Source organism: Aythya marila, assembly GCF_965140915.1.
Source record: "Aythya marila genome assembly, chromosome: 1".
Taxonomy (NCBI): domain Eukaryota; kingdom Metazoa; phylum Chordata; class Aves; order Anseriformes; family Anatidae; genus Aythya; species Aythya marila.
In genome coordinates, this window is record NC_139042.1 from 192,419,509 (window position 1) to 192,665,765 (window position 246,257).

A 246,257-nucleotide genomic window follows, 5' to 3' on the forward strand; every position below is an offset into this window, starting at 1 on the left:
GCACATGCAAGCTGTTCTGAAACACTTGCTGCCTACTGGGATTTCCAGGTGCACTATCTAGACTTCTGGTTTTACGAAAAACGTGTCTCAAGTGTTCTGTGGAAGAATACAGGTCTACAAAGCAGGTACTACAAAGGATTTCCATATGAGCAACAAAAAATTACTGTTATGTGAACAAAGCTGGGATGGATATGTTAGATCTCCAAGGAGCTGTGCAGGGTATCTAACTCAGTCAAACGTATGTGACTACCCACAATAAAACCATAGAATATCCCGAGTTGGAAGGGACCCATAAGGATCGAGTCCAAAGATGACTTGATGAGTCCATAAAGATGACTGTCATATTCTACTATGTGACAGGGAAATTTGATAAATGATTCAAATAATGGATACGACAGAAGAAATAACTAGAGGCAAAATGGGAAGTCTGGGAGCTTAGGCAATCCCTAATTTTTAATTAGTGGAACATCCCCCGTGGCCTGATAGGCAGAGAGGTTCTGTTTGTTTTTAGACTGTTTCATCTTCATTCTCTTCATAAGTGGATCGCCACCTTCTGATCAGGCAGTAGGAAATGCTAGGCTGAGGTTACTGATGTCAGTACGGAGGGCAGTACCTGAGTATCACAAGTTGAATGCATATTGTTAAAAATACTAGGCATCATTTTCACCTTCTGGTGGAGCAGTACGTATCACTATGCACACTTTCAAGCTTCACTTGTTCTAGAGCAAAAATTACGTGAAGCATCTGGCCTTTCTCGTTGAGGTGAAGTATTGATACTATCAGTGCAATCACATCTGATTTTTTTGTTCCATATTCTGCTTACTAAGATACCATTTTAGAGATTAAGAGTACTCTGCGTGATGTTTTTCATTTAAGTTACTGATTATCTACTTATTGTAGAATACTCCAAGATGGAAGGGACCCACAAGGATCACAGAGTCCAACTCTTGGGCCCCCAGAGAATCACCCAAAACTCAGACCCTGTGTCTGAGAGCACTGTCCAAATGCTCCTTGAACTCCAGCAGCTCGGGGCTGTGCCCACTGCCCTGGGGAGCCTGTCCCAGTGCCCGACCACCCTCTGGGTGCAGACCCTTTCCCTAACCCCCAGCCTGACCATCCCCTGTCCCAGCTCCATGCCGTTCCCTCGGGTCCTGTCGCTGTCCCCAGAGAGCAGAGCTCAGCGCCTGCCCCTCCGCTCCCCTCGTGAGGGAGCTGCAGGCCGCCATGAGGCCTCCCCTCAGCCTGCTCTGCTCTGGGCTGAGCAAACCAAGGGACCTCAGCCACTCCTCATACGTCTTGCTTTCTAGGCCCTTCTCCATCTTTGTAGCCCTCCTTTGGACACTAACAGTTTTATATTTTTCTTATACTCTGGCACCCAAACCTGCTTGAGGTGAGGCCGCACAGCAGAGCAGGACAATCCCTTCCCTTGCCCAGCTGACAGTGCTGTGCTTGATGCACCCCAGGGTACAGTTGGCTCTTTTGGCTGCAGGGCACTCTTCTGGCTCACGTTCAGCTTCTTTTTATGCAAAAATGCTTTAAACCTCAATGAGTAGATAATAATAAACAACAAGCAAGTGATGCTTGCTCTTGTTTTGGGTCTAAAGTAACAAAAACAGGAGATGGGGGGACAGTGTTAGTTCTGTTATTAAGATCAGATGTTTTATATGTCTTTTTTCCTTTTTCTTTTTTAAAAGTTTCCTCTCAGTATTTAAAGCATATGAGACTGTATCTACCATAGATCCCCATTAGAAGTGACAGATCCACAAATATTTTAGCCTTTGATCTCCAGAACTAGTCTTCTGAGATGAAAGTGCTCCATATCCCAGGCTTCCAAAAATAGTCTTTAGATGGGACTGTAAGATTGGGATAACATTCTGCTATCATTTAAAATATTTCAGAATGTCTAGAAAGAAAATATATTCAACTACATCACAAAAAATTGGAGAGGGGGAGGTGCTGCTTATAATTGGGAGCTTTTCCTTAAAATTTGTGATATAAACAAACAAATCTCCAACCTCTTAGAATCCCTCAGAATACATTCTATACTACTGGGTAATACTGGTTGGACCAGACCATCCTGGAGATCTTTTCCAACCTTAATGATTCTGTGACTCTGCAAAGATGAGCTACTTTTTAAAAACATCCTTATTTAACATGCTATGATGATATGCTTTACAGTACTCAATATATACGCTGTGTTAAAATTCTAAGCTAAACAAATCCTAATTGTGGAGGGAAATTAGCCCTATGAAGAAGGCTGTATTTCCAGGAGTATCACCAAGTTAGAAGTTCACCAAGTTAGAAGTATATTTTGTTCTTTGTGTACATACTTCTTAACTCTGATAAGACTGGGTAAGATTTACATGAATAAACTCAAACTCATGAACGTAAACAATCCCTTTAATATAAGAAACATATCCAACTTTCAAATACAAATTGGAACCAACTAACAAAAAAAAACTCAAAACAACTGTCAGAATGCCAAAAAGAGCTTATGCAAAACAGTGCACATTTATTCGAGGTATTGTATCCACACAAAAAAAATAAAATAAAAGAATGCTTACCTAGCAAGGCAAAAGCAGTTAGGTGGCATGTACTGAGTAAAGGGATGTAAACAGTGTAAAAGTTCAGAATGTTAATAAGAACCAATTAAAAAATTAGGTTATGAAAACTGGCAGAACGCAGTATATTAAAGAAAAAGAAGCCAGAGGCATGCAAAATATTATTTGTTAAAATACATTCATCCATGTGGCTAAGTGAAAGTCACAAGCTAGTGAGATGGATTTAGAAATACAGTTTTATTTAGTTATTTTCTTTAGATTGATTGTCATTCAGTTTTCCACTGAAGTGGAAGGATTGATGAAAAGCTTCTACAACCCACTGCTAAATGAATTTTTGAAGACTCCAAATAGGTGTCACAAGAGACTTTTTTTTTAGGTAACTGTGTTTTTAAGGTTTAGCATGATATACAATCTCACTCGAATTCTACAAGCAAATGGTGCATGATCTTTTACCATTTTGAAAGGTGAGAGCTTGGAGATCAGTTGCTCCAGATGGAATTGAAAGATTATCGTGTTTTTTTCTCACAAGAGCAGTGACAAACTCCAGGGGAAATCTGGTAAGCCACTTAACGTTTTATTTCAAACACAGACTATATTGGCAACCAAGATATAGTAGCGGAATCTGAATCGTGACCTGCAGTGCATGTGCTTTTCAGAAAAATCAAGTTTTGTTTCAGACACGCATCGGGAGCCTAAACAGCGCGAGGCTTTTCACACTGAAGCGATCGTACCAATGCCATCCGCCTTAGACACACTTACAGGTCTTTCTTGTCTTCTGCTTCACTTGAACTCTCCTGAAAACAGAGAGATTAAAAATCATGTTTTATGTTGGCAAAATCAGAAACTGTTGACTCCAGATACCCCATTTTGCCCCTTGTACTGACCCTGTTTGTTCACTTCAAAAAGCTGCAGTCCCATCGATCCTACCCCACATAATATGTGTGCTTCAGATCCTAATACATGAACAGCCATGCAGCCTACTGCTCTCTGCTCGTGTTACGGTTGAGCTGTGCAGCAAACTAAGCAGAAAGTGTTCTCTCCTAACAACTCCTAGGGATAAACCAGCTGAATGCACTGGGTGCTCAGTGCCTTCTGTACTTTCAGTCAGAGGTAAACAGAAAAAAACATAAGGATGTGTCTTCAGGACTACAAGGCCGTTGGCAATGCAGCAGCACTCCTGTGGCTCATGGTACAAGGAAGCACAAAGATAGGATACAGATGGTGGTCTCGATTTCAGAACACAGAGACCAACTGAGTGGTCTCTATAGAAGGACAGGATGAGGCTTGGAAATCAGTCAGCAGCTTTACACACCACAAGATGACGTCCAGCTCAGATTTGCCTTTTCAGTTTGTTTTTTAATACACAGCTGAACTGCCCTTCTTGAGAAGTGGTCACCAGAATGTTAACATCAATGATGTACTTTATCCCAAGGCCGCTACTTGTAACCAGACTAACACTCCTGTTAACTGACAGATTTCAACCAAAACTGACAGGCTGAGGCAGGTGTTAGGCATGCAACATACCATCACCTCTCAGACAAAAGGAACAAGCAGGGCTCCCAGTTTTACTAGAAGTAATTATTGTACATATTACAAGTATTATAGCTATGCACATATGCAAAACCGAACTGCTAATTCACCTTTAGTTTATGTTTTTTTGTATTTTGTACTTCAGTTGAATTTTTATACTAGCCTGTTTTTAGCCTAGGCTTTTTTTTTTTTTTCCCTTCTTGCATATTAACAGCATTGCAACATTTATAACCTAGTGTTGCAAAAGCATGTTTAGAGAGCAAACAAAATAAAATGGCACCTATGAGCTATGTATATACCACACACACTACTGCTGTCATTTTCTCAGAAGCTTCTGTTTGATCTGAATCTCAACTCCCAAGCGACAGCCGAATAGTGTCTGCTGATGACCTGAAGTGCAAAGTTTGCCATCAAGTTCTTACATTTTAGTTCTTGGTGAAGTTTAAGGAGTGTAACTTTATGCCATACTAAAGATTTTGGTAAATTCCCCACATCATAAACACCTAACAAGCAGAATTTTGCAGGTACAATTTCAGAATGTTGTGTTCATACAGTGAGCGAGAACCACCTACCTGAAGCCGTTCATATTCTCTCATCAGACGGTCATATTCTCTTTTAAGGCCTTCAGACTGCTTTTTAACGGCTGTCACTTCATTATTTGCCTTGACAAGAGCTGTAAAATATCAGGATTTATGTTTTAATTATTACTTGTATTCCTGCAGTTCCTCAGAGCCCTGCTTATATATTAGGGCTCCATTGCACTTGACAGCCCTTCCTCAAAAAAAAGCTGAAATTTAAAATGGAGCATCGTAAATGGACACAGAAAGAGACGAGGGGGACAGAAAAGAGAATGCCTTTTATTCAGGAACAGCAACACGAGGAACAGGAAGGGGGGTTTGTATGTAAAGCAAGGGCAAGACCAGTAAACTTTTTACTGAGGTAAGAAATGAGGGAGACTAGAGTCTTGTGTCATATTGCAGGTGACAACTCCAGAAAAATAAAACTCTACAACCCCCAGAGCATAGCTGTCAGACATCTTAAAAGGAAGACAGTATTCAAACACTGCACAGGATTTTAGCAAAGTAACCAAGGCTGTCTAACAAATGGGGGTAGGAGGGATATAGGGATATAATACATTATTACAGGAGCACTGACCCTCCCTTTTTGCCCTGTTATCTATTTCACCATGCATGAGTTCATTCACTAGAACCATTGTTTTATGGATGAGAAGGCAAAAACGGTGGTGGTGGGACAGACAACCCTAACAGGCTTTTCCTGTGAGGAAAAATTACTTATTTCTCTACTTCCAACCTCAGCAGTAATAAACCGAGAGCAAGTATACACTGCAGGTCTATGCTGCAGTACCAGGAATCCACGGGGGCTAATTTACAACGCGGGGTAAATCAGCATAAAGTTGCATAAAATCATTACTCCTGAACTGTTATGTGAGCATTCACTTAGACATCATTATATATCTATGCTATAAGTACCTCACAGATCTGTATATAGTTTTCTGCTGTAGCAGCACAGGCATATCCAAAAACTTGATTTACTCATGCAGAGAAACATTGCTAATGACCTATAAGGCTGCCTCACATAGCAAATGTTTCTTTCTATTTGCACCACTGAGATCTGTGTTTTTAAACATGGCTCTTTTCCTTGTTCCAACAATGTGGATGGTCCTTTGTGAGCTGCCTGAGGCAGACTGCTCTTTCCTAGAGACCTTCCAGCCACTTGAGAACTGCAGCACTTCTGTAAGAGAGCCTGCTCTCAAAAGCTGAGGAGCTTGCTGTGCTTTCTGTTAAGCCCCTAGCTACAAGCACTCTCGTCTGAACCATATTTCACTTCAGGAGCTTACCTCTTGATCCCTAGTTCCTGAGACATCAGGACACAGGTCTTGACCACCTTCCTACATGCATGAAGGAAAATCCCCCCCTCTCATTCCCTGTTTTAACTAATAAAGCCGGATGTTTAAATTCAAAATAATTTTGAAAGAAATCTCGTTTTAAAAACCTTTTACGTGTTTTTCCAGTAATAGGACTTTTAACTTGCCTGAAATTCTGACCTACTGAAGTTAGTTACATTTAAGCCTATTGACTCCATGGTGGTCAAAAATTCATTCTATACCTTTACATTCTTTCTTTCACTTCACTTTGCAGAGTTATCTTCTCAATGCAATCTTGCAAACACCTTTTTCTAAAGGCCTCGATATTTGGATAACCATGATTTCCACATACCTGGCAAGTAAAACCGCACTGCATTTACTCTTTCTGATCCTCTCTCTACTCTTGCTACCATATAAAATACTGATAGTAAAATCTGGAAATCACAGTGAAGCCAACCTGCAACAATTTGATAAGCTTCTGACTGTTAAGCTGTAGGCAAAATTCACCTCCATATGCCATTTCACCTCTGCTCAATTTGCCAGTTTTCCAGTTAACTACTGTAAAAATAGTGTATTTCTGAAGAAGTCCTAATTGACCTAACACTATTCAGCAGTTTACAAGCAGCAGCACAGTACATTGTGTGCATCTGAAAACAGCTGTATCTTTAAAACATGAACAAAGTATCTGGAGGTATCTGCACATCAAGAGAGCAAACAAGCCAGCGCACTGTTTCAATGTTTTGACCAAAACAGATGCGTGACAGGAACACCTCACCTAACGCCAGAAGGGGAAAAGGCAAAGAGCAGATTGTCCTTTCCACCTGCATTGGCTGCGGATTAGAAAATCGGCCTCGCTCCTGCTGGGGCCACAAAATTAAAAAAAAAAAAAGAAGTGTCACATTTTTGACCCCATGAATTCTCCAGCATGCCAGCTTCTCTGGATATCTTCTTGTCAAGCAACAGAGACTCTCCAGACATCACTGCTCAACTGTTTTGCCACGATGTGAACACTGCCCTACAGCCAAATCAATTGTACAGGTATTGTTTGTCATATGGATCGCATCAAACGAACACTCCCCCAGCATAAACCAGAAAATAGTTCTTGTACACAACACAGTCGGTTATTGCTTCCAGCCTCCATCTGGCCTCTTGTTTTGCCTCAAAGGAGACCGAGCAGCTGGACTGGCGGCAAGCAAAGCCCAAGAGCTGATTGTTCCTACCAAGTAAATGCATGAGCAGGCATGAGGTGAGAGACACTGCTTCTATGTTAATGCAGCTAATTAGAAAAAAAAGTCATTAAGTCCCAGAACTGGAATACTACTTTGGGTTGGAAGGAGCCTTAAAGCCCACCCAGTTCCACCTCCCTGCCATGGGCAGGGACACCTCCCACCAGCCCAGGTTGCCCAAAGCCCCATCCAGCCTGGCCTTGAGCACCTCCAGTGATGGGGCATCCACAGCTTCACCACCCTCAGAGTAAAGAATTTCTTCCTTTAAATGGAAAATGAATACCTGCTCTTTGTAAGGCCAAAGAAAACCACATGGGTTTCTGAGGCTTAAAGCTAAATTCTGAAAGAATTCTTCCTAATGTCTAATCTAAGTCTCCACTTCTTAGTTTAAAGCCAATTCCTCTTGTCCTACAGAGTCCCTCCCCACAGCTTTCCTGTAGGCCCCTTCAGGCACTGGAAGATTGCCGTAAGGTCTCCCTGGAGCCTTCTCTTCTCCAGGCTGAACAAGCCCAACTCACAGTCTGTCTTCATAGGACAGGAGCTCCAACCCTCTGATAATCCTTGTGGGACTTCTCTGGACTCGTTTGAATAGGCCCAGGTCCTTCTTGTGCTGAGTGCAGCCTCAGTACTGTGAAAGGTGGAGAATCTTTTTTCCATTATTTCCCTTTCCCTTTGAAGAAATTGAAAAAAATCCTTTGGCGGTATAATATCAGAAGACATTTATGGAAAACTATCCTGTTACACTTACATGTGTGATTGGAGGTCCATAAAATGATAAAACATGTACAGTTAGGGAAAGACAGAGAACTTGTCCTTCCCTTACCATATTCTCTGCATCTTGTCCCAGGATAAGTAGTTTACTTCAGAGATCAGATTTGTCTGAAGTCAAGGCAAGATAAAGAATAAAATTGTTCTAAGGAGGTTACAACAGCCCAGTAGCTGTACTATTTCTATTACCTTCTAGTTTCAAGAAGTATGGAGAACCAAAGAGTAGAATAAAAGGAAACAGCAACAGAAGCAGCCTCCACCCCTGGTCTGACTGAATTTCTTGATTTACAGTGCTCACTGCTAAGGAAATTTGGAATGATCTGGAATTTAAAATTAGCATTGCTCACAATACAAGTCTAAAACTGAAATGATTTGGAGCAGTTTAAGACTTCAAAAGATCCCTCTCTTGAGAATATTCATGTTGAGGAAGAGCTAGACACATCTCAGAATTTAGGCACAGACGAGACAGGATTTGTCAACAAATCTTTGGAAACACAGCTCCAGTCAAGTAGTACCAGATCAATGCTGAATTCTCTCTTGAAGAAATAATGAACAGATAAACACAAAATGAGAGAAGGCAGAGCCAAAAAAAATTACACAAGGTGATTTCAAGTACCTTTGACAACCTCAAATGCAACATCATTACAAAGTGACATTACAGTAGATGATGTAAATGGCCTTGTACAAACAAAACCACACTTGCTGTATGCAGTACCATCCCTCTGAGACAACAAAAAATGAATATAAGCTTTTCTTGCATGTGCCATTGTGCAACGGCTCCCACCATGGCTATGATCTCAGCTAAAAACGTTAAGAAAGATGGACTTTGGTTTCTAAACCTCCCCCTGCCACTGGCTCAATAACACGAGACCACGGTCAATTCATTCCCCTGTCTCATGTCTCCTGTTCCCAGCTTACAAAAGAAAGCTGATAAAGGGAGATATTTTGTTTGATTTCAAGAACTGGAGTGCTTCAGCAGAGCTCAACATCAATACCGTTTTCATATGTGTGTCACCAGCCTGCCCAGCAGCACAGAAGCCCGGCTGAATTCTCACTGGTGGCAACAGTTCTAGGAAATGTATTCCCAAGGTCTGAATTTATCACTTGTAATCTTTCCAACACCCAGTGTCATCTTGGTGTTTAGGGGAGAGCTGTGTATCTGTACGTGCACACTTCCTAGAACAGTCAACAGTTAAAAAAAAATATTTCTAAACCAGTTCTCTCCACGTCTTGCTGTTCTCTTACTTCTGTCTCCTACAGAGCTGTGCATCCATGAAACAAAACCCACCCTTGTTACACATTCTGACATTCTGTACAGCACACAAACCTCACTGAAGGATGCACAGAGGTTTCATCGGAATTTTCTCCTGCCCTCGTTGCATGTTTAGGTTAAAAATACATATAAATAAAGAGTATTTTCAGGAAAAAGTTGAACTGAAGCTCAAAGGCACCCAAGTTCCTTTGATAAGTTAGTACAAAGAGTGAAATCCTAACGGCAGAGACGTGTTATCTTTGCATTTCTTCTCAGTGTGGCACCACAGTCTCAGCTCAAAGATGCCATGAAGCCACAGCTCAACAACTGTACGCAGCTGCTGGGGACAACAATGTCCCCTATGCTCCATTAGCCAGAGGTAGAAGCTTTAGGTGCACGTCATTTGCTATGACACACTGTTAGAAGAGTGAGGAAGGGGTCAACAAGCTGGCTGGGAGTCCACCAGGAGCACCAGTCTGTTCTCTTACAAGGCTCGACCGATACTGGTTGTTCTGTATAAATTTCTGTTGTGTAAATAAAGCTGGAGCCTCCACCATACACCGGGACAGCGTCACCAAAAAGATGACCCGAGATAGCAGAAAGTGGAATAGTACAGCCGTGAGGAAGTCCTGCCTTCAGCCCAAGGATGGCTGCTTCACCAAACGTCCTTTGACTCCAACCTCATCTCCAACAAAAATCCCATAGGTCTGACACTGGCAGCCACAGAGAGCCTTTAATTATCTCAAGTCAACATTTTGTTAGAAACGCATCTAACGTGCATCAGGAAAAGCACGCTCACCTCTGCATTGCCTGCTCCTAAGATTACGCATACTTAATCTCAGATAGTGAGACATTTTCCTCAACTGACAAGTGTATCAATAAAATGCCATCTCAGAGGGTTTTAAAAGTCCTGTTATTACACGTCCAGGTATGCTAAAGATGGATTTAGGCTCTGGAAGTGCCAGCCACACTGCTGGGTGCCTATAAAGTCCCCAGTATGTGGGTCTGCAATAAAGGAGTGAAAAACTAGCCCCCTTCCCTTCACATCCTCAATAAAGAAAGAGAGGGCCTCAGTGGGGATAGGAAAGTCAAGTCTGAAAGGAAAACAAATTTGGCTGAAATCTTTGTCGTGTGTTTCCAACCATTCTTCAGATTTCTGTAATTTCATTATTCAGTCTCTTTGTCTTGTATTTATATTCTTCATCTCTACCTGTCCAGAGCACAGTAAGTGGCAAAATACCTTCTTAACTTAGGATTTCACTTATGGCTAGTTGAACAAAAATATATGGTAGATTGCGTTTCCTGTAAAAGGTAGAAAGCTGAAGAACTAGAGATGAGTCTCTTGAATGTTTGCAATAGTCACTGCGTACACTGAAATTTCAGTCAGAATTTCAGGAAGAGGAGACACACCGCGTTTTCTCTGGCAAAAGTTGTAGAGCATTTTGAAAGGTTAAAGAAAATTTACCACTCCCCTGAAGTCATAGCACTGCTCTGATACTAAACCAAGTTAGTGAAATGCAAAGCAGACATGCTTCGGACAATTCCTAAGCATTGCTCTATTGAGGTACCTCACCTTCCAACACGTAGCCTACTACAACAATCCTCTGCCCCTCAAGTGTCCCCAAAACTTCAGGACTGGACTTTGTGGACACAAAAGATACATTTTAGTCATGCTCAACGGCATGCAAAAAATCGACAAGCTTGTTTTACCTCTAACAATCCCAGCTTTGATTTTTATGTAATTCATTTCTCACACTTAGTGAGCATGAAGCTCAGTGTTTATCTGCTCTGTTGCAGAAGTTTCAAAAGAAACAGCAAGTTCAATCCACGTGCAAACTCTAATACTCCATATGAAGTTGTCTACGGATGTGCTTGGTATCAAGGACCTCCAGCTTGCTCACAATAAGGTGTAAGAATACTTACCAAAAAAAAGATAGACATACCTCAACACCATTTAGCTGATGATGGTAATTAACACAATCACACGGTTTTCTGTTTGATGTTTTGGCAATGAGGGGGGTGGCATCAGGAGGAGGGCTATAAATATTTCCTGATTCATTCCTTAAAGAAATCCTCTCCCTGACTCACCCCCTCAACAAAAAGACTCCAGCATGCCTTAATTTATACATCTTTCTAGTGGACGACAGCCTGCATGGAGAATGCAGCTGAAACAGCATGTGGTAAATCTATTTATTCCTTAGCTCTCTCTAGCACTCCCGACTGAAAAGCTTACATTTTATTAGTGTCACATACCAGCAGTTAGTTTAAATAAAACATATGCATTTATGTTTTTCATTGATCTTGTCACTTCAAAGGCAGCTTTCCTTCATTTCTTCAAGAAAACAGCAGGAGAGGGAAAACCCACAGTCAAACCTGCCTGGGAACGTGCATTAACGAGACCCTCTATTTAAAGGTTCTTGTTGCTTCAAGCCCAGCTGAAAACAGCTGTTCTGCTGCTCTTGTTTCTCTTCCCAGTGGACAACGAAAAATGATTTCATGAAATATTTGGTGTTGCTATTTTTGAAGCTTTGTAGCAGCGCCCTGCAATATGAAAGCAGTACTGTTTTGATGAAAACATGCTATCTGGTACCACAAAAACCTGTTTCGTAACAGTCTGAACATCTGATTAATGCTTACAAGGTCACAGATAGTGTTATCTTAAAAACATTAATTTCAGATGAATAGGTGTTGTTCATAAGCATCACACACCTTGGCAGATCCAAATAGAGCAGATTTTACCTGTTTGGTTCTGTCCTATCTCAACATGGATTGCCAAGAAAGCAGTTTTGACAAGCTAAACCTTAAACACAGAAGCTGCTAACAAGTGTCATGCTAGAAATTGCAAGGAATGTTTCCTTGCAGGCTAAAAAGGGATTAAAAAAAAAATAATGCTATCACTTCTGTTGCAGGAGATACATACATTTAGAATACTGGTCAAAGACTTTTCTGCTACCTGACCTAACACTTCTGGGTCCCCAAAAGAACCACCCAAAAAAAGACCACGTGTCTGAGAGCACTGTCCAAACATAAGCCGCCTTTAGACACAGAGTTAGTCCCATAAGTCCCCATTTTATACACAGACACTGGCTGCTGTATATAACACAGGAGATCAGGCTGATGCCCACAGCAACCTGCAGCTGATTCCATATCCTGTACGAGTCACCACTGAACAAATCAACACCATTTACACATACCAGTTTAATTTGTTAATGATTACCGTTTAACTAAGGGTGTTCAAATTACACTACACCATACACATTTTCATAACAAAAACATTTGCTAAAAAATAGGCATGGTGATGACGTTGTTCCAGTTCCTAGTTAAACGTAAAGAAACCCCAAACCAAGCATTTCTGTAAACTGTAGTTAATGCTACATTTAGAATAAAATTTTGACCTCCGGTGTTGAAACAATCCTTTTCATAAACACAAAAATGTCCTAACCGATATTTACCATTTGATGTCTTCTGTAATTCTGCTCTCAAATGTTCAACTTCCTTCTTCAATTTTTCATTAATTACTTTTGCTGACTCTTTATTTCCACCGCTTCCTCGTTCATTCAAGGCCTATTAAAAACCATAGATGCTACAATTACTTCTGGTTAAATTAGTTGAATATTAATGCCAAACTACCAGAGAATATCAGCCTTGAGTTTGTAAAGTGACAAGTTTTATCAAATGCCAATACAACACAGGCAGATACTCAGTCTTTCCAGGGATAAAAATCAAAATAATAATAATAAATTGCTCAATTTTGTAAGTTGATATCAAGTCTTGTTGCATATGTATGTGTATAGGTGGCATTACCTTCCGTGTAACAGGACCTGGTATCTCTGGATCAAGCCCACAGCTTCCATTTAGGTTATAAAAGGCTTTTCAAAAAGACATATACTAGGACTTCGTATGGTGTTTATATGCAACTTATTCTAATAATTAAGTTATCCTGACTTAGATGTGACCAATCCCTCATTTTAGGTTCATAGCTACCTCTTTAATCTTCAGAATACCTCAATACCCAGAATAGGTTTCTACTGAAATTCAAGTAAAAACTAAGGAAGGATTCAAGAGTAGCCCTGTAAGCACAGGACACAAGAGCAGTATACTCCCCGTACCCTGAAAACATTGGCACTGCTATACTTATGCATGCTATGATAATTGGTCATTGTAGCAATTGTCTTAAAGTATCAAACATTAAGGATTAGACCCCATAATTAGACCCTTTCCTCACAGAGCTTCTAGTAGCCAACCAAGCAGCGGCTCTGTTGTGACAAAGGTAAAAATAGTGCTAGATGCTTCAGGGGAAAAGGAAAAGAACTGAGATGAAGAACGGTTAGGTGAACTCATGGCATCAGAGCTTACTGGGAATGAGGAGGAACAGAGGGAGAGAACAGATTACTTCAGGAAGAAAAAGAACAGTTTATAAAAACTGTTAAACAATCCAATGAAGGGAGCTGAAGAAAAGTTTCAGCATGCATTGTAACCATAGAGCAGAGGTTCTGTTTCACTCCTGGTAACAAAACCATAGCCAATTTGTTATGAAATTCTCAGCTCTTTCCATTAATACAGTTATTTCTATAAAATTTTCTCTTACGTCCAGTGCTCCATGGAACCTCTGAACAGGAGGCAGTACAAAACACTGGAGTAAACTTACAGGATTTATACTTACAGCCAGAGTGCCCTGCATGCTATTGCTTTTCCCTCTCTCTGACAGGGGAATGAATCACATTTGTATTATGAACACAAATGCAGGGGGCCAAGCCTCAGAGGAGCCTAAGCCATGGTATCTCTTTGAGGTTATAAAAAAAAAAAAAAAAAAAGATTCTGAACATTTTGCATTTTCAGCACAGGGGAGACCTAGCTACAGCATGCTGATTGTAACTGTGGTTACCACTGCTTTTGCAAATCATAAAATCAAAAATACAAATAGAAACAGACAGGAATGCAGCTTCCAGTTGCTGGCTATCACTTACAAGCAGCTAAGAGAATGTGTTGCTTGGGAAACACACGCTTAAGGGTGAACGCAGAACAAAAAGGGAACTTTTGGCCACATCCCAGCAGGACAGAGAAGAAAAAGCGTAGCAGGATGCAGCAAAGAGACAAGTTCCAAGACTATGGGTGGGAGTCTGGATTATTTTGTCAAAATACCAGACTCCCAAGATTTTGGGATCATTTCATTCTTGGGAAACAGGTAACACACCTTCGTGATCTTTATTTCATGATACCTTTGAAATACCTGTGTGATTTTTTTTAAAATCCCCTCCAGTACTTCGTCTGGAAACATATTACAAAAAAAACAAACAAACAAAAAAAAAACTGGTGCTGGTAGCCACAGACTCCAGACAGACTGGAAGGAAACCTGCACACACCTGTAGTGAATTTTATTTTGACTGGATACTTGCAGTTTGGCTTCTGGTTCATTCTCTTCCAACAGAAGTCAAAGTAACCACCAACAAGAAAAGATTTCATACATCTAGACCTTTGTTATTTCCCTTCCTGCATAAAGCTATAACCACAACAGACAAATGATAGCTTAATTTTACCCACTCTTCTCCAAAAATAACATGGCTTTGGTTCACTGGTGGTGGTTCTTTCAGGTAAGAAACGTTTGGTACTACCCTCATTAATATCACAGCAGTGCCTTACTGAGGAAGGAAGGTACTAGGGAGTAGGCTGATCCACCATAAAAATACATACAAGAGTACAAAATACAATAAATACAAAGGACCAATTTTACAGGTTAGAAAAAGACATCTCAGGACCAGAGCAAGTCCTGCTTAGAAGAGAGAGCCAGCATCAGCACAGCTGTATCGTAGGCTTCTCTGTACTGGACTGCTGTAGCCCTGACCTAAACAGCCAGCTGTTTAAGGTAAGAAGAATGAAGTTAGTGTCTCCCTCTACTTTACTGAGAGTGAATTCAAAGAGATATTTTAAGAATTTATTAATATTTGACAAGATTTATCCCAGAAAGACAGAACTTCCTCCATTTACTTGTACCACTTCAGTTTCCTTTGTTAGTAAAATGCTCCTGAAATTTGTATTCAGTATTCTGAATTACGTATGGTGAGAAAATTATTCTTCCTTTTTCCACCAGGAAAAAAAAAAGAACAAAAATTCAGTAGCAAACTATGTCCGGATTGTTTTGTACTGTCTACTTTCTGCATAAGAAAAATAAAAACGGTAAGAAGATACCTCCTGCAGCCTTTCATTCTCAGCCAGGTATTTTTTGGCTGCTTCAGTAGTGTCGTTGACTTGCGTTTCCAGAGCTGCGTGAGATGCCATGCTTTTTGCCAACTGAGTAAGAAGGGTAATAGTACGTCTCAATACACTGGTGAGGAAACACAGTGAACAGCACAGTAATTCACAGCACAAATTAAAAAAAAAACAAAACAAAAAAAACACAACACACAAAACCAACCCCTTTTGTCTGTCTTTCAACATTAGATATGAAAATGAAAACACAAAGCACCTGAAGGGAAACATCCAGGCTCCATGACAACAAGTAACAGAAGAGTAAGAGACTGAAAACACATTTTCATCCATCAAAAATCCGTTTTTTACTTGAAAAGGGAACCAACCCCTCCTCCCCAAATCCACAGCCATTAGGGGGTCAGACACCTCGTTGTGTAAAGGCTGAAATAATCTTACATGACTTTGTGTTTTAAATATGATGGCTCTCTGAACACAACACACAAGTAATACGTTATGGTAATGAGCATGATTAAAAATAACAACAAAAAATACCCCTCCTCTTATAAAAGGCCTTAGCAGAATAAAATTAGCAATATTTTATTAACCCTCCTATTAACTCAAAGTACTTTGTCAGTACCGTATAAATCAGAACATGCACGAATGTCAGCACTCATCTGGCATCTCAAAGCTAAGCTTTGCAAATACCTTCCTTGACTTGAACTAGTGATTGCTTCTTTGCATCGCTACTGCCATTATTGATTCATCTTGGAGTCTTTCAAAACGGTACGTTACTGAATCATGGGAAGGCCAAAGCAACACTGAATTGAATTTGTTCCTGACTATATGGCTGCTCTTCAAAAAAAAAATTTGAAAATCCACATTGTTTTTTCATAACTGAAAGCATATCAACAGACCTTGTAGCTCTCAAGGTGAGCCTTCCACCTGCTTTTTCACTGAAAGCTCATGACTTTCTCTGACTCTTTTTAATAAAAAAGTTACTCTTTGTCACTGTTTATCCAGGATACATCAGCCAGAAGACAGTAAAACACCATTATTAAAACAGAATCACAGTACTGTGTAGGTTGGAAAGGACTTCAAGAGGTCATCCTGTCCGAGATCCAGCTGAAAGCAGAGCAGGCAGAGCAGACTGCTTAGGGCCTTGTTCGGCTGAGTGCCCCGCATCTCCAACGCCATTCCTCAGACTTTTAGGGTCCTTCTTCTAATGCACAGCCACTCTTGCTAGTAGAAAAATAGTTTTAATCACAAGTTCCAGGTTTCGGTTTGTGCATGTTGACTCCTGATATTCCAGCATGGATCCACTGAGGAAAGTTCGCTCCATCTTCTCGACTCCCTCCAACTGAACAGCTGCAGAAAGCAAATCGTCTTCCCTTCAACTTCACTCCTTAGGCTGAAGCTGAGCACCTTCAGTACCAGCTCGTATATCACACGGTTCAGCACCCAACATTCTTGGTGCCTCTCTGCACTACTGCAGTACGCCAATGTCTGTTAAACAATGGGGAGCCAAAACCCTACAGGGTCCTGCAGTTGCAGTCCCACAAGCACCAGATGGGGAAATAATCATTTCTCTTGGCCTGCTGGCTACACCCCTGCTATTACAGCCCAATAAATGAATGACTGTCCACGAGGACCCCCAGATCCTTTTTGGTGAGGCTGCTTTTTACCCTAGTAGTTAATCCTCAGCCTGCATGGGCACTCTATGGGGTCATTCTGTCAGATGCAGGACTTGCCATCTGCCTTTGCTGAACTTCATGAGATTTCTGCCCCCACATTTCTCCCGCCTGTCTAGCTCCCTCTGAACAGCAGCCCTGCTCTCCAAGACATTAGCCACTCTGATTTGGACTTCCCCAGTCTGCACACTTGCTAAGAGCACACTAACTCATCATTCAAGTTGTTAATGAGGTCATTAAACAGCACTGGGTCCAGTACTAATCCCGGAGGGATACCAGCTGGAATGTACATTACTAATCACCACACTTTAAGCCTGGAGACCCAGTCAATTTTCCACCCACTTTTTTTTCCCACTTCCCCAGGCCATCTCCCCCCAGTTAGGCTATCAAGATACCAGAAGAGACTGTCACAGGCCTTGCTAAAGGCACACAGCATCCACTGCTCTGCCCTTTATCCACAAAGCCAGCCATTTCATCACAGAAGGCAACAGGAAGGACCAGGCACGATGTCTGCTCAGTAAATGTGATGGTTTTTCCTAGTCATCATTATCCTTTATGACCCTGGAAATGGCCTTAAGGAAGATTTGCTCCACAACCTTCCCAAGGACTGAGGTGAGGCTGATCAGTCTGTAGTACCCCAAATCCTCCTTTTTCTCCCCAGTTGTACCTGCTGCTGCTGTGGGGAACGTTACTCTCCTAGAACTGGGAGGCCAGAGAGCAGACCTCACCAGCAAGAAGCTAGGCAATGTGGGGTTGGTAATGAGACACCCTCACACCCTCCTTGCTGGCAGGGCAGCACAAAAAGCAGAGAAGTCCTTGACTTAGTGTAAGGACTTCTCTGCAACAACTAAAACATTGATGTGTTATCAACATTATTTTTCTCCCAAATCCAAAACACAGCGCCATAACAGCTACTATGACAAAAGTTAACTCTGTCCCAGGCAAACACAGGACACTGCAACTGTGCACAAGCTTCTAAAGCCTCTTTTTTGTTTCCCGTGCTGTACAAATTTGTGTTCAAACACTGAAGATTGGCCTCCAGTTGTTCTCCTTTCACAAGGGATGTATGAGAGCCTTCCCCATTGCGTTGTCTTTCTGATGCTTCCTAGCTTTTCCCCAAGCCTTCACTTCTTGAGAGCATGTTGCTCCCGACATACCTTTCTTAAAGCCATTTTCAGCTTCATACTCTTGCCCTGCTTCATCAGAGACCCTCTTCATTTAAGGTCCCACGATGACAGAAGCCCATACACTAAAAATCACCCACACACTGACCTGATGGATGCATCCACTCCACTCAACCCTTTTTCCCCCCTCACTAAAACTGAAATGAACTCCACCACTGTCCTCCTGCTCTTTCCCCGTGCTCCCGGAGCTTTGTAGTCGCTTTTCACACCCCAAGATATCCAAGTGGATGAGCAGCACTGCTTAACAGGGGGCCAGGCAGACCTTGGCAGTCTCTCCACTGCTGAGACATCAAGTCAGGTTAGCAGATTGGCATCTCTGCCCTACCTGGAGGACGGTCCTGGGTAGCTATGATCCTCCTCTTCTCTGTGCAGACACTTGACAGATGGAGACTCTGCTGGCCCCGTTACCTCCCCTGACTGGAGGTCGTTTTCCTCATCTGTTCCCAGTGGCCTGCAATTGCTGGACCACAGATGGAGGAGGAGTTTCTGTTGTGTTACTAGAAGCAACAAAACTTCCAGCCTCCCCCATCTTGGGAATTTCCACCTACCCCTCTTTTGGATTTCTCCACTTAGCCACTGCACTAAAATGAACCAAAAGCAACCCAAGGAATGAACCAGGAACATCTGAGTACCTCTTCACAGGTACAAGTGGCCTGACCTTGGTTGGGTGGCAGTAGTAGGATATGACAAGGGAGCCCAAGGAATACTTCCCTCCCTGCCTCCTGAAAAACATCATGCATTTTTAACAGATAAACAAAATAACTCTAAGTTGTTCGCTCTAGCCATTATTGTAGGAGTTTTTACTTCTCCTCAATCTTTGTGAAAGGCCAGTAGCCCCCAAAAGACCTTTGGCAGACCTCTTCAAATACACAAGCTTTCTCCACCATTATATCTATTATGGCCACCTACAAGTTTTCTTCCTTGATAGTTAAGTGGGAGTACGCTCCTGGGGGACCAGCTTCTAACTCTAGTCCAGGACACAATCCAACTATTCCCCCCTTGAAGCAGAGATCAAACACACATTTGTGCATATTTACTTAACCTTTCGGCAGGAAGATGAAGAACACGATACATTCCTATCACTTCTGCACAAGGCTACAGATGATTTTTTTTTTTCCATTTTTCTTGCTCAAGTTTTGTATGAACTTTTTCTTCCTTGAAGCTTCTTTATGTACAGTGCCCCTCCTTATAATGACTAACTAAGATAGCCATACATTAGTCCAAGGGAAACAAGTTCATCACAAGTCTCTGTAATTCCAGGCATTTTCTTATTCTGTGTTCCTCTTGCATATACAGAGAATGTCAAGCAACTCAAAGAACTACAGAAGAGAGTCAGCATCACCATCAAATGTAGGAAATCTTCTGACCACCATTCCTGTTCCTATTCGTTCACGTTATCTGTCCAATTAGTTCATGTGCTCCTTGTCCAGCTGTGAAGATTTGCAGGTTGCCATGGCTACTGGGAAGATTTGCAGGTAGTCTCAGCTGCTACTGAGCAGTTCAAACTTGTTCTTTCTGTTACCCTGTGTTACTGGCTGTATTCAAACATCTTGAAAGGGATACCACACTTCAGGTCACAATATCACAGCAGGCCAGCTGCCACTAAGTGCTCAGTCTGAAATAACATCTGAAATTTCCCTTGGACTCTGGATCTTTGCTAACTTTAAGCTTTAGATGAAACGGTTAAAGTCAGACTCAAGTTTTGCTTCTTAACACAGCAGGATGTAATAAAATAATCTTAATATGTTGCGAGCTGGCATTAACAGTGCTTTAGCTTTTGACCTTTTTAATTCGTTTTCCTTGTTCAAAAACAAAACAGGACATATATGTAACAAAAAAAAATAGTACTCCCTGAAGAAGCTTTTCCTGCAAAAGATGTTTTCTCAAACATTCCAAACATGTTGCTTTCCATGTGTTGCTCACATATCCTTCCAATATTCAAACATTTGTAAGTGATTAATTCCCGTGATCTTATTTACCTCATAGCCAATCTGCTTGCATTTAGTTTTTTTAATCTCTTGAAATCAGCCTTCTGATCTTTTTTTCTAGTTGCATTACTTTGTGCAATAGCTCCTGTAAGAAATCTGCTATGTAGAAATTCAAAAAGCGTTATACTTACAGCCACAGAAATAAGGAAAAACCTGAGATATAGAGGTTTCTTTGTGATCGGAAGAGTTTCATATGAATATGATCAATGGCATTGGTATTGACATTTGCAACCTTCTCAGTCACCTGAATGGCCGAATACTTTCTAACTTCTCTAAAAGCATCTGTAAATGAAAAAAAAAAAAAAAAAAGATTGTCCTTAATCATATCTGTGAGTATGGACACATGATAATCCAGGCATAGAACTAGAAATAGGTATTTGCACTTTTTGCTCAGCGTACAGGCAGAGTGCAAACAGTAACATCAGCAACGTTAGTGACATGGTTAGTGACTTGGCAGTGCTAGGTTAACGGCTGGACTAGATGATCTTAGAGTTTTTTTCCAACCTAAATGATTCTATGTTACCTATCCGTTTTAAAGACAGGTCTTGATAAATCACCGAAGCAAAAACGCATATCCAGAAACATGCCAAACTACTACCCAAAACATGCTTGAACAGTTATTTCCAACATTTGCACTCATCCACCAGGAACCTGGCCAAAGCGACACATTCTGCAAATGCTACCGGAGACCCAACAGCGTCAACAAGTCACTGCTGACAATGTGAATTAAAACCCAGCCAGTGGACAAACAGTAAGAAAACGGAAAGAGAAGGAAAAAAGAAGAGATGCCTTCTGAAGCATTTACCTCACATGGAATTTGTTAGATGAGCACGTGTTTTAGTAACAACAGTAGCAGTATCTACTTTTATGATTAAACCACATCAGAAAAAAATAGTTCTATAACATCTGTCAATATAGAAAGACTACAGTAACACAGATTTGAAGTGAAACTTTGAACAATGCAGTGAAGGCTTAAGACCAAACAAAATACCATATCCCCATGCTGTGTGAAGAATCTAGTCCTGCAGTGATTTATTATCTCATTGCTGCTCTACTTTGTCTCAAATCTCTCTCTCCTCTAACATAAATGACCATCACTAAAGAAAGCTTTGGTTAAAGTTTCCGATTGGAGTTCAAAGAGAGTAAATGATATCTACCAGTTTTCGATCTTAAGCCATTTACTGAAGTATCTACTTCTAGGGATACTAAAGATCTATATTTGCATTTCCACTACTTTGTTCATTATTAGGAATACAGAATTGCAGTTTAGCCTGACTTTATTAGGAATACAGAATTGCAATTTAGCCTGACTTCATTATATATGCAGTACATTTGTATGCTTCTCTCAGCAGCAGCTTGGAATTAAACAGCATTTTCATTGTAAGGCACTGAAAACAATCCCCTACTATCCACGTGGGAGAACTATTTCCACCCCTGAAATAACAGAGACACCACAGAAACCAACCAGGGCAGACACTAAGTGGATTCAGGCAGACAGTCATCAGTCAAGCTCCAGTTTCACTTAGGCTTTACTCCTCCTTTAGAGACCTCAGGCTTTAACAAGCGTAGCCAACAGCTGTTTAGTATCTGTGCTGAGTAGCAGTACCCAAATAGCCCAGGGCTTTGACATATTCTGGTGCATTATTTCAACAGCAGCTGAGAGAAAGAGTGCCATCTACTGCAGGTTGAGCAGTTCTGCCACATACAGGAATCAAATCTTCTGCGTAAGAAAACGAAACCAAGCAGCAGCCGAGGCCAAACTCCACTCTTCCTCTTCATTCGCTCCTATATTACTACTGTATTTGGATTCCCAACACCAAACCCATATGTGCCCTCTCCCCTTCCATTCTGCTGTAGAACTTTTAAAGAAACACATTAGGCTTGAATCTGTGCAAATTATCTACTGCCATGAATTCCATATACCAGCTTATTTTTTCCGTTTATTAGATAAAGTTATTTAACACTTACCAAGAAACAAGATGATCAGTAGAACTATTATTGTAAGGAACATCTTGTTCCAAAAAACAGCTATTTTGCTCCATAGAGGAATCATAAAAATCTTCTGCCATCTGTAAAATAGCATTGTGTTATTCAAAATAATGAAATACTAGAAGAAAAGCATAATAACCTCACACAAGAAAGCCTTGTTATTGATATGAGACTTAAGTAAGGTCTCTAACCAGCTGTTTTAACTGCAATATAATTTAGAGTAGGTACATATAACTTTCAGCAATTCCACTTGCTAATTTTTTTTTCTCCTCTCATTCTCAATACAGGCAAAGACAGTTGGTTTAACACAAAAATTTCTCACATGGCAGCAGGTACTCTCCAGATGTGCTTTATTTTAGCATTACTTCGTGTTTGTTCCTGACCATGATAAATTCAGGGATGCGGTCAAGACTGTAAAATCTGTCATTTTTCTACCCAACCATACTCCTTGTTGCCAAGTTAAAAGCAAAAACCAAACTAAAACACCCACGAAACCAACCCTCCATGAATTAAAATCATCTCTACTATCTTTCCTCAGAAGGGTCATCTTTTACATTGATGAGTCTGCATAATTATAAAGCAGGACTTACTACATTCTAACATACAATTTACAATAAAAGGACAAGTCTCATATTTATATTTTATTAAGAACCTCTTTCAAGAGCATCAATTTGCTGGCTAATGAAACAGCTTCAGACAGGAAGAGCTGCAAAAGCGGTAAAGACCACTTACTTTTCTTTTAAACAACCATCTCTTTAATATTACTACATGGAGAGATCTGCAAGAATTCACACTTACAGCACAAATGAAGAACATCTGGGATGCTCAAATGAATTTAAACCCAGAAGAGACAACAACAGACCAGACAGCTCTCTTTGCTGCAGGTTAGAATCAGTGCTACTGCATAAATAAATACCTACTTATGCTATAAAGGATGTAATACAGGCACACTAGTCAGCATTTAATTAACCAGGTAACGTTTCCAAATTTTGTTAGGACCATTTACATTTTGCAGAGACCATTAGAATTTGTCCTCTAAGTAGTTTCCAATCTACTATGAACTTAACTTAGACAGTAGCATCACCTCCAACAATGTTCTGCACCAGAAAGAATTAAGAGTTATTATTTTAGCATTGTATGTGCAATAATTCCATTTAAATCTTTTAGTATAATCTGAGTTCTTTATAGCAGACAGCCATAGTCTGTATCAACCAAAAAGTTACTGTCTTTAATTAAACCAAGTTGCAGCCCAAATGAAACCTACTCATTAACTCTTTAAATATGTGATTCTTCATGTCTTATACCAATCTCCAGTTAAGAAGTGACACTGATGTAAACACCTTAGACCAACTATATTGCTAAGTTCTATTAAGGCTAAAAATTCTCTCTCTTTACTGCAAAGCATCCCTACGTTATAGTTTCAGGCTTATTTTTTCCCTCAACATGTAACGTTAACATTTATTAATGCTGTATTTTGGTGACAGAAGAAGATTATATAAATATAATCTTTCCAAATTACAATACTGGCCACCACTAGAGATGTTGCAATCACCTGGCAATCCAATTCTGTCTTTTTGGGTACTTGCACTTTTATATTGTCAATCTACTTGTTCTCCAGGAACTTTAATAATAATAATAATAATAATAATAATAATAATAATACAGCAATTTGAAGAGGAGTTAGTTACCAAAAAAAACGCACAGGCACAAGAGATGCAAACAACCTGTTTCTAGACTGATGAGGAAACCGAAACTTCGAAGAACAGCAGTGTTACGTTTCCCTAGCTGCACATGCTTTGCCCTGTGACAGAACCAGCCCCCAGGGTTGCCAAGATGCGTAAAGCAGAACTGCTGCCCTCCCATACTCTCACAACAGCTATACCTAGTCTTCAGCCCTACAAGATTCCTGTGGCAATTTTGCTAACAAGATAATTGACCACATCACAAAGGATAAAACTATTTAATTATTTCAGAAACTATTGTTTGAGAGAATAACTGAATGCCACAAATCAAACATAAAATTAATCCATTGTATGTTATTAAAAGCACTGTTTTTGAAGTTTGAACAATTTTTGGTAGCTGAATTTGCTTTTCAGCTTCAAAGACTCAATTCAGGTCCTATTTAAGTCATGAGACCTGTTTCAGTACTCTCAATGTGTCATCAGCCTGAAGAAACTCTTGCAGCTAGTTGCCTCACATAAGCCATTATTATTACTAATCTGATTACAACTCCCACAATGCTTTTCCCCTCTTACATACAGCTGCACTTCTGATTAGAATACAGAAGAAAACATGGAAACTCAACAATCTATGTTGAAATGCTGAACTCCTCTTAAGTTGTGATACTAGCTGCAGAGGATTCAACCATTTTCAAGACCCTCCCACAGGTTTAAGTTGTCAAATTCTAACTCTGCACACTGCAATTTTGTTTTAGGTTTTGTTCCTTAACGTATTACAGTAAAAACTGCATTCTTCATTCTGAATATATCTAAAGATGCAGAAAAAACATTTATCAGTTTCATATACAACACTGAGACGGCAGCAGATTTTCTGAACTTTTTTTTTAGTTACTAATATTCTGCAAAGAAATCACAACTGTTTCTACAGCATCATGTAATACAGCTAGCTGTATTACTTCAGAATAAATAAAAAGAGCATTACCAAAGTGGAAAAGCTACTTAGAAGAGACAATCTTAAGACAACCCTACAAGCCAGGCCTCTCCATATAATGGGAGTAGTTAACACATTCTGTTTTATTTCTTTCCCTTACTAAGGGCATTTATAAGAATGAATGATTTTTCTTAATGTTTATATCATGTTCCAGAAGTGTTATTATTTTGTTCTGCTTATATATTTTTACGGAGGCTCTTCTTACAGCAGTCCTGAACCTTCTGCATCAAGCTGAAGCCTGCGTTTATTTTTCAACAAACGACCACAAATTTTTTACAAGCCTTACACGTCACATACGGTTAGCTTAAATATCAGATATGCCTTATCAGATGTGCACCCACAATGCTTAGTGCACGCCAAAACGCCGGAGACCTGATAAACAGCTCTTGAAAAGGCCGCTGTGTCATCTCATTTCCTAGTTCACAGCAAGGGGAGGCAGAAAACTTCCTTCCTGCACACTGCCTGCTCCAAAATCAACACGGAGACTTCCCCCTGACGGAAGGGAAATGCTCAGAAGAATTATCAGTGGGTAAAAAAACACATTAAGCTCCTTCAGAAAGGTTTTGGTTTCCTGAAACTGCTGGCACTCGCGGCGCTTCCAGCTCAGAGCCCCGCTACTTCGCGCTGCAGCAAAGCTGAACGTTTACCAAGAGGAAAAACGCAGAAAGCGGGTGAGAAGCATGCAGCAAACTCCTACCTCAGGGGAGAGATAAAAGGGAGGCAGAGCACGAGGATCACCACCACCTCGCCGTACAGGAAGGTGGCAACCGCCGTCCACTGGAAAGTCATCGTCCCCCGGCGGCCTGCGGGGCTGAGCGCGGCTCGGCCGGGCCCCCGCGCTGTCGAGAGCTGGTTTGAGTTTCAGAAAAGAAAAAAACAAACGTTTTTAGGACAACTTAGCGGGGCTGTCCCCGCCGTGCTGAGCGCTCGGCCTCGCTCGGCCTCCCCCATCGCCGCCTCAGCGCCCGGCCGGGCAGGACCGGTGGCGGCCCCCGTAAAGCCCTCGCAGCCCCGCAGCCCCCCCGGCTCCCTCCTGCCTCCCCCCATAGCCCGGCAGCCCCGAGCCCGGCCCGGCCCGCTCCCCCCCGCGGCCTCCCGGCCTTCGCAACCTGCCGGGCTCCGCGGCCCGATGGCGGCCAGCCGCTCTGGGAAGGGCGGGGAGCGGAGCCTCGGCACCGAGAGCGGGGCCGCTGCTCGCCGCCGGCGCTGAGGGGAGGCGGAGCGGGCGCGGCCGCCAGGCTGTGGGGCGGCTCCGGGCTGACTGACACGGCGGGGAGCCGGGGGCGGTGCCGGGCTGGGAGCCTGCCGAGGGTGGCTGAGGGGCCTCGGGCTCGGTTTGGGACGGGACGGGACGGGAGGGTCCCCGCAGGCACCGCCCCGGTGGGGCTGGGCTCCCCCCGCGGTCTCTGGAGGCATCGCAGGTGCCCGCGGTACCGCCCCGGGTTTCGGGCTCTGGACGGGGAACCAGGACTGGGGGCACCTGTGGGGCGGATGGAAATCCAGTCCCGGCTGTCAGGCTTGAAAACACTCAGGGACCACTCCTCTGGTGAAAAGCACAAGGACCTACACGCTAATATTGGTTAAAATCAGCACCTTTTTTTACATTTAGGCAACGGCTAGAAGCATTTTACTGCAGGAACCTGCTGTGATCATCCTACCCCTTCATGACTCGAGCTTATTCGATCAAGGCCTTTGGCTCTGTGACTCCACTCTCCAATGTGCTCCTTAGTTTCTGAAGTTCAAGTGAAACGCTGCCTCCCCTCCTCCCCCCGGAAGCATCGCATTGCCCTAGTGTGTGGAGATCTCGTAAAACTGTGCTCACAGAGTGCTGCCATTATTCACAAAGCCACCACAATATCAATCAAACGAGGCCTCAGGCACTGTCAAACAGGTCTGTTGGGACCTCACAATAAAACTACATTCTTTCCAAAAATCCTTCTGTCCTTTGTTGGGTGTGGTGCTTTTCACCAGCATAATGAGGCTCCAAGCACGTTATCTCCATGCATTGTTATCCATTTTCCCGTTTCTCAGTCATCGTAACCACCCTTGCAACTCCCCTTCACTGCCCCTCAGTACCCTCCCCTCATCACTCTCCCCATAGTTCCCAGTCTTGCTCCATCTGCACCCACATTCAGCATTTGATCCCATTACTTGGGTAATCTAGGCCTCATGTGGTATTACTGAGGTACTGATACGGTTATCAGGCGCTGTTAGTCCTGCAAGTTCCTAGCCCTGAAGGGACTGCCAAAAGTTCAGTTATTTGTATAGTTCGGCTGTTTTTCACATAACTCCTGCTTAACCACAGACAGCAGAGTGTTGATTTGCCTGTGATCCAGACAGCCCCTGGGATGCTCATCAAAGAGCTTACCTGGCCTAGCTGAGCATGATCAACCTTCTCCACACAACTGCCTGAGGGGCCTTGGGGAATTCTGTCCCAATTAATTTCCATCAAAATGACTGCTTCATTCAGTTCTGGGGCCCCTGACATGGGAAGGACATGGACTTGTTGGACTGAGTCCAGGTGACGGACACGAGGATGGTAAAGGGGCTGGAGCCCTTCTCCTATGATGGGAGATTTAGATTAGACATTAGGAAGAAATTCTTTACTTTGAGGGTGGTGAGGCCCCAGCACAGGTTGCCCAGAGAAGCTGTGGGTGCCCCATCCCTGGAGGTGCCCAAGGCCAGGCTGGATGGGGCTTTGGGCAACCTGGGCTGGTGGGAGGTGTCCCTGCCCATGGCAAGGGGTTGGAATTAAATGATATTTAAGGGTCCCGTCCAACCCAAACTATTCTGTGATTCTATGACATATGTCAAATAGTGTGAGTAGTAGCTCTTTGTTTCTCTAATCTATTGTAAGTGAGATGGGTCAGGAAGTGTTTGTATATACAGTACTGAGCAGTTGTTTACAGCTGCTATCAATGTGAAATCACTTGCATTTAAATTTTCCCAGGTCTGTGGCTTGGGGATTGTGTCAGCGTGTTAATGTTTTCCTAGTTGCTGCCAAGCAATGTCTGGATGAAAGGTTATATCCCAAATAATTGCTTATCCATAGCAAATATCGGACAGTAATAAAACCAGCCATTTCAATCCAATCTACACTGCGGAAACAGCCTGCATTTTAAGAAATATTTCTAACATGTTTTCATAAACATGTAATCAGAAGCACTGACAAAACATAACCTCTTAATATGTCCTGGTTATTACATTTTAGCTATTGGCCTACAGCCATTAGGCTTTATTGAAGCTGTTAAAATGTTATTAAAGACTTTCTCTCCTTTAATTCCAGAGCAGTTTCCATTTCTGAGCTGCTTACTCACCTCTTACTAGCACAGTAGGCTGCCCTCCCAGTAGCCCAGCTGCATACACTTGTACATCCTCCCTGCCAGAAGGTCTGAGTCTGCTTTTTCACTTCAGGGGCTCTGTAAGATCTCTGAAAGGTAACTGCTGTTTGTGCTTTGACTAAAACTGCTGAGTGTTCCCACTAACCTGGGATGAGATCCAAGGTAGCTGAGGAACAGAGTAACTTTTTGAAAACTGAAAAGCTGGTAGAAAATGGAAAACTGAGTACCTGATTTTGTTACAAATAACATAGGCAGGGAAGGAATACACCTGAGGACTTTAAACTCATAGTTTTCTCATATTCAAAAAGCTTATAATAAGAAATAAAAAACACGCTAAAACAAAACTGGAATGTAAATAACTAACTGCCACAGGGGTATCTTTAGCAATTTATGTATATATAAACAGTATAGGCTGTTTGAAATATGGCTTTAAGACTCAAATTTTGCAGTTTATTCCCTGTCAACACAGTGAAATGTGTTCAGATGCAGATAAAATCGGTAGGAGGAAGGAGGCATACAAATCAACTATCAACCATTCATTTCACCTACAAAAAGGGACGATAAACTTCCATCAACTATTATGATGCATAATTGGCCAGATCAAGCACTCCTTAATTACTAAGTATATTAACTGTACTTCAGGCAGAAGTCTCTATGATTGATATCACACAGGCACAACAACTGCTGTCTTCAAAATCATCATGTATTCAGTTCCTAAATAGGTCAAAGGTATTTCAAGTCTTCTAATATTCCATTTCCCCACTAATAAGTCTTGCATTTGTGTTATTTGATTATACTAAATAACTTTGCTCCTTGTGGCTAACAGGGCATTTCACAGCAAATGGTAATTTGTTTGCCAAATCATAAAAATATTAAATAAGGGCTAACACAAGACTTGATTAATACTTTTAAGAATCCCTTTCCTATACAAGTCAGTTATGTAGCTTTACTTTTTAATCTTGACGCAGAAGGCATGAGACAATTTCAGAACTGAGAATGACATTACATGTATAGTAGGATGAACATGAGACTGGAAATTCAGCAGTACAAAATACAATGTCATGCAGTTGGTAGTAAGATCTGCTGTAAAGTTGGGACCTCATAAATTACATGTGAAGGCTCAGAGATACATTAGTTAAAGAAAAGCAAGGCATTAGAAAGTGAAGTATTAATGCCATTGTAGAAGACACCACTGGCATGTCACCTGGAATACTGTATGTAATTCTGCTCATCTCACTGCCATGAGAACTTAACAAGCCAGAAGAATGAAGAAAGTAGTTGTCTGAAGGAATGCAGAACCTAACATGCCAAGAAAGGTTGAAAGAGATTGTCTCAATTACCCTAGGACTGCAAAGCATGTCTGTAGTTTTTCATGTGCTAACACATCAGTAGGATGACTGTATCAGAAGAGCTACATAACTTTGCTGTTCACTGAACAGTGGACTAGACTTGATGACTCATGTCATGCCTTTCAAATGTTGTATACCTAATTCAGTGCATATTCTCTATGAAAAATGAACCAGACCTTTATGCCACTGCATAAAAAATATGTGAGAACATAGATAGATATCTATAGATAGATATCATAGATAGATACAAAGGATTTGGGAAATGGCATCAAAAGCAACACACACTCTCTGCCATGTTGTCATAGTTTACAGTGCAATAAACAAATTACTATTGTATATGAAAACAAGTAATTTATTAAGAAAATTCAGAACTATTCACTTGTATATTCATGGAAGTACTTGAGTAATAAAATGAAGAAAATTTTTGTATGACTTTCAGTGTAAACACAGAAAGGAAACAAATTATCTGATTACAAATAATTGTACTGCACAGATTTGTGAAATTTCCTCTGCAGAACAAATGCAGCTGGTGTGCAATGTTATTATCTTGTTCTAATTTTCACTGTTCTTCTCCTATACAAAGATCCAAAGCCAAGTGGTCGTCATGCTTTGATAAGCAACATGCCTGCAGGCAGAAAGGATGTAGGAGCCCCACTGGGAGAATCTGTCAGCTTTTCTTTGACCTATAAAGTTCTGTTTTAGTAGATGATTGCTTTAATCTTTTATATGATTACTATATAGTAGATAACCAATACCGTATTTGGTTACATTGAACTTTCAGGTCTTGTATTCTAGATTCAGCTAGGTCAGTACTTAGTTTAAGTTATCTCTTCATTTTATTCTTTCCTTCTTTCTGTCATTTTATATGCATTGCAGGTTTCTTTCCCTGCATCAAAGTATGGAATTTTTCAGAGTTATAAATAAGTTTGGAAAGTTTTAGATTGCAAAAGGAACATCTAATCTGGGAGGGTACTACATTGGGCTTCAAGGTCTCACAGTCTTTTAGCTTGAAAAGTCTACTCAAAGTTAAAAGCACATCTTATGTCAGTTAAAGCAAATATTTCTGTAATTGCTCCCTTTGGATTCTTTTGGTCTGAAAATCTTGGTATTACTTATGAGCAGTCCTGATTTTAAGAAGTTTCACTTTAAAAAAGCCTTAGGTTTGCTAACATATTGCTGCAAGCAATTGTCTGGTGAAAAATTAAATTACTGGAGTCTTACAATAGTCAATTTTCTGTACAGTAATGTTTTGTAAATAGAATTATGCATTTGTGGAATATGGAGTGAAATATGATATAAAAATACTAAAAATATAAATTATCAGCCTGATCATGTTAAACTGTATTGAAAAATATTTACATGGTTATGAATTTGGCTAATAAGGAAAAGCCCAAGTAAAACTGTAAGAATATATCAGCAATTGCAAAATACAAGTTTACATACAACTAAAATACTTCCAGTTAGCACACGCCATAATGATCATTCAGATAATCTAGAACTGCTGAGGTACTTGATAAAACATTAAAAACTTTTTTTTCTTGTTTTGAAGTTATCCGTTCCATCATGTACATTAAGTGGTGGTGGAAACACGTAAAAGGAGTTCCATGCTCAAGAGCAATGTTAACCCAGTCCTGGATGCACTTCAAAGGTGTTTCTTCATATCCTGCAAACATTGCCGGATTCGCCAAGAGTCCCCGAGCCACCATTACACCTTGAAATTGCAAATTAAACTAGTTACATTACAGTTAAACTTAACATTTTTTTTATAGCACCAATTTTATAGCAAACATTAGGACAACTACTGGGAGAACAACAGGGATGAGTATTATATATTTAAACCAAAGCAACCAGTTTAACAACCCAAGCCCCACAGTACCTACATCACCTGACATATGCTTACAGAAATTCTGAAGCAAAACACAGCACACAGAAACCTTTCTTCCCTACTTTTTAAAAAGCATTAAAAAGTATTTTGTTTTTATTCATTACACACATATAAGCCCATCTTCTTAACACAAAATTATGATGGAAAGACACAAGAGTAGTAAAATGCTTGTTATTTGTAGTGCAACTCAGCTGACCTAGAATCATTCTTCCATTAACAGCTCACTTGCTCAGTTATAGAGATCTCAGGGTTCTTGGTCTGCAGTAAATCTTTGCTTTCTGAATAAGCCAGTGTATTTGCAACTATATTCCCAAATTGTTAGATAAATCCAGCCAAGTTCTACTGCAATATTTCTGCACTAAAGGGATTGTTTTTCTGCACTGTCAGCATATAATCTATCACACTTAGTCTCTTCTCACAAAATAGGATGATCAAAAAAGAAAATGTTTCCAGGACTCTATGAGACAGAAAAAAATCCACAAAGTTTCTAGTTTGTATTAGTATCTACATTATGTTTTGATCTATAGTTTGATATTTTATATTTTTGTTATTCAAGAAAGTCAGATGGGCTACGAGAACATTCTTTTGTTATATGTTTTCATCCTGCTTTGTATTTGTGGGGAAAGCCACTGTAGCAGCATGGCAGTTTGGTGCAACTAGTTTTTGTTGTTACTTCTAAATACAAATGATATCAAATGAAACCTTCCACTTGAGCTCCTCCTAAATTATGACACTAAATTGGGAGAAGTGGTTGACTCCATTAAGGGTAGAGAGATCTTAACAATATGAAGTTTAACAAGTGCCAGATTCTGCACCTGGAAAGGGGCAACTCTGGCTATATGTACAGACTGGGGGACAAGAGGCTGGAGAAGCATAATTATTCTGAGTCTGTGATTCCTTATGACACTAGCTACTGTTCTCTGTCCTGTTACACTCTGGATATATGACTCAAAGTGTGTAAATTCAGATCCCTTCTTCGAGGTATATACTGAACTTGCATGTTGGCTTGGAACCACAGACAGCTGCAGGAATCCGTTGGGACCAAGTAAGTGCAGGGCAATCCTTTACCCCAGAATTTTACTACTGAAGGGTAAGGCAAGGTAAAATCAGTTGCTGTGTGCAGGAAGTAGCAGTTTCCATGTTTACTGTTCTGTGAAAAGATGATCAGCTCCATAAAGAGATAGAATGGATGTCTGAAGGTCCCTCCTGAACTCCACTACCAGTGATGACATGGCATAATTAAGCAAAGAGTTTTTGTAGCTTACCTCCAAAATCTATTTGTGGCTTTGAATAACTATGCTCTGATGCTTTGACGATTAACAGCGATTCTGTTTATTAGTTTATAAGGCATCTAAAACATCATCTTCCATTTATCTCCTCAAAGAGTGAAAAGCACTGAAGCTAGGTCCTAATTACAGCCAAAATAGATACTTAGAAATTTAATTTGTAAGTTTACTTAGAAAATAGCATGCATTTCATCTTACCATCTGCTCCTGTCAGGTGATGAACATTTTCAGCATCTTTTAAAGTTTTAATGTCTCCATTAGCCACAATAGGTATAGACACGCTTTCTTTAATTACTTTAATTGCATCATAATGTACAGGCTGATGTCTTTCTTCTACATTTCTCCCATGTACTGTAATCCATGAGACTCCAGTTGCTTCAGCTTTTTGACACAGGTCAACAGTTCTTTTTAAGTCTTCATGTATCCTAAAATTACAAGGAATAAAACCACTAGCTATTAAGTTACCTGAACTGTATAAAACCCCTCATCCATAAGGAAGAGTTACCAGAGGTTAGTATAAATAAAGAAAACATTACTGTTGGAAGGTAAAAACATTTTGTTTAATAAAGATATAAGCATTTAATGCTGAAATCACTACATAACTTAGCATTTCCCAGCTATATCACATCTTTGAAGTATGCATGGTGAATTTCATTGAGATTAAGGCAAGGGTGCACAAAAGATTCTAAAATAATTTAATTATTTTGCATAAGTTTGTGAAAAAAAATCTGATTTATAATAATTCTCCTTTCCTAGGGGATTATAAACCGAATTGAAACTTAACCAACAAATATGCAAAAGCTACAGGAGACGTGAGGATAAGTAGTGGATGAAGTGGATCAACAGTTTATACAGGTTTAGAAAGTGATGAAGGGAAACAGAATGTGTCCTTACAGCAGCTGTGGGGACCAGTTCCCAGCTTTGTTATCTTGCCTTTTATAGCAACTACAGTTGTGGCTCTGGCCCGTAACAGCTCACACAGTCCTCACAATTATAGACCAGCATTGCTTTTCTTTTATGGAATCCAAAACCATTTAACTTGTACTTTAGCTTATTCTGGATTGCAGGAAAATTCTGGCAGCCACTCTGATATCTGTGTCAGTAGTCAAAGGCTGTGCTGGTGCGTATGCCCTAACATATTCCCTTATCTTTAGAAAAGCATTAAAAGGATTTCCCCGGGTACCACAAATAGTACTTACATCAGACATACCTTATTTTAATAGATACTGAAAATCCAGGATTGTCGATCTGATTCCGCACATGTCTCACCATATCTCGAACTAGCTCTGGTTTATTTATCAAGCAAGCACCATAACCTTCCGCCATTGCCCATCTTTAAAAGAAAAATAACATTTGTATTCTACATTTGAAAAATGCAGATCAATTTCAGTCAAATACATCAGTTTCTTTCTTTATAGCTTTTAGAATGTGTGGCTAAGTAAACAGAGATAGTCATGGCTGTAGTTTGATGACGCATCTGCACTGTGACACCAGCTTTCAGATCCTGGTTCAGTCTGTGTGTTGCTAACAGCATTTTGGACAAGTAACTAATCTCTTCCAGTTCTATTTTCTATCCACAAAATGGGCTTGCAAGGAAGATAAATTAATATTTAATTAACAACAGTTTAGATAATACATAATAGAAATAGTTTGATGTTTCCCCTTCCATCAGGTCATGGATTTCTTCAGAACACAGAATGACTTGGGACTGAAAAGGAAGATTTTCTTGAGTGGAATTAGAGCCTGATTGCAATAACGTCTTTTTCCTCAAGTGAAAACCAATTATTTTTGATTGGATAACCTTTGCTTTCACTGAACAGCAGCATTTTTTTTAGCTTTTTTTTTCTTTAAACTGATTTTTCTTATACAGGCAGATCAAGTGTATGCAGTTTTACTATATTGAAACCAGCATGCACATGAAATAAAGGATTCAAATGCAAGCATAAATTTTTGTCCTAAAAAGAAGTTAAAGTTTGGCATACTTAGTTGCAATTAGCTTAGAAAGAAATACACTTCCATTTGGAGGTCTCAGATCTCTGAAGTGTTTTCTCAAATACTGTAATTTTAAGCCAAGACAACCTAATTAGAATAGACAAATTAAGTATTTGGACCATTACATTGTCTTTGCTTTCTTACATTTATTTTTTAGGGTTTTAATTACAAAAAGACTGCCTGACAAGCATGTAATAAATGGTTCTCAACTGAACCTGTTAGTGAGAATCTTTATTTGTGCATTACTACTCTGTTTCATTGCCAAGACAAAATCTTTATCAATTTAAGTGAGAAGTAGATCACTACTTCACTGCATTTATAAACCTAATGAAAGATGGAGGGAATTTTGTTCAGCACTTCCTGAATAATATAATACATGTAATTATATTTTAGAGACTATCCTTCAATTGCTGAAGTCTGAGACGTCAGGGACTTGCCTTGGTATTTTGGGAACTGCCTCATTGTTTCTCAAAACACTCTGCAAATTATTTGCAGCAAAGCTCTTTTTCAGGGAGGTCAAATGCTGCAGGGTGGCATTAGTAATGCCTATTTAACAGCTGTTATATAGTCACGGACACTTGACTTCTAAGCCAACACTCAATGTGTCAGAAATGAAAAAAGTTGAAGTTGGGAAACTCCTGGTTTTCCCAGTCTCACCACGGCGACTGGCATCTCAGAACATTCAGAACAATTATTTAGCCACACACATTTCTAACTGACAGGTCAAAAAGCTGTTTCAATCTCCAAGTCTATTTTCAAGCATCCTTTATTTCTCAAATTATTTCACCATATTTACCCTCTTTTTCCCCCCATAACTTTACCTCTGAGGACAGCCACAGTTTAAGTCTATTCCATCTGCGAAAGGACAGACGATACGGGCAGCATCACATAAAACCTGCGCCTCTTTAGCAGCAAATTGAACGATCAATGGATTATCACCTACTCCAATGGAAAGATATTTAGAGATTAAAAAAAAAAAAAAAAAAGAAAAGGAAAAATCAAATCTGAATTTTGAATGTTTTATTATTTAAATGTTAGTGTTTAACTTTCTTAAAATTCTAAGAAATACATGTTTGTTTACAATTGATAATTTCTTGTCAAAACCAATAATCTGTTTAAAAGCAGCATTATTAATTCAGCTTATTCAGAAAGTAATAATGGGAGAATAATTTCAACTGTTGTTCTGTCAGACTGTGTATCGTTCTTGGATGTTCTTAGACTGAAAACAGCTAAACATTAAAAGCAAAATGAATAAAGACATAATTACTGCCACTTCATCTCCAACATTAATAATCTATCCGTTCTCTAACTTGTTTATTATTTTCCCCATTACACCTCTGTTATTAAAATAAAATCTTATAGGTCACGTTACACTGTCATGTAATTTTTCAACTGATCCCCGCTGTTGCTATACTGAACTCTGAACAATGCATGCAGAACCAGATACGCTCTCTCAATCCATTTCAGCATTTTTTCAGCTATTCTTCAGACCATAAAACAACAACTCTTGTAAAAGTAATAACAAATGAAGAAGCGATGTCTTACAGGAGTAAGATATAAAGCAGACTGAAAGCAAACTCTAGGAAGAAAAAATGAAGCTTCCTGAAGTGGGACACAGATGTAAGGCACAGATCACACTGATAGTCCAAAAAACATACAGACTCAGTAAAAGATGTCAAAGAACCAGAAAACTGAGTATACTAATGAGGTGGCTTCCAGTCTCTGTTCCCAGGACCGTGACAAGTCCTGGGTATAAAACAAGTGACTGTTTAGTACGAAATCCATAAACCCAATAGTCACTAGATGAACAGACTACAAACAGCTGTGCTCTCTTGTGCCAGTTCCCCCTCCGACTGATCAAAGTAGTCTGGTGTTCGTCATTGCTATATAACCCGGTTCTGGCAGGAGGAGTAGGAAATATCTTCTCCCCTAGATTATTTTTTGGCTACTGAAGTGCTCTTTGCATACGTGGGACACGTAGTTTTGACTTCTTGGCTGAGGGAGACCTAGGAAAAAGGAAGCCTGCTTCTATCTGTGTACTCTAATCCATATATCATTATTATATTATTTTAAAAAAGACTCAACAATCTTCTTCACTCCCAACGCTTTTTTAGAAGGGCAGCTTTTTTTGAAGGCAGGATAACCCTGACAAAGGAAAAATAGCACTGAGATGATAAAGGGGCTGGAGCATCTCTGACGAGAGGCTGATAGACTTAGGGCTGTTCAGTCTGGAAAAGACAAAGCTCAGGCGAAATCTTATCAGCATGCATAAATAACTGAAGGGAGGGTACAAAGAAGATGGAGCCAGGCTCTTTTCAGTGGTAAAAAGGGACAGGACAAGAAACAATGGGCACAAACCGATACACAGGAGGTGCTGCCTGAACATTTTCCTGAAGGTATGAATTTATTTATTTTTTTGAATACTGTATGGGTGACTGAGCACTGACAAATGTTGCTTGGAGAAGCTGTGGAGATTCTCTCTTTGGAGACCTTCAGAAGCTGCCTGGACATGGGCCTGGGCAGCCTGCTCTAGGTGTTCCTGCTTGAGCATGGGGTTGGAGCAGCTGGCCTCCAGAGGGCCCTGCCAACCATTTTGGGGTTCTGTGAGCCCTGGATCACATATGGATAGAGGTAGTTAACCTCTATTTAGTAACCTTAGTGGTTACTAAATATATGTCTATCAAGTGAGGTGGGAATTCAGATAAACAACTGTGTCCTAGACAGCTGATTACTCTACATACTCTTTTTTTCTGACCAAAATTGGTCAGATGCTTAAATTTCCTTAAGATGAGACATGAAGCTAAGCACCTGGGGCCAAAATACCACTTAATAATAGATATTTTAGTTCTTTACTGGATCTAGCCTCAGTTTGTTCAACATAAAGATTTTGACGGGTAATTATAAAGGGGAAAACAGAAGTCATACAGAAGCAGTCCATATCACTACAGCTTATTGCCTCTCACTACAAGAAGGACATTGAGGTGCTCTCTCCAGAGAAAGGCAACGAAGCTGGTGAGGGGTCTTTGAGGAGCAGCTGAGAGAGCTGGGGTTGTTTAGCCTGGAGGAAAAGAGACTAAAGGGAGACCTCTTCATGCTGTACAATTACCTTAAGAGAGGCTACCGCAAGGTGGGGATTGGGTTCTTCTTCCAAGCACCAAGTGATAAGAGAAGAGAAAATGGCTTTAAGTTGCACCAGGGGAGGTTTAGGTTGGATATTAGGAGAAATTTCTTCACTGAGAGGGTTGTGTGGCATTGGAACAGGCTGCCCAGGGAAGTGGTTAAGTCACCATCCCTGGAGGTCTTCAAGAAACGTGTAGATGTAGAACTTAGCATGGTTTAGTGGTGGACTTCAGTACAAGGTTAAAGGTTGGACTAGATGATCTTGGAGGTGTTTTCCAACCTGAATGATTCTACGATTCCATATAATAATTCTATTATTAAGCAAATGAAGCAGAACAGTAAGTTTAGCTTTAGAGTATTCTCTATTTTTCAGTAGCCTTCCTGCTTCCCCTCCTAGCCTGCCCCTTCTTGTCTGCGTGCTGTCCCTTTGCTGTGCTGACATCGCTGTCTGTCTTGGCAGGCATAAAATGTGTTCAGCTCCTTTCTGAAGGATTAGTTCCCTAAGCAACCCGCTAACTTTCCCCTTCCTTATCCCAGGCCATTTGTCCTCTTCTGCGCAGACCTGGCTGGGTTTTGTTCACAAGGCAGTTTGCAGAGCTGGAATGAGAACACACAGGCAGAAGCAGCTTTTGCAGCTTTGTCTCAAGTGGGAAACCAAAGTGCCAGTGCTCCTCAGCTCGGGTCTGGTGAACTATCCGTGATTTACTAAGCCCCTGCAGAGTGCCAGCTGGTCATTTGGAACAGGCTCTCCTCTTTTACAGCTACTGCAATACATTAAAGGCATCTAAAAATATTTCAGTATTAGTGCTCCCTTTTCATATACACTACTGCTGCAGTTATGGGGGAGGGGGAATGGGGTAACACAAGTATTTGAGCATTAATCCAAAGAGAAAATCCAACAAATGCACAAGGCACGTGTACTTCTGGTACTGATAAGACCACAAGTGCTTCTGAAGGTTTTCCCATCTCAGTGGGAAATACAGAGTTCTTTAAGTAGCTGAGCTTCAGTCAGAGAGGTCAGCAGTACCCTCTCAATCCATTTGAGACACTTCTCTAGGTTACCTAAAACTCCAGCAAGCTCCCCAAAATCCCTTGCATATTTTCAAAAGTGTTCATTTACACAATCCTCTAGCTGAAGAGATTTACACTGTTACAGCTAATATACTGGAATAATCACAGAATCATTAAAGTTGGAAAAGCCCTACAAGATCACCTAGTCTAGCTGTCCTCCTACCACCAATGTCACCCACTAAAACACGTCCCTAAGTACCACTTCCATCCATAATCTCATGCTCCTAGTTTTTTTTGGTGGACTATTAAGTAATAATACTAGCCATAGTTAATCTTTTAGTAGCAGCATAGGGATGATAAACCTCTATTTTAGAAATACACAACAAAGAAATGTCAGTGACAAATCAAATGAAAACCAGAAATTGTAACTGTAGGCTCTGAACCTACCCTGCTAATTAGAAGACAAATCCCCAAACAAACAGCCAGGAAGTTAAACATAACCACAGTAAAATTTCACAACCTGTTGTGAAGCAACAGGTTAAAAGCATAAACGATGATGTAAATACTGTAATATTGGCAAAGATGTCAGAGGCAGAATGGTTTTGGAGACTTATAAAACTAAGGCAAACAGGAAAGAGGTGAGTAGGGAAAATATATTCTTTATAACATTAGAACACTTCATTCTGTAACCTCTGTTAACAGGCAACAACATTACAGCACAAAGGAGAAATTCCTCTCTCTCCCCATCCCCTTACACCCCAAAAGGCACTACAAAGCTAACCTGTCGAACTTCAATGCCACGGGACACTGTGAAGATCTAAAGCTTAAGTAAATGCAGGAGGACCTCGGCCTGTAGACCTTTGAGCCATATATAGTGTCAATTACGTTCTTATTAATCTATTTTTACACACACAAAAAAATTATCCAAGCTTTCTTTCAAGTTGAACTCTACTAGTAAGAGTCTACCTGTGCTTCCCCATGTGACTTTTCTCTACAGCTGACTTGCTGCATTTGAATACTGTACTGTAGTAAATGGTCAGTGATAAAATCATGAAATTTACTTCCACTGCTATTATATATATACTTACAAAACCACCAACTCAGCAGTATGAATGGATGAAATCATCACACTGTAGATCTTACAGACCAGTCTTAGCACATTAACAGTGCTCTCTCCATTCCTCCACTTATAGCCTATATTTGTTCCTTGTTACACTCTTCTAGTACAGCCACTTCATGCCAGCAGATCTGTATTAATATTGTTACCTCTTCCCAAATATTTCACATTTCTCTTTTCCTTTACAGCCAGGACTCTGAACAACAGCTTATACTCCTCTTTTATTTACTTTTAATCTGTTCTGGTTATGTTTCTATACCATGTCTGAAACCTTGCTTCTCCCCATCAAGCCCAGCTATGCTTCAACTTCCTGGCCTCTTCTTGCATCATTCTCTTGATAACCCAACATCTTGATATTATTAGTTTTTCACTCCAACTAATTTAAACTCTGCTTCCCTCATCAATCCCAATTTCACTGGTTTATTCATTTTTCTGCTCTTATTTTTGCTAGAGACCAGAAAACCTTTTCTAGCAATACGCTAATTGCACATCTCTGATATATACAAGAAACAGCAGTTGCTGGCAGAAGAATCTCACTACTATCTTGTACTGGCTCTAGCTGTGATGGGGTTAACTTTCTTCATAGCACCCTGTATGGTGCTGTGTTTTGGATTTTGTAGCAAAACCAGTGCTGGTAATGAACCAAAGTTTTAGCTTTTGCTAAAGAGAGCAGTATTGGAACTCTCTCTTTACCACTGTCTGCCCCCACAGCAAATAGGTTGGCGTAGGAAAGAAATTTGGAGTGGACATAGCTAGGACAGATGACCTGAACTGGCCAAAGGAATATTGTACACCATGTAATGTCATGATCAGTAATAAAACTGGAGTGGTAAGGGAAGAAGAAAACTTTTGGAGAGGGTGGAAATTGTGTTCCATTGTAGCCACTGCCTGGAGACTTGCTGGGCATTGGTCTGCTAGCGTGAAGTGGGGCAGGACTGCTTTGCATCACCTGTTTTCCTCCTTCACTTACTAAACTGTTTTCATCTTTACTCCCAAGTTTTTCTTGCATGTTTTTCCTATTCTCTCCCTGTGCCTTGGTGGGGAGGTGGAGGAGGAAAGGAGGTGTGGAATGAGCTAGCACCTGTGTGCATGCATAGATGCTGGCAAGGGTCAACCCACCACACACTTAAATCAGTTTGTAGGCCCTGCTTTTCAGGTGAAGACGAGGTTTTCTATTATTTCATTTGAAACACTATCACTGGAATGCACTTACTCTGATTGTAAAACCACAGAAAAATTCTAAATAATTCATATATAGTATCCTTAAATTATTATAGATGTCAACCTGCGAGATAGACTTCATTTGCTTGGCCAGTTTGGTTTATCACTAGATAACGTATTCTGAAAAGGTAATGACTTATTAGAAAAGAATACCTTTATTTGTTGTGAATTCGCTGTCTCTTGCTTTTGCGGATCTCACAAAATCAGCTGCCACTATCATTGGTGTATAACACAAGTCGCAGCTGTATTTTCTAACCAAGGTTCTGAAAGCCAACCTGCGGACACATTAAAATTAACGACAAATTGTAATGACATTTCTCTGATTAGCTACTGTAAATTGCTGTCCTTACATGCAATGCCATGGGGGTGTAAAACTGTAAGACAAACATGTCCCATGTCTATCGCAACCGTAAACAGTCGCAGGAGAATCATGGAATCAGTAGGGTTGGAGAAGCCCTCCGAGATCACCTGGTCCAACCACCCCCTGCCACCAATGCCACCACTAACCCATGTCCCCAAGCACCACGTCCAACCCCTCCTTGAACACCCCCAGGGACGGTGACCCCACCACCTCCCTGGGCAACCCGTCCCAGTGCCTGACTGCTCTTTCTGAGCAGAAATGGCTCCTCATTGCCAGCCTGAACCTCCCCTGGCACAACTCGAGGCCATTCCCTCTGGTCCTGTCTCTGGTTATCTGTGAGAAGAGGCCGACCCCCAGCTCCCCACACCTTCCCTTCAGGTGCCTGCAGAGAGCAATAAGGTCTGCCCTGAGCCTCCTCTGCTCCAGACCAAACACCCCCAGTGCCCTCAGCCGCTCCTCACAGGACTTGTGGGGAAACCCTCCCTGTTTTTACAGTCAGGAGCAGCTTCCTGAGCGCAGACACGCTGTGCGGGCAGCTGCCAGGCCAGTCACTTACTTCGAGTAGCGCACCATCGGGGCACAGATCTTTACAAGGCGCCCAGCCCGAAACAACTCCCCGGGCTCCTTCCCCGGGCATCCTTTAATTCCCTCTCCGTCCCCACTCATCTATCACCACCAACCCGTCCGGCATCTGGAAAAAAAAACAAAACCCCGGGGCCGGGGTCCGCGGGGCGGGGGCGGCTCCGAGGGGCTGCCCAGCCCAGCCCGGCTCGGCTCGGCTCGGCTGAGCCCGGCTCCGTTCCCCACACGCCGGCAGCTGCCGGTGGGACGGCCCCGCTCCGCTCCGCTCGGCTCCGCTCCTCTCCCGTCGCTCTCCTTCGCCATCATCGCCCTGCGCCGCCGCCCGGGAGTGACGCGGGGCCGCCGGCACCTGCCAGCATGGAGGAGGAGGAGGCGGCCGGAGCGGCCCCGCTCCCCGCCCCGGCCCTGGCCGAGCTGCTGGCCGACGGTGAGCGCGGCCCGGGGGGGACGGGGCTGTGGGGACGGAGGCGCCGCGTTGCGTCCCCGGGACCCCCGCTGTTGTTGCCTCAGGGGTCCGGGTCGGGGATCGGGAGGGGAAAGAGGAGGGAAAAGTGGGGCTGCTCGGTGCGTGGGGTGCTGCCTGCATGGCAGAGACCGGCTTCTGCCCCCTGTTCTTAGCCCTGTTCCTGCCCCTGTGCCTCTTCCTGCTCCTGCTCCCTGTCCCTGCTTGGCCGGTGCCTTGCCCGTGTTCCCCTGCTCCTCTTGGTAATACCACCGGGGAACCTTCCGTGCAAAGTCTCGCTTCGTTAAAAACCACCCCTGCGGCATCATTTCTTAATTTAGCATTGTAAATTAACGCCATTATCAGGCGCGGTACGCTTTCGTGAAGTTGGGTGTTTGGCTGCTTTCGTTCCCAGTGGGGGCTGCTGTGTGCTGGTTCTGGGTCCAGCCTCAGCGGCCTCACCCTGGTCCCTGGTTACGTCGGAAAAGCTGGAAGGGGTCAGTGCCTTTTCAAGAAAAAAGTGGGGATTAAAGGAACACGTGCTCTTTTTCACCATTTACAAAAACAGACAACAAAACAGTCATCAGCTCCGAGTATGTTTCTCTTGCTTGTAGTCTCTTCTCAAGTCAGTGTCACACTTATTATGCGAGGCCGCATGCTGTTACATCTGGAGAAACTGAGGAGAGGTCTGTGTGCTGCGAGATGTACGCTGTAGGTCCACAAGTATTGCTGGTTTGAAGCACAGAGATAACATCTAAATCTCTTTCAGAATGTTATGCTGACTTCTTCAAAGAAGACTTTGATGTGAAAGCTTACACTTCGCAGTCCATCCATCAGGCTGTGATAGCTGAGCAACTAGCAAAACTTGCCCAAGGTATTAGTCAGCTGGATAAAGAGCTTCATTTACAAGTAAGTTTAAAGCATGCCTGCTGCTCTGGGGTGGTTGATATAAACTGATTAAATGCCGAGTAGTCCTATGGTCTTGTTGCTTCTGAAATTGCCCAGCTAACTGTGCAAGCACTAACTGAAAATACAACTTGCAGCAAAAAGAGTAGTGAGTCTGATACCTAACTAACTCAGTCAAGCCCACTCCTAATACCCCTATGAAGAAGCTGTACACTGTTTGGTTTGGTTTTGTTTCTGCACTCTGTTTCCATATACACAGAGGTTCCACTGCTCTTCGTAAGAATGCTCCCTAATTCTTTCAAATTAATCCTGTCAGCTATCAGAAAAGCTTTTCAGTGTTTTGGCATGGTGACTGTGAGAAGACAGTGAATGATTTGTCTTGCACCCTTTCATCCTGTGCTGGAGCGTATCCTAGGCCCTAATCCTCACCTTTAGCTGGGCAATGTAACCTATGCTTACACACCTCCACATCTTCAGAAAGGCACTTGAGTTTGGATAGTCAAAGACAGTTTGGTAAAATCCACACAGACACCACAAAACTGTTGACCTTTCCGTGAGAGTACATGTTAAATTTGTGTGTGGTTTGAAAAGCTGCTCCCCCTCATTGGTAAATTCTTTAGGAATTAGTTTTTAACTTTCATAAATAGAAATGAAAATATTAAAAATATGTAATTACTGTGTGATTAGTAAGCTTACATTTATAATTATTTTATGTGATGGTGTGTTGAAACATGATTGATTGCTCTGCTGACTTAATATGTCAGCTATGCTGCAATAACTGACCCTCTTCCCATTCTGAGCTTACTGTTTTTGTGAAGTAAAACGTGTTCTGAAAACCCTTTCATCTTTAAGGTGCGGCTGCTTTTTCCTGTGTCTCCTTAACGTAGGAAGACTATGATATTTTAATATCCCTCTCAGGTGCATATCTCCATGCATTCTTCTATTGTGATTTCTCATTTCTCTCTTTTTTTTAAATTTTTTTTAAAGGTTGTTGCAAGACATGAAGACCTGTTGGCTCAAGCAACTGGAATTGAATCCCTGGAAGGTAGGAACAGTGACCTTACTTGCTATTTATTATGAGTGAGGAAGCATTTTTAACATGTGCACAGGGAACATCATTCACTGTCCACTTTGGTTTTTGTAGCTACAGATCTTACTTCTGAGAAGTAATGTGGCAGCGCTTTTTTTTTTTTTTTTTATGTCAGCAGATGGAGCTCCAGGGAGAAGATTTGACTGATAGTCCCCTGCAATAACTACTTAATAGGAAAAAGTATCTTGATAATCAGTTCTGAGTAACTTTAGCAATCAAGTCTTTTTGGCCTTTTAATATATATATTTTTTCTAAATTAATCTAATATGTTGCAGGATCTATTGCCATAAATACCACGTTTGTAAATGCTGCATATGCATGTGTCATGTAGCTTAGAAGTCTTAAGCGAAGAGGCTTTAACACATGATCTTCACTGCACTGGGATGATTTTTTTCCTAGTAGGAAACTAGTAAACTAAATGCATACATTAGTTTTATTTCACTATTTGAGCTCATGCTTTTAATACAAACTGGTGGCTTGTAAAGGCTTTACTTGAGAACCATGGAATCTGTACAGAAAAATGGTTGCAGAATATGAATCTGCCAGAAGCTCATTAGACCTGTCATTCTGCTCTGCTCTTTGACACTTGGGAACTTTGTATGATCTTGTGGGTGTGTGTTTTTTTTTTTTTTTTTCTTTCCCAGAAAGGTATTTACTTCTATAACATGCTAATTTACACAATGAGATCCAAGCGTATTCTCTTCCCCACCTATATTCTGCAACTTGCAGAGTAACTTGTCTTTGTCTCATCATCTGCTTTCAGGTTTTAGCATAACCAGAGAGTTTCTGGTTGCTGACACTTGTAGTACCAGTGAGCAACTGGAAATTGTTGGATATGGTATTCAATTTTTGGCATTTATATGTAGATATAAAAATAGAGAAATGCTTATTTAATCTAGCAAATAGTTTTTTAAACAGTTGGAAATTAAAGCATAGGAAGTCTGGAATCTTTGTTCATCCTCCAAATAAGATAAGAATCTGTAGTTGATATCTACATCTGTCTAATGGATCAATGTCTTCCGGTCACAATCTTCATCAATTTGTGCGCAGTGGACCTGAGTGTTCAGAAATCGTTTCTGTTTTTGAAGGCATTCCTACCTAAAATTGCTCTGAGGAAAGACTGAAGTATTTCAAAAACAGCTGTTCATTTATAAAACAATTCTATAGGTCAGGTGTGGTAAGTAACACATTTTTTACAGATGATAACCAAAAGTAAAAATAAAATCTAATCTGCCAAAAAATTCATTATTTTTTCATTAATGTAGGGTTATTCTCCTTAAAAGGACTCTGCCCTGTGTGAGGGAAAGAGAAATACAGGAGAGTTCTAATCTTGAGGTTTATAGACACTTGAAACATTAGTAGAAACAACAGTTTTGTGCAAGCAAACATGATATTTGCAAAACCTTTACTCTGCCCAACTTACCGAGTAAATTGCTGGGGATTTTGTTTTGTTTTTGAAGGTCTGTTCACTTTGTTAATCTGTACACTGATAAATACTCTTTTTTTGGTTCCGTTTCTATAGCTGGCTGAACAGGTATATTGAATCCCTCAAGATGGGCTAGATAGTATCTTCCCATATCTTATACACCAGATGCAGAGGGTAGATTACCTTTTCATCCATCCTAATAATGCCTTCTGGCAGGAGGTACTGTTATATTGCTAAAGAGCATACACCAGACATGTAGCAAGCAATGTTACTTCACTGTGCCTTGTTTCAATATAGAGTGGAGAATTGATCCTATTATGTCTTCATCTTCTGGTGTGTGAGAATTGCATGGCTGTCCTTCCATCTACAGATGTCAGAAGACCCCCGAATCTTACAATAGCCAAATGAATAGATTTAAAATACAGAGAACATGGGAGTAGGCATATTTATACAATACAGATGAAATACATGTACAGTCCCAGTATAGAACAAACTGAATAAAACGCTATTAGCAGTAATTTTGTTTATCTTTTGTCTTTTTGTATCTTATTGTGGTTCTGTCCGATTTGATGCAGACAAGCTTGTAAACAGGGCTTTACAAAAACGTAGGATGTTTGAGAGTGCTTACAATAACTGAAACAAAAATAATTTCGTAGGTCTGGGTTTGCGTAACTTAATTAAATTCTCAGCAGGCTGATTCCACATTGTAAAAATGACTGCTACCCTTGACTGCTTTGTTTGCAATTTAGGAAGAAAAGAAAACCGTGCTTGTGGGTTTTCTTTGTGCTGCTTTTCCAAATTCATCTGGAGCAGATACGATTAGGGTAGTTTGCTCTGTTTGTAATCTAAATTAGATGTTCTCACAATGACATCAATACCTTACTTTTTTGCTCAAGATGCTTATGCACAGGAAGAAAATCTTGAAATAGAATTGCTTATCTTTTCAGTTTTCCCTGTCTGTGGGTTTCTCTGAACTGTCTAGTTCCTTTGTTAAACAAGTTGTGGCATTTTTTTATATCACGTTCTGCTGTTTGTATCAGGTTATATGCCTTTGAACAGCATCTTGATCATCATTCTCTTAGAAAGCAATCTCCTCTAAATATTATTTGAAACTTATCATATGATGAATTTCAGAGCAATATATCTTCTGTAGGTTTTTGTTCTGTACCAGTAAATTTTTCCATGACATTCAGTAGTTCACTGATAACCTGCTCAGTTTATTTCCAAATATCGTGTGTCTCATTCATTTCAATCTCTTTGAATGTTTTATTGTGAAGGGTGAAACTGCTCTTTTTTTATGTAGAAGTAGTCTGCAGGAGATGTAATTTGAGGAATAGTTCTTTCTATAATTGATGTGTTATGTTTAAAACATCTGCTTTATTTTGCAGGTGTCCTCCAAATGATGCAGACTAGAATTGGTGCTCTACAAAGTACTGTTGATAGGTATGCCATTCATGATGTGATTAGAAAGCCTAAATTCTTAATTGTTCTATTATGTACTTATTAATACTTCCGCAAATAAACTTCTCTTCTTATTTTTAGAATTAGAGCCAAAATCATTGATCCCTACAATAAAATAGTATCTCGCACTGCTCAGCTAGCAAAGCTTCAGGTAAGTTGTATTAAAAATATATTTTAAAAAGTCTTTTTAATATGCTTTGTTTCACGGTCCTCACCCCCAGGTGAATTGTCAGATATGGATGGGATTTCCAGCAGTAGACTGCAGTTTGCTCTCAGTATTTCTGAGTGAAACTCAGTATTTGTGTGTCTCCTCATGAACTACTGCGAACTGCTTCACATTACAAAGTAGAAAACTGACCTTTGCATTGGCTTTGTTAGTTTCTGTAGAGATAGTGGGTAAGAATGAAAAGCTATCAGAACACAGGTTAATTAAATTTTCATTACTGTCTGGGTATATTTGATACTGTTATGGTATCAGCGTGTTGGAGATACTTTTCACATTTACATGAGTGCAGGCTCAACTGCAGTTTAGTAAAGAGTTTGGGAAATAATTCTTTCAAGATAGCCAAGGTGCAATTTACAGAGCCAATTGTGGTTCCAGTGTTTCATAAGCCCAGGTACATAGCTGTTCCTATCTTTTAAATGTAAGTGGAGTCTACAGAGAGTGTACTTCTGTGTTAACGGAGAGCAGTTGTAGAGAGCTTTTCACAGTAATGGTGAGGTAAGTGTCAAATGCTTCTATTTCTAATTTTATTATAGCTTAAAACTATTCCATAGATCCTCAGGAGTTATTATAGCTGCATTCTATTCAGCGTATGGTTTGAAAAGAAACACAACTTCAAATCAGTAACTGTTAAATGAGTTACTGTTTGAACTGTTTCTCTTCACAAATTTACTTTGGGTTTGCAGAGCTAGGGATTTATCTTCTAGTAGCAGAAATGTGAGCTGTGGATGTATGCTCAGGTAGGTTGCCATTGTCTGCTGTTGTACACTAAAGGAAGTGAGACTGCAAACAGTTGCATACAGTTTCTAGTCTGGGGGCTGGTGGAGCAAGTGCACTAGTCTCTTGGATGAAGTTCTGATATGTTCTACATCATTTTCGGTAGCAGTGAAGTTCAGCAGGAAGCTCTTACCAGTCTGTTCAGCCAGTTTGTTCAGCTGCTTCTCTTGTTCCTCCCAACTCCAGCTGTCACTGTTTTTGCCAATGGGCAAACTGTCCATGACTTCCGTGTGCCAGGTTAGGTGCACATTTTCTTATTTGTTCTCGGGTGTATGTTACAAGTGTGGAAAGTTTTGCAGGAATTTGAGGCTAAAGATCAAGATCATTTCTTCCTTGACTTTACACAAAGTCAAACTGGAAGGCCCTGCCCTGAATGTAGGCAATATTTCTTGGGTTTGCTTTGCTTCCTCTTTGCTCTAGCAGGGATATGGCCTTACAGAGGTTGCATGGGTTTTTCTGTGGTGTGAAAGCATCATGCACCCAGGGGCTGGGGTCAGCATTACTCAGCCTGTGCAGGGGCATTCGTAATACCTGTTTTTTCTGATCTGTGAGTCCTCTTGTTCTAAATGCCAGTCCAAAAAAAAAAAAAAAATGTTTAGGGTGAAGGCAGCGTGCTAGGCTCCATCCTTGCATCCAAATCTGCCTACTTACCTCAGTGCACAAAAAAAGGATGACTCTAGCTTGTCTAGCAGTGAGAGTCCTTAGCATGAGAGCTGCTGTCCCCTTGTGTTGTCAAATACATAGTGAGTGCATTATGTTGCTGTTGTGTCCTTTTACCTGGTTGCCTTATTTGTTCAGGAAGGAAGGGCATCAGCACAGCAAACAGCTCACTTCCTGGCTGTGGCACGGTTTATGAATGAGACACTCGTGGCACAGACACTTTCAAACTTGCTAATTTTATCATTTGATATACAGTTAGTACAATAAGTGTATTAAAAAAAAGTAGGTGACTGATAAAAGAGGATGCTCTCTATCAAAACCTGTAGGGTTGGCAGTTATCCTTTGCTGCTTTGCTGAACTGCGTGGTGTTTAAGGGCCTCCTGTATTCATGGTTGTATTACTTCAGTGCTTCTCCTTTGATTGCTATGGGACTGCTCACAAACTGAAGGAGTATTTGGCTTGCATAAAGCTAGATTTTGCTATCCTTAATTGTTTTTAATATAGTCTGGCTTTTTCATAAACATTCTCACTGCAAATTCATTGTCAAACTTCAAATCCAGTCCTGAATTCTAAATCTCTTTTGTATGCTTGTATTATTTCTTGCTCGGCACTTACAGCTTCATGGCATCCCAGGGGAGTAGTAGACTTACAAAGCTTACTTCCTATTTTAAATCATGCTATCCTCTTCTGAGCACATTCATAGTCTTTCCATGGCATATCACAAGCTAAACGGGATTAGTTAACAGCTGAAATATGTAGACAGAGAGTTTGTCCTTCAGAGAGTTATTTTCTGTGGATTTCTAACTGTTTCTCCATATGTTCTTAATTTTGGATATATTAGAGTTTAAAAATCCCTATAATATCAGAAATTTTGAAAGCTTTTTTATTTAAAAAACATATTTCTATAGTTTAAAATTATTCTCTCTTTAAAGTATTTTCCAGTAGCAGAGTTTTTCCTGGTACTACAGAACCTGAACAGTCAATGTAGTCTTAAAATAGTGGACTGTCCCATCTTTCTTCAGGCTTGTGTTACATATACAAGCATATCTCATATATATTGTGTTGTATATACAAGCATATATATATATATATCACATACATATATGCAATTCACTTGCATTGTGATCTGGCAGATATCTGCAATTGCATATATGAGCTATGTGCTGGCAGAATGTCAGGTGGTCTTCTCTTTGTAATTGAGTCTTCCTTCAATAATTTCATAAAACTAATTTAAGATTAAAAGTAAGAGGCTTTTTGTTAATTTAAATTTTAGCAAGAGTGTTGATACGTTGGTTTAAATTTCAGCAGATAACTAATATGCAATCTCCCAAAAAATTGTGCTTGATTTTTAATTTTATTAAAAACACTGGACCTAACTTAGGCCACTTGCTTTGTTCCAAATTACTTCTTGCTTGAAAAGTGGAATTGATTCTTTCTTGGATGGAAGTATCTCCTTTAGGAAAGCGTACTACTTTAACTCCAGAAGTGACTGTTTCTTGAATTAATTCAGACTTCTGCTGTGCCAGTGGTCAGGTTTGGTAATCTAGCATCCCTGAACAACTCCGCTACTATATGCGTTTTTTTATTTCCATTACACAGTCCTCATATATTGCATTCTTTTATCGTGACTGAGAGTTTTATGAAGTTGCACAAGTCATGTAAGTGGAAATACTTATGTGAAACGTAATGTTTGTCAAGGGCACAATGCAGTAGCGATGGCTGTAAAGTTAAGAGCGCATCTTCAGTGTGAATTTTCTCTCCCTCCTAATTCACAGGGTTAGAAGTTGTCTCTCAATATAGCTTTTCCTAGCTCTTATTCAGCTCAATAGTCCTTTCAAAAGGTTGTTTCTTGGTATGGGAGATAATGAACAACAATCAAATGAAACAGAAATATTCTTCGGCATGTAAAGTACAAGATGGTCAGAAGATAACTGAAGTTGAATTCCTAGGGAAAAACGTTAGTCAGAGGTACACAATTGGATTAGGAAATAATTAAATCTGAAGGCAAAGTAGTAATACTGTGCCCTCATATTTGGTGAAGCACAGTGCACAATATCAAAAGCTATTTTTGATCCGGCTTGCAGAAATTTAGTTCACAGATATGAAAGTGATATGCGGATCAAGATTTTTCTAATTAAAGAAAAGGATTAATAAAAACTGATATGTTAATCTCTCAAAAGCAGGATAAGCCCCCCTTGGTTCTCACTAATAATAGAAATCATGTGGTTAAGTCATCTCAGAATGCCTAGGAAACTCGCACTTAATGCTATGTGATACCGAGCTGAAAGCAATGAGAGTGTGTGTGCTTTTGGTGATTTGTCTCTGTGGGGGTTTTGTAATTTTTCCTTCTTTTGTCGTGCCTGGACGTTGAATAAAATGTTAATATATGTATTTCCATTGTTTTATGCTGGCGTACAGTAGGGATTGGCAAGTTGTGCAGTCCACTAAATATTGGTTGGAGCGACTTATTTTTATATACGAAAAATAGGCGAGCTTAACATTAGTTTTTAAGACCTAAACTTGAGTCTCAAAAAGGGTTCAAAATCTGTCAGGTACTGAATATTTTTTAAAGTGATTTTAATTTCATCTTGGTATCCATAAGATAAACATTTCAGGAGGATTTATTGTCAGTACAAGGGAAAATAACTCTGAACAACTCTTCTTACTCATTCCAAATTTCTTACTTATACCTCTTGTTAATCTGATTGCAGATGCTGGAGACAAGTTTCGAAGTAATGCCAGTGACTACTGAAATCCATACACTTCTGTACCTTCTTCTAAATCACATTTCTGAATTGTAGTTTTGATGCTAGCCACTCCAGAATGTTGCTTCTCCTGTAGCACATACCTCCTAACCTGACAGACTCAGTCCAGTCCTAGATGAACTCTATTATCTCTGCTTGTTCTATAGTCTCTGGTTATATGGTCTGTGGTTACTGATCTCTAAAAACTTTGATGCATCTTTAGGACTCCTCTTATGTCATGAGAACCCTCTTCCATTGTAAGACTTAAAAAATTCATCATGCACTTGATCTAACTCTTTTTGTCTCTGTTGTTTACTGCGTAGAATGAGAAAACCTGTTTGAAAACGTGGGTTGGGTGAAAAATGGTGAAACTATTATGTTTGATTCAGATGTCAGCAATATCTTTGTTCTGAATTGGTACTAATGAAAACATGGAAATATTTTTCCTGAAAATTTGCATATGCATCCATCTTAATTTTAAGCTGAGAATGCCATGTATTTTCATAAACCTGTGAAATAATATGAACTAAGAGTTGACTGCATGTAGATTACTGGCCTTAGGAAAGTTTTGATGAAAATGAATGTTTGCATACATTCTTACCATAAGAGTCAATATTTATAACAACACTTTTAAGCCTTTAAGTTTTATTGTCCTCAGTAGTAAACGCTGCCATTTTGCTTATTTTGGATCAATATTTAATTGACAAAGCCCACTTCTTAATTTTACTCATGTTTAGAGAGGGGAGAACTATTTAGAAGGAATTCAATACATAAAAAAAGCTCACTTCTGGATAGAAATAGGATATGTCTCTGTCATAGGGTCCTGAATTTACTTTTTTTTTGCTAGTAATAACAGTATAATCTCAGTAGCCCAATAAATATAATTTCCAGCTGTTGAAAGTCATCTGTCACTGCATTAAATTGTGAAAAAAATCCTTTTCAGTGTTCTAAAGTTCTTTGTTTTTATTCACATTCATATTTCCTTTTCAGTTAAAATGTTTCCATATTTGAGGCCTAAAATTATGTGATCGTAATGAGCTGATAATATCCTCTAATGCTAGGATTTCTCTGCAGGCTGCCTGTGACTTGCTGCGGAGGATAATACGCATCTTGCATCTCAGTAAGAGACTTCAAGGACAACTGCAAGGAGGAAGCAGGGAGATAACAAAAGCTGCCCAGAGTCTCAATGAACTTGGTGAGTCCTTCTTAGTTACTTTTAGAGGCATTTTTAGCTTGCACTCATACAACTTACAATAGTGTTTGACTTCAGAAACAAAGAATCCTCTAAAACTTTTTACCGTGGTTCTGTTTCCTGAGTTGAGTTGAGAAATGGTGTGGACAGAACTGTTCTGAATTTGGTACCTTCATTCAGCATCTTCAGTTTTTTCATATGACTTCTCTAGATAAAAGGTATTTAATATCATGAAAATTTTGTGAGAAGTTTTTTTTGGGGGCAACAATTTTTACAGATAATTAATTTCTGACTGGTTTGTTCTGTTATGGGAAACCCTTGTTTCCCATATGGAGACTGGATCTCCCCAGGCATCTGGAGTCAGCTCAGAGTCATCCTTTTTATTAACACAGTGAGAATTTAATAGTACCCATATATCAGCCTAAGCTGTGTGCTTCCAAGGAGGGGCCGTGCTCAAAGCTTTCTCTGGGTTCTTATACTCGTACAATCTTCATTTTGTCCACGGTAGTCCAAACAATTCTGAACACATATGCGTAACGTTCCTTCAGAATGGTGGTTCTTTGTTGCAGGGCAGCATGGCTGCTGTTGTCTCCCAGGACAGGATATCATCTGTTATCTCCCAAGGCAGGGTGGCTTCTGTTCAGGGCAGGCTCTGGTCTGGCGCCATCCTTGGTCAGCATATCCCCCCCTTCCCAGTGCCGCTCATTATTCCTTACATACCAGCGTCTTTTTTCCTTTCCAGTTTGTATAAAATACCTTCAGAGGCGACAGATTGTATATTTAGCTTTAGGAAGACATTGAAGTACAATAAGGCATAATTTGAACGACAGCTTGTGTCTTAAAAGAAATGTATTGGCCCTTTGACCTTTATGAAAACCATATGTGATACGATACACAGATACCTAGGCTAATTCAGATACTGGAAGCATTCTGCTGCAGCAGTGACTAATTTACCCTGGATTTTACTGGCTTGTAGAAAGAGTGATAAAATACTTCTCGTGACACTCGTGTTACGTTGCTAGACTGTTTTTCGTTCTTCAGCTAGCTTGGGTACTTCCACACGGTGCTGCAGGAAGCAGTGAAGAACATCCCATTAGTCTTGGAGATCAGTCATCACTGTTGTATATGGTATCTTGCCAGTTGTTTCTCCTTTGGTTTAATTTGGTAGTCAAATTTCAGCTTCCAAAAATAGGTTGTGGGAGGGCTGAACTATCAAACATTCAGAATCATCCTGAGGTTTATTGTGCGTATTTGTCACTACTGCTCCTTTTATACTGTGTAATCAAAAAATTATTAGACAATGATTTAGTCTTATAATTAGAAGATGCTATGTTGCAAATGGGAAGTTTAAATATTTATTTAGTTTATCAGTTTGGCTGAAGCACCAGAGCATCAATTGTAGTGTTCTAAGCTAGTATATATTTTTTTCTACTTTGTCTTGTTTTTGGTCTCTCCTCTCATCACGAGGATATATAAGTAATGCTGTCTTTTAACTGCCTGAATTACAAATTTTGTGGGATTAATCTGAATGCTAGATCCTATTCAAATAATTAGTTCAATTTAATGGTAATATGAGACATTTATGCTATCTTGTGTAGTTTTTAGGATTTCTTTAAAAGAAAGAAAAAGCCTTTTATTACCCTCCTTCCTCTTTCTTCTACCATTTAAAAGGAGACCTTCCACTTTCTTTTGTTAAAGTGCCACATTTTTTTTGAGTTTCTTGTTTTCAAATACTTTTTTTTTTTTTTCCTGAAGCTTGTGAAAGTCTGAGTAATTATTATTGTTAAAGGGAAATGTGTCCCCTTAGGAAGCACTCTTGAGTTTCATCCTACAATACATGGGAGAAGCCAAGGTTTGTGGCCCTTAATTTAATTCTGGACAATGTATAGCCAGGTAAAATCCCTTGTCTATTATCATTTCTCCCTTCCTCATCTTCCTGATGTCTCTTCCTTTCTCCTCTCTTACCTCTTTATCTGCATCCCTCCCTCACCTTTCAGCTCTCTGTTTTTCTCTGTTTTTCCTACCTTGCCTGTTCTGAAGTTTTCCTGCCTCCCAGATGGCCACGAAGGCCAGCACCTGGGTGCATGGGAACACTGCAGTGCAGAGAGGTCAGAGCAGGGTCTGTCCTGTTTGGTGATGGTTTGCTAGGAGTGGGGTGACTGCTCACAGGGGAGGAAAGTAAACAGTAAGTGTACTTTTTCTTTTAAACAGAAAGTAAACATCATGAGGGTGGGAGGCATGGAGAACAGACACTGGTTATTTGGTGGTGGGATGTGAAAGCTTTGGGGGGTTTTAGGAAGTACTGCGACATCTGATGGTAGTAAGTAGGTGGTAGAGATGGGCAGCATGAAAGCCTGGTGTTGGTTAGGGAGCCCTGCATCATGAAGGCTTGCTTTTGAACTGGGGATCACAGCCAATATTACTAAAAATCTGTGTTTTCAGCCAGATGTTTCTGAATATCCCTTTGGCTGCTATTCAGGGAAAAAATCTTCCTGTTGTTTGTTACCTTTTTGTCATGCTTCTAGTGCAATATAATTTCTGCTTTGTGAAATCATCAGCAGCATGATTTTTCTATGAAAGCTCTACATTTTCTATAGTCTAATATAACATGCTTATAGCTTATTCTTAGTGGGGTCTTGGGATACTGGACATTTATTTTTACATGCTGATACACTCTGTGTGTGTGTATGGTGTGCAGGAAACCTGTGTGTGTGTCCGTTTACGTATAAGCATATAAGAAACACTAGCTTTGACCGAGAAGGTTTTTTCTTCCTGGGTATTTTGTTAAGTTGCTGGTAGCCTGCAGAACTGCAGAACAGCTGGTGATGTTAGGAACTTGACTCTGAAAACAACTGGTAATATTTTCACTGAGAGATTTACTTAAAGCTGAAGTAGACCTAAAATTCCTCTGTGTTAGACTTTCATATTGTTTGAAATTAACTTTCTGTTTCAACACAGTAAGAAGAAAAACTTAATTTAATATATAATTTTTGGAGATTAAATAGTGTGTGCGTGTATATATGCATATATATAAACCTTCTGCAGCTCATCCACCTCCTAACACACTTCGTTGGGTTCCCCATCAAAGTAGAAGCAGAGCTGTGATAGTTCATTAAATGAGCTATTAGCTGGTTCTCTGGTTTATTCTTCTTCATATTATAGAATCTGATGCAGCATATGGGTAGGTAAAGCACATGACACATTCGGGTGTCACTCAGTGGGTAATACAGTGGATTACATGCCCTGACTACTCTTGTTTGTGATGCTTTTATATGGATGTTTTATAAAGTGAAAAAGAAATGTTCCTAAGCAAGGTTAAACAATAGAATGTGAAAAAGAAAATGGTATGCTATAGACAGTTCTCTTTTACAGAAGAAATTCTATAGGTATTGAAAAATCCGCTGTCTTCTACGTGCATATACAGAAATTACCGTCTCTAGTTGTCACTAACTGATCAGTTGAAGATGAAAAAATTAGTAGTTGCACTGTGAATATCTGGACAAGTTGTTAATTCCATTTATCATTTACAGAGCTAGCTATGGACAATAAAGGATTTATGTCTTTTGTTTGTTCAATAACTATAACTTGATGTCATCATTATTCATACAAATGCTTAGACTTCTAATTATAATAAACCCCTAGTCTCTGTGTATGGCTGCATTATAATTTATTTTACAGCAAGTGAATTTATTTGCTTGAATGACCTTGTGAGCATGTAAAACTTGGAGGCATGCTTTTGCAGCAGCCATAATTTTGCTCTCCGGTAAACTCAGAGTAAGTCTGTGACTAAGCTATGCGGCCATGAAATGAAGGGGAAGGGATATTGAAATATTTAATTGGGTGTCTTCAATATAGAAGTTGCTCTGGGAAATACTGTCTTCCAAGTATTTTAGGAGAGGAGAAGATGGGGGAAGGTAAGACTCTGACCTCAATTTAAAGGTACGTAATTGTACAAAGAAGGCAAAATATTGACAGATATGAAGGTCTAGCTAAAATGGAGACAGTCTTAGATAAGTATCATGATCTTTCTAAGAGTCTAGGAAAGCTTGCACATTGCAGTTATTTAGTCTTAACAACAACAGAAGACTTGAAGGAAATAAAAAGAAATAGAGCTCACTTTTGTAAAGAAGTGTAGGCTGGATAGAGAAAACTGACATTAGGATATACATATTATTGGGTGAAATAGTTTGAAGGAAGTCCTTTGGCTATGTCTGGAAAGCTTTTTTTGTAGCTGGCATAAGGGAGGTAGTGGTAACTGTCTTCTGAAGTACATCATGAAACTAGTGACATCCGTAGAAACGTGATTGTGATCTTGGGCCTGAAACATTCTCATGAAATTCACAGAATTCACATAAAAAAGTACCTTTCCAAGGTAAACAAGATGTGTCATGGTATCATTTAAACAAGAAAAAGCCTGGGTACATCTGGTAAGTTCGTTAGAATCAAAATTAAAGGAAATGGGAGGAGGAAAATGACCTCTTTGGTTGCCTTGATGAGTGCTGTGTTGGTAGGAGCTTGTCTTATTGAGTATTGAAGTTTCTATGTTTGTGTGGTTTTCTAGTATTCCTGCTCCATGCAGTAACCTGGAGTTTCCACTGAAAGGGATCACCACTGTAGATTGTGAAGCTATCTATAGTCTTACGGCTCTTGACACCCAGTTTGTGTCATACAGTAACACAAAGTGATGCTTGATTGAGGGAAAAATGAAATTTCTCTGTGAAAATTCATTGTCATTCTAGATTTTGTTCTCGTAGAACATCGTTGTATAATGGCACATAGTCACTATTCTCCATGCCTTTGAAAATGCCTATGTCATTAAACAGAGTAAAATCTTTCCAAGTATTTTAAACATGTCTATTTTTTTTCTTCTGTGTAGCTGTTTAAACATGGGCCTATTCTGCAGAAAGGAGGGTTTGTGCATATATAGTCCTTTGTGTGCATGTATATTTATGTGTGTATATAGATATTTTAAATGCAAATATAAAATATATTATGTATGTCCATCCTAATGTATCCCAACTGCTTTTCAGAGTAATCTCATTATTCTTAGTGATTATCTTGGAGAACTCCTGGGAGAGAGAGATGAGAATCCAGAAGACTGGAATGTTTGCCTTATTGAAAATACAACTCACCGGCTCCTATTTTACGTAGACAACTCGAACTTAAGTTCTATAAGCAAAGGAATTCTAGAACAAATAAAATGTAGGAGTCTAGAATATAAAAATGCTGTTAAATACTAAACCACATGAATCTTGTTTAAACGACTGCATTTTCTTCCTTGGCAGCATAGCACGTCTTCAGATTAGAGAAATCAATGACTGCCCTGTAGTTTGATTTAAATGGGGCTCTTGACACTGCATCATACTAGCAAGGTCAGCAATATAATGCAGATGAAAATGTTGTGCAGTAGAAGCAAAAGTTTTGAGAAAACTGTACCTGAAAAGTCATCAGCAGTTGTTCACTGTTGCACGAGTGAACATACATCAAGTGGGGTTTTGTTGAAATGTGTTCTTGTGTTTTCATTAATGAGTTGAGTGATGTAATATGGTATATCCTTATTAAATTTACAAGTACTAATCAAGCAGAGAAGAATGGAAAGTATGCTGGGAAACAGGATTAGAATGAAGAATATTCTTAGCAAATTGGAGATATGTCTTAGTTGAATTGCTTTCATTTCTCTTCTAGACAAGTGCAAAGTCCTAGCAATAAATACTTGTAATTAACAGCAGAAATTTGAGAAATGACTGTGTAGGTAGTAGTTCTGCAGGGAGACCTGTGCTTAGATGAAGGCTTGATAGTTCTTCACAAATCGAGTGCAAGCCAGTTGTTCATTTGTTTTGTAACAGTGTGACATTGCTGGCAATGAAAATTCATACTGATCTTTATAAGGGAGGGTGTTTTGTGCAAGGCACTTGAAACCTTTTATTCGTGTTTCAGCTGGAGAATCAAGCCTCCTCTAACGCACCTCATTCAAGGAAGGCATAGGTTAATTGGAAAAAATCCTAATTACAGCAATAGCGATGGCTGAAGGTCTTGAGGATGGGCAGCAGGTGGAGCAACTGAAAATGTGTGGCTCTTTGGTTTGGAGAAGAGGGGTTTGAGAGGCACAGTAACATTCTTCGGATAAACCAGAGTTTTTCCAGGTGGGAAGGGAGTAAATAGCTCTCCACATCCCCTGTGATCAAAACAATAAGTAATGGGCCTCAAATGAAACAGAACATTTTTATCTGAAATGCTGGGAGATGTTTTCATAGCTGCCCCAAAATTATCATTATGGGCAGAAGCAGTATTTGGAGGTTTTCTAAAAGCAGTTTAGACAGACATGTGTCAGCAATACTTTAGATAGAGGTGCTTTTGCTTTGAAAGCAGCAGGAGTAAGCTGACCTGCTGCCATCTCGGAGGTGCTACTCCTCCTTTTCCCTCCCCTCTCCTCCCCTCCTCCGTTAATAGAGGTAGTATTATAGTGAAGTTTTGGTTAATTGAACTGCTTGATGTTCAGTTTGCTTCCCATGAGTTGGTTTGTTAGACACTGCCCAGTTACCTCCTGAAATTTTGGGACACCGCAATTGAAAAATTCAGGCTGTCACATTAGTTCATCTTCTTCTTATCAGTCCTTCAGATGAAATAGTGGATAAATCTCCTCAAAGACCTTCAGCTTACCCCTCTGGCACAATTATTTCTGTTCTGGTTACTCGCTGTGTAACTGACAGTCAAGTGAACTTCGCACAGCTCGTCATGTTACTGAGTGCTGCTAAAGTGACCCTCCAAAGCTGTTCTGTCAAAATTCCCTGGAGAGTGCAGTGAGCACAAGAGGGAAGGTGGTACTGACTGTGTGAATGTAAATGCCATATCTGTACTTTTTTTTCCTTTGCCAAGACAGGAGGCAAGATATCCATCTCTCAGAGATCCTATTGTTTTTAAGAAAGATGGTAATTTACCCTTTAGGTTTTTAATAGCTGAGAATGATGATGCACAGTATTCATCAAAATACTAAGTAGCACTAGTCAGTATTCAGGAAACAACAGCTCTAATTAACTGAAAACTTAACTCATTTTAATAGTAAGGGTTCATACTTGTTTTATACCAATTATCCATATCTGTTGCAAGTTGTAATTCACTGCATATTGTTTCCACAGGGTGTTTTGTTAATTTAACATGACACCAAGCTGGGAGGTAGTGTTGATCTGCCTGAGGGAAGGGTGGCCAGTCAGAGGGATCTGGACAGGCTGGACTGCTGGGCTGAGGCGAATGTGATGAGTTTCCATAAGGCCAAGTGCCGGGTCCTGCACTTCGGCCACAATAACCCATGCAACGCTATAGGCTTGGGGCAGAGTGGCTAGAAGACTGTGAAGAGGAAAAGGACCTGGGAGTGTTGATCGATGCTCGGCTGAACATGAGCCAGCAGTGTGCCCAGGTGGCCAAGAAGGCCGGTGGCATCCTGGCCTGTATTAGAAATAGTGAGGCCAGCAGGAGCAGGGCCTCCCAGGAGCAGATTGTCCCCCTGTGCTCTGCTCTGGTGAGGCTGCACCTCAAGTGCTGTGTTCAGCTTTGGGCCCCTCAGTACAAGAAGGACATCGAGGCCCTGGAGCATGTCCAGAGAAGAGCAACAAAACTGGTGAAGGGCCTGGAGCACAAATCCTGTGAGGAGCAGCTGAGGGCACTGGGGTTATTGTGACTGGAGCAGAGGAGGCTCAGGGCAGACCTTATTGCTCTCTGCAGCTACCTGAAAGGAAGCTGTGGGGAGCTCGGGGTCGGCCTCTTCTCCCAGACAGGACTCAAGGAAATGGCCACAAGGTGAACCTGGTGAGATTTAGATTAGATAACAGGAAAAACTTTTTCTCTCAAAGAGTGGTCAGGCACTGTAACGGCCTGCTCGGGGAGCTGGTGGAGTCACCGTCCCTCGTGGTGTTCAAGAGGTGCCTGGACGAGGTCCTACGAGATACGATTTAATAGCTTAGTGGGTAGTGTTGATGCTAGGAGGATGGTTGGATTAGACGATCTTGTAGGCCCTTTCCAACCTTGTATTTCTATGATGCTAATATCAAAACATAAATAATCTGACTAGAACATGAAGGAGACTTACTCTGAAGTGATTGTAGGTTGGCTGATTGGGATACTTGTCCTTCAGGTTAAATAAATACTGTTGTACAAAAATGATTTCATTTTGACTGCAGCATTTTTTGAGGTAACATTAAATACATTATGCGTCTGTACTCGACTGTTGCTAACCTTGCAGTGGTAAGCTGGCTAGACACCTGCCACAGATACCATGGTATCTATCTTTCACTGCCTTCTTCTTCCCTTACATATTCCGAGATTAACTTAATTTTTCTCTATTCCAAGCAAAAATTTAGAGTGCATGGTTGCAGAGCCAGATCTTGGGTTGAACAAAATTCCAATTAAAGTGAGGAAGGATTGGTTAATATTACGTCAGTGAGCCCTTTCCACAGGGCAGACATTTGTTGGTATTAATATCGCTGTGCACAGTTTCTCATAAGAATAAGCACATCGATCTGGAGGGAAAAGTTGCTTTCATGGCACTTTTGCTCAAGGATTTAGATGCATTAAAACGTACTGCCTTGTGCAGGACCTAGTGTCCTCTATCCAGTATAGCATGTCTGTAGCGTAATGCACTGTTCTGTAGGGGTAGCTGAACTGATTTGATTAATAGAAATTACACAGCCATGCTAGCATGATGCTTAGCCTGGGGTAATTAGTCCTGCTGAGAGTGACTGAACTTTATTACTGGCTCGGAGCCATCTGCATTATTTTTGAATGCCACTGCTTTAGGTGGTGTATCTGCATCCACTGTAAGTGCAAAAATCTTGCTAAAACATTTTTTTTCCATCCCTGGTGATGTTAGTAGAAATACTGCCAGATCTTTGCTGAAATTGCCTGGGCTCGAATATACTATTCCTTTCTGTAATTTCGTGTGATCTCCATGTCCTTCAATTTCATGTTGTCCCTTTTTTTGTCGTTTTGTCCCTGAGGGTGTTTTTTTGCCTGGGGCTTTCTTATCATAAGATGGAGGATTTTGCAAGAAGTGTCTTTATAAAGTCATATTTGTAGTATTCCAGGCTAAAAAAAAGCTATCTGTTGGGAAGGTCAAGCAGACACAAAAATAATATAAAAACCTTAAAAACTGTTTGGAAGCTGAGCACTTGCTTTTGGAAAACAAAAACAAAACAACAACAAAAAACTTTTATATAAAAATCAAACTTTATGAAGAATTTAAAAAAAAAAAAAAAGGAGATATTCATCATAAATATGAGTATAAAGAGCCAGTATCACACATGGGAATATGTACAGAGTATGCTGTCTTAACCGCTTTTCCATAGCATCTCTGGTAAAAATGTGAAAATGATGGTTTGTTGCTCTAGTTATATTGTTGATTAACTGTATATTGTTAATAGTGCATTTAATCACAGACTAATTATATACTAAATAGTCTGAGAGCATATGTAGTGTATATAGAGAGCATATATAGTGTATATAGAGAGCATATATAGAGAGCATATATAGCGTGTTTGTGTATACACTATATATGCTCTTAGACTATACATTTAGTATAAAGTATATAATTACTCTGTGACTGTATATATATGTATGCACACATATATGCACACCAGATACTGTGTTTCTTATGGATACTGTCATGCTGGCATTGTCCAATATATTACAAAATAATTATTTATTTTTAATGTCAGAACCTTGATAGAAAAGTTCAATTTACAGTCATAAAACAGAAGTGGTTGAAGAGGCTATTTTATACATTGATAAAGAAAAAAGCGTATTTGTAATGCTTCAATTTACTATCTTAAGAAAGTTTATGATTTTATTAATTGATCTGGCTTTTCATTGAAAGGAGTGCCACGTATAGCTATGGACAGTTATTGTTAACAAAACTTCCTTTTGTTTACTAAGAAGATCTTGTTATTTTCTTAGTGGCGTTCCTGGCTTCATGTTTGCCAAAGACACCATTTGATTTATTGTAAATTAAAGGAAGAGCTACTAAAGCTTCTGCGAAATCATACTGTTTCATGAATTATGTTGTACAACCAAATTTTGTGTAATGAGTCCTTGTGCTCTTCTGTAGTTGATATACCACCCGCTTATTTCTTTCTCTGTTTCAATTGTGAACATAACGATCTTGTTCTATGGCATCTTATTTTATTTTATGCCATCTTTACCTTTTATGCAAAGGTAAGGAGCTTCTGCTGATATTTGTTCTTGTTGGCTTTTGAAATGAAGGAAGAAAAATCTTGATAGTATGCATCAAGTTCATTAATTCGATCTATTTGCTTTAAGATACTGAATTACTATGCATTTACCAAAATGACATGGAAAACAGTATAATTTTTCATTAATAGGAGCCTAATAGCATAAGACTTCTTCATCCTCTTTGAACAAGAGAGACAAAATATGCAGTTTTTACCATCAAATTGTGTTTTGCTGTGGTTAACATTCCTAGCTTTGAAATCTTTTTAGACAAATCATTTTATCTAAATAGTTGCTGTGTATTACCTTATCTCTGGCATGCATTCTTTTTCTAACCATTTTCAAGAGAAGCCACTAAGTAATTTTAGGCATATGAGAGAAAAGGCTAAGTCTGAATTGATGCAAGAAAAAAAAATCCTATTGGATTTGTATTTTTCATCATAAGCCTGAAATAGGGCTTGAATTTAGACTACCTCAAATTTTTAAAAGTTTGGTTTCTGTTATGGTAGTTTCATTGTTGTTTCATTGCTGTGTCACTTTTTTTTTTTTTTTAAAGCCATACCTGTTCTTGGTTTCTCTTGAAAGTTCACTTTCCTTTCTGCATATAGTTCTAGAAAATAAAACCAAATGTAACAGTGGGTTTATTTGGTGTCTAGTTTCCTCTAAATGATCATAAACATCCTTCAAGTTTGCCATAATGAGTGACTTATGAAACTCTGTCATGATCTATATACAGAAGTTCTGGTTGTAGGGCTATATATTTGTACCTGCCTTAGGCTGCAACAGGTTCAAAGTAAAATCTGGGGCCTGACAGGCTGTGATTTATTTGCTTCCAACAATGCAAAGGATCCCAGCAGGAAAAAAGTGATAGTGGGTAAGAACTTAGGAAGGAGGGGGAGATTTAATGGCCTGCCAAAGAGGATATTCTTTTTGGACAGGAATGATTATAATTATGAGAAAAGAGTTTAAAAGAATGATTTTTGGCTGAGAGAAGGGAAGACATACAGAGGATAGCTGTGAATCTCTGAAAGATTATCTTTTTGCATCTTGTAAATTTTTGAGTATGCCACAGGCTAATTCTCCCAGAGCCAGAGGAATCATCTCTAAGCTGATCAAACTCAGTGGTTCAAATTCGATAGCTATTCACTTCCCCTTGGGATGGCATGGAGAAGATTCACCTACGTATTTTTTTCTAGGGGAGTTTGGCAGAGGATAGCAGAGAGGATGTGCACTTCCTTTTGTTTATGTATGGCAAATGGTGAAATCTGTTGCTTAGTGGTCAAGGAAATAACACTGAGAAGCAGTTCATAATATTTATCTTTTTCTTTCTTCTGGGACTGAAGAGTTTATTACTGTGTAACCTGGTGGTTGTACCGAAGAAGAACATTACACGATGTAATTCAAAAATTACATCGTGTCTGAGATTGTTCCCTTTGAACAGTTGGATTCAGAAATAGTGTTAGAGAGGATGGAAAGGGATGAAAAGGACAAGTAACTTGACCAAGGAAAAGAAGTGTGCATTTGGTTTGTCTGGAAAAATCAAATAATGGTGGTAGCTATTAGCCAAAAATCCTGTCTGGAGAATTTCATTGAGGATAACGCGATAAGATGTTACATCTGCAAATGCATACAGATTAGAGAGACAGATAACAAAATCCCAAAGGTGTTAGTTTCACAATCCACTGAATTAAGCCAGAAAAAAATGAATAATTGTTTTCTAGATATGTTTCTGAGATGTGTGGAAGAAGAGATGATGGTGTTGGGAGCCCAGACTAAGCCTTTCTTCTGGCCTGTAATAAAACATCACTAATTTCTAAACAGGAATTATTACAATCAACAAGGAAAATGTTATTCTGCATTCTCTTATTATAAATAAACTTACTGGATTTGGGAGCCAGTTGTTGCCAGATCAGTAGTTGTGCCACAGAGGACAAACTGAGAATAGATCCAGTGTTTAATGTTTCAATTCTGAAAAGAGTTAATTTTCTAATGCAGTTGATCTGGTCAATATTTTTGACAAATGTATTTAGACAAACTTGAAAGTTGAAAGCTTATTGACAAGACTTACTAGACTGTGAAATACTGTTTTTTTTTTTTTGGCGATCAAGAAAGAGAGTAATGCTGGCTACAGGCCTCTTCTAATGTAGTGACAAAGCAAGGACAACAGTTGTAACTGGAAAGGAATATGTAAACATAGTGATATGCATGATGTGGATAGATACAAGTTTAAAATATTGCAGGAATATCCACGGCTGGCAAAAACCAGAAAGATACCTATCATAGAATAATCTTACCATTATACAGGCATCCAGAATGTTCATAATGATTGAGAATAGGAGGAGGCAGAATATTAGAATTTTATTTTTCAATAAATGCTCTTGCTTTACTTTTGGAGAGAGGCAGGGTAATTTGTTCATCTACAAATTAAAGGTACCTCATATTCCAGCAATAAGTAAGGAGGATGTTAGACAAATGTACTAATTTCCTGGAGCCATTTGTTTATAACTTCTTATTGAATGGGGAAGGGCAAAGTCCAGCATTCAGAAAGGGAAATGGGGATTTCTGTTAAAATCAGTCAGTTAGACACACAGCTGTTACAAAAAAATAGTAGAGGAGTTGAATTCATTTTAAAGGAGATTTCAAGGGTATGAAGTTGAATGAATGATAGTCAAATATTTTTTTAATGGAAAATATGTATGCTCAGACAAATTTGTAGTATTTGATTGCTTAGTTGATTAAAGAAATTCTGTAGGCACATTATATATTCATTTCATGTGTAATATCTGTAATTTAGATGATTTAAATCACTTAAGGTATTGTTCCCCTAAGTATTTAAATAAGCCAACTTTTCCTCACTTCGCAGTTGCTGTACATTCTTGGCAGAAAAATTTTTTTATTAGGAGATCTGGAAAAGAGGAGCAGAGGTAAGGTAGTGATAGTGTGCACTGGGTATGAACCTCAGATTATGGCAGATTACTGGAGGAAAAGCAGATGTGGGTGGGCAGGACATTTTATATATTCAACTCATATACACACGTCTATTAAAACCAAACCAAACCCTTATGATCTGTTTTTAAAAATATGAAAATACTCTACTAAAATTAGGTGAAATGCTGAGGTTGCTTTTCTAATGTTGTTTCTGTCCTAGCATTCATGCAGCTGTAGCAGGCAAATCTGTACTTCAGCAACTGGTATGGGGAACTGTGCTATGCAGAAAAAAACACATAGTTTTGTGGAGACCTGTGAATAAATGCAATTATACATGTCACAGTAGGAGATTAAATGGCCTCTTTTTCTTGAAGATTAAGACTGTAAAGGTGCATTCATGGGGAGAAAATAAAGGGTCACAGAAGGGCTTGTTGATTAGCAGAGAAAGAAATGACAAGAGCTAAGGACTGGAAAATGAGGCCTGGCAAATTCAGAAGTATGTAATAATTGAAAAATGGGAATGTGTACACAGGTTTGTTGTAACTCCTCAAGTAAAAGCAAATACTGGTTATTCAAATCCTAAACACAGTAACCAATGTTGATATATAGCTGTTGATATGTAATGTGTGAGCAAGTTCAGGTTAAAAAAAAAACAACACCCAAAACAAACAAACAAAAACCTAACAAACCAACTAACCAAATAGCTATGAAAGAGGACTGAAGTCTGATCTGTGTTCAGGTGCTGGATGGGAGCCATTATTCTTCTAAGTGTCATTCCTGCTTTGCCTTAAGGATCAGTGAAGGTGTTGCTATATGTAATAGAAGGTAATGAGTGGAGCAAGATTTAATCCTTGAACATAGGAAGCAGCTTTGAAAACAGCTTCCTCATGTTTCCACATGAGTAGTTTTACCTTGTTTCCTGCCTCATGCTTGTAATCTTAAAATAGTTTCATCAGATATTTAATGGACTCTGTTATGGTTCGAAAAGTAAATTAGTATGGTCTTTTTATTTGTTCACCATTCAGGGCCAACCTTCATTGCCCAGAGGCACCAAATCTGGTTACCTGTAGTGTTACCTTCAACGTGGCCCCTCTGCAGCTGAGGAACAGCATGGTCTTCATGTCACTTCAGGGAAAGATGTGAAGACCTAACCTCATTAAAAGAAGGAACATCCTATTATTGTTGGAACTCACTGTTTCTGTGGCAGATTGTAAATAATTCAAAAAATTTCCCCCAATTTTTAGCTGACCTATCTTGCAAACTAAAGATAGATGTAGTAGAAACTTGAGATTTTTAAATGAAACACAGCTGTGGCATAGCAAAGTCTCGGTGACTGAATCAAGTTTCCCATTTCCATTGCACTTGATTTAAACCATTTCTGGATTTCTGCATTGTAGGCTGTGCAACCGAGGCAGGATTTGTCAGAAACCTCTGAATGCATTTATCTTTTTGAAGACTCCTTTAACTTGTCATCATGTGTGTGTTTTATTTTTTTATTTTATTTTTTTTTTATAGCTCAATTTGATATTTATGGGCATAAAAACTCATGTGGTCAAAATTATTAAGCCTAATCATTTGTTGCAGCTTCAATATAGGAAATGAAGTGATTCACTCTGTTTGGAAATTTCTTACCATTTGACATTTGCTTGGTAACTGTTCAGAAAATGAATTTATAATTCAAATAACACTCTTGTTTTTGTTACATGCAAATACACTCCAGAAAAGTCAGTTGTATCTGACAAGAAGTCTTTCATGGAATACTTTACTTACCAATCACAGTAGCAACAAGTACATACACTAAATCTTCTTAATTTAGCTGTAGTGCATTACATATATGTGTGGGTGTGCGATATTTTGACAAAACACAAAAATTAGTTTTCCGTGAGTGTTTTTTTTTGTGTTAGGTATTTAGTGCATGGAAGCTGCTGCTGCACTTACTGAACCACTTACCTTTTGTTAAGACCTCTTTGTCCACAAATCCTTTTCACTTGTTTTGTTTTGTTAGTTCTCATACAAGGGTAGGTTTCACTTACTAGCTGCTAGAGCAAGAATAATACATCTTTCTCCTTACTGTTAAGGAGTTTCCAGCAGCACTGCTCACATTCTCCTCTTCTTTTATGATGATACACTTCAAATAATGTTTCTTTCCCCTTTCTTATGCCTGCAGTCAGCAGCCTGTTAAATGCATCTCCATGCACAAAGTTGCACTGATACTTGAAATAATTTCCTGATGTGGGAAGCTGTCTTTTTTTTTTTTTTCTACTTCCCTTCTGCTCGCTTCTGTGGTTATTTGTGACAGGGATTTATGAAAAATATCTTGAAATAGGATTTGGAAGAAAACCACGATACAAAAACGCAGTAGGTTGTCATCAGTTATTGTGCGTTTTCCCCGTTACTAATTGAGTTTAACATGAAGTAAAATCTCACAACAGATTGTGAGGGATCCCAGTATAGTTGTAAGAAAAGCTGCACTAATATTGCTCTGCTAATAACAGTCTGACATAGCCAGAGTGACAGATTTTCCAGCAGTAATGTTGTTTCAGCAGTGACACTGATTTGTTTATCAGATGCGGCAGCAAGTTAAACTGTTGCAAGATAGGGTAGGAAGTTAGAGATCATAGCAAGATAACAGAAACCAAATGTATATTTCCAAAACCCAGCTTGAGAAGGAAACAAGGGCGTGCTGTTTGCCAACAGCATTGTGCCGTCAGCTTGCCCGCCTGCCTGCCGAGTGTCAGCAGTCAGAATGAGGACATAATAACGCATATATTCAAAGGATCTGGTTAGTTCAAACTATAAAAATAAAATATGTTTTAATAATTTTAGGTTGAATACCTTCCACAGATATTTTACTGTAAATCTTTTTTTTTTTCAAGTGAATTTCTTTCTACTGTGTGAGAATTTCTTTATAACATAGGAAATGATGATACCAAATGCATAAAATAAATACATGAGAAAATATTTCTTCCACCCTGACTCTATTTATAATAATCACTGAAGTTGCATTTTTTTTCAAATAACATAAAAATGTCTAATGACATGCCTCCTTCAATTTAATACTCTACAAAAGTAAATTAAGATAAAGAAGCAGTAATTGAAAACACACCGTGGTTATGAAACACTTCTGAAGCATTGAGACAAACTAAAGTTATCCAACCAAATACCAATTTGAGATAAAATTCAAGCATTTTTTTATTTAAGATCTATCACTGGGAACAGACATCTAACATTTTCCTTTCAGGTCTGTTCTTGGAATGCCCGTACTCTTTATGCACTCTGCGCTCAGTAAAACATAAACTAGATCTCTGGTAAAAGAGGCAGTAGAATAATGCACACTCTCAGTTTACCTGTTACTCCACGTGTAATACATTAAATCAAAAACTTTGTCTAGAGTTGCTATTCATGTGGTTCTCTTCCCTGCTCCTAGCAATTTTTGTCAGGACCACTTACCACACTCGATGACTCAAAGATTGGTTGTTCTGGCTTTCTCTTATCATGGAGGAGCTTGGGCTGGAACCCAACCTTAAAGCCCACCCAGTCCCACCCCCCTGCCAAGGGCAGGGACACCTCCCACCAGCCCAGGTTGCCCAAACCCCATCCAGCCTGGCCTTGGGCACCTCCAGGGATGGGGCAGCCACAGCTTCTCTACTTCACATCCTTCTTCTTTAACAGTCCTTGGGTACAGGGTATGAGTCAATTCTAATTTTCCTATTAGTCAGTTATTACGTATCTCTCTCTCTTTTTTTTTTTTTTTTTTTTTCCTCCAGATAAGTGCCCAGCAAAACAAAACCCAACCCCCAAGTTTAATTTTGCGTTTTGAATTGCAGGATTGTTCTCTCTGAATTAGGAAAAGGAGAAGGTAATTACGGAGTCAGATTCTTCTCTCCTTTGGGTGTAAGACGAATGAATTCAGTGATATCACAGCAGTATGTGTGAAGTGGGAGTGGGATTTGGCTGTCGTAAAGCTGGAAGGTTTTAAGACTGAAGCTGATTGTCCTTAGCTGTATGGTTGAGGTGTTTTGTTTGAACAGTGGGGAAGGGAATGGTAAGTCAGTGCATTCTGTACCTTTTAATACTACAGTGAAACTTTGCTAAAAAAAATGCTGCATTCTTTTCTTTTAAAAGACTTTAATGGCAGTTGGTAACTAAAACACTTTTCTGCAGAGGAAACAAACGTGTCTAAAATATTCAGCTATCAAAGAGTCCTGATGCCTAGCACATACATTGATGTTCAGAAGGAACTATTGTGTGTTTTGCAGTGTGATGTACATAATGGTTAATGGAGCAGAAAAATGCTTTCTAATGCCCAGGTAAATTATGTATCGTATTGAGTATAGTATTTCTTTTAAATTTAAAAAAAGAGAAGAGAGGAGATGTTGAAGCATGTGCACGGTGGGACATAGTGTCTGCATAGTGTCTGTCTGTTCGGTTCAAAAATACACTTAGAAAAATCCCTCCCTGTCATACTGAATTCTACTTTCACAATGCGTACTGATGTGAAATAATTATGTATAATGTGCATGTGTGTATTTATGTAACGACGGAGGAAGAGTTCTACTGATCTAATGTGTATCTGGATGTATACATTTTTAATCTAATATGCTTATAAATCATTGTAGTGATTCTTATTCCCCTGGGACTAATGAAGCAAACAGAACTTGTGACCAAGTAGCAGCGTCTTGTAACCCATAAAAATTGTTGCCATCCATCTTGAAACTAGGTATTTGTGATCTACTTCCCTTTCTATTTCCCTAGTGTGTGATTCACTAGTTTGTTAAGGTGTGGCTCTTGAATATTGCAATAGGTGCCGGCACTGTCCTCCTCTTTTTGTATTTTTAGCATGGGCTAACCTCATTTTACAGTGTGAAATCAGACGGGACTGCGTTTGAAGCTAGAAGAACACAGCTATCAGCCAATGCTTTAGGGATAGAGGCTATGTGGAAACTGGTGGATGTTGCTTGAGCTTCCACAATGTATTTGCTGGAATTAGCATTTTTAGAGTCCTGTACAATTGTGCTTGCCTTAGGCTGAGTGGTGTGAAGTGTAATTGAACTAATGACTCACTGTGATGAGATCACTTTTAAGCATGTAGTGGGCTTCTTATTGTACAATACTATGGCATGTATTTGCCCTTTTTCCTCCAGTGTTGCTGACTATTTTTTGCATTCTGTTTTAGTCTTTTGTCTGTCAAGCACCCACGGCACACCTTCATATCCCTCCTAAAATCCTCTCCTGTATCTGTAGGACATACAGTGTTCCTCCACCAGTTAATCTTTATTTCGTCTTGTTTGTGTTAAATCTATCGTCTTTGTGGCACAGATCATGTATGCTTCTGTTTTCTAATGAATCCTGCACGCATGTAGTATTGCACATATTCTTACTCCCTGCTTCATGCAGAATTTTCCTCTGCAGACCTCAGAGTGCACTCTAACACTGTACGAGTCCTTTTTCTTTTCCTTATTTAATGCAAGATGAAGAACAGTAAATGTACAAATGAACTGGCTTACGTTCCTACAGCCAATCATTGGCTGATCGACATAACCTTTAAAACCTGACTTAATCTCTTGCCCTAATTCCTAGGCTGTATTTTCTCTTTGTTATGAAGTACTGCTTCATTGAATCTGTATTTCTATTGGATGAGCTTTTAACACTAAGTATGTACTACTTGAGGTTTTATTTAGTTTTTAAAAGTAAAGCCATATAGTCAAGAAACCTTTCAAGGCTGCAAGCTTTTCTTAAACGATTATTTCAGATAAGGATGTGAGTAACGACAAGCATATTCATGTGCAGTGGTCATTATATCTTTTTTCTTCTTTTTAAATAAATGAATAGTATTTTAAATTCATTTAAGAATGTTTTATTGGAAGGTAAGTCATCAGTTAAATCATATTATGCCATTAATCTTAGAGATCCCACTTTCTCCTCCTTCTAATGCTCAGAATACTGAACACAGTTACTCAGAGAAAGGAAGAATTGGTACAAAAGAGGGGAAAAAAAAGTTCCTTCTCAGGTTTTTTGGGTTTACTTCTTTTCAGAAAAGCTTACTCCTTCAAGAATATTTTTAAAGTGGTAAATTTGGAACATATAGGATTTAAAAAACAAAACCTTCATGTACATAACTGTTAAGTTTATGTCTGAATAAGATGAAGGATTTCTGTTCTTGAAGGAAACAAGGGGTAGCTTGCATGAAATTCACACTAATTCAGACTGTTTGTAAGTGAGTACAGCTGAATGCAGGTATAGTTGGGTTAGTTTTTAGAACAAAGCCAATGAAGTTATGGCTGAATGAATATTGCACAATAATTGTAGGTAATGAATTATTATCAGAAAATAAAACTTACAGTCAGAACTGGGCTAATTTAAAGAGGCTTCTGTTCTGGCAAACTAAGTCATGAGCTTAAGTAAACTAAGGTACATTAAAATTATTATTTTTTTTAACCCATAAACCAGTGTTGGCAATACAGATATGATTTAAAAATGTGATGGAAAATAACTTTTTGCTCCCTTAACACCACACTTATTTTTTTTTTCCCTAGGCAACTTTAGAAAAATGCTTTGGAAATACTCACTTTTTATCTAATATTTTAGTCAAACTAACTCTCATATTCAAGGATGTGTTCTGTGTTTGTTTGTTTGTTTGTTTCTGTTTTTAATAGAAACCAATACTTATGAGAATTAGCCTTTTAATTATAGCAGTAGCTAGTGACACACTGAGCAGTTTATATAACCAGACAAGTGAAATCATTCTAATTGATTTTGTAGCTTTGTGGGTCCTCTTCCCCACCCCCCTGCCCTGTTCTCCCTGCAACTGCTACCCAAGTCAATGAATGCAGCCACTGTTCATTGAAATAATTAATTTTTATGCATGGGATAGTGCAAAAGGCTCACAAAAAAATTAGGGGGAGATGAATATCTCAATCCTTGCTTGCAGTGCTGTGGATGATAATGACTTCTGAAGGCTTCCTGATTCCTCACCAAAAGTGTAAGATGAAATGGAAAAAGAAGGGATGGAGTGATGGTGTATCAGAACTGTCCAGAAAATAGAGAAAGAGGGTAGCTAGCAGTCATGATGGTTGGCTTGTGACAAAGCAGTTGCATGATCAGAACTGATCATCACTGGAGGAAAGGTGAATTCTAAATAATACAAAGGTTAACGAGGACAAGAAAATCATCTACGTTAGCTGTGGCACTTGACAGCTGTATCTGTCTATGCAGATAGATGCTAAGAGTGAAAAATCTCTTTCCGGAAGATTCTCCAGCCTCCCCGTGGCTGGAGATCCAGTCCCAGAGCAGTGTGAAAATCTGGTTTGTTGGTTGGTTGCCTTTTAACGTCAGGCCCAAGGACTTTTACATCTGTGTTTTTGCCTTTCTGTAGTGTGTCTTTGCCTCTAGCCCCCTCCATCCCTCCTGTATAATTACTCAATATCGTGTGCTTTCCATATAGAAACTGCAGATCTGAGGCTGTGATCAACTGTTTCAGCACTCAAGACTTTCCCTTTTTTTTTGTGGAAATATTCTCAGTTTTTGAACCAACCTGAGTATTTTTTTCCCATAAAAATGAACCAGTTCTGAACCATTAATTGAAGAGCATAGCATAGTTTTTTAACATGTGCATGGTAATTGCTTGCTGGAGAAATTTGAAATAATTACCTATCTGAATACAAGATTAAAACACGTCCAAGTTGTAGCTGTGCAGCAATCAGAATATTTCTGGGCAATGCAAAATGTTGAATTTGTGCCTTAGAATATGAAGCATTCCCGAGTGGAATTCTTGTTTAAAAATTATTTTATATTTACAGAGAAACTCAGCCATACAAATGTGTTTAAAAGTTTGCACTTCATTAAGGCTATTTATTTTCTAAAAAAGAGGACTTGAATATTTTGGACAAATATACACGTGGTGTTACGCTAACAAACGGCCATGCAACAGATATCTTACATAGTGAAGAAATCGAATATACAAGACCTACTCTATTTAACATAGATATTGGAAAATGTACAGTCTAGCCAATAGTTTTAAAAAAAAAAAAAAAGTTTTTTTTTCTTATTTGGCAGTATTTTTCTACAATTTGTTCAAATATTCCTCCCGATGTGTTTTGGTGAGTACTGAAGTCTAGTCAGTGACAACCTGAGGTACTAAACATTTCTGCCTTACTTCGTTGTCTTCAAAGGTAATCTTTTTGTTCCTTTTAGGCTCTATCCATGAGTTGTGTATTACCGCGTTATTTGGCATGGGGTCCGCTTCCACTATTGAAACAACTCGTTTTTTCATCTTACTTTTCAGAACTTTCTGAAACTTTTGCCTGGTGAATGCATAAAGGAGAGGGTGAAATATAGTCGTCCCGTACGCCATCACTAGGAAACACAACCGCAACTTAACCAAAAGGTCACTTGGGCCCAAACACAAGATTGTGGTGTTTAAAACAGAGATGGGTGTCCAGCAGAGCAGGAAGGTTGAAATAATCAAGAGGGACATCCTGAAGACTCTCTTTTGCCGCTCTCGTCGCTCCCGGTGCCGTTTCACGGCTCGGCGCAGGGCGATGATGACCGACACAGAAGTCCTTACACCAAAGACCACATTTCTCCCCGCGCTGCTCTGTGAGACGTCGGTCGTCTCGTGTTGAGTGGTCAAAGAGATAGTTTTTTTCTTCCGAGCTTTCTTCTTTTGTCCTGTGGTAAATCTCGTGCCAATCCGGATATTCAGAGCCTGGAGTATTTTGGTGTAGGTGATGAGCATTACTATAACGGTGAAGAAGAAGATTGGGATCTGCACGAGGAGGTGGTAGTACATCCCCAGCTCCGTGTGGTATTCGTTCGCACTGACGCACAAAAGCGTCTTGTTTTCCCAAGTGCTCACGCTTTGGAGGCTGAAAAAATTGACCTCAATGAAAGGAATCAGGAAGGAGAAGAGTGAGATGATCCAGATTGATGTCATTAATATCACAGCCCTTCCCATGGTCAGAATTCGATTGGCAGGCTTGACAGAGATATCGTATCGGTCCAGAGTGATAGCAAAGACATTGATTGCAGTTGAAACGCTTGCAAAAGAGACACAAGCCTCATGGAAGCAGCAGATTAGAGCAGTGTTACTCTCCAGTGAAAGCAGAAGGATAACTATAGTTAGAGGAATACATCCCACACAAATTATTACATCAAGTACATGAAGGTTCATTGTAATTATGTTACTGACAGAATTGATTAAGTTGGATTTCATACAGTAAAGTACCAGCACAGTGAGGTTGCTGCCAAGTCCCAAAACAATTTCTAACATCAAAAATCCAGTGAGAGAAACTTGAAAGCTTAATGCATATGACAGTGGTCGGTACATGTTGGTGTCGATGTCATCAATGGCATCTCGAACTGTAATGTTAGATTCAGACTGCATGTTGACCTCCAGAATGGGGGAGAAACACATTCTTTTGTTGCAGTTGTTTTTTTTTTCTCCTGAAAGGTGAAATAAATATGGAACTGTTTGATTTCTTTCTTTTTTAACATTTTTTTTGTTATTGTGGAAAAACGCTGGGAAAGGAGGAGGGAGGAAAAGCATCTACTCTTACCAAACTCTTAATTATTTACTGTATGTTTAGAGATGTGCTTGGCATGGGCTCAAAAGCCAGGGAGTCTACGATAAGGTTTTTCCTTTTAAAAGGAAAGCAGGACATTTTTTTTTTTCATTAAAAAAAAAAGAGGAAAAAAAAAGTGAAAAGCTTCCACTTAGGGGAGACAAGGCTTTATTTATAGTGATGTGGCTTTTACAAAGGGCCTGCTTGTTGAATAAACTATACTTGTGCATTGCCTTTGTATTGTGTTGAGGGCTATTTCAGAAGAATGCTGTTGAGTATTAACAAATTAGTACTCGAGATCAATTTAAAAAGGCTCTTGTGGAAACAGAAAGTGATAGGAGCATGGAACGCTTGCTTATGTGTTATAAAAAGAATACTTAAATTATTTTATGGCATTTTAGCGGCCTCTTTCTTACGAAGTCTTCGTAAGAGTGTTGTGGGCTGAGATACGAAGTTCTGCAATTAAGCAGATTTTTTATAGAGCTTGGAAACTTCTGCTCACTTTTATCTTGTGTGCATCTACCTGTATGAAACTTATCACTGTAAGGAGTTTATGTAACTGTGTGGAATTTCAAATGCAAATCTGACATAGATTTGGGGTAATGGAATTTATTATAAAAATGGTACGTTTCCTTTTTCTGCTATGAATATTCAGTTTCTGCAAGAAATCAGTGCCTAGACGGAAAAGAAGTGTATTTAATTTTATTCCAGAATAGATTTAAAGGAATAGTTTTATAAAATAACATTAAATATTAAATTGTCTCTTTCATTTTTTTTTTTACATACTGAAATTAAATCCAGCAGATTTGTATACACAGTGTGTTTATCCTAAGAGAAAGCAAGGTTCAAAAAAAGTAGCATTTAATGAATCTAGGAGATGCAGAGATATCTAAAAATCCAGGAATTTTTTATTTTGTGGCTGCATCTGCTTTGTTTTACACATGCTGATGGTTTGTAAACATAGCATCTGCATCTAATACCTGACATGTCCATTATTTATAGTGTCAGCCAGCTCTGGAGATTGTAATGAGATGAATAAACAAAAGAGAGGTCATTCAATTTCTTGTTGTGATGCTTGAGGATTTTATAAGTAGCTTTAAATTTAAGAGGGGAAGTACTTGGCATGAAACTAAATTTAAACGTAGACCTTTGTTCCACTCTGAATACATTGAAAATGGATAGCACTAAGGTGAACAAAAATGAGCTGTTTTTAAATGAAAGTATGAATTAAGCACACTTGGGATACAATATGCAAATGCATTTTATCTGCACTTCTGAAAAGCCTCAATTGCACAATACTATTAATTGCAAATTGTATGATGAAAATTCTTGCTATGCTTCAGCAGTTACTTCACATTTGCCTCTTAAATACAAAAGATATAAATTAGAACGTATTAGTTTCAGGCGTGAAATACATTTCAAAAGCTTTGTTTAATTTCTAATTTAGGCAACCTCTAATAGGTTTATATTAAACCTTAGGAATATGATTTCCTCTGTGTATGTGGTCCTGGCTGTGACTGTATTTCAAGGGCCATTCTGAATACTTGAGCTTGATAAATTGAGTTCTCGTGTATTAGGAAGAGCCAGGAGGAAATCCAAAGCAGATCTCACTCAAAGCAAACAAACAAAAAAGATCTTAACTGTAGCATTATGCCACCTGAAAGCTTGTGACAACAGAAAGCTTCCGATGTGCTATATCGGAGAGTTCAATCTAAATGCCCAGATTACGATCACCTCCTTGTTGCAGGGATCAGTTTCAGTTAAACACAAGTCCAGGTGTCAAGGCAGAGGGGTAATTTACCCAACACGTTGCCTTTCTGAACCCTGCCTGTTCCCTTGTAAATGCAGAACAGAGCCTGGGCGCATGCAACTTCTGACCTACCTGTTTTCTGTGCCTCAGGGGTCTTTCAGATCATTGTAGCAGCTTGTCATAAATTGGTGCATGGTGTCACTGCCAGGTATTTGACATGCACTGTCACCTTGGAACCGAGTGGTAGCTGGGCTCTTACTTCATTCCTTGCAGATTTTTTTTTTCCTTTTTTTGTTCCAGCAATTCAGCAGCAGCAAATTTTGATTACACATGGGGACTCCTCAGTTGCCTGAGATGCTTGTGCAGACCAGTGCGTGTTCTGGGTGTCTGTTCTGAGTTTCAGGCCAGCAATAACAAACCTTCTTTTACGTGATGTTAATTTCTTTCCCCTGTTGCATTTTGTAGCAGCCTCTTTTTATTTTCCAGGTTTAAAAACCAAAAAATATCTGACTTCTGTGTTCAGAGTGTACGTAGGCATCCTTTAGTTAGAGTTGCGTGTTTCTTTCTGTAATATTCCTGCTCATTACTTTTGAGTGATGGCTTAGTCAAAGAAGTTGCTGTACATCATAAAATCCAGTTCATGTGCTTTGCGAGTAACCATGAGTTACCTAATTTGGTTTATTTTCATTTAAGGAGAATACATAGCAGATCATAAAACTGAGAGAAAAATATCCATTAGTCATTATGACAAATAAGATATTTAATGAGCGGTTTAGAAAAAGCCTGGTTAAACCCTTGTGCAGCTTGCTGGTGAAGTATGCATATTCTCCTTGTGGGAATTCATGTTTCATTGTTTCTTCATGCATCGGTAGTTTCCACAATTCTGGTTTTAAATTATAAATCCCTCTTTAAGAGATGCTCACCATTTTAGGACTCAATCATTGCATCCTTCTTGCAAGGAAATGTGAGCAGATGTGTTAGTCTTCCACTTATGCTGTTGAAGTGTCGTGCACGTAAATGGTAATACAAGCGTGTTCCATTTTTTTGTTTGTTTCTAATTCCTTTATGTCTTAAGAATACAGTTTAGTGATGCATCCTGCTGCTCGGAGGTCACACAGCTGGAAAGGTACCCGGTCAACTGCATTCTTCGTATTGTCAGTTGGGAAACTGAATTAGTTGCTGCATGCCCTTGTGAAGGGAAGGAAAAAAAAAGGTTAAAAGTAGGGCTTATCATTTCAAAATCAAATAATGCAACGATATCTTTTGTAGTATCACTTATATCATGAGTAAAAGATATCTAAAATTGGATCTTACACATTCCATCAAAAATCAGTTAGTGTGTTCACTATTTTCTAGTAAAATCATGGCATTATTCTGTTAACTTACATGAATTCAGTTTTTTGGACAAGTCTCCTATTCTCCAAATAGTGCAGGCTACAGGAAACCCCGACTAGGAACAGTAACTGTTGGATGTAGGGTGCCTGTGACTACAGCTAGAAAATGTTTCATAGCGCTTGTGAGCAGCTAGTTGAGACAGACAACTCTCTTTTTCTAACAAGAAATTGAGCAGCCAACGAGCTTTTATAGGAATTAGGTTTTTGTTTGATTTGCACACTGGTCAAATTTTCTCTCTTGCTATAAATGGGTTGCAAATCCACATTTGTAATACATGGCTCAACGTGGGGGGTAATGGAAAAAATAAGTGTTTTTTTTTTTTTTTTTTTTTTAAATAAAAAAGCAACAGGAAAAAAAAGGGGGCTTTTCACGAGCAAGTCAGAGATTAGTCATATTACTCGACCTTCAGAAAGCAAGAAGTATACACCAATTAACAGCCCGGCTGATTCTTCACGGAGTAACTGCACAAAGCTGTAACCTATTTAACTGCCAATATTTGGAAATACTGCTGAGAGAGGAAAAAATATTCCTGCTTGCAGTTCGTGTCGTTCGTCTCCCCCCTCCCAGTACTGTAGTAACCCAAACTGTACTGTCTTCATGGTGTACGAGCAAAACAGGCTCTTAATATTCTGTAAGACTTTCATGCAGAATTGCATTTTTCTACCACTGTCTTTTTAATGGGTAGGGGGAAATAGCATTCAAATATTTCCTGGACTCGAATACAGCAAGATAACTAGCATTTAATCTAAGTCCAATCTGATGCTTCCTCTTTTTTTTTTTTTTTCTTCTCCCTTTTTTTATTAAATGTTGCTTATTCTGCATACCACAATAAGGAACAGAGCTTACCTCCACTAAAGGTTCGATAAATTCTCGATGCAGGTGAAGCAGTTCCAGCTTGGAGGGATTCATTTTGCTCACTTGTTAGCAGAGTAGAAGGGAAAGAGGGTAATGAGCATATCTTCGAAAAATGCCCTTAATGAAAATTTGTGCCTGTACTGTGCCATTGTCTCAGCATACTGCTAATGTACACAACTGGTTGAGTTCTGCTTTAGAGGCTGCTGCAGTCTCCCACTCTTCCCACTGTGGAATCAATAAGCAGCTGAAAATACATAATGAAAGTCATTTAACATACTGAAGGCTTCTCGTCTCCAGAGACACCGCCGGGATTCAGGCTTTCTAAAAAAGCAGAGCAGCGCTTCGGAGAGGAGAGGAGAGCTCGCGATGGGCAGCTTTTGCAGAATGACAGCCTACCTTGTCGCTTGCCTTCACTGCAGAGAGATGCAGTGCATTCACTAATTGTGATTGGTCAGCGATGTGGGGCTTCATATATGGGATTGAGCCCCCCCTCGCCCCCCCCACCCCGATTTATATAAGGATTCTTTTCTAAAAGGACTAAATTTACAAATGATTTATGAATTCTGGAATACATTAAGGCTATGCCAGTTTTATTTTTACCTTTTTCACTCTTTTACTTTGTGTACACTGGGAGCCACATGACGCTGTAAAAAAAAATCTGATTAAACGTTATTACTTACAAAGCTTGCAATGATCTATATTTGAATTTGCCTACTTTCCATTTGTGATTTTTTTTTCTTTTGTCCTGGGAACATCTCAGAAATAAAACTGTCTTGTCTTTTCTGCAAGGCATGCTGAATTTTACCCAGTGTGTTTATATTCCTGCCAGTGTTTAGGTCTCGTCTTGAATAAATGGTACTCAGGACAAGTCGACACCCCCGTGAATATTAGGAAAATTTCCATCAGGATTCACAGAGATTATTCAGACCCTTAAAATGGGTTAATAATTCAGCTCATGAATCAGAAAAGAATCATTTTTATGAGCCACCACCACGTACAATGTATCTATACTAGTGTAGATTGTAAATTTTGATGAAATGTGAACTTTAAACAGATTTTATATCTTCCACATGAATTTTGCTAGGGACTTCACAGGTTTTTGTAAGGTTGTGTCTTGCATTATGTTCTTGACCTTTGTGGGGGCTGGGGAGGGTCCTCACTTTCACTTTTTTGTTTTGTAACTTATTTCTGAATTTGTTTTATCAGTGTAAACAGTGCTCACAGCCACATCATGAGCAGTGAGGAAAGTCTAGTACAGTATCAGTTTTGATTATTACTAATGCAAAAATAATCCTTAGAAATACATTTACTATGCAAATGAAAATAATTTTAAAAATCAGTTTGTTGAAGCAAGTAATATAAGGATATCTCAGAATAAAATGTTCTACTGGCAGGAGAACATTAGTAAAATTAACAAATTAACAAAGAAGTGGTGAGGGTTTGAGTGTTTTCTGATTTCTCTTGATTTTAAAGATGTACTTTTTAAAGTTTGATAAAGTAGTAAATGTTAAAGCTTGGTTTAACATGGCAGTTTTGGTCAACTTTTGGTTGTGTCCTATGTTACTAAGTTGCTATTGCAATTACACAGTGCAGTTGTGTAACTCAAATGCCCGCATTTCGTTTTTATTTATTTTAACTTCTTAAACAGCCATCCAATGTGCTATTTATATTTAGGTAACATCATACATATTTCTAAATGGCTGCATATTTATTTAGCTTGCTTCCTATTCCACTTTTACCTTCAGTAAAATGGAGTAAAAAGAAAAAGAAAAAAAAAAAAAGGGAAAGATTAAAGGAACTTTGAACAAAGATCCCGGACTCGGAAGGTGCCAGCTGGCTACACTGAGCAGCAGCTGATCAAACTCTTTGAGCTGTCTCTGTTTCTTTTGCCTTCCAAGAGCTTGAAACCAATGAACACCAAGTGCAGCTCCAAAGGATGACGTGATAAAGAGGATTCCTGAAATGAAAGCGTATCTACTAATATTATTAAAGAGATTTGCCTGCTTCACTTTCAGTATGACTTAGGATAAGTAGGGAAGCCTGTCTAAATTTAAACAGATGAGTCTCCATCTCCCTGCCTAATTCTTCAGTGTGTGCCTGAGCAAAGATGGAGACACTGGCTGGGCTGTAGTGTAAGAAAGAAAAAGATGGAGGAAGATGACAACAGGATTTTGGGGTATGTACTTTGGGTATATAGTTCAAGTGCAAGCAAAGGAGTCAAAAATTACTTATATTACAGGAGGCAGTAATGGAATAATGGCAAAAATTGTATCTGCAGAAAGCGAGAAGAATGATAAGGAGTTGAGTTAAGAGCACATCACGCTCAAGTTTTCTGGAGAGAGAAGCAGCAGCACCATATGGAGGCAACGAGGAGTAGGTGGATGGATAGACACGCTTAGCAGGCATCGCTCTGCAGCTGCTGGCGGAGATGGTGCGAACAGATGACATCATCCCAGAGGGTAGGGAGGGAAGAGTGGGCACGAAGAAAGAGCCCTGTGCAGACACCCAGCCGAGACAGGGGAATGTGCCGCTCTTGTACCTGTTTCCATATCAGCACATTCGGCGTGATGCCGGGAGAGAATAGATGCAGAGAGGCAGGAGGAGAAGCAGAAGAGAGGCAGAGGTGTGTGCGTATAAACAGGTGCTGGGGCCACAGGGGTCAAGGGATCTGCACCTGCCATAGCATCCACCCCTATATAGTGCTTCTCAATTGAATTCATCATCTTCTACCAGAGTATGGTTTTCTGCTTTGATGAGAGTTGTAAGCCCCAAAATTTGAAAGCTGTAGCGTATTTCTTGGTTCTCTTCATCTTTTATCCACTGTCTTACTTTCTATGCACAGAAAGTGATGTCCTGCCACTGAGTGTTACGGCCCAGCGCTAGGTCACTGGGAGCTCTGCAGGTCTCAGCTCTGCTGGTGACCTTCCAAGATCATCTCTAATGCTGCATCTTGCAGCACAGTTTTCAAAAGAAGCTTCATTTTTTAAAAAGATCCCTTACATTTGCAATGTCTAACAGCTGTACAGTAAGCATATCAGGGCCAAAGTAAGTACTCAATTCTCTTTTCTGTTAGAATTCTTGATTTTGGAACATTAGCATTTTTTTTAATGTGGCCTTTGGGATTAAGTTTACATAAACCCATCACAAACTGTCAAACATCCATGTGCCATGGGATAGGCACGCTCTTGAGAGTCTGTACTGACACATTTAGGGAATGGTGCCTGCTTACTTCCCTTGTTCTCTGCACCATTCTTGTTTCAGTTTCTGTGATAATCTTCCCGGAGTTCTTCGGCAGTGTTCTCTGTTGCTTTATTCAGGATTCATGTCTTGTTGCCTAGTTTGAATCCTGCTGCTCATTTAGTGGTTGTTCAAAATCTTACTGTTTCTGGGCGTAAAATTTCATCTGCTCTCATTTTTGCAAGAGACTTGGGCTCCTAGATCTTGCGCATCTTTCAGTGACACATGAGATCTGCAGACCTTAAGTTGCTTTTGGAAATGAGTATTGGGTGATGTTGGAAGTCTTGCCCTAGTATTGTTCTTCAGCATTATTTACACAATGCACCTACAAAATTGTAGCTGAATCAATCCTCCAGTGCCTTGCACTAACCTGCACCGGGCAGTGTGATGCCCACTCCTAGTGTAGTCCTTCTGGATAGTTTTTTGTTTGTACCTTGCACTTTATGACCCATATCTAAAATGTGTTTCTTGCCTAGCCACATCTTAGTTTCCTCAATAGGCTGTTGGAAAGAACTTTCTTAGAATGTTGTTGAAAATCCAGTAACCTTTAGAGTATTAAGAGTAAATAAGCAATGGATGATGATAGTTTGGATCTGGAAGTTGTACAGACATACTGTTGTGCTGTATGTGCCAAGGTGCTCTGGGTTACCACATACCGAAATTATGGCCCAGACCATGCAGCAGCAAACTTTCATTTTCACGATGTATAAATCTGACTGCTGCCCAGTACACAAATTCTACTTGTAAGGATTTTTAATAATGTTTAAGAGTGAGTTAAACGTTATCATTGTTATTATTTTCTTGTCTGTTTAACTTATCTGAGTTAAACAGATAAGAAAAACTCTGCTGGAATTTGTAAATACCATTCAGACTGATGGTAATGCTGCCTTTTCTTTCTTTTGACACAAGTGCTTTATCCTCATTTTTCTGATGTAATCAGAACTGTTTTAAGACTGTTACCACTTTTCTGTAGTGAACACCAATATCTACAAAATTAAATTTTCATGCAGTGTTCTATCCTTAATGTTGATTTTCTTTTCTCCCTCGTTGTTGATTGCCATACAGTTTTCTTTGTTTTGTTATTTTTATAATGTCTTGGTTATTTCTAACTTCCCCTTTTCCATTGCCAGAAAACATTCCCACACCTGGGATATTGCTAATCTTGGTTTCTCCATTTTAGAATTACCTCCATAGATTTAAAATAAAATAAATAATAAAAAAAAAGGATTTTCTAACTTAAATATATATAGTTTCATTGTGCTGCCTTTTGTGTTTCCATAGATGTATACCTTTGAAGTGACACAAAGGTAATTATATATACACATTATACTATATGTATATTTACAAAATTATATATATAATGAATACATATTCATTGTCAAGATGTGGATCTAGTGTTAGCATAGTAGCTTGAATACAGGAAAGTTACCCTGCAGCAAAGTAAATATGTTTCAGGAGCTTTGTTTGCTTTTGTGAAACTGTTGGGCAGAGGTTATTTGGCCAGTAGTAAACCACTTGAGTTGACCTGCTCACCTTTTCAGCACTGAAAGCTCCTGTACTTGTAAGCAAATGTGTAAGTTTACAGAAGGCTCTTCAGCAATTAATACTGAAACTGTATCTTACAGTTCTGCAAAACGAGGAGAGAGCAAAAAAAAATCATGGAAGCATTGGTGTGGTCATCGCTCATAGGTAGCGAAGGCATCCTTTTTCAGATTGTGACAGTGAATTTGTTTTAGTGATGTAGCTAAATCATGGTCTTGGTGCCTTACTGCACAATTATTTATTCATTTTAATGGAAAAAAATAGAATATAAATTATCCTCAGGAAGGAAGTATGGCTGCTAAATTTAATAGTAATTTGAGTAACATCACTGTGACTCCTGCTTTCCTCTGTGGAAGTGACTTATCCTCCAGTATAAACATTCACAACAAATGGTGCTATATCTTGTAGTACATATTGGCAAAGTTTTAAATAATCACTATACTTTTCAAGATAATTTTTTCATTTTTCTTTAAAAACCTGTAATATGACAGTGAGTTTAGGTTTTCCTTCATTAAAATTGCACTCTGGGAGCATGAAAGATTTCTAGTCTTACAAAGTATTCTTAGTTGGCAGTCAAGAACTGAATCTTAGTTGGGGTTTTCGTTGAAAAGGCTTTTGGAACTCTGACATCTTATCTTTTATCTTGCTTCAGACACAAACACAAGCAGGTGGCTTGCATTGTTTATTTTAAGCTCGCAAAAGTGTGCCTGCAAGAAGGTCGATTCTCTAAGTTGGAAAAGAGTTCAGTGTGGTAGCTGAAGGGTCCTAATGCTGCCCGTGGACACACTCCCTCCTGGTTAGAAGTCCCAGCTGATTGTTCACCTTGCTTTCATTAAAATAGTTGGTATTCTGGAAGAAGCTTTCAGCGTTATGCCTTGAAACTTGGGTTACTGCGCTGCCTGGCACCCCAAATCCTGGCTGACGATGGCATTCTGCTCGGTGCATGACAGAATGGCATTGCTATAAACGGTTCAGTAGGCTTCCTGGCTGGCTTATTACAGTGAGTTAGAGGCAGCTGAACTCAATGTGCAGGTTTATGCTTCAGGATTCTCCATCCGATATCCTGGATGCCGTAGAAGCCGTGCCTGGTCACATACGCAGAATGAGAAGCAGCAGTAGCAGCATGAGCTTCCCTGTTATAAACCATTGCTGCAGGAGTTTTGTTGGACACCCTTCTGCTGTAATAGTCTTTGAGTGGAATTGCAGATTTAAAACAAAACAAGAAAACAGAAAAATTAGAGCTGTTTATTTGACAGAGACCCCAGATAGACTACTTTCCAATCATTTTTAAAAACAGGAAGGCAATAGGATTTTCTCTTAATTAAGACAGTGTTAACATGCAGTGCCTACTAGCAGCCGTTCTTCCAGCTGAAATTAAGAGATGAAGGTCTTATGATCTTAATTGCCCTGTGAGTGAAGAGCGAACACAACATGATTACGTACCACAACATAAACTATGTCCCCTCAGTTTTGCTGAGATCACCCACGGTGTACAGGTTACCATCAGCATGAGTTGATGTGCTGCAGTCTCCCTCCATTATCCCCTGGGCTGATTTAGTTTGGAAGTGCTGCAAAAAGCATGGACAAAGGATCCAGCAGGCTTACTACCTGTACGGTCAAAGTTCAGCAACGCACACAATAGCTCTGAATGTTTCCATGTAGCTGCAGTGACAGGAGCATGCTTTGCCTTCTTCAGACAACAAGGTAAAATCTCTGGACAGTAGTTAATTTTCTCCCTGGCCCCCACCAAATTGTGACTGTCTGCTATAAGCGATTAAAGCAACCCCTCAAGTCCCTGTGTTCAATTCAAATCTAAGAAGTCATTCACTCTCAGTTTGATAGTGGTGATATTCCTTGCATTAAGTTCTCAGAAACTGAAAAAATAATATGCAGTGCCATGTTTTCTTGTCTGACTTTAAAAAATGATAAAATAACTGTCTTCCCCTCTTTGCCACCTTAGTTTTGAGTTACTATTTTTCCAGATTGTTGGGGAAACTGATAGGAAATCTGTTTATGTAGTGCCATAAAAAGACACGAGAAAGTTAAAAAGTAAAAAGTTATAATGATAAATGTGTAATAGTACAGAAATTGAACTTAGCTAATGCAGGATGTTGGATTCACCATTCACTCTGCTAAAAGAATATTAATTTGATTGATGTGTGTGTTTAAGTTTAGATCAGTGTTGGTACCATCTTCAGGTTATTTTCTTTCTTCCTCTTGTTCGGGTGCACTACTTTGCATCATCTGTATCAGTAGTATAGTAAATTTTTTTATTACTTCTTGAAAGCCCTTAACTTTCTTAATAAAATAAATAAGTATCATTGATATATATATATTTTAACATAAATGTTGTAGCTCTGGAATCTAAAATAAATACTTGAAGTGTTTAAATTGTATGCATATGAAGAACTAATTTTATCTATGAAGTTTTTAAATATCAAGGGAGTTTGGAGCCTGAACCCTAGTTTCATTTTTTTTTCCATGTCCTAAATTATTTTTAACCTTAGTGCATAACTGTTGTATTTGAAATCACTTATTGTAGCACTGAAACAAACCAGAGCTGCTTTGAAAAATGCTTTAATTTGCTGCTTTTTTGAGGAAGGTTGAGAGCAATAGCGTCAGTAGTAAGTCTGAAGAAAGGCATACTGTTATGCTTCATATGTGGCTGATGCCTAGAGATGGCTTTGCAGTCACTAGATATGAAGCCCAAGTTTTACTTTAGTAATAAAATCTCAAGAAATTTGAGAGTGATTAGCAGAGACATTTTTGTTACACTATTGCATGTTGAACAAATACATGTGCACGGAGAAAAAACTTGTCAAATTATTCAGCAGCCTTCACTGTTGGATCTACTTAATAAATTAAAACACAAAGGTAGAATGAGGTAGTGGTGATGGAAGTTATAAAGTGGAGTTGGAATGGGAAAGTAGAAAAATATGATTTGCATTTCTTCTGGAAGCTTTCAAAGTGGGAAGCTTTGGCTTTACAGGGTCAGCTAGCAACTCTGCAAACGGATGCTTACAGCCAGGATCTCCTGGAGGAAATGTGGAAGAAAGACAGAACGTAGCAATTGGTACAACCTATAAACAGGAATACCATGTGAGGTACTACGTACCGACTGTCGTTGTAAGAGAGGCTTTGCAGTCCTGATGGAAGCAGAAGTCTCTTCCAGCCCTTCTATAAAGTTGTTTTACGCTGCAGTATCTTCTCTGCAGTCTTGCTTTCAAAGGAGAAACAACAACTAATTGAATCCCGCCTGTTCACCCCAGGGGGTAACTTGGTTTGTTTTTTTGTTTTTTTTTGTTTTTTTTTCTGCCATTTTTTATATATTCTTCAGAAACACATTCACCACCATCACAAAATTCTAGGTATCACCCTGTTTGTTGGGTTCTCGATAATTTGCTGTTTAACACTGCCAGTCCAAATTCTTTAAGCCAACATCATCACGATAATCAATATCTAGTGTGGTGTAGGATAGAATACTTAATAAGGATTTTCCAGTGGTGTTTGAGTACATCTGTAGGGACTCCGTGGCTCTCCAGGTTGTCAATTAAATACATGCTTTGATGAATATTACAGCATGTGATGATACCAAGTTCTTAACGCAGTTTGTGAGAGTCTAAAAACTGCTCTCAGTCATCTTTAAGTCTGTAGGCAAAGCAGCTCTTACAATATGCTTTGGGATAATAAAATAATAAAATGGTGTTAGTCACAGAAATTTCAATTTGCATTCAGTACTTTTAATCTAGAGTACACTTGCGTGGACAGCTAGAGATGGTGCAGATTAACACTTCAACTAAGGGATTGATCTGCTTGTGTGATGTCCGTGACTACAATACCTGAGCATCCTATATCCGTTTCATAGTTTCTCTTCACACCAGTCTATTTTGTAGCAAAGCAGAAAAGTCTGTGTGCTAGAAGACAAGGGCAGATCTGGAAAGTCTGCCTGTGTTTCATGAATCTGTTCAGTCTCTGTAATACAAGGCCAGTTTCTTTTTGAAAAAAAAACGCAGGGACTACATAAATTTTACATATTCTCTTAGCAGGTCTTTAAACACAGATTTATTTATTTATTTATTAATGTCTAGCTGGACTGGATGCAGAAAGGCAAGCCAAGGCAATGCTTTGGAGAAATAATGAACAAGTTGAAGTTTGAGTGGAGAAATAGTTCATGGATCAAAATCTTTCTCCTAGGACATTAATTTTCTTGTACCAAGTAAAGTACCATATTGGCAAAGTAAGAATATAAATTATTTCTTGCACTAACCTTACTTCTGTCTAAATTGCTTTAAGCCCTCAACTGCATTGGAAGCGGGGGAGGGAGCAAAACAAAGCCCCAAAACGTGCAAATAATTAATGAGATGTAAAAAATATATTGATGAAATGCAGGAAAACTCTCTCATCTATCTTTAAACTAAAAAAAAACGTGCATCTCTAAGGAAAAAGGCCTTACAGCATGCATAGAGGGTTATTAAACACAGGGAAAAAATACAGAACCGTGTTTGGAGAACATTTCACCTGGATTTTGACATCTGGGAGCTGTTGCTTCTAACATCAGCTAGGAAGTTATATTAAGTGTAAAAATACTTACTGAACCAACCCTGTAATCATGTAGGACCTAACAGTTCAGCAAATCAATATTGTGAATAGAACAAAGTGGATATAGTGCTTCTGCGTGCAGTGCTTTGTGTTGTGCCATGCTGGAAAACCTCTTACTTAGAGCTTCCATGGCTCGTATTTTGGTGCAGTTCTGCTCTTATCCTTCCCAATATAAACTATATCTGAAGTGTGAGTGTGACGGGGCAGGAAGAGCAGAAGATGCGTCTATTCAGGATGAGCCAGGCATGGTGTTGGTAGCATCAATTTTTGATGAGAACTAAATGATTCAGATACAAGGACAGGGAAGCTGTGAGAATTGCTGCAAGGGTAACTGAGCTGCTCTTCAGAGTTCTTTATATAGCCAGATACAGGCTTTCCTGTTTTCTTTCTTTATTTATTTATTTTTTCTTAATGATCTTTTGCTGTAAGTGGACAGAGAATGTTGGATGTTTCACAGTCTGTTTTGTAGGAAACTGCTAAGAGCTTGACATGCAAACCTTCCTTTAAGGTTTTGGTTGTTTATTATTATTATTTTTTTTATTTGGTCAGTTCTTTAGCAATATCAACGTTTCTTCAGTTTGGTATTGGAACGTAATTCATTTGTTTGACTGCTGTGTGTGGCAATGTGCTGGATAGCATCCTGTGATCAGCTGGGAACAAAATCGCCCTGAACAGCCCACAGTGCCTGGAGTAGATTTGCGCATCTACAGCACAAAGAAATGAGAATGGAGATGGGATTGATCCCAAAAATTCCATAGACAAGCAGCTGCAGAGAGAAGCGTGGACTGTAGAGAGTCCACATAAAATTGCTAATCTGTAATTTCAAATCTTTGTTTAAATATGTGATTATGATGCAAAGTTTATTTTCTCTTTCTGTGCTGGCCTGAAAGCATCCGTACTTTCAAAGTATATTTTAAGATTGCTGAGCGCTGTTAGTCCTGGATGCTGAAGAAATGAATTCACCAAATCACTAATCTTTTTAATTTTTTAGATTCTTTTTAGAAGCGCATCCAGCTGAAATAATTGAATATTCTGTTCTTGTGCAGAGTCTTGGATAATGCATCTGTTGAATGAATAAATAAATGGAAAGAAATGCAGTTTTAATTCTGGCAAAAACTATTTTTATTGCTTGCTTGTAAAATTGGCAGCAATGCTCTACTCTGGGATGGCATTATTGGTTATTGACACAGGGGAATATTAGTGGTTAGAAATAAATGAGAGTTTAGCTGAATTTTAAAGCTTGGACTTGTATTTATTATTTTAAAGTAATACTAGCACCAGAAAAATAATATATAATAATATATAAAATAATATATAATAATATATAAAAAATATGTTGGTTTCTCTTGACAAGTATTACACATTCACAGATCAAAATATGGTCTATGATCTCCATTGATTACTATTATTACTATCTGATGCTGTAAACAGGTCAGGAATTGGGCCAACCTCTTTTTTTTGACTGAGGCTCAAGGAAAGCATCTGGCAGCTTCTGTTCTGCCCTCTGGTCAAAAAAATATTTTTCCTTTCTTTTGCTGCCTTTTGGCTTTTGACTTTCTACTGAGTTAACCATTTGGTTAACTTTGGTTTGGTCTTTGAATGCTAGTTGAACTTGTTTAGGAGAACGAAATCATCTCCAATTAGTTTTAATTGCAGTACCCAACTCTTTGCCATTCAACTCAACTGGTAAATACAGGATTGCTCAAATTGCCTACCATGTCCACCTCCCAGCCATTCTCAGCTCTGTCCCAGGTCCTCAGGCAAACTGGGGCACTCCAGGTGCAATTTTTTTCCTCTCTTGAAGAAATGGGTGGTTGCTGGACTCAATTAAAACTCTGCCACTGCCAAATAGTGCCCACTGTGAGTATGTCTTGTTCAACTAAACAGCGAGTACCTGATAACGTAGTTATTCTGTATCCTATAGCTATGATTATATATATTATATATGTACAGTACTTACATTTGTATATGTGTATGTATATATATACACATCTAAGTGCATATAAAAAGTATATTGTTGTTATAAAATCAACTTGAGTTCTTCGGAAGTGTTGTGAATTACACTTTCTGGCAACAAATGATGTAATTGTTTCTGTAGAAACTGTTGTTATTTTATCAGTTGGTCGTACGGTGTGGCCGTTCTAGCAACTTTAGCTGGTGAGAATAATGTCTAACTCTTATTTCTCTCCTCGCCTTGAATTGTGACTCAAACTTTCAGATGTATTTGCAGACTGGAGTGGGAATGCAGTTACAAAGTTTTCCTGGGACAGCACTGAATAGTCAAGCTTCAGCTGGTTTGTTACAACTCTTAGGTCCCCACTTAACAGGAATTAGCGTATGTCCTCTAGAATTTTCTGTCAGAGCTGACATTACGAGTAATGAAACCTGTTTGTTTCATGCTTCACCAAAATCTTGATGCTGGTCTTCCGACATCCAAGAAGGAATGAATAGATTTTTTTTCTTTCCTTCTGAAACTCTGTTTCTGCTGACGTATGTATATTTAGCACTGCAGTATAATTTCATTAAGGGAAATCTTATGATAAATATATGAAAAGAAAAAGCAATCTTAAAAAAGAAGGTAGGTATCCTACTGTCAAACAGATATTAGCAAAGAAGAAGCTGTTCCATGCAGGTAACTTAAAAGTCTGCAAGTAGTTTTGCCTGTAGTACTTGGGAACAGATTCTGGTCATTTTGGATTCTTCGGCTAATTTTAGAAATTGTAGCATTTTTAGCCGAGAACGGCTTGTGGGCTAAATCACACATCAACAAAAAAAGGCTTGAATATAAAGGAACTGTTCACTTACTGCATCGATGAACCCTAAAGGAAAATGTTTCTGCAAGGTCTTTGACAAACTGCAGTCTCTGCAGAGGGGTTGTATGTTGGAGGATGACAGCAGAGCAGTTCTGAGGTGAACAAAACCCCAGTCTGAAGTGGAGGAGGGGCTCTGCAGCCCATCAGTGCATGAAATGACAGGCAAGCAGGCTGTTCCAGTGGAATGGGAAGAGCCAAAACCCTTCATCCTTCTGGCAGATGTGTGCAAGGTTGCTTAGGACTACCTTGGTGTTGTATTTATTTTCATCTTCCCAGCTCTTGCTGGGTGCCGAGGCTGTACAATAGATCTCATTTCCCACCTGAATGCAACAAGCCAAACAGAACCAACAACCACTTCTTGGCTCCAGCTGGTTAAAACACCCTGGGATGCGTTCTCTAAAGTGGAATCCCGGTTCCAAAAAGATACCAAGGAAGAATGCCAAATTTCAGATAATGCGTTCTCAGCCCAGAAGCTTTCCTAAATGAACTTTTTCACAGCAGACCTTTCACCAAAGATGGGCCTGCTGCAATGACAATGGAAAAATCAGCTCCAGCCATGATTTGTATGGACGTTTTCACCCTGGTTTTACTCATTTGCACAATGGACATTGTGTTCTTTTTTTCCACTTCCCCCTCCCCCTTCCAATCAAACAAAGAACAAAGCTTTTTCTTCTGGCATTTAGTTTGTTTAAATGCATCAGAAAAATTCATTATCTTTATGGAGGTTGGGCAGGAGGAAGGACAGACATAGATCTGTTTACATGTATAGAATTACAACCCCACACACCTTCTGGGGGCCACCCAGCTGGAAGGCAGCTTGGCAGAAAAGGTCCTGGGGGGTCCTCGTGGACACCAACTTGACCATGAGCCAGCAATGTGCCCTTGGTATCCTGGGGTGCATTAGGCAAAATCTAGGCAGCAGGTCAAGGGATGTGATCCTTCCCCTCTGCTCATCCTGGTGAGGCCACACCTGGAGTACTGTGTCCAGTTCTGGGCTCCCCGGTACAAGAGAGAAATATGGAGCTACTGAAGGGAGTCCAGCAAAGGGCCATGAAGATGGTGAAGGGACTGGAACATCTCTTCTGTGAGGAGAGCCTGAGAGAGTTGAGGCTGCTCAGCCTGGAGAGGAGAAAGCTCATGGGGGATCTCATCAATGTCTGTAAATACTTGAAGGGAGGATGCAAAGAAGATGGAGCCAGGCTCTTTTCAGTGGTGCTTAATGACTGGACAAGAGGCAGGGGGCATAAACACAGGAGGCGCTGCCTGAACATGAGGAAACACTTCTTTATTGACTGAGCACTGGATTAGGTGCCCACAGAGGCTGTGGAGTCTCCATCATTGGAGGTCACAGACTTATAAGATGGTTAAGGTTGGAAGGGACCCCTGGAGGTCTTCTGTTCCAACCCCTGCTCAAGCAGGGACACCTCGAGCAGGTTGCCCAGGACCGGCTTTTGAAGATCTCCAAGGAGAAGGCCCCACAGCCTCTGTGGGCAGCTTGTGCCAGTGCTTGGTCACCCACACAGCGCAGAAGTGCTCCTGGTGTTCAGATGGAGCCTTCTGTGTCCCAGGTTGTGCCCACTGCCTCTTGTCCTGTCCCTGCGGGACAGCAGCCAAGAAAACTGTTAGCTTGCTTTGTGACAAGGGCACGTCACTGACGTATGTTCAACTTGGTGTCCACAGGAACACCCTGACCCTTTCCTGCTGAGCTGCTTTCCAGCTGGGTGTCCCCCAAGTGCTGTTGTCTGGGGTTGTTCTTCCCCAGGTGCAGGTTTCTGCACTTCTCCTTGTTGAACTTCATGAGATTCTTGTCAGCCCACCTCTACAGACTGCCAAGGTCCCTCTGGATGGCAGCACGGCCCACTGGTGAATCAGCCGCTCTCCTCGGTTTCATCATCCTTTAATTTTCTGAGATCTTTAAAAGCTGTCTGGACAACCTGCAACCTGCTCTAGGTGACCCTTTTTTAGCAGGTGGGTTGGACCATATAGCAGCCTCTGTCATTTTTTAACAGTTTTCCAAACTTCAACCTGGCATGATGAATGAAGCGCAGTAGGGAAAATGATTTCACTTTCAAGCTTCATGCATCAATATGCTCTTTTAATATCAGGAAGAAAGCACTGTAGCAATAGCATCTGAATGTGCTGCTTTCCCTTCCTTAACTGTTTAAAAGATGAGCATGATTGACTCTACAAATACCACAGAATCACAGAATTGTAGGGGTTGGAAGGGATCTCAAGAGATCATCGAGTCCAACCTGTGAAAAATAGAATGGCCGGGCTCAAATTCTCAAATTTCAGTACAAGATCTTTAATGGGATGTACTATCAGTAGTCTTCAGTAATTCTCTCCCTTAATAAAATAATAAATAAAAATACCCAGGTCTCCAAGCTGCCCCATCACCTTTGTGGAGAAAATGGCAGCCAGGGAGAAATTTCCACTGCTCAAAGGATGTTTTACGATTTCAGTGGTGTGAAAAATTTAGCAGTGCATGAAACTCACAGAAAATTTCACTTTTATTACAGATGAAATATCTGCTTGTTTGAATTGTAATCTGTGGCTGATGAACACTGTCCTTCACCATTGCTTACAGGGAGGGATATTTTCACATTCAAAGAAGGACACTTCTGAGCATAAACCGTACTGTGTAGTTGAGGATTGGTTTTACGTTACCTGAAAAATTTATATTTTCTGTAGTTATTTTTAGGCTTCCATTACTTGAAGTCACATTAAAATAAGCATGAGGGAAGAAATGGTGTTGAAGTTGCACTCTTTTCTATTTGTAATCTTGATGTGATCTTTGATACATGCAAAAATGTGAGTTGTTGCACTAGGACCTGTAATTATTAGAATTAATTCATTGCTGTCTACCTTAAGCTGATTCTCATTATCAAAAAATTGCTTTTGTAGTTAAGTGTGTAATGTAAGAGACAAAATTACAGCTCTGCTATTGTGAATATAAGCAATACTGCTCATATCTGTCTTAGCAAAGCAAACATATCTCTCTGATGTAATGTAAAGCACAAAGTATATTGGCTTTCGAGTAAAATATTGAGTATTACAGCTAGTTCTCTTATTCATGAGACTATAACTTGTGAATAAATCAGATATATGGGTGGTAAGGTTTTCATTAATTATATCTGAAGTTTCTATCATACTGTTATGCCATGCTTTCATTCCAGCTACAATAGTTATGCACTGAGTTATGCACAAAGTAGTTTGGTTTGCAGGCTGAGCATATCAAGCTGGATTTTGAACCAATTAGGGCATTTTTAAATCTGGAGAAGTTTATTTTTAGTCTCAAAGGGAGTTCAATGGGGAAAGATGTCTTACAGTTTCTGGTTCATGTTTATTATAACTATATTTCTACTTGAAGAAATCCTTTTTCCCTTCATTTGCGGATGAATTAAATAAGTTAGCAGCTTGTGTAGACAGAGGCAGAGCGTGAAGAAAAGGCAATTCTATCTCGAAATGTTACACTGCAGCCCTTTTCCCCTACCTGTGAATCACAGTGAATGACACTTTTTTTTTATTTCCTTCTGTTTGATCTGAAGTTTTATTTATAACGTAATAGTCTACTGTGCTATGGTAGCACAAAAATCAGGGTTAGGAGGTTGATGCACGAAGAAGGTAGATGGAAGAATTAACTGGCACACTTACAGAAGGAAAAAAGCTGCGCTGCTCAGCTCCCCTGGGTAAATGAGCCCACTTGTAAAGGCGTGAGTGCAATGATCCCATTTCGAGGGAAGCTGGTCTTTGAATTATTGTTCAGAAAATAACTAGTCATTGAACTCCTGCTGTTTCAGGGCTTCAGCTTCTGTTTCTAGCCCCAGTTTCAGGTTTGAAAATCTGAGCTGTGAAGACTTTGGGCTCATCAGCTTCACAAATTCAGAAGTGTTACTTATTTAAAGCAGGTTGACGTTGCTGCATCATGCATTATGTAATCTTCTACTCAAAAAGGTCCCCTCCCCAAATAATAAAGTTAGTCAAGAGAGAAGTTGTTTTATATCACTGTGTTCCAATACATAGCAGGTGACCTACTTTTGTACTTTCTAGATGGGAACACAAAGAACAACACCACATTTATGGACTTTGACATCTCCCTACACAGTTCTCTGTACTTTCTTTATTTTTTCTTCCATTTTTTGTGCTCAATGCCCAGAAACAAGACGTTCAGTGAAATAAAACAACTTAATAATTTTTGAATTTGACCAGAGTCCAAAATGCACATAAATCTCAATATGTGATCTCAACATGTCATCTCATGTGTTCATTTTCATGTCTGAGAAATGCTGTAGTCAGAGCTTACGAAGATTTTGTTCACATGTCTTGATGTATACCTCTGTATTTATCTGAATTTTAGGTTTTAATATACTGCTCATATATATAAATTTCCATTTTAACAAACTGTTGGGTTTCTTATTTTTTGGGGGCGAGGGGCTTCTTTGATTTTTATTTATTTATTTATTTATTTATTTATTTTCAAAGGAGGAACTTAATTCTTGAATTGACCATGGAGGATACATTACTGAATTTAACTGCATACAAAATGCTGTTAAATGTCTAGCTGAAATTAGACGTTTTCCCCTCTTCATTAACTTTTTCTTACTTTACAATAAAATGCATTGTTGTAATAAAGTCAGCACAAAATTTTCAGGCAATACTGCTCCTCAGACTCATGGCGTCTGTTTGGTTGGTGTTTGTGAAGCTCAGTGAGGTACTCGGCTGACTGAGGCTATATTGGTGCATGGTTGGTGGCACAGTGCTAAGGAGCAGCACGTCTGCACTGATGCATACTGGACCTGTTTAAATTTAGCTGTATACAAACCCTCCTAAGGAAAATAGGCTCTGAAAAGCAAAACATAAGCATTAAATTCCTCGGCTGTCTTTATTGGGGAAGCAGGATTGGTAAAGGCACAATATGTTGCAGGCTTTATTTCACAGTTCTGCCAACACAAATCCAGTTTGAGCTAGAGCACAGCTGCTATTCCTGCCAGTCCTCCTCTCTCTCCTGATGGAGCTTGATCAGCTTTCTTTGTTTTTCTGTGTCCTCCTAAAATGAAGACTGTTTTATGATTGACTTTCTGCTAATGAATTAGCAATGTCCTGTTCAGAGGCCTATCCTTCCAGAGTGCTTCCCCCCAGCATTAAAATACTCTTTACTGACACAATATCAGGTAAAATGATGAGGAAAAACAAATGTGGAGTTGAAGATGGATTGTGATGGATAGAAATACATAGAGAAAACTAGATGTTCTTACAACAATTGTGCTATTCTTTTTATCCCTGTAATACAGTTACTCCTCCTCCGCCCCCCACACAACAGATTTGTAATGAAAGAATAGAATCTTGTGCAGGCTGCAACTCCCAGAGGTAAAACCCACAGTACTAGACTTCCATCTGTATAGCCTATTTTATTTCAGAGAGATTTCATTGTTTTCCTTAGGTAAATTAGTCTGAAATACTGTCTTTGCAAGTTCATTAAAATTATTCTTTAATGGGCATGTATTGTAATTTTGACATTTTGTATTCATTTTACTGGTGGTAAAGCTTGCTATTTACCTGAAGTTCCCTTCATCCTTTCTGCTTTATTCTGATGTTTGTTATGGGCTCTTGGCTTTCCCCTCACCTTCATGGTCAGTGTTGTTCGGAGGCCTATCCTGATCAGTTCTCCAGAGGAGACTCTCCCCTCTCCCATCCCCATTAAAGTCTCCCATGTTGGATATAATTGGGAAACAGGCTCCTCTGTGATTGAATAATAGGTATTTGTAGAAATTAAGAAGAGATTCCTTCACTAAAAAACTTACCTGAAATATTTGCATTTACCAAACACAGCCCTCACTGTTTGGTAAAGGCTTTTATCTGCTTGGAGAAACCTGGATTTGAAATGAAGCTGTAAACTTTAAAAAGAAAGAAAGACAAGGAAGGAAGGAAGAGAGAGAGAAAGAAAGAAAAAGAAAGAAAGGAAGAAAGGAAGGAAGTAAGAAAGAAGGAAAGATGGAAAGAAAGGAAAGAAAGAAAGAAGGAAAGAAAGAAGGAAAAAAAGAAGGAAAGAAGGAAAGAAAGAAGGAAAAAAAGAAGGAAAGAAGGAAAGAAAAGAAGCTCAAAGGTGGGAGGATGGTGCTGGATTTTGGTTTTACTCTTCAAGCAGCATGCTAACATGTCCTAAATCAATATTTTGAATCAATATACATGTATTTAGTATTTTCTTAGGAGCAGTTAGAACTACACAGGAGGCCTAATCCTAATGAGAGCTGTGCATGTGGATTGTTAACTAACCTGTGAGCTGGCAGAGGCAAGCAGAGGTATGGTGCCAAGTGCAGGACCGGGCAGGGTCTGGTGAGGACCTTGCTCACCTGCAGCAGGGTGCACAAATGGAGCGAGCACAGCAGTATCACTCCTAACACCAGAAACTCTCCAAGGCTCGGTGACTTCCCCTTCTCACTGGCTTATAAGACAGTATTATCCCTCTCCTTTGCCAAGTAATAAATCTCTCTTTCCCCAAAACATGAGCAAACAGATGAATTAGATATGTAAATTACTATGAATGTTTGTGGGATCTGCATAAGCTACTTCTGTGAGGGGCAGTGATTGAACATTTGTAGAGGACTGAAAAAAAGCATTATCTGATTAATCTGGATTTCTCTAATTGCCATTTAATAACTCCTTTACTTTTTCCACACAGAATTTACCCTTATGGAAGGTATTTGTATCAATAACAGATAATCTGCTACTTTGTTTTCTGAAGTTTGTACTTTGCTCCTGTTCTCTTCAGAATTCATACTTCAGTTTTGAAATTTTTGAGTGTTTTTGCCAGAACTGATTTATGCATTAGCCTATTTAAATGCTACATGTGTGTGTTAACTGAGTAAATGGAAATCAGAAGAGATGCAGCAATCACTGAAGAAGAAAGATGGTGAAAACTTGATGTCAGTGTGAACCAAAACCATATAGATTTTTCTGTTTTATTGCTTTAGAGTGGATCTTCAGACACACACAAAGATTAAAGATCATCTTCCATATTTGTTTAATTGATCTAAATTGTTTTCCTGCATCCCTGACGTGCTCAGGTACTTGTTCTTTGCATAGCCCTTGATGCTTGCATCTCCAGAGGAGTGAGGCACAGAATCGAGGAGCTCATCTGGCTGAAAGCTAATTGCTGGGGTAATTTTCAGCAGAATGTTTGTGTGGGTGCAAAAGAGGGGAGAAGGCAACATGGCTGGGAGATGTGGAGGAGAGAAGAACCACGGAGTATGGGATTTAGATCGATAACATACAGTGACATGGAACTGGATCACAAGGGACTTGTGTCTGGTAGTAGATATCACTATCTCCCCTTTCTTTAAATCTTTAGTATGGTCAAATGATATACCAGTGTCTGAATTATTACTGTTCCCCTTCTCCCTCAGAAGTCTCTGAATATTTTGTAAATTCCACAGGACTTGGAGATAGCTAACCTTATGGCAGTACTTAGAAAGGGGACTTGAAATGACGTGTAACCTGGATGAGTTTTGCATTCATCTCTGACAGAATAATGTTATACTGAGAATATGGGGAATAATAAATAAAAGGACAATCATAATTCTAATCAATATTAGAAAAAATATGTTTTGCCATTTAATTTTTCTTCTATTGTTATTGTGATAGCATTATTTTGACCTTAAATGTAGGCATGGGGTGATCTGCTAGCTGTGGATTGAGATGGCTGTGATGTATGTTACAGTTTTAAATACCTTTTTCTAAATGTGGATGAGAAAATTACGTCATGAATTTTGCATAGACCCTGGTTGAACACAAACCGTTGAACACAACCGTTTTGCTAACAAAGCTTGCAGGATCCTTTTTGTCACCCTCTGTCATATAATTCCTGCAAGCACACATGGAAAGGGTTTAACAGAAGGTAATAACCTAATTTGATTTTTAAAATAAGATTACAAGTCTGATAAAGCCTAAATGTATTAACACTATTGAGTTCTGTAGACCTTCTAATATGTTCTAAGAAAAAAAAAAAAAAAGATAAAATGAAGCAAAAAAGAAACTCAGAAACTAGAATGTTAGAGTAATATCAGAAAGGCTTTTCTGTGAAAAAGTGTGGCTTTATCTTCACTGTCTTCTTTTGTAGAGTTTATTCCATCCCAAGATCTGCAGTTCTTAAGCCTTCCAACCATTTTCCTCTTTGAGCTGGAAGCCTTTTGTGTACATAGTATGTTGAAGCAATTTTGGTATCAAGTTTTTTCTGAATACCTATAATTTTTATTGTAATTTTTCCCTGTCAAGTATTTTTGAAACTCTTATATAATTCTTCATTAGCTTTTTTTTTTTTTTGCAGTACAAAATATCCCATCTGTCAGAAGCTGACTTACAATTCCATTTTTCACCTAACCACTGAACATCTATTGTTTCTTTTTGAATTTATAATTACGTCTTAATTTCATAAAACAGTAGAAATGTAGCACATCTAATATATCTATTAATGCTATTTTTAAAACTTCAGGGAGGGAGAAGAATGGAAGAGAGTGGCAGGTTGTGTAGTCACTGAATTGGGGTCTGAAGGAATGACGGAGCTGAGCCCTGCTGTGCCAATTGAAGAAAGTTAATTAGGGTGAAGCATCAGACATAATTCTCATCAGTTTTGTTCCTTGATCAATATGCAGGTGCCTCTTGTCCGTATTGATCTTTTCTGCTTACTTAATGTACTTTCATTTTATGAGATCTATACAATCATTAAATGGAGTAGTTTGAGTTATTTGCACTTGCTAGGACATTGTTTTTAACATACTGTGTTCACTTATTGGATATCTGTACTGTTAGCTGCCATTAAGATAAAAATAGCTCATCTGCAAAAACAGATCACTATCTGTAGCCAAGCGTCTCGGGGTTAAACGATCTGACCTGCTTGAGAAAGTTGCACAACGTCAGTATCGCTATTGCAAAATGTCAGGTATTTTCCAGCAGGTGTTTTTTTAATTTTGTTTCATTCTTTTGGTTTTATATATATATATCTATATATATACTTATATATATATAAAATTTAACTCTGAAAACTGAGGAAATACTAATTCACACCAGAACAATTTGATCGCAAACAGTGTGAACAATACTGAAGATCAGTATGCTGAGAACAGACTTCTGCTGAGCAACAGCCCATGTGCTGCTGAGTGATAGGATAATTCCTAATTCCTAGCTTGCTCTCTGCCTAGCAGCATGTGCTGGAGGGGCTAGCTAGAGATCAAGGTAGTTGTCCCTTACGGAGGCCCAGTGGTGCACACTCTGGTGTAGTGCTCTTTCAGTGCTGAGGTGCCTCACAAGCTTAGGTCTGATCTACAATGTAAAGGTTTATCAGGTATCACTCTTCCAACTAATTATTTCAGCATGCATAGAGGTTCTGTTGGTGCAAATGCATTTTTGCCAGTGCAGCATGTGTTAGTTCCTGGATGAAGTGAGATAAAATACACCAGCAAAAGCACTTTTGTATACCTAGGATTTTTTTGCTGGTATAAAAATACCGTGGACTATTAATTTCATTGCCACTACTAAAAGTTTGTCATCTAAAGATGGATTTAATGCAACTCTTTTTTTAGTGGGGGGAAAAAAAAAGGACATAGAATCAACTGTTACATTTAGTAAGCAAAGCTAGTGCAAAATACTGGATGAGTCATAGTGAATGCTGCGAGTCTTTTCTTCTGTCCCCCTTTTTTGTCCTCAAAACAATTTGATAGGGCTGGTTTAACAGATGGGCAGAAAACCTATCAGTGTGTGTTGGAAAACTGTTTCCAGATGAAGAACAGTTTTCTTAAGTTATTTGCAGTCTTTTTTTTCTTTGTTCAACACTGACTGAACTAGTCAAAACATTTTAAGCATATTAAGCAATAACATATTAAGCAAGTCTATAAAATAATTAAATTGAAGCTAGAAGCTAAGAGTTCTTAGAAATATTTACATTAATATTTGACTCAGTATAAATCTTATGATAACTACTTTTGAATCTGCTAGGAACCTTGCGCTGAAGATAAAATGTTGGGTTGTCAAGGTTGGTATGCTGTTTTGTACTGAAAATAGATAGGATCACCTGGTAAATTTATTTCTGAATCCCAAATGAGCTATGCTTTCACTTTGCTGTAGGTGCTCAGATATGATGAGGCAACGAGACATAGGGATTGTTACTGCCCTTCCAAGAGACATTTTGTCGAGTTTTTAAGGTGTTGCAGCACCCTTTGTTTTTTTGTGGACTTTATGTCAGTTCATTTCCATGTACAGCAATTACACAGTCGTGCTATGCTTGAATCCAGGTGGAGGTTTTAATGGTTCTTCCTTACTTGTTGTTGTTCTGGTCATTGGCGTTATGAACTGCAAAGGTCTGCCCTCTGCACGTACTCTGGGGAGACCCAGCTTCTTAAAATTTATGTAAGGTTAACACTTGGCAGAATTTTGCAGAGCATGAGCAAGTGCTTGGCAGGAGGTGCCAAAAAGCTGCGGCAGATTTATGTTGTGCTCTGTAGTCTCAAAACTGGTTCAAAGGACACTGATGATAACAGGTGACTAATAATAAAGCATGAAATAACTCTGTGTTGAGGATGAGTCAGGTAGTTATCAATTTCTAAACACATTTGCAAAGCAAAACCCCATCTAACGGGAGGTTTAGAAGTTTTTTTTTTTGATTTGTGATTTGCTGGAATCCTGCTAAAACATACATATAGATTTTGGGATCTTTTCTCCTGTCCACACTATGTGAGAAGGTGTGGGAAAGTCACATCATTTCTGTACTTCTGTATCCTGTGACTCTCAAGCCCTTGCAGTGTCTCAAGTATGTGTTCCCTTATATAAGATAAAGCACTGTTCTGTGGTATTTTTTTTTTCTTTCTGTCTTAACTCTGCCTGCAGGCTCTCCATGCAGCTCTCACTGGTGAATTGTCTTCTTCTCAAGATGTCTCTGGGGGTGGAGCCAGCAAAGTGATCACTTTCAGGAGGAGGCAGTGAGAAAAACCTTGCTGAAAAACAGCTTCTTAACCTTTCTTGATAAAGCTTAGCACTTGTGAGTGAGGGGACTATAGCTTCCTTTATTATCAGACAGACTTCTCACACTGTGTCCCTTTTTTTTTCTCAGAGGATTCCTTTGAAAATCTGGCCCAGCTGCTAACTCTGCTCTGGGAAAGGGAGAAGCAGTACTACTCTTCCATGACTGCTTTGCTACCTTTTGTCAGTGCAAGACTGCAATTCTTATGGTACTGATAATATATATATATAAATATATATATTTCCAAATTGTATGATCTGATGAAATTCGTAGGTGCTATTATCAAGAGAATGTTTGAAAATCTGAACTTTCATTTTAAAGATGCCATTTAGTTCTCAGGACTTAAGAAAACTTCGGGAATGCAAAGTAAGGGTGCTCTACAAGTTCAGAAATAGGGAAATAAAGTTAAATATCCATACAGATAGTTCTTCAAAAAGTTAGAACCATGCCACGTTTTCTTGAGGGCTAACTCATTTTCTGAACTCTTGTCATTGTTACTGCTGATGGTTGCTGCTGATGGTTGCCCTCCATGTCATTTTCAAGGAAAAAAAAAAAGACGGTTAGGTGCCTCTCTCCATCTCTCCACGTTCAGCTTCCTCTTTCCTGCTTGTACACCAGATTAGCCTGCTTTACTTTGGGGAGAGGGTGAGAGAGGCTCTACTTGAAGAGTTCAGGTAGAATGAAGAACACGTGTAAACAATCCTTGGACTCCCAGAATACTGCTCTTCAAAGCTGCAAAGCATGGACAGAAGTATTCTGAAATAGTCTGCTTTATGAGACTAACAAATATTTCTTTTTTCTTTTCTCCTCTCAGAAATGTACAGCTGGTGATTTGTGCATTTTATTAACTTAACGTGGTTCCCTCAGTGTACCCAGATGGATGTCCCTCTCTTAGTTGCTGTGAGGCCTTTACATTTGCTTTAACTTTGTTTTATCTCCCTCTATTTCTGAAATTGGAACTCTGTGGAATTATTTTACCCATGCAACAGGCTTCACACAGTACATCTTTTCTGTCATTTGTAGTGGTATATGAACTGAGTGATTATTTATAAACATATATGCCACCCTGCCTTTTTTTGTGTAACAAACACTAGTTACTGTGGTTGTACATGAGAAAATGGAAAATGAGCATTCTCTAAACTAGCCAATGAAATTATTTTCCTATTTCCTGCTATCAGATACAAAATTTTATTATTGAAGCCTGATGCTCCTAAGGAGTGCTCTGTCATACCTAGAATGCCTTTGAAGACCTGTCTGTTTTCCCTTACTCGAGCAATTTGCCTTGATCCCTAATGCTGCTTGCCAAAGTCAGACCAAGCATAATTAGCTTTGTGGATGAAAATGAGCCTTCAGAAGATTTAGATGAAATTTGGAATTGTTGATTTCTGGGAAGGTTTGACATTTTGAAATGCATTTTTTGCCCAATTCCTGACAAACCTGAAACTGTTGCGAGGCAGGGATTTGAAGAAATTTGTATTTTGGAATTGGGTAGGACTCTAAATTATTTTGTAACATAAGATGATATATTTAAGGAAAAATATTTTAATTAGGCTGCAATAGCTGCTTCCAAACAGTTACTGAAATGTCTTAGAAAACAATGCATTTAATTTTGACTTGTCACAACAAGATGCAAACGTAGTGAAAAAAAAAGCCACTGTCTTACAGAGGTTGTAGTTTTCATTCTGAGTTTCTTTGTGTAAAACTAATTGAAACTGTTAAATCTGATGTTTTTTCACTTGTACTCAAGTAAGCCTTGTACTGGGGTCCTTGTTTCCTCGTTGGTGTTTGCTCTTGGAGAGGGAAGGCCCCGAGGGGCACCAGCAGCCCCCCTGCAGCCCTCTCCGCTGTGCTTGCCACTCGTGGCTAGCTCAGCCTTTCTGGAGGCACTGCTGCACCCATCTCCTGCCAGGTTGCTGTGCTTCAGTCAGCCCTAATAAGCCATTTTATTTACGAATATGATCTGTGTAATGTCTCCTCAAATGCAATCAGCTAACCCTGCCTTTTTAATTACTTACAATGACTTTAATTGGATCAGAAAACAGCAAGAAATATAAAGTAACGATGTAATAGAGTTAGCACAGTGAGAGGCCTCTGGTGGGAGCTGCGGCCAGGTTACGCTGTTCCTAGGCTGGCTCCATCTGGCACGGCTGGCAGCTGCCCCCAGCCCCGCTCAGGAGGCTGCTGTGGCACAAGTACCACACCAGCCACGTTCATTTAAGATGCTCAGCAACTGGATTTTGTCAGTATTTCAGACTCTCAAGTCTCAGAAAAAAAAAAACTTTTTTTCTTTTTACTCAGAATGATAGACCAGTGTTGAGCTTCCGTGTCCCACAGCTCCTTGTTGGTGCCTGTGAGGCCTCCTTCAGGCCCTTCTCCATGCTTTCTGTTTGCCACTTCCTCACAGCTCACCAGTCCAGCACTACATAAATACAGCAGCATCTTCAAAAACAAAATGCACGTCTTCCCTCCTTCTCTCAAGGGCATTGCGTAGGCTGAGTGATTTCGCCTTTTTTCAGCGTAGCTGCTTCTCTTGGGAAGTCAGGCAGGCCTTCATGCTGGGACTGGCCAGTTGCTGCTGGCTTGGGCTGATTGCCTGAGAGTTGCTCAGGGGAACCGATATCCTACAGAAACCTTTATTGCTCCTTACTTTCTGGCCACATCCAGACACACAACTGAGAGGCCTAGTGTGTGTCTGCTGTGTATGTTGGAGTTTGAGGCACTTCCCTGACTGGCCCCTTCTGATATTTCTTTTCTTTCTTTTATTTTTGTTAACCTTCCATTTTTTTCTTAGAAGTTTCAACACACAGAAGGGGATTTTAGATTGTACCCAAAGTACCCAGCATTTCATATATTTCTACACATGTTCATGTGTACAATATTTGCAATGCTTTTCCCATATTTTTTTTCTAAAAAAAAAAAAAAAAAGAAGTCCCTTTTCACATATTCAGTTTGCAGATGACAAAGAAGGTCATAAAATCAATAAAGTGGATTGGGAGTTTTATTTGAAATAATATTCACAAATACTTTTGATGCTTTTCTCGGTAGAAACTATGACCTCTTTACTTGCATTGCATAGAGTCACTAGAAACCTAGATGTGACTTCTGCAGAACCAAGTGCAGCACTGCATTGCTGCTTTGATCAGTGGGTATGCATGCCAATTGTAGGTAACTCTGTCAAAATTGTTATCAGAGAAGTAGTTTGATAAATCATTGTCTTGGTACCCCCAGAACTACCCAATGAGGAAATAATGGCAAATGCTCCTGTGGTAGGGTGAGGGTGGAGAGGTCAGTCAGCAGTCAGTGGCCACCTCCTGTAGATGACTTTAGAAGGGTTACCCAGCCTGGAGAAGAGATGGTTGAGGGGGGAATATGATGGATGCATATCAAGTCGTGAATGCTGTGGGAAAAGCAGAGACATATTGAGCAATTGCTCTCTTCCATTACAAGCACTAACTGGCATTTAATGACAATGGTGGGTGGCAGGTTCATAACTTAAAGCTTCTGCTCTGTACAGCGTGTATTTCAGACATCATGGAAGGCAGTGATTGCTGAATGTTTGCGTGGTTTCAAGGAACGTTTGGATGATTAACAAAAGAGCAAAAGGAATTGAGGATCATTAAACGCAACAGTACCGTTGCTCGGAATATTGCTAATCCATAAGTTGTATCTGTGTAGAGCTTTTGCATTCAGAGATGTATATGCCTGGTGCTCACTGTCCCCTGTCCCCTGTTGAAAAAGGAGCTTGGCTAACCTGAGGACATAACCAAGTCATGGAAGTTAAGAGCTAAGACCACAGCTCATCCAGAAGCTTGTCTTTTAGGATCAGCTGACAATCATTTTACTCAGCACAAGAGATCATCTGCTGGTCTCTAAGCATGGATCTCCTAGTGAGATATATTTCACAGCAAATAAATTTTACATATTACAATTGCAAATATTGTCATGTTTCTAGACAAGACTCATTGCTGCTGCTACTTCTTAGTTTCCAGTACTTCAATGATAAATTGTCATGAATGTATCAATACCATTAGTACTGAAGAGCAGCGATAATCTTTGCTTAGTTTTCTGCTAAATATGAATGTTTATTTTCAACCTTTAACTACTTTATTTTTGTAAGGCAAAAATAAACATTATGTTGGAAAAACATAAATCTTAACTGTGCTGAACTGTAATATATATATATAAATATATATATATTACTTCAGGGATGTGTTCCTACCAGAAAGTTCAGTAAAAGCTATTGAGAAACTGTTTTTCCTTTGATTTTTTTTTTTTTAATTCATTTTTTTTCTCCAGAAGGAAAAGGTGTTTAGTCTAATTGTTGATATTATGAGCTTTAGAGAAGAATCTGTTTCTTTCCTGATCTTGAAATGATTCATAACTGTTAGCAGTGAATTCCACAAATTAGGCTTTCTGAGGCCTGAGAAAAATCTGTTGCCAGACTAAATATTGTTTAGCATGAGAGGAACTGTAATAAAAATTATGATGGAATCATATGAGTACACAATGAGTCTATGTGTTTTGTCAGTTTTGTTTTAAAGTATTAAATTGCTAACCATCTTCTGTCCTTGAAGCAGCACATTTTTTGGTCCATGCAATTTTTCTGGTGTCAATTGCTAGATGTAATTGGCTGGTAGATAATTATGCAATTCCACAAAGAAAATGCATGCATTTATTTAATAACAATCATTAATTAAATGAAGTGTTATCTGTTAACAGTTTGTGCCTTTGAGAACCAAAAGACATGCTTGAACTTACTGCTTGCTTTCTTGGATATGCTTTAAAAAAAAAAATAATTCTTGGTATTTTTATCATTTATCTCATTATTTTGAACCCTGCTACCTAAGACATAAATTTTTAATTTTGAGTCTGTGTGGCATTAGTGATAATAGAACTCAAATGTGTCATCACTACCATATTTGAGAAGACTTAGCTTTTGATTTTTAACTGCTTTAAAATTATGAAAGAAAAAGACAAGTACATTTTAATGAAATCTTAATCTATGGTGATTCTCAACCTTCATCTATTATATGATTCCTAATTTTGTTAACATGTGTGTTTTTCTTGAAGAAAAAAAAAAAAAAAAGGACATCAGTATGCATGTAAGAACCCAAACCTAGTGATAAATCATATTATGCTTTTAGGTAACTGAAGAACTTTTACAGGTAGCATAAAGGTATAGTGCCACAGCTGTCTAAGGGCAGTCACAGAGAGTGTATTAAAGGCTTTTTTCTTCTTGTCTCATCTTTGAAGAGCAGCTGTGCAGGTACATTGTTCAAATCCTCTTTCACCTGTGTTCATACATGAATAATCTGGCAGGTTTGGGGGGAATGATGAACACGAGAGAGCAGTTTGTGTGGGGTGGGCTGGGAGGTACATGACATTTCCTCCAGCTTCCTTGCATTCTGTTGTCACTGCAGATGCAGCTAAGTAATATATTAAACGGTAAGGGTGAGAGCTGCATTTTACCCTTTCTATCTTCATAGCTGTTTTAACAAACTATAACAAATGGGGAGTGGGGCTAGGAAAGGAAAGGATTAAAGCTCTAAATTTTCCTTTTTTTTCAATTTCACTACCTGATTTGTACAAGATAGAAGGTATTAAAGCATTATGGAAGATACCTGCTGTCAGCCTTTGTATCGTGGTTAAATGCTTTATAGTTCTACTGGAACATCAAAAGACAGGCACCTGTAGAGGCTAACTTCAAACACAAATATTTGGAACCTGAACGCTGTTATGTTGAGTTTGGCTTTCAAACATTATTCTTTCTTGCACCTCTTTTTAGTACTGCTGCTAAGTTTTATTATTGCTAGAAAAACTGGTGGGAATTCTGGCAGACTGAGTTGATTTCTGCCATAGGCTCATCTCTAAATTTTAATAAAGCTTTACTGTAGGAGATAAGATATTGTATGGTGTTTTAAAACTTTGCAGTTATATTCAGGATGTCTACAGAAGCACTCTGGATAACACAAGGTTCACTTTGTTCTCCCACAGAGTATCTGAAGTACATAAAACCTGTGTGATTTATAGCATATGCAACATCTGTTGACTCTAAAGATGATAAAATCAAGTAAATCTGCAGCTAATTGCAGGAAGTTATTGATGGTATGCCAAGGGAGAGGTGGGAGGAGGAATTAAATATGCATTTATTACAGATAAAAATCATATATATTTTTAAGTACCGAGGGAATTAACAGCTGATCCTAAAGAAAATGCAGTTCTGCTTTTGCAGAAATGTTTTCCTGAAGGTGTAAGTATGAAAGGGGTAAGTGGTGGGTGTTGAAAAGAGGCAGGAGAGACCCACAAGGACTGAAGAATATGAACAAAGTATTTACAGCTTATATATATAAGTAAAAAAGAAAGTATTGCCTCTTATATTATTCAGCAGCCAAGATAATAGCATGATTTTGGTTTAAATTGATTTTACAGGACTGTAGCACTATTGATCTTAAAGCATCTCCTGGCATTTACAAGTATGTGTTAGAAGTGATCTGTATTCTCTCATGTACAAACTGACATTTTTGGATGCATGCTGTTATATAAAAATAATGATAAAAATAATAATAAAAAACAGGATATAACTCATTGAAATGAAAAAAAAAAAAAGAAGTGAAGCTAGAAATGACTAACTCTGTAAGGTAATTGTAGACTTGTATATTTGAAGTCTATAACTGTTCATGTGCATACCTTTATCCAGATAAAAATGTATTCAAGAATTAGGGCCTTCATTATTAATATTACAGATTAAAACTCACAAATGAACAAAAATCTCTTCTGCCCTCCTTTGAGGGCATTGATTCAGTGAAGAGTTAACCATCTTTGCTGTTTCAGCAACCGGTTTGTTTGTAAAAGGTTATTTTTCACTAAGATTTTTGGAACATGTGATTTTCCTTCATTTTCTTTTATCAGTGTATGTATCTCTTACAACGTGGTGCAGTACCGATGGAAACTGAACCATTGTACTTTTACATAAAGCTGAGCATTGAAAACATCTACTTGCCAACTGAATGATAAAAGCTATAATATTTAATATTAAAAAATGGCTAAAAATACTGGTATTTCCATGTTAACATGTAAATTTTTATTATCTTTTACATCCTACCACCTATCACTATTTTGCTTGCTTTCATGGCTTTATTTATGATGCTAACTAGGTAAATAAGAGAGAGTCAAAGTCATATACCTTCATTTAGGTGAGCCCTTATCACTGTTCTGGAAAGATTTTCCTCAGCCACTCCAGCAATACAGTTAGAAGGGCATAATTCCTTTACATGGGTATGTGATGCAGTTGCAATATATTTTCAATGCAATTATCTCTTGCAGATATGAGAATACATTTCTTTTCATTCTCTTTCATTTTATGTACTGATGTGATGCTCCATTTCAGGGAAGACTGCTTATTGTACAGCTGTTGGGATTTTAAGAAATACTTTTCTGACAGTAAAGATCCTGATTGCTGACTGCTCGAAATTTATTTAAAACAGCATTCTTCACCCCTTTGTTTTCCAGTGTTGGATGCTCTCCTGAAAACAGAGCAGAAGTGCTGTTGGCATTGGTAATGAGCAAGCAGTGCAAAGCTGCTGGTTTAGATGGGAGCTGGGGGGAAACATTCAAGGTGGATAGGAAACAACAGCACTAAATGACTCTTATTAATTAATAAGACTGTATGAACTGATTTGTATTTCTGTCCTTTCACAGCTCACCTTCCAACATTTTTTCTGTATCTTATTTTTGGGCGTGCTGTCATTCTCATCTCTTTCAACCCATAAGTTCGTTTCTTCAGTAATCCCCAATTTGTGATTCATACCTCTCCTGTTCTGCATTAGACCCATCCGTCCCCCTTTCTCTTTCTCTTTCTTTTTCACATATGCTGCACACATTGCTTTGCATCTGCGATGGTATGAAGTCTGCTCAAAACAGAAATAGGACAACTCGATTTTTTACTGGCAAGATGCTTTATTTTTGCTTCGCTCCAAAAAAAGCCCAAGAGGAGTATTGACTTGTAGAGGTATTATTGCTTGTTGCCACAATAAATTTGATTTTGAAAGTCCATGTACATCTGAAGGGCAGTGCAGTGGTTAAATTAAACTTCGGTGAATTTATTACAGAGAAGTGTTTTCCTCTCTGTTTATTTTTAATGAAGAACGGCCTCTTAATTATCAGAATAAAATGTGGACTTTTAAAATAATATATATATATTGTATTTGGTTTTGTGATTATAACTTCTGCTTCACGTTGTGAGTGCTGTTGCAGAGCTGTTGCACTGGCAATTCATAGGTAGTGGTGTAAGAAATTGCCTTTTGAATGTTTTCTGATTTCTGGGCAATAGCTCAGGTAAAGTTCCACCCAAAACATTTCATCTCAGTGCTGAGGACGAGTGGCACAGGAGGTCTTTGGGACAGAGACCTCTCTTTTTGGGACAGAGACATTCTCTTTACCACAGAGAATTTAGCAAAATGCAGTTTTAGCTGGTAAAAATGTTTGGGGAGCCCTCGAGGAAGTCACTCAAGTCAGCTTCTTTTGAGGAAAGGCTTAAGAAGCTCTGGGTGATTTTCAGAGTTCGAGATTACCTGGACAATATTAATGCTCAGTTGTTTCATTAAAATGTAAGTTGCGAGCATCCCTGCAGGCGCATGTCCTTGGTGGGTTAGGTGTACAGCACCACAAATACAGGCTTCTCCTCAAATATCAGAATTTCCTTTGGTGTAGCTTGTGTCTGTTGCCTCTTGACCTGTCTGCGTACACCTCTGGAAGATGTCTGCCTCTGCCTTCTCCCAAAAACCTGCTAGGCAGCAAAGGACAGCAGTTACATCTCATCTTAATGATCTCTTCTTAACGATCTCTTTCCCAGGTTAACAACAGTTCTCTCACTCTGTCCTCATACCAACGTGCTTCAGCCCCCTGGCTGTATTGGTGGTTCCCTGTTGGACTCATTCTGGTTTAACTTACTGCAGGTTAATCCATCACCCAGGCTATTAACGATGCTATTAAACGGTATCAGAAGGACTTGGGCAAAATAAAAGAAAGCAGAGGTTCAGTAAGGTTGTCAGCCTGAATACAGCACAGGGAAAAAAAGGGGGAGGATCTAGTGCTGGGGGAACCTTAAAGGAGTTCAAGAAATCTCGCTTTAGGCCTAAGTGGATGTGGGAGTAGCGCAGTATAACTTGTGATTAGACCTAAGTAATGTTTGTCTTGGTGTGTTAAGCTATTTTCTGAATCATGGCATTTTCACAGGGATGTCTCCAAAATATGGTGCTCATTGTTAAGTCAGTGATGATGATAAAAATAGATATCAAACTCATTTCCATCAATTCCAGATCTTGCCTGACGTCTGATTTCCAGCCCAGAGAGTAGAAATTAACTCTTCCGTCAAGACAATTTAAATGCAGCTTTAATATAATGTTAAAAATGGATAGTCAGGCTTCCTCGCTACTCCTCCAGTCCTGTTAGCAACTTCTGTGTTTCTTCAGTTCTATGCATGCAGGCTGGAGAGAAAACGCAAATGTCCTCTGTAGGTAGAACTGGTCACAGGTGATAATTAAAGCACTAATAAATGTTTTAATGGAAAGCACATTCTTTAAAAATTGGCAAGAATCATTTTGAGGAAACAGAAACCCAGCTGCAGGGTGACAGCTGATTTCTTCTTCCTCCAACCTCCTGTACACCTGCAAATTTTCACTTTGTTTTAACATGCTAGAGGAAGTTAAATTCTTTTATATTTAGTTGATCACTAGTTTTAGAGAGTTGAACTTCAAATTTTCTTCTGAAGTGAAGCTTTAGTCGGGTAAAACAACACAATATAGATTACGTCCTTTTTTCTTACAGTACAAGGTAGGTTGCCTGTGTTTAAATGAGTGATTCAGGTTTTTCTCTCTTTGAATCATTCTCACCAGTTTGGGTTTGGTACCAGTGACCTGATTTCTTTAAAGCTCAAACATTCCTGGCATGTGCTTGATAAGAAAAGCTGAGGAATAGATCTGCTCTGGTTTTGCTTTTCATGTCTCTGCTCCCTAAGGACACCTGTGAGAAACTGTACGTGGTTGTCTACTATTTTATTTCCTTTTCTGGACTTAGCATGAACGTGTTAACATGCTGTCTGGGAAAGCAAACAGGAATTCAGTGCCACTAACTCGATTCAGTTTCTGGCTCTAGCAGGACAGTTTTGCCTCCCTTGATGTTGCTCAAACAGCTGAAATGCTAAACCTTATGTATTATGCATACAAGTAGTTAATTTTTAAGATGGTAAAATTTGGTTAAATAAAGATCAGTTTTCATAGGAACTTAATGGCGTTTTAGTGGCAGATATTTTATTCTTCATTGTTTCACTGAGGAAAGGAGACGTTTGCAGGAATATTGTCCTGTAGGAAAAGGAAGGAAAGACAGGAGGAACTGTTTGAGTAGCTGGCACTGTTGTAAAATAGAATTTTCTTCCTATCCAGTAATGAATTCATAGTTTCTCCATAAAACTTTCAAAATTAATCTTTTAAGATTCAAAATTAATCATTTAATCAGTTCATACAATATATCTAAAATACATGGTGTATTTTCTATGGTACAGCATAAACACTGACATTGTTGTCTTGCACACTTCACAGAGCACCATGATTTATGCAGTTTTATAGGAACAAACATTTTTCTGAAGAGCTTGTGCTATGTAAAATGGCTGTAAGATATTATTTCACAGTAGCTGTAGAGGAATTCTTTTCACTTGATTTAAAGGCTTAATATTTGCTTTGCTTCAACCAGTGCTTAAGAGCCTGGTGCAGGGTGTGGGGCAACCACTCCAGCCTATGTGGAGAATAAAATGAATAAAACAGATCATGGAGGAGGTTCTTCTCTGAGGCACCACTTTCCATTTTTGAAGACCTACAAATATGCCTTCTCTTGCCATTCCCCACCTGCTCTGGGTATCAATTGCATGGAAAATTTAAGTGCCTCCAGGGAGCAGGCTGTTGTTCTTTATGTTGGTTTATGTTGTTCATTATGTTAGTTTATTCACCTATTCTACTTAGAGAATAAAGCTGGAATACAAAATGTTAGGTTACTTTTACTAAAGGGTGAGCCTTGGGTTTCTGCCGAGGTGTCAGGCTTGGTTGTAGGACTGTTTTTAGTTTTATATTACCTGCATTGTTAGAAACAAATAAATGAACCTATTCAGGCCCAGCAGCTTCCCGGTTGTGGGTTCAGATACAACAGGGGCAAACAGGACATCATCCTTCCTTTTCAGAAGCTAGAGCTGTAACCAAGATTTCTGTGAGGACCATGGATTAGATTTGTGGCCCATTTGATTTAGTAAATTACTTCAAGGTATGTTAGAAGCAGACAAAAAAAAAAATCAAACTGGTCATCAGCAGCTCTAACAAATCGATCTTCTCGTTTTGTTTTGTGCTAGTATCTAGGCACTGCTGTAGGACCAATGGCTGAATGCTTACTAACCCCCTTCAAAAATAAAATTGTTGGTTATTACTGAACATTTCACCCTTGCAGAAAGGATTTTATTTGCTTTTTACAGTATCTGTCCATTCCCTCCTTATTCTGTGTAATGGAAATAAATATTGCAAATAGTGATTTGGATTCAGCTTCATAAACATCTACCTGTTTATACATGAGCTTCCACCAAGGGTTGGACCCCGTCTGTGGGTTCCTACCCTCTCCCATATACCAGCAGTGGTTTTTGAGTGCCTGTGTCATGCATCGGATGAGAGGGAGTGCCTTTGGATGGAAACTTAGCAGCAAGAACTCCCATGAATGCTAAAACTTGCAGGCTGGGGTGAAAGGAAAGGGCAGGGTAGCAAGTGAGGGGCACGGAGGTGGAAATGTGAGAGCATTCATGTCAGGGCAGCCTGCACTTCGATCAGCTTAAGGTAATACTGATATTGCAGTTGTACCCCATCTTGACATTCTTTGTTTCTAGTATGTGATTTGTAAGGGACAGTTTCAGCCAGTTTGTTTTGAACTTTATGTTCTCTCTTGCAAAATGTTCAGTATAGGTGCAGTGTTTGCCCTGTAGCAGTCTTCTGCGTTATTTTTTAATAAATCATGTTTTGGTAGCCTCTCAACTTGTGCATACTTAAACCTCAGCAGAACATTTGGGGATCATTCGGACATGTTGACTTTTTGGATTTTGAATCAGCAGTTTCTTCTAAAATCATGATTTTTCTTCATTAGGGAAAAGGAACAGCCTTAGGGTACAGAAGTCACCAACATTTTCTGCAGCTAGGTCTGAAGAAGCAAAGTAGAACAAATGACCCATGCAAAAAGAAACAATCCCAAAAAGTTCCTCAAGCAGGCAAACAAAAATCACTGAGAATTTCCTTAATTTCCTTTAATTACTCCCCATATCCCATGAAAAAAAAACTCTTAATTGGTCACTGGATTCTTGCTACTTGTGCATCAAGTGCTTTGCTGGTGCTTGCTCCTAGGGAACCACTTCAGCTCTCCTAATTTGCTTCTAGAAGTGTGCTGCAACTTTGCTCTTTGTGATTAGTGTCACTGACATCATTTCTCAAGGCACGGAAGGCTTTCTCTTTTGGCTCACACAGTCTCTTGAGTGCCGTGGTTTAATCACAGTGCTTTATTGCTGGCTGTCCTGGTTTCCTTTTGTTAATGCACCTGATTGTCTTCAGCAGACTTGGTGTTGATTCTCTAGTTTCCAGGAAAAGCTCAAAATCAGCTCAGCTTAAATAGACAGCATGATGCACTTTCTGTGGAGCTCATAGCGATGCTAGCTTCATAATTACCCTGTGTTTCAAACATTTGAATACTGAGGTCAAAAAAAGGAAATTGTCTTGGAGAAAGTTTCTAAGTTGTTGATTCAGATTAAGAAAAACTAGCTGCTTTGCTCAGTCTTGTTTTTTCTGCCTCAAGTACTGTGCATATCAGATTTACCTCTGTCTGTTGAACTCCTCTTACATAACTATCTGGGAAACGGTGGTCTAAAAACCACGACTTTAAGCAACATCTAAGCTGGTAGATTAGAAAAACTGTTCAGATTTAGTAAATGGAGAAAATTTGGAAGCATAATGCCAAAAATCCTTTTTTCTTTAAGTATAAAATTCTAACCCTTTCTCAGGCTGAGGTAGATTATAAATGTCACTTATTCCTGGGGCTCGGTGTATTTTGCTTTGACATATAATACCTTTGTTCAAGAAGAGGATTCAGCAGGCAGTCTGTATTTTAAGTCCCTAAAAAGTCATTTCCAGCTGTGCTTTCCAAGCTTAATAAGGTGTGATGGTCAGAGGGGAAGCACTACCAGCACCCGATGGGAGAGTTAAGGATTTGCCTTTATTTTTGTGCACCCGTCTAAAGAGCTAGAGTTAGCAGAGGTGGAGGAATGGCTTCAGCACTTCTGATTTTGTGCTGTGCTCCACGGCTTAGAAGTGGCTGGTGCAGCGTGCTGCTTTCATGCTGGTGTGAGGACAGTGCGTGGCATCCAACCTTGATGTGTGCTCTGACAATATATTTAGGTCCTGATTCATTTTAAGCACAAGCGTTCCCTTATTTCGTTATAAATACTGTACTCAATAAATCTGTAATGGTTAATGTAGGATTAGTTTTACTCAGGAGCTTTAGGGTGAAAGGCAGGAGTGTGGAAATCCTGCTGCCCCTGTTGGAGTGATGGGGACCCAATCTAAGAGTGATTGATTCGTTTGACTTTATAGAGGAAAGCTGGCAAGTTTTAACCTGGAAGATGAATATGTGGAAGCCTTTGCAGCTTCTTCATTCTCTGTAAATAGACACAAATACCTTACAGCCCATTTCACCCATATTTCTTTGGTCGTGACTGAAGGATCAGACTGTGTAGTTACTGGCTGGCTATACACAGCAATGAGCAGGGTGATGGTGCTGCACAAATGCCTGCAGCAAAATTCTGCTTTTGCTAGTCCCTGGATTAACAACCGGTAGTATCTTTGTTGTAGTTCACGTGACGTGTTTGCTTTATTAACTACAGTCTGCACTTCGGAATGTGCAGGTTCCTCTGCAATAAGGCAAATAAACTGGATGCTAAATGCACCAAGGGTCTGGCTACAATCTGGCTAGCTTGTGCCAGCTGCCTCTGCTGCACTTCACCTGCACGGTCAGCAGTGACAGCTTTACTGGTGGCAATGCAGGAGCAAAAAAAAAAAAAAATATATATATATATATATATATATATATTTCTGATATTATGCTGTCTGCTTAGACAAGAAAAAGTATCCAAAGGTGTCCTGCTGGTCTCGAAGCTTCTGCTATTATATAGGAATGGCAGGAAAGTGTTTGCAGATGTTCTTACTGTAGACTTACTGTCCTCACCAAAGCTGCTTTTCTTTTGAAAGCGGTACAATAGGATTGCTGGGGCTTCCCCACGGGTTAGGGCGGTAACTCGCAGCAGCCAGGGTAGGCTGTCTAGCTGCTGAACCCTCAGAAAGGCTCTCCGTTTTGAAGTCCTACTGAAATACATTGTCTCAAGGCATTTTGTAAGGATTGCAGGAAATCTGAAATGAACCTGCAGATTTTGGCAGATAAGCAGGAGGTGGCTGCCAGTCTGAGGCGCAGATGGAGTATCTGGAGAAGCCAAAGTGGCATGGGCTCGCTGTGCCTCCCATGGAAGCATCACACTGATTAGATTTTTAGTGCCTGAAATGGCCTAATTTAGGTTTTGAGATAAAATACGGAAGGGAGAAACAGTCTCTTCTTTATTTCTTTTTCACAGATACTTAGGAGATCGGAACCGTGTTTTAATTTTATTTTGTTTAACAGCCTGGGGTTGTAGAATATGATTTTATCATGTAAGTGAACTCCACAGCATTTTTTTTATCTGTGGATTAGGTAAGTCTTTGAAGATATTTTTTATGCTATGTTGCCAAGAAACTACTTCAAGGTTTATGGTTGCAGTAGACTTAGTCCTTAGTCTTTGCACCTTTTTAAAAAAAAATTTTAGTTTTAATTTTTAATGTGTCAGCTGAGGGAAGGGGTCAGGAAACTGGTGTTCATGCTCAGGATACTTTTTGGCTGAAGTTGCTAATCGAAGGCAGTGGAAGCTTAGTTTTAGTTTTAATAGGAGCACCTCTATACACGCAGCATAGTCACAGCAAGAAGTTGCTGTCAGCTGAGTAAGTTACTCATGCCTGGGTGTGAGGGACTGCCATGGCCCCCAGCAAAAGCAGCTTTGTAAACACGCATTTGTATAGGGCTTCAGTAATAGCCTGTGCAGCATGAAATGTTCTTTCCTGCTGCTCAGCTGTCCTTTGACTTCCCTGATCAATTTTTAAACAAATGCATACAGACAAAACCATTTGCAGGCCTATTCTTAGTAGGCTGAAGCCTATTTAACAGGCGGTACTGTTAAGCAGGTTGATTTCCTTGATTCCTAACTCAGCTTTATGCAGCAGTTCTGGATTATTTTTTTTTAATTTCAATTTCTTATGCAGTTTTTCATATGCAGGTACAGAGATTTTCTTCTCTATGTAGCTGTGAAGTCACTCACTTGGAGTTTTGTGTTCAGTTAAGAACATGTGGTTGCTAAAATTAACCTGATGCTTCGATGAGTTTATTGTGAATAAACAAAAAGAATTGGCTACTAAAGTGAAAGGTTATTTGTCAAAGATTTACAAGTTCAACTGGCTTAGTGGGAATTTAGGTCTGTGCCTTAATAAACTTACTGGGAGGACATTAAAGGAAGATAACTTTATTAGGAATTCATAATGGGCCGGTTATTAATGGAAATAGTGCAACATTGTCTTATGAAGGAAGTATAGCAGGCCCAGAGGAAGGACATGAAGATGATCAAAGGGCTGGAGCACCTCTCCTATGAAGAAAGGCTGAGAGAGCTGGGGCTGTTCAGCCTGGAGAAGAGAAGGCTCTGGAGTGACCTCATTGTGGTCTTTCAATCCTTAAAGGGGTCTTACAAAAAGGATGGAGAAGGACCCTTTACTCAGGTGGATAATGATAAGACATGGTTGAATGGTTTTAAACTAAAAGAGGATAGATTTAGATTAGACATTTGGAAGAAATTCTTTACTGTAAGAGTGGTGAGGCCCTGGCACAGGCTGCCCAGAGGAGGTGTGGATGCCCCATCCCTGGAGGTGCTCAAGGCCAGGCTGGATGGGGCTTTGGGCAGCCTGGTCTGGTGCCAATGGCAAAGGGGTGGGACTGGGTGGTCTTTAAGGCCCGTTCCAACCTAAGCCATTCTATGATTATTTAATTAATTTTATTGAATCTTTCAAAAGAAGGAGTGGAACCCATGCTTGACTGAGCAAAATGCTAATAATAGCGTAAATGAGAGCAGTTCTGCATTGTCTTGCAGATAAGCAGCAGTGTCAAGGCCTAAGCAATCCTGACACAGGGAATTGGAGTGATTTAAATCTAGAAGGATTTAAAAAAAAAAAAAAAAAAAAAAAAAAGCATAATTGTCTAACTTTGAAGGTTCCTTTGGTACACTGAAGACCCCTCTAACCTGAAGGAGGCTGAATAGGCAGTTCTTGCATCGCAAGAGAGCACCACAAACAAGCCAAAGATGTCTGGGAAGAGACATCCTCCAGCCCTTCTTTTGGAGGTGGTCACTAGTTAGGTCAGGAGTGCAAGACCAGGCAGAGAGCCAGCAGCAGGGAACTACTTAGCATAGAGGTCAGGTGTCTCAGGGAGTGTGAAAAATTGTTTTTTTTTACTCCCTGGGCTGTGTTGTGTATCTAAAATTTCCCCATGTGAAAAGTGTAAATAGTCCAAAGAGCAGAGATTAGAGTGTCTTTGTCTTTAAAAGAAAGTGCATCTGAAAGATTGTCGCAGGTTCAAAACTCCTGAGATAAAGAGAGATGAAGAGTGGGGTTTTCAACTTGCTGGAGTGCTCTAATTACAATGGGACAATTCATCAAAGATTAAGCAATTTGGCCACATCTACGAAGCCAGTGAGAGAAGTCAGGTTTGAATAGATTTTCCAGCTGCAGTCACCAGTCCTGCCTACTACTCTGCAGATGTCACATTGATGGTGGGGTGGTTTCTATTATGAAAACAAATATGGTTCTGCTACTGAAAATGTTTTCTTCTCTTTCTGCTTTTCTTCTTTTTGTATTTGATCCCTAATGTTTGTAATTGTAATTTATATACATGGAGTATAATTTAAATATATAAGCTTATAATACATAGAGGATTTCAGATCTTGGAGCAAATCTGGTTAGAGAAGTTCATTTACAGAGTTAATCGTCTGGGATGAGGCTGTGACTTCTTGCCCCTTTGTGCACTGAGATTCTGGAATTCCGTGAACTTACACTTCTTTTGAAGTGTCTAGGTCTAGAGAGGTAAATTTAATGTATGTAGAGAGGTAAATTTAATGTATGTAATATCCATGTTTTCTGGAGTCTTTTAGTCTTTTGATTTTAGTTAGTCTTTTGATTTTCAGGCTTTTTTAATAATTCATTGCTTTGGCATACTCTGTTGTCAAAATGTTCCTTGGAGCCAACTGTAACTTCTAAATGTTTGTTTAAAATGTTCCATTACCATAGGTCATGCTTATCAATATTTTGTTGCTTTTATAGATTACCTTTCTCAAGGGATAGATCTCTCTGGAATAGAAGTAATTGAAAATGACCTGCTTTTTATTGGAAGAGCTCGGCTTGAGGTGGAAAGCCAGGCTAAACGGTTGCTTGAGCAAGGTGTGGAGACTCAGGTAAAATACATGTTCTTGTTTACTTCCTTTCAAAAGTGAATTTTAAAAAGTGCTCTGAGACTGATTTCCTTTGGTGTATCATTGTCTAATGGGGATGAAACATGAAAAAAAACTTACTTCCAAGATAAAGTCTTACACATCTATCAACATAAAAAGAAATCAACAAAAATAGCTTTGTGCAATACATTTATTTACAAGAATAAAAATTTTACAGGATCTGACCCTGAAAATTTGTGAGAAAGTGTGTGCAGATGTGAAGAGTTTAATTCTAAACAATGTGATAAAAGCCTGGTAATTGATAGGATTTTGCATTAAGCACACTATACTACATTGATAATATTGCCGATCTTTATAGATAAATCTGAAAAATGTAGTTTCTTTAAACTGTAAAAAGATTTCTACTTTTTATCTGTGCAGTTATATAATGAAATGATTTAAAGGATTAACCATTAAAACTTTAAAGAACATTCTAAACTTCGAGGTAGATGCTCACTATAGGGAATATCAAAATGAATATGCATAATTACTTTCATCCATACTAAATGTAGTTACCTACATTTTTAATAGCCTGGCCAAATATATTATTTAACTGTTTGTAGTATCATTTGTGCTGTTCTCTAGCCTTTTTAAAATCTATGTTCTTTTGTCTATATTTTTGTTAGTATTCTTTAAAAAAAAGCATACTTTAAATCTACATTTCTACAGTAAGAGAAGAAATCTAGCACAAGTTCCTACCAAATTTGTTTTTTAATGAGAGAACAAAGAGGATTAGAGCAAGACATTTATATGCTGTTTGTAACCGACAGCTAAACTTCATTGTAAGACAGTATAGCATATGTTTATGGTATTGAAGGGTGACATGAAAATGGAATATACACAGAATGGAAAATCTCTTAATTAATTTGGCTTCATTAGATAATTGAGGATTAAAATGATTGGTATGTCTCAAATGTCTACTTAGATCTCTCATTTTAAGTAATTTTCTGTGGTAAGAATTAATGATTGCGGTAAACATCATTGACTAATTTTGATAGCAAAATGACAAGAAAAAAAAACAATCTTTTTTATTTAATTGCTATCCAAATGTTGAAACTCCTGGCTATTTGAGCATGTTGCTGAGCTGTGATTGGGCTTGTTACAAACCATGAAGCATGTGCTATGTTAAATAAAGACTAAATGAAGATAGGGCCTGAGAAAAAGCAAGTAGACATTTATTTCAGATGTAGCAAAAGTCTTCATCAGTGTCTACATCTTCTAGTTTTTCATGTCAGATTTGACCTTCTCTGATAATTTTCTCTTCATATTAAGTACTAAAGCGGAACTGACAAAGAAACCCTGGGGAAATCAATCCCACTCCACTTGAAAAATTGACAGATTTATTAGGTGTTCCAGGCTGTATCCAGGTAATCAAGAGGTTATTAAAGTATATGCCTGTTGTGCTTTAGCCAAGGGCCTGTTTCCAGCATGAAAGATTGTTTGAAAGATTGTTTGGAAGAACATTATTAGTGCTTAGTCATATCAGGAGTGGATATTTTCATGAAATGATGTTGGGGTATGCTTCACGGATTTGTTGTTGGATATGATGAGCAGATCAAATGTTGCAAAAATAATGTGCTTTATAAAGCATGCATTCAGACATTGCCCAAGAAATCTAGAATTTGAAATAGGGCTAGCAGATAATGTGTCTTTGATTCTTATTATTTGCCTTTGATTCTTATTATTGTAGCTGTGTGTTTATTGGCAAGCTGATTTACGTTTATACCTTCCAAGCCCTGAGGTTTCCCATAAGAGGGCATAGGATCTTCATCTTTTCTTCTGTGTTTTGCAGCACAGAATCCCTTAGATAAGCAGCCTTCCTGCTAATTTCTGTTGTTAGAGCCAAGTCTGTACAATTGAGAGTAGTGCATCTGTGTTTTGTCCGAGTGGTTCTTCAGTTATTTGATACATGTATTTGCAATTGCAGTTTTAATTTTCACTTGTGTAAATCTTCTGTGTAAATAGTACACGAGATTAGTGCCTACATTATGTTATCTTACCAAGAAAGTTTTCTTTGCAGGTTATCTCACACTTCAAACCCTTTCTGCTGTATTTTCATGCTTAGTGTGAGAATTTTCATCTTCCAGCCAGGGGTGCCCAAACTTAGTTCCATCAGGTGATGATGGTGTTGGAGCCATTAGGAGCCCGGTCATGTGTGTGCAGAAAAGAGGTGCATTTCTATCTCACCATCTGTACTCCTGTCAAGGTGTAGCACTAGTTCTGAGCTAGGCTTGCTGTTTTAACCACAGTTTTGGGTCTCCTCTGAGGAAGAAAGATGGCTTTTTGCATGTATGTGTGAAATGGGTTAGAAAAATATGTGCTTCCTTTTGACTTTACCAATATAAACTTTTTAAATTTGTTAGGATATGGATGATGAGGACTATGGTATCACTGAAGATTGACTAAAATACAAAATATCTGTGTAGGTCAAACAAGACACCATACGGAGATGAGAGTAAAACTTGTAATTCTTTGATTATGCACCTTAAACACAATTTGTCCCTCTGTGTGGTACTGACAGCTTCTGTATCTTTGGCCACAGATACTAAAAAATTTCCTTCTTTGTTTCCTGGATTGATCAATGGATGACTGACTGTCTTTCATAAGGAAATTTTTGGATAAATTATGTGATATTTGTTGACCAGTTCCCATTAAGGTGTGGGCAGATTTATTTTCCTACCTAGCATGGATCTGGAGAGAGTTAAAGTCATTGATAATGAAGTTTTCTGGTGGTCTTGTAGTAAAGTTTCCTGATCATGTTAGAGAAAGCAAAAAATAAGTTAAAGCTTAGTAACTGTTCATTGTCCAAATGAATGTTAATTTGTCTGCAGTATTCTTTAATACATAGATTTATTTATTATTTTTTTTCCAAACAAAGAACTTTACTGATTATAATCTCGCAGAACAGAGAAGAGGGAAGAAAACAAAACAAACAAAAAAATCCCAAACTTTACTTCTGCAAGATACTCAAATGCTGGATTTGTATGCACACAATAAACATGTAAACAACACAGTCTGGACACAATTACTTTCATCTTTAAAATGTTACACTGAGCATATTTGGTGGCATTTTGAATTTTCATATTTTAACTCACTGGGTTGTGATTTGTTCTGTTTTTCCTTCTTTTTCGTAAAGAAATCCTCTCCTCCAAGATACATTGTCTCTGAGACAACTACAGCTTTTTTTTTCACATTAAAAAATTATTAATTAGATGCATATTTATAACTGTTCTTGACCAATGTTATTCAGTGCCTGAGAACAAGCGATTGGAGGATGAAGTATTTGCATAATTTACCATTTTTCTGGAGGTGATGATCTAGAAGAAGTTGCTCAATTTATCTCGGATCAGGGTCCTCTAAGATAGGTGCTTCTGTAGTACATCTTGCAGTTTAACAGCAAGATTGGTGACATTAATCTGATATCCTCTGCGGACCAGCAGTTAATCTTATGTCAAGGATCTCTAACAATAGGTGTTCTTTATTATCCTCAAGGGATTGGAGGGAAAAGTATGTGCATAATTGACCATTTTTCTGCAGGTTATCATCAAGAAGTTGCACAATTTATTTCATTTCAGGGTCCTCTGAGCTGAGTGCTTATGTTGTACAATTTGCTATGTTACAGCAAGATTGGTGAAATTAATTTTAAATCCTTCAAAGACCAGCATTTAATCTAATGCCAAGGACCTTAAACAATACATGGCACATCCTGTGGCAGCATGTTCCAGACATACAAATGTATGTCTTGAGCACTTGGAGGTGCTCAAGATGTTGGGATATTACGAATGGCTGACATTGGATTCAGTTTTTCATGTTTTTTGGTGAAACCTGCAAAAAGGTGATAATGTTGCATTCTTGAGTTATTTCTAATTATTACTGCCAAAGACATGGCTTTTGTAGCACTGCTTTCTGGGTAAGGTCCTGTGATCTTGAATTTCTAATTATGAATCTTGCATACTTTAATAAGAGTGCATGTTTTATTGAAACATCTTTTTTCATTAGCTTATATTTTAACATTTCCCTTTGATGTAAGTAGGCTTGCTAATTTTTGCTAGTTTAGTGTCATCTTCAGATTTGAATGCTGTATAATGAAATGGTCTGTGCAAGTATATGAATGTGCTGTCTATAGTTGTCAGCTCCATGGAGAAGTGCTTAACCATAAAACAAAGTATAATGTCATAGTAGAATGGCACTTAGGCTGCCCCACAGTTGTGTACTGGGCTTCTTCATTTTTAACTTCAGTTCATTTAGCTTGGGATGTATTGTATTGCCCACACTGATGTACTGCGCTAGTTGAAAGAAAAAGCTGGACTTGCAGATGTTTCAGTCTGTTCTTTGCTTTGGTTTTCGTATTAGCTACCACATTGTGTCATACCTTCTAAAAATATAAGCCCTCATATACTTCAGAAGGCAAATGGAAATTGATTTAAATTAGGATTTAATTGTATGCATAAGTACTAAATGATCATTATAAGAGTAAATAAAGTAGAAAAATACGAGAAAAGAACTCCAATTTGGCACACAACTGGTCTTCTCTGTATCCATATTCTGTAGGTTATCCTCATTAAAAGTCTGGGAAAACTGGAGTTGAAATGCTACACAGGGTATGCATTTTTTTTAAAGTTGAAATGCAGTCATTGCTTTTTTGTTGCTGTTGTTCTGACATTTATTTCTACTTTGAAAGCTTGAAGTTGGAATTTAACCTTGTCACTGTCAAAAATGTAACCAGTATAGTACACTTCAGGCAGTAGCTGTTATGCTTCCTTATTATTCCGCAATCTTGATTCCCTGGAGGAGATCCTGATGAAAAACCTGTCTCAGTCTAGTTTCCATAATAAAGTGATTGACTACAATACGATATAGAAATGGAAGGCATTTTTGGTTATTCATTTTGAAGTCAATTACTTGAATCTAGAGTAAGGAGATTAAGTATTACCTGTAAAAAGGAAATTTTGGACCTGTGTGCTACTTTTGGCATAGGGTGAGGGTGGTAGCTATACTTAACGTTAACTTTAAATCATCAAGTTGTGCTTAGTGAAGACAGAGGATGAGATCCACAGCTTTTTTTTAATATATATTTTTAATTCACGCTAGCCACCCATTTTAGTTACTTTATGTAATTCTAACATAGACAGAGAAGACTTATTTCAACATGTCATATATTTTTTTCTTTTGCAATAATTCTTTATGCATATAGGGGATTTTCACTTTATGTATCTTTACTTTATTCTAACCTTTAAGCTACTTTGTCACAGAGTAGTCATGTTGCATTATTCAATTTTATTTTTTGTCTTCAATATTATGGTTATGGTTTTCATGATCTTGTTAACTTGCTAAATCAAATTCCTTCATCTGGCCATCTGGTGCATGGCACTACTGAAGGAGTTTTCAATAAATCTAAATTAGTTCTTCCTTAAACTATTCTGTTAAAATGTGATATAGCAACGTATGGCTCATCTAACAACCAAAAAATATCTTCAAAGTGTGTGTTAGTTATATACTACTTGCAAATGGTAGACTTCATGGGGATTAACCAAACCTTATGAAAATTTTCCATTTACTATTTTGGACTAAAAAGAGTTCATTTTATCTTAAAGTATGATCTAATGGAACTGAAGTGTTAACTGTGTTTCAGTAAGTCAAAATCACCAAGCTAAACACTAAGTATGAATTTATGTTTCTGAACTATGGATTAAAATAAACCACAGATTTCTCTGCAACATAATCGGCTGATACCGATATAACCTAGAATATCCTTTCAGTTTCCATAGGAACAGATGATAGAATGTTTTGAATTTTGGAATAGCTAAAATGAATGTCTGGCTTCAATATAGTTCACTTTTATTTTGCAGCTTGCAACCTCTGCATGTGAGGGCTAAAAACGTGCATAAAAAAGAAAAGTGGAATATTCCCAAAACTCATATTAAAATGTATTTTAGTAATAGTAGCAATAATAATAATAAAAATATTATTTTAAGTCATTTCTGTGCATAATTACTCAGGTGTTTTACTATACAGGTAGAAAAAGTGTTTCAAATTCCATAGGAAAATAGAAACTGCGTATTATTCTTGTTCGCTAATACCTCTTCAAATGTTTCCCAACCAAAAAAAATGTGCCTAGTAGGCCATCTCTAATTTAATCTTCAGCCGTTGCTTCATCTCACCGTGTTTCCCTGTAGAGGTATGTTTTCTCATTGGAACAATTTGTACAACACAAGCAAGAACTTCCTGTAGCCAGAATGAAAAGATCAGCAAGACCTTGGTGAAATGCATACCATGTTGTATAGGTGAATATGACTGGAAGTGATAAGCCAAGAAAGACAAGGAAATATGCTAGCTGTAGTTGTACTTGTTTTATTAGATGCTTGACATTTTTCTTAACAGGTCATGTTGCTAAATCAGAGAAGTGCTGCTTTGAGTGTAAGAACATTAAGATTTAAAAGATACCTCTTGGTTTGGGATGAATAGATATGTGACTCGAACGTTTATGTAGAGGGAAAATATGGAGGCCTTGTTAACAAACAACAGGGATTCTCAGTGCCTGAAACCTGAGGCCGCAGGAGCGTCGATAACGTAGGACTGCTCAGTACTTGAGCTATTTTCATTTGTTATAACATTTCAGATTCTTGATCTTTAAAACATTCTGTACTCAGAAACTAGTATAGTACTGGAAGGAAAAAAAAAAAAAAAAAAAAGAAACAAGGAAACAAGCAAGTGCAAGTAAGTTAAATAAGTATGAACAAATAAGTACCATGTTAACTCAGGATAAGTTCTTTTCAGTACAACCATTTTTTGGTCTGCGAATGGAGCTACATTGTGCTAATGTTCAAATAATAACTTTCTCGAATATCCATATTACAAGATTATTTTTAGCTACCATTAAATAGAAGGACTCACAAGGGCTGTAGTTATCTGAACATATGGGCAAGTTTAATAACAATATTTTGAAAATACAAGGATTTTCACATAAGAGTGTTATTTGGATATTAGAATATAATTTACTGTTGCAAATGTGCAGAGGACACTGTGTCACATATTTCCTTCTGAATATTGATTAATAATTTTTATTTGATTTTATTAATGCTTTTATTGATGGTTCTGGTTAGCATTTTGCATCCTCTGTTAGAAAATTCTTCACAAAGTGTAGTACTTGGCTTAAGCAGGTATTAGCAAACCTCATTCTGCAGGTATGCAAATGCAGAGTAGTTCTAATGAGAGGAAGTTGGAAGCTTCTTAACGAAGTATTTGTGCTAGCAAGTTTCTATGCCTTAACAATTAGGCCTTTTTTCATGGGGAAATGCTTTTTTTTTCACACTATGAAAATAATGTTTATTTGTTTTTAGATAGGTCCTGGAAGCCTCTGTTTTGTAACAGGACTATCTGTAGCTGTAATTGCTCATCTTTCCAAATCTAGTGCAGTGAAAGTAGAATAAGCATGGTAAAATGGAACTAAATTTTAATTCTTTAATTTATGTCCAGCAGAAAGTTTCTGGGCGTGAGAGGGTGGTAAAGAGGCTACAGCTAAGCACCTTCCATCAGTGTTATTTCCCAGTCGGTAACTCTTGCTTCGAGCTTTCCTTCCAAGATCCCTAACTGTTAAGCAGCAATGTAGCTGTGCAGCAAGCTCACCTGCAATTGACTCCATATCGTTTCTTGTTCAATATTCAGTGTCAGGTTTGGTTTTTAAAAGGTTAAAAGATGATTTTGCACCAGATATTGAAGTTATGAAGTGCTGGTAAAATGTTCGCACCAATATCTGATGCAAAACAAAAACAAACAAACAAAAAAACAAACAAAAACCAAACCAAACCAAAACAAACAAACAAACAAACAAAAAAAAAACACAAATTTACTTTTTTTGTGAGTTACTTTGTCACAACATATTGGGGACTACAGTTGCACAGTTTAGGTTATGGCTTCAAAAAAACTTCATATTTAATTAGATCCACGTTAGAGGTATTTTTTTTCCTTCTTCCCTCCCCCCTATTGTTTTTATTCCTTCAAATCATATTAAACCAGAGAACTGAGAAATGGAATGATCGTTTCCTAGGTTTGGGTTGCTTGACTAGTTCCACTGGGGTGATGGCAATGGCAGCACAGTGCCTAGTCGCATACATGTTCAGGAATATGGCATCTTCGTCTGTCCAGCTTCTTCCATTATACTACTATTTTATAAGACCTCAGAAGCCTTCAGAGGCACTCAAATTGAGATGACGAAGCCATGTCCCCTCACACTAACCACCTTCCTCTATTGATTTCCAAACCGAAACACCAGCTGCACCCACCACCTACCACCTGAGAGCTCTGTTTCTCTCTGAGATGTTCCCGTTGATCATCCTGGGGTTCAGGCAAGCCTGGCAGAGCCAGAAACTGCCTCCTCCTTGGCTAACAACACAGCTAGTGTCCCCTATACCCCACTGGGAGAGGTGTGGGCTTACGGGTTTGGGTGGCTTGGCAGAGGGATGTTTCTGGTAGATCATCTCTTAGTGCTCTTGGCCATTAGTTGTACGTCTGCTGGACACGTGTTGCACGGAGCAGTTCTCATCAAACTGCAAAGCAGACATCCCCAACAGGATGCTCTGAATAGCAAATGAGGCAGGAAGCAACCTTCCCTTTTTCCCTTTTTCTCTCTAGCAGGTAGTACATTGTGGCGTAAGGAATTCGTAATTAGTTGATATGAGGCAGAGGGTAATAAGCAAATATTGAAAATAGCAGAAAGCTGGAGACTGGGGTTTTGGGGAAAAATCTGCTTGGATAGAGACATGCATATTTAATAAGTCTTCAATAATTCATGCAATATTAATGTGATGTGTACGGTAATGCAAGTGTTTAGTAATGTTTTTGGCTGAAATTCTAATACCTAATTGGGATTTTAATTTCTGTCTTAAAATTCCTTTGGAACAGGTAGAATTAACCGAAGTAAACATTAATTGTGCTACAAACATGTCTGCTCTAGATATTTAACTGAAAATAGTTTAGTCCTTACAGTAATTTACAAATCTGCTTTTATCAAAAGCTTTTATTAACTGAAAACTGTCTGATTTTCCAAATATTTTTGTGCCATGATCTCTTTTAATGCCTTTCCCAGAGAATCCATCACTATCTAAGCTGTCATTTTTTTCCTTTATTGTTTTTTTTCTGACAAGGTACTGCTTTATGTTTGCTAGTCTGATTTAAAAAAAAAAAGACAGCTGCAATGAATGGTATAAAAGGAAGGTCTATGTTATAAAAACAACAAAAAGGGAGATATTTTTGCTTTGCTTTTTGGGGTTGATAAGAGCTTATACATTTGCAATATTTTATGAAACTGTTGAAGCTAAATTTGTAGCTTATGTTTCTACACTACACCCAGTTATATAAAAAAATTTTCAAGCTTTCATAAAATGGACGTTGAAGAATTTTTGTATCAACTTTGTTACAAAATATGAGCTTTTTAATAAAATATGGCATTATTAATGTACAAGAAGGTGAAGATTGTTTGAGCAATTACTTGAATAAACAGTAAGTTAAATCCTGAGGCAGATCCAGCATCCTGCTGGGTAAACATGCCAGAAACTGCAGAAAAAGCGAAAGCACCGGAATTTTTGAAGAGTGTTCATGCCAGAGATCCAAACGTGCAGATTTTTGCAGGTCCACTGGATTTATTTTCCAAGATAGAGTTTTGCCCCATATATGGCTTGCTTTCCAAAATAAAAGGCTTTATAACCCAGCAATGAACGATGAATTCCTTGGTGAATACTGTTGGGAACACAGTGCTAATCGGTAAGTATGTGAGCATACGTTATAGAAACCCACATTTTAGGCAGCATCACTACAGCGTAATACAGATAAAATAGCTGCAAAGATGGCAATGATAGTATTTTCTTTAATCGAGCTAAAATTAGTTCATGCCAAAGTATATCCCTTGTAGTCTGGTTGCTGAACCATGCTGAAGCGTGCACACGACTGCTGCTGCCTCTATTAGGCTCGAGGAATGTAAGCATGGGAGTGTGTGCCCACGCTGCAAGCGAGATGGACAGCATGTTGATATTTTCGTTCTGTTATCCTTGCTTGTGAAGTGTACATGTAGCAAAGGTTATTGGATGCTGACACATCTTCCCTCTCCAGAACTCAGAGGGTGGGTATTTTTTGTAACTCTTTCCCTCCAGGAGGGGGAAAGGAGGATGAACTGTGCTCTCCCCCTCCCTCCTCTAGCACTGTATGTGAGCAAAGTTAAAATCTATATGCATATGGGGAGGAATGTGTGCAGGAGTAGGAGTTACCAGTGAGGAGGATGGGAGGGTGCCATATGTTCTCCTGCACTGCAGGTTTTACTGTTCCCCCGAGACTGTTGTTCTGAAATCCTATTGATTTGTTGTCCAAAAAAAAATCAGTTGTCTTGCAATAAGCCATCAGTATTGTGAAAGATTTGGCTCTTATTGCTTATGGTTGCTATCCTTGCAATTATTGGGATGTAAGCTCTGACTTATTTGAGGAAATCCTAAGTCACCTTGTTTTTTGTTATGAAGGATTTTCCTGCATTCAGATCTAGGTCAGTATTTATTATTATAGTCTTTTTTTTTTTTTTTTTTTTTTTTTACTACATATTGCAAATCATGTTCCTGAAGCACATGAGTATTGCCCAAAAGAAGCCCAAAAGAAATGCTTACTATGAAATTAATGTTGCTTACTCTTTGGTGCAAATTTTCTTCTGCCTAAGGAGAAGTTAATGCATGAGGCTTTTTCCATTCTGTTCCTTTTTACGTGACTCTTATTTTATCCCCTCTTAAAATGTTAACTAGGCATTTGCTGTGCAAAATCCTGTACAAATAAGTACAAGCAAACTTTACACATATTGAAGACTTTTTCAGTTGCTGGGTTACTATGGGCCATTCTTCTATACATTTGGAAAACACCCTCCCTTTAATTTACCCAGGCATCAACACTTCCACCACAGCTTAGAATTAAGCTGAACCTACCTCACGATCAAGGATATTTTTCTTCTTAATACCAAGTAGCATTCTTCCTGGAGACCATCTGACTGTGTTTTCCTGTACTGAGCGATGGGAAAGCATCGCCATGTGAAGTTTACATTGCTTCATTGCAGGTTATAAAGCAATCATAAAATTAATGAATTTATAGACTTTTACAGTGAGCTAAGAAGCCTCGTGCTCATGTAATCTGACCTGTGGTGTCCTGGACATAGATTTAATTCATTAGAACCTGAATTGTAAGGTGTGAAGCAGAATAACTATTTTAAGATGTGAATTACATTCTAAAGCAAGGGTTAGATAATCTCTTCAAGATTGACCAGTCTTGAATTTGAAATGTTTTGTGCAAGAAACCACATCAGAAAGAAACCACGTCTTTGGCCTGAGGTGCTCAACACACCAAAGCTGCTGGTAAAATAAAGTATGTCATGAGAATAATGGTCTGGCATGTAAACATCTGAAAGATGATTTCTAATGCGTATTATTTAAAAATGCAAGTTTGCTTACAACCACTTCTATACATAATCTGGAATTACTCTTTTCAGTTTGGAAGTCTCATGATTTTATAGAACATCTTTGGGATTTCCTCTTCAGAGAAGAAAAATTTTAGCATAGGTTTTACTTCTTTTTAGAGATTTTTTTCTTCTAATTCTAAAATAAATGATAAGAACTTTAAAAAAAAAATAAATTAGGTTACTTGCTTTAACTAAAAATTAGTTATTTAGTCTACAACCGATTTTTTTTCCCTGCACTCAAAGTACGTCGTACATTATGCCTTGGTAGTTCTATATATGGGGCAGGGAACTTTAATCCTACATCTTGACATATAACTGTGCCTTGTTCTAATTACTCTTGCACACTAAATTCCTTTAAAGACTATTTCTATTGTATCTATATACATTTTTTATGAACGAGCTATTAATACCCTTTTTTTTTTGGAAATTCTACTAGTAAATACTCTGTGCCCCAGGTATAAATACTAAATGTTCTAAAGCACTGTGATGTTTTCTAGTGTAATAGTATTATTCACTTCAGTTTCTATAAGGGGTGTTTGCATCTTTGTTTTCTATAACACATTTTAGCCTTATTTATATTTCATGTTATTTAAATTCAGTTTATGTATCTTTCGAACAAGGGGAAATACAAGGGGGATGGTAGCTGGATTTTAATAATAGATGAGGAAAGAAGTTGTGATTGTAGTAGTATTCCTAATGCCACTTTAGTCAAGAATCTTTGTCAACAATCCCTTCCAATCTATTATATATACGGAAACTCCTTATTTTGTTACTGAGAATTCAGAGGAGTGCTGGCAAAGCTAATTTCTGTTTCCGTTTAGAGTTCAGGTTCTCCATTTCCATTCTCCTTCCATTTTGTAGAGCTTTTTCTTACTGTAATTCTACATGAAGTATGGGTCAATAAAAATCTTGGCCTCTAAGTAGTATTTATACTATTGCTCTGCACATTCTGGGCAAGATCAAACGTATGTCACGTCCACACATCATCCCGTTAGGCAGTAGCATCACATATGAAACTTGGATTGGAGCACTAGATGTATTGTAGTAGTCAGCCAGTAATGTTGAGAGGTTTGTTTGTTTATTTGTTTGTTTTCCCCAAGTTATAATTATAATGACTAGTGATAGGCACTGTATTGATGTCTTTAATTAAAGACATGTTTTTTTGAAATGTGTATCCCCAAACAGAAGAGATCTCATGTTGATGTGAGAGGAATTCACATTCCATATGCCTTACTGTGACATTTCATTAAAACAGATTATGGTGTCTGTGCTTTTTGAATTCTAAGCTTGTCCAGCTTGAGAAGTTGCGTATCATCATGGCTTATTGTCATATGCATATTTTAATAAACCCCTGCTGGTTTTAGGTCCATAAGAGCGAATGGTGAATAGTACTTCAGTTAGAACAGACATTGGGAAACCCTTTAAAATCCTTTTAAAACAATGTCCAAAGATATTGGGAGACCTTTTAAAACCCTTTCATTGGGTTATCCCACCCAGTTCTTCATGTTTTTATATTCAAAGATGGAATGTAAATCCCAATCACATCAACATGAGCTCTCTGGTTTTGGGGTACGCATTTCAAAAAGACCCAACAACCCTCTTTAATTAAAAACATGAATATAGCGCCTATCACTAGTCTTTATAATTGTAACCCAATTCTTTATGTCCATCTTATGGCAATTCAATATATACCATGTTTTCTTGGTTTGCTTATGAGAAAGTCACGTAAAATAGTGTCATCTGTGCTTCAAATCAAAATGTGTTATCCATCTCCCATTCAAAGATACGTTACTCTGTCACAGAAATAAATTACTTTGGTTTGGCATGATTTGGTTCTGACAAAGCCATCTCAGCTTTATTTAGCACCATATTAAAATTTCCTTGTGCATATCAAAAGGTAATTTAACTGTGCAGTCAAATGTAAATAAGTTATTACTTTGTGGCAACAAGACTGTATAATATTACAGTGCTATTTGATGGTCTAGTTTTGAGGAACAGAAATGTAATGTATGAGATGCTAATTTCAGAATACTACTAGTGCTAATGACTTCGTTATACCAGAACTTTAAACTCCTTAATGTCTTGTTTGGATTTCAACTCAAGTTTCTGGGAATTTGCTCAGGTAAATTGGCAATTAAGGTACTTTCTGGACGTAATTAGTGAAGCATACTTTAATTAATAAACTTGCAATCATTACCTGTAAGTTGTGTTCTTAAAGTACTACAGCTTGGCTAATGAAAACATTTACAACCTATATCATTCATGGAGAACAATAGTAGAATACTCCTTATTACATTTTGCAATGAATCAGTGAGCTCTCTTCTCTTTCTTCAGCCCCCGCTGCTGACAGCTATTTTAAGAACAGAATTAATACTTACGTATTTACAACTCCTGTAAATCAGATGGATTAGAGAAAATAAGTTGTAGACAATGCCAAAGTTGGAGTACATTTTCTAAAGTGTATTACACATCAGCGGTAAATGTATAGCAGAACTCCTCTATAATAAATTAAAGCATTTATGAAAAGCCTGGACTGTCTACTAACTAGTATGCATATTATCCTACTCATTCTTGTTGTACTTTTGTATGTAGTTGGGCACATGCAGGTAAGAAGTGAGATCAGACATTTTTGTGGGCTACTATGGTTGGTTCTCTGACAGCTAAATGAGATGCTAAAATGGATCTAACATAACCTGCTCCAAAAACTTTTTTTTTTTTTTTAATTCACATATTTGGAGTTTAAATACAGTTTCTGACCAATCGTTAAATTGGATGCGAAAGTGTATGAACTCTAGAAGAGTTTTGCATTATCTCGTGGAGATACAGCCGTGATTCATTATAGCTTTTGTGCTTTTTCTTACTGCAAGTCACCACTTTGAAGTCTGGGTGATGGACTAGGTCAGCAGTTGCTGTTTAATTATTCTCATCTTCCTATAAGGTGCTATTAGCCCTGACTTCTTCAAGTCACATTTACTGTTTTTTTTTTTTTTTTCTTTCTTACTAATCACACAGGTCAACATTTGTGAATGGATCTTTGCTAACAGTCCCTGAAAAAAGGGGATGGACAACTGGTAGCGTTTTCTTTGGGCTTTCAGTTTCCTTTTTTTTCCAGAAAAGTTTGAGTCTTTGACTTTGAAATCTTTACATCTGAACAGTCAGTTTCTTGAGCACATGGTAGCCAAATTTATCTCCACTTATAGCTATGACTCTTTTGAACTGTTTTAGAAAGCTGTTTTCCTTCTAATTGTAACTTCGTATTTTTGGAGTGTGTGTATCCCTGCAGAATGTATATATATTAACCGGGAGAAATGTGCTAGAAATAATAGAGGTTACAGATTTTAAGAGTGACTACTTAAAGATACAATAAGCAGCAAAAAATTCCTAAGCGTTATCCTAAGCACAAAGCTAACACTTAAAAAAAAACCAAACACTACTGATACTACTGGTCAAGAGAATAATTAAAAACATCAGAGATGTTGCTGAGAAGGTGCTTTCTTTTATTCCTTTTGACTCGCTGTGGAAGATGCTGGGGAAAATACATCTGCTTTTCCAAAGAAGATATATAGAAGATATTCATGTAATTATATAATTTGGGAATACAGCTATGTTCAGAATACTCTAAACTGGACAAATCACTGTCTCAGTAGTAGCATTCAGAAGTGTTTCAAAAAGAGAACAAGAAAGTGTAGGGGTATAAAAAACAAACAAACAAAACAACTGTTACAAGAAGATACTGTGAGGTTATTTGGCTTAGAAGTCAGATAAGTTGAACCAATAAAATATAAGGAATTATCTAAAACAGTGACTGTTACACAGAAAAGTTGGTATCTGTTAGACTTCCCAGTTTTTATGAAACTGACCAACATTTATACTTCTTTAATTCATTTCATTATTTTTAATAATCTTGATTTACTGTAGTTTAGTAGATTGTGCTTTGGGGGGTGAATTTCTCTACAAAATTGGCCAGAGCTCCTTTAGATTTATGGATTGATCAAATTCTTGACAACAGGGAAAAGTGTAATTTTAAAGCAAGATCATATTAAGTAGTGAGAAGTCCTTTGAAATGAGACTTTAAGAGAGGGAAAAGAATTTGAAGACAAACACATTTCCCTCAGATAAGATGCTGATTTTGATTTTTAAATTTCTATGTTCATATTCCGTCAACACTAAAAATGAATGTTAATATTTTGAAATTGAATATTTGCTATTTCTTTCATGAAAAAGACTATTTTTTTAAAATCAAAGCCTCATTTCAAAAAGCATCACCTTTCTGCATATGTATTTTTGATAGAAAAGAGTCCCGATGGAAAACTTTTGACTGAAAGTGGTTCCTTAATTATTTATGAAGCCATTAGTGGAGGCAGAATACTGATGTAGACATACCTTTAACCTGATCAGGAATATCACACAAAAGCCATTAAATAGTTAACCTGGTGTAAAAGTAAACTTATATTCAGTGTAATTAAATCAGATGGCATCTCTGAATGCCACTAACAGCAGGCAGAATAAGACTAAATTGCTGTTGCAGATTTAGAATTAGTTCTGAAATGTTGAACTTTGAGTTAGTGAGGTTAGCAGCATATGCTAGTTAAGGTTTCTCAGTGGTCTCAGGAAAAAATAAAGGAATGTTAGTATGTAGTACAATTTTGTAAAAGCTGTCCTCTCCTGTAAATACAGATTTTATTTTGTTTTTAACAATATTTAACAATTTGTTAAATATTAACATCAGAATCTATGAAGTTGTTAGTACAGAACATCTCAGAAACAATGACATTTAAAATGTAAATTTCAAGATTTTTAATGTATGTCACAGTAATTCCATTAAAAGTCTGAATAATCTCTGAAGAACTTGCTAGATTGGAAGAAAGGAATGGATTTTGTTATAAGGTGAATTACTTTCACTTTAGTAACTTACTATACAACTTAGTAACCAAAGTAACTATATTTTGACAATTAAAAAAATAAAAATCTTTGTCATGCTTTAATATTCTCATCATGCTAAGACTTGGCAGGGGCACATAGTATCAGGAGGTCAATGAAAACTTACTTTTGGTTATTGCTTAAGTGAGTGTAGATTACAACTTTGCTGAGTAATGCAGTAATTTTGCTATATTTTTCAAGCTTAGGAATTTAATACTAATAGTAATAACTCTGTACATAACACAATAGGTTCTCTTTCAGAAATAATAGTCATAATAAGATAAACAGAGAAATCTTGAGTCCTCAAACAGGTTTCTTCTGAACAAATTTATTCTCATGTAAAATAAGTATTAAAGGCAGTTTAACTGATGAATATCTACACAATTCATCCTCACCCGCTGGCTGCTACAGTTACCCTTGGTTTGGTATAACCGGATGACATAAGTGATGTCACGCTGTTTATCCAAATGACATTGGTACTGGAAAGAGCTATTATTAGTCCAAATGTTTCCCTTCCAGGAGTCCATTGGAACCCGATTGTCCCTATTTGGGTTTATATTAATACAGGCCCCTGAAAAAAGTCGTGCCCCCTTTAATACAAATTTTCTTGCCTCTCTTTTTTCCTTTAAAAAGCAAGCGAGCTACACCTGGAGAAAATTATGCTCTTCCTCTAGCAGCATTTTTCCCCAAGGAGTATAGTATAAAGTCTCTGATCTAGAGTTTTAATAAAAGGGATATCATATTCGATGTCAGAACAATTCCACAAAGTTCAGAGGAGTTGTGAGGAATTACAAGAGAATTTGTGTAGGTACAGCCTGGTTTTAGTTTAGTTCTGAACATTAGCTTGAACCCAACCATTTCAAGCTTTGAAGTCAGAAACTTCTGCAAGCATTAAAGATCTGTACAGTGTGGTTGTTTCTGCTAGGAAGGACTAGCTGACCTTCAATGAAGTGTAAGAAAATACATATTCCTTTTGTCTGTAGCCATATAAAAGAATGGGTCTGACTGAACAAATGCATTTTTTATTGGCTTGAGGTCCAGCTTTTTTTTCTTTGTACCCTCGACCAATTCTAAATGCAATGCTAAGACTTAAAGCATGCAGTAGAAACAAGGCTGAGTGTTGAAGATGCTGTTTTCAGCTTTTCTTAATGAAAAACATGCATTTGTGGAGTATAAATCTATGTTTAAATTGCATCTCCTTGGAGAGTCATCTTAATGCCTGCTGATGAAATTCAGCACTTCGCTGATGCTTGAGCTAAAGCATGGTCCTTTAATACAAGAACTGTTCAATCATTATCATCATGGCAGAGTGAAGGATGATGCCTTACACGGATGTCCACAGAGGCTGATAATAGAGAAACTGATCCAGTTTACCGGACTGGAGCAGGATTAGTGTTATTCTTTGAATTCCTATTGCCAATTTGGAATGAATGCATAGGACTCTGCCACACTTATGTCTGGAGAAGAAGCCGGTGTATTTTAGGATTTATTTTTACATTATCAGATCATCCTTTAGTCCCTTAGAGGCTTAAAGAATATTTATATTGTCCTTGAGATTTTTTATGTGTAAACAGACGCTAGCTTCTCCCTGATGTAATGATTTAACAAGCAAAGTTCAAATGAGCAATAAGAAACCATAATTTCTTCAGTGCTGCCTTATGTGCTTCATTAGCAAACAAGGGTAGTGAACAAGGATTCATCACCTCCTTAGCGAAACAGGATAAGTCAGTATGGCAAATGGGAATAGATAAAGGAATATGGCTTTCTCAAGTCATAGGAATCCTTGCCATAGTTTGTCCTAAGATCTACAATACGAGCTAAACCTCTTGTGTTTTAAATATATTCAGAACTTGTCTCGATTGATCTGATACTATTTTACTGGAGTCAGGAACTCCTAATGAAATGTTTATTATTTCTTGTAATAACTGTTAGAGGTTTATGAATATCCCACGTATTTCTACCCCCCAAAAAAACCCAAAGAGCAAACAGTGCAAAACAGAGCAAAAGCACTTTTTGTTAGCAGACCTTTTAATGGGCTGTGGTTGACCATGCTATTAAATGGACTATTTTAAGTGGGTTCAACTGCTGATGTTTTTGCGTAAAGCTTCCCCTCTACAATTCTGCCAAAAAAATAATAGTGTGAGAGAACTTGAAAAAAGAAAAGTATACTTATTGTTTGGCTATATGCAACTTTAGAGGAGTACTCTTAGGTCATCTTAAAGATTGTTTTGTCCAGACCAGAATTATTTGATTTGCACTTAAATTCCAGTAATCGGTGCTAATAGAACAATTCAAATAGTTCAGTTTATTTATGACAGTGAAATAGATCCAGGTCAGGAAAGGCTTAGATCACCTTATCTGACCTCTGCAGTTTTTTCAGCTACAGCATTTTAGCCTCAAGATGTGCCGTAATCAGGGCCATGATCCAGACGTCAGCATGTCAAGGAGCTGACAGGGTGAAATATGCCTTTGCAAACACTTCGGAGGAAGAGTAAGATGAAATCCTACTTTTTAGTAAGATGAATTCACCACTTTTCCAGGAACCACAGTTGTTACATGGCCTTCTGAAGTATTTCATTGTGCATTCTCTTTAGAATTTATTACGTTTCAAGAAATTTTCTTTGGTAAATAAGGAAAGACTGGAGAATTAATCTTGTATTTTCACTTACTTTTATTTTTTTCTGAAATAATATGAAGGTGTTGTTTTTGTATGGTTAGTTGACTATTTACTTAAAATGAACTAGGGGAGAGAGAACACAAGGGAGGTATGGAAAGTAGCTGGAGGTATAGATGAACATAATCTATGGTTAGAGCAAATCTAGTTATTAGGCTTCTCAGTGTAAAAACAGACCAATTTTGATTTCCAAGGATTAAAGCACATAACTTTTATTTAATTTTGTGATAAGACTTTATGGTACTTCTCTTAATCCAGCCTTGTAACTGTCAGCAATGTCATTGGAATTAGTGTATGGAATTACTGTATGGAGAGTGAACTGCTACCTGTTGTGGATACATTCAGAAAAAGTACACTGATTGTGCAGAGAAAAAAACTTTTTTATTTTATTTTATTTTATTTTATTTTATTTTATTTTATTTTATTTTATTTTATTTTATTTTATTTTATTTTATTTTATTTTTTATGTATTTATTTATTTTTCTAGGAGAATTAATGCAGGGTGTTATAGACTCAAAAAAACCCCACAGAGTTTAAATACACAGGGACGGCAAATACGACATGGAAGACAGAGAGGGAGAGTGCATGTTCAGGTTAAAGCATTTATTGAGTGTGTTCTTGCTGCCTCTTTCTGATAGTTAAGTTTCGTTGTTGTTATCATCTTCCCCAGGGAAGTCAAGGTAGCGGAGTCAGCTCAGTGAGGTACCGGTCGGGTGCTCAGCCTCACGAAGGAAGGAGCTGACATCGCTTGGATCTTAACTCTCAGAAGAGCCAGCGGCATATCCTCTAGTTGACACTTTGAGCATCCTGCTTCTCTTTCTGCATTCTCCTCGTACTGTCCCCCTGTGTATTTAAGCTGTGTGTATTTCATAAATCTCGTGTACAACCCTGCTCAATTACATTAATTTTATGGGAAAAGCAGCTTGGTCTTCTCTTGAACTTGGCCGCTCTGATGTGATAATGATTAATGGAGCAAGGTGTTTGCTGACTGGCAGCAGGGCTCCAGAATGCCACGGAGTGATGTGATGTGTTGCCAGCTATGCTTGTGAGCTGCCCATTTGATCTTATAATCAGTACAACATTTTTTTTTTTTTTTTTTCTCTGCTTAGATCTAACAGCATGAAATTTACTGCACTGTTTTGAGCATTACAGTTTCTTGCTTGAATTTGGCTTAAGGAAACAAAATCTCTTGAATCTTACATCCAAATGGAAACTCTTCTTTATGCTTGCACCTAAAACTTATTTGTTTTCATCCTTTGAAAACTTTCGCTTAAAAAAATCAGATTTGTTTTTGTAGTTGTTTTTGGACTTAGCCCTATGAAATATTTTGTAAACATTACCGAGGATTTATTTTTGTAAAGCTGCTGGAATAGGGTCATATTTGGTCAAGACAATCAGAGCAAAAGTAATAGCATTGATCATTAATATGTACCTCCACATAATAGTAATAATAATAATAATAATAAAGCTTGAAAATGCCTTGTTAATATAATAGGTGGCCTTTGTTAGAAAAAATGACACCAAAACAAACAGTTCTAAAATTATGCATCTCTCTCATATTCCAACTTCCTTGGCTCCGGAGGTGCCAGCATCTCAGAGAAGGGAATGACCGAAAGAAACCGGAACTTTAATAACTTTTCCTCTGTGTGTCTAGCTTTTATTTCAGGATATCTGTGGTACAGGTAGTAATCCTGCAAAATACCCTGGAGACTGCAGAAACCTTTGACTGTTGTTTTAGAGATGGTCAAACAGAGATCCGGATAAATTGCTGCTGAAGGTCAGACACTGAGTCAGTAGAAATAGTGGGGAGTATTGATCCTGCAGGATCCTGTGTGGTGTTACTGCTTGGTGCTGTTCCACAGGTAGTCCCTGGTGTCGGAGGGGAAGGCATTTAGGATGCAGCCAGCCACAGGAACTAGTGGGGAAGCAGTATTTGTTTGGTAGAATCCATAATAGAATCATAACAATATATATTTTTAAAATAATCAATTTCTTAATTAGCACAGACGCAACAGCAACATTTGAATATTTTTAAAACCTTATTTTTTTACAGTATGCATGTTTTGTTAGTTATACAAATGTAGCCTTAACTATAGTTTTGATAATAGCCGTAGACAGCTGTGTTGCCAACTGGGGCAACTTACTCAGTGGGGGGAAAAAGATGTTAATTAACTGAAGTATAAAATCCAAACTCCTCTGAGTCTAGGTATAAGAAAACAGTCCCAGACTAATACCGAATTTGCCATTTAGTAAGTGCCTTTAGTATACAGATAATTAAAATTGCTATCCTAGTTGATTTCCAGATAAACTGTAGATATTTTCAGATGGCATTGGTTATGTAATTTTTTAAAATACTTCAGTCTATATGAAAGTTTCTTTGGTTATGGCCAAGGATATTTCCTGAGTTCAACTGAATCACACAATTAATTTTGCCGTAATATACTTTATTTAAAAATGATTTCTATGAAATTTATATACCAATATGGGATTATTGAGATAATTTATTTACATATTAGTAGTAAATTAGTTTTTTAAAAATATATATGTTACATGTGAAGATTTTGAACATTAACTGCTAATTTACAATAGATCTCTCTTATATGGATGCACATAACTCCACATCCATTTTTATATACTCAGGAATAGTTCAGACAGATCAGATATTCCAGCTGGATTTTTACTTCCTCACTGTGGGAACGTTTTTCCTTTTTTTCTATATACAAATGCCTGAATCTAATGTGAAGAAAGTGCAAAGCCAGCGATTGATTTCGTTTGTAAGATAGAAACTGAATATTAGGTAGAATGAGAATGTTTTAAAGACTCATATATAGTTTGTGCATAGATGGAGGTAATATGATGCTAAGATAATGCTGTTTTTCTGCATTTCTATTTGTGTTCACCTAAACTAAGAGATAAATATATGCTATAACCACTAAAGGTTGTTATTGATAGGTTACAGATTCCGTTATTTATTTTTGATTTGTTTTGCCTGCTTTATATCAAGCCAAAAAGAATTGGGCACTCTTCTTACCTTTTCTCAATCTGTGCCTCATCTTTTTCAGTTTGGCTTTTGGGATGCTGCTGTTTGCCTCCTCCTTCCCAGCTGTTCACTAGAAAAATCAGGACTGAAGCCAATTCATTTGCTTTCCTACTTTATTACCAAAAATGGCAAAATTTTGCCAATGTTGTCACTTTTCCACTTCAATAATAGATAATAAAGTTGCACATGGGAATTTTTGCATATTTTCAAATTTTTGAGTGTGGGAGGAGTACTATTTCAGGCTCTTACTCTGAAATGCTAAAACATGAAAGACTGTATTATGCATTTTTTTCCCATGATAACCAATATTTTTAGCTTATTTCTGATTCATCTGAATCCAAGATAAGCTATCAGAGGCACAGAAACAAATGGTCATGTATATGCTCTGGATTTCCTTTCTCTATATACTTTGGAAAGACAGTGTTTTTTACACTCACTGTGTAGAGAAGAGGGAAAAAAAATCTGAGAAATGTATGTTTTTTCTTTTTGCATCTCACCAGGGAAATTTTTTTGACACCAGCTATTCAGTTTAATAGGAAATGGTTTATATCTGTGAAGGACATATTCTATTACATTTAAATACATTTAAAAATCATATTGTACAAGGTGTTTTGATTTAATTGTATTTCTGAATGCTACATAGCTTTAGTAGAAAAAGTTTGGAAAAAAAAAAGACTAGGCAAGAAGGAAGCAAAATCTTTTTTGGATTTCTGTATTACACCCAGGGTCTGTTATGGACGTTGTAGGAATTACTAAAATAAATTCTCTGGAACCAATAAAATCTGGCACAATGTATTGCTGATGTGAAGAGATCTGTACTCTTCACACCAAGTTAAAATTCAATAATATAGCATGTGCATGCCTACAGGCTCCAGCGTTTTTTGTATGACTGTTGCCATTCCTCATTCAGATTACCATTCCTCATTCTCCACCCTTATTAATGAAAACATATGTGGGTATAAAACCATATTGTTTAGGGAAGACTGACTTGTGAGTTAACTGTACATTTTAAGGTGAAAGAGAAGGGTGACAAATATGACTTGAGAATTCCTCTAATTGTGTATGCAATCGCCAAGAACTAAGGGACATTTTTATAGAGGATGTGCAATTATATTTAAAGAATTGAAAAAATAAATAATCACTAACCTATCTGTTAACTTACCTGTTTGCAATTCCTTTAAGGCAGATAATTTTGATTATTTGTTTAGTACTGTCAGGACTGGGAGCTGTTTGTAGTGTAGGCATACCCACCAACCACTGAGGATGTACTGCTGAAAAACGTAATGTTAGTGTTTCAACAGATAGCAAAGCAATTTTTCCTTTTAGAATTAAGGTAACAGAGCACTGATGCATATGGAGGCTTTAAATACACCAGTGTAAGACCTGTGTTGTGGAAGGTGGATATGCAAAGGTATGGTTTTCAGGATTGTCAGCTGGAGGAGGTGCTGGCTTAGCAGCAGATGATTTTTCTTAGCAGGCTATCACTGGGAAAGAAGGAGCTCAGCTGCTTCCTACAAGCGATTTAACACCCAATTTTAATTTAATACTCTGGGCATTCTTGCGTTTTTCTACAGTTACACTGTGCAAATCATCTTCCTTGGAATAATCAAGGTCTATCAAAGCTGTTAGAGATGAAAGACTGCAAAACCGGGGTAATGGAAATGATAAGCAGCAGTAGGGGTATAAAGGATGGGTGGTAGAAGTCCAAAACGACACACATAGATGGAACAGATAGTGGTGTGTTTCTTTACCAATAATGGAAAATACTCGATACTGTAAACTAATCATCAGTTCAGTTCTGTTTCATATGTTCATAATCCCATGAACCTGTCAGCACACTGGGTGCAAGGACATTCTGTACTAGCACTTCGCTCTTTCGTGTTCATAGGCTGGCAGCATGATTTTAAGATGGAAGTACAGAGGGAATCATAGGGGTTTGTCAGAATGCTGAAAATCTGAATAATGGTTTTCTTAAGTAATCATTATCTGGATCCCTCTTACCTGCAGAGTTCATCAGTGACTGGCTGTAATAAGTAAAAACCACAAGAGAAATGCGGGTAATGTATAGAGTAGGAGATAATAATAATAATAATAATAATAATAATAATAATAATAATAATAATAATAATAATAATAATAATAATAATTTTAAGTAAACAAAAACGTCAAAGTGGGCAGATTGATTAAATGGATTTTATGTAGAAAGCTTATTAAATAGAGTGGGAAACTTAAGAATTTAAGCTTGTTGAAACAGAGAATGATATCTGAAGAAAGGTGCTCTCTATTGATGAGCATGGTAGAGATCCAAACCTGAGTAATGTTTTCCCAAGTAAACGTAATCAACATGTGTTTCAATAATGTCAATATTTCAGAAGCATACATAAATGTATATGTTTAAACTGGAAGTTGGTATTTACTAAAGCTTTTCAAATAGAGCATAAGGTTGAAATACAGCCCATATGGGCCGAGGGATGTATGCTCATGGTTTGCTGGGGTTTACTCAGTACACGTGTAAGGAGTGTTCTGTAAGCTCTGTTAGGTGTAGTCAAAGAGAAAAATCGTCAGCCTTTTGAGGAGTACATGTAATGTTCTCCTAAGATACTACAATCAATTTGGAGGCATCCAGTCAGGAATTTCTCTCAAAACATTTGTGCTGCACTCACCACCCCCACTCACTCACTTAATGTAGTGCAAATGTATAGATAATAGAATCGTGTGAAGCAAGGATAGACTATAGCTCGCATCTTAGAAATTTAAGTACAGGTTATGGGTAGATAATACAGGTTTCCTATTTCTGTATCAGAGTTAGGTTTTTGAAAATATGAGTAACATGGGAATTCAGGGAGGATGGACACAGTACTTCTGTAGGTTGAGTGAAGTGCCAGAACGTCTATACACTGCAGAATTTAACACTTGCAGTTACATAGTCAATATCTTGCTACATTAATAAGCTGAAGGGGACAGTAGACAATTTCCTTCAGTCCAGAGCTCCCCAAATCTCTCAGATCTATCAGCTGTACCATTTCTCTATTGATGATAGTGGCATCATATTAAAACTGGAATTGTACACTTTTGATCTTAACTTCTTAGTTTGCTGTTATTAACAATTTGTATGACATACTACTGGTCTATTTGAACACAGAAGGAGGGCAGTACTACATGCTGAATATCTCTTTCAGGGAATTCCTTTAGACTTCCTTTTTAAAAAAAAAATCATCTTGTTTCACTCATCACCTATTTTGACAACAGTCTATGATATAGATGACATTTTGATCTCTATTCAGGACATCTGGCTGACCAGAAAACTAAGACTACTTTGTTAGGTTTACCAAAGTATTCAGAGGTACTGAAGATCAGAGGTTACCGTGTTTCATGTAAAAGATAAAATATTCATATTATTTTCTGAAAAAAGTGAATATCTAACATTAAATGAAATATTATCTATAAATGAAATATTACACATAGTTGTATATAGCTTCCAGTATCTGCTTTTTGTCACTCCTTGTGGCCTTATTTACTGGTATATAAGTAGAGAAAATGCAATTTTTAGCTGATGTGCTCAGCTGTCTTGTATTGTTTAGTCCTGGTGCAAGCTGTTACAAATGTGTGATGGGTTTTAATGGACGAATTCATTCAGAGATAGCACTGAGTTGTAACATTTCATCATATTAATTCTTTGTATTCCTGACAAATCAATAACCATCTGTTTTGATCATGAACGTTATTCAAGTTTCAAGCAGAAGGAAAACATGTACTAAGACTGAAAAATGTTTTCACATCTGCCAGAAATCCCCTGTGCCAAGTTTCATCTTTACTGCACATTGTTTCCAGGTGTGCACAGTAAAATACTGCTGCTGTTCTCTGGTATTCCCTATTATGTGTTTTGAGATGAGGGGTTGGTGCTTTCAGTAAAGATTTACCTTGAGTTTGATCTCCACTCAATAAATCCATAATCCGTATTACCGGAATTCCTTACAGTTGCTGTTGCCCTTTCAGCATCTTTGTGAAGTACCAACATCTGTGTTTTGCGATGAAAAACAGAGGCCCAGTGAGATTTATAACTCTCCTAGATCTTGCCACACACAGTAAGTGTTACATCAATAAAAATGAGGAGGGGGAGAGAAAGGTCAGTGTACAAAAACCGGCCTTTCTCCTACACCCAGGCACGCATTTACAGTTCTTAAAGGAATTGTTTTGCCAGGATTCACAAGCAAATACCTTTCCTGAGCTTTAGTACCTGAGTCTTCCCTTTAGGCATGGGTGGCTGCTTGGAAGGAAGGTGCTTGTGTTCTGTATCACAGGCACTGAAGCACATCTTCAGGGAGTGAGGCCCAGCACCGTACCATGCCTGAGGGGCTTTGCACTGTTTCTCATTTTAAGAAGTGCTCTGGCCACTCAAGGGCTCGTCACTACAGCGTGTCCAAGTCAACTTCTACAGGAATGCATGAACTTTATCATTTACTTGTGCAGATGAGACAACTCAGTTGTGCTGAGATCTTGGATCTACTTGATAGAGATGGTATAGACCCAAGGGAAACAACATTCATGGGTAAAATGGAGGAAGAGCTGTAGGCCGGTGGGGACAGCATGTCCTTGGCAGCTGGGAAGCTATGGGTTCAGGACACTGTGCACTGAGGCCTCAGTGCTCACAGTTGCATCCTGAGTCCAATCTCCAGTCAGCAGATTGTTTTTTTCTCCCTATAACTTAAAAACACATTGAAGCCGTTAAAAGAACTGCTGTTTTCCCCGAATTTTCATTAACTGCACTGCTATTACTTCTTACCAAGGAATTAACGTGGTTGGAACTGATTTTAAAAATAAGCTTGCCTTTACTTTGGTGACTTAAACCTGCAGAGGGGTATGGGAGAGCAAACATCATCGTTCAGCGTTGCTTCCTTTCTGCTGCTGTTCTGGCTGTAATGCAGAGGCAATTTATTTAAGCTCCCCCCCCCCCCCTTTTTTTTTTTTTCCCAAATCTTTCCTTTTTTTTTGCTAGTCAGAGTTATTTTTTAAAATAGAAATAGAGAAGGCAGAAGCAGTGATTGCTGCAGGGAAGCACTATGGAAACCTGTCACGACAACAGCTTCAAATGAAAGAGGATCTTCAGCATTTAAAAAGTAAAAGTGTTTGTCAGATACTCCAGAGGCAGAGTTGGAGAGGAAGGAAGTGTACAGAGAGGTGTTCAGAAGAAAATACATGTTCTTGCTTTTCACTAGGGGAAAATGTGTTTCTGGGCTCAGACATGCAATTATATATCCTACAATGTATTTATGGTCTGGGACCTAAAAATGCCCAATTATTTAATCTACTCTAATGCTATGTTAACAGTATTGTTCTTTATGGCTGATTAGACACATTCACTACAAAATAGAACTTGATTTTCCAGCTGTTTTTTATTTTTTGTTTGTTTGTGTTTTAAGAAATTGTGGACAGATATTTCACTTCTTTGAAATAATTAATTATTCATAAAACTGAAAAGAAGTTATTCATGATGCTTGCAGCAATAATTAAATAAATATATCTTTAGCATAGCTCTCGGTTGTGGATTATTGTCTTTATTTTCCAGATGGAAAATGTGAAGCATGATGTCAATGTGGTATTTGATCCCAAATCACCTGATACTTGTTCCCTGTGCCCTTGCTAAAGAAAACCTCAAATGCATTTTGTTTCTACTGGTAAAGCAAGTAGAAGATAAAAAATGACATGAATGTGGTATTGCTATAAATGTTAAAACTGGTAGATTCGCTTTGTTCTCCTGTCACATTCACAGTGCCTTTTAAAACTTTCTAATTATTTCTGCACAATGCTGATACATAAAACAGTGTAAGTACACTTACATGTATGAATGTGATATAAAAAAAATTGAATGTTTGGAATGTCAGTGATTAATCACTAAATTAAATGCAGTGTCCAGTGGGGATATCCGAAAAATGCACAGTGAGTGCGAATCCCAAAGAATTTAATTTTCCTGAAGTCATTTAAGTTCCTGGATGCATTTTGTAATGTTTCTTGGTCATGTTCATTGCTAGTAGAAGTATTGGAAAGCAACATTTGGTAACTAGAAAATATGTAAAGGAGAAATTGATTTGATTTGATTTTAAATAAGAGAAATACCTCTTTTCTTAAAGAGTTATTAAGAAAAAAAGAATAAAAAGACTTAGTGGTGGAGAAGTCATTCTAAACTAGCAGATTCATCTTTTATACTGTGCATACTTGTAGGAAAATAGTTGTAAAATAAACAGAGGTTTTATTTTCACCTTGTGACTTACTTTTTTACTGCTGGGTTATAAAACGGTGGCAGTAATGGACATGGGTGTTCTCTCTTTCTACAGTGAGATTCTGGTCATTCAGATTTTGATGGATCTATGCATTTATTAAAATATGTATACTGAATTTACAAACAGATTATGGGATTGTGCAGAATTTGTTTGCTTTCAGATGTGATGTAGAAAGCTTTATATCACTTCACCATTGTGCACTTGTCCTATACAGAGGTAATTTAGGAAGCTTAATGTAATTGGTGTCCAACCGTGGAACAGTATTTTTATAAAGTTTGCTGCTCCTAGCCTGTGTAAGTGGTTAATCAAAACGGATTGACAGATTATGTGTCTGTGGTTTTTTTTTTCCTTTTTTTTTTTTTCCTGTAGGTGTTTGTGACTCATAAATGCAGAATTAGACCAAAAAATCTGTGACTGGATAATGGAGTATTTGCAAGTACTTCACTGTACTTTTCAGTGCAGCACAACAAATAGCCTGCACTTTCCGGTGTTTATTTGTAAGGATTTATTATTCTGTGGCCCTGCTAATCCCATCATTTCTGTTCCTGTTTTTATGATAGTGCAAGAAAGTGGTGTATAAATAGTTCCTATAAATGGGTATTCCTGAAAATACATCTGATCTGTACAATATTTTTACCTAACTGTCTTTTATAGTAAAGTAATAGGTGAAAATTGAGAAGTCATTAATGTTTTATATCCCTTCACTCTGCTATGATTCATCACTCAGCTGTTTGCCAAAATCTTTATATTCTGTTTAGTGACAGTTTTATACGAGAACAGCTGGATGATTTTTAAATTCACTCATGGTCCTTTATTTTTTTTTTTTTTTTGAAGGTTCATCTTGATTGATCTGGCCATTTGCCAGCAAAATGTTAAAACTTAATCTTCCATTGTAGGTGATGTTTTAAATGCATAGTAACTCAAGCTTGGTAATGCTTTTCAAAGAGTATGGTTAGCTGTACTTGTTTTACATATCTACTGGAATTAGCAATGCATCGTGTGTGTTCAGGAAAAAAATCAGAGCTCCTTAGAAAGCCATAAGAAACTACCCTGAGTGTTAGATCTTTCCATTGAGACCAGTTATTCTGAAATGGGAAGCACTTAGTTTGGTTTCGTACCAATTAGTAAATGTCATTCGTGATCACTAAAAAATTACTCCTCGTAGAATATCCGTCATGAAAACACAGGGATGTTTAATAACACTGAGTTCAGCTTTCTTTGCAGACAGAAGTGATTTCAAATTAGAGGCTGCTGCATAGTCTGCTCGTGTGTTCTGGCTGTCCATCTGTTTAGGTGCTTTCAGTGGACTGGAAACGTGTCAGCTGGTACGTCTTGGGCAGCCCTGACCACATTGCAGAACTGGAACGGCGCGAAGGCTGCCTAATATGTAAAGGGACAGGAAGGTATCTGATTCTAATGCTGTTAGGATAATTAATGCAAATATGGTAATTGATTCACCCATTTATATGCGGAGAGGCATGGGCCACTGCTATGAGCAGCTCAACTGTGAAAGGCTTTGTAAATAAAATATGCTGTAAGGGTAGAATGGAGGAGCCTGAGGACGGTGTGTGTCAGTATGGGGACTGGAAACTAAGTTTAGGAGCTGAAGCGAGCTGCAAAAAGAAAGATGTGAATGGAAGGAGCAGTTAGGAGAACAAGACTGTACAGAAGGGTTGGAGGATGAAATGGGAAATGGATAAGGTGGAGCTGTGAAATGAGGAAGTGTTGTTTGCCTTGCTAGAGATCAAGAAAGGCAAGCTAAGATTAGATCTCTTTGAAAATAGTTGAGGTGAAATTGGACTGAGAACTGCAGAGGCTTTTCTTCGTCAGTGACATCACAGTGCTTCAGTTACAGTGGTCTTGTCTCTACAGAATGAATTTAATAAAAATTGATATAAAGTATTCTTCCTCCGAAGTCCTTGTCCATTCAAACGTTTTATACCAGTTTGATTAAAAGGATTTCTAATTTGGTTTAAATATCCACAGGTAAACAGCGTGTATGAAATTCTGCTCGGATTCCACAGATAGAATTGAGCAGAGAGTGACCCCAGCTTTGGCTGCATCTCTGTATAATCCATCCCAGTCTTTTTAATTGGTACTTTTGTGTATCTGTCTCTCTTCAAAACTAAGGCTACAGCGAGGCTCTTTCTCCCCAGATAAGGTAGTATGTTATTGTTAAATGCCTTTTCCAGACTGTAATTCTATTTGGGGTTTGTGCTGTTGGCTGTTGATTGTTAACAGGTTCTGAAATAATGCAATTAGGTGATCCAAGGAGAACGTATCAAGCATTAATAAGCCACATCTGCATACAGCAGAGTGAAAAATCTGATCGAAAAGACATGATACTTATCTAAACAAGATGATATAATTCGTTTTGCCTTTTTCTCAGGTTAAAAACCTGTTCTTTGTCTCAATCTCCACTGAGAAAAGGGTGTTTCATCGTGTTCTTGATCTGCTACTCAATGCCACTTGAAATTCTGCATAATCGCCCATTTGGAGTTGTTCTTATGATAACAAAGTATTTAAAGCTTTGGGTTATTTTGAAATGGCATATAGAACTGTACAGTATGTTGCATCGGAAAGCAGAAATCTTGCAGCAAAATGCTGAGGCTCCTAGATGATGAAAAACGTCTTCTGCTTAGAAGAAGTCAGGCACTTGTTTATTCTTGTCCTATTCTGTCCCCCTTCTTTCCTGCTGCAGGTATCCTTCCCAAACAGTTAAACATGAAAACAATAATTGAAAATAATTTAAAATAACTTTTTTAAGTTAGTCCCTTTAACATATTTGAGGGCACTTCAGAGCTTTTGACAATATGTAACACGGATTCCAGAAATGAGAGGCTGTCACTTGCACAGGTAATTATTATCTTATTGCAAAGACTAGCAAGGGAACAAAAAAAAAACAACAAAAAAAACACACACACACACAAAAAAAACAAACCACAGATGGGCTTTTAGGTATTTAAATCATTTGGAACATACCATTTGAAGGGTGTTTGTCTGAAATTGGATTTTTTTATAAACAGAGGAGAAAAACAAACCAATTACAGCTCTCTGGTAGCTAATCCCTAATCTTAACTGCTAAGGCTTAATTAGAAGTAAAACCTAGGATTTTTGTTGCTTGTAATGGCTTTGTTTAACCAGTTAACAGAGTGAGCACGTACGTAAGGATATTCTACAATGGGAGAAAACACCTGGTGACAAGCTGCTGTCCAGAGCTCAGACTTACTGATGAGATTTTGTGTCTTTATATTTCTGTGCTTCAGTCGGCAGGTGCAAGTTGAAGTTGCATGGAGGCAACAGAGGTGATACTCTCTGGCCCTTGTCAGAAAATGATAACTGTGTTTTGTGTTTGTTTGTTTGTTTGTTTGTTCGTTTGTTTTTGTAGTGAAGCCTCATCTTCAGATTAACTGGCCAAAAGATTGGTTACCGTGGAGAACTGTAGAGATTGGTCAGGTTGTGTAAGATGTAGGTGAAAAATGCATTTTAAGAAGCTTGATTTGGGTCAGATGCCCCCATTTCCTTACAGCCTGCCAGATTTAGCATTTTGTCTGATTTCTATTCTGAATTTATACTCTTTCTAAACTCAAATGCAGCATTGTAGGATAAACTTTTTAATTGTTATGGACTACTTGCCCTAGCTGATCTGTCCTCAGAGGTGCCAGATACTTTCTTTCAAATTGCTGTCACGTTGATAGCCTTAGGCTTGGTAAACTTTGGAAAAGTGCTTGATGTTTCATGAAATAATTCTTTACGACAGTTCCTGATGCCTTTCTGTTCCATTAGCTCTTAGCCATCTGTTGCTTTGATTACACTATTATTGAGTATAAGTGTTTTGGCAAGCTATTTAGCTGTGTTGAAAAATCTTGTTTCTTTGCTTTCTAGTATTTTATTGCTGCTGTTTCTTTCTTTTTTTTTTTTTTTTTTTTCTCCTTTCTTTCTTTTCTCAACCTTTGTAGTGCAGTGCTTCTTGTTATATACTTCTCGTTACTCTAAGAAACAAAAGCCTGACCTAGCTTGAGGACACGATGAGGTTTATGGCTCATCGTTCACTTTGAAAGCCAAAGTCCTTCTACTGTAGGAAGTTGTATATTCCAAACATGGGCTGGCAGAAGGTGGATATTATAACCTAACCATATTTAAATATTTAGCTGGGGGATTCTTGCCTCTTAAGGCTTCAAATATACTTTTTTAGGGTCTAGCCAGTGTATTATGTCAGTATTGCCTTCTATAGAAAAATGGAACATCTTAACCTCACACTTCCTCCAAGTCTGCAAAGGTCAAACCAGGAAGAACTGGAAGTTCATTAGAAAAAAGTCTGTATTCTTTGGCTTTACATTGTCAATTTGACCTTTTCATGTATTGCTCATATTTTAAAGATGAACAGAGTAAAAGACAGATGGAGTGATAATGATCATAGAGATGTGCTTCCCTATGTAGGTTCATTTTTAGGAGTTGTGATATACCAATTAATTTTTTTAAAGCCTGGACTTTTAGAAATGAAATAAAGTACTGTTTTTAGACTGCAGTTGAATTTCATTGGCATTTAATTTCTACTTTTAGATTTTTGTTATTTTTTTTTCCTGCAATTAAAATAGCAAAGTGATACCGCAAAACAAGAGTTCCAACAAGTCTCAGTAAGTTATTAACTCTGTTCAATAGGTCACTTCACCTTTTCTGTGACTGGAGTGGCTGAGTTTCCTTCACTGCTTACCTGTTTGAGCTCTTCAAATTGAGGCACGACTTCCAAGTAACTTCTCACTTTTTTCACATTTGGTTTCTGTAAGAGATGACTAAGAACTACTTGTAAGTGATAACTGCAAGTGTCTACAAAACCTTTCTCAATCATCTTGCCTTCAAGTAGTAATACTTATCATTATGGTTAGTAGCATAATCAATGAAAAAATATTTGAAGGAGGCAGTGGGTTGGATTGCATCGAGAGGTGAGAAGGAGAAAATACTGTAAATGAAGAGTTGGCCGGGGATTTTCAGCCTCTCAAAGCTAGACTAACTGGTTGTTAACACTATATATGCACATGTATTTCCAACGAATTTAAAACCATTGCAGAAGCTATGAAGAGCACTTTTTCAGCTTGTTGAAGTGATCTTGTACAGCCATGCTGTGTTGGAAATTGCAAATGCTATTTCATACTAACAAAATCAGCCACATGAAGTAAATGTAGGAACGTAACGGAAATAGTTTCCAATATAGTAAATCTACTATCAAATTAAATTATTTAATACTAAGTGCTAGTCAAAGTTACTCAAAAGCACCATTCTGGAAGCTGTTTTTGTAAGTATTTATTCCTAAAGCATTGCAATAGCCTTTTGTATCCTCAGTCAGGGAATGTTTCTTAGCTTGCAGGTTTGGTTATTTCAGTTTGTGCCATGTTCTGCTGGTCCTATATGTTTATGCCCACTATTTTTTGATGACTAGGGTATGTTGTGTCTTTGTTGAAAGTATTATTTGTGGTAGTTCTTGCTTTGCCACATTGTCAGACCACTTTGTTGAAGTGATACATGGAATACATGGACTTACTAGTCATTATGGCTCTTCCTTAACTAAGCAACCTGTGCAATTCTTTTTGTATTCTGTTATGCTTTTTGTTTGTGTGTATGGGACATGGTAAATGTTTTGCCACATAAGAGTATGACAGCACATAATATCTGCTGTCATACATATACATAATGTCTACATTGACATTATGTGTAAATATAGTGAAAAGTTTCTGTTGTGTTCCTTCCACAGTCTTTCCTGAACAGGGTCTGCAGAGTAATACAGATTTTCAGTCAGAGTTACTCAGATTTTAGTATGAAAAGCAAAAATGTACTTGGGTACATTAGTATCTACGGAACCTCATTATTGAGTGAGGGACTGGTTTGAGCTTGACTTCCCTGAATATGATGCTTCTAAACTGTTGTGCAGAAAGATGTTTCCTCAGAGGGCCCTTCTGATTATGTGGTACTGGCATCTGTGAAATTCAACTACAAGACAGTTAGGAATGGCTTACTTCTCTAACACTAATTCTTGATGAAGTTTTAATTGTCACGTATAGTATATGTCCATGAGTATTTTGGGAAATTCATTTGAGATGATAGTCCACACAGGTAAAAATGCTGCAGCATGGGGTCATACGGACAGATACGCACTATGTAAAGAAATAGGATTCTGAGTTCCTGGGGACAGCACGGGCTGGAGAATAAAGGGCCACAGGGTCAATCCCACACCCTGAGAAAGTACAGTGGGTTTGGAAACTGTTTATAACAGTGGAGTTGATGAGCTTTGCCTGTCATCTAGGTTTCTTATTTTCAGTTCAGCCTTATGCTAGGAATCTTCCTGGCCCCAAATTAGCTCAGTGTCATCACCACACTTCCTTGTGAGGAGCAGGCTTGCTCATCCAAGATGCATTTCTAATAATGAAAAAGAAAATTGCTTTTTATTTAGCCATGCTTTCAGAAGATTGTTCAGATAATGATAGTGGCAATCACAAGATAAAAGCCTACAGTGCTGGACATTCTATAATAGTCAATTGCAGTGTTGGTATTTGACAAAAAAAAAAAGACTTGCTTCCATCCTAGGAGATATTTACAAACTAGAAATTTGGTAGGTGTTTATTTACTTTAAGTCTATAATGACTTTTTTTCTATCTAGTCTTCACAGGGTCGTTATCTCTGTGGGAGAGGAAATGACCAGATAGGGTTCTACTCTGCAGAATGACTGTAAATGTTGGTTTGGACTGGACAGCACCTCGTTTGTTATTGAGTCTAATTGCCTACTCTGGAAAGCAACCACATGATATAATTGTGAAAGAAAAAGACATTCATACCTAATGACTACAGAATGATTCCGTGACAACTTTTTTTTCTTCTTGGCTATGATGGTCTACAGAACCAAGTGGGATGGAATAAAATGCATCAGAAATGATGTTGCTAAAATGAACAGCTTTGAATGACTGAGAAAAGGAGCATTTGGTAGGAAGGTGCCATCTCTTCATAGGTGCTAGTGATAATGGGTATCTTTATATTTTGCTAAAACATAAATTGAAACATCCATACCTCTTTTCGTATGGTGGCTAATATCAGCCTTTTGATGATCAAGCTATTTTGTATGTTCTGTGATGAACATCGAGGAACTCTGCTCTTTTGGAATTTTGTGTGTTTCTTAAATTATAGAACTTGCTTTTAAACAAATTAGTGTATTTTTTCATATCATACAATCTTGAATTGATGATTCATGGAGTCTTTCCATACTCTTTGATCTGTCAAATTTAGTTTCTGTATATCTGTAACATATTATGTTTTGACATGCCAGGTGGTTTGAATGGAGAAGAGTATTGTCATTGGACTTAGCTCCGTCACTCCTTAGCTCCTGTGTAATTTTTATTATCTGAAGATCACTGTAGTTGATCTTCAAGTAGGTAGTATTGTAGGCCTACAGGTTGTGGAGCTACGGTTTTATTTCATTTGTGTATGGTTGTGTGGATGCACATTAGATTTTGTTGTACTGGTAACGTTTTACTGTGGTATTGGTATAAAAGCTGTGCTGTTTTTCTTTATCCCATTTCTCATCTGCCATAACTTAAAGTTTGTGGTATGTGTATAAATATTTTGAGGATGGTAATTTATTATATAAAGGACTATTTTCTTGTAAGCCACCCTCTTGTTAGAAGCAGAATTTTGTCTTCCTCTTGCTCTAACTGCCCATACATTCTTACATGATAAAAATAGACAATCCAATACTACTTCTGAGTGTTCATTCACAAAACAAGGCATTTAAAACAAAAAGGAACATAGGATCTTATGTTCTCTAAGGTGAACACTTACAAATTGCTGAGTGTAATTGTCTGCAGTGGCAGACAACTTGATTATGAAATCCTGTTTGTAAATTCCTTAAATCCCATCTAAAAAATAGTTATACTGTTTTTCCCATTGTTCCTTTTTGGATAGCTGTTCTGAATATCATTCTCTGATGTAATTCCTTTTTCCATCATAAATCACTTTTGTAGAGAGATTTTTTTACTCGAACGCATGCTTTACATTTGATAAAAATTGTGACAATCTTTAGACTCTCAGTGTCATTTAGCTTTAAGCTTTCGCAAATAGAAGAAAAATATACGGGGCAATTTCTTATAAAATCTGTTGGTAGTGGTAAATTCTGTAATTCTGATTCTCAAATTTTTGTTCAATGTGTACTTATGGTAAGCAGTCTAATTTTGAGGTGCGTATGCAAGCCTGAAAGTACAATTGTTTGTTTTCTTCTAGCTTTCCCACATTTTGTTTCTATGTAATACAATTGTTCCCAAGAGATTCTACATTTTTTTTAACATATTGTCTAAGCCTAGAAATTAGCTGTGCATAAAAAATGCAATTCTCATGGGACTAGAGCTGAACCAACAGTGGACTTTATATAGCCTGTCTGGGGCATATAAAACAGACTGTTTTTGTAGTGAGAAAAATGCTGTATACAAAAAAAAAAAAAAAAAAAGGATATTTTATAGTATATTGTCACAGTTTTAGTATATGTCTCGTCCCTGACATACACAGGGTGAATACATGAGCTAGAACATGAGCATGTCAGCAGCCATGTCTGCCATTTCAGGCAAGAAGTAAGACACCTACATCATCTTTCTTCTACTCTTGATTTTCACTTTACTACTAAATTCGGAAGATATTTTCAGTGAATAACAGTTTTCCATAAGAGTGTGTTTTGTTTAACATTCCTAACTTCAGAATGAATTGTTTGACAACCTTTGGCTAAAAACAGGTCTTTTGAAAGAGAGCCCAGGCTCTGTGGGAACACATTTCTGTCTTTCTTGACCGGTAGCTGCAGAGTTAGTTTGCTAACCTGTGGGAGCCCTGAGGTTCTTTTGAATGAAAGGGTTTGTGCCTGTATTGCCTCTGTCAGGAAAGTACCTGACCATAGGTTATTCAGGATAGCCAGTGCCCTGTCTGCTGTTCTGTTTTTTTTGTTGTTGTTAGTTAATATATGAACATTTACTGGAATCTGGAGTCTGACTGAAAGCTGGTTGAATGCTGTTACAGTTGTAGTACGGTATTGATTTTACATTACTGCCTTTCTGTCTGGATTTATAATTTTATAAACAGTCTATAAAAATCAAGACAATTACAAGAGGGAAGACTGGTAAATGAGAGGAGTCTTTTCTTGCTTTCCTTCCTTTCAGTTTCATTCTTTTTCTTTCTTCCAGTTTCTTTCCATTCTATTTCCCATCTTCTTCCCGTTTGTATTTTCTTCTTTCTTGTTCATTCTGTCCCCAGATTCCCTCCTTGCATTACAATATTCTTCGTTTTCTGACATCCCATTAATCTTCCAGTCTTTATGGCTTACTTTGCCACCTCCACAAGCACACCCACAGGATGCTTAGAAATTTTACAGCATACCCAGTTGTCAAAAAACTAAACCTACAAGTCCCGGGCCTATAATACTCAGTTGGGAATGCTCATTAACACCCACACTGTTTGGAAAAAGAAACTGGTACAGTTAGTGTAAGGTCTGCAAACCATATTGCATGCCTAATATTGCACTGCTTTCCCCTAAACCTGGAAACTCCTCATTGGGATTGGGCAAGGAAGTGGGATCTGGTTTTTGTGCTTTAATTGTGGTTCTGAGCTTTGTAGTTATACAGAAACCCTAGAAAGTCATGAACATGGATTAAGCCTGTGAAACATTAGTTTTGGGGGAGATGCGCTGTTCACTGATGTGTTAGGAGAGTTGTTGCAGTAGGTGGATGTACCAGCAAGCGGATCCTCAATCTAACAGCTGTCTCGTAGCTTTACTGGTGTGGTGTCGGTACAAGTTCCTCACATTTGAAAGGCAGATGAGCACACTCTTTCTTTCATTCAACAGTGTCTAGCTAAAGAAAACTCTTACCTGGGGAAGATGAAGCAAAATTGTGTGGGTCTTGCAGGCCCTTCTAATGTCAGTGGCTGCTACTGCAGCAGCCACGAGCAAGGAGAGTGTGATGGCATAAGTCCTCACTCCTAGAGGAAGTCAAAATGGGGTTTCTGGTGGGTTGCTCCTGTGGTCTCCTATACTTCTGTCCAGTCTGGGGGTAAGGATTTCTGCCAGACCAGGTTCTTTCCTGCTAGCAGAATTCACTAAGAAAAAATGAGGAAAGGCTGCATCTGTAATGTGTGAATGATCAACTGATCACCCCCCTCCACTAACTGCCCATGAAAGCTGAATAAAAAAGCAGTATTCAGCGTCTGGATGACAGTGCTTTGTTTCCAAAGGCAATAATTTGAGGCTTTTCTCTTGCTGAATAGCACCCATGACAGTGTTTAGTGTTGCTCAGTGGTATTATCATGAGATTTAATCATAATCAAAGGTCCGTTAAACAATGGACCTGAAAAATTTTTGAATGGCTTTCACTCTCCTGTATTTTGGAAAAGCTCCCAGTACAAAGATACTTAGGGTTTGTTTGTTTGTTTTTTTTTGTTGTTGTTTGTTTGTTTGTTTTTAAGGCTTTGGAAATGATCACTGTGTTGATTTGCACTCTTAATTCTCCTGTGAGGAAGATGAAGTTATTGTCAGCACTAGAAATAGAAATGTAGAAATATTAGCTTAAATTCTGCATCAGTCAGTGGTAGGGACTTGACCTGCTTGCCCTTGGTTAGTATTTCTTTTAAAATCATATCAGATTTAATCAGCAGTTTGGCACTTAAATGACAGTGCCGTAACAGATACCATATGTTAAAACAATATTACTAGCTACACTATAGCTGAATATAGCTGTATTGTAACTAATCTAGGAATTATTGGATCAATTCTTGGATCAGAACCTACGAATTATTAGGGTAACCCACCCTGAAATATATTGCCAGCTGTGCTTCCCATCCGTTTTTCCATTCTTCTTGTTTAGAAGGTACTGCCAAAAAAAGCTAAGCTAAACATTGCTAAGCAGTCAAAGGAAATCAGCCCTCTCCTTTCCCCTCTGATCTCTGCCATGCATACCATTTATTTCACATTAAATGAAATGAATCAGCAGGCTGAACTTTAAGATGAACTTGTCCTGTAAAACGATGCCTTCATCATGGAAAAATAAATCTATAACAGTTAAAGGTAATTGTCATTTTTGAAAATCTTCTTTCTCTAGAGTCCTACTCAAGTGGGAACTGCTCTTCAGGTTTTCTATAACCTTGGAACTTTGAAGGATACCATTGCTAATGTGGTGGATGGATACTGCACGGCCCTGGAGGAGAACATAAAAAATGCTTTGGATATCAAAGTATTGACCCAGCCGTCTCAAACTGTTGCAAGAGGTATGCTACTTGTTTCACAGAGATCCCTACCTGATCTTTTTTGACAGAAATACTGTATGTTGTCAAAAGAAACTCACAGCCAAGCCTGTTAAATGTTTCCCTGCTTGCTTTAACTGGTAGAAGATGGCAGTACTCATCTAATACAAAACTAAAATGTTTGTTGTTATTGTGCTCAGAGGTTTTCCTATGATTTTTCCCCTCTCTCTTTTCCCCCACTTTCCCAGGAAATTGCCTTCATTAGTTTACAACTTTGCAGTGTTTTCTTAGGAGTTTGTCATGGAAAGCTGAATCCAATTTTTTCTTTCTTTGTGTCGGTGGAAAGATCATGGATGGCAGGGATGTCACCCACTGCATCAAGTTACCTCATCCAGGGCCAAGAAGGACATAGACATATTAGAACAAGTCCAGAGGAGGCCCACAAGGATGATCAAGGGGCTGAAGCACCTCTCCTGTGAAGACAGGCTGAGGGAGGTGGGGTTGTTCAGCCTGGAGAAGAGAACGCTCCAGGGAGACCTTACAGCAGCCTGCCAGTGCCTAAAGGAAAGCTGCAGGAAAGCTGGGGAGGGACTCCTTGTCAGGGGGTGTAGTGACAGGACAAAGGGGAATGGTTTTAAAGGAAAAGGGTAGATTTAGATTAGATATAAGGAAGAAATTATTTACTCTGAGAATTTACAATTATACTTTGCCTAATGCAGCCAAGCCTACTCTAAGCCTTCTTAGTGGCAAGGGCACATTGCTGGCTTATGTTCAACTTGGTGGCCACCAGGACCCCCAAATCCTTTTCTGTCAACCTGCTTCCCAGCTGGGTGTCACCCAACATGTACTGGTGCATGGGGTTTTTCCTCCCCAGGTGCAGGACTCTGTTCTTTTCCTTGTTGAACTTCACAGGGTTCATGCCAGCTCACCTCTTCAGCCTGTCAGGGTCCCTCAAATTTACTGAGGGTGCACTCTACCCCATTGTCCAGATTGATAAAGAAGATGCTAAACATGGCTGGACACAGTATTTACCCCTGTGGTACTCTGCTTATTACTGGCCTCCAACTAGACTTTGCACCACCTATTACCACCCCCTGGGGCCATCCATTCAGGCAGTTTTCAGTCCACCTCACTTGTGTGCTCATACAGCCCATACTTCAACAGCTTGTCTGTGAGGATCTCATGGGGGACAGTATAAACAGTGTCAAAAGTCTTACTAAGTCCAGGTAGATAATTTCCCTCTCATCCATCAAGTTTGTGATTTCATTGTAGAAGCTTATCAGGGTAGTCAAGCATGACTTCTCCTTGGTGAATCCATGTTGACTACTACTCCTGATTATATTCTTTTTCATGTGCTTGGAAATGGTCACCAGAATTGGCAGTAATGAAAATTTAACACTTAAAAAAAACAACATACACCCAAAAAAATGCTTGCAATGAGTTTGAGATCTGAAAATATACCTGTAGATCTGGAATATAGTATAGAAAGTATAGAAGTTGCATACCCTTCAGCTGGAATATCACTTATTTTAGTTCACCTGTACGTTTACGTCCTGAGCTGAGCTGGTAATATCCTGCTTTTATATGCTGCGATATGCTCATTGGCACAACCATGGTGTTTCTATGGAGGCTGCTCTGATTTTTTTTAAGTAAATTTCTTATGTCAGTGTATGCATAAAGATCTCTATTTGTAATATTTTAATTTTCACATGTGAAATCTGAAATGTGCTGTTGTGTGTTTTTAAAAACACATATAGGTGGCCCTGGTAGAGCTGCTATGCCAACACCTGGGAATACAGCAGCTTTTCGAGCTGCTCTCTGGACAAACATGGAGAAACTCATGGATCAGATCTGTGCTGCTTGTGGACAGGTACTCAACAGCTAATTAATGCTTGTCTGGTGAGGCAATTTTGCATGTAAGTTAATAGAAGGTGTCACTTTTCCACTAAATAATTTATTTTCTTACAGGTGCAGCACTTGCAGAAACTATTGACAAAGAAGAGAGATCCTATTTCACATGTCTGTTTCATTGAGGAAATAGTTAAGGTAAATTTTAATTTAGATCAATACATTTTAGTAATTCTGTTTAGGAAATTGCCATGAGGGAAAGCTTTTGTTTAAAATTTTAGAGTTCCATAACAATTTGTAATTATATTAATGGGAAAGTGGTAAAAGTCACACTAACACTGAAAGCTGTATTTATGGTCTGTGGGTTACATCTGTAGGATATAAACATGTTCTTTTTATAATAATTTATTTTGTTTTCTTTAAAGGGAGCCAATAAGACACTACTGTCAGTTTTTATTACTGATCATTAATGTCATTCCATAAAATACCATGTGATTTGAGCAATTAATTAAGTCTGTTAGTTAGCATAGGAAAATGTGTCTTCATCTAACACTTTCAGCCATCTGTTTCCCAACTTCTTGGCGATTTTTTCCTTGAAAAATAATCATGGCTGTTCTTTTGAATACCTATTCTTCCCCATTCAATTGCATTGTTTTCTATTCATATTTGGAATAATTTGATTAATGATCTCCTTTAGTGTTAGGAACAGTGTTACTGAAGCTTTCTCATCTACCAAGGTAGATGAGAAGATACAAAAACAAAAGATGTATTTACGCAGACATCTCCTTTTCCATGTATATGGATGGATTTTTAATTTACATGATTTTAATTTTTGAAATACATTGGGGAAACTGTTCATATGCAAATGTGGTCTTCTCAACAGTAGAAGCAAATAATGAAGGTTGAACACAGCATATAAGTTTATCTGTCAGTTAAGCTGAGCTCCAAAAGATGTTGCATAGAACATTATTTTTCTGTGAGGTACTTTAAACATCTTCCTGTATCATAAAGAAACAAAACAACAACAACAAAACACAACTCCAGAAAGCTTATAAAGTTTTAGCGTATTTTCTACATTAAAAAGTTTGATTTGGCAAAAGTATCTAGTATTGCCTGGGTGGATCCCTCCAGTAGATCAGCACTTTAAAGGAGAAACCTGGAGAAAGGAGGAGGAACTCTGGAAGGTTTGGGAAGAGTCTGGATGGAAAGGGAGCTGAGATAAATGAACTTGTAGCGTTGATGGGTAGCTCCTACCCTGAGCCTGTGCTTCTCAATTTCACTCTTCCCATTGGTAGAATGGCATTTGAAAATGGGAATTTTTTTTCTGGTTGTCAAAGATGGTATTGAAGGGAAGCCAAAGGAAATCATTTATCATTATGGAGAAACAACGTACAGGTAAAAAAGATCTCAGTAGAAGCTAGATGCAGAGTAGATGCAGAATAAGGAAAAAAAAAAGCTTTTGGGGTTTTCGTGTGCTAAGCATCTTTCATGTTACCTTTTATAACTCTTCCTTCCCGTTGACTTCATACCACAGGATTACTTACTTCTAAGAGATAAATTGTGTTTTCCAGATGAAACCCATCTATTTGTTTCTCCACACTTATCCCACTGCCAATTAGTTGGCTCTTCAGCAGGACTTTTGGCAGAGCATAACACCAAGCTGGACAGTTGTCATTCTCAGTGAGACATCTAAGGAGCAGTGGTGCTTCCTTGTCTAGTTCTACCAGAACTCTCTTAGCACGAGACAGTACTGCTGCTAGCACTGACACTTTGCCTTCTTCTTACCTAGGTGGTTCATTGTAACACAGTGTTTTTCTTGGCCATTCTTGCAGTTGTACCATTTTTCATAGTGTCCCCTGAAAAGGAGGACACTCTGAAAGCCTACAGATGGAGAAGTGACACCATGCAGTACCAGCTCTTCTTTAGACAAATTCAGACAAGTACTAGATGCTGCTGAATTTCAAGAAAGCATGTACAGATGGCTGTATGGGAGAGCAAGAATTGTTGTGTACATTGAAAATAGATATAAGTAAGAAATTGGTAATTTGCCATTTACTAATGAAGATTCCATCTATTATTAGAACAAACTGAAACAACATGCTTTCCCTACCAGCTGTTCTGGACAGGCAGAAAAGTTGGATTTTCTTTATCATTTTGGATTTCATTAATAAACTGAGCAAATGAACAAAACAAACAAAAGGTACTGACATTGTATACATTCACTAGGGCAGCATGCCCACACCAGGAGAGAGGAAAACGAATCATCCACTCTACAGTCTGTACACTAATTACTGTTACTGATGTCAACATTATTATTATAGTCATCTTCTGCAGCAGCTGCAGTACCACTTTGCCTGTCCATCTGCTTCCTTGTTTTGATTATTGCAGTGCAAGTATCATCCTAGGAAGCAGAAGAGGAGACCCAGCTTTTTTAAAGCACAAGTCCTTTAATAGCAAGGAAGCAACTTTTTTTTTTTTAATCATTCTCTTTTTTCCATTGGGAATTTTTTTCTGTCCTTCCCTTCACAGATAGCATAGCCTGCATTTTCTCTGTTATGATCTCAAACATGTGCTTTCTGGCCTTCTAATTACCTGTTACCATAATGATATTTAGTAGTGTTGTAGCATGTTGTATCCAAAAATTAGTTTTAAACACTAATTAATTAAAGGATTCACAAAATCTATTTAAAATAAATGAGCAACAACTACTACAACAGAAAACACTAAAAACCAACCAAACAAAAAAACACACACACACACACACAAAAAAAAAAACAACAACACAAAACCACTGAAATTCAAAAATCTGACAGATGGAGAAACTGAGGCATAGAACTTCATAAATTTATAAATACTGAGGTTCAGCAGCAGGGCAATGACAACACCCACAGCTTTTCTACACTGTGGTTTCTCTCATTAGTAACAGAATTCACTTCCAAATTTTTTCACCATTAAATACGGACAAGATTTAAATGACATACCATGATGCTCATGTAAGCCTTCCCTTTGCACATCTGGATTTTCATATTTGTCCTCTGCCACAATATTAAATGTATGCGAAGGAATTCACGTCCCTTTTGAGAAGAAGTCATGCACTCAGTGTACATTGTTACATTTCATACTTGTAATGAAATATAGATTTGTTACCAATCTGTAAGTACGCAAATTACAATTTTAATTCCTCCAACAGATCTAGACATATTTAAATGAGAAATAATCTTGTTTTAAGACTGAATGGACATTTTTAGTGGCAACTTTTCGTGTCAGGGAGTGTAGTGATAGGACAAGGAGTAATAGTTTTAAACTAAAGAGGGCAGATTTAGATTAGATATCTGGAAGAAATTGTTCACTCTGAGGGTGGTGAGGCCCTGGCACAGGCTGCCCAGAGAAGCTGTGGGGGCTTTGGGCAGCCTGGGATGGTGGGAGGTGTCCCTGCCCATGGCAGGAGGTTGGAATGAGATGATCTTTAAGGTTCCTTCCAACCCAAGCCATTCTGTGATTAATGACTAGATTTAAGTTCATGAGTGAAGCTAAGAAAATTAAGAATTCATAAATTATAATTTATGGTTTTGTGGGAAAACAAATACAGATTTAATTATACATTTTTTTAAAGGTGGGATAATTTTTTCATTATCTTGAGGGAAACATTAGAATTACAAACATTACTTAAATAATATGAAATTGCTATTTTTATTCACCTAGTGACTGGCTACTTACATCACTTCTTTCAATTGCTTAATTCACCTTCAAAGAGCTAATAGGTTACTCCAGTTTACTCTGCTTTATTTCGCTCTTTCAATGTGTAGTGACTAATCCTGTTTCAGCTATTTTAATATCTAAACCACAATTGACTTCAGCGTAAGTCACAGCAGAGCACATCATTCTGTGACAGCCAGTTTCCTAATTAGAGATAAGAATCCCTCTAAGCCCCTTGTAGAAGTGTTGAAAATGATCTCTGATCCTTATCTATTTTGGGTCCTTCACTCCTACATAGGCATCAGTGAACAGTTCTTCAAAGTGTGAAACAACCTTAAATGCAGCAAATGATTATTTGGGGGCGGCCGGGGGTGGTTGGGTTGGTCAATAGAAAGGGTGAGCTGGGTTCTGTGCTCCCAAGGGAAGGGAGGCAGGGAAGAAGTCATGTCTGTGAGAGGGCAGAGCTGCCTTTGATCTCCTTTGGTCTGCTGATGTCCACATTTGTTAACAGCTTGGAAGCCTGCAAAATCTGTCATTTACGTAAGCCTCTGGGTACAAGAGTGAGCTGAGAGTTATAGGGAGTGTTATTATGTACTTTGTGGAGGGCTCTTATCATTGCCTCTCCTGATGAACGTTTGGTGAGTAAGCAGGCTATTTTCTTGAGTTGTCAACGCTGGCAATGTGAGGTGTTAACGATACAGAAGGGAATGTCCTCATGATTACATAAGATAAAGAAAATAAATTGAAAATATAAATGTTTATTTCCCAAAGTGTACTTAACATTTCACCTTCTTACATCTCCTCTCCTGTCAAACTTGTTAAAAATGTTGCTGCTTTGAAGTTATTCACATCTATCATCATATATTCACATTCAGTTGACCCAATTAAAAATAATCCCAAGTGGAAAAAATGCAAAATAATCTAATTACTGCCTTACATGAATTCATGAAATAATCTTTCCCCTTTTATTGAAAGTATTGATCTATTTTCCGGTATCTTTTGTAGAAGCAGATTTGGATTACTTGTTCACCGTTTCTACTGGAGTTTCTGTTTAATATTTAAGCATTAGATCTCCATGAAGTGTGTAGTTAAACACAGGTGAATGAGCAGGTTTGCTATCCCCAACATAGATGCTGAAGATGCTCTTAATTTCAAACCCACAAATTGTTATGCTGAATTCTGTTGCAAGATTTCCCTAAAAAAAAAAATAAAAAAATATCTAATTTAAGAGTCTTGATTCTAGTTTTAAATGATCTACATGTCCACAGCTAGCCGTGTTAAAAGTAATTCAGAGCCGGTGTAATGGTTTTCTAGTGCATCTTCTCTAGGACTTTAATCCTGTTTCTCTGCCAGAAATGTGCAGCTATAAAAAGAAGGGATGGTGTTGAGGTTGCTTGGCTTGGTAGGTGAGAGTGACCTTTGTTGGTTTTCACTACTGTTGTGTTGTGGTCTGTGCAGATCGCAGTTCGGTGATGACTGAAAATTACTAAGTCGGCTGGATTTCAGTCAGATTGCTATTGGGAAATAAATGCATTTAATGGCAGCGTTGCTTTTCATCATTATTCTTGTCAGTCTTACTTGAACGACTGGGGATTGAATGGGCATGGTAACAAACTACCCCTTCATCCTTGGCTGAGGTACATAACAGTCAAGGTGAAAGCAGAGTTGAGGTGCAGCTGTGCATACTGAATCAGTTCCCTGGACAAAAGGCAGCTGTCGAGTCCCTTGGGTAGTTACTGGCTTTTGGAAACACTAAGTTCATTTACTTCCGTATGATACATATCTTGCAAGAGCACGGAAGGATTAATTAACGTTTTAAGTAGTCTTGAAGATACGGGACACTGTTTAAGACCTGAATATTTTTGATTGTTACAAATAAGTTTTTATAAGGAATCATGTAGGAATTCTAATATTAGAATTGGGAAAATGCAGTCTTTACTTTCTAGTTAAGAAGGTTATATTAGAAAAAAAAAAAAAAAAATTTCTTCTGTCCGATGCATATAAGGAGACCTGGAAGTCTAGAAACTATTGCACCTTGGGTATGAAATGATCAACACAGTGTAATGAAATTCTGTGCCCTGCAGTAAAACAAAAAATCAAGGTCATTTTTAAAGTCATGTTGTCATTTATTGACATGTGTTCACCTACAGTGGTCTAATGTAGACAACATTAGAAATTCATATGCACTGATCTTTTTCAAAATTTAATCTAGACTACCTTGAGAACACAGAAAAGGTTTATTCAAAACACACTGAATTTTTCTGTTTCTTTACTGATTAATTGCACTACTGATGGTTTTTTGTTCACAGTCTCACATTTAGCAATTTTGTTGCTATAGAAATAGTGCAAATAGATTTTCTTATTTCTGTTCCATAAGATCTTGCTGTACAAAATTGTTAAAGCATTTGCATTGTTGCTTTATCGGTGGAAAAATATTTAGGCTGTCCTTTAAACGTCTTCTGTTTTTAGAGCAATGTTCTCAAGTCCCATATTTCTTTATGGTGGAGCCTTTGATTACAGATAGAAAACACTGTATGTATTAGTATGCAAAGCCTGATTTCAGGAGCCTGCAGCAACTAGCTTCATGGTAATATTCACTATATTGTTTTACACTTCAAAGAGGCTTCACAATAAAGATTTTTTCACACTCTACTCAAAGTATTAAAATTTCTACAGGGAAAAATAAGTTGGAAGCGATTGTCATGAAGTGGGAGCCAGTTTAGAATCAGTGGGTCAGATTTATTATTTGAATGTTAGAATAGCTATTTGAGACAAACACAAATATGATAATTCACAGATGGGAAATTATACTCATTAAGTTCTAAATTTACAGTGTGGAGGAAATAGAGATGTTTGTAAAAATAAATATATGTCTTTTCAGCATCTTCTTGCATTCTTGTCTAATACTGAATAAGGGGATGCTTTCATTCTCATTCCTTGAATTTAGATTTAATGTCAGATGCCAAGCAGTTATATTAAGAACAGAGCTCAAGAGATTTCATTTCTGTAATAGCAAAGTTAATTAGAAGCTTGGTATGTTTTTTAAAAATGAAGTAAGCTGTTCTGTTTTTATGTTTGAGCAATTTTTAAGTCAGTTTTCCAGGCTGCAACATTAATATTATTGTAGAGTAATATTGGATGCAGATCTTCAAATATCATTGCTCTAATGGTACTGGTACTCAGCTCACTATTGTTCAGTGGTTTATTAACTTACTAGTAGCTATTAGTGGAAAATGGGTTATAGTTTTTGAACTGTGAAATCAAGTCACTTCCATGTGAGTAAGTGGGAAGGGAGTTTTAGCACTTTGATTTTGTCAGCCTGTATTTTTTCCAGCAAAGATAATCTTGTAATCCTGTAAACAAGGAACATTAATCTAAATTTCAAATCTATACAGCTGAGTAATAATGTCACTTTGCACTATTAACTGGACTGCAGACATGCTATAATGCAATGCATTGAAGGTATAAAGACTACTGAAAAAAGGAATTTTTAATGTGCCAGTATATGCATGTATTTTTCCTGTTCATTTCATAGCAATATATGAATACTTAGCACCAGTCATTGCATAGTGGATAATTGAGTTTGCAGTCTCTCACAGTTGCACTGTGTGCTGTAACAGCCTTCTTTTTGAAGCTTTGAGACTCAGCTTTTTGTGAACATAGGGTTATTGACATGTGGCTTAAATCTCTGCCCGAGAGGCAATGGGGCTGCTTTTAATTTGGCATCTACTAAATATAGACCATTTCTATGCTAGACTATCAAAAGTTAAACTTTAGCCATTAGAATATTAATTTTTCACACTTATTCATGCTTATATTATTGGAGACAGATTCCATTTTATTTCTTTACGGTAGAAAGATTTACTTAAGAAACCATTATCTTAAAATATGCTTTGTACAGAAATTTCTCAATATTATTGTCTGCGCAAAGTATTGGCAACAGTAGCTTCATATTAATAGTTGAAACTAATTGTACAAGGTGAACACTTTTTTTTTACTGATTGTTGATTATGGCCCTGGTTCAGCAAAGCACTTAAGGACATTCTTAATTTCACATAAATAAGAAACACAATGGAAGTCTAACAGACTGCCTTGCATGTATTATTCTAATAAGGGTAAACTTTGTTGAATTACAGCTTACACTAATGATTTTTGTCCAGTTCATGTAGTGAGCCCTACTGCTGAGAAAATTCATTGCCATTTGTGGTCTAGCCTGATGGACGTATTTTGTCTGATTTATGTGTGTAATTTCCATAAGCAAGTAATTCCTATGTGAACAGTGTATGTGACTGAATACATAATTTTTAAACAGTATGAAAAATGGAAAAATTGTACTGGATGGGTCAGACTGGAATCTGATGCATTTTTCTATTTTACTCTGTACAGATGCAAGTGGATTTCCTAGGAATAACATTTTCAAAAGTAGCTCGTGTTTATAGTTCATATGTTTTTCAAAAAACATCTTAATTTCCCTGGTTCTGGCCAGCTGTGCAGTAGGTCAGAATGGCAGAGGGTTGCTCTCGTTGATGTTAATGGGCAGTTCAGTTTATTTCTGACGACAGAGAATCGGCAAGAGGAAGACAGACCTAAACTGCCTTGCACTACGCACAGACTTGCATAGAGGCTACTAAATTGAGTAGCCTCAGCTGCATCACTTCTGGAGAACTTAGTGGTCACTGGGCACAGCAAGAGCAGTAACAATTTTTTTGATTCCCAGCATGAGTTGGTAGATTATTAGTTTATGTAAGTGCAGTTTAGGAGCATGTTCACAGTACATTTCTATGAAAAAAATAGCCAGTTCTGTGGCTGATCTTAACTTCCCAACCCTTTTGCAATGGTGCAAACTCTGATTTCTGTGCAGATTCTCTCTATTGTGAGATCAAAATAAAGGATCCGATTTGGGGGAAAAATCCTGTTTTGCCATTGTAGTTCTACCGTTTGTTGAAATTAATGTTCATAGATCTCATTCAGTTGTATTCGCTAGAGGGCAAATATGTGTATGTCAACCTGAATCTCACCTGTCTTGAGTTTTAGATACCATCAGTTACAAGTAAGGCTCTTTTGTTGAAGAAGGAAGGTATTGCATGAAAAGAGGATACAGGATTATATTATATGCTAAGGTGTAATAACTTCCTTCAGAATGACTTCAAATTATTTATTTTTGGGGGTATACTATGCAATGTACACCTGAAACAGTTTTGCCCCAGGTAACTGTAATGTTGGACTTTCTGGCTAGACCTCAACTTCCAAAGGTTTGTGTGTTTTCTGCCTTATCAAACATTTCCGCTGTTGGGGGTGGAATATGAGGGAATAGTGACCTTTTTCCAGAGTTGGTTATGGAATAGGAAGCTGGTGGAAGATGATTGCCACAGAGCTGAAAAGATAATCGGATGCAGTTCATTACTCATCTTGTCAGCTGCTCCTGCTACAAGGGATTGTATCACAAGATGTTAATCTGCTTGTGACTAGATTTTAAAGCAAGCATTTTTGTTGGGGGTGTGTGTGTCTGTAACTTCTTTCAGTTTCATATAGTTTTCAGAAGCAAGAGAAACGGAAAATTCCCAGTTTAAGGTCTCAGAATGTTACTTGATAAAAATATTAGCACATCATTTTTAGTTCTGCTACAAAAATATGATGGTACGCTGCAAAAAGCTGTTTAATTGCAGAAGCAGTTCTTTTTAAGCTAGTGATGAGGTTGTGTGTTTACTGAATAGTGGAAGTTAGTCTGCTAGGCGCCAAGTATAGACACAAGACAGAGATGAATCAAAAAGAATCCTTTTTACATAATAGATGACTAATTTAAGTATATCCAATGCTTCCATACGTTGTCTACCAGTGAGGACATTTGGTATAAGTATAGTGTAGTAGAGGATCAGGTCCCTTGCTTACATACTACAAAAGTACAGATGACAAGAATGCAATTTCAGGTAGATTACAGCTTCTCAAAGTGAAAAGCCCAGAAGAGCTGTTCCTTTCTGATTCCGTTGGGACATTGCTCACAGTGCTGTATGAAGCAGAGGGGAAGACTTATAAACTTACCATTACGATGAGTCAATAGATGTTCTGTGTACATTTCAGGCAAGCAGTGCTGCCCTTTACTCTTCCACCTTTATTCTACCAATTTTTTTAAGTCCTTGAAGTTGTCCAGTCCAAGGAGAGGGAAATTCCTTCAATTTCTCTGCTAAGCTGGGGAAAAACACTCCGTTTGCTACTCTTTTTTTTTGTGTGTCCTTTTCTAATATTGATTATTAACAAATGGGATTGCACATTATATTTGTAATAGTTAAATTATAACTTCCATTGTGACCTACAGCACAGAAGTAATCTCTGTTAGAATACTTTCTTTAAGAAATAAGCAGCCAGGTACCTAAAAGTATTTAAGAAAATAATATATTGAGGTGATGTGTAAGCAAAGAAATTACAGGTTTAAACAAAATAAATAAATGGTTTCTGGCTGCTCTTGGTTGCATATGGCACTCTTTACTCCAGCAGGAATATCTAATGCTTTGCTGTGTTCCAATTTCGGTAACTACAGTCCACCCACTTAAATACCCCCTGGTGTTTGCGTAGGCAACAGTGTTTTCTAGTTCCTGCCACAAACTCTTACGTGGTCTTTTGTGTACTACATTTCACCACCAGCTGTATTTCACCTCCAGAGTGACTGCATCTCAGCACTGGACAAAGTGAAACATCCTACATCACATCACAGAAGCAACCAGCAGTAACTCCCTAGATAATGTTTTCAGTTGTTCCAAAACTGTGACATTAATAATTTTTTTCCCTAAACATTTTTGACTGCGTAGTAAATCAGTATGAAATGGTTGAATTTTCCATGTACTTTTCCGCTCTGTTTCTCCTTCTACAAATTACAGTTGGATAGCCAAGCCATAAGGGCCTAGATCATTATGAATTTCTGTGTAAATGAATACCATTTGCCTGGGTCAGAAGAAACAAGCTAATGGGCAGAGGTTTAATTGCTACAGCTGTGTCTGCTGTGCATGTGTTCACATGAGTACATAGGTATATATGTTTGAGTTTATACTTATGTATGCTTATGTACAAATGTTACATATTTAAAAAAAATATATATAAAAATGTCAGGTTTATGTTGCTCTTACTTGTCACAGTGCTGAGTCACAATTAAGACAGAAATGTGGAGGGATTGCAAGCAAGTTTGCGTTCAAGACCATTTAATCATTGTATTTTCTGCTGAGACTATGACAGAGGTGTAGATGGTGATTACATTAATGAAAGAAAGTTGTTTGAAGGTGCTCTATAAGTCTTTTTCCACATCCATTAGATTATTTTGAAATTGAATTGAGTTACTATGCTGAACAGGCAAACAATGTTCCAGGTTGGTATAGAGAATATGAAAGCTAATTACTTTACTTCATAGTTTATGTGAAAGGCCATTTGTTTTATACTAATTTTTGTATTTCAAATGTGAAACTGTGAAATGAAGAGCTGAATGATTTCACAGTTATGCTATAGTAATAAATTTACCCCAAAAAAGACTTTTTATGCAGTATACCTTCTGAATCACTGTCTAAAATTATCATTTTATTTTTCCCATATATGAAGATCAACTACAATTTTACAGAAAATACAAACATAGCTATAAGATGGGGTTACTTAGGTTTCTAAATCCGTAGGTGTCCTCAAGCAGTCACAAATGAGATCCCATCATTCCTGTTGATTTTAGTTTTCTATGTTAATTCTCATACATTTTACAGGTGTGACGCCCTGTCCCTCTCGTTACCCAACAAGATAAAAGATGTTCTCTGTTTCTTCTGACCCACAGATTTTATCATTCTTTGGATATCTTTAGAGATAAAGGATACAGTTGGATGAATTCTGTGTCTAATCTCAGAATTTGTGAAAGCATTCTGACTGATAATATGATAAAAAAAAAAAAAAAGTGTACATTTGACTGATGCGCAGGCTTTATATCAATTCTTTAAGATAATAGTTTTTGAACTGAAAACTTGAGCTTGAACTTGCAATCTTTCAATGACCAGATTTTCAGATTCAATGCCCGTTCCCTGTTAGTGCAGGGCATTTTAAATACCCTCATTGCTTTCTACGTTAGTGCCTATGCAAGTGAATAGAGTGCTTTCTTTATAACGTTGTCATGTTAAGTAATTCATTTTGTACTAGCTAGACTTTTATATTTGAAAGAGCTTGTGTTGTTAAGAAGAACTAACGTTTAGTTTAGTTTTATTGTTTTTCTATTTTTCTCATAGCGAAGTCATTGGCAGCACCAAAAGGAAAACTGAGAAAATGCACTGACTGCATCCTCTTTGACAGTGATTTCAGTCTTGAGTCCTTTGCTTAAACTCATCTTTATCTGTGAATATTGTGCTTTGGTTTAAAAACTATGATGTTTCAGATTGAGTTGGGATAGAATCATAGAATCATTCAGGTTGGAAAAGACCTCTAAGATCATCAAGTCCAACCATAATAGAAACAGCCAATGCCAACCTAAAATCCGTGTAATTGCTGACATCCGTAAGCGTTGCTGAGTATTTTGCTTTTCGTTTATGGGTGCTTTACTGAAAACTTTTTGCTGATAATCCTTAGTATCCTTAGCATCCGTAGTGATTTGGTCAAATTGCTTAATTTATACAGTAGGGTACATATATATATATAGGTATACATATATATACCATGCAATCAAGAAAAACATTCTGAGCTTTCGCCTCCCGGGAGGTGCTCAAGGCTGGGCTGGATGGGGCTTTGGGCAACTTCATTCAGTGGGAGGTGTCCCTGCCCATGGCAGGGTGGGCTTCAAGGACCCTTCCAACCCAACCCATGCTGTGATTCTGTGACTGTAAAACACTGGATGGCCTCCCAGGTGTCTAACAGGTGAGCAGGATAGGTTACCCACCATCGGGTCTTGCAGTTTTTTCTACCTCAAGCATACAGACAGGAAGAGAGCAAAAGAAAGGAAGCAAGATCATGCTTTAATGGTTGGTTTGAGCTTTGAGTGCAAGATGTTCAGAGGATTAACTAATCAGCCTGCTGTTTCATGTATGTCTTTTTTGCAAGAGTACACTACCTTATTGCCTCTCCTGGCAGCAAGCCTTGTTGACACAAGGTGGTGAGGAGTCAGCTGTGAGGTTCACCGTATTTCCCTGTTTTGCACGGGTTTTGAAACTGGAAATTCTTTTGCAGTTCTGTGTGAAACAGAGCAGCATGGACTGGTTCTGGTCCCTGATCAGCGTCTATAAGCATGTTGTACTGCCAGTAACATAATTGCTGTGATTTAGCCAACAAGAGAACTCCCACTGAATGAGAAGGTCATTGCAATACAAAGAGATTTTCTAACACGATTTCTAAAGTATACTATTTCTTTCTACACTCATATCTCACTCCAAAATATCTATGCATTTCCTGTGGGAGCATTTCACTCAGATATGAGGGAAAAGATGCCATTTGTGAGATGACTGAAGCTTTTATTTTTGTTTTTCCAAGTATTTTTTCTAGCTTTAAACTCAAGGAAAACTTCTCAGACTTCATTAGTTTTCATTCTCAGTGGTGGTAGAAGGGCTGTGATAGAAACATTTGCAATGTTTAAGATTATTTGAAAAGGTTTTGCTTTAAAACTTTCTTTTCTTTTCTTTTCTCACTTGCTATCAGGATGGCCAGTCTGATATTTTGTACAAATTCTGGACTGCAGTAACTCAGACTCTCTCCTCTCAGTTTCAGTCAGCAACAGACTGTAAGTATTTGATATAAATGATTTGTAATGTGTTTTGTAGATATTTTGAATCTCTCATTTCTATAAACTCTTTGTGCATTATCTTCTCTACTAAAGCTATATGAGTGGTTCACTCAGTGCTTGGTCTGTGAACTTAAATTTTTTATGGTTTTATAACCAAACAGGATGGTCTTCCTAAACTGTGATCAGGTTTTCAGAAAAAAGAAAAAAAAAGTTTTCTGTTTAATTAATTAGTAGTAATTAATAAATATATATATATGTATGTTTTTGGAACTGCACGTGTAAGTAAAAAGATTTGGAATGGTACATTATTCTTTCCAAAGTGGATGGGTTGGCCAAAATTGTAAGTAGTAATCTGATTTTAAAAAGCAGTTCATACATACATCTGTTAATGAATGCTCATCAGTATTAGTCTGGTTTTAGCCACTTTTTGATACCTTATAAAAAAGGAGCTGAGTTTTGTTAAAATTCTGTCTTGTCTAGATAAATGGTTAGTGTTCTCATTATACACAATATTCAGCACATGGGTAGTAAATAACTAGCAGATGCAACCAGGCAATATTAAATAAAAATCATGTTATAAACATAAAACTGTTGTCATATTAATGCAGCATGCAGCTGGGTCATAAAACCAGATGAGCTCGGTGCTTTCAGAAATACATCTTTCATGTTTGTATACAGAGTATAAAGTTAATCTTTTGCATGTACAAAAGACATAAGGTTTGCATTTATCTTTGTGATCTCAGCTACTACATTGGCCCTTCAAAATTTCGTCTTGCCCTGCTATAAGGCAGCAGTATAATTTTGAGAAAGTAGCTGTTTGATTCATTTTCAGTGGTTGCTAAGTAACTAGATGATCCCAAAAGAAAATATATTCGTCTTGTGTTAAAACATATTAATTTTACTGTTTGCCTTAGGCATACTTTAACAGCAGTATGTACATACCAGGGATCTCATGTTCACACAGAACATGTGCTAACTGTTTTCAGCACAAGGTTTTAAGACTGTAAAATTGTGACATCAGTTAATGGGATCAATCAACATCTCAGAAATAAGGTAACTCTTACATTTTGTCAGCAGTACCTTGACAGCTATTCAAAAATATTTTATTACTTGTGATTTTTAATGATTTTTTATATCAACGTTTGGAGAGAGCATTTGGATTTTTAAACTGAGTGCTGTTTTTTCTTTGCTACATCTGATTTTTGGGGAAACTACTTACAGCAAGTAGACTTTTTTTTTTTTTAAATAGCACATCTATATAAAAATGTTCCTTTTAACATGTAAATTTTAAGTGATTGAATTCACTGACATGAGTCATCGACCTTGAGATCTTACAGATTAGAGGAAGATCAATATCAGAAAAATAGAATGAAAATATGAATTCATGCCAGTTTACAGGGCATGCTAATAGATGATTATCTGCTTTTGTGAGGCTGGGACAGCTTTATAAACATCATTTTGTGACCTAAAATAACTCTTATATACATATGATAATAAATGTGAACCTTCCAGTATTCAAGATAAGAATATACTTTGAAAGGACAAGTTAACAAGCTGGGTAAAATGGGGCAGAGGTCCAGAACCTGGAAAACTTATGAATGAATGGAACAGTGTTAATCTTCTAATGTAACAGGGAAATCCATAAAGTATGAGTGATGTTAGATCAAGATTAACATCAGTCTCAACAACAGTTGAGCATTTGTTTCATTTCCTGTTGCTTTCAGCAATCCTTTCGAGGCTGAAGATAACACTGATTTTTCTGCTGGTTTTGTCATTCTTTATTTGACAAGCTTAGGAATTACATTTTAGGTACCTTATTTTAAGAGGTGTGTGTAAAAGCATGTGCTTCCACCATCATAGTTTGTAGAGCTGGGCTCCTAGGCATTGTCTTTGTCTCTTCTGAGTATCTTGAAAGTTGCACGGCAGCACATTTCTTCCGCTGCCAAGCTATTGTTAGAAAAGCTTTATTTAGTGAGTTCTAATCACACTTTGGACTTAAATGAATAATAATACTAATAATTAAGTTTGTTACCAACCATTTCATGACCATAATTAGTATATTTAATACACAAAATAAGTTTTCCATGTCCAGTCTTTGAACTATGGAGTTTTATTACTGGAGCTTTAGATACATATCATTATCAACTGCATTTAATGTGATAGCTCACACTACTCTGAAATTAATTATAAGTATTACATTAGTAGTATTAGAGAGAATGATATTACGTATGATTCGTTGACTTAAATGCATGGATACAGGTTATCCATATAAATCAAATAAATTAGTTTGAACTTGTTAATGTGCATTACTAATTACTGCTTTATTTTGCAGCCTCTATGTTTTTGAAACAAGCTTTTGAAGGAGAATACCCTAAATTACTGAGGCTTTATAATGACTTATGGAAGCGACTGCAACAATACAGTCAGAATATCCAGAGGAATTTTAACACAAGTGGAAGTACTGATCTCTTTGCTGAACTGCAACAAATGGAAGAAGATACACAGGACATATTCATGCAAAAAAAACAAGACTATGAGTATGTATTATGAACTCTAATGCAGTACAATGTGAAGCTTGGCATCCTGCAAGAAAACAGAGTATTTTTAAAAGCTTGGTGTTAATCAACTTGTCATAGCAGGAACATTTTAAAGGCTTTTTTTGGCCTCTTGTGTTTATTGTTTTGATACTATTTTGGAGCTGTGGGATTTTCATTAGATTACGTAATTAGCAGTGTTGGATTGTCTTGTCTTTCACAAAGTGCTTAGTAATATTATCTTGAAACCAGTTTTTTTTCTTTTTCTTTGGGAAATGAAAAATAGGGATTGTCAAAATTCAGTTTTATATATATTGATATTGCTATAAGCTACTTACAGGAGCTTTCTTTTAATGATACCACAATCATTGGAATGTGACACATGTTCTGTTTGTTATGACTCACTATCTATATGTTTATATACCATTAGGAAAACATGTTGTGAGTGGTAGATACCAGAAAAATCAAACTGAAACAGGCTTATCAAGTCTATTAGGATTTCTAGGCAAAGGAAAAGGTTTGTCAAACTTTTCTGACAATGAGGAAAAATATTTGAGAAAACTACTACTTAATCACGTACACCAATACAAATACTAAGGACTGGAACTTGGTAATTTTAAGATGGGTCTTTCTATCTGAAACTTTTTATAAACATACATATACCAGGAGAGATTTTTTTGTATTTTTTAAAGTATACCATTGATCACAAGTTATCTTGTAATGAAACACTGGAATACAAAAATGTCTTTGATTGCAATTGTTATTCTGTTGATGTTTTTACAACTGTTTGTCTTGAGAACATCTTGGATTAGGGATTCCACATAGGTCTTTTTGAAAGGGCTACAAACTCTATGGCACTACACAGAATAGCTGCCTGACCAGTTACACTATTCATGTGAAAAACAAGCTATTCAGTATTCAAATGTTTTCAAGTATATGAATGTATTTAGAGAGTAGAAAAAAGAAATGTTGGATATTGCAAAGTTTGTATGGTCTGGAAAGATCTGATGCTATTGTGTATTTGAATGTAGAATGTAATAATTTTGTCTTATAACCACAGCCCAGAAAAGGCCTTGAAAGATTCACTGCAACAGTATGAAGCTGCTTATTTGTCAAAATCTTTATCTCGACTCTTTGATCCCATCAATCTTGTCTTCCCTCCTGGAGGTCGGAATCCCCCTTCTTCTGATGAGCTTGACAGCATCATTAAAACTATAGCCAGGTATGCACATATAATGCACTGCAAAATGTAATCTTCAACGTATTTTTTCTTGTATATTACGATTTCAGAAATGAGATTTTGTTAGCAGTAAAGGGTTGATTACTCTTTAATTTTAAAACTGATTAGCGTAAAAATTAAGTCAGGGTTTATCTTCTGTATTTTGTTGTTCTGGAACAACCGTAATATTCACTCAAGTTTTACTGTTCAAGCTTATAAAATATGAGGAAGAGAAATTTTAAACCTATTGCCAATATCTGATATCTTAATTATTCTGACTATGTCAACAGTAAAATGATGCTTACTTGGCTGCAAATGATAATCTTTGATGTAAATCATCTCTTAGAATGAAACAGCAAGATATTAGTTGAAGACAATTATGCCATGTGGAATTTATAAAATGAGATGCTTGAATTACCAATGTATATTTACACTCATAAAGTTTTGGTAAGGGCTAGTCTGTTTAGTACAGCCTGGAAATGATGGGCAGTATTCACACTGTGAATGTGTGTGAGTATATTTGGGTAATATTAAATGCTGACACTGAACTTGTGGCTGGGAGTTACGAGTGCTCAGAAGGTGCCTGTCTGTGTGGCTGCTGATGTTGTTTTCCTCCTTGTAGAGGAAAAGGGAAAAAAACATTCAGCTCTGGGACACACAGCATAAGAAAGATGTAGGCCTGTTAGAAAGACTCCAGAGGACAGCCACAAAGATGATCTGAGGGCTGGAGCACCTCTCTGATGAAGAATGGCTGAGAAAATTTGGGTTGTTTAGTGTAGAGAAGAGATGGCTCTGGGGAGACCTTATTGTGGCCTTCCAATACTTAAAAGGGGCCTATAGGAAAAATGGCAAAGGGCTCTTACAGGACAAAGGACAGGACAAAGGGTAATTGTTTTAAACTAAAAAAGGGTAGGTTTAGATTAGGAATAAGGAAGAAATTCTATAGTCTTGAGGGTAGTGAGGCCCTGGCACAGGCAGCCCAGAGAAGCTGTGGGTGCCCCATCCCTGGAGGTGCTCAAGGCCAGGCTGGATGGGGCTTTGGGCAGCCTGGCATGGTGGGAGGTGTCCCTGCCCATGGGCAGGGGGTGGAACTGGGTGGTCTTTAAGGTCACTTCCAACCCAAATCATTCTATAAGTCTATGACATGAAAATTAGTAAGCTTCAGCTGAATTTTCCAAAGTGACCTCTAGATAATGATGTTTGGGGCCCTGCAGGACTCTCAGAGAAGGATATTCCTCGTTTCTCTCCAGTTCTTGGGAGAGACTAATCTCATCACTAGCAGCACTGTGGTCCCTTGGGATGGTCCTTGTGCTTGTCTGCATTCTCAGTAGAGCACTCATGAATGCAGCCTGAGCTGAAGGAGATCCGTGGAGTTCCACGTATGAGCAATACTGCAAGAGATTTAGAAGTATTTTCCTTCTTCCATTTGTTCCCTGTCATTCCTTTGGGGCCTTTGTTACTACACAGTATTGCCTAAAACACAGCTTATTAGTTGTGTCAAGCTCAGGCATCCCCTGGGTATTTCTGCACAGCTCATGTAATTCCAGAGTTGAATGACTATGTATTCACCTGTAATGTTTGAAGGCTGCTGCCAAAGCTTGAATGTAGTTAATTGCAGTCAATATTTTTGAATGGCTTACTAATAGCGATTTCATACTGAAGTGTCATTCCTAAACTTTGCTCATTTTTACCAGAATAGGAACACTCTGAACATAAAATTCCCAAATGACTTGTTAAATTGTAAACTGAATTACAGTGCTTAGAAAGACTTGGTTATGTGTTACTACTCTCTCTAAATTGACATGCCACATAACTAAGTATTAATAGTTAATTTCTTATCAATTAAATGCAGCACTGCTAAGGTGTTAATTAAGATTTGTAATCTTTGCTTCCAGTGAGCTAAATGTGGCTGCTGTTGATCCAGACCTCAGTTTAGCTGTTTCAAAAAACGTGGCAAAGACCATTCAGCTCTATGGTGTAAAATCTGAACAGCTTGTAAGTAATTTCTATTTCAAATTTCTAAAAAATTCTGTCTTTCTATGTAAAATGTTCACTTTTTTTGTAGATTTACAACAGAACAGTATTGCAACCTAGAGAGACAAAACCTTTGAATTAGCTTTACACTTGGAAATTTTTTCAGTTAAATTCTGCCTTCACATAAACACAGTCTATTGATAGCAATACAGTTTGTGTGTATAACTCAAAATTGCCATGTTAATTAAAAAAAAAAAAAAAAAAAGTCTAGTTGTCTTTAAGTAAAATCAAGACAGTTCAATCCAGTTTAATATTTACTACCATTGGATAGCCCATTGGTTACATGATATATTGTCTTTATGGTATTAGAATCTGGACTATTGAAGTATATTTTTTGCACTACTTGCAACAGAATTTAGGCATTTTTTCTGTATATTTATCATTTGCCATATATTTACTTGACCTTTGATTTCTTTGCACTTCTCAAATGCTTCCAGTCATTCACCATGCACTGTTATTTAATGTTAAATTGAACAGAGGAAGGGGGAGGGATTCCCAAGAAGCCAATGGGTAGTACAATGAATATCATAATTTTTAACATCAACAGTTTTCTAGTGATGTCTGTTGCTAAAATGTAATGCTTTTATTATGGAAAGATAAAAATTGCTTTGTTGCAATATGGAGACCCTCAAGAAATTGCTAACTACTTGTATTTGTGAACAAGATTTTCTCTTAAACAACATTAATTCTGAAAACAAAATCAGACTCTGGTGACATTCCTTTACTATATGGCTCATTCAAAGACAGAGGTAATCACTAACATTTTTTTTTCAACAGTTGTCTACAAAACATTGCAGTTGTTAGGTTAGTATGGATTCTGTTTAACTTTTAGACACCTGCTGTCACTGAATAGCTTTAAAAATGTGAAATTCAATAGCAAATTCTTTGTTTAACACATCTGTTGGATGAATTGTGTTGGAAGAGATCAAATTATGGTGTCATAATTTTGGAGTGAAGTTTGCTCAGGTTGGCATGAGTCATCATGAAAAAAAAAAGGGGGGGGGGAAAGAAACTTGCATCTGTATTTATCTTGGAGTGTAGAGTCAAATAGTGGCATATGTATCAGCTGTAACTGTAAAAGCACCAGGGTCTATTGTGCTCAGCACCTCTGTAAGAGTTTGAATCTGGCCAATGGCTTGTTCAAGAGCATATATAGTTTTGTGATCAGCCAGCTGGCAAGTTCTCAAGAAGCCCTGAGAAAAAAAGATAAGTAGAAATAATCTGATGAATATATGATTTGTGGCCTTGTGTTAGTTGACTAACTAAAATAATGTAAAACTAAAAGAGTTAAGAGGGAATCTAAACCCTTGAACTATACAAACTAGTGAAAATGAAACTTTGAAAAATCAAGAGACAGGATTAGTCAAACTGGCCGAGTGAACATCAGTGTACTTCAAGAATATGCCTACAAATTGTAAAACAATACAGATTGTTTATTGTACAGCAATTTTTAAATTTAATTTAATTTTTTTTTTCTTTTCGTACTGATAAACATGTTGAAAAATTAAAACTGGAAAGATTCAACACAGTTGTCAAGGCATAGGTGTATAGTGTCATCTTTAAAGTGCTAAAATATCTTGCTTAGCCTCCAGCTGCCTTTCCGGAAGAGCACAGCTGTCTCACATGTCCTGTGTCATGCTTGCCAGCCCTGTGCATAGTTCAGAATTTCTTAATGTTTTTTTGGTTGATGTTGGGTTTTTATTTTTTCAGTTCCTTGTAGATGAAATAACGATTTCACACACACACACAAAAAAAAAAAAAAAAAAAAAAAAAAAAAGAAAAAAGAATTATATTTTACTAAGATTTAGACAGGAAAAATAACAAGAAAAATATTTTTCAAGATCCAAGATGTTAACTTTGAGTAAAAGCAGCATATAGCAGTCTGTACATACAGAATTAAAGCAAAAACAAGTAAGAAAAAATGGCCTTTTCCAATGAATCCCAAATATTTGTTCCTATTGCTTGTGACTTTGTATGCTGCTGGCTTTTGGTTTTCCTATTTACCAATGCCAGGAACTAGCAGTTGCTGTGCCTCAAACCTATTGTTGTATTAACCAGTTCAAATGACTACAAAGAAGATATAAATAACCACTTATGAGCAGTAGGTAGATTTATTCTGCTGCTGGGTGAATCTTTAGCTTCGCTAGTCCCTTGTTGATGCTTGATGTGGTTGGTATATGCCATGAGGTGTTCAGAATTATTGTCCTAGTTTCACTCAGTGTAACTGCAGATGTTCTTAACTATGCAGAGTTTGAAGGAATAATTATACACTGCATTAATTAAAAATATTTTTCTGTTAAATTAAGACAATAACCTTTTAACCTCACCACCCATCCTGCTTTTTATTAGGTGATGCTGAGGAAGAGTACTTGGTATTGCTATTTTGTCTCTTCTTACTCATGTTTTCCTAAATCACACAGCCCAGGCATCCTTACAATGATTACAGACATCGTGAGATTTTTATTTAGTCGCCAATTCTATGCCCTTGTCATTCCAGATCAGAAAAGAGATTAAAAGTCTGGTCTGTTATTCTGGATAAGAGTAAATTTTTTATTTTTTTCCCTACATTTGTGCGTCGTAATACACTCCTTACTTTTTAATGTAACTTCTGCTTACGGAGCTAGATTTTGTTCATTGGCCACTTTTTCATAAAAAGTGAGGGGTCCCAAATTAAAACAACAACAACAACAAAACCACTATGTTTTTCTATTTGATTTGAGTTTTCAAGGGGATTCATCTATTTCCATTTACAAGTACCTTAGGTTACCTGTCTACCCATCTTGATTGACACATGTAACACATGGTCATATTTAACTGGCCACATAAGGGAAATTAGCTGTTTCATCAAGTGCTGACAGTAAGTACAAGGGAGGGGAGAGATTCATGAGAAACTTATAATTGCTTTTCCTGAAAACAAAGCAAAACTTGAATGTTTTTTGTTTGTTTTGTTTGAGAATCCATGCAACTTAACAAAAGATGAGATCTCACAAGTCTGCCTCTTAGGTTTTGACCCAGTTACATAATTGATAGTTGAGAAGAGACAGAAAAGAGAGCTTCTGTCTCACCAACATCTTCATTAATTGCCTTTTTTACATGGCAGCAGTAATTGCAAAGCAGGATCCTCAAGGGCAGTGGCCTCCAACTGTTTTTGGTCAGGCACCTCTACCAGTAAAAATACTGTGCACTTCTATTATATGTATATTTCTACAAGTTAAATACAATGTACTATTGAAATTCTTACATTTTGTTCCTGCACTCCAGTGGCTCATTTTTATAACACTTGTGGTGCACGCACTCCACTTGAAGACCGCTTACTCTAGGGTGATACTCTGCAGAAATACTCTGTATTCAAGAAGTGAAAAGATTTTGGCTGTCTGTTTTCAGAAAAGATACCTCATTGATTTCAGAAATCTTTTCAATGGTTTTAAAATATGAAAATGATAGTCACCTGTTTATTGGAAGTGAGACATAATTGTATTTTCCCAGTTCATTCCCTGTAATTTTATTATTTACTGAGTGGAATTTTGAATGTATTTGATTTGTTGTAGTTTTGCTCATAATTAAAAACCTCTTTGTTGCAATTTTGCAGTCACTGTGTTTTGGCTTGACTGTTGGTAGGGATATTTCTCTGACACTTAGAACTGGATGTTTTGCAGAGAGAAGTCATGAAAACATTGAGAGCTAAAAGCTCTGAAAGTTTACAAAATTGGTGCTTTTGCCAACAAGCAGAAAAATAAATTGTGAGACCCATTGTCCTTACAGAGATGGAAGAGCCCTCTTGGCCATCTAGTCTGTTCCCTTCCCAGCTCAGGACTAGTCCAAACAGTATTTATTGTCATCTTTTTTTTTTTTTTTTTTTTTTTTGTTGCATTCTTTCTGCCTTTTGAGTGATGATTTCAGTTATCTCATATATTGGGAGTGGAAATGTAAGTACTGTATGTTCTTTTGCGCTATTTCTGTTCAGCTTTGCGTGTGGGTGGACTGAAATACACTAACACACCCACCAAGTGCACACAGATGAAACGTGTTGTGCTGTGAACATGACAATGCAGTTGTTTAGAGGAGATGTGATTCTCCTTTTTGAACCTGCAGACCTCTTGCTAGTTTCTTTCCTAGAGTTGCAGTCGTCCTGTCAGACTGTCTTTATTAATCACAACCAGAGACCCACAGCACTCCCTCTGGTCTTGCTGTCCATGTTGTGGAGGGCGTCTTGCTGCCTCCCACTGGAAGGCCTGACCAACAGAGACTAACGGCCTGGTATCTTTTGAGCAATAAACAAGCCAAGAGTAATTGGCAGAGGGAGGATTGTAAAAATCAGGTTGCCCACTTGCTTTTTGGAGCAGGTGGGGGTGGCTATGCTAGCAACTTCTGGAGGATCCAACTGTCTTAAAAATCACTTTTACATTTGGATATGTAACGGTGTTGCTTCATGTCTGCTAACAGTACAGGCAAAGCAAGAACCTACACGATCTTATTACGCCAGGCAGATTTATCCTAGGGTTAGGATAGATAAGGCTAAAATAAGTGGGAGGTGTGATTTCCTGTAATTGGAGAAGGTTCCTAAAAATGGAATATTTGTATTTTATGGAGTAATATTTTTCAGTAAAGTTTGTCTAAAAAAAGGGATCTTTCCAAGAGACGAGAGGCTGCAGGCAGATGACATAATGGAGATCTTTCCCACTGTCAGACTTGTAAGCAATCATAAAGAGGAAGCACTCAAAAGATGGAGAAAGAGAGTGGGTGTAATGAGGGAGGAAGGAAATAGAGAATTTGAATCATTTTTTTTATTCTCTTAACTAAATGTGGTTGGACTTGTGTCATATATCTTACAAAAGTTGATGAATGAGTCTGTGGGCAGTGCTCTGGGAGAGCTGCTAATCTATCCTTTGCCCACAGCTATTGGTAGAGGCTTGGCTTCTCATCAGGATCTTACCCTGGGCAATGGGTGTGGGATTTTCCGATTATCAGATTTGCCTGGTGTAAAAAAGCTACCTGAATAATTTTCAGCTATATGGGAGAGAGAGCACAGTCCTTCCTGACATTTTGAGGACTTTTTCCCCTGGCCTTCTTAAGAAAATATAAGATGACGCTTGGTGCAGTTTATATATTTAAGGATAAAATACTAAAGATCCAGGAACAGAAGTGGATCTTGAGATTAAAGATTAAAGAGAAGACATGAGTGCTTCAGAAAGTAGAGTCCCCACACCAAAGTTCAAAAAACATTGTCCCATATTTCAAAGGTAACTGCTTAATGTGTTAAGGACCTCTGGTGCTGAACATGCCAAAAGAAAAATGAGAGAGAACTTGGCATTCTGATCTCAAAAACAATGGACTACTGCACACTTGGCACACAAAGAAAATTGTAGGGATTTTTCTTTGGAGAAGTAGATATCTAAATTCTGGCTTGTTTTGAGGGAAAAGTCATCATCAGCTGATATATGTGATAGAGTAGAGAGTGGGCAGGGTGTTTCTCACTATCTGGGATCTCAGTAGTATATGGAGATTCGTTTACATTTACATAAGTAAATATCTGAGTTCTGTAATGTTATATATGGTTTTAGAATGGGCACCAATGGCAGAGTAATGGGGCAATAATACAAGTAGTAATACGGAAGTAGTCAGCCATGTACAAAAAGATTCTTGTGAAGTAACAGAGAAACCTTGAATTAGCTGTATATAATTTTCCAATGCAGTGGTGAAACTGGATTTCAGGTGTTGTAAAACAGCTCTGAATATTTACTTGGACTAATATTTAAATGTAAAGGAACTCTGACATAAAAATTACATGATTAAAACTAATACACATTATTTCTAAACTTTGTTCTGAGAGTTTACACTGCAATTAACTGTTACTAAATAGTGTAACTGGAACTGTGTTAGTATAAAGTATATTATCCATCATAATGATGAGTTAACGTGTTTTTGATCACAGGTGTTTTTAGTGCCTTACTGCTTCAGGAAGTAAATACCAAAAAAAAGCATGAAAAATAGAAAAACGTAACAATTCGTTGTCGTTTCAACCCCTCCTTCAGAGTCAAGTGCTGCTATATCCCAGTCACTCCCTGCTCGTCTCCGAGGCATCTGAATTTGTTTTTGAAATGTATTTGAGTATGGATGTGTAAAGAAACACATATAATTGTCCTCAGAACAGTAAATGTGAGTAAGTAAATGAGCTTGGTCTCATCTGTTTGAAGGCAAATTTGTATCATTGAGGCTTGTTCTGATTAGTGTTGGCCTCACTTCAAGGATCAGCAAAACATGTCTGTTTTTGCTGCAGAAAGGCTGTGTATTAAATTGCTCCACGCTGCCTCTCTGATGTTTATGTTAATGTCTGCCTCTGTCACTTGAGAATCCAAGGTCAGCAAAGGCTTCTGACCGACACTCCGAACTTAATTTGCTCTCCTAGCCTTGCTCTTTCTCAGTCCACGACATGGGACGGCCGGTGACATCTATACTGGTGGAGGAAATGTGCCCGGGAACATTCCTGGGTACTGAGGCCAGCTGGCCTCGAGCAGCCTGCCGCGGTGCTGGTGAGGGCTCTGCTTTTCCACAACACGGTGGCTGCCTGCCAGGGCCCTTCTGGGGATAATCTCTGCAGTGTTGCTTCTCTGCAGCCGTGGCTGGAGATCATTTGGGAGAGCAGTCGTTGGCCCAGGCCAAAATCTTGCTAAGGAGTGTCCCAGCAGTTTAGCAGTGGGGAGGATCATGTGCCAGAGTCCAGGAGCCTTTCCTGGTACTGTTTAATTTATTGCGGTGGATGAAGCCAAGATGTGAATGAGACCGAAAGAGAGCGACATGCAAAATCTGTTCAAGAGGAAGCTTAAAATGCTGACAGATTGAAGTAATTTTTCCTTGCATCTGGAATTCATGCTTTCTTACTTCTGATGTAAATAAACCTCTGAGGCAAAAGTTGGGAGATGCTGATTTATTCTATAGTAACATTTCTGCTCTTAAGATTTTCTTAGAGTGCCAGAACTTCAAAAGATATTCTTTCCTAAACATGTTTTTCTGTCAGTAATGCTTGTCAGCCATCCTTGACTTATTTCAAATAGTGTTTGCTTTTTCCACTGGATTTTTAGCCCTTGAAAAGAGCACAGTTGTCTGTGGTGGTGTGGCTGGCTGGCAACTCCACATATTGCTGGCTGGGTGCTAGAAAACTCCTCAATGTTAGGACTTTCTGGTGTTCAAGGGTTCAACACTTTCTTCTGGTAGCCGAATCTTTCTTTGAGGCAGCTCAGATGACACCTTTTTGTATGGCAGTGCAACCAACCCCTTCTGTAATTTAATAGTCTATTTTTAGTGAGTGTAATGGATGGATATATAGGCTGAGGAGCATCTATCTGTCTGTCATGTTCAGATATTTTTAGAGCACTGATCTTTGTAATGCTGATCAGAACCAAATGCATTATGTAAGATCAGCATCAATATATATATCATGGAAAGTCAGCTCTGCTGCAGTTGTTCTTATTTTCAGTATTACCCACAAAACTTGTGTGGCTCAGTGCATTATCCCATCATTGTGTTCTACCTCTACACTGTAGGGATCGTTTTAAAGATGAATTTCTCTTCTCTCAGGCCCTTTCTATCACAGGTCTCCTTCCTGAGGCTTCAGATAAGATTGACAGTCAGTGATACTCTTTACAAAGATTTTAATAAATGCTCACTCTCCTTTAAGACCGAAACTGAGCCAAACAATTTATCCCTCATCATCCTTCAATCTAGTTTATATTTGAACTTGTAATTTGCAGGTGCAAGATTCCAAATTCTTCTTCACTAGTACCTTCAGCTACTATAGTGTTCTTTAATGCTGCTTCAGCAGCTTAATCTCTTGCCGTTACCTGTAATGATCTTTTCAATTTTCCACTTTCAGTGGATATTCAGCCCTAGTATCTCTGGTCCACTAGCTAGCCATTTAGAGTGGGTTGGAATAGATTATTTTGGAGTTTTTTACAGAGGCAGATTGTGAGAAAACAGACTGTGTTCTTCTTACGCCGCTCTAGAAAATTTATTTTTGTCTTTCAGATTTACTGCAAAAAAAGCTGATCCTTTCTTTGGAGTGTGCTTAAAAAATAGTTTGTAATTACTGAGGTTTAAAATAGATGACAACTTTCTGCACATCACTCCCATCGTCATAATTTTTTGTGATTTTGTGGCAGATTAATCTTGATTTTTTTCTTGATTTCTTTCTTTGTGGGTTTATGGTGCATCTGATATATGATAGTCAATAGAAAATAGGCTGCAGTTTGTCTTTGTTGATGTAGTTTTGAGAGCTGAATTCTGTCATGCTACGGCTTCACATACCTTCTGGAATCTCTTCCTGAGATTACAATTAAGCGTGCTCTGCTCTGTTTAATTTTTTTACCATTAAAAAAAAATCTCTAATTAATTAATGCTTCTCCTTGGTTTGTAAACCTTGCTGCAAAAAAGTGAATGAAGAAAGAAAGTGCTAGAAGGCCAGGCAGGTGGAATGGAGAAACAGCAATTAATTCAGCTTTAACGTTGAGCTGAGAAAGAGACAGCATCTTTACAAGGAATTTTCATAATGTCATTTGTCGAAGAAAAAGTGTCTGTCGTGTTTGATCAGGGGAATGAGGATTTAAATAAGCTGTTTTCAGCGGGTTATTTAGATTGTAAGCAATATGAATGGCTTATTTTGTCCAGAATCTAAAAGGCTAAATGTGTTATAAGGATCCGGAGACTATATTGGAACATCTTGGCGCAATCATTGAAACTGTTGAGAAATGTAGGAATGCAAGAAGATGTGATTTAGAAGTTAAAATACTGCAAAGATAAACTAGCTGGATAAGAAGGATTGGTTCTTAGTCCTCTCTCGGTATTCATGGTGGTAGGATTTTTTTTCTGAACCTTTCTATCTGTACTTAGTGTTTGACTACGAAAAGGAAGAAAGGGGCTAGACTAAAAAAAATCTCCATGGTCTGCCTGGTAGAAAGTAAAAATATCTGTAACACGTCGCAAGAAAGATGTTGATGTAGGAGGGCTATAATTCTGGCTCCTTCTTGGGGAAATGGAAAAAATTAAGGCCTCATTTATGGAGGAACGTGTCTGTAGGCCTGGCTTTACTGACACATATTCCTGAGGGAAAATGTACCTTATACTAACCCTACCCCCCCCCCCCCCCAAATTGTTTTGCTCATTTAATTTATACAAGTCCACTGAATTAAATATGCTATACTATCAAGGAAACTTAGAGTTGATGTGAGCTGCATCTCTGTTAGGTTGTTTACTGACATAACTGTGTGGTTTGGGGTATATTTTTTTCCCCCACTCATCCTCTTATCTGATATAGCTAAATTTAACTAGCTGAATAATTCAATGAAGTGGGAAAGAGAAGGGAGGAGAGGGAGAGAAAATACATTTCCTGGGATCAGATTCTTATAGTAAAAGGAAGATACTATTCATACACTACAGTTTTGGCACCACCTTTAAACTCTATCAGATTTATGAGACCTGTGATGATTTTGAATTGAAAAGTAAGATGAGTTCTCGTTCTAATGGCATAAGGTAAATTTCTGATTGTCATTTTTATTATGTGGTCTTACAAGAATTAGTCCCTGTCTTGTACTAGGTGGTGTTATATTGAATTGTGAGCTTTCATTTGAGAATGAATCACTATTCAGAACATATTCCAACAATGAGATCTGTCTGACAGTTCCAGGGAAATGTATCCTGTCCTCCTGTCTAAATGTCGAATATTGTGAACTTTGGAAGGAGGCATGAAATGTAATGAGCTCACAAGTAGTCAAGAACAGTAGTGAAATGACACTTTGGGAAGGGTTTTCGGTAAATAACAGGTCAGTTGTAATGGTGTAAGTGATGTGAAAGATTAAATTTTCCCCACTTCTTTCTGAAACATGTGTACTAATTGTATTACACTAGTACCTTGAAGACATGGTGTTACTGCCATTGAAAAACATGGATCTGTGCTATGTAAGTGAGAGAACACAAAAATACGAATTCAGTATTTGGCACATCTAAGGAACTCATTAATAGGTATTTAAATAGAATATGTGGGAGGCTATTATATACTAAAATAATTTAAAAAAAGATTACTATTTCATGGTACAGGAATAAAACCTAAAGATGGCAGTGGGTCTAATTTGAAAATAATTAGAGGTCAGATAAGGACCTCTTTTTTTTTTTTTTTTTTTTTAATGGAAAGATCACAAGAGTTTTGTAAGAACAGTCATTAGGAAGCTACTTATAATGTCCAGAAAATACCCCCAAAAAAATCTTTCTCACTATTAAGTCACTTAGAAAACAACATCAAGGATTTAAACTTCTAAAAATTGAAATAAAAATCTAGAGGAGAACATTAAAAAATAACTTCATGAAACATTTTCTTCATTCTCATGTTGTCTTTTGCTGGTTAGATCGTGACTCACATAACAAATGTGTGATTTTTTTTTAAGAGATACTGGCTAACCTCCAGAAAAAAACAAAAACAAAACACAACAACATCCAAGTAGAAAAGGCTAGCTTTGAGAATACTATTCACTTCATTTTATCTTGCTGGGAAGGTGGTTAGAAGACTTCTTTAAATCTAGCATGTAATTTTGCTAACAGGTAGAAGAAGAGCAAGACTGCACAGTCCCTACAATATTTTGTTAGTGTGCTCTGAATTATCTCGTACCAAATTCAATTTTATGATTCAGAACTAGATTTAGGTAAATGTATATTGCTATTGTATAGCCTTTGGAATTTCATAATTTTGGAGCAACTTTAGTTGGAGTTTGACAATATAAATAAAGCTCCTTTGTAAACTTCCACAGTATAGAAGTATTACAATCTCAGTTAATGCATGGACTGGATAAAAAAAAAAAAAAATTAGATGTAGTAATTAAATAAGTTGATTTTTTTTTTTTTAATTAAATAAGTTGATTTTTTTTTTTTTTAATATGTAGGTGAACTGTATCATGTTGGACCTGCTCTTTTTGTGTCTCTTGCAGATGGGTGTCTGCTTTTTGCCTCTGGAGGTGCATTTGGTTGGGACCAACAGTTATTGGGATGATGTATAAAATGTGATTAATAACTCAGTCATTATTCTGGCAAGCATAAAAAATTCAGTAAACTGTTAGACTCAGAGGTATCAGGATCAACACACATTGTCCCTGAAATCCTTCGAAGACTTGGATTAGTCAGTTTGATAAACTAGAATCTGAAAAAATACAGAGGGCATAATTTTCAGGAGCTGACAAATGATTGCAAGTGCTTTAGGTTTCAGATTCTCTGAGATTCCTTGAACAAACTGGTTTTAGGTGAATGAGTGCCAGCTGCTTTTGGAAAGTGGAGTTGTTTAAAGCATCTCATTCTTTAAAGACCATGAACCATTACTCACTTTTGATTATTTTGCCCAGTGCTTTTTGTCTCTCATGATTCAAAGACATAGAGATAAATCCTGTCTTTTCTGTTACAGAAAGGCCATTTGCCATTTTCCTTCCATTTCTTCCACTTTTGAGAATATTAAAGTAGAAAAAAAAAGAACCCTCAGGGAACAGTTTGATGATCACCGTTGTTCTAGCATGAATAGTGTGAGCATGATGTTGGGTCTTTTTTCTTTGGTCAAGGACTTAGCCGTCCCTCCCATGTTAGTTTCAAATTTTTCTTCCCAAAAGAATTACTGTGCTTTTATAAGATTTTGAATTCTTTCACGAGAAGAAGTCCTTTTCTATATTCCTTGCATATAAAATTTCCATATTTCTGAAGAAGGCAAAAAAATAAAAAAGGAAAAGAAATGCTGGAAGCTATAAGAATGTCCTGAGGGTGCAATGGAAATGTTTTTATGTACATTTTAAATTATTGCCTGAACTCACAGCTTATTCCTTCCTTAATGTCCAGAAATATATCTTCTTCTTTGAAAAACTAGAAGTAATTTCAAGAACAAAATATTATTTATGATTTATTCTTAATTTTTAATTTATTATTTTTAAAGCAGGACATTTATTTTAATTTATCCTCATCCATGAAGGACCTCATTGACCCCTGACACATTAATTTAAATCTTACACTTCAGACCTCTATATTATGCCTCTTCTTTTTTTTTGCAAATTGTCCTGCAAGTAACTAATATACTAGCTTGCATAGCTAGTGGAGTTCAGATTGTTGCGTGTTTTGCTGTTAGGTGGCGTTGTATTTTTACAAAAAACAGCAAACTAACTCTGGTAAACTTCAGTGTTCCTTAGGTGGAAAGAGATTGTAAGAGGCTCCTTCTGCCATATGGAAAATATTAAACTAAATAGTAAACCATCCCAGTTATTTGTAGCTTATGGGAGAAATCCCAGAGCCAAGCCCTATTGACTCAGAAACTCTGCAAATGGATTCTGTGTTTTATAATAAGTTGTTATGCTCAGGCAGGAGGCCAAGCACCAGATGGATTGATTGTTTTCTGCCAGAGGTATGGCCACATCAGCTGCCTCTATTAGGAATGTATTTATTCTTGAAAATGTCAGCTTGACAATTGGAGTTCAATTTGTGCTATCAAAACACATTAGTCTCGTGATCCTAGAGCTAGATCAAATGCTTTGTTGAGAGGCACTGCTTTAGTCTTATTTTGATTTAAGATCTTCTCGGTGCTCCTAAATTACGATGTTGTTTCCTGCTCTTTAAAGAGTGGGTTTGTGAGGCTGTTTTAGAACAGAGAAATGAAATAAATGGAGTTCTCTAAAACTGTCATGAAAGATGTACACAAGATCTTAGTTTCTAAGTGTGAAACTGAGCTTCTTCACAAAATGTGTAATCTGTGAAAGGAATGGTAGCAAAACAGCTAGCAAATCAGTGTCGCTTCTGAGCTGCCACCTGTTGCAAGAGGGGAAGTTAATCACTCTGAATCAAAGTTAAACAGATTATGGGAAAAGAAGTAGCTATAATCTGAACATTCTTAAAAAAAAAAAAAAAAAAAAAAGACAAGCAGCATTTTTTATAGCCCAGGAGAGAATGAATTAGTTATTTTTTGTCTTAATCTAAATTATGCGTTAATTGCTTCCTGGTGAAAACAGCAATTTAACCCAAAGAAAAATTACCACAACATCTCTCAACATCTCTCAATACATGCTGCCAAATTAAATATATCATTTATGCATGGAAAAGTGTAAAGTCTAGACAATTTGATCTGGTTATTTCCAAAGCATATTTCCAAGGTGGGTCTACAGAAATGGTGCAAATACCATACTGACCAGACACGAGGCACCTGCAGTCTGGAGGCAGGGTGACCACGTTAGTATGGGAAGGATACAAACTAAAAGAAACTATTTTACACAACTTCTGAATTTGGTCAGAGCACAGAGGTCATGGCTTACAGTTCTCAGTCAAGTGAGGCCGAAGCAAGTCAGAGGGCCTTCAGTTGGCTTGTTCCTCTTGGTGACACATTATTTGTGTATCAGGTTCTATGAGTGTCCTTTTTGGGTCAATAAACTACTTAATAAATTCCATCTAATTGATTTCTTACATTGCTCCATTTCAATAATACGTTCAAATCAAAGCATTATTTGTATTAGAAACAATTTCTTTATTCCTCCTGTAATACTTGGTTTTTCTTCAACACTTTCTTAAGAGTGAAATGGGTTGGACAATGTTTTAAATTTGGATGGTTACATCAGTCTGAATCCCAGCAGTTTCATGACATTTATTTCAGGGCATTTGTCTTCATAGGAACTTGTATCAGTATTTTACCAGGTGTGAAGGCCCCTGACAACAAAACTTCCAACTGATGACAGCAGTAGGCACCCACTGAGCTGGCAGTTAGGGAAAGAAGGGCTTTGGGGCAGGGAAATCTACACAGGCTTCCTGGTCACCTGTCAGGTCACTGGGTTTAGGTAACTGCTCCTCATCTAGAATGGGTCATTTTCGATGTCGCAGTTTGTCTCCAGGGAAAGACGTTTTCCTCAAACAAGTTGCTGTGATTTCACCACCAAAAAATAATAATAAAAAATAATCAGATACAATATTAGCATATATACACATATGGTCAAACATTATTTTCAATGCAGAGCTCTGTACAACCTGCATGATACTGCTGTCTTAAGGGTCTGGTGATGAACTGGATTTATAAAACACAGATACCTATGACAGGAAGCAAACTTAGTTCAAATAACTTCTAGTTCTGTATTTCAGTTTCCCACATTTCCCTTCCAAGTCCCCTAACATGGGGTTGAACATCTCAGTCTGCTAGCAAGAAGAAAGGAGGGAAGATTTACTTGTTATAACTTAGTTGCCTTTAATGCAGACATTTATGGACATCGAAAACAAGTCTAAGTTCCATTAGTACTCAATGGAGAGGAGAAGCCTGGTGTATTTTGTTTGAACTTCTACATTAGGATGAAATGAATCATGGCCTATAAAGGCCTATTTTATACCACTGGTTTCAAAGGGGTCTATGGATCACTATTTTGGGTGTAGATATATAAAATTACCTGAGAAGACTCTTAGTTCATACCTGAAGATAGATGAAAACTTTCAATTGTGTTATTAGCTTAGGATATAAAAGCATAAGTTGTCCTTCAGTCTTTTTTTTTTCTGCAAGTATTTTCAGAGTGAAGCTTTTGATTTGTGCATTTTAAAGGATTTTTAGGTAACATATCCTTAAGGCCTGTCTCTATGTATTTTTCCAGATGCTAATTCATGAGAGCTTTAAATAATAAAGTGTTGTGGGTCTGTGTTGTTCTGCTGTAGCTTCTAGGACACAAGGTGGTGCTGACTACAGAAACCCCCTCCCTTGTTCAGCCTGGTGATAAGTTTGTGGCTTTCACTGTTGAGGCTGAGTCCTTACACCGCTCAAATGGTTAACACCTTTCTCTTGCAAAACGTCTTGATGAGTTTCTTTAAACTCATTTCTCTAAACTATAGCCAAATCTGCCTCATGAATAAACATCCAAATTTTTAGTCTTCAGATCTTGTGGAATTGGATGTAAAAAGTCTTCTAGCCTCCTTCTTTCAGCTGCTAGGTTGAGCAAATTTCAACCTCCTACCTCAGAGAGTGTCAGAAAGGCAATTCCTCCAGTGTTTTCATTCTCATTTTAGTCTAGCAGCTGCCCTTGGAGTTTTCTTGAAATGCCCAGTGGAACAGCAGCTCATTTTCACATTCCTGAGGGTATCGCAAAACACAGCCCTGGTGATGCATTATGCAAAGCCCTGGCTGGTGTTTGCTGGTGGGAGACTTCTCTCCCTCGCCAGCATCTCATGTCAGCAAAGGGAGCCAGTACTGATGTGTCACCTGTTTTACAATTGCCGCTTGCTGGGGTAGGGGGTGCCTGTGCTTTAAATAGTTGTAAATGGGAAACAGCTTTTGAGGTGAAAGTGAGAATATTCTACTCAACTGAAGTGAGCATAAGAAAGCAATTGCTATGTTTAAAGACGGATACAGACAAGTGGGACACTTACAGTCCTTGCTGTTACAGCTCATTTAGGCCTGGCTTCAGCATGGTTTCTTTTCCTGTGTTTTCTCAACTAGCAGGCTCAGCCCCGGCTGACTCCCAGGGTAATTGATGGTTCCCTGGAGATGGGATCTGGTACTTGGGCTAAGCTTTGTCTTTTAGCAGTTCCCTTCCCAAAACAGATGCTGAACTGAGATGAAGTCACCCCTTCTGTTCTCCCAATTTCTGTTTAGCATAAATTCACCCCTTTGGCCTTCTGCAATTCTGGATAATGAAACTGATTACAGAGGCATCAGATTTTGTGTCTACTCCCCTCTTCTAAAGGGACTGTGTCTTACAGCTGAGTGGATGTGGCTTTTTCATACTTATTTGACTTAACCTATTTACACGGTGCAATCCCCAGCAGACAGATAACAGAGGAGGAGTTACATTACCAGTGTGCTTAAGTATATAAACTTATGTGCAGCACAGAACTTCGAAAGTACTTGCTATATAAAGAAAATGATGACTATGATTCATTGATAAAACCAGGTATGATGGAAAATAAATTGAGGGATGATTTGTGTCTAAAGTAAATGGGCCATAAGCGTACTTCGTTGGAACTGGGGGAAGACAGTGACGTTTTCCTACCTGGATGCAGATTGTTCAATGGAGATTCAAGGTGTCAAGAATTCAGTCTGAATCACTGGGATATTGGAATAATGATAAACTACCTGAAATCTAAATATATGCCCGTGGTGAAGTATATGTACGTGAACTGTTGGGTAGACCTCAGTGCAAACAAAAACTTATTTCCTCAAGGCAAGATCACATAAATAATCTGGGTTACAGCAAGAGAAAGAAATGACCACCTGAGACTTCGGCTGTCCATGGCAGGGAGCCATCTCCGTGGCACACCTTCATGAGAAGCCATCTCGGGGAGCCTGGAGCTGCCCAGTTCCTACTGCTGGTTACAGGAGTTGGGTGTTCCAAGCCTTGTTGTGACCAGTGACCTTATATTAAAATGCACGAGGGAGCAACACATCTAGCTGTCAAAGTTCAAACCAATTAATTCGAAGATAATTTAATATTGTAAATCATTTCAGAAAGTTTTTTTTTTTTTTTAAGGCATTTTTAGATTTTGCCTGTGAATCTGTTGTGCTCTATTGCTTACTGCAAGAGTTACTTGCTCTGCAGAAGGCTTGTGTTTGTACTTGTTACTGTTTTTATTTACCAGTTAAGCTGTTTTTACCAGCTAAAGTGACACAGTCTAATGATTTCATAATGACTAAGAAAAAGAAATCGTGAGACCTTTGTAACAGACTCTGAGGAACTGAAATTTAGGTGACTAGGATGCAGAATTGGCTGCCCTAATAGTGTCTCTTATGTGTAATAGCTGTAAAAAAACAGCTGAATTGAGTAGTCTATACAGTGCTTAAAAAAGGTGTGAAAAAAGGTTACTGGGGTCTGTGAGGGTGGGCAGCTGGATGGACAGGGTGTTGTGTTTCTCTGCACGACTCTTTAGTTATTAATCTGTGAAGCCCTAAGTGTGAGAAGCAGTATCCTTAAAACCAGGCAGGTCTGTCAAATTGCAGTACTAGGCAGCAAGCAGGATTGTACGTAGCTTACATGGCTGTCCTCAACAAGCAGGCAGGGAGTCGCTGAGATGATTTATTTATCAGCTAGTCTAAAGATACATCCTGATGTCAAACAATTAAAGGTATGTTGGAAAAGACTTCTGCCTCTGCAAAGGCCTCAGAAAGCTGTTTATTCCGAAATAAGCCCTAAATTTGAAGAAATGGGAATGAACTGATACTGTCACTGTAGTGCTGTGAATAAATTTGTGTTCGTGTGTGCTTGCAAGAACTTGTCTAAAACATTATTAGCAATGCTGGCAAATCCTAGATAACTTTGCTTGCATGATGTCTGTGTTTAGGCTGAGTGGAAGCTATGGGAAGTGCAGGAATAGGCTTTCTCTAGTAAACATTTGTTGTTTCACTTACCTTAAAAATCTTCATGTCACGTTTGTTCCTTTTCTTGAACATTTTTTTTACTGCATATTTAGTTTAGGAGCTTTCCACAGGAACTACAACTGTTTAAAGACACACTTCATAAAGGTCTCTTGATGACTTGTTCAATGAGTCAAATATATTTTTACTGGGAGACTTTCAGATGTAGGCATCTTCAGGAGTTTCCTGGAGGATAATTTTGTATCCTGAAATACAGATAGCTAGTAAGATAATTATATCACAGCAAAGCTTTCTATTAATAGCTATTCTTGCTGTAGTATTTAGACATACTTCTAGAATTCACATAGCCTTTTGTCAATTCTTCGTATTTTTTTAGCTTTCTGTCCACAAGAAAATTTCCATTTGTTTCCCAATTACAATTTATTTTCTTTTAAATTGCAAACATATGCTGCGGTATCCTTAGAGAACTGTTCTGCAGTTAATTGCTATTTATGTGTCATCCTGGAACTTTGATTTCTGTGGTAATGATAAAAAACACACACTGTGTGGAGTTTAAATATGAAGAATTAATTTTCTGGGTTTTGCTGGAAGATTCATGCAGAAAACTCTTTTTAATGGGAGGAGTAGCAGTTTGGGTTCTTGCAGTTCTGTTCTCCTGTTTGCTTACAAGCCACAAATATGTCCAAAGTTGTAAGCCACCTATTTGAAGAATAAAGAGTTTTTAGGGAGATGCCTGAATGGTTATCAGAAGTAAGGACTGAAAGCTCACCCACCATTTTGAGTTCCACTTCAGCATCCTCTGGTAGGAGACTTTGGCTGATTCTTAGATGGTGAAGTTGAAGATGTGCGGGGACTGGGAACCTCCAAGACACCTGGCTCTGAGTGCTGTGGGTTTTGTAAGCTGAGGCAGCTGTCTTTTTTGCTTCTTGTTCCTTTTGTTTCAGTTTGTGTTACATGGAGGTGGAAATCACGTGAATCAAGACAAATTAAATGGAAGAACATTGGTTCTGAAGGATGAACTAGTTTTCTGCCATGATCTAAGTTTAGTTAACTACAATTTAGAGGTGATGCACTGTTTAAGGAGTTGATGTTAATACTGTTTCAATAATTTCTGTAATCACTACAGCTGTCTACTCAAGGAGATGCCAGCCAGGTGATTGGACCTCTCACAGAGGGACAGAGGAGGAACGTGGCTGTAGTTAATTCACTGTACAAACTACACCAATCAGTTCTGAAGGTGGGCTTGCTTTGATATTTCTCTTCTTTCCATAATATTAACTTCTTTGCTGTATTGTATGCATATTATCCTACTAGCTGATGAGAACTCTGACAAATACTGTCAAATTTTGGATTAAGAACTGCGTCTTAATGTACATTTGTACAGCTTTTTGAGACTTGGTTGGCCCTTGTAAGCACTGCTATGTGATAAGGTGTCAATATTAAAAAAGGAGTGAAAGATGTGTTTTACAGACAGTAGTCACATCTCACGGCCATTGTTATAAGAGCCTAAACAGTTTAACTCTGTTTTTTTTCTTATCACAAAAGCTCTGTCTTAGTTCTGGTAAGCCTGATAGCCCTTGTCTGGACCTGACCCAGCCTAAGCTTAACTTCCTAAGAAAACCCCACTGCTTTCCCACAATTATGGCCAAATTGAAAAGAGGAATGAAAGGGTGAAATCAAGAAAAGTAGTACCTCACAAGTATCTGTGTGCGTTCTTCCTGTGACCTGCGTTCTGGCATGGAAATGTTTTGAGGACTCAGTTATGAACAATTCCAGTTTACTGACTCAGTGATATCAATGGCTACACGGTCTCTATAAGTTAATGCAAACAGATACAGTGGTGGTTGTAATTAATTATGTTTAAATCCTGGCCTGATTAGAAACAAGATCATGACAACCTCTGACTGTGGATATGTTTAAAGAATGTTAAAAAAGGCCAAAAAGCCTACAAATTTGCTTGGATTTTGCAAACAGATGGTAGATCAACTTCTAAGTCTGCTTTCTCTGATGTATTTAGTAATGAACCTCATGTGCCTTCGTGTTGGAGGGAGATCTGATATGATTCAGCCTGAGTTCAGTACTTATCTGGCTTAAAAATACTATTATATAGCATGTTCATAACTGTAAGGAAATTGATAGAATGTTCCTCTAATATGTTAGTTCTAATGTTGCTGTAGCTCTACATAAGCAGCTATTTAACATCTAGTATCACAAGTCATAGAAATGAGAAAGAACACAACCATTTTTTCAAATATTTGCCATAGAACTGCTTGTACAGTTCTCCATAAATTCTGCACAAAGCAGCAGGAGAATATACCAGTTAAATTTATTCTGATTATATTAACCCTTCAGCTAAATTTCAGTTGAAATCACTTAATTAATTTCTTTGCCAAGGTAGCAGCAGAGTCCATAGGAAATAGGAGAGCAAAGGACTGATAGTGGGGCATTAAGAATTCTGTCTGTATGAAACACATTCAATAGTTACCTGTACATATATATTCCACTCATTACCAAGGATAACTCAGTATGTTTTTAAATGAAAATAAAAGTTGTAGATTCTAATCATTTGTTGAATGTTGTCTGTTAACAATTCCTTTAACATTTGTAGGTCATTGCCAACCAGAGCTCATTCCCAGCAGCTGCTGAGCAAACAATTACAGCTGCCTTAAAGGTAATTGAATGTCCAGATGCTGCAGGGAGAGGGTTGAGGTTTGCTTTTTTTTTTTTTTGGTTACTCTTTAGATGGATGCTTTTTTTCCAGGTATTTTGTATGAATGTGTGTTAGCCAAAGCCAGACAAATATTCTGCAATTTTTATTTTGTCTTATCTGCAGCTACATAAGTGTTGCATGTGCCAAGGCACAGCTTGAGTAATGTTTGTATTTAAGAATATTCTCATAATGCTCGGAACCCAGTTGTCATCAGACTGTGAAAATAAATACCTTCCTCTGCAGCACGCACCCAGCAGTAACTGAATCCTTTATCACCACCCCCTGACACACACACACAAACCACCCTGTGATCTTTATGCTATCTGGTGCTTTTCCACGGGGCGGTGTGGAGAGCCAGGCTGTGCTCTGGGTGCTGTGGGTGACAGCTCTGCACATCCATCCTGCTGTGCACTAATCTGGGAGCGGCTGTGTGCGGAGGAATGAAGGGCAGCTTGCCTGTCTCAGGGGAGTGAATGGCTGAATGAGCTGTGTGCACCAGAACATGTCTGTCTGCAAACCAGGAATGCTAGATTGTTCTGCACATTCTTGAAAGAAAGGCTTCATGTACAAAGAAGTAGTAAACAGCCTTATTTATGTACTTCTCTGGTTAGATTAATTAAAGTTAAATCTCAGGGTTTTGTCCTTCTGCTTAGCAGTTCCTAATACTGAGTAGTAAAAAAGATGCTGTTGGTATCAACTGTTTGTCAAGGTATTTTTGAGGTGTCAGAATACAAATGCTTGTAGTTTCTGTTCCTTATTTCTGCCTTTTTCTATTTTAGACAGTCCATGATCTAATGGGTAGTGCTGTTCAACCGTTACTGAACTCTGTAGGAGATTCAGTAGAAGCTATTATCATCACTATGCACCAGGAAGATTTTTCTGGGTAAATACCATTATATTTTTTTAAATTTACTGTTGCCTTAGTAAGACATCCTGCATATGCAAAATAAATTATTATTGCCATATGCATAGTAAATTGTTACTGCCACAATGTCCTTGGAGCAAGAGCCCATGATTATTGAGGGGAAGGTAGGTGATACATTATGGTCAATTAACACAGAAAGCAGAATTATAGCTATTGAAACAAATTAATCAAGCAACACGTGTCTTCCTCCTTTTTTTTTTTTTTTTTTTTTTTTTTTGTATCTGTTGAGTAAAATTCCTTTTAAAATGCAAAGAAAACCAAGCAGGGGCCATTTTTTTCTGCTTTAAAAGCCCTCTTCTGCTTTCAAACTGTTATTTTTCCTTTTTTTTTCTTTTTTTGTGGGCAGTTCTCAGAATTGTTAGTGTTCCTAAATAGAGCATCTGATTCAAAATTACAAAGAAATGTTTCTACCTTACTACTAAATGTGAAATGGTTCAATTATTTTTTTTCATACTTATTATGCTAAGCCACTTTTCTGTAAAAATGTAGATGACCATTTCCAGTATTCTTTATCTGCAAACATCTCAGGTCCTAGCTATACTGGAGGCTTTCGCCTTGAGTGTTGTTTTGCTTATCCCTGTTGTGATATTTCTTATATCATGAGTTGTCCTGAAGACACAGAAGATTTGGTCAATAGACATCAATCTTCTTTTTTCTGTCTTGGAAATTCACTGAAAAAAAAGGTATATTTTCAGAGCTGGTTTTCATTTTCCTTTTGGCTTTTGTTTTTTCTTAAAACAAAACAATATTTTACCCTCTCCATCTTTCTTTTGCTGCCGCTAGCAAGATATCTGTCAGAGTGGATAAACTGATTCCATCCAAAGGCTGAGTTTTGTTAGATAGCCTGCACGCTCAGGTTCCTGAGTTTGGAAGAGCTTGCTTGCCTGGCTGTGATTCAAAGAAAGAGGAAGGTGATTTATTTCTGTGTTTTCTAGCTTCTGTGCTGCTTCTGTGGTAATTAGATTGCCTTCATAATCCTTGGTTTGGAGCAATCTATGAAACTAATTCTAGGCAGAGAACAGGTTTGGGATAGGCTAAACTAGTGACCCTCTGACATGTATTTTCTGATCCATTATTAGAATTTTATGTCAACAGCTGGGATGTTTAAATTTAGTGCTGGATTTGAGCTTTATGCTCCAAACTAGCAGAGGCTCTGCAAGTTAGGTGGGAGTGGGGTGATTTCCTTTATCTTGCTAGGATGGGAATGGCTGGTAAGAGAGATTTTTTTCACCACGGTTTCAGAAAGAGCTACACACTCTATTCTGAGCCTAAACGATACTCTATAATTCATGCCATGGCTTCATGGGGTAGGGAAAAAAATGAAAAAGAATCCTGTAGTTTTTGGTTGTGTTTTAAAGATGAATTTAACTGCTTCCATTTCTTTTTCCTTTTTTCTTCTTTTTTGGCAGATCATTATCCAGCTCAGGAAAACCAGATGTCCCTTGTTCTCTCTACATGAAAGAACTACAGGGTTTTATAGCAAGAGTAATGAGTGACTACTTCAGACATTTTGAGTGTTTTGACTTCGTCTTTGATAATACTGAAGCCATGGCTCAAAGAGCAATTGAACTTTTCATTCGCAATGCCAGTTTAATAAGGCCCCTTGGTGAAGGTGGGAAGATGCGGCTTGCGGCAGATTTCGCACAGGTACCCCTAATGCCAGCTTCTGCTTTTTGTTGTTGCTTCACTATGTTCTCTGAAACATATCAATACTTTTACCCCCAGCAAAGTATAAACAGGTACCTGTGGAGATTGGTGCATTCCAGTTCCAAACATTTTCTCCGAGATGCTGATTCCTGAGAAATGTACCACCAAGTAGTTGTCACCACAAAGCACATTCAAGGAGGTGTGACAGCTCCCCATCAAGTGACTGTTTCATTTATTTTCAGCTGCGTCTTGAAATATTATCCATCTTGTCTGACCTCTTTGGTACATCCATCATTTGCCACTGTTCATTCACTTCATTCTTTCTCTCTCTTATAATGGAATAGAGTGTCGTTTTCTTAATTGCTTTATATATCACGGTGCCAGCAGTGGTTAATCACTAGCTCACCTGCCTTGCAGAGGAAGAGACAAGCTGAAGAAATATTAATATCCTGTGGAAGAATTGCCCTTTCATTAATAGAAGGGCAGTTTTCCTGTGGGATTCTCTTCATGACCTGACTCGCCTGTCTCTCAGATTTACCCATATCTTTATACTGAACTAAAACACAAAACAAATTGCTAGATTAATATCCACTGCTTCTCCATGTTATCTGCTATATTTAAATTTAATTTGTCCATAGTAACACCGTGTGATTAACTTGCCAAAGAACACAGGCATCCTCTAAATTGGCCCGAAGAATACCGGTTATCCAAGTGGAAAAGGGAATTAGGCACCAGTTGTCTGCGGGAAAAGGGAATTAGGCACCAGTTGTCTGCGTATTGAGGGCTGCTTTTGGCTAGTAGGTGACTGAGGTAGGAGAGGAAGGCAGGGAGCAGAGGAACTACTTTCCTCTTCCCTGGTTGTGGCTGCTTTGTATCTTTTGCCTTTAAGTGCCCTGAAAAAAGGCAAGAAGAAAAATCTTTGTCAGGACGTACATAAAGATCAGGTTGCTTGACACTGTGTCAGCCCTTAGGCGTCAAAAACCTTTCTGTGTGAAAACCAGCCCCTCTTTTCATGTTCCAGACTGGGACTTCAGCTGTCATAACAGGTATCAGGGCAATTCCATTTGGGGCATTTTGTTTGGTTGTGGGTGGTATTGAAAGGATCAACTCCAGCTCTTTCAGCTTTCAGGCTCTTACACAATTGTCATTTTTTAACAGTGGACTAAACCATGCAACAGCCTTCTACTGATTACTCCTGAGTAGAGTTCTTGTATTCATTACTCAAAAGCAGCAGACCAGCCTTTAACCAAAGAATTTAAAGGGAAGTGTTCAATTGAGTTCAGTGGGAAGGCTCCGTTCCCTTTGCTATTTTGAAGACAATGGTGTAAAATAGAAAAAAAGGACACTTGACTCCTCCTCTGGAAGGAATATAAATAATTTTTGTAATTTATGCTGCAGTGCTAAAGTAAGTCGTATAAATTTGGGAAATATCCTTACCTAATTCTACAGTTCAGAGCATCTGATCTAAGCACCTATTATTATAATACTAAAAATATCACTCGTTTATCTTTTTAAACACATATTTTTCTCGTTCTGACACAGGTTGCCTTTTAAGTAAGAAATGAAGGTATGTTTTCATCAGAGTGTAGGGGGATTGCATGTTCTTACCCCTTGCTGAGTGTAACTCCTGAGCGGACAGCTGAGTGAAGATAAATTTTTTATTTTTCTTTTGTATTGGGGAAGGAAAAAAAAAAAGGTTCTGAACTCATTCTTGTCTCCTGCCTTTGACAGTTGCTGCTTCTGGGGGCTTCCTTGTGTTTTTCTCATCTTAACATCGCATAACATGCTTAGTTTATTTAAAAGGGGCCTTTTACAAGAACTGGCTGGGTCCACTCACTCTGTACCTGCAGGTATCTCTGCACAGAGCTCCCTGGGGCATCCCAGGCTGTGCAGGGATTTTTTAGAGTCCAGAATGGCCTGAGATCGCTCAGGATAACAGAAAATAGACTAAGTATTTTGCATTTGAAGGCTGCCTTATGTCCATGTTTTCTGGGGCGTGTCTCCTCCTCCCCAAAATCAATGGGTTTTGGAGAACATGTAAACCAGTGCCAGCTGCCAGGTCGCCCTGCTGGGGAGGGTGTAGCTTTGTCCTAGGCATGTTTTCTATGTGCTCAGCCTGAATTGTGGCTGCAATCCAGCATGGGAGCCAGTTCGCTTCCATGCTGTTGTTGGCATGGCGCTTGCCTTTGTCGAGGAGATGGCTGGATTCCTCCGAAGGGAAGGGGAGCTTGCTGCTGCCCTGGGCTGAGGAATTCAGCTGGGTTTCTGACTTGATGGGAAGGACAGCTTTCCCAAGCAGCCCTAAATGCTGCGTGCAGAGTACTTTCTGGCCCAGAAAGGCACTGTGTTGCTGGACAGACGCCAGAGCTGAGGGAAAGAACCTGCCTGGAAAGACACTGTGTGTGTAGGAGGAGGTTTGTTTATAAAATGCTTTAGCTTGTACTCTGTCTTGTAGAGTCATCTTGAATTTTCTGTACTCAAAAGGGGTTACATTATCAGGCTTCAAACTGTCTTTTGAGATTTAAAAACCTTTTTTGGTGTTCTGGGATTACTTGCAAGCAGAAGACTTGGGCAGATCTATCCAGCTTTGGTCAACTTGAAGTCCTATTATAAACATTTATGTTGCAAGTCAAATAATTTTGGATTGCATCAGATTTTGGGCATTTTATTAAATGCTCTTACCACATTTATTCCAGGTCACTTAGAGACACAGTTGCCTCTTACTTAGCAGAATTACTTTGGCTGACAGTCAGATGTGACATTTTTTTGCACCACAGCCACATTTTACTGATAAGTTGCCTCAAAAAAACAGGTATCTATACACAGAAGAGGGAAAACAGAGGCTTCAAGCTCTCTTCATTCAGAACTGGGTCCGGTGAAGTGCATAACAGATCCAATTTTCTTGAGTAAGGCTCAGCTGCTTACACAGTTGGGAATTACTGCTGTAATTCTGTTGAACCCACACCCTCTGTCTGATCCTGTTTGCACAGCCTCAGTATTGCCTTTTGGTATCTTAGGCATTACAGATATTTCAGCAGTAAGACCAGTTGTGTGCTAGTTTGGTGGCCGTAAAATAGGTACGATAGGCATGAAATATGCCAGAATATCAGGATTTCATGAAGATCAGTGCTTACAGGAACACAGAAGCTTTTTAAGCCCTTGAAAATGTCTGCAATGCTGCAAGCTTATTATCACGTACTGTGCTGTTTCTTGGGACTCTCATTGTTGAAATACTTCCAGTGTACAGGCTGAATTCACCTCTACTCATGCTCGCAGCTTTTATACAGGCAATTGGACAAGATTACTTTCCAGTTCAGTCCCACAAATTCCTGGATCAGGTTGTTTTCATTTGTTTTTGTATTTTTAAGATGATCACGATTCAATATTCATGTATGTAATACTAAATTTCACTTTCAAATTCAGTTCTAGTCAGACTGGAAAAAATGTTCTGCTGGAGGCAAGCAAGCAAGCCCTGATGGTTTTTCATTTCTGTTTCTGGGGAGCACCAGTTCTTCTCCAGAGGACCCTTTAGCTTGTTTGGTATTCAGAGTTGCTACAGCACTTACACTGAGGCATGCTTTGGGATTTGTGGCTGGTAGTTCAGGCCTTCTTAAAGCCTGGTAGAATTTCTGGACAGTGCAGCCAAGGAAGAGATATAAACACAGTAAACTGAGGCTTTTATGTAGAAGAAATGGGGATTCTACAGTAATATTTGGCATGAAAATTAGTAGTCTGCTACATACACTTTGTAAGCTGGTATAGGAAAATGGCTGTTTATTAATAGTAATTACAAATTACAACTACATTGAAATCAACTAGTCTAGATGTTCAAAGACTAAGTCGTCCTTAGGCTTCATGTGTGAAAGCATGATGTGATTTCCCATCTTGTGCCTTCCATGGCACAGGTTTGCGTGCTGTGTTTGGAGTGACATGGAAAGCTGGAGCCACTGCCTCTGCCACGAACCCCATGTCATGTCATGACTGGTTATTTTCAGCCATTGTTGAGAGGCTGAAAATATTTTTATTGGTCCTGCTTGAGTTAATACCATGCTGTATATAGCTTCGGATATTTTTTATCTAGGTGTGACTTGAGGTTTTTTTTAGTCGTCTTTCAGTACTGTGGTCAAACTGTTTTGATGGGGCATAGTTAACACTGCCACCAGCTCTTCAAGTTTTTGTCAATATGTTACTGCAAAATGTTTTGGCATTACTGAATTTTCCTAGAAAAATGTTTTTACTGTAGAAGTTGACTACACTAAATTCTAGCATAGACATAATGTTCCTGTCTGCTGGTTAGCTTATGGTCAGAATCTTTTCCTGATTTAATATGCATTAAAAAAGCAAGGATAATAATCTTACATTTTTTTTAAATGTAAATAGGTTTGCTCCTTTGATCAAGCAAGATAATACAACTAAAAATGTTTTTTTAATATTTTTTCATAAGATATTCTTCTTTTTAGATTCTTACAGAGAAGTAAGGGAAGCAGGAAGTTGTAATCACAGTCGTAGTCACAAGGGCAAAAGCTACAAAGATAAAATGGACTTAATGTTTAATGCCAACTATCCCGCCAGAAGGAGGAAACTATTTTCTTATGTGCAATATTTTGGAGGTATTGCAGCTGAAGGATTTACTTAAACATCAGCCGTTTTGGGATTGCTGCACGGTGGAGAAATCAAATTCCCCATCCCTTCAAGGCCAGCTTCTTTCATACAATAATTCACTCTTCTGCTCCCTCGCTTGTTAAAGCTTTCTCTCCTGCTGAATGGCTCAAAAAAAAGCATTTCGAGTTAACATTTAAAAACTTGGAATTCATCTTGGCCAGGAGGAAATATAATTGCTAAAAATTTAATGCTAAGATTTTCCAACTGAAAAAACAGCTTTTTGGTAACGAGGGATCTTGAAAATACCACAATAGGCACAAAACAATAACTTCACTGTGGGGTTTTTCAAAGCACCCTTCAATCTACATGCATTATCTGTATCTGGACTACGTATTAACTTCACCCTTGGGTTGCTGAACATAATCCGATTAGAGAAGCCAGCCATGTGATGGATTTTTTTACAATATGGCTAGCCAGTGAATAGTTCAACAGATAATTGACCAACTAGCCGTGGGCTATGACAGGGTCATTCGAGAAGAAAAGCTAACATAGCCTTTTTAGGCCTAGAGAGCAGGAATCATGGAGAAGAGGAATATGTTCTATATAGGAGTTGGGCGAGAGCCTGTCCTTCTGTTCTGCGAAGCACAACAAAATAACATGAATAAATCATGGAAAAGCAATGGGTTTGGAACAAAGTTAGCAGAAATGAGGCAGTTGTGAGGCCTTCTTCCATTCTAGCTCTCCCTTTTCAATGTGCACATGCACTTGTTATTGCTTTTCCTCCAACAGGTCCTGAGGTGCTGTGATAACAATCATCTCACGTTAGTCATGGTTACACATTATTCCTTGGACACTTCATTTCTTACTGAATTTAACCTGCACATACAATTTTTCAAATATGTGATTTTGGGAGAGAAATTTGGAAAGGAAACAAAAAATGCAACTCATCTTTACGTATGTAAAGCCCATTGAATGTGGATGTATGAAAGGCCTCACACGCACCATGGTACAAGTACTGGCTCGCAGACAGCCAAAAGTAGCACTTGACCTGGAAAAGCTCACCAAAATGCTTTGGAAGCTGGAGTTACATCTCACAACAAAAGCTGTTGCAGCAGAACCACACGGCATGACTCAACACTTGATGCAGCTTCAGGTGATGACAGGTGGCAGAATGACACAGCGACGTGTGCTCTGGCTTCTTGCAGCACCGTAAAACCAGCAGCGGTGCCCAGAGCCTCCTGAGCCAGTGGTGCCACCCAGCTTGGTGCTTGGCAGAGGCACAAAACCTCCACAGAGGGCCTGCAGAAAGGACTGCAGCAGCAGAAAGATCCTGTGGCATCTCATTATATCATTGGATCTGGACAAATAGCTAAAATACAAGTAAAAACCACAATCTTTATTGTTACATGAAGTATAGTTTTTATCGGAGGGATTGGATTATAACACATAGCAGACTAGCGTTGTAAATTAAAACACACACACAAAAAAAACAGTTTCTGTGGTTTATGTGCATTTTTACCACATCAGCTTTCACTCATTCCCACTCTTCATGAGTCAATTTGAGATGGTATAGTATGCTGCAAAGCTTAAAAACATTTTTTTTTTCCTTTGGCAACTAGTACTTCACGAATCAACCATCTGCTGCCATTAAATTTATCTAGCTCTAGCAATACTAATAATTCCCTACCGTGAATAAAGGTTGAAGACAAAGTAACAGAATTTTCTGAAGGAAATTTTATTCTTTAGTATTTAAGACTGAAAATGTTAATTTATGGAAACCACTAAATATGTTCAAGAGAAATCATTGAAATTTGTTTTAATAAGGAACTGGTTAAGCTGTAGAAGGTTTCACTTACGTCTCATTACATCATGTTATGTTTCAGGAGAGAAACGATCATTTAAAACTTATTAAGCAGAATTATATTCTGCTGTGCTGGGATCTCTTTCTCCTCCTGGGTACAGTTTGATCCGTGCTTCTCTGTTTCCACGAGTCAGAGCAGCATTTTGTTGCTTATTATCAAATTCTCTAAGGCACCTACAAGGATTATCTTCTCCCAAGTTCTTCGCAGCTACAAGCCCACAGCTCCCACCAGCACAGGGACACTGGTTTCTGGAGGATACCAGTTACTTCCAGCTGCCCCTAGCTAATACTGATGCCTGAAAAGAAGCTCTGAAGAAATCGTTTGTCTTTCAAGGTCTTGTATCATGATGCAGTGAATCCTACTTAATAAATTCCTCTTTTCGGCCACTTGCTCCTGATCCTGTGCAGCAGGCTGGCCTCTTGGCTCCTGTAGGTGCTCAGAAGTGTCCCAAGAGACCTGGGGAAACAACACTGAGCTTGTGCTGAGCTTGTGCTGAGCTTCATCACTATTTTGGAGCTGGGGCACCTCCCTGCAGAAATCCCAGGGAGAAGCTGCCTGTCCTGTGAGCGTGCACTCCCCATTGCCTGCCCTGTCTGAGAAGAGGCTGCAGCTGGAAGGAGTAACAGTATTAAAGGCTTCACCCTAAACACTGTATTATTAGAAGTGCTCTAACACTAGTTCAGCAATGTTACTTAAATGGGAAGCTGTTTGTATGGTGGTTTTCATCTGGTTACTTATTTTACCTCTGATCCTTTGAAACATCATAATTGTGCGTTGTGTGGAAATCAGTCTGAATGGTTTTCCAAACTGGGGATTTAAAAAAATCTACACCAAGAACAAAATTTGCCTCCCTCTGTTGACTGACACTTCAGGAACGAAAGAAATAAAGACTTAATCCGCATCTGGATAAAATGACTTTACCGAAGCTTTTTATTTTTGAACGGTGTTGTTTGTATTCTTGTGTGTGTTGACTGCATTTTTGCCGTGTAATGGTACCTAAGGGTTCAGTCGGGGATCTGGAGGTGAAATTGCTCTTTCTCACTTTTGTGTCTTCGCTGGTAATGGAGATTCTGTGACAGGAATTGAGTCTCATGTGAATGACATAAAAACCGAGCAGAGTCTGGCTCTTGTTCAGCAAGGCAGGTGAACTCCTTTGTGCTTAAAGAACACAAAGAGTTTAAAATTGCTTGTTTTTAAAGATGGATTCTGTAACTCAGAGACTGAACAGAGAGCAGACAGTTGAGCAAGAAAATAATGCTCTTATGGATGCTCTTTTGTCTGGTTTCACACAACCCTGTGGCAATAGGTCCCAGCTGCCTGCCAGTCTACGTGGGTTTTGGGCTCTTGAATTTGGGGCCAAGGATTCAAGAATGAACTACTTCAATCTCATCCTTCACCAAAGGAAAGGGTGCCCAGCTGAAATATGTGTGCGCTTCTGCTGCTTTTGTAATGGTTTGTGGAAACCTGCCTCGATTTGCTCTCTTCCTGTTCTGAGCTCAGGCTATTTGGGATGTTGACCTAAGTGGAAACTCAGCGCTGGCAAAATGAATGTGCTCGGGCAAACAAAGCCGCAGTTGCAGCAAGCTCGTGAGAGCTCATCCTATTCTCATCCAGGGAGAAGAGCTGTTGTTTGTCATGGGGTGCTTAACGTGTTGCCAAAAATGAGCAGAAGTCCTGGCTTGGGCAGTGCGGTATGAAAGAAGACTTCTTGTCTCAAAAGCAGCCACCAGCAACAAACTGATGAATTGGTCCTGCAAGCCTGGGTTATTATTTAAAGGCAGACTACCTAAATGCTGAGTTTTAGATTTGAGGACAATCTAACTCAAATTAAAATGTTTGTTTTTGTAGATGGAGTTAGCAGTAGCACCGCTGTGTCGGCGAGTCTCTGACCTGGGAAAATCGTACAGGCAGCTGAGGTCATTCAGGTGAGTTGCAGCAGCTAACAACTGGTTATAGGACCAAGCTGTGTTTCAAAACTGACTCAGTACCTTTTGCTAGTTCTGATTGAACTGAGAGCTTTTTTGGCAACACCCACAAGCGAAGCAGAAATATGTTGAAGTTCTTCTAAATTTTGAGCAGCGTGTAACTATGATTTAAAAGTCTTTGTCATGCAAATGATGGCCAAATGGTAACGTTTTGTGTTGCTTTCAGTGCTGCTGCTTTATGACAGTGAGTTCTGTAGTTACCTTACGTGCTCTCACTGAAACACAAAATTTACAGTCCTATGTTGTTTAATTAAAATACACAGCTTCTGTAGATTTTTACAAACCGAACCTTTGCTGAAAACCTGAGATACAGACTAGTGGGAAAAAAACGAGGTGATTCTATCCTAACACAATATTGCCACTGTGTAGGTATTATTCTAATGCATAAGATAAGCTTTTTCTTCCTTTCACAAGTATATTGTTGCATTTTTCCAGACCGCTGCTGTTCCAGACCAGTGAGCATATCGCTAATAGCCCAGCTCTGGGAGAGGTTATTCCATTCAGCATTATTCTTCAGTTCTTGTTCACGAGAGCACCACCGGAGTTAAAATCACCCTTCCAGGTAGTACGATCAACCTGTCTTTGCTTAGCAGATGTCCTAAGGAGGAAAAAATGTTACTGTTCATCCTTGTTATTTTAGTTAAAAAATATTCAAGCTCGTATTTTGTATGGCTTGATGGCTTTTGATTTTATTGTGGTAAAGGTGTTATGGTCACTGATTTCATATTTTGATTGATTAACAGTATGAAAATAATAACCTGATTTTGAACAGGCTCTCAATTCCTTAATAGTCAGTTAGCTCATAGAAGAAAATTGGTCTTGTCCCAGACTGCGAATTGCAGTCAGATGTAGGAAATCTAGATGCAAACCACTGTCAGAACTGGGCAAACAGCTGATGTAGGAGATCATCACTGAGCTCCCAAAATAACGTATTGGGCTGTTTCTGTTAAATTGTCTCTGATTTCTTAACTGATTCTGCATCGCCGCAGTGTTAAGCGTGCCTCTTAATCGCCTTCATTTATTTCATCTTTGTTTCTGGAATTGTGTGTATGCCCTTTTCTGCATTTATGTGTAACTGGTATTTGTTTGTGTTTCCCTGTATCAGAGGGCTGAGTGGTCCATTGCCCGCTACTCCCAGTGGCTTGATGATCATCCATCTGAAAAGGACAGGCTTGCACTCATACGGTAAGAATCATGTCTCGTTCTTCTGTACTTTTATGACAATTGAGCAATAGCTTATCTGGACACCTGGGCTTGTCTTGAAAAGTAGAGGAGTGCTGTTGGTGACTTACCATAAATACTGTTACCCTCTTCCCACTCATGGGATGAGTTGCAAAATGGGAGAACAACAACACCTTCCTGTCCCATATCCAAATCCTCCAGTGCCTTTGGAGTGAGCACATAATCCACTTCCAAAAGAAGGAAGGCACACACAATGATGGTCCAAGTTAACGCTGTATTTTAGCAAAAGTTTAGCCTCTCTCAACTGTTGAAAAATCAAGGAAGGAGAGGCATTTAAAGCTTTAGCAATGAAAATGTAGCTAGGAATTTTAAAATGCAAGAGCTTTGTTTGTAACCCCTGTAATGTTGTTCTTCAGCAACCAGCTGGGGATCTTTAGGAAGTGGTAATTATGTCAGATTTTTTTAAATCTTACTAGGGTAGATAACTTTATAGGTAAATACTATTTTGGGTCTTAAAATATTAGGAATAGGTGTGAAGAGTTTTGTCTTTCAAGACAAATTTTATCTTTAAAATACATTAGAAGGAACATCAGTGCTCTATGAACGTTACAGAGCGAGCAAATGGATCCTCTGGATTCAAGGCCTGGATGATCATTTGTCTCCTAATGGCTTAATTTTCCCAGCCACCTTCTCCGTGTCCCGACCCAGCCTTGGTGTTACACACTTGAGTGGCTCAGGAGAGATTGTCACACGGAGCTGTACTGGGCTTGATCAGCTCTGTCCTTGCACTTCTGTGCATGATTGTGGTCAGCTTTTGCTGAGATTGTACAAGATGACTCAAGTTCAGCCAGCAGTGGTTGTACTTGAGAAAATAGACCATCATCTGTCTACACTTCTAAAGCACACAGCCAAGAGGAGTCTGCTGTAATTATTTATGTATCTATGATTTATAGTTCTTGCAGCTGATAGCATGATACAGCCCAGTGTAATGCTTGGGCCAGTTACAGAAATGCTAGCTGATCACCAGTAGGTGTCAGTGGGATGGGATTTATTTCTGGAATATTAAAATACAAACTGTGTCTCTTCACATGCGTATTAAAAGAGTATTTTTTGAAAATCATGCATGTCATTAGTTTAATTTGATTACAAAATTATAGGTTTCTTGAATCTCGAGCTATGGCATCTTTCATTACAGGGAATGGATAATGGGTATAGTGCTGATAGAGCTATATATGTACCAGGTATTAATATTTTTATTGTAATCTCTGTCCTGACTGTACTGGCAAAGCTGCTGATTTCAGATCATGAGAGAAAGCCAGGAATGAAGATCATATGAGAACTTATGGGAATTGGGTCTTTTCAGTCCCTTTATACAAACTTGAGAATGCCGTCCTTAAACTACAGCACATGATTGTATTTGCCTACAATTAAACTTCAGACTGATTCAGTTAACGGGCCTGCCGGTGGTCATGTTTGGACACTGATAAATTGCTCTGACCGTGGAGGTATTAACACACCTAAAGAAGGCTTTTAGGCAGGGAGAGCATCTTCCATTATCCCAACTAGTGTAGTTGGAAAACTTTTCAGTTCAGAATCCCTTATTCATTTTGCATGAGATGCCTCTATAAAAATACTTACGCTTTGTAATCCCAAGAGCAGGCTGCTGCAAGGTTCTCAGTTGAGCATTTTTTGGTGGGACTGTGGTCTTTTTGCTTGGTGCCATGGAGGGTTTGGACACTGCTTGAACATCCTCACTCCCAGGGCATGGAGGGGGAAGCTTTGAAGAGCTGCCCTTCCCAAATGCCTCTGGAGCTCTCCAGGAGCTCTTCCCTATTCCTGATCTGCCATGGGGTGCTGTACCTCCTGCCTCTTCGCTGAGCTGCAGGAACAAACGTCCTTGGATGTGTCGAGCAGACAGCTTGAGGCCAGTGGGCACGGGTCTGCAGCACAGGGGCTGGTAACCTCTGTGTTCCTTAATATTACATCAGAAGATTTCTGAGCTCTCCTGTACTTTGTGCCTCACATGAACTTCATTTGAACTGCAGGCATCTTGCTGATCTCTCTAGTATTTTTATCACTCGCCCTCTCCAAGCCTTTGCCAACTGATGTTGCTCAGCCCTGGCCCCTGCCTGCTTTGGGCTCTCGGATGGCTGCACGGCTTCAAGAAATTACCCTTAACGCCTGGTGCAGCCTCACAAATGGGAATTTTCTGCAGCTTCAGCCTGTAACAACTGTGCAATTCCTCTGGGGACCCGCTTCTCAGATATTAACTCACGTGTTATCAGAATCTTTACAGCTTAATATTAAAGCTAATTGCGGCTTTCCTTCTGCTCGGCGGATCTCAAATGCCTGCTATGCAGCACGGTGTTGATGCCGTGAATCAGGAGCACTGAGCATTTTTGTGCCCTTCTGCCTGCTGGTGTTCGGCGTGAGGGGTGGGATTTACCTGGCCAGGGATGTGTGAGCTCGTCTCCCTTTATAGCCAGAAGAGAGCCCGGCACTGCTGGGGCTGATTCACCTCCTCCCGAAGCAGGTACTAAAATAGGGCAGCTGCGTTGTGTCCTGCAAGCTCCATTTGCTCTGCTCCGTGGAGGGGGAGCAGGCAGGAGCACGGGAGCCCTCTGGGGCAGCCGGCTGCCCTGTGGCACTGCCAGCCAGGTGAGGTGGCTGTGCTGCAGGCACAGTCCCGGAGCCTGGGATGGTGTTGAAGGGAGCACTTTGCAAGCAGCCAGGGTGCTTCCCTTTGCTTTCTTTTGTCCCTTCTTTCCCTATGTAACTCAGCTTATCTCCCACAAGAGAAACATTTCTGTTAAACGTGGCAGCATTTGGGCCAGCCTCAAGGACAGCTCATGGGTAAATTCTTCGAGCTCACCCCTTCCCATTGCAGCGAGCAGCAGAGTTCATTGCACAAGGAGCTGATATCCCGAGCAGCAATGACCACTGACCACTGACCTGGCAGGGTTGGGGACCACCCTGAAATCAGCACCTGGAGGCTGTTTCCAGCCCCGCTAGGCACAGAGGCACAATGGTTTTGCTGCAAACATCAGCACCGGGCTGCATTTCTGCTCCCATCGACGCAAGGGGCAGCCGCTTCGTGTGGCTTTGCTCTCACCCTGCAAAGGGGTGCACCCACCCACGTCCCTGGCCAGCACCTGCATGTCCATAAAAGTGCTCAGGGGCAGTTATTTTCGGTCATTAAACAAAAATCACAGTTCCACCAAGCTCTCCGGTAGGGAATTTCCAACAAACAGCGATGTCGCTGTTGCGCTATAGGTGGTGCTGTCAGATTTTACTGTCTGGTTTTCCAGCAACTTGTGTAGTGCCCGATTAAATAGATCCTGTGCCAGACAGGTGTGCTCTCACACTGCTTGATTTCCACGTTCCTCTTCGACTTCACTCCGCAGAGCAAACGGGATTTTAACAGCACGCTCAGGGAAAGGCTGCCCCACCAACTGGGAGCGGGGTCTGCAGGGCCCTGCAGCAGCACCCAGCCAAAGGAAGGGCCCAGCCTCAGCCTTTGGAGCCCCAGGAGGGCAGCACCGGTACTCACAACGTGAATATACTCACTAATTAATTAGAGTAATTCCAAATGATTCGCATTAAGATCCCTTGAAGAGCCACAGCCCAAATCACACGTGTTTTTTTTTCCCCACTTTTTGCAGTAGATGTAAATCTCCACGCGTTGAAATAACATTTTTAAAAAGAACTATCTGGGTCTTATATAATCAGCTTGTCCTGATTTCCAAGAAAGCTCATGTTTTTGCTCAAGCAAGTGAAGTAATTTAATAAGTGCTTTAAAATCCTTTTCCGTATGTGGGAGGGTATCTTAAACTTAGAGGGTTTTTTTTCCTTACTTCTTATGGCATTTTTAATGAAGCATTAATGTATGCAGAACAGCCCACCAAGCCTCCTTCCATAGCTCCCTTCTACAAACAATGTTTGTAATGTATACCAGAGCTCGTCTTTTAAAATAGAAACAGATTGCCGAGCAGGTTTTATGTCCTTTATTAGACTGGAAGATGCTGAATTTAGGGCATTATTTAGTCTAATCCCTTCAAGAGCGTGTTTTGTGTATTACATAAACAGGGTTTCTTCCATCTTCTTAAACATCAGTAATATAACTATAAATTCCATCTTTTTACATGAAAGCAGCTGCGATCTGTGCTGCAGACGTGGTGATACCGTTTCCACCCATGATGCTGTTTATTTCCCATCATTACTTATGCACAAGCGTTTTTACAGTGTCCTCTGCAGGAGCAAGTCTCTCTCTTGCAATACAGATATTTTAACTGGGAAAATGATGCCTCTGAATCGGATGCTGTGCTGATGGCTTGGTTTACAAAGGCTTGTTTGATCTAGGACCAGTAAAGTGTGCAAAAATAGCATGTAAAATATGCATCTCGGGCGTTAACGTTGCTATTAAACACATTTATCTCTGAAACGAGACAGCCATGCAGGCATCTCAGCAGCTTCAGCGGAGTGTATTGCTGAAGGGTTTCCACCCCAGCCCGCCTGAGCTGCCGTCTGGCCGTGTTGCAGCCAACACCGTGCTGTGCCCCGAGCACCCTCCTGCAGGGTTTGTGTCTGTGTGTCGCAGTCCTGAAATCCCACACAGGATTACCAGATCAGGTAATCATCTTCAGAGAAACTAAATTCCCATCCAAAATGTACATCTGAAATCACGTCTGCTTGGTGACCATTTGCGTTGGTCATCCTCCTTTGCACTTCTAAAGCTATCTTCCTGTTAATCCCTGGATTTTGAATACCCTTTCTCTCAGGATTTGTAATTTCTGCCGTTTTACTGCCCGGACCTTTCCTCAGCAGGGCTCCTGTCCCTAAAGGGAAGGCCAGGCTTCCTGGCACATCGCCACCATGCCCTTGCCACGGGCAGTGATGCTGAGGAGTTTCCTGAGCTGCTAAGGGCCCGATGGTGGCTGATCAGGAGTTGTTCCAGGGTCACCAGGCAGGGAATGGAGCTCCAGGTTCCAGCCCATCACTGGTTCTGAACTGCATTTCAGCTGCTCTACAGCATTTAAATACTTCTGCTGGAGATTCAAACATGGGATGTGGGAAAATAGTGAACGCATGTAGTATCAGAGTACTGAGAAGGCTGTTTTTTTTCATTATTTAATGTACAACTGTACAAGGTGTGTTTTAGGAAACCGCCTGAGAATTTACATCATGGTGTTGGAATGGTAATTATTGTTTGGCTTTTGGGTGGAAAAGAATTAGTTAAGATGTTCCTGCGCTGGTGATATCGATGAAGTTTGACATTGTCTCTGAAACAAGGCAGCAAAGCCCCAGTAAAAGAGAAAGCCCAACAAGAGAGCTGATGAAGATGGGTTTCCGTCAGCTCTTTGTGTGCTGGGGAAGGAGAAGGGGCTGAGCAGCTCTGAGCCTGGCCCACCTCCAGAACCAGTTCACAATCAGTTCCTTCAGCTGCTTTGTGAGTTACGCGGTGACAGCACCTGCCAGTGCTGCCGGTCATCCTGCCAGGTAAATCAGGTTCGTTTCAGACAGGAAAGAGAAAAAAGGCCAAAGCTGCTGGAGGGGGTGATGGCAAGGCTCGCGCTGGTGTTTGGCACTTGGAGTAGCCCAAATCTCATCCCCGCCTGTTTGAGCTGATGGGAGCAGCAGTCTGGCTAAGGATTACCAAGGGCTGACAGTGAGTGGTTTCGGGTGCTGCTTTTAGGGTAGAGCTGCTTCTCCCTTTCAGCTAAAGTATCTGGTGATCTCTGTCATCTTTTTCAAGGGTTTTTTTTTGAGCAAGGAGATAATCAAAGTCAGAAAGGGGCAGCAGTGTTACCATCTGGACAGCGATGCCATCCCACAGCTTCACCAAGAGGTGTCAGAGCTTTCTAAGTTAAGCAGGTCAATATGTTTTGTGTTTTTTTCCTATTTGCAGCTTTCGATGACTTCAAAACTATTTGGGACCAACAAACTTTGGGGAAATGTATCGAGGCAAAGACAGGGGCACTGGTGAGTGGGAGGGGAGGAAGATCTGCAAGATGAATAACTGACAGCTACAGCAAGAAAATTGTCACAGAAGTGTCTCAGCTTAAGTATAGGCGACTATTCTGTGTAGAAACTAAAATCTGACGTGTTTAATGATCCCTGCTGACCTGCGCTCTTGAGTGCTGACCTGAGCAGGACTGTGATACACGTCTGGCTCTTCTGCAGCATCTCCCTTCGTCATGGTAGGACCCTTGAGCCTTCCCTGCCTGCATCTCCCATTGAGGCTGAGTTCAGCCTGCTCCTCATGTGCCCTGCCTGTGCCCCTCAGTGCCACACCAGAGGCCCGGTGACCTCAGAAGCCCTCAGCCTGCTGTCTCTTCCCCCTAATCTTGTCCTCTCGTTATTCAAAGCTTACCTGAGGATGTGGCTGATCTCCGGTCAGTCTGGCTGATGGGCTATGCTGGCAGCGAGGCGAGCTGCACGTGGAGCACTCGTGGGCTGCAGCTGGCAGTGCTGCAGTTGTTGCTACTGTCCCTGTAGACCCTGCGAGGCCCCAGGAGACCAGTGGGAAGGGCAGGCTGGAAGCTTTCAGGGAGCTGCCCAAGGGTAGAAAGTTTTATTTTGGCTAGGTAAAATATTCTTTCCTCGCCTTTCTGATTGTGAAGGGGGTTAACTTTTCTCTTGGTGTATGCTACGTGCAAAAAAAAAACCAAAGCAGCTCTTGAGAGTGTGTTGGTACCAGGTGTGGACCAGGCAGTGGTAACTCAGTAGTAAGCCGTTAGTACAGGTGAAGAGCCCTCAAGTGCATGCAGGCCAGCAGCAGGGCCTGGTTCTTCATTCAGTCACCGCAGCCTTCTGAAACCTCTCGACTCTCCAGTAATTCACTCCATCCTCTTTTTCCATCACCTCGGTCTTGGACAACGAGCTCTGGGTTTCAGCGCAGGGGACCTGCAGCCCAGCGGCTGCATCTGACGGGGCTGCAGGGGGTCAGGGCAGTGCCTCGTGCTGTACCACTGCCTTCCCAGCCTGTGCTCAGCAGCAGATAGGCTGCTAGGCCTCAGGTTCCTTGCACACACATTTGAACACTTGGCTCTCTTTGTGCATCAAGACTCCTGTAGTATGCGAGGCAGGGAGTTTGGCTGCAGATGTGAGCCACCTGTGTGCACCCTGTGGCCGTGTGGCTCCCAAGTCCCTGCGTGGTGCTGATGTGGGTGCAGCCCGCGGGGCCGGGCTCTCATCGCGCCCTCCGGCTTCTCAGAACCCAAAGCTTGGACTCGTTGCTCCCCCAGACTGAGCACAGGCTCCTGGCCTCAGGAACGCAGCCCAGTTTTTTGAATCAACTCTGCTGAAGATTTCCAGCAAAGCTCTGACTCGGGTGATTTTTAATTTTCACTCGGGCAGTTCAGATCCCTTGCAGGTTTAGAGATGCTGTCACTCAAGAGGCAACGGAGTGTGTTGTGACCCCACTTCATCCTACCAACTTCTCTGTTTGCTGGGCTCACGTGTGGGCTCCCACTGCGGTAGGCTCGTACAGGGATATGGGACTCTCCCGTCCCACATCACCCACCTTACCCCTAACCCCTAGGGTGAGAGGAATGGGCTGAGTCAGTTTTGAATGCCTCCTTTCCTTAGCTTTGCCTAATTGAGGGCCTGCTTGCTTCCCATCAGCTTCATTTGCCATAGGTCTGCACGGCTTTGCAACGTTCCCTTAGGCCCCCTGAACAATTTCGGCAAGACCACTTGATTTCGTTGCAGCCATGTGCTTGTAAAGCAGGTTCTTTACAGACATGCACATGCTCACAGTTGCCCCTTTGCCCCTTTCAGCTGTGAAATGTATTTGTGTAGCTCGCACACCACTTTTATGTGTGACATCCTACAACACGTAAGAAAAACACCACAAAGCTACACAACAACCGCATGCATGCGATTTGTCTCCGGTTTAGACCAGTATTTCCCAAAGGACAGCAGTTCAAAAGACTTAGCCAGGAAATCACCTGAAGGCATTTCAGTTGTTCACCAGTGTCCCAGTTTTCATTTTCTGAGTTGTACTCTCAGCGTCTGCAGCAGCTGGAGTCTATTCTTTTCATTTCTAAAGGTTACCAGTACAGCAATGTGCCTGAGTCTGTGCGTCAGAGCTGTCATTTCAAGCCATCTGCAACATGCTGCTGCTGATTATTTAAATGTTAACTTGTTCACTCCTCAAAACATGCAAGAAAGGAGAGAAAGATCATGAAACAATTATGTAGAGCTCTGTAGAGGCTTTCTTCACTGCTACCTTCCACACAGACATGTAAAATTCTTTAGTAGGGGAAAAAAGTTTTTAATTTCCTATCTCGAACTTTTTATAGTACACTATTTTACTGCTTTAACTACTTTGCTGGTTTTTCTTTTTAGAGGCGCACTGGAAGCATACGTTCAATCAGTAAGAACGCGAGAAGGAAAGGAGTTTGCCCCCATCTATCCCATCATGGTTCAGCTGCTGCAGAAAGCGATGTCAACCCTCCAGTGACAGCATCTGGGCAACTCTCAGACAGCAATGCAGTCGTGCCACAGGGATACTTGGGGTTAATGTAAATTACTTCCAAATATCACAAGCTTTACAATGAGACGTGTTTACCTATTTCCTGTGAAATTCCTCTCTTCTTGCTTTACCTTCTCATTATAGGAACTTATTTATACACAAATGTTATGAAACTGTACCATTTTTATGTGCTGTACATCTACATCTAATAAAAATGAATCATACTCCAGCATTCCTTTTGAATTTAGAAAGGTTTAAAATTAGAACATACTCAAATATTACAGTATAATTGCTGAATATGTCAAATAAGGAAGTAGCTCTTTTCCTATAAGCATAGTTTTAAGGAGTTGGATGCATTTTAGCCTTATTCAGAAAATTGTGCTTTTGAAATGCTAGAATCATCAGTTTCTATCTAAAAATTACTAATTTTAACACACGGAAAAATACTTACAACTAACATAAAATCATTTGCTATTGCACTGCTGTCACTTGAGAATAATTTATATTGATTTCAACTCTCTTCTGGCTCAAAGTGTAATAAAGAACATTGACTATCCAATCGTGAATTCAGTATTTAAGATTCTTCAGCAGCTTCCTAACAGCAAAGCATCAAAATATACTTAGGATGGGTCCTTGTGAAGCAGACTTTCACACAGAATTTGCTTATCTGTGTAGGGCTGACTTAACAACTGGTCTTCGTTTTACAAAATACACAACACCGAATTTTAAATGAATTTATTTGAAATAATATACAAGAATATAGTGTGCAAAAATCTTAGGGGCAACATCTTGTAGACGTGTCATAAACTGAAATTTACAGTTGTGATTTAAAAAAAAAAAAAAGAAACACACAGCTGTTTAGTACATGAAAAGCCATGATTGTAAAAGTTCACAGCAGAAGCAATTGTAATCCTACTGCAGCTGCTCTAATTTTAGACAGTTGGAGGAAAAAAAGTAAAGTGCAAGTGTTGCACGTATAGTTAAGTGCAAAGTTTGCCCCCACCACAAAGATGTCTTATGGCAAAATAAAATATCGGAGAGTATGTGGCAAAGACAAAACACAAAGTTAAAACTATGATGGTGACAATATCGACAGCACCATTTTTCTTGAGATAATGCTATTCGTTCATTTCATCCTGGTCTGGGCCATTGCTTTCATCGGAAAGAACAGCTCCTGCTTCTGCCAGCGGGTGCAAACACATCTCACTCGTGGACTCAGGGTTTATAGATGGCAAGCCAAGAAGCGGCTCCCGTGCTACATCACACTACGCTCTCCATTTACCACGGCCCGGCAACGTGTTGGCATCTGGGCGGACTGGGAAGGCGCCAGGCTGACGCTTCGTTTTGCCACTTCAGAAACTCCCAGATCCGAGAATCGTAATTAATAATATGGTTGTGCAATACATAGGAATCAGCAATAAGAATCAATGTATAGAAACAGCTGTTACGTATTTTAAAATTCCCCTTTTTTGTACATTTTCTTTTAAAAATAAACATTTATACACATCTCCTTCGCCTCTTTCTAAAGTACTTTAGCACCACAGGATATCCATTTTCAAGCCTATATTACCTGATACATATATGAAGTTTGGAAGAAAAATAAGGCAATTTGGTTTAAAATGTTGATAGTTTTAGCTTACTTAATGTTCTATTGTAAAAAGCAAATCTGCACTCCTACTACCTCATTTCTGACTTGATGGTGCCAATATTTTATGGTCACACAAATTCACAACAAATAGTAAGACCTTGATCTTGCGTCTTCTTGCCATCAAGCAACAGCCATTTTGTAAAGAGAGTTAACAGCAAAATCCTGGCTTAGTGCTGTTGTGAGCCCTGAGAACAGAGAAGAGAGGAGAAAAACAAGTCAGCAGTTACCAATCAAAGGGAAATAGCCATTATCTTAAAGGTAGCAAACACTTATTTTGAGAGCTACAGGTACTTATAATCCTTGGTCAGTTACTCAGAAGAAAAGAGAAGGCCAGACCAGATGATTTTATCCCCTGGTCATCAAAAGACCAAGCAGACTTCATTGTTGCAGTGTGGAGTCAACTATGGTTATTTGGAAAAGGAACCAAGCTGTGAATGCAATGCTTAGTTCACGAAAAACAATTAAACAACTTATTTCCTGCTGTTGCTGTTGTATAACACCAAGGTAATAGGTTCCACAGATCCTATTATCTCGGCCCGAAGGCCCTGCGACAACAGGGAAACTCCTACTGTAGTGGGTAAGAAACACATTCTGCTGAGGCCAACCCAAATATTCCTCTCAATTATACACCAGCACACCCACCGCGTTCCCTGAAGCTCAGAGGTGCAAGTGTGAAGAACGTTTGAGCTCACAGGCCAATGCCCAAGACTCCAGAAGCGTAAAAACAGTATTAATAAATAGTTATTCTAACTAAAACCACATGAAACACACAGGGCTGTCACTATAGATGAAAATAAGATGCAGTGCAACATCTGGGATGATACAGTGAACAGAAAAACAGCTTGTTCCCAGCAGCTGGGATTCGCTGAAACCTTCTGCGACAAGGGACTGAAAGCTCAGCACAAATTATGTACAGCAGTGAAGAAGGAACTTGGAGTTGGAGCATTTCTTATTCAGTCTTATAGCAGCACTTGCACATGGTCTTGAGAAAATAAACTCATTTTCATGTGAAAATAAAAGGTGGCAATTTGAGGATCAAAATCTTAGACCTGTCAAGCCCACAACACACGTGATGCTTCCATAAAATGCAATAAATTCCAAGAATATGCCATAAAAGGCACAAAAGGGCTGCTGAATGGTGCTCAGTGCACCTCACAGGACCTTTCCTTCCAACTTACTTGCCTGTCTGAACCTGCAGGTTAGCCTGAAAGCCCTCATCTTACCTAATGCATCCACCAACTACTAACAACACTGCTGCAAACTCTTAAATTGATGATCTTCTTACAAGTGGAAAAAACTTACTTCCCTGCACAAGAATTATCTACTGTATTTTCCAACTAAAGCATAACAAATGAAAGTGATTAAAGAAAAAATAATTTTTTTTCTCTCAATGATTTCGTACATGCTGATAAAAACTAAGGGTTTAAAAAAAGTGGTAAAGAAAAAGCTTTTTCGTTAGTAAAAGGAGAATGTGATATGACTGAATCACAACAGAGAAGCACTCTGTAGAGGTTTTAGTGGTTTTGGAGAAATTGACAGATTTATTTTACATACAACCTCAAACTCAGTTACTTCAACCAAGAGGTCACTCCCTTCCCTCTGTATTTCACAAGGATGCTTGCTTTCAGGCCAAGGGAGTTCAGAGAACTCTCACAAGCTCCCAGAGACAGACCGTCTCCTCTCTGTCTCCTGCCAAGTGCCCCAGAGCAGGTTACACAACGTGGGAATGAAAATGAAGGTTTGGTCTACCAAGAAAAGGCGGAGACAGCAGAACATATCTTGAACAAGCAGAAAACTCTGCAGCTACCATATGAGCAGATGTAACTGCATAATGAAAAAAACAGCTTGAGAGAACATACAGAATTTGTTCGTTTTCGTTTCCAACAATCAGGATTTAAACGTTTCTGTTCTTCCGCCAAGGCCTTGGCTTCTAGTGTGTACATCCGTCTTTCTTCATTTTTCATTTTCTTCCACCTGTCACCAAGTATCACACTTATGGCTCTGCAAGAGAAATGTTTCAGACTGTGGTCAGGACAGGATGGTAGAAATACCCTCATTTTCCTTTATCTCAGCCCTTTAAAAAAGCAAAAGTGTAAAAACAAAACAAAACAAAACAGAAGAAAAACATTTTTTTTTAAACAACCACGTTTCTGATCATCTTCTCCTACTTCTTTTTTTTCAGTTAAACAGCTGAGACTTGTGTGTTCGCTGAGCACGGGTCAATGCACTTTCTAAAATTTCAAAGGGCGTCTATCTGAGTACACAGCAACTTGCACAAGCCAGCAGAATAGGAATGTTAAAAAAATCAGCTTGATGCGAACCCCCGCCACATGGTAGTTCACATTTGCTTTGCTCTACTTTCATGTTACACGATTATCTGGCAGCGTTGCTGAAAATATGTTCTCTAATAATTAGGGTAATGATCTGAACATGACCTCAGCCAAACAAAGATTTGATTAACTGCAAATCCCCGGGTCTATTTAACAGATCCATGTAGCTTTCTCCCCTTTTAATCCGTGCTGGGGAGAACACGAGTGGGCAGAACATACTGGTAAGTTCCCGTGCTAACGTTCCTACGCAGGAAGAACCGTTTGTTCTAACACACCCATCGTCACTTCCAAAAGCTGAATGAATTTTTTCCTCCTCCTTACAAACTTGACGACCTTTGGACAGTGTTTCCCCACATCATCACGCCATATTGCTTAACTGTTGGATCAATATTCTATTAAAATGCGAATGCCATCCTTTGGCTCAATGAAGACCTCTATAAACCATCGCTGCTTTAGCAACAACTGTGAAGCTACCGGGTAGGTGTGCTTTGGCTTCAGCTTACAATAACGAAGGCTGCACGACCACTTTTAAGATAAAAAGGGGTGTGCAACTGAAAGCAATCTGCTTTTTCCGATCTCAGTTTCCCTGCTGGCAGTGAAGCTGCTCACAGCCTTCTGACAGAAGCCAGCAGTGCCATCAGCCACTTCCACAGCGTTTCAGAGATGGCAAGTCTGAAGAAGGCTGCTCTGCACCACGCCCGCAAGAAAACGCGTTTTAATCCCAAAATACTGCGTGGCACTGGTCAGGCTTTTATGAGCCCAGAGCCTGAAGGGAGCATGGTGAGGACACTACCGCTAAGCCTGGGCTGTCAAATGCTCTGCGGACTCCTCGGAGCAAACCCCTCCAGCAGCAACCAGACCCCATCGACACCAAGTCCCAAAGCAAGAACCAGTACGCTTGGTTTGCCATTAGAAGGAAACACACACGGTTTAATTAGCAGGTTTTCATGTTTTGGCAGTATCCGGAGGCACACCAACAGCACCAGCATCTGGTTTTGTCAACATTTTGTGTGGGCCACTCACCCTCCCAGGAAAGAACACTGTGACCAGAGCAAGGTTTGCTGAAAAAGGCCCTGCATTAACAAATAAACATGCAGCATCTGAAATCTTTGTATTTCAAACACACAATAAAATAGTACCTCCACAGCCAAGCTGCAGCGAGGCACGAGCAGTGAGTACAGATCTGTGTGTTTCAGAAAGCTTGCAGAATCTAACGCAAACAAAAAGCTTCATTTCTCCAAGGAGATGTTTCTGTGAGTGAACTGCTGAGACCAAAGCAAAATGCATACAGAGAAATTTTACTGCCATAACTGAGACCTATTTCTCCTGATCAGAAACAAGAACGAACTGATCCTACCTGCACCTCATCAGAACTTCTTCACGCCCTGTACACTGCCTTTTTCCTCTTACGAGGCTGGGAAGGAGCCCAATAACATTTTAGCAATGCGCTACCATGGAGGATGCAAGCCCTCGTGTTGCAGTTAACTCACAAGGAGTTGTAAAACAGAACTGGAGAATGCCTCAGGTTCACTCAGTAATTATGTTCAGCATTAACAAAGGCTGTTAAAACACAGTTTAGGGGATTTGCTTTATCTTTAAAATGTACATGGCCTCAAATTACTCAAGTATTTCTGAACACACACATTATGGCTACAGCAAGAGTATCTGGAGATGAAATTAGAGTATCTGGAATAGCCTAATGACAGCTGAAGTCCCCTTACGGGCCGTAGCATGACGTGAATGTGCTTTGAATGCTTGCAGCTCACTATCTTCGTGATGCATCTTGAGCCACTTTATCTCTGAACAGGCAGTTTAACTCAGAACAGTTCGAGTTTTGTCCTTTCTCATATCCATAAACAACACAAAATGCTGTAATAATATAAGAATTCCAGTGTAAGAAGTGGGGACTACATAAAACCAACTCTAAGATCTCCTCAGTAATCTGAAACCCACACACGTGCATTCTCAAAGCGTGACAGCTGCCTCCAAGCAGCCCAATTAACGAATGCCCCAGCAACACGTAAGCAACAGTAGCTGAATGCCTATAAAACCAATTAGCAAACTCTCAGTGATTTATTTTGTGTTTTATGGGTGCCAAGAAAGTGCTTTCAAAGGAAGAAGGGAGCAGCGTACTCTGAAGCTTACTCGTAACTCACACCACTTTCCTTCATAAACTTCAATGTTCTCACTGAAATATTCAAACTATTTCCACATCCATCCAGCTGCGGCTCCAGTTCACTGCGCCCATTTAAAATCAGCATTTTAATTAAGTAATCATCAATTTTCCTGGCTGTCTTTTATCTGATTTCTCGCTTACAGTTGCAATGAATTTGAGGGTAACAGATCTGCCTCACTGAGGTTACAATAAACACTGTGAAACATTGCAGCCAGCACACACAAGACCGGCTGGAATTTAGGGAAGGGCTCTTTGTACGGCAGGGTTTTATTTCTCAGCAGCAGTTACAGCCTCCCCACCAGAACAAGATGGAATACCCAAAGCCTCTCAAAGCCCTGCCAGCTTTTAACTTTCACCAGATTCAGCACAAGGATTTTTATATGAAATGAAATGTTTATGGCAACATTTTTCATGTTATATACATTTTTAAAAGTCTGATTTTAAGATGGGTGCGCATTCAAGTGTTTTAGTTTACATTTACACAGGCACAACTAGCACAAAACATTCAGATTCAATATCCACATAACAAACATCTTTGTAAAAACGAAAGAGCAAACCAAGTGCCCTCCCCCCAGACACAAAGACATATGACTTCCTGCAAGTTTCAGCAGAAGGTTCAGCGCTTTTAGGGCATGGAATATTTACCAACATGCTGTCAGGGTTAAGATCTGATTCTGCTAGCTCACCAGTAACCAAAAAAACCCACACTTTTATACCATTACCTGTTGTCTTTCCCTGGATACATCTGAGTATATTCAACTCTGTATTTTTTGGCAAAAAGCATGAAGGCATTCATTGGTCTTTTGCACTTGTTTGGAGAAGTGGCACTCACAGTACTTGCAGTCCCTGAGCTGTGGCTTTTGCCAGCTTTGCTGTACAAAGAACTGGAGGAAAGATGTGCTGATGCAGTAGACACACAGTTTTTAGTACTGCACTCGGATCTCTCAGCATCTTGATTGTTTGATCCTCCGCACGACAGAGAAGCGCGACGCTGGCGAGCCATGCTGCTGAGCACATAAACTGCAGAGGAATCCATTGGTGTAAAATCATAACTAGAAGAAAAAGACATCTTATGAAATGATCCAGCATTTTGTAGGTACAAGCCCTAGAGAGCTGCTCGTTCTCCAGCTGTGCTATCTAGTAGTCTGGGATCTTTTGGGTGAATTTGTGCTTTGAGTTTGTGCTCGATGCAGATGCAAGTGAAGAAAAAGAGTCTGGCAGATGAGCTAACGCTTTTTCCAAGTGACACTGGGCTGCTGCTTTACAAGGTCTGCTGGGTACTACCAACTCCCCAACTGTCTAATGATTAGTTATACACTGTCTTCAGATTTCACAATCTTTTGAAGTAAATTCTTTTCTTTCCGCAACTGCCCTGACTGCAGCCCAAGTGTGGTCAGTGCACGATAGGTACCGAAAGTGACAGCTGCTCTGGGGAGAACAGGTGTTGAGTTCACTTGTGTGTAAATGTTAGTAACAAATACGAAACAATTGCATTAAAATAAACAATGTAATACACACTCTTGTACAAATAACTGCTCTAGACAATTCAGTTTGAATTGTTTTACAGACAAATCTTCCACTAAGCTTAGCATGTTTAAAAGCCCGTGACACTGCATACTATTGAATTAAAAGCTGGCAAATGTCTGCCCTCTAGTGACAGAAATGTGAGAATCCCTCCGTATTTCAGCTATTTCAACAGCTTAACGTGTTGTTTGCATACCACTTAGACCTGCAAATATTACAAACTGTTATTTTTCTGTTGACCAAAAACTCCAAGCACTACAGGAGATGCACAGACTACTTGTTATCACCTCAGGAACTACCGGGTGTGAGCAGATTATTCTGGGAAACACAGGCTGAAGTCTTTAGCATGCTTTATGGGGAAAACGCACCTATAAAGGTGCTACTTGACCATGACTTTAAGATGCTACATTCCCACCACAGACCAAAGATAAATGCATGTAACTCTGAGGCTCCTCTCACCCACTGCTGAATGAGGCTGTAGTTAAACAATTTATGGCAAAGTATTTATTTCCAAGCACAGACCAGAACTACTAGCAGGGAAATAAATGCTGCAAGTTACAGCCCAGACCCATCTGTGCAGGCAGGCCCCTTCTGTGGGATGGAACCAAAAGCAAGGGTGGAGACTGAAGGACTGACACCAAAATCTCCTGGAGAAGGAAAAAGCAACAAAGAAGGGATAACGCTGACAACCCTGCAGTCCAGTTTACAAGATAATGAGAAAGGACCTCCCTGTTCTCCAAACAGCCCAGCAGCTTTCCTAATCTCCTCCTAACACAGCCACAGGATTTTGTTATTTAATTCTGTCCTGTTAACCGCAGCTGCTGCTGCATGCTCCTTTCTCAGAGACTTACTCTCTTCTGCCCCAAAATAAAACAGAGATAAGGAATTTGAAGTGTCCAGACAGTATTCAGCTGGGCTGCAGGGTGAGTAAAGAGACACAAGTCCAATGCCTTCAGTAAGACATAAACATGACTCTATCAGCTCTCCACAAAGAAAGTTCAGGAACAGGAGTTAGTAAGAAGAAAAAGCCTAGGCAGCAAATGAGTGAATTCAAACAATTTGAACCCACTGTTAGTTCCCACTGAAAACATTCAAGAGCTCATAGAACTTGAACTGCAAACAGCGTTTTAAATTCTCTCTCTTGTAAAAAATAACAAAAAGCAACTGGACTAAAATCAGATGCTAAAAAGAAGCTAACATCATAGGAAAAGATGGGTTCTACTAAACTTAGAAAGGTCAAAATAGTATGGAAGATCTTTATGAGTACTCCTATTTCCTTTCTCAGAACCTTAGAATTATTCTGTTGGACTGCACTTCTGAAGGTCATCTGGGCAAATCTCTTGCTCAAACCAAGACAAACCTCAATCAAACTTTCAAGTTAGATGTTACTGCTCTATTAGGAAAGAACCACAAATAGCAGAATCTACAAAGAAAAGAACAAATCACGAAAGCACTGTATTCTAAAGCCGTACATGCGTTAGTTACTAAGGAACTACTCAGGCAGTTTCAGGTACGCAGCTGAAGCACGCGTTAAGAGCTGGCAAACACAAGCTATTATGGAAAAACTACCAGGTTTTTGAAACCTACCCCACTTCACCTAAAAGATTTGTACAAGTGATATATTCTTTGCTGTTTTATCTGATTTGTATTAGACTATCAGAAGCAGGGTCTGCAAAATTACCCCAAGAAATTCCTTTGCAGTTTAGCACAGCACAGAACTACACAGCTTTCCTGATCATTTCGACTTTGTTTTCCCCCTCATTTATCTTCTATAACCAGAAGTATTCTCTCTTTGCTCTACGTAATGCTTCAAATTCTTGCAGACTTAAGGTGCCTACTCATTAAATATAAAAACCGCTGAGGCCACTTTATTCAAAAATTACCTTTTAAATGTATCAAAAACACCTGAATCATCAAAGTTAATGGCATCAGGGTGTCCAGGAGGTAGACACAGATCTCCAAGATGCATTTCACAGCATGGAATGCCATGCTGTACCACAGTCAAGCTTGGATAAAAAGATGACCAACCTGAAGTGGTAAAGAGTTAAATTAGACAGAAGGCCAGACAATCTCTCTAGTTCTTAACCGGAGCAATCCTATATGCCTAAGTGACACCATTTCATAGCAGTGTTCTGATGTAGTTTCTTTCACCCAAAAAAAAAAATCAGAAACACTTACTCAGGGAATTCTTACTGCAAATACTTTATGTTTATCTAAAGTAAAATCTCATTCTAGCAAAAAAAAAAAAACAACAATCAAAACCTGGGAACTTTTATCGTCAGAAGTTCAATGTTTAGTTGGAGAGAAAAGCCTCCCTTATTTGCAGCTTTCCTTTCTCCCCCCAGTTTCTCTCTTTTCCTGCATTCCACTTGAATACTTGACCCAATCTTGCCTGAAGTGATGTACAATATTTCTGTAGTTTTAGTTTGTTCAAATTCTGTTTTTTTCCTTACAAAGATAGTAAATTGATTCTACAACATTGCTTTTATCGATTTCTCGAGCAACATGGGACAGTAGTAAAATCTGCAACTACTTTCTAAGAATGTTGTAATATAAACCCAAGTGTACTTGTAGGATTGCATACCTTTGTTTTTAACATAAAAAGGGTGATCAAGTCTGCATTCTACTGTAAGCAAACCATCTTCCACTGTGCCAGGATCAAAAGTCAGCTTCAGCACTGACTCACCAAAGGAAATACTTTCTTCATGAGAAATCAACTTCAAACCATCAGAACCATAGCCCTGTAAACATGCATACAGGTCAGAATTTTCCCCTCAGAAAAAGCATACAACTCTGTATACTGCAAGTGTCTATTTGTCATCTTAAGGTATATTACAAAATATCAACATTCTAGGTGTTCTCACTGAAATTAATAAAATAATAAAACATTCAAAACATACCTAAATGAATTCAGTTCAATTGCTTCACAGCAAGATAATCAAACAGTGCAGTGATCAGCACTAGACAAGCTCAGCATAAAATCTTCCAGAGATAGTAATTAAAGGTGTAGAGATAACATTGCAAGGTAAGTATTGTGCTACAGCTATTGAAATGCACTAACAGCTACCTTGTAGGCACTTGCTGAGCCATTTTCCTCTTTTCCACAGCTTTCAGACCTTGCAAAATCTTCAACGTCCTGCCATTCTTTATTGCGGCCTTTATGAAAGCACAAACGAGAGCCTAATACAATTTTTTTTAAGGAAAAGAGAAAAAATAGATTAATGGCATGTAAAAAGGACAGTATTACAAAACAAAAAAAAAAAGGAAAAAACAAAACAAAACAAAAACAAATGCTTATTCAATAATGCATGTTATTTACCTTTTAGAAAACAGTGCCAAACAGTTGAGGGCCAAGAATGGCACCATCCTAGATCATCATCATCTGAAAGTGACGACATGCAGAAAATGCCAGATTCTGACTCACTATTCGCCTATTAATAAAAGCAAAATGGTGCTGATGTATTAATGTGCGAGATTTCAAGGTTGGTCCTATACATATTTAAGCACATTGTCTAATTTGCATCTCTGTCATAATTCTGCCTTTAACACAAATAGGAATGCAACACAAAGACAAATATTCAAGAAATACAGTAAATGTGAATGGAGCATTCTCATGTCCTGTACTTGACAGGTGCTGTCCTGAACTTTTTATTTTTCATCCCCTGAAACTCATCTGAGCCCCTCTGGATCATCTTAGGCTAAAGTACAAGTGGTTTACAACCTATCATTCCTTAGTCATCCACAAAACACTTAAAGCACAGGTTATTCTGCAGTGAGATTACTAGAAAACTACAAGTTTGTTCTAGATAAATAGCTAGGAAAAACACGTCATTAACAGACAAATTTCAGACATGAATACACAGGAAAGGGAGAAACAGGACTGACAATTTTTGTGTCTAAAAGGATATGGTTCCACATCCTTGCTTCTCAAGATAGCAAACAAGGTAACATTATTGTGAGAAGCTTGCTATAGAAGGAACAGCAAGAGAAGCAGAGCTTTCTCAGAATCTCCTCTACAAAACTACGCACTCTATCGCTTAGTACAACAAGCCTACAGTGTTTACTAAAATGAAAACTATCAGAGAATCTAGCTTAAACTTAACAGCTCTTAAAGAGAAACTAGCAAGTTTCTCTTTTCAAAAAGCTTAATTCATTGCTCATTCATCTTTACTTATTTTAGATATGTTTCGGGACAACTCACCCTTTCATGTCTGACTGGTGTTTCATCCAAATCATTCTTGGAGAAGTTGGGATCGTTCTTTGAGGATCCTGGTGGAGGACGTGCATAGGAATGTAAACTTTTGCTTGTAGCTATTATGTGAACAGGAGATGATCTACAAGAGAAAAATAGATTTCAAAATATTTCGGATTAAGGCGATGCAAGACTTCGCTACCATTACTCTAAACTGTTTTTATTTAGTGAGATCTCATAATTCATAATTTTAAAGCACAATCACTGTACATATAAATATCCTGCCAGATTTTGAATATCTACTGAAAACTTAATAATTCAGGTAAGTACAGAAAATTATTTAATTCAAAAGCAGCAGATATCCTGTAGTCACAGGTGACTATTCATTGCACGTGACACTGTGTATATGTATGGCTGTATCTACACTGCAATCTTGGGAAGGAACAAGAAGACAGCATTAATGGCACTAGGAACAACAAATTTACTTTAACAAATGTTGCTGTTTGCATGAGCCGAACGCCAAATAAACACCCCCACAACAATACTCAAACGGGATGACTAAAGGGTGCAACCTCAGGCAAAGGCAATGTTTAGCGTAATTGCTGCATAGCTTCTGTCTGCCACCCAAATGACAGCACTACTTCCTCAGCAGCACCTCCTTGTCACCATGTTGAAATTGTAACAAATATCTTGAACTGAATACCCCATTCTGAGAGACATCTGCTCTGTCATAACAAATAAATCCCAAGAGCAATACTTTTAACAGTACTGCATTTCACTTTCTTATCATAAACCTAAGAGCAAAGCCGTATGACAAAAGGTGAAGCCTGGAAGCCTAAGATCCCACAACACTTCTCCCAACCCTCCAGAAAGTACAGATAACACATCTGAAACAGTAACAGCAAATAATAACATTGCATTAGATATCCAATTAGCTCATTAAAAAGCACCTGAAGTCAGCGCACTAGTAAGTATTACTGACTATTAGCACTAGTAAATATTAAGAGATTAACACAAGAAATTCATCTTAATTTTTCAACTGCTGCTTCGCATGAGGTAGATGCCAATAATTTCTGAGCTTCCTGTGGTTAGGGAACGTCCTTACACTGTCCTACCTCATTCATGGCTGGCAATTAAGAAATTTTTGCAACAGGCTCTTAAACTAGTCCTGTGCAATCATCTGTGAAAGGAATGAGGTTACTGCACAGGAAGATAAAAAACAGGTCTGCAGTTCAAAGTCAGAGAGCAGAGGGCGTGAAGAGGGAAGGAAATGTTTCTGGAGATTTAATATTACAAATCCTGGAGCTAAAACTTGAAATGAATGTCAGTACCTGTTATAAAAAGAGCACTGCATCAAAGGACTCTGAGGACTTGTGGCAATATTTGCTAGTTCTGTCAACCAGTTCACCCCATTCTCACACGAGTAAGCGCTCTCCGAATCGCTGCTTGAGGTATGTTGGTTCCATGAAGGCCTCGAACACTCCTGATGTGAAACATCGGCACCAAGCTGGAAAAGTGCAGGTGGGGTAGAATCTGTCTGCACAGCCTGTAGCTCAGGAAGATCGTCTGCAAACAAAGGCACAAATTGCCATAATTATACCTACTGGTAAGCACTAGTTGACACTGAATCTTGCAAATAAAGATCAAAACCAAACTCGAAGGAAGCAAGTAATTGTATTTTCTCATCTCACAACTGCCAACAGTTTACAAACCCTGTTTGTAACACTTACAGAAATACATGCGCAGCAATAACCCTATCTCTAGTCTCCTATACATTCAAACAATAATTGTAAGAAAAATATCAAGCAGCTCTAGATAAAAATACTGCCTTGGTAACATGGAAATAAATCCTTTTACTGGACTGACTAGTTTACTAGAATTCTACCAGAATTACTAGTCAGAACTCTGCACGTGGCAACACGTCTCACTAAAATACTAAATGTTTCGGCAAAAGCCAACTAAGTTACTCTGTTCTTGCAGGTATGTCACTAAAAATAATCAAGGTTTGAGACTGCAAAGGGAGAGATTTCCCAGGGTTCCACCAGTCAACTGGAACCTAAAAGCTCAGAAACGGTGAAAGCTGGGTATGCAGCCTGGTAGGGGTGAATTCTTATCAATAATCAATGTATTTCATGTGCTATGCGGGATAACAGAGGGGAACCCAGCTTAATAACAGAAGGCTGTCCCATACTGTCATGTGACTTAGTATCATTATTCTTAATTACTTTATGACTTCAATTAAATGTGTTAATATTTCATGGATCATATCAATCCTTTTAAAAGCGCACACTATTTTTCTCCAGTAGGTAAGAACTGATGTTAAATGTTCTTCTACCCCAGAATCTCTATTTGGAGTTGATCTAAAGGAGCATAATTTCCCTTTAGGAGGAGCTCTTGAGCTGTTATTCTTGTGAAAAAAAAAAAAAAAAAAAAAAAAGCCTCCTCTGGAAATTAGGAGCAGAAACTTGCAGCTCGAAGTTCAAAGAACACATTAAGTCAACAAGCCAGTGTGTCAGAGCTGGAAATAGGTTACACGGAAAAGTGATAGTAAACTTTCCGACGTCACACTGCACTGTCACGTTCCCTGCCCTACCTAAGTCAAAGATCAGTCAGAAACCTCATTCAGTCGGCTCCCAGTAACCTCACCATAGGAAAACTGCAACCAAAAAAGCTTCAGAATTGGCTTCTTCCGAGAGCCACGTCATTTACCGAGTTCCATGTGCTCATCACAGGACGCGTATCCCGGAGAAGAGGGCAGGTTTTCATTACACTTCAGCAACTCCAGTGAGTCATTCATCCCTGAAGTTCTCTTGTCCACTACCAAGAGCAGCTTCTGAACTGCATTAGGCATCTGGTTTGTCTTCACTTCCCACACCATGTTAGGATGCTCCAAAGTATCTGACTTCAAAGAGACAGAGGTTAAATACTTGTGTACACCTAAATTAAGCGCTACAGCAGAGCTCCTGCTGTAAGGAGTTTGTTTGCTTGCGTGTGGCTGGAACTTGCCTTGCCACAGCCTGTGAGTGCTGCGTCCCGGCCTCCCCAACCCTCCCACAGCCCACGTAAACAGAGCTCGCTGCGCACCGAGCCACTCAGCCCCCCATAGAAGGGGCCCAGATGCGATTTGCCTTTGGTAAGCCCACGCTGGCTGTTCCTGCTCACCCTCCTGTGAGCGGGGGCTCGTGGTTTTCAGGAGGCTTTGCTCCCCCGCCTTCCTGCCGGCCAGGGTTCGGCTGCCCAGCCGGCAGCTTCCCCGCATCCTCCTTCCTACAAGCCAGGCGTGACGTTCGCTTTCCCAGTTCCCGGCAGCCCTCCGGCCCCTCAGAGATCACCCTGATGATGCTGGGGCTGCTCCTTCTGAGTCAGCTGCTGGCCCCAGGGGCCCCTTATGCCTGGCTCTGGTGGCCTGCCCCAAACTGCTCATGCTCAAGCTCTGCTAGAGGCAAGATGCACCTTGGGACCTGGGCAGCAGGGGCACAGCCCTTGCAAGCAAAGAGGATGCTTGACTCAGCCTTTCGCCAGCAGGTCTCCCGTGCCATTTAGCATCGTGCCCCCCTTCTCCCTGCTGGAGTATCTGCAGGGGCCTTTCCACCGCCCTGCGTGCCCCGCGCTGATTTCAGCTCCTGCTGTAGCCTCAGACACATTTAACTGCTAACGTCGCAAAGTGGGTTGCAAAAGGAAACAAAAGAAAGCCACCACTAGACTTTTTGCAGTTTCATTTCCCCAAATCTCAGTACTGTAACATTTACACCAACAGCAAGCCTTTGAATTATCTTCAACAGCCAGAGAACCATGATTATTCCGTACTAGCACTGTCTCTAAACGCTGACAAACAAGGTTATCCGGTCTGTATTCATTTGGTTATATACTGGTGTGGTTTTGTTTTCAGATGGTGATGAATTAAAGCTACCATAACACTACTACTTTCTACCTTAACAAAGCGTCATTGGAAAAGTAATAGTCCCTCACAAAATAGCAAAAAATGCAGCCTGGTAATGAAGAAAAGCTCAGTGGCCTACCATGACCTCTATGTGCACCCCGATAGGGAAACACAAACAGCTAACAACAGCCAAAAGCTAGTCCCTCCCTTCATGTGAAACAGTAAGCCTACCACCATACAAGTTCCCCTGCTGTATTGCATAAAGGCCCTGAGAATTAATTAATGAAAACCACTTTATTTTAATAAACGATTTAAAAGTATTGTGTGTGTTTAGCCAGCACTAACAGGATTCTCTGTTTTCGCTCGTTCCAAGAATCTGTTTTGTTCACTTTGCAGCCTGTCACCTACATGGCTCGATTTGGTGCCACCCCTGCCTTACATCCTGGCCCTGCCCAGCCTACCTGGCCCTTCCCTGGGCCATCCCAGCACAGTTATGGAGATGCGGGGGAAATTTCAAAGGTGCACAAGGCAACGTAAGCCTGGCTCAGAAAACAGCAACTGCATGTGCTATTCCAAACAGCCACAGCAGTGTCAAGGACAGTTTGTGAGCAGCAGTGTCAAGGCTCTTACTGGAAATTTCTAACCCTTTTCTCTTAAATATACGCAAAAAGCACATAAAGTCACATTCCAAGAATAAAAGAGATGGTTAATACTACTGACATGTCACTACTATAAAGCCACGATGGTACAGTTCTGACTTGAAAGAGGTGGAGGAGGGAGGGAAGAGAAATGAGAGCGTGTTCTAATACACCAGCAATGGTTTGTGTGTTACACCTCTAAGCAGTGTCTCTAATGCAGTTTGTTCTTCTATCATCCACTGGTAAGAATACAGAATATCGAGCAGAAAGTCATTTCTGCACAGCAAACCCAGCCCTCAGTACCGCAGGCCAGGACCTCGCCGACCATCTCCAAGTAGCCAGCTCCACAAAGCCACTCCTTGTTTTTCTGGCCTGTCCGTGTCCTTCTCCCCGCCCCCACCATCTGCCTTGCTTTTCCTTCTATTTTCTCTCCCTTCCTTTCTCCTCCTCCTGCCAAAAGGAAGGCTCGGGGTTGTTTTGGGAACATTGCCCCCTCCTTGGAGCCTGCCAGGTTTGAGCACACCTGTGCTGGCACCACGGCGACGGGCAGCTGTGAGGGGAAAGCCGCCTGCTCCACTTGAGGAATTACTCAGGCTTCCAAGGCTCGAGGACTTTTCTAAACCAAAGCCACCCATATGTAAGAGCCAAAAAAACCCAAGCAAACGAATTCAAAGGAAGAAAAGCAGAGCTGGGCACTTTTTCTGCCCAATTAAAGGCTGTTTTGAACAGCGTGTGCTTCCTGCCTGGGCCTTGGCCTTTCGGTGTTTTGAAACGTCAAGGGAACGGTCATGGATTAGCTCGCACGGCCTTTTTTTGGTTCAGTTTTCGCGAGGCTGTTGTGAAATGTGCTGGGTGGGGGCGGCACGCAGCGCTGCGACTGCTGGCAGAAAGCTTCCCTCAGAGCCCAACGGGTTCGTTAACGGCGACCCGCGCTGTAAAACGAGTCCCTTCCTGACGTTAGGAAGAAAATATGGGAATATTAAATAAGAGCCTATTGGCTACGGGGAGCTACTTCCACTTCGGAAGGGCCAAGGGTAAAATAATTCCCGTTAAAAGGGGAGCGGGGGGGGGGGGAGGGGGGGGCTGGGCGGGACGGCTTCGTGAGGAGAGCCGAGCCCGGCCGAGTCCCGCCGGACTTTACCGAGCGACACCGAGCCGAGCCCAGCCGAACCTCGCCGAGCCTTCCCGAGCCCAGCCGAGCCCTTCCGACCTCCGCTGAGCGCTACCCAGCCGAGCCCGGCCGAACCTTTCCGATCCCTTCCGAACTTTGCCGAGCCCAGCCGAGCCTCGCCGCACCCCCCTCCCCCCCCCCGCACACACCACGTGACCCCGCCTGGCCGCTGCCCTTGTTTATAAACTCCCCGCCGGCAGCGCGCATGCGCGCAAGGCCCCATTCATTCACAACTGCGTAACAGCCCGGGGGGGCCAGCCCCCCCCCTCCTTTCTCCCCTCTCCCCCCTTTTTCCCCCTCTCCCCGCCGCCCCTCTCCCCGCGCAGCCGCCTCCCCCCCGCCGAGGAGCCGGCCGCACTCCCTCCCCCAGCCCGTGCCAAGCCGCCAGCCCCTGAGGAAGGGGAAAAGGGGCCGGGGAAGGGGCTTCGAGCGCATTTTCCAGCCTGACGCTGCCGCTGGAGCGCCCTGAGGGGCAGCCAGCACTGTGGAGGCGCCCCTCGGAGCTCAGCCCGGCGCCGCCGAACCGTCCCGGCGCCGCCGGGCGGCCGAGGCACGGAGCGGGGTAAACAACAGCGGGCCGCCCGCCCGCGGCTGCCACGATGAGGGCTCCGCAGGCTCCTCAGCGCCGCCCGCGGCCGCCGCCACCCCCCCAAAGCCCGCCAAGCCCCGGCCGCCCCCCTCCGAGCCCCGCCGGCCGCCCGCAGCGGCAGCCCCGCAGTTGGCGGCACTTACCAGACCCGTCGCCATTACCGAATTCCCCTCAGCTTCCCCCCCCCGCCGAGTCCCCGCCGCATAGTTCCGCCCCGTGCTGACCAGGCTCGGTCGTTAATTGGTTGGAGGCGGCGTTGCTCAACGTGTCTCCGGTTTCGATTAGCTGAGCGGCCTGCCCATCAGGAACCCGCCCGGAGGGCGGACATGTTTTGACTATCCTGCACAGCTGATTGCACCGCGCCGCACGTCAATCACGCGCAGACAGCGCCGCGATTGGCTAACTCCATCCTCGGCTCGCTGCGAGGCATTCTGGGAGCTGTAGTCTCGGCCGCGGCCGCCGCCGGCCAAATTGGGCAGGTGAAGAACGACAGCCCCCAGCGTGCCCCGCGCGGCGCCCGGCCGATAGTAAACAAGGCGCTGAGGGACACGTGTACCGCGCCCGGCCCCGAGATGGCGGCCGGCCCCGCCGCCCCCCGCTGCCTCAGACCCTCACACCTCCCCTGCGCCTGCAGCGACATCAACAACATCGCACAGCCCGCTCGGTTAACACACCAAACAGGCTGGTGATGGCCTCCTGCGGCCCGGCGTGACACGTCCGTGCACAGCTCGAAAATAAATTATCATATTTAAAACAACCCGTGGAGATGGCCGAGATTTTGTAAATTCGGGATTTCCCGAGAAAATTAGCTCAGTGCGCTGCTTTCAACGCCACCCCAGTCACATAAAGGTGCCTTAAGTCACGCACTGGAGCTGTTGTCGCAGTTTAATGTAGGCTCTACAACAGGCTTGGCGTTTAGTTGGTCAAGCAAGCAAAAATAAATAAAAAAATAAATTAGCTATTCCCATGTAAATAATAATGACTCATGATTACCTATAGAGCCCCATGGGGTGTGCTGCGGCGGCCGCCAGGGGGAGGCTGTTTGTGCCGTTACCGCACGTCCAGGGGGTTATGCAACGGGGTGAAAAATAAAAATAATCACAAAATCACACGCTGGAATTACATCCAGTACCAAAGCACACCCAGCGTGCAGGTTTCTGGACTCTGAGATTTGGTTTCTCCAGGAGGCAATAGTTTGAAATCAGAAATCAGTCCGAGGGAATTTAACTAAAAAAAAGCTTTGGTGCTCAATTACCCAACAAAACAGCTCTTTACTGATCATTTTCCCTACTTGAAAACATCGCAATTTGAACACATGCCTCTGGAAAAAGCTGAAAATTAATGCTGAGTCTCAGCTATGAAGAAACTAGACTGCTTTTTATAATACCGACTGTCCAACTCGACATCCCACAAGCTCAGGTTTTCCCTGTATCTAGAATTAAGGCTTTTCCTAAGTAACTGGTAGATCTTTATATAAGAGAACTTATACAGCATCCTCTCTCTAAAATATGTTTTAATAAACTGAAAAGTGGTAAATCAGGAATCATCTTTACACCACTCTACAATAAAATTAACTTTAAAGCTGTTTTCCTTCCTCCCCTTCCCTTTTGATCTCCTGTATATGTCTAAACAACCTTTAGGCTGTTTGGGGAGAGGCCTAAGCTGCTGCTTTTTTATTTCACATAAAATTTACCGTGGACCCTGCATTTCCAGATTGAGGTTTGGCAGAAGACTTGTATACACAGATGTCTCCGCTCTGCCAACAGGCTCCTAAGATTGTGGTACAGCCACTTGGAAGGTAAAACTCCCTGTTTACTCCTCAAGGAAAACCTTTCTACCACACTGGGAAAGGAGAAACATACACAGGCCAGATCAAGTGGCTGTGTATACAAAATCCTGTTTCCAGGTCCAGTGGATTCCTCAGAAAAACAGTGTCAGCCTAAAGGTTAATACATTGTTGTGGTATTAACCTCATTTCCACCCCACTATGTGATTTTTCTACCCAAATGGAAACGTATTTTACAACTACTTCGGAAAAACACATTTGCTGTGAAGGTTCCTGATTCTTTACAAAAACTTGTGTGTAAATGTTGCATGTGAAGCCCAGTCCTCTCAGATCCACTGGCCCAGACTCTAGATACTGGTCTAGACAAGTAAATACCACAGCTGAATTAGAGCCTTGGTATCACACTTACCATCTATAACATACAGAAAAAACACATAAATATGAATCCTACTTAGGACTTAGATTAAAATCTCATAAATATGGGCGTGTGAATTGTTTTTAAGAGTCTAACACCAAAAACATAACATCTTTCTTATTTTCAAACCAACCTCTTCTTCTTTGCATAGTGTAAATTAAAATGTATTCAGTGAGACGAGAAAATGAATAAGAGGACACATATTCCATACAGTAGATGGCAGTAGAACACACAAAACCGTATCAAAGATTACTTACAAACTCCCTGGTTGAAGTCAAGTATGTATCTTCTAAATTTCAGAATTCAGATTATGTCAGTCCCATACTCCTTGCTCTGCATGTCTACTCTCTAATTAAATCATTACTCCACACACACACACCCTACCTCGCCTTACACCATTCTCAAAATGAATGCGTGCTCAGAGAATGAATCAATACTGTGTAACACTGACATTGTCGGCAGCTTTGCTGATTCAGTTGCTTTTTCTGTTTTCAGAGAGGTAGACAAGGTGGGAAATTGTGAAGTGTTGATTGTGAATTCTCATCACCTTATGTAGGGATGACTACCAAGAAGCACAAAATACACAAACAGAAAATAATGATACAGATAAATTTGCATTTACCCTCCCTTTCTTATCCTATCTATTTATTTCTTAAAATTGCCAGCCTCAAAGTTAAGAAACCACAAGGTAGGTTTAAAAAAAATAAGAAGTCATACTAGTAAAATAAATGTTTTATATTGTGTTTGTGCCTATCTTTACTTTTCTCTTGTTAAAAGACAATGTCCTGTCTTGCTTTTATGACATAACTACTGTTGACTTTCTGAAATACAGCATATCATTATTTTAATTCTGCTGCACAGATGCTTTTACATCCACATGTAGATATTTATTCACCCTCAGTAATTAATGAAATACTCCCTAGACTTCAGATCAACCGTGCTCGCCAGAGCTTCCACTTTTATCCAATGTGCCAGCCTCTGTTTTGCTGCCATTTTGCCTGACCCTCGCATGTCATTTTTCTCCCTCCACAATGACTTCAGTATCTTCTGCAGACATTCCTACTCCGTCCCTCTTCTCACAGCCCTTTATGGCTAGCTGCAATGGTGGTTGACTTGCTCCACCTTCATAAGGGCTCCTAAGACATGCCCACCTCTTTCATCTCCTCACAGCAGATCTGTTGAGAAGGCAGAGCAGAGGACAGAGGACTTGCTGCTTCCAGGAAAGATCTGAGCCACAAAAACTTTTTTCTGCTCCTTGCCACTAACTTCTTTTTTTGAGAGGAACGAATGAATTTTGCACAATTCATGCGACTGCTTGAAGGGAATCCTTGCTTGCATCCTACAGTGGTTCAAGCTGGGGAGAAGAGAACAAACCACAACCCAGGTAAGTCAGGTCAGGAATGAATAAGAAATTTATTTCATGTCTTTATGGCATAGATTCCAGTTTTAGTTAAACTGTTATCACCTACTGAGATAGAGCAACAAAAAAATGACAACAGTAGCGAGAAAAAAATAAAGATCTAACAGATCAAGAAAGAATCCGGAAGAAAGGGAAATAAGAAAACACTCTATCCCAGCTCAAAACTTGCAGAAAAACAAATCAAGAAGAGACTCCAGATGATCTGTAAGTTCTCTCTACACCAGTACATTAAAGTGTGAGGGAGTGTTCCTGGGCACTGGAATACAATCAGCTGTATTGATTTTTTTTTAAATTTTTTTATTTTTGTTTCTAAGAATAGTCCTGGCATAGTTTTTGTGGGGGCCAATAGCAAATAATTCTCAGATGTGGTTTGGGAGCTAGCATGGGCCAAGGACTATTCTCAGTTGGCCATCTGCATACGGCCATCCCATATGGAAAGACAGAAAAATTTTGTGAGACAGCTTATAAATGAGCCTACACAAATACTAGAAAATGGTATGTATGTTGGCCGTTCAATGCCTCGGTACTGGCAAATTGTGTCAGGCACATAATTTCCTATTATGGATATAACCACAGCCAAAAGTAAGAGTTTGAGCTAAAGGGGCAGTGAAGCTAAGGTTGCTTGAGATAGTCACCCACCATCCAATTTCACAAGGACAAAGCAACAAGGAGAAAAATAGGATACAGCTTGGTGAAAGTCACATAGCCTTTTCCAAACATGACATGTATCATTTATCAAATCTGAGTTTCCAGCATCTTGAGAGATGTGGAGGAGCAGCACTGAGGGGCTTACTTGGTCGCAAGGGAATTCCTCCTCCACACAGCAAGACCTACACACAGAGTGTTATCCTTTCCCAAAACTTCATAGCTCCTCAGCTGAAATAATTCAATACTTTCAAAGAAGAAAGGACAAAGTATTCATACCATGCCACGGTGCTATTTTTAGTCTGTCCTGATTTCATTTAGCTCAATCAGAAGAGTTTTGAGTCAGCACATACTGTCAAAATGGCCTAGTGTAACTTGTGTTGGAGTTTTTCACAGTGTTTTGTTTTTCCTTTATGTAATTGTTTGGCTTTCTACTTTTCCCTTAGAGCATACGTACACCTCCACCAGTTCTAAGGAGGAAACACAGCCAGTGCCACCACCATTACTGCTCTCCAGATCTGCTGGATTTGTGGGGGATACATGAGATGACAATGTTAAAGTTCTTTTTTTTTTTTTTTTCTTTTTAATATCATTTCAAGGTTCTTCTGCTCCCCTTCAGTCCACCACTGTTAAGCACCCTTCTAAGTCAAAAGGTGGATGAAGAATTTCGGAACAGTCCTGGTATAGATTTGAAGGAATATCCAACTCTCATTGACTTGAAAATGATCCTAAATTTCACAAGACAGTCAACACCACAGATCTCTACATATTTGGCACACAAAGAAGCAGTTCCTCAGAGGGAAAACTGCAGTAATACTTATTTGAGGGCTACAGACACAGGAGAGGAAGGTATCTTAGAAACTCTGAAAACAGCTATAACCATCATGGATGTATGCATGGATGGTATGCATGGACAAAAAGAGGTTTAAACTACCATAACTTTAGCAAGAATGTGTAAGAATGTTTGTGCAATGGCAAACTGACTTTCAGCAAAGCACTTTGTTCAGCAGAAGCTATTATATACAGTCAGTGACAAAAAGATTAGGAATTTCAGGTACCAGCTGTGTGAAGGATGACCAGTAGATACTCATTTTGCATATCCGGGAACCATTGACACTGAAAAATAATAAAACCTCCCGTGGCAAGTGTGCCATAAACTATAAAATGACACAAACTCTGATGTAACCGATTCCAGAGTCACCTTATATGAAGCTTAAAGCACCAAACATTTCAACAAAACTCTACCATTCCAGCAAAGGCCAGAGCAATCTTCACTGAACACCAAAGACAAGACAAGGAAAGAAGATGGCGTGACAACAGCTTATGTTGCAGGTGGTTTCACTGTGCTCTTCTTGTAGTTTTGCTCCAAGACTTTTACAATAAGTCACTTCTGGACCTCAAACAGGAGGTGTAGAAGGCAGTAATTTCACAAGCTTTTATCCCAGATGAACTTAAACAAAATCTCACGAAGCACAAACAAATGACATTTAAAAAGCAGTGGCATCAGCACTAGGACCAAGGAAGCTTAGTTTCCTCGGGGTTTCTGTCTTATGATTGACTGAGGGCTGTGGTTGGAATTTTTTTCCCATGGCTAAGACATTTATAAACATTCAGTGCCTTGTGGATTCTCTTGTGCTTAACAACATGTGAGCCCGTGACTGCCTTTTTCATACAGAATTTCTCTCAGGCTTTTTTCTCCTTACCCAGCAGGGTGTA

General features: G+C 39.0%; 5 protein-coding genes across 5 annotated transcripts; 1 reads left to right on the top strand and 4 right to left on the bottom strand.

Moving 5' to 3' along the window:
• Positions 1 to 3,044: 3,044 nt before the first annotated feature.
• BCAP29 (B cell receptor associated protein 29) lies at positions 3,045 to 26,270 on the bottom strand. The gene is made up of 8 exons (XM_082778532.1): positions 26,037 to 26,270; positions 25,625 to 25,776; positions 22,237 to 22,337; positions 20,400 to 20,550; positions 15,409 to 15,544; positions 12,675 to 12,786; positions 4,664 to 4,764; positions 3,045 to 3,355 (listed from the first exon to the last, which is right to left on the bottom strand). The coding sequence occupies exons 2-8, from the start codon at positions 25,714 to 25,716 to the stop codon at positions 3,317 to 3,319; spliced, it is 732 nt and encodes a 243-aa protein (XP_082634658.1). The 5' UTR covers positions 25,717 to 25,776; positions 26,037 to 26,270; the 3' UTR covers positions 3,045 to 3,316.
• A 3,493-nt stretch (positions 26,271 to 29,763) lies between these two features.
• On the bottom strand, positions 29,764 to 42,297 carry DUS4L (dihydrouridine synthase 4 like). The gene is made up of 6 exons (XM_082778512.1): positions 42,167 to 42,297; positions 41,403 to 41,524; positions 35,602 to 35,719; positions 33,999 to 34,121; positions 32,987 to 33,213; positions 29,764 to 31,328 (listed from the first exon to the last, which is right to left on the bottom strand). Exons 1-6 carry the CDS (start codon positions 42,274 to 42,276, stop codon positions 31,078 to 31,080), a joined length of 951 nt encoding a protein of 316 aa, XP_082634638.1. The 5' UTR covers positions 42,277 to 42,297; the 3' UTR covers positions 29,764 to 31,077.
• A 224-nt stretch (positions 42,298 to 42,521) lies between these two features.
• Positions 42,522 to 222,703, top strand: COG5 (component of oligomeric golgi complex 5). Its single transcript, XM_082778476.1, has 22 exons — positions 42,522 to 42,619; positions 43,404 to 43,543; positions 44,528 to 44,585; positions 47,445 to 47,499; positions 47,599 to 47,668; positions 52,996 to 53,116; positions 120,532 to 120,662; positions 160,207 to 160,372; positions 162,106 to 162,218; positions 162,317 to 162,394; positions 175,532 to 175,613; positions 177,949 to 178,153; positions 179,211 to 179,372; positions 181,265 to 181,364; positions 199,865 to 199,975; positions 201,347 to 201,409; positions 202,228 to 202,331; positions 203,783 to 204,020; positions 212,333 to 212,409; positions 212,905 to 213,031; positions 213,575 to 213,654; positions 222,001 to 222,703. The coding sequence occupies exons 1-22, from the start codon at positions 42,550 to 42,552 to the stop codon at positions 222,113 to 222,115; spliced, it is 2,466 nt and encodes an 821-aa protein (XP_082634602.1). The 5' UTR covers positions 42,522 to 42,549; the 3' UTR covers positions 222,116 to 222,703.
• Positions 74,373 to 75,674, bottom strand: GPR22 (G protein-coupled receptor 22; the record flags this gene model as incomplete). Its single annotated transcript, XM_082778502.1, has 1 exon — positions 74,373 to 75,674. The coding sequence occupies one exon, from the start codon at positions 75,672 to 75,674 to the stop codon at positions 74,373 to 74,375; it is 1,302 nt and encodes a 433-aa protein (XP_082634628.1).
• A 144-nt stretch (positions 222,704 to 222,847) lies between the features above and the next one.
• On the bottom strand, positions 222,848 to 240,450 carry HBP1 (HMG-box transcription factor 1). The gene is made up of 11 exons (XM_082778489.1): positions 240,419 to 240,450; positions 236,707 to 236,899; positions 235,329 to 235,563; positions 234,007 to 234,139; positions 233,125 to 233,236; positions 232,873 to 232,985; positions 232,390 to 232,546; positions 231,689 to 231,833; positions 229,004 to 229,333; positions 225,635 to 225,776; positions 222,848 to 223,960 (listed from the first exon to the last, which is right to left on the bottom strand). Exons 1-11 carry the CDS (start codon positions 240,431 to 240,433, stop codon positions 223,943 to 223,945), a joined length of 1,593 nt encoding a protein of 530 aa, XP_082634615.1. The 5' UTR covers positions 240,434 to 240,450; the 3' UTR covers positions 222,848 to 223,942.
• Between the last annotated feature and the right edge of the window lie 5,807 nt (positions 240,451 to 246,257).

What these genes read in the sequence shown, in the direction of transcription:
- BCAP29 (XM_082778532.1), bottom strand. Translation starts at nt 25,716, where the DNA reads ATGACTTTCCAGTGGACGGCGGTTGCCACCTTCCTGTACGGCGAGGTG. An exon ending in ACTGATCATCTTGTTTCTTG is followed by an intron (nt 20,551 to 22,236) that starts GTAAGTGTTAAA and finishes TTTCATTTACAG; the next exon opens with ATGCTTTTAGAGAAGTTAGA. An exon ending in AGAATGAAAGGCTGCAGGAG is followed by an intron (nt 12,787 to 15,408) that starts GTATCTTCTTAC and finishes GGTTTTTAATAG; the next exon opens with GCCTTGAATGAACGAGGAAG.
- DUS4L (XM_082778512.1), bottom strand. Translation starts at nt 42,276, where the DNA reads ATGAGTGGGGACGGAGAGGGAATTAAAGGATGCCCGGGGAAGGAGCCC. An exon ending in CCGATGGTGCGCTACTCGAA is followed by an intron (nt 41,525 to 42,166) that starts GTAAGTGACTGG and finishes ATGTGTCCGCAG; the next exon opens with GTTGGCTTTCAGAACCTTGG. An exon ending in CGAATTCACAACAAATAAAG is followed by an intron (nt 35,720 to 41,402) that starts GTATTCTTTTCT and finishes CCATTGGAGTAG; the next exon opens with GTGATAATCCATTGATCGTT.
- COG5 (XM_082778476.1), top strand. Translation starts at nt 42,550, where the DNA reads ATGGAGGAGGAGGAGGCGGCCGGAGCGGCCCCGCTCCCCGCCCCGGCC. An exon ending in GGCCGAGCTGCTGGCCGACG is followed by an intron (nt 42,620 to 43,403) that starts GTGAGCGCGGCC and finishes AATCTCTTTCAG; the next exon opens with AATGTTATGCTGACTTCTTC. An exon ending in TGGAATTGAATCCCTGGAAG is followed by an intron (nt 44,586 to 47,444) that starts GTAGGAACAGTG and finishes TTTATTTTGCAG; the next exon opens with GTGTCCTCCAAATGATGCAG.
- HBP1 (XM_082778489.1), bottom strand. An exon ending in TGATGAGCACATGGAACTCG is followed by an intron (nt 235,564 to 236,706) that starts GTAAATGACGTG and finishes CTTTGTTTGCAG; the next exon opens with ACGATCTTCCTGAGCTACAG. An exon ending in TTGGCACTGTTTTCTAAAAG is followed by an intron (nt 232,986 to 233,124) that starts GTAAATAACATG and finishes AAATTGTATTAG; the next exon opens with GCTCTCGTTTGTGCTTTCAT.